Raw genomic sequence first — 245,613 nt, 5'->3', positions numbered from 1 at the left:
GTAGTGTGGGACTACACCATTGTTAGGAAGGACATTGCTCCCATCTGCTTGCCATCCTGGCTTATCCTCTTGGCTCACCTTCCTTTGCCAAGCAGATCGTTCTTGCTCTTCCCTGACAGGTAAACCTAGAAATATTTTTCTACACTAGCTTTAAAAGTTATAATGATGCAGCCTCATCTAAGATTCACTTTTAGCACAGCAAATGCATAACCGTTTTCTTAGTTATGCACATGTACCTGTATCGATCCTTCATCACTGAAAGTATGAGAAAGACTAACAACAGGACAAAGATCAGCTGCAGAGAAAGGCAATTTACTTGAGTTCGTGCCTGACTTCACTCATTTGAGCAGCTGCAGAGCCAGTTTATTTGAGTAAAGTTATGCAGGATTAGGGACTAGGGCAATAAGAAGTAACAATCAATACATGACTCACTCATACAAGGAAAGCATAGACAAAAGCCAAATTATTCCAGACTACAAAACTAGTTAAGACTGGAAGTGAAAACATCTTCTTATTCCCTTGTTGTAGAATTGGAGCAAATCAGTCTGTTATGTGAGATCATATTAAAAATAAATCAGGTAGGATAAACGAAATCTTTATCTATAGTATGTTATATCTTAAAAATACATTCTACGTGCCAAGCAAAACGAATATGGTATTTAGTAAAACGCAGCTTACTAACTTTTCATGCAAATTGTAAAAACTCCAGCAGCTATGCCAGCCAATGCTTCATTAGCCACAAAATACATAATTGACACAGAAACACTGCCTTAAGACATTTTTGGGAGACTTAAGAGAATCATGTTATCCCATTGCTTCACTGGGCAGTCAGGTTGGTTACTTAGTTAAACGTCAGGTGACGTTCTCATAATGGGTGGTTCTTTATAGCAGGAAGGAAGTTTGCAAGCCTTTGAGCTGAGTACCAAGCCAAGCTCGTTGTTGATGAAGACCAGGTTGTGGGGTATCAGTTGTTTAAAGCCATACAATCTGCAGGAGTTCTACTATGTGGGACTCACAGGGTGTCAGTGATCCCAGGAAGAAAAAAAGTATAGGTTACAGGAATAAGAAAGCCAAATTGTACTTGGTAGTTGCACTGTGATAGACATAATTTCTTGGCCCCACTGTCATCTCCCCTTCTATCTGCAGTAGAAGATTCTCTGTATGCTGACTTTGTGCTGTTTTAGCTTGTGCACTGTACAGGACTCTGCCACGTTGCAACATACAGAGCCAAATCTTGCTGCTATGGATCTGCACAGGGCATGTATATGGCCCTGTGCTTGTCTGCTTTCTAAGTGGCCACCACATACACTACAGGAGGGGCAGCTTGTACCTCAGCTTCTGAACTTAAAACAGCAGAGCAGCTGGTTGTTTCCCATGTTCATCCTTTTTCTAGATAGTAGGTCATAATAAGTGATCCTATAAAGGTTTAAAAACACATATTATTGGACATCAGATCATTATCTAAGTTTTAGAGCATTGTAACAGGAGTTTCTAGAGAAATCTTTTCTATAAACACCATTTCCTATTCCTTTCCACCCATAGTGCTTAGTGTATCTAAAGGATGGAGGGCAGGTCTAGCATTGCAGGCTAGTCACCTCTGTGATGGAGGTAGGACAGCTTTCCTGCTGCCTCAGGTCACCTTTAATGAGATGCAATCTTATTTCTCACCAGCAGCGGGCTGTTTTTTTGCCTTTACCTTCGTGCTGTTCAATTGCTCTGCATCAGAAAACAATGCAAGCTGTGCAACCCCAATATGTGCAAAGCCTCTCTACATCGAGTGTGACAATCTCAGTAACATTTGTGTACAGTATATGCAGTCTAACAGTACCAGCACATCCAAACCCTGTTAGCAGCATGCCAAGCTGGCATGGAATGTCCCCCATGGAACTGATCTGCCGTAACTAGTTTGTAACTCAAGGGTGTAGGGCTTTATTTATCTTATCTGCAGAGGATAAAAACTCCCATGAGGGTGTTCCAACTTTCTGTTTTGTTATTCCATGGTAGAGCCTATGCATATTAACCTACTGAATATCGACACCTAGGACAAATATAGCATCCAGAGTAACTGTGACTGATTTCAATGTTTTTGTTTCGTTGGAAATCATACACTTGCCATAAATTGTGAAAGGCCAGGGGGTTCTGAAACAGCTTTCAAAGATGGCAGCTAGCCAGCTGATAGGGCCTGAGTATGTACACCAAAGCTTTTCAGTGTGCTTATGCTGTGGTTTAACCCCAGCCAGCACCTAAGCACCACGCAGCCGCTCACTCACTCCCCTCCACCCAGTGGGATGGGGGAGAAAATCGGGAAAAGAAGTAAAACTTGTGGGTTGAGATAAGAACAGTTTAATAGAATAGAAAAGAAGAAACTAATAATGATAATGATAACACTAATAAAATGACAACGGTAGTAATAAAAGGATTGGAATGTACAAACGATGCGCAGGGCAATTGCTCACCACCTGCCGACCAACACCCAGCTAGTCCCTGAGAGGCGATTCCCTGCCCCCACTCCCCAGTTCCTACACTAGATGGGACACCACATGGTATGGAATACACTGTTGGCCAATTTGGATCAGCTGCCCTGGCTGTGTCCTGTGCCAACTTCTTGTGCCCCTCCAGCTTTCTTGCTGGCTGGGGATGAGAAGCTGAAAAATCCTTGACTTTAATCTAAACACTACTTAGCAACAACTGAAAACATCAGTGTGTTATCAACATTCTTCGCATACTGAACTCAAAACATAGCACCATACCAGCTATTAGGAAGACAGTTAACTCTATCCCAGCTGAAACCAGGACAGCTTAACATCATTTGTTTCAAAGAAAATATCATCAATGCCCAACAGCGTCCTGATTTGCTAGCACAGAAATGTTTTTTTTTTCTATTAAATTTTAGTGCCTGTTAACACTTGTATTAGCAGGTACAACAAAGGCTGGTAATGGAAGAAAAGGCTCCTGAATGCAACTTTATAACAAGAACATGATATCGATCAGCAAAGAATGACTTTCATTGGAGATAATTTAGTGTGCTGTGAAGGAGGAACCTCCTTTGGCACTAGATTTATTGTTTCCCGACAATAAATCCTGCCCCATGCAGCTAAGGTCCAAACATAGGGGGACTTCATTGGTTTTAGAGAGTTTGTATGCAAGCTGACTGAGCAAAAGACCAAGATGGAGACAAAGCAGGCATTAGACTGAACATTTCCAAACAAGATATGGCACAAAACAAAGTTTACAGCCAGTTAACATGTCAATTTCTATTGTGATTCTTAAAATTAGTAAATTATTTGAATTAATCTCCCACTTTGGACCTAATTTGAGTCTCCACTCTTTATGTTTAAGAATGACAGGGATGTTCTTCACAGCAAAACTAAAAATCTGTAGATTATGGGTAGCTTCATTGGTTTTAGCAGCTAGCTTAGGTCCCTGCTCACAGAGGCATTTCCAAAAGAGGTCTGAGTTCCAAATTCCAGAGTGATGCCTCAGTTGGTTACTTGGGTGTGGGAGAAGCAACAGGAAAAAAAATAATCCCTGCAAGTTCTTAGAAAAATAATGTTGAACTGTGGTGATGTTAACAATTTCATCACTAGTTTTGATTTTCTTTAATTTTGCATAGAAAAACTTAATTGTTTGTAATGCTTATGTGTATTAATGTGGTATTCAGACCCAAAATAATGTTCTAGAGCCTGAAGTATTCATCCCCAAAGCTCATGCAACTTGGTTGCCATGGATAGGGTTATGGAGGCATAAATGATGGGAGTATAAGATGCAATCATGTTGATTAAGAAACAGGCTGAAGAAGGGTTGAGTTTTGGTCACTACTGATAGGAAAAAAATCCACTAAATATCAGTAGATAGATATCAACAGACATCACCAGATATCAGTAAATATCAGCAGATATCTCTAAGTAGAAGAGTTTTAGTTTTGAATATGCACAAGGGATAAATCCATTTTCATTTACATAAACCCACTCTGAGAGTCAACAGCATGCCACAAACTACTGTCTCAAAACAATAGCTGTCCTTTTATGTAGAGGAGAGGCTTTAGCACTGTTTGACAGTGTCATAGTTTAAGCCCAGCAGGCAACAAAGCACCATGAAGCTGCTTGCTCACTCCTCCCCTGCAGTGGGATGGGGAGGAGAAAATATAAAGAAAAGCTTGTGGGTCAAGACAAGGACAAGGAGAGATCACTCACCACTTATGATCATGGGCAAAAGACAGGCTCAACTTGGGGAAAAAACAAAATCAATTTAATTTACTACAAATCAAATCAAAACAAGGATAATGAGAAGTAAAACTCAAACCTTAAAACACCTTCCCTCCACCCCTCTTTCCTTCCTGGGCACAGCTTTGCTCCTGATTTTCTCTACCTCCTCCCCTCCAGCAGCGCAGGGTGGTGGGAAATGGGGGTTGGGGTCAGTTCATCACACGTTGTCTCTGCCGCTTCTTATTCTTCAGGGGCAGGACTCCTCAGTCTTCCTCTGCTCCAGCGTGGGGTCCCTCCCATGGGAGACAGTCCTCCATGAACTTCTCCGGCATGGGTCCTTCCCACAGGCTGCAGTTCTTCATGAACTGACCCAGCGTGGGTCCTTCCTGCGGGCTGCAGTTCTTGAGTCACAGACTGCTCCAGTGCAGGCTCTCCCACAGAGTCATGGCCATCCTGGGGGGCACCCCCTGCTCCGGTGTGGGGTTCTGCCTGGGCTGCAGGTGGGCATCTGCTCCCCCGCTCCCCTCCACGGGCTGCAGGAGCATCTCCTCCTCCGGCGCACCTCCTCCCTCTCCTTCTTCACTGACCTCGGTATCTGCACAGGGGTTTCTCTCACATTCCAATCTCCTGCCCTGCTGCAGGTTTCCCTTCTTAAATCTGTTATGCCAGAGGCACCACCACTGTCACTGATGGGCTCGGCCTTGGCCAGAGGGGTTCTGACTTGGAGCTGGGGAAGCTTCTAGCAGTTTCTCACAGGAGCCACCCCTGCAGCCCCTCCCCTGCTACCAGAACCCCGCCAATCAAACCCAAAACAGATAGTCTAATTTGTATTCATTTGGTTAAAGAGGAAAATTCTTTACAATTATTAGCACAAGGAGACTATCCTCCCCATAGTTATCCCCATATCTGCAAACTTGTCTCCTCTGCTCTGATATTCTAGTTTTTACCTAATACGTGAGAATGGATACCAGGATGGTGTAAAAAACATTTGGATTGAAGAATAAATTAACATAGTAGATAATGAAGCCGCTTCTCAACTGCTACAAAATTTGCTGCATCTTTTAGAAGAAATATTATCAGTTCTCTTGGAGATTCAGATCTTCATATTTGCTGCTAGTAGAGATGATGCATTGTCTTTCTTTGTGCACCCATAAACTCTACTGCATGACTAAATGATCTGCTGTAATAACAGTGAACTTAGTAATGTAGTTTATGGCTTAGCTTTCAAGTTTGCAAGAGGATTTATTTGGAAGTTTTTAGTTGTTTAGTGTGTTGGCCTTGAAGGCACTAAAATGTGCGCAAACATGCATGCTCTGACCATTCAAAATTCATCATCAGTAATGTAATTAGAAGTCTTCTGAAGTGTGTGAGCTGTCCAAATTATAATGAAATGGAAAATTGACTTTGTAGTCATTAATTACAACATTAACTGGGCACTTCCTTGCACCTTTAAACCTTGGAGATTTTATTAGAATGTTGGATTAAAGAAAAATATGATTTAGTCTTTTCTCAAAGGAAAAGTGAAATACATAGGCTTTTCAGGATAGGCTATTGTAGATATATCTGGAAGATTTTGAGAATGCATTCAGTGAAGAAAAATCCTTGGCATCAGACATGTTCCCTGAGTGTTCCTTCCCTTTGAGGAAATGGAACACGTTCCTTTTTTAAATATTTGCTGAATTCTTTGGAATCCATGCCTAAGTGGAATATTTTTTCTATGATGTTTAAATGTGTTTGCTCTTTTGATTCTTCTGTTTGCTCTGTGAATCCCAAAATAATGCATTCAGGGTCTCTTCTCATGCTGTGTTAGGCCAAGGGAAACGTTAGTAGAGGCATGAAATGTGAAGTGCTTAAACTTCAGTTCTTTTCTATACTGAGAGGACTTCTATATTCTATAGGAAGATGTCTTCATAATAACCTGAATTATTTTGCTTTCCATTTGCCTCTGAGTATGGCCTCCTTAGTAAGACCAAGGTCGTTAGTTACTTTTAAGTTGGGGCTTTTTTTTTCTTTGACACTGTCATAATTTATAGAAATATAGCCTAATTAATATATTATGACTGTGGGAAAAGCTAACCACTGTGAGATCTAAGTACTATTGCTTGTCTTCTATTATTAGTGGCATTATATTAGAAACTCTGCAGTTCTGGCAATACTTTAGTTTTAAGCTGGACACTGGTGCACAAAGCAATACATTTCCCATTTGCTTTCTCGCTGATGGTCCATTCATCTCCTGGTACAACTCCTGTGAGGAATTAATCAGACTTAATGAGGCCCTCATCATCTCCTTTTTGATGTTGTGCACTCTGCTGGTGCACTCTTGCAAAATAACATCATGTATTAGATTTTTTTGCTTCTCTTTATACATACATTTTGTGACATGTTTTTCTAGGTGGTGCTGGCTATTACAGAATGTAAGGCTTCTTGTGTTATTTTGCTTGACTTTGATTTTGAGCTTTGTATGTTTATTCCTTATTATGTGAACTTCATACTGAGTTGTCCTTTTTACTGGGATTTTGAATTTTCAGCCGTGTCTGCTGAATTAGACTGCCACCCATCTGCTAGAAGCCTTGCTCTGGATCTAGCAGATCTTGAGCTAACTCTAAATAATGTGCTCAGATTTAATTCTAAATCTGCCAGTCTTTTAAGCGTTTTCTGAAGTTTTTTATTTGTGTCCTAGATTTATTATATACTTTTTTCTTCATGAGAAAACAAATTTGATTCTTTAGTTTTCATTCAGCCACAGATACTTCTAATGTAATCTTGTACCCTAGATAAAACCATATTTTTGTGTTTCATTTTATGGCACAGCTATTGTACTTCTTACATTTCTATGCTGCAGTTGCACTGCCTCCTTTGACCTATATTAATAGGAGATGCCTAAATGTACCATGTATTTCAGCACCAGCCACCATAAAAAGGCGACCTTCTCAATGTCATTTTTTCTTTTAATGATACCTATTGCTTTTGTATATATAGTATAACAGTATTTGAACTTCCTTCCATTGTCTGCTGTATTTCTAGAGAGTTAGAGCTGTGACTGAGCCTTTAGGATATGTAGTTTAATTTTATTTCTGATGTTATGTGACATTAAGTAGACTCTGGGACACAGGATGCATAGCAGAGATCAACTACCTTAAGTGCTTTGATTCCAGTTGGGCTTGAATTTCTTGATCTTCTCTATTCTATAGCATAAATTTCTCAGAGGCATAGCTCTTCACAAAGGGTGCCACTAACGGTACAGAGAATGTAGGGGAAGTTCAGAAGCCAGTGAAACAGGAAGGCACACGCTTCCTGGTCAGTCCTTCCACGTGTGCATTCCTGGGTAGCTAAGAGCAGCATTAGTGAGAAGAAAATAACTTTATTCTCCAAGGAAGAAACATCAATTGCATTGTGCTACAGATTGTAAATGAAAAATGTGCTGCCTTGGTTCTATGTTACAAATGGATATTAATTCCTTTTTTGGTAAACTGATAGTGTATATTGCTTGCTGTTTATTTCTACCTCCACAGTCCAGGTTGAAGCAAACTGCTCTTGGTCAAAGAAAAAGAAGGTCATAATCTTAGCTTTCTTGACTTGAACTAAAGTGGACAATTTTCCTGAGAAAGAGGGTGATGCAAGATTATTTTTCTACCATTCCCTCACTTTTATTGTTTTATTTTAGCAAGACTCAAGACTGAGGACCTCTACTGCATTTAAACAACTTCACAGAATTTCTACTTTTGAGAACTGTGCTAATTATACAGTAGGGAAATATTAGGAAAAAACTAAGTGGAAAGAAATTGCTTCATATATTTCCTCCCATATTTATTAATTAATAAGCCTATTAGTACCTCTGAGTACATAAACACAGTTCCTCTATTAGTACCTCTGAATACATAAACACAGTTCCTATTGTCTGTGAAGAAAATTACTTGAGTGCAAGGAATGTGTCAGAAGTGTTATGCATAAAATTTGTGTAGATAGGAGTGGTATTTTCCCTCAAAACTACTAAGCTCAACAAAAATAATCTTAACACCTATGGCATCAGGGCATCAGTTTACTTTCATGCAAAGAAACCTTTTCTTTTTTCCCTTAAACCTTTCTCTTTTCTTCTGCATTGGCTTGGGTTGGCTTGCTTAGATCTGTTTCCCTTTGTAAAATTTTCCTAAGTTTCAAATTACCCTGAAATGCTTGGTTATCTCTGTCTGTAGTCGATGACCTCTGAATTATTTCTGGTGCACTGCATCATCAAACAACATCAGTTTTCCTTCTGAAGCTCTATGAGAGTGAGAAAACCCTGCGGTTATGTCAGGAGATTTGTCTTCTGTTTCTCCCTGGTTTATAAACTTCCTGGCAGTTAACTGCCAGGATTTTGACACATGTGGTTTATGTGCAGCCTGTGAAGACTGCATCTAACCTAGCCTTTTTTGGCAAACTCTCCATTACACTCAGGCTGGCACTGGAGCAGCTCCACCTCCATTGGGAATTCTAAAGTAGACCAGCCACTTGTGTTGCTATCAAAGTGTTGTCTAAACTTGGTTAGAACAGATCTCGCTGCCAAAATAAGGCTATAGCAACTGCCAAAGACCTTGCTGGTGCTCCGAATGTGGTGTCACAGTCCTCATTGTTAGCAAAAAAAAATAATCTAAAACTCTTTCAAACTGACTGATTCTTGTCTTTGTTTCTGCCTATAAGCCCTATTTTTCCCTGTCAGCAATAGAATTCTATGCCCTTCTCTGCTAAAAGCAATATGAATTTGATTTCTGACATGAAGGAATCTGGCATCAGATTACATTAGTATATGGGCTTTGTTTTCCTATGGGAATAAGACCCTATTCCAGTTTATGAAGCACATGCTATGTATGAGTTTATTTATAGCTTTTAGATGATGATTTTGTTCAAGCACCCTTCTAAAAAAACCAGGAGGTGCATGATCTTTTGAAGACCTTTCCTGTTCCATTTGATATTTATATTAAAACCCCAGCTCCTTTCTATTTGTTTTTCATGATGTGTTTTGAAAATTACGTGGAGAAATTACAGAATTTATAAATCTGACATCAAATTAAGTGAAGCTTAATTTAGATGGGGAAAGTTCTTATTGAGACACTTCAAAGCTTTGTAATATTGTTTAAACTTTCATTTCTGATGACAGTTTCAAATATGTGTGTAAAGTAGTTTTTTTTAGAGATCCAATGCCTATCTTGTCAATTAGGGGTTGACCTCTCCTGATCAGGGTTTCAAGGTCCCCTAGAATTGGTCCCTATTTTTCCCCAATAGGATAGTAAGATTAGACATTCCTTCTTCATTTCACACAAAGAGGATGTCAGAAAAATGAAAACAAATTTCTCCAGTCTCCTGTGTATCTTATAAAGAAGGGAGAAAATTCTCTGTGTGTGCAAACCCCTGGATTCTTCCTCTTATTGTCATTTCAAGTTGTTTGTGTCTGGAATCTGTTTTATCAACTTTCATAACTTTAATGCTATCTCAGTTGCTGAAAGCATAGCCCTATTTTAGGCTGTAACACAGTATCACCATAGTAGGGGAAGTTTATGATTGATTGAAGTTGGCAGAGTTCAGAGTTTAGAATGTCTGGAATTGTGAAACTGCAGCTAAGGAGTGCCAGTTCCAGGCATCCTCTATGGAAATGACCAAGGTTAGGAAAAGTTAAACTGAAAAATGGCAGCTTCCTGAAGTTGTAGTTTGCTTATTCTAAAAAATTAACATTTGTTTCTACCTTTGAAATCACGGCAAATACTCTCATATCAAGCCGTGTATGAATGCACATTCAATTTTGCAGAATAGGCTCTCAAAAGACAAAGAAGAAAGCTGACAGCTAAGTTTCAGAAACCAGAGAGATGGAATCATAACTCAGCTCTTTGCATATTTGAGGTTATCTCCACTGGATACTCCTGTCAAGGCTGAGTGTGATATGAGAGAGCAAGCATTACAAGCAAATTCACTGGAGAAGAGGGAGAAAAAATTATGGCTGTCTTTTTCTGTCCTGCAACCAGCAGAGGATTAGATAAATGACCTTGTCAGGCTTTTATAAACCTCAGTTTCTGCTATTCTTCAGAATCAGTGAAGATAACAGTCAATTCTGTGCTGTGGGGTCCTGCTGAACATGATGTTGTCTATCTGTTATATCAGCATTAAACCTGCAGACCACAAAAGAATTAGCCCAGCATTTGCATGAATGAGGCAATATGCAGCATACTCCTGTTATGTTTTTTTTTTTTTAACTGTTCTTATTTATTGTAATATGTAAGAAATTTTGGTTCACGCATTTTTCACAAGCTATTATAATTTGTCTGTTATCAGCCAAATTAAAATCACTCAGTGGTGAACCCTGGCAAACAAAATGTCATCCCTAGCTTGGGATCATTGTACACATCACACATTCTAGAGTTAATCAAAGTATAACACCCAAGACTATAAACCGCCAAACTGTAAAAAAACCCCAAGTTTTACTGCCTTTTACACGCTTATTGATTGGTTTTATTGGTGAGAGCTAAAATTTAGAACTGAATGGCAAAATATATTTTAGTAGTTTATTGAATTTTCAAGAGATTTATTTTGATAGTAAAAAACAGTTAAAATATAGGTAACACAATTTGCTCTAAGTTTCTTGCATTTTGTGTTAACATTACTCATAAAAAACTAGGAAATTTCTATAATCTGCCCAGCTTCTAAAACATTGTCATGAAAATGGGAGTGAACATTATGCTTGTTTTAATATGACGTTCAGCAGTTTCAGAAAGTTTCAAATATACTCTGTCTTTTGTCACGTCTGTATATTTCAATAACACATATTGAAAGATCTACCAGTATTTTTTATGCAGAATTGTGGGTAAAAAAGGAGTCAGTCACGTTGCATTAGAAACTTGTATTTGTTTCAATTAGGTTTCTGTAGATGAAACTGCTTGCAGAATGGAGTCTGAAATTAGTATCTGAAGTACTTTCTGCATAAGTAGTTGTTAGAAAGTTTTATTAACTGAATTTTTCTCCCTTTTGCAGTGCCAAAAAATCTTAAATGTTTGTGTTTTGTTTTTAATTTCTAGCGCATAGTTCTTTCCTTTTTTCTTAAACTGTCATCCCATTGTGTGGTGGATTCCCGAACTACCTAAATAGTATTTTTAAAGCTGATGTGAGTAAACCACAGCTCTGCTGTGGGTGAATAAGCGTATTAGAGACTGGTCCAATTTGAATGAGACTAATTCTTAAGCTATAAGATACTGCATGCCATTATCAAACAACTATACAAATTGCTGTTGGTGGAGTATGAGGTCAGAGCTTAAGTGGCATAAGCTAGCACTATATTATCAATAAATATACACTCTGCAGTATAAGTGCTCTATAGCAATACTTTTAGGATGTAAAAATTATTTTGCAAATTAGGCATAAGATTACAGGTGCATAGATATTTAATTTAGAAAGTGGATGGTCACTAAGCTGGATGTTTTTACAGTGATACACAGCCTCATGCCTTATGAATAATAAATGTTGAAATCTGGCAGATTCCAGTGGAACCACCCAGCTCTCCAAAAAAGGGGGATAAAAGACAGCTTAAACACTGGTTCGAGATATGATATAAGAGACCGTCACTGAGTAAACTGAGCCTGGTCTTGAATCTGAATTTAATTCTTAGTGGGCTAGTGTACTTTTCAAATCTCTAAATGTTTAACTATAGAGCTAGAAAAACAGTGGGTAAAAATGCCTGCATGCTGTTAAGATTTGGTATATTGACATTTATCTGTAATTCCACATCAGACCAAAAAGGGTTGCTGTTATCCAGCAGGTTATGCTAGATAATCTCAGTGTTTTCTTCTGGCCTCAGTGTATGAATGAATCTATTTTAAAGAATTGTATTTGCGACTACCTATGACAACTGTTCAAACATTATCTGGCAGAGAATAAGGCTGTTCCCACTAGCTAAAATACATAATATGTAGTGTTAGTGATATTTATGCTCACTTAGTTTCTTTATGCACTGGTTTCCTATTTGTTTCTAGTTGCATTTCAAAGGGTTGATTGTAGCTATGTAGAAAATACTTTTCATCATGGTTGTCATACACATCACTTTCTCAGGCACATTTAATGACATCCAATGCAAATATATATCATAAGCATAATATAAACTAGTATTCTCTCCAGCTAACCATCCCAAAGTTTGTATTCCAGAGGGTCAGACTTTTTGATCATGTCTTGTTTCAACTAGTCTAACCTGCAAATTACAGAGCAGTGCACTGCAGCAGAGTAAACAAGCTATGAGAGTCTAGCTGTGGCAGCACAAACCTCAGTCCAAATGAATTTGTAACGCCTTATGGTAGAGTAAATTATCCTGCATGCAAGTCTCTGTTTCCTTGGCTCATTTTTTTTTCTAGCAGCAAAGGTAGTTTGGGTACTTTTGCCATATGCTGCATCTCTCTTGACTGTTTCCCTCTCACCAGCTTTAAGTGAGGTTTAGAAGGATGGTTATGCTGGTGGATGAGAAACCTGGATGAGAAGTTGCTGACAACAGGATTAAGTGTGGCAAAGAAGCATGTTTAGTATACATTGCAGGCTTACAGGAACCAGAGAGGGAGAATAAGATGCATACTGATTCAGCAAAGCCAATGCTAAAGTTGGCAGACTGCAAAGTTAATGGTAGCTTCAACAAGTTCTTGAAATCCTCAGGTCAGAAGTGTTTTACTCATGGATGACATGATGGTTAAATCCAAGTGAAACCATTATATGAGATAGAACATAGTATTACAGTTCTTGGACTGTGTTATGAAAAAGGCCAGATTAGAGGGGTCACTGCTTCTTTTAGACCCTTCAAGTCCAGGAATCTATGGAACTTGATCTGAGGAAGGACTGGAGAACATGCTGCTGCTGTGCACTGTTCTGCCTGCTGCATTCACTCTCTGGCAGTAGACAATTGGGGAAGCATTAGTGAGAGCAGGCTTGGTGCAGGTGTGACTGTGGCATGAACTGAACTTTAGAGATTGTGCCTGAGTCATTACAGTGCTGATGTCTATAGACAGTGGTGATAGAGGTGCACAGTGGTATGTTTTTGCCCTAAGTACTTCCTGCAGTTTAGTGACAGATGGCTTTAGTCTCCAAAGCTCATGTGAAATGAGGCAGTGTCTCAGGAGAACTCTGTAGGGCAAGGAGGAGACAGTAAAACTTAGCAAGGCTTGGGGCATTTCCATGGAATAGAGTCAATGCTTGAATGTTGACAGGGCAGAAGTAGTTTCTGCTATATGTAGACCATATAGTTAAATTCCTCCATATGATTATGATGGTAAGAAGTTGTGTGGAAATCTGGTGGTGGGAGGAAGTGGAAAAAGAAACTGGAAAGCAATTCTAGAAAACTGTTTGCTATGGGAGCGTTAAAAAGGTATAGAAACCCAAACCAAGATAACCAGGAAACAGAAATTATGAGCTGACCTTGTTCTAGAAGCTAAAACTGTGTAGCTTAGCAAAGGATGGAGAAACATTTCTGTTACCTGATAAGGGCAAACAATATCGGATTTGTTACCTTACCAGATGTTTTGCTTTCTAAAAGGTGCGATAAACAATAAGGTACTTTGATTCTTTTGGGTACTTAATGAAAGATGCAAAATTTTGGTTTGATCAGAGAGTGAAAGTAACATTTTAAAGAAAGACTGTAATGTAGCAGCTGTGTTACCTTGGGAACAGTGAGAACCTTCATTAGGCAGGTTGCTGTTAATAAATAGCTAATTAAGAATACTTGTAACAAAGCATACATCATGCAATACTGCATCAAACTAAGTCGGTGCGTATTACCCTGAAATCTAGCTCTACTGGGACAGACCATTAGCTAGTAAAAGAAGATAAATACAGGTTCAGTCATTTTGAAGAACATTAATAACTTAAAATAAATGAGGGTAGGGGCTCACTGATATCAAGATTGCTATGAAAGGTTGTCCAGCTCTGTTAGATTGCAACAGTACGTACATACTGGGAAAGGAAAAGGGATGAGAAGAGTTACATACTCTTTTGCTTAAATACAATCTAAAAGCTGCATAGAGTGCCAATGTCTGACTCAAAGGACCTTTGGTTAACCAACAGGGAGGAATCCTTAGTATACGAAAAACTGCACTATAGGTTAAACCAAAAGTCTATTTAGTCCAGTACTTTATTCCTTCCACTAGTAGGTGCTTAGAGAAAGACTCACGAACAGGGCAGGCATTATTTCATCAATAAGCAGTCTTCAAAGAGAAGTTTAGGGCCTTTCTGAACTTTGAATATGTCCAAAACACTTTGGTCAACCTTGTTTAAAGGTTCTTCAAAACCAGCTGCTGTTTTAATCTTTCTAGACATTTGGCATCCAAATCCATCTCAGAACAATGAGTTTTACAAGTACAAATCATGAGAAAAAGTGTTGTGCGTGTTTTAAACCAGCTGCCCCACAGTTCTTGTTTCATGAGAAAGAGTGAAGAATCATTCCCATTAACCTGAATACCGTCTTGTACACTGGTTGTCTCTTCCAACTGAAAACCATGTTTGGTTAGCTCTCTCCTCATAGAAAAGCTGGGGTTTATGCCTCTTCTCTTTTTACTCTTTCCTTTTTGAAGGCATATTATAAATGCAGACTACACAGACACTGGCTGTACTATAGATTTATATAGCAGCATGCTGTTACTTCTGTTTTCCTTATGAGCTCATCACAGGTGTTTGCTTGATTACCCTTGAAAAATGGAGATGCGGTTTTCAGAGGATTACTTAAAATGACTCCAAGATCTCTTTCCTAAGAAGCTATAGCTAATTTATAGATCATCTTCATGTGTACACAGTAAATGCTATTTTCTCTCCATGTGATTTACTTTGGGTTTTAGCAACATTAAATTTCAGTTGCCATTTTTTCAGTGATTTAGTCACTACTGTGAGATCCTTCTACTATTTTTTGCACTTGATTCTAGTTTTAACTATGAGCAAATGAAGGGATTCTGATTTAAGTAGACACTGAATAACATAGATCCCAACTCAGAGTAGTGGTTTCCCTCTATTTGAAAAGTAGCTATTTATTCCTGTGTTTTGCTTCCTACCTACTCACTAGTTTATCACCTGTAAGAGGACTTCCTATGTTATCACATCCCAGTGAAGCAGCAGTGAAGAACGTTTTGGGATTTTGCAAAATTCTCCTGGAGACATAATATCCTTACAGCCTGTTGTCCCTTTCATTTCAGAAACACCCTGATAAGTGCACCACATACTTGAGTTTTATTGTACAGAAAGGTATGGAGAAGCTTCTCTATACCTGTGTAAGGCGGCTTCTTTCCTGACATAATTCCCTTCCAATAAACTCTGTAGAAGGCAGAAAAAATTACATTCATTACCTATAATCTAGAACATATATAGATAATGTGTTGCAGTGGCTGATGTGATTACACTCTTATTTCATTAAAGCATTTTATTCTACTGTTCTGGAATTGTAACTGATTATGAGGAGAAATGAAAGGGTCTTATCCTTATCTCCAGCGAGCAGGGTCTGAGCTTCCTGAAGGAGCATGCCTTGCTCATTCCAATGCCTTCTGAAAACTGTGGTCATCAGAAGTAGTGGAGTTGAGCCTAAGAATGAGGATTTTCGGGTTGTAGTCATGGAGTTTCTTTCCACAGTAAACAATGATTGGGGAATTTTACAGGAACATCTTAAGAAATAGCTCTGACTTGGAAAAGTAGTTACTCTAAAATATTTTGTTTTAACAAATAACTGAGTTCATAATCTTTGTCTGTACCGCAAGAGATGTGCATTAAATGTTCCACCAATGAAATACTAAATTAAAATTCAAGTTTCCAGGCTGCAGTGCCTCAGTATTTAGCTACAACATGATAAGTTTAACCACCCAAAATTCAGGATCAGGTTGCCCAACATTTCAGCTACCCAACCACAACACATATGGTAGGATTTTCCAGAGAGAAAACTGGGAGAATCTAAGTTAGGAGCCCTCCTCTCTATGCTGATTTATATGGGGAATGGAGACCTCTAACTGCAGGTGGATTCAGATGGTTTGAGTATCTTCTGAGGTGCAGAACGCAGGGGGCACAGGACACGGTACATTCAAAAAATCTCTGGTAGACAGGACTGTAAAACTTTCCACAGGGTTGAAAGCACAGGAGCTAACCTCAGTTTGTATTTTGTCATGGACTCTCCGAGCTCCTCTGTATTTCAGGTCTCCAGTTAGAAAATGACAAGAATAACCACATGTCTGGTATGCTGTGGAGACACGTACTGTAACAAAACTGGGGTGCTTCACTAATGCAGCAAGGATGGCCACAGAAGTGATCTGAGAGTATGTAACCGCACAGCTTTGTACCGAGCTGACTGTACAAGGATCTGCTTAGCTTTTTACAGTGATCCTGAGGTTACATCCCCTGTTTTCAGGGTGGGTGGCGTAACCCAGAATCATATTTTTTGCAAAGTCTGGATGAATAACATGACTGATACGGTATGCTGGTACACATTATGTGCAGCAGCACGTGCTGCGTGTTGGGCACGCCACCCACCCACCTCTTGATTTTTTACTGAGCGCAGGCACTGCTCTGTGCTGCTGGTGTACTGTGTCACGGACAGTGGTCTCCTCGGTGTCATGCTCTGTGGTAAGGGGCAGCGGAGTGCATCAGCTTGTACCAAGAAACCCCCTCCCCGGCGCTACGCTTTGCACTCTGGTGGACACAGCTTTTGCGTGCGCCAGTCATATACTTCGTAGCCCGGGCGTCCTCCTCTCCGGTGGCGTTTCTGCGAGTACACCCTGCACGCAGCCGCTGCGTTCCTCGCTCCCCACGCGTGTGCGTGTGAGGCCTGCCGGGGATGGGGGGGCGTGCCTGCCGGGCCCCGCGTGCTGGGCTCCCTCCTCTCCCTGCCTCAGGAAGGAGGGCCCGGCACTGCGGACGCGGGGCACCCTCCCCGCGCCATCGGCCCGGGCGCCTGCGTGGGTCCGCACCTCCGCCCCGCGTGCCGGGCACCGTTTCTTCCGGGGTCACCCCTCTGCCTCGCACGGCACGCGCGGGCGTGTTTCAGGCCCGTGGGCCGCCTCGCTGCACCGGCCGCTCCGTCTGCAGGTCACGCCTTTCCCCCCTCGCCGCCCGTGTGCGTGGCACCCTCCCGCGCGCAGGGGCCTGCCGCCCGGCTCCCGCGGCGGCCGAGCGGCTCCCGCCGCCGCGGCGGCACTCCGGCCCCCGGCTCGGGCAGGCCCAGGGGGGCGGCCCAGGGGCCGGCGGGCGGGAGCCCGGCGGGCCGCGGGGCACCGAACGCCGCCAACTCCCCTTGGCGACTCGCGGGGAGGCGGCGCGGCGGTTCCCTCGCCCGGCGCGGCCCGGCCCCTTCTCCTGCGGGCGCCGCCCCTTCTCCGCGCCGCCTCTGAGTCAGGGCTTTGCCGGGCACGGGCGGCAGCCGCAGCCGGAGCGGGCTCGCAGCCCTGCGCCGTGGGGCCCCCATGGAGAAGGCGGCAGCGGCGACCGAGGGCGGCGGCAGCAACAGCAGCAGCCGCAGCAGCAGCCGCCCCACGTCGGCGGGCTCGTCGCCCTCGTCCTCCTCCGCCAGCCGCGGGCTGCCGGGCCGGGCGGCGGCCGCGGGGAGGCTGGACGGAGGCTGGGGGGGGGCCGGCGGCGGCAGCAGCCCCGGCTCGGCGGCGGCCAGCCCGGGGGGCGCGCAGGCGCCCGGTGGCAGCGGCAGGCGGCGGGAGCCGGTGCTGGAAGGGACGCTCAGCAAATACACCAACCTTCTGCAAGGCTGGCAGAGCAGGTAAACCGCCGGGCCGGCTCCCGGCGGCGCTGCGGGGCCGCGTCCTTCCCCAGCGGGCGCCGCTCCTCACCCCCAGCCGCCCCCAAGATGGTGTCCGGGCAGCTGGCGCCGCCGCCCCGACGCGACCCCTCCCCGGCCGCCGCGGGCAGGTAGGCCGGGCTGTGTCGCCGGCCCTGCCCGAGGCCAGGCTCCCTTCCCCTCCGCGCCCGCTTCCCTTTGTTTTGTGTTGTTTGTCCGTTTTCCCAAGCGAAGGAGCAGTTGGGCGTAAGGACGGGGCGGGCGGCCGGCCCGGTGTCGAGCCGGGGGGCGCAGGGCAGGGCGGCCGGAGCGGCGGCCCCCAGCGCCCCCGCCGCAGGTGCGGGCGGGGGCGGGGGAGGACTCGGGCTGCACAGGCTGTTCTCCCGGCAGCCTTCCGTTCTTAGGCTCCGTTTCTGTCGGGCTAGTCTCCTTCTTCTGTGAAGTTACCTTGGATGACTGAAGAATGAAAAACTGGGTGAGATGCTCCCAAAAGAAATGGGGAAAACGCCATGCTTGTGATTATCATGGCTATTATTTTCTTGCTGCGGCGTGGGAGAGCGGAAACAGTTACCTGTGTGTTCAGTAAGATCTCCTCTGCTGCTATGTCCTTCCTGTTAGACAAGTCGTAATTTGTATTGATACGGTGACAGGCCCCGGTCCTGCAATTTGTTGGGTGTGGACCGGCTGACGTGCATCTGTGGGAGTCCCAAGGAAGGTCTGGTTTTGAATCTAGTGTCTCAGTGCAAAATTTCTTAGAATCGAAGCCAGACTGTGGAATGTGTATTGGGATCTATTGAAATCAAGAGAGAAGATTTCTTATTAGTGTTTTACTTTCCGTTATTAAACTTTGTCCTCTTGGTGGATGGATGAAGATGAGTATCTATCTGAAGCTTGACTTTTTAATGTAAGGCATCACAGTGGTGGTTTTGAAGAGGAGGACATTTACAGGACTAGTTACAAACCTCTGCACGAACCTTTAAAAACCAAAAAAAACCCCAAACCTACCAAAACCTGCTGTTGCTTATATTAAGTGATCCCAAGCAGTAAGAACATGGGAGTGGCTGGGACCTTGATGTTCTGACAGTAATTTTAAAGCATTTATAAGTGACAGAGTTAAATTGCACAAATGCCAATGATGCTATGATGCTGACTGGTGTGGGGCTAAATCAGTGGTAGGAGTACTGTAGCAGTACTTCCTGAAAAGTTTCAGGAGCTGGTCTAATTCCATACACTGGAAGGCATACATAGGTGCACCAGCTGTGAATGATAATGAGTATGTCTGGTGTGATTTGGATACACACTCATCTCCATAAAACTAGACTGCTTCAACGTAGACATAGGGAAGGCCCTGTACTGTCACTTGGTGACTGCAGTTCTGTGCTAGATTCACATTAGACTTGTATATGTTGATCTATGCAGTCCTCCCGTAGTTTTGTTTAAAAACCAAATAAACACATTTTGATACCTAAAATGTAGGACTAAAATGCATGACTGAAAATTAAGAGCTCACCCTACCCCATTTTTTTCCCCCTGACACCTCCATCTCTTTTTGTAGAAATGGTAACTCTTTTTTACTCTGAGTGATTTTAAGGGTCGTTTTCATGTAATCTGATGAAATTACAAAATACAGGTCATTGCTTATAAATCTTTGGGTCTAGAAGTGCCTGTTTGTTGTATTTGGGATCAGATTAAATCTTTGATAAGGCTGACAGCTTGAAATAGCATGTATAATCTGTGTATGTCCAATAAACTTTTATCTGAAAACATCATGGGAAAAAGATAAATGTCACTTAAACAATTCTACTATAACACTTGGAAATTAATGTCTTTATTTTTAGGAGTCTTTTTTTTTAATGCTGCTTTATCATGCTTTGTCAATTACCAGTTTTATTTTCTATAAATTTGGCTGTTGAGCAAGCGGTTTATGATGACACTGAGCTTCTAGGCCAAGTAACTTTTTTAGTTTGTTTGCTTATTCTGTTCTGTCGATGTATGTATCTGGTTTTTTGGGGTAGGGAATCTGATACAATTTCTAAACAAAAGAGTTGAAACCTGAGGCTTACAAAAGTTGGTCTTCTTACATAACGTCGAATAAATGAGTAGTGATCCATGGGTTCAAGTGTGGTTGTCTGTCTAGCCTTCTGAATATTTGTTATGGAGTGTGTTTTCTGTGAATTAGAGCTCAGTCTATAAGAATTGGTAAGTGACTTCATAGCTGGCACCTGCAAATCAATCAAGAGTATGTGTTGCTGAACAATCATACAAATTAGTTTTGAATTTACTTCATCTGAAAAACCACAAGATTGTTTAACTGCATGATCAATACAGCCAGATGGTGTGAATATAAGTAAAATGGAAAAATAAAGCAAAAGCTGACAGAGTTCAGTGATCATGGATTTGGAATGTTCTTCTTTAAAGCTCCTTATCCATTAGCCTAAATAATTTAAATCTATTTAATGTTAGCTATGCCACGTGGTGTTGAAGTTGAAAGGGTTTCCTAGGTTATCCAACACTTACTGTGCAGGGTAGCCTCTACAAGTCTAAAGAAATTATTGTAATTTGAATTATAATGAACTAGTGTCACTTTTTTATCAGTTGTCCTTTATCAGGTGTATATAAGGTAGTCTTATTTTGGTTAAGGCAACTGAGTATGAATACTGAAGCATAACACTGCATTTATAAGCATTAACTGAAGTAATTGAAGGCCTCAAATTCAGTCAATCTGGAGAGCTGCATTAGTCCTTAGTTTTAAGAATTTCTGAGGGTTTGTTGTTTATTACTGAAGAAATCTCTTTGAAACCTGCTCTAGCAGGTCAAGCACGACCTGATCTGGAAATGACTGAGGTTCTTCTTCACCTTTATAACAAGCAGAAAGAAATGCTGGTTTTTGTTTGGTTGCTTTGAGGCAGTTTGTTGTGTGATAAAGGTATCAAGGGGCCTGGGCATCTAGAGTGTCTCCACTGAAGTCTGTGGATTTACACAGGTATGAATGCAGAGAGCACTTAATCTGACACACAGATGCTTTGACACGAGAACGCTTGTGTCTGGCCTGAGACATTGGGGCATCTGACTGTCTTTACTATGAAATTACAAGTAATTATGTTCTCAGAACTGAAGTACTGTTACAAAGCATTTCTGTTGGGATTTACTTGTTCTGTGTGTATGGGAGGGTAGTAGCTTGTATTTTAAATGGGAGTTGTATGGGTTTGATGGACTAATATACCTCTGTAGAATCATCTCATGTCATGCAAAACCTATTTTGCATGAATTAAATTGATATTAATGAAATACTTATTGCCTGTGGCATTATCATCCTGTTTTTCAATAGATTGGTAAAATGTTGTAAAAAGTCTTAAAACTCCATTTGCCCAAGGTAGTGTGAAATTCACATGTGGTTGCCTCCCCCTCCTTGCTTTTCCCTTTAAAGTGTTTTTACTACTCGTACTTGTAGGGTTTTGTCCTGCAAGCGTGTATAAGCCCCTGGATCAGCTGCATTTGGGCTGGGGCTTAAATTTGGATTTGTAACAACAACAAATGGAGCCCCAGCTGATGGACGTTGTTGTTGCTTTTCTGACCTGAACTGCTCTGTGTAAATTGTTTTGTAGCCCAGGTGTTTTCTAAAGCATTACTTTGGCATGTTTCTGTTTACTCTCTCGGTTGAGAAATACATTGTGTTGCCAGTCTGCATGAATCATGCCCAATGCGCTTCTTGTGCTTGGGCACCACTAGACTTCTTTTGGGGATTAGCTGCCTTCCTTGTATGTCAACAAAAAGTGTACTTTGGGGCAATTTGGGGATTTTTTTTGCACTCGGTGTTTTTACTGGGCTTCACAATGCTGTGGTGTGGTCTCTTTACTTGTCTAGTTGCAGAGAACAGTTGCAGTCTGACTGCTGCCAGCACAGAAAGACCCTTCCTTGTTTCCAGTGTCCCAAACAGCAGCTAGGATACCGCCAGAGGTTGTGCTGCTCTGACCGTAGGTGTTACAGGGGGGTCATTTTCTCAGTATGTTGACAAATTATGTCAATGCTGTTTTGTGCTATAGCACCTACAAAAATCTGCGTGTAACTTTTTTTTTTGTATTTTATTTTATATATATTCTGGAGAAAGAGATTGTTACCTCTTGCTAGTCCATCTTTTGCAGAATTTTGGGATTGACATATCTGCTTGGGGAGCTTTGGGGTAGTTAACACCTCTAGTAGTTGTTAGTTCTTCAATGGTACCAGTCAAGTTGTTCTAGCAATGAATTGTGGTCGTCTCCCAGTGTAAAAAAATGAGTAGATGGTTACTGAACCAACTATATGACTGTAGTTCTGTAAGTATACCAATATAGCTGCTGGGAGGGAAGTCTGTCCTAGAAAAATAAACTGTGTTTTTTAGTACAGAATAAACCATACTGTCAGGATTCTAACAGTAGACGGTATCTGAGAAGGAGAAAATAACCATGTGCTTATTTAATGTTTGTGACGTTTGCTGAAACGGGAATATGTTGTGTTCTTGCTAGAATCGGATAAATGCCAACTCCTCTGCTGCCTATCTTTTTTTGTCTTAGTGTGTTTCTGGCATATCTATACAGGGCTTTTTAGTACCTTCCAGGACTTATTTGCAGTGTTTGGGAAGGGGGCAACTCCATTTTAAGGAGCTGGAGATGCAACCCTCTCTCTTTCTCCTGTTGTTGGAAATCTGCTCCTTAAATTTTGGAACCTTGATTATAATTTGTTAGGAGTTATGGAAACTTTAAATTTTCAAGGCATTTTGATAATATTGGGCTAACATTCTACTAAAGATTTTACTTGCAAAAGAGATTTTACTAGAAACTGTGTTGTCCCTTCACATGTAGATTCTGTTTGTAGTAGATCCAATGTGGAAAGGGAGAAAATTACTTAAAACCAACATGTTTTAGTTCTGTTGAACAAATGAATAGGATATTTTCTGTGCTGAACACTCAGGAGTCACGTATATTACATTACTGAAATTAAGAAGTCTGTCATCAGTTTCAAATAAAATTGGAATTTAAAATGTCAAAAAATCAGTTATTAATAAGTTCTGTTTTGGATTAAGGCACTAATCTTTTTTTCTTAATCCTGAAATCTATGTAGCAGAAATAATTACATGCAAATGTAAGCTTTCTTTTTTTTCCCTCTCCTTCTTTAACTTTTTGTGTTGAAACTTTTTCCCTGTAATGTCATAATGCTCACTTAAAAAAAAGTAAACAAAACAAAAAAGTGGAAAAAAAAAAAGTAGTATCTTTAAAAGTATATCCCTAATTTCTTTGTGGAAAAATTAGAACTTTCACTTAACATGCACTTTGTCTTTGTTTCATTAATGGTTGATTAAACCTAACTGGTTTAATCATGAATTGGTTGATTTAGTTTCAATAGCTTTTGCTGTTGCCTCTAAACTAGTTCTGTTGGGATAATGGAGAAGGCCGTTCAAACAATGGAGTCAGAGAAAGAATTTTAACAGGGTAAGAGGGAGGCTGAGAAATGCATCATTCTCTGCCCTTCAGTGATGCTTACAAGAAACGTTTGGAAGAAGACAACTTTGAATCTCTGGCTGAAATGGAAAAGATGGTCTTGTGGTTAAGGAATTGATTTGCACTGTGGAGATGTGCATTCTGGTTGGAGAACTGCCATGGATATTTTTCTTGTCCCCATGCAGGTAACCGAAGTTCTTTGTTCCTCAGCTGCTTGTGTCCCCTGGTGTCAGGGCTGCTTATGCCTATGCAGAGGATAAATTCATATGATGCATAACAATCTTATGCATAAGATGCTTGGTGGTAATGTAGAAAAAATCTGTTTGAAACAAATGAGACTTGGGCATTTTCACTCAGGGCGTATATTTGGGGTTTCCAAGTGCACTTCAGAGCTGAGCAGCAGTCTTGTACCAGAGGGAAAGTGACAGGCAAAATAGAGCGTGGTCTTCCTTTCACCCAGATGTCACACTTTCAGACAGTGAAAAGAAGTGGCAGTTGGCACTAACACTGAAGCACTTACCCTCATCTGGGTTTTGTTATTACTAGCTCATTTTGCTGGTAGCTTTTTTGAATGGTGATTTCTGTGCTTGGCATCACAATGATAAATGTGGTTCAAGGGAGCACACATGCACTTGCTGGCTCATTTAAAAAAAAAAAACCAGTTTATGAATATGGATTTTGTTCACGTAGGAGAAGTGACAGTGAGTTGTTAAACTAAGTAATGTGCCTGGAGTCTTTTTATGAGTGTATAAGAAAAGTATTCAAAAGATTTCCCCAGTCATTTTATATTTAAAAACAATTGTTTAATAAGAAGAATGTATTTGGGCTTTAGCTTTTCCTAATACTCTTGCTTTGTTCTTTATGATGTATTTAAAAGGCTGAACCTTCTAAGTGAAAAGGATGCTAAAATTGCCGTAACTAGTGGTTTTTAATGTACAATTGTATTTGTTATATAATATATATATAATGAATGATGAAACCAAAAAGTATTAAATTTGGTTCAGCTGAAAATGCTGAGTTTGTTTCTTTAGTCCTAATACACTTCCACAACTTTATTTTCAAGTATCTCAGTATTGTGCTTCAGATCTTGTAGGCTTTTGTGGATATCTTACTGAGATGTTTGATTACTTTTTGGAACCTAATCCAGGGAGGCAAAGTTTGCTTAGTATTTAACTGTTGCATATAAAAATGTTTCAGTAAACGCTGTCTAAATGCTACTGCATTCTCTTTTGAAGATGGTATTTAATTAGTAGGTAATTTAAAGTTGAAGAACATAGGTCCTTAACTACCCAGTTGTGTGGCACAAGGCATAGAATTTGTCATGGTTTCTGTTACACCTAGACTTGTGTTTTTCTTTGGGTATCTATCTGAGAATTTATCTTCCAGCGATAGAGGATTCTTTACCATAGCTATGGGAACAATTTGCCCACCTTTAATCACTACTTAAAAAATTGCCTGTTGTTCTGAATACATGTCAGCCTTTGACTTTTCACTGAATCTGGTTATGTTGGTTGTGCATGAGACTGAAGATACCTCGTATCAAATTTAATTTATGTGTGCAGTCTTTTTAGGCAGGCTAGGTTATCTTCTGTCTGTATTTGGAGTATCTAGAACAATGGAGTTTTCTTGCTGCAAGTCAGATCTCTGAGTAATTTTAATAATTTATGATAGTTCTGATTATTATTTGGTATTTCAATGTTTTTCTTCACATGTGGACACCAGAACTGTGTACAGTTTCAGTTGTGGTTGCACTGGGGATCAAATACAGGGGTAATACATCCCATTTCCTCCAACTCAACACTGCCTGCTTAAAAAGTTCAGAGACCATTAGCTTTTCAGGTCATCTTCTTTATTTTTTGAAAGCTAGGTTGTTCATCTTGCTTTGTAAGTTTAACTGTTAGTCTAATTACACAAAACACTGAGACCTCATGTTCCCTGCTGCTGCCTGGGTTCTCCAGACAGGTATCTTCATACCCAGGCTCTTGTTACTTCCTACTTGCTTTGCTTAAGCTGTCAGTGGCGCAACACCCTGGTGCTCGTTATGCTATTTTCTCCTGATACCCGGTATACTTCTTGATCCAGTAACATATGGCATAGTACTACCAAAATGAGTGCCAGAAGTGTTGAAGTGAAGAGTAGCACTTAACTATCCTTTTTTGGATGGGAAGGTGATGAAAAGGAGTGCTGTGGGAGCTGTCTCCTCGCAGTATGCTCTCTCCATGGTTAGCATGTTTTTGCATATCCCCAGTGATACTTCTTGGACTTTCTCGTGGTGTGTGCATGCCCTGGTTTTGAGGGGGTAAAAATAGTAGTTGTTTGTTTACAGAAGACAATAATTTTAAAATATAGTTGAGGAAACTGATTATTAGCTGCAAGAATTACTTGGACAAAATAATCAGTAGATTTTTCCTTACTCTGAATTTTTATGAGTCAGTGCTTTTCCAGGTAAATCCTCTATCTTATAATTATGACTTTTTGTCACGAGATATATGATTTTATTTTGACAGTATTGGAATGTGTGTTGTTAGCTGATGATAGCTTACTTTCATGTCATCAGCAATCACTATGGAAATTTTTTTTCCCATCTAGGTCATTGCTAAACACTCCAAAGCCAGGAACTGATTGCCAAGGAACCCTATTAGAAATACATTCACTCAAAGATCCTCATTTAGTTATATTTTGAGGCTGGCTCCATCTCTTAACTGTTTTTCAATGCATTTAATGTGATTGTACTTAAAACTCAGCACTGCGTGCATTAGAACATTGCTTCAGTGCTGTTAGTATTATGAAGCAAACTTGTGATATCAGAAACCTAGCAGGTGTTCTGGAGGAAATTTTGTTTTTAGTAAATGCATACTCATTAGTGTTAATTATCTTGCTTTAAATATCTTTTGTTTGTTTAAAAATGTACTGTATCAGCTGTTGCATTACTTTATTGAGCATTGGATTGGCTGAGAGGCATATGCAATTACCTAGGTCGTTGCATTTATACTTTTTAAAATATGCATAGTGTAGTTTCCTTCAGGGAAACTTCATGGGAACTTTTCCATTGGTTTTGGTGGAAAGGAGCTGGATGCACGAAGTATTGATGAACCTTACCATTTTGAATCATTCACTACATGCTTGGTGAAACCTAACACTTTGTTAGTAGTATCTTTCCAATAAAATTACAGTTTAAAATTTGGAGTATTATTCTTCAAAATAAAAGACAGGGCTACACTGATACGTAGTATTAATTGCTGTATACTTGGTGTTTGTTTCAGGACCCTTCTACAGGCTAAACGTAGTTGCTGTTGTGTATCTCTCAGTCCAGTGCACCCACTCAAGAGTGTTGTACAGTATTTGCAGGTGCCTTAAGGTATTTGACTGAAAAGACCTTCGGCTATCAGTTGGATGGTTGTAAGTTGAAATCCCTAACGTAATATTTTTCTGTGGTTTTGAATAAGTTACTACTACAAGTTCATTTATCAAGTACCTATTTCTCAGTGACCTAGGAAGTGGCTTTTCTTCAGTTACACAGCCTTTTAGAGATTAACTGTTGCAGTATTAAGAGTTGCACCTTATATAGTCTGCCTTTCATCAGGTTCCCAAGATTTTTTATAAAATAAGTCGATGATTATTTGATTTGGTTGAGAATGGACTTGGAGCACAGTTAAGAAGTGTGATGGGACAACTTGTCTTGGGTCATTCAACAGGACATTTAAAAGTTAGAGGAATTGCATAAATGTAAGTTGAGCGTCTGTGTTGATAAAGCTTCTGCATTTACCTTATATACAGAATTGTGAACCACACTGCCACTTGCAGCCATATCGGTTGCTACATCTTCAATCAAGATAGGATGATGCTTTCATGTAAGGGACACATACGTGCTGTGGGAAAATGTACGCACCGGAGTCAGACTAGTATGTTTAACCTCACTAGGAGAGGGCTGTGTGTGTTTTTCTAGCTTTGGAATATGGAGAAAACCTTCCTGGTAAAAGGAGAATGGCTTAAGCTACTGCAGGCAAGACCAGGCATTCTGCTGCTATTCTCCTTAAATTTATAAAATTAAAAAAAAATGGGGGAAGAGGGGAAATGGCCAACTTGTCTGTTCCCATTATTTGGAGGTGGCAGGGAATTGATCGGGTTTCTCCATACTGCTTTTATCATGGTGATAAGAGGAAGATGAACTTGATCATGAAAAAGATACTGAAGTGTTGGCACAACGGAGAAGCAAAATGTGTTATTCATTGCTGCAAGCATTTGGGTATTTTGCAATGGCACAAAAACCTCTCCTGAAGGTGAGTGGGGTTTTTTTTGGGGGGTGGTGGTGTCTTACCACAGTAAGCTTTTTATAGAAGCTCCTGCTCTTGAAAATGGAATAAAGAGATTTCTTTTTTTTTTTTTTTTTTTTTTTTTTTTGAGCTGGACGGTTTGCTTTCTACACAGTAAGGTGTAGTGTGGGTTTTGTCTTTCCCATCTTTTTTTTCCCGTCTTTTTTCCCCTGGTTAGTAGGCTTTGATTTTTGTGACTGTTGGGTTCATGTATCAAACTTTATCTTATTTTTATTAATGCAAGTGCAAGGAAAGAGTAGTTTGGTAACAGAACATAGAACAAGGGAGGAATGAAGAGATGTAGAATGGTGGGAGAGATTTAGAAAAGGAGTTGAAGCCTCTGGAGGACAACTGATGGAGGGAAAGGGAAGAAACAGAGGAGGGAAGGAAGTAGATATTCAACTGAAGACAGCAGAAGGATAGACCTTTACCACTTTTTAAAAAAATAAAAAAGAATGTCTGGAAATCATATAACATGAATTCAGAATGAAGTCTTAGAAACCCAAGTGAGATAATTTGCTCTTATTTATTTTAATTCTGCCATTAAGAAGAGAGGAAATTAGTATTTTCTAAATTGCAGAATGTGTAACACAGTGACAATTTTTCTGGTTTTGCTTTCTTTCCTCTGACACCTTCTGTAGCAGAGCTTATTTCAGGCTAGTACATGACTGATGTGAATAGCAGCCAGAGGTAGCTACTGACAGTGTCCACCTGGATATATATATTAATGTGCCAGACTTACCTTTGCCCTTTTAAACACAATATTGTTTATGTGGGAATTCAAGCATATGTGATGATGAAACTGTTTTCCTGTTAAAGACTATAAGTATTGTTTATTTATTTTTAATTAAAACAATGAGGATCTGGATTTTTGTAGAACAACGTTTTTAGAAATATATATAATGAAGCAGCAATCTAATGCTTAAAGGTCTTTGGAAGTAATTGTTGCTCGCAAATCTAAATATGCTTTCTTCAGAAGGATCATGGCTAATACACTGCATATCTCAAAACATATTGATGAAACCACCCTCTCATGGACTCTGTGGACTCTATACATATGTTTCTTAGAAACAGTGTTGACAAGATACTCTGTTGTGAAGATGGCTGCATATCAACTGTCAGGATAAAGACCAAACATAGAAACTTAAACTTCTCATTTCTGTCAATGAATTGATAGACCTAAGAGTAAAGGGAAGGCAAACCCCATTGGACTGCAAAGTATTGGCACAGAAAGCTGATAAGTTCCAACTATCCTAAGATGATGCAGCATGTGAGAAAGGTCTGGTTTCTGCAGAGCTTTGTTTGAACTAGCTGGGGTGGAGAAGAGATGGAAATGAGCCAGCACGCTGATCTTGCAAGCAAGATCCTTACTTTGTATATCGTATTTTCTTCCATATGATGCGTAAAGAAAATACTGCATGGTCTTCGATATGTTCATTCTTTCCAACCAGGAACTTTTAGACTATGGATTAAAGAAAAAAATAATTTTAAAAGCTAGGAAGAACAAGCAGAAAGGAAGACATAAAATTGAGAATTCAAAAAATTCCCAAAGCAAGACCTTAACTTGCCTTTTGCATTTTTTTCTTCTATGTAAATATATATTAAAAATATATGCAGTTCACAAAAAATGGCATTAGTGGAACATAGCTGAGTTCTTAGCCCCTTGTATATGAGTGGAATGAATATTACTTGTTGAACAGGTTCTGTCAGTGAAATAATATTTTAAATGAAACTTGCAGTTGGGAGAAATGCCAACATTCATGTGGTTCAATTTTAAGAACCTAAATGATAAATTATCTGCATTTTGAAAGTGAAAAAACACAGAACAAATTTAAAAACAGATGTTTTATTCTATCAACTTGCACAAAAATTACTGTCCAAACAGATGTGTTCAGAAAGCATTTGTCTACTAGAAGGTATCCGGTAGTCCATGTTTTCACTTAGAATATGTCATAATAATTTGTGTCTAGAACAGTGATAGAGAATATACCCTCAGTGAATTATATAAGTAGTACACAGTGTGGAATGAGGGAGGAATGAAGAATGGGTTTGAGGACAGCTGTCTCCTGGCATCATGTATATGTCTTTTTCTACCTGGAAATTACCTTTAAATTTTTGTTTTGCTTTTGCAGGTGGTAATCAGCTCTTGTTATTATGTGTTTCTTCCACATAAATTGTATGAGTAATGTACATATATCCACAAGCCAAAAATAGCTAGATGAACGTGAGGCAGTTACCAGAAAAAATTGGGAAGACAGATTCTTGAATGCAGAAGCTTTGTATTGGCATTCTGATGACCTAGATTGATGAAGATAAGCACACTTCAGATGAAAAGGTGTTTTCAAACTGTTCTACTTGTCTGTTTTCTTAGAAATGTTATTAATACTTCAAACACACCATAATATATTAAAGAAAAAAGGTCGTCAGTATTGCTTGCATCTTTGCCAGTATTGCAATACATTACTCAGTAAAAAAAAAAAAACTTACTGAAACTAAGTTGTAGCACAACTGCTCTCCTTTATAAACTTTTAACACCATATTTTATGGTGATAGTGTTTTCTTAAAAAAAAAAAAACAACTTTATTTTTCATCTGAGAATACCATAGGTACTTCACAAAATTTGAACAAGCCTCAAATGTGATGCTTACACTGTTGAGGTTAGAGGAAGAAGTGCTTGATCTCTAAAGCAAGTCTTTCCTCATTAAATCATTGCCAGGTGTAATGTATATGTTTTTCTTTTCTTGGTGTAAAACTGAGATCCACAAGTGTCTTTCATTGATTACAAGGTGGGTTTCAAATCTAAATGTTAATCTTTCAGTTTATAGGAAGGTTATTATATCTTGAGGTCCCTTACTCCTTGATGTTTTTAGCTGCAGACTAGAAAGTAGCACTGAAGAGTTGCTGGCTCCTGGCAATGATTCTTGCAGAGGACAGAGCATCGCAAACCAAGGATGAGCAAAGAAGTCAGTGAACTCTGATACAACCTCTATAAAACTTTGCTGACTCAAGGCAGCTAATTGAAAATTTATGCTATAATATCTATTGATGGGATGTGGTTATGCTTTGAACCTTATTGGATTGCATTATTGTAATACAGTACAGTCAGTACCTTTCTCTTGATATGTTCTTGTTCTTAAAAAGTTGGCTTCAACAAAATAGATTCTGAATATTGAAAAGATGTCAACTTGAAATCTAGTTGATCTAAAAATAAACTAGGAGTAGTTTTGGATATGCTTGGAACTTTTTCTGCCATTTTTTAAACATACAATGATAATATGAACTACTTGTATTTGCCAGTCCTTAACATAATGTGTGCTGAGAAGAAAAACCCTCTTATGTAGTATGGTGACCTTTATTAATACAGTTACTTCCTATTGTAGAAGGTATCTCTGTTAAAATTCCATGGATTTATTTTTAATTGACTGTGCAATCATGCTGTACTTCCCTTCCATCTCCACCCCTCCATTGTCAGTGCCTCTATTCTCTTCGGTTTGTTCAAGATTTTTTTGGACATCCTAAGGTATTTCTGTAATTCCATATTCTGTTTCTAAAAACTACAGCTACAATTGATACAAGTCCTGTCCAGTTAAGTGTTTGTATACATTTTATTTAATGCTTACCAGGCTTCATACAGTATGCCTGCAATGGTTCCACACCCAGTAAGGAATGCCGTTTAGTGTGCCAAGTAAATTCATCATCAGGGAGATAGTGAAATGCAAGGGACCTGGAGGTTGCTGATAAAGTATGTGGTTCATATTTTTGTTTTCCTTTTCTTCTTGTCTCTCTCTCTGTTTCTCTCTGGGAGGGCACTTTAATCTAAACATGCTTTTGAGGCTTATTTCAGAATATCCTCTTCTCTTCCCAAGCCCCAAATTGCATTGGTTAGGGGAAGGTTGGTAATTTGCCCCAGAAGTGAAAGCTGGGACACCTGATGTGGGGGTCATTCTGTCTAGCTGGGTCTCTTTGCTCCTGGATGAGAAAAACACAACCAGAGACTGGAATACCAGAAGCTTCTAATTCCTTGGTTTTCCTCTGTCATTAAATAACTTGCTAACAGGACTGCTAGTTTTCCCCCCAGTTGTTATATTTTAATAGTAGAAACCCTAGCAAAAATGTAATTATGCTGGGAAAATAATGACTTCACTGGTACTCTTATCCTTCTTTTTTAATTAAGATACTAATTTAGACTTGATAGTCATAAGGACCTATGAGAACAGCCAGTATCTTGAAGCAAAGTTTTCAGATGGCAGTAGAAACATGAGAATCAGTTGCAGACAGTAAGCAATTGATAACCTGTCAGTTATGACAGCCTTGTTCATCCCCTCTGTCCTTCCCAGGGAGTCAGAGGTTCAAATTGGAAGTTTCATTCTGCAGCTTTCTGGTATCCAGTGCTTTTCCAGCCTTTATGTCCTCGTGTGCCCTATGCTGCTTACAAGGCGTAGGCGGGTGATACAAGGCGTAGGCGGGTGATAGCCATGCTTTTGGGACACTCTAGAGTGTTGTGGTGGTTTCTGATGGCTGGCATTGGCAGCTGCCCACAGCCCTGCTTTGGTGAGCTCAGCGCTTTGTGGCTTGGAGTTCATCTGTGCCTGTGAGCTCAGACTGGTGTTAGTTTTTGAGCTATACTGAATTAATTCACAGCCCCTGGGCTCAACGGCAAAGGGTAGGTTGCAAGTATAGCATAGCTTGCTTCATTCAGTGCGGTGGTTTATATTTTGGCCAAAAAAAATCCTGTAAGACATACTGTGGCTGGCAGATCATTCAAACCTAGACAGAGCTCAGAGCTCCCCGTAGCACACACTGTGCTCCTCTCAAGTGTGAGAAGAGTATTAGAAGTGTCTCCCTGTGCATTACCTTTTGTAGAGGGGTCCGATGGTGGGTGCTTCTTGGGCACAGGGGTTGTGGTGGGAGTACCTGAATTGAGGGATGAGTGTAGGGTTTAGGGATTAATCCGTGCGGGGCCTGGACGACGGAACACCAATGTGATGATTAAAGTCGCCAGTTTATTGAGCTTAGCTAATCATTTTTATACAATTCTCTAAGTTGTTGAGAGACTTTGATTGGCTACTACATGCAAGCACTTGGTGTCCACATGCACAAGCATAAGCGGTGATTGGTTACATCGGTACTGTGCACGCGCACAAACACAAGACATAATTGGTTGTGTTAATTAAAGCATACAAGACTTGTCTTAGTCGAATTGGTCAAGATAAGCCCCTGAATTGAGGTTGTTTGTGCCAAGTTCCCTTTATCGTGGAATGTGCACCTGTGTTTTCCTAATTGGGATCTTTCTTCTTCTATCTTCTTTATTGTGTTCAAGGCCTTCTAAAGGCGCCTGGAACAGTCTTGTGACCATGAGCTATTTTCAGGCCCAATAACTAAGTTCCATATAACTGAACCCTACAGATGAGTCATGGGAAATAGCTGGACCTTCTAAGCAGACTGTAGCAGCTTACGACTGTTAGCCTCATAACTTGGGTTCTTACTTTTTCTCTGTGCTAGTTTTTAAATTAAAGAATTAAAGCCTTGAGGAAGAGGGCTGAACAGATGCCAGATACAGTCTTGCTCCTTCTTGTGCTGAACAAACAGGTTGGCAATTGAATATGAAGATTTTCTGTAGGGTCAGGTGAATGGTGTGAATCCACCTGTCCTCTTTCCCATGTTCTAAGGATCTCTGTCCTATCCCATTTTTTTTGATCTTGCTTTTGATACTGTGACATCACGTGTAGGGGGACTAGTGCTGTAGGAGATGGACTGAAGAGAAGAAAACACTTGAAAGTAAGTAGGTCAGATTTGAAAATGTTACATGTGCTAAAAATTAGAGATGGATGAGCTGTGACCTCAGGTTCCAGAGGAGAGGCTAATGACATGAAGCCTTTTTTGGGTTTTGTTCCCTTTGAGCTTAAAAATTGATTTTTCAAAAGTGGCATTTGAACAGATTGAACACAAGAGGTGTGGAATAGGTGTCTCAACTGAGGGAGCTGGAAAGCTTAATGGAACTGTCAGTAGTAATAGAGAAAGCAGCTGGTATAGGAAAAGATATAGTGCAGTTTTTTACAGATTGCTTATTGGAGATGGTGTCAGGACATCAGGAACAGATGTCTGAGAGGCTGAAAATACCTACTCTACTCATGTTGAGTTTTAACTTTAATTAAATAATTCCCTCAACTGGATTTAATTCTTGGAACACTGAATTACATGCTGTTTTAAAGGAAAATATCAGAATTATGAAACTGTAACTTAGTTATTGAAACGTGAGAACTACTGGATCTTTGCTCTTACAATTTATTTATTTATTATCTCCACTTGTTCTGTGCTTACATTTTTCATTTGGTTTTTTTTTTTTTTTTTTTTTTTTGTCTTAATAGCATTGTCATCTATTGGGTGCTTGGATGAATTGTAATGGGTGTCTTCTGTTTTAAAGAGTATTTTACATTTATGAGTTGCTTTATTCTGCCCCCTTTCTGCATGCATTTGCCAGCACTGGGTTCAGAGGTTCAGTTGAGTTGTGGCATGTTTATACTGCTGAAGGAAAAAATGACCACCTTATGTCTTTCCCTTGAGGGGAAAGAAGTTCTCTTTCTTGAAATCCCTGCCATGGAATTTCTTCCTGAAATTCTTCTCCTGCATTGTCTCCTGCTCTGTCATTGTTTCAGGGAATGCATAGTAGGCAAGCTGGCTATTGCAGTTCTAACAGCAAGCATGGTGTTTACTAGAGTTGTCTAAGGAAACGCTTAAAATTATTGCTCGTGTTTTAGTCTGTTATTAAGGAGTTTTTCTTCCAAGTGTATTTAGGTTGTGTGTTTTGTTTTTTTTGTTTTGTTTTGTTTTTTCTTACGGTCTTTTTATCATACTGTCTGCTTGTCATTGCTCAGAATGAAATGAAATGAAATGCAGAGAGGGTGCCTTATCAAATGCTGCAGTGCAGGACCAGTGTGAGTACTGACGAGTGTGGTGAAGGCAGGTAGGGTACCAAAGAGCACTGCAGAGCAGGAGTGACCTTCAAATGTCAAATCTCTGTTAGAAAACAGGACTTAACAGTTTGTGCTCCCAAAAGTGAAGGAGGAATACTTCTTTATAATGTTTTCTTTTGAGAAACAGTAAGTTTTTAGGAATGGCTGTTAAAAAAAATAATGCATCTCTCTGTAGTTCCAGTTTTCAGTTGGGACTAATATTTCTTTTGCCCCCCCCCCCCCCCCCGTTTTTTTGCTTAAGCATTTCTGATTATAATTGGGGTGTCTCAGATACAGTGAGTGAGGGGAGTTACTTTGTTGGGGAAGAGAGGGAATAATGGTATGCATTCTGAAGCCCTCAAATCATATCTTGTCTGTTGGAGGTGCCAGGTAACAGCTAAAGAGCAGCATCTGTTGACTGTTTGCAAAGAGTTGATAACATTTGGGACTAAATTAAAAGAAAGCTACAAACAAGTGGATAAATAGAGAAGTACTTAACACAGCATTGATTTTTATCATAGTTAGGGACAAGGAGAAAATCTAGAAGGAAGATTTTTTTTGAACTGAGCTTGAAGGAAAGACATTAAAATAAATTCGAAGTCATTACTGAAGAAAACTTAGTGCAGTAGAGTAATTTTGCTTGCTTCTGATTTATAAAGCTGAAGACTTCTGGTAACTGAAGGAAAACATATTGCTTATAACTGCTAATTGAGGAAATGGTTAAGCTATAACAACTCAATCTTTCCTTTTCCCAAATCTCCCTGTAGCATTTAATTATTATGACTATGGATGTTCATGAGGATATTTATAATGTAGCCTAAATGTTGAGGCACTAAAAATAAGATTTGGGATTCTAGCTGGTGCTAGAACCATTACACTTCAAGTGTAATAGAAATATCACAACTTGATGTTATCTCCCATCACATGGAAAAAAGCCTGCTGTTTTGCTATCATATATTTAATGCTGGTTTTACCAAAGAGAGGAGAACGCAAACCTGACCTGAGTGAAACTATAAGAATCTGAAGTTGAACTAGAAGCAGATTCTACAAGATGTTTTATTTGTCTCATTAAGTTAATTCATTGTTCCAAGGCTTGATCTTCTATAGCCAGGTGATTCTGCTTTATACCATTGATAAACAGTGACATTGTCAGCAAGTTTAAAAGAAATTAGTTTTGCTATCATATTTTCATTATTAGCATTATTTCTTTAATACCTGTGTACTAGTTTATTGCAAAAGTGAAGAATTAAACTTCTGTTTTGAAGCTGTTGGTTCATAGTTGTTCATAGCTCATAAGTTCATAATTTCAGTTATGGCAAAGGAGCTCTTTTTATTTGTGTGGGAAGGTGGATTAGATCAGCAATTTCTGAATTGCTTTTATAACTAGTGTGATTGTAACTGTAGGAATGACAACAGAAATTATGTTAAGCTTTTAAAAAGTTACTAGTGAGTTTGTGCCTTTTTGTAGAATAGACTGATTGCTTTTGTATTAAGAATGATGCCAAATTTTATTTACAATTACCTACTTGCTAGCTGATCACCCAATATGACTCTTCTCAATAATTCAGTAAGATATAGCAAGGGATTTGACAGAAATGTATATAATGTAGGAGGCTCCTGAAAAATACTATTTTTCATAATTTTAAAATGGAAATTGATGTAGTACTGAGTACAGTGGAAACTAATATGGCACAACTGCTGGTGCTGAGTGGTGTGAATTGTTTGTACTATCTGTTTTCTTTGAACATCTATCTAAGGTTTGTATTAGTAAAGTAGTTGTTAGCATGGGAGAGGCTGTGTTTTCAGCCTGGGAGAAGGTTTTTGCACGTAATTACACAAAAGCTTACTTTCCAGGAGTTCGGAGTAGTTGAAAGTTGATAACAGGGCAGCAAGTGAGCTTCTCTGTGCTGGACAAGCTGTCAAGTCAGGACTGCTATGTACGATGACTGATGAATGTGACATTGTTGTGGATGAATTGGAATGCACCTCACTGAAAGAGAGAAGCAGCAATATGTTTTATTGAGGCAAATAATAATTTGTCAGAGTTCAATAAATTCGATGGAATTTAACAAAGTCTAACAATGGTTTAACTAGGTTCATAAGTTTGATGGCAAGGTTCACCTTATTAATTACTGCATGGAAGAAACATACAAAGGAAAATTGAGTTGGAATTGAGTTAGAATGATTGACACACAGACTGGAGATGCAAAAAGTGAGGCAGACACTCCTGTTGAGTCATGAGATTCAGAGCGGACCCCTTGCTTTCTAAACACCTTATGGAGCCTAGGTGCGGCTAGGTTCAATCTTAGACTTGGACAACGGTTTATGTCTAATGGAATTATCTATACAGTGTTTCTAAAAATATTGAGCGGCTACACAGATTAGTAATGTTTCATTGGTATTAATTCAGCATGCTATCGATCACTTACTGAGGATCTGTCGCAGGTAAGGGATCTCTCCGCCTTGGGCAAGGAAGGATCTCTTAGTCTCAGGTAAGAGATCTCAGACCTTGAGAGGCATCCCTGCTCAAGGGGAGATCACCTGGCATGCAGTCCAGCTGCGGTTCGGGAAGACTCCAGCTGGGCCTGTCCTGCTGGTAGTATTTGTAGAGTGAAGTAGTTGTCTGCTAGTCGATAGCACAGACAAGATAGGTGTCTTCATGTTAGCTGTGGTATCTTGTTCTGTACTTTGGTTATCTTGCATTTTTGGGTTTCGAAACCACCTTTCGAAATATTTTTCCGAGGCACCTTCACTCCCTTGTACGTGAGCCAGGAGCTTTCCAGCTCACAGGTTCACCACGGGGTGTGAGTCCTGTTGCTCCTCAGCCAGCCTGAGCCAAAGTATGGCTAGGGGTCAGGTATATCCATTGCAGACCTACGGTGGAAAATATTGGCCAGTGGTTTCCAAATAACACTCACAGGTGCAGAGGAAATGGGTCTCTTTCCCACTGGATGGATGACTCTGCAAAGTTCCTCTTCTACCCAAAGACTGACATGGCTGCATTATTCTTTAGCTAGCTACCGCTGTTACTATTGTATAGTCTGTACTGGGATGCGGTGCTGAGTACTGGTATTGGCCAGCGATGGGAACAAAGAAATGAAGATGACAGAGCAGTAGTTCTGACGTGACACCAAATAGGGGAAGGCTAGTTCAGCTGAACTAGGTTTTTAGAGTGCAAATCAGCAATTTTTCCTTGCGGAGGGAAAGTGAGAAATTACAACTGATTTTCACTTGCACTTTCTAAAGGTAGTTTTTTTCACTTTGCCCAATTATGTTGATGTAACAATTACTGAGGTTTTGTGGGAACAACTCCTGTTTATTTTACACCATTGCTATGGACTGTGGTGTAAATGTGCAAGACATTGTATTTCTATCCAAAAGTAAGTGATTTAGAGATTAAAGAACTCATATCTGATATTTAACTTTTTTTTTTTCCATTCTCATTTACTGATCATAAATTACTTGTATGTATTGAGAAATACCAGAGCTACTTGATGTATTTTCTTCAAAATGTAGTTCTGGAATGGAATTGTTCACATAGAATGCAAACAATTATAAGAGGATGTCTATCCTGATTTCCTATGTCTTCATCCATGGAAATACATAAAATGTAAATCAGGTTAAATATAATTTTTGGAAGGGTTTTAGTGTCCAGAGGAATGTCATGTTCTTTAGACTCCCATATCAGTAATTTGCACAGAATTAAAAATCTCTGACTTTCTTCCAAATAACAATGTTGGAAAAGCAGATTAGGAGAAGAAAATGTAAAAGTTATTTCATAGTTAGAGGAAAAAATGAACATGGCTTATGTATCTTTGTAGGCTTTTATAATGATTTAGTAGTTATAAATTATTTTGCATATTCTGGTTGTTGTTTGCTGATATAATTAGCATGAATTTATTTTGTGGTTTGGGTCGAGCTGGTAGATGGTGTCTGAAACGACCTCCTTTGCTTTCATGGTAGCTTGTACCAACTGCTTTCATGAGACCAGAAGATGAGCCACTGTTTCACATTCTTGCTGCTGAATGGTAGAGACCCTCTCCCAACCATCTGTTCCTTCTATATTTTTTTTCCCCCTGGTTTAGCAAATTGAGTTAGTTCCCACTGAGTTTGATGAGCACTAGAGAGGACCCAAGGGATGGGTTGTGATCATGCAGCAGGGGAGGAAGGAGGGAAGAGGAGTGGTGGTGAGCCCTAAGTTTGGATGAGGTTTTACAACCAGCTGAGCTGTAGTCATGAGGTGAGGTTAACTGCACTGTGTTTTGTGAAGACAATCTAAGATATGTAAGCGTAACCCACACTTAGCAGTAAGCCTAGCACACCAGTTTCTGAAGGAGAGGGAAGTGATCATTTGTCTCAGTTAATACTTACCTGAGGCCTGTTTCTGATCACTAGTTTACCACTCACGCTTCTTCCTCACTCATTTAACCGTTGTAGTAGAGGTTGTGAATCAGTGCCAACGGCACTGCTGTTCATGATGTGGCATAGTGATACATTATCATCTGCCATCAGTCTGTCAGTTTTAGTTTCACCGAGCACAGGACTTTGGTAGGGTTGGTTGTTGGCTGCTCTGCCGGGGTGATGATCTATGGCAGTGAAGTGGAGGGGAGCAGACAACAGGAAGATGTAATGGCTTCTCCTGCCACAGCATGCATTAATGGCACTTGTGATTTGGAGCCTGCAGTTATTCAGTAATAAATGTGACTTTTAATATTTTTAAATGGTACCTGTCGTAAGTTTTTCAAGATTTGGAATGCAGAAATATGTTCTGAGAAAGCATGCACAGATGATGGAATGCCTTTACAGACTCATTTAGATTCCTGTATACTTCTGGAATATTTCCCTGCTTGCTCTACGTGAATGATTTTTTGTTTATTTTAATTTATTTATTATCTTGTGGTAGTGTTTCTGGCACATTAGGTGGGCTAGGGAAAGCTGGAACTAATATGTTGAGGCTGATATGACCAGAGGAGAGCATCCTAGGTGTCTCTCATACATCATGAAGGAACAAAGAGGGTGCTTTTCTGCCTGCTGGTCACCCTTAAGCATAGCAGAAGTGATATAACTAGATCTGTACACAGCATGCCTGAGAGTGTTGAATGTACAAAATATGGTAGATTTGCATTTTCACTTGTAGGTTTTTATATTAGCAGGTGGTAAGATGGAAGTCAAGAATATGGTATGAGAGAAGTGAATGAAAAAAAAAAATAGTACCAAGGTTATTCCTCTGTAATTGAAAAATAAACCCCCAAACGTCAGACCATACACCATCACTTAACGATACTTAGTAGTGTTGGAAATAGAGAAGACCAAATGAGAATAACGGAAGCAACAGAATTGTTCTCTACAGCTTTATCCCTGCTGATAAATACAATAAAGTGCTATGCCATTACAATAGTCCTCAGAGGGTATGGTTTAATGGGTTTTCTTGAACTGAATTAAGAGCACGTTGTTAACAAAAGGGGGACAATTTCTTGCATGCTCCTCACTCCCTCTTGCTTTGCTATGATTCTGATGCCCTGTTGATTGCATGGAAATGGAACTCAGCTCACTAAAATGACAGAAAATTAACCTGGCCAAAAAAGATTAAAAAATCTTTAAGTATATATGAGGTCTTGGTATCTTTCTTGTTAAGCACTCCAGCTTCAGAGTACTCCAGTTATGTCTTTGCTGCTTCCAGTATGTGCTTGCTTAGTCTATTGAAACTACGCAGCTATCAGGAGAAAGTGTAATGCTTTATATAGCTTAAGAGAACGATATGAATGTACTGTCAAAGTGTGGTCTGATGTTGGCTTTTCTGTCGGTCACGTAATAAGCCTTGGAAGAAGTAACCAACTAATTCTTTTCTTTAAGGGTATGTTCAAGATGTTGGCAAACTAGTTTCGGTGAGAAGTAGGAGAAAACTCAGTCTTCACTAACCTAATAATTAACCTATAGTACATATAGTCCAGTGCAGGAGAGTGTTTTGCTCTGGATGGTGATTGGAAGTCTAGCTAGTGGAGTGCTTTATTCTTGACTGTAGTGTCAAATGATTCTTCAGATTTCTGTTTACTTAGTTTTAGGTAAATTTGCTGAAAACCTTTTGGCATGCCCTGTTGCCGAACTGTTCTGCTCGTCTACTCCTTCATTCCTCCATTTCCTCTGTAAATTGTCCCTCACTTGTTGGCAGCAGAGTGGTCATAATAAAACTGAGGTTCTGTCTCCATAAACCATGACATGTGTGACTGCCCTAATTAATTTTCAGCAACATCTTTCTATTGAAAACTTCTAGGTTGGTGACATCTTTTTATTAAGAGAGTTTATGAATCCTATCTAACCTTTTATATTTCATGTTTAATAATTAAAAATGAGAGAAGAGCTAAGTGATGGTGAAGACAGTTCAGTGATTTAGCTATTTTGTTCAACAATTACGATATACAACATAGTGCAGATTTTATAGAATAGAATTTACAATTCAGTTGCATGACTTAAGATACCTTTCCTGTGACTTTGGGGTTTTTACAGTCTGTCTTAAAGCAACCTTGGTTTCCAGTAAGCAGTAAAAATGAATTGGAAAGAACTCCAATGGCCAGTTTGCTTGCATTGACATTTAGTCCTTTTTATTTATATTCAGGTCAACTCCCTGAAGTTCCCTGACTTACCACTACAGGCTGTTATTGTTGTGCATGGAACCATATTCACCTGTGAGGAGCAGACTCATTAGGGTTCACCTACGTAGATAATTTCCCTGGCCTTTAACTTGGAAACATGCAGCCCAAATACTTCAGGCTGAGATAAGACTCCTTTTGTCTGTGTAATTGACTCAAGATATGACTTGAAAGATATTTCTAACTTCCATTCTCTCATTGTTAAATTGAGCAAAAAGCAGCACTTAAGGTAGCTGAACTACTCTACAGCTACTCTAATTGAAGCTAGAGCAGTCTTGTAATTTGAGCTACTTCTATTTGCGGTCTGTTTTGTGGTCTGATTACCTGAATAGTTTGCCTGATATTCCGACCTGGAGGTGTTTGGGCCATCCCTTAGTTTGTCATCCAGCAATTGTCTCTTCCTTGGCTTCCGCGTTCATGCTGTTGTTCAGGGTCACTCTCTGTGCCTTTGTTATTTGTTTCATTAATATTTCAGTCCCTGTAAGTATCTTATCTCCAGGTGAAATCCTAACTAATATCAGGTCTGGCATAAAAACTCTGGGTCATATTGGTTTTCTCATGGCTGAATGCTTTTTCTGTATACAGTTGTAATTCTTGGCAGCAAAAGAGAGTTCTAAAAATTTGCAGGTGTTTGCTGTATGAAGGTGCCTCCCCTAGATGGGACATAATATCCAGTAACAGCAGTGCTGGGTTGAGTTAGGGTTAGTTCTTACTAGTGAGGAATACAAGTTTTTGGAGAAGAGAGAGGAAGAGTTGGGAGGCACAAGTTGGAGAAACGTAAGCCAACTTTACTTCTGCAAATAAGGGTTTGATTCGTCCTTGGTACACTGTAAGAGGATTTAGGATGGGGCCAGTGGAAGATGCTGTGTAGTAGATGTGGGGGGTGTGTGTGTGTGGGTTTACTGCTTTCTTCCTACGTTTTCCGTCCTTCTAGTAATAGTATCCATCTCTCTTAATATAGTTCAGAGGGCAGGCTCTAGTTGCTGAAGGTGAAGGAGATGTGTGTGGGGATATTTCAATTGAATAGATGTGTTTTGTTCAGCGGCCTCTTTTGTGGGTATGTATGTTTGGGATTGCCAGAATTTCGTAGCTGTAAATGGTAGAGAATTTGGATTATGGATTATACTATTTTGAGATAAAATTGTGATTTAGACCTGGCTGGATCACACAAATTCAATGGAATGTGGTTTTCTTTAAACTCTGTTGTGTAGTAGTACTGATATAAAACCAGCAATTCCAGGCTCTCTGTGAATGTGTGTTGTGGGAGCATTATATTACGTGACTGAATTTGCTACTTTCTCATTACGTTGCATGAGAACCAGGCCATCAAATGGATTTATTTGATTCATTTATGGATGTTGTAATAGCAAGTACCAGAAAGACAAAGCTAAGGTCACATCTTCCCTTTTCAGTCTGTGAGTCTCCTGCGGAATGTGGCAAGTAGCAGACAGAAATCTCTGTAAAATACTGCCCTTGGTCAAATCTCACTTCATTATTGATGTGTCTTCATATATGACCTTCATGGAAATGTGTGTGTGTACATGTCCCTACTTAAAGCAGAGACTGTTGAAAGAATAATATATAATAGTGTCAGTCACTGTTGGACTCATTAGCGCTCTGAGCAGCTGTGTTCACAGTGGCTGCATTCAGTGGTGCCTTCTTTTTAATTACTTTCCTTCAAATAGATCTGTGGGATACTTCTTAGTGTGTTTAATGTACATGGTAGAGCCTTTGGTTCAGCATTTCAGGCTTCCAGCTTGTTGGAGAGTTGTATTTTTAGTATGTTAGGCCATCTTCTAAACTCTTTATTTCATACTGTATTTTGTAAGTACTTTGTGGAAGATGAGTTGATGCTACGCACTAGGCAATTTTTGATGTGAAGTGTGCTTGCCAAACCTGTCAAATCTTATGGAATTCGTTGCAGAAAGTGTCAAGCAAAAAAGTACACATGTTTTTATGGAAGGTCAAATAATTCTGTATCACAATTATGGTGTGTTTTTTGTTACAGAAAAGAATAGGCAATAAGATTCCTGGCATGGGTGGCATAGTATTGGGAGATGTTTAAAACTTTGTGGTGATGCAGCTGTTTGCTCAGCAGCAGTTTTGACAACTGCTAATGTGAGTAGAAAGAATTACAAATACTAATGGGGAAAAGCTGCTTCCACAAGCTAGATGTAACTGAATATCTCATTTTATATAGATACATTTCCTTTATTTTGAGGAAGGAACTTAGATTTTTTCCAATTTTTACTTGTATTCCTCCCCCGCCAATGTTTAGGGGTTCTTTTGTAGGTGATTTGTTATAGTAATAAAAGCAAATGAGTCAGTTTTTTGCATTTATTTACTGCTTCTCACCTAGTTTGCTTATAGGTCCTCCTAATGGTTGTTTCTCTGGATAGACTTAAGGTACTTTCCAACTAGAGTATTGCTTGACTAAGCAAAGTACATGCATTCTACTTTACATCCTCTTGGGATGACTAGGTGAAATCTAAACATCTTAATGTAAATCCCACTTTAGCTAGATTTTGGGAAAACAGAAGAAAATGAGGAGCTTGATTTCTGATAGCTGCCTTGTTTATTGGTGGGGTTTTTTTTTTGCTAGTTGGGACAGACCAATACTATGCAAAGACTTGGAGCAGAGAAGCAGTTGTCCATACAGGCTCCAAAGTAGGTCTCTGTAATTTTACTTTCTCAAAGGAGCAAAGTCTTGCTCCTGGATAAGGTGGAAAGGTTGGGACTGAGAGAGGGTAAGCCAGACGGCTTCCTTCATTTTGGTGCCCAAATGACTGCAAATGACTATCCTGTGGACCTGGCTTCAGTGAGAACCAATTTAGCAGCAGTCTTGTGTCATACAGAGCACTGCCTTCCCCTCGGGTGAGGAATGGAGTTGGTGTGTATAACTAGTTGTCTCTTGGACGTTTCCTGTGTCTTGTTTTAGAATCGCATAGAACTGTGTATTTCTAAAGCTTAATGTCCTTTCATTACATGCAGATTATTAGAAGTGACATGGGAGTACTCTGTTCTTGTTTTGTTTTAGATCTTAGTTGTTCTTATGCAGGAAAATGTATTTTCCTATCTGGAAGCTCTGTTTTTAATCTGTGACCTGAATCGAGCTGGATAATAACATTGCCAGAATTAAGATTGCACCAGCCCATTTATTCCCCAATTATGTCACTGCTAGCCTTTTCTCTCTGATCTGCAATACAAAAGTTGGAGTCTGCTTTATTATTAAGCAGCCCTGAATTTAGAGCAAATAAAAAGGAAGGTGGCAAGGACTACTAAATGACACAAAGTAGCATTGGGCAGCCAGCCAGTTTGGTGGGCTGTGCGCAGTAAGTGCTGCTTATGGTATCAACCTCAACTGTGTACCTTTTGTTTATGATTGCCCCTAAATTGCAATTGTTACCCCTCAATGTGGGTGTGTTCTGCTAAAGCATAGATTAGTGTGATGAATGTACTTTTCCATATGTCTGTATGAATTTGAAGATCTGTATGAACTTTACCTGATGGGTAAAAATGGATGCATTTTTTTAAAGCCTATTTTTCCTCCCTCAGTCCTAAAAAGCAACCCCTAAGCAACTCTATTTGAAATTAGAAAACTAATAGTAATATTTATCCTTAGTGTGGTATCTTTTTACTTAAATAAAATTCGGGCAGCATGTCTATTGCTGACTATATAGAATTTCAGACTGTTGAAAGTAGTTGGCATGGCAAACAGAAGTTCATGAACGGGTGAGCTGATCAGTAGCAATTGTAGCTTCTGCAGATGCTGAGAAAGAAGTGATGTTTTAGTTCATAAAGCAGGCTTGCTTGTAAACTTAAAGATTGACTGGGACTTGAGAAAACAGAAAAAGAGATTTCTCTTAAGGTTTTATTTGTGTGAGATTTCTGTGGATGTTAAAATCACAAAGGGCATGATGATCAGAAACAAGCAGTCCATCTATTAGCTGTGGATAACACTTCCTTTATTTCTTATCTCCATTTTAGATATGGAAGACTTCCAAAAGTGTCCAGCAAATTGTAGTTCAGCTTGACTGATATGCAGTTGTAATAATGCAGAGAAATTACTGTTTTGAAAATCCATTTTTCATTGAGATGCTCAAAGTCAGTAAAGCTGCAGTTGTTGCGTTTTCTTATGTAAGAAAATGATAAACTGAGGAACCTTGATGCATAAAGGATGTTAAACAGTTACTGAAATGTAAACGTGTTCTCTCAACACCTGGCTTTAAATGACAACTTTAGAGATGATTTTTAATAATAAAGTCCTTGACTGTCAGATGTGTATGCTGTGCTTTATCTTTACTGGCATGAATAATTCCATTAATCTTATGGCTCAAGGTAGAAGGAAAAAAAGAATTAAGCAGTTGCATAAATGTTGTCTCCAAGATGGCCTATAAGATACAGTTACCTAAAAATGATATATTTCTATGTGACATCTTGTTCAGTTACTGGAACCATAAACTTTGCTTTGCTTTGACAGAGTCATTTACTTTCTATCCTATAATTCTTATCTAGTTTTTTTTTAACTACATTTAAAGAAAAAAAAAAGGAAGAGAATTATAAAATAGTTTGATTCCTTCTTCTTGAAAATGTCCTCTTTTTGAGGATTGTGGAATCACTGGCAGTGACTGGAGGAAAATTGGAAGGGAGTTAAAGGAAAGCGTGTTTGGAAACTCAGAAATGTTGAGAACAAAGTGGTAGAAGGAGAAGGCAGTGGAATTCTTCTGTTGGTGAGCTGCATCTGTTCTTAAGCTAATTTGATGCTGAAATGTGTAGTGGAGCATAGTATTTGTCACACTGTCTGGAATAATAAATTCAGCAGTTTGAGAAGGGGAAATACATGGATTGTTACTTTTCTAATATGATAGGGAAGGTGATGTTGCCTATCAAGGTTGTAAATTAGGGTGAAGACTTCGTGCTGTTTCAAATCAATGTATTTTATCTGAAAAATTTGCATTTTTTTGGTTAAAGCAAAATAAAAAGTAGACCATAAAGTATGTATTGTGAGACTGGTTTAGGAGAAAAGGTGTCTGTGGAAGAGGTAAAGTGGTGTTTAGAGAAGAAAGCTTCTCTGTTCATCAGTGAGAAAGTAACTGGGAAAAGATCTCCAAAGAGCTGAAACCAAGGCTAGCCTGCTGTAGAAACCCAGCATGCCTCTCCATCCAGAGGTAGTTACTGTGCTAGGTCATCATACAATGAAAACCATTTTATTGTTTGGAGATTATGGAAGATTTTGTCTTTAGTCAAAGGATTTGTTTATGCTACTGTGCAGTATTTGGCATCCATACCAATTTTAAACAGATGAGCTCTGGGATTGGACGCAGTCCAACTATGAAGCATGGATTCCAATGTAGGCTAGTTTGTGAACCCAAGGAAGTAATTAATATAATGCTGCTTTCCAAAAGAGGTGAGTTTTCTAGCAGATTGAGTCCATAATTGAAGATTTGACTGGGATTGCAGTTGTCCAGTTGCAAAAGTCTTTATATAAAAAACCGCTATCACATTATGAATTCAAACTGGAAGTTGTACAAAATCTGGTCCAGAAGACTGACTTAACTGGGAAGAATTCAAATCACTAGGAATACACTACACAATGGAAAGATTTGGCAGTCCTACCTTGAAAACTTCTTGGGATTCTGAGTATTGAAAACTTACTTTCAGATGGTTGTTTTCTGAGATGTGTTCAGAATAAGAGGAGAATAGAAGGGAGTTCTTTTAAGGGGTGTTTTCTTCTGCTGGGAACGTACCTTTGGGTGCATTGCAGACTTGCATCCAAGTGACAGCTTCAGTGGGCGGTACACCATGTTATGGATGTACAATTGAATATTGAAATGCCTAAAAATGTGTTGGTTTTTTTTTTTTTTAAAGTATGCATTTCCACTGGAGAATATCGAAATGCTTAATTTGACTGGAAATAGGAAAATGAAAATTCTTATATCCAGTGAGGTGAGTAAATTACATCAGAAATGTTTATATCATGTGCTTCTGATATTTTTTGGTGTTGTTTTGTTTTTATTGCCTCAAACGGGGATAGTATAGGAAATCTCAAATTTTCTCATGGAAGACCTATATAGCTGCTGTTCTCTGTTGACAGGCTCTGGTGGTAGGCCATTTTCCTCTCCTACTATACTACCAGCATTTTATTGCTTTTTAAACCATAGTCATTGCTTTTTCTTAGATTCTTCTTGAATGGGGAACTAATAATAAATGATTATAGTAGTATATAATTCTAACATTAATGTATTATAATCATTACTATAATAAATGCAATGCTCATATCAGTGAATATGAAATCCAGTTGAAATAGTTTATTGGTACAGTGTTTGAGTCTCTCTCTTCCTCTCCAAGAATTCATAAGGCAACATAGTTATACTTCCTAGTTTGTCATACTTGTTCTGCTTGATTATTATTATTTTTTTTTAATGGCTGTCAAGGTGAATGGATAAAGAGGATAGGAGTAAAACATGATGAGCGTTTAATTAAGACAGATAGTTTTTAGAACTTATAGAATTTACAGAATTTATAAGACTTAGGATTTATTCTGAGAGAGCGCTGATTTTGAAATATGGGAAATAAAATAGAAATAAAGGGTCATCAGGCCATATTGACAAACTCATGAGTAACTTAAAAAAATTCTGGTAGTGTCATACTGTTTTGTGGTTGTGTTTTGTTTTGTTTTAATTTGATAGAACAACAATAAACTTCTAGTTTGCTGAGTGTGGCTGAGTGTTTTATCTTGTAATTGATATCAGTTGGTAATGCGTCTGCATTTAATTGGAATGGCAGAGGGGAGTATCCCAGTGAATCCTGGGAGCTTGAGGGAAGCTGTGCCAGAGGAGCACGAAGCCTGTAGTCTCTGAACAGATTTGAGTTTAAAGTGAGAAATCCATTGGCCAAGCCTCTTCCTTTGTGAAATGGCCTGCTTTTTCTTGCCTGTAATTTTATGTGTCTACTCTGAACAGTGCTTAAGCAGTTAAAACTGCTGAAAATGTATTAAAGTGGTAATTTTCTATCTTACCATTAGATGGCCCCTTTTAATGAATATTAATTAAAAAAAAAAGAGATTATTTTGTCCAATTTTGGAATAACAGAAAAATTTAGCTGTCTTTTGGAAGTGTCTGTCAGTAACAGTTATTTCATCATTTCTGTATAGTACTAATTGTTTGTATGTCTGGTACAACATAACTTGTCTTTGCTACCTCTTACCTGACTGTTCTCTAAAGAGTATGTTAGTTTTCATCAGTGTTAATCTGTAAATTAATTACGGAAATACAACAGCATGGGTAATGTGTGCTCTGTGAACAAAGCCAGTAGAAAAATACAGGATAAGGTGGCAAGGTTAATCAGTTCTGGAGAGGTTAGTGCTGTTATTTCTGCAGTGTGCAGAACAAATGACTTTTGGAACACAAGTTAAAAGATCTCTCTGTCCTTTTGATACAGTTACATGGGGCTTCTAAAATGGGACATGTACCATTCTCTTACTTCTGTTCTGCTTCGTATATATAATCATTTTCCATCCTCAGTTAATGAAAGAATCTGGTATCCATGTCTTCTGCGCTTTTACGATGCTCTGAACTGGGTCATCACTTGGTCTGTGATGGAAGAAAATGTTTTTGAAAGCTGTTTCTGTTTCTTCTATTTCTGTTCCTTCCCCATCCCCCCCTCCACCGCCAACACTTTGTACAAAGTCTTGCACTGCCTGATTTGACATTTAATTCCTTATTCCTTCTCCTGGCTTTTCATATCTTTTTAGCAGTTTTCAAAGTGCATTATCCCCCTGCTTCTTTTGTGAGAGTATAGTTGGCTGTGTGGTTTACTCCTGTCTATCTTTTTCTGTGATACCACTGTGTGAAAGGTGAAGAGGGGCGTTGCACATCAAACCATAACTCTTTGTGGTGAGTTGACCCTGGCTGGACGCCAGGTGCCCACCAAAGATGTTCTATCACTCCCCCTCCTCAGCTGGACAGGGGAGAGAAAATATAACAAAGAGCTTGTGGGTTGAGATAAGGACAGGAGAGATCACTCAGCAATTATTGTCACGGGCAAAACAGACTCAGCTTGGGGAAAATTAACTCAATTTATTACAAATCAACCAGAGTAGGGTAATGAGAAAGAAAACCAAATCTCAGAACACTTTCCCTCCACCCCTCCCTTCTTACCAGGCACAACTTCACTCCTGGATTTTCTACCACCCCCCTCCCCCCAATGGCACAGGGGGCCAGGGAATGGGTTTTATGGTCAGTTCATCACACATTATTTTCTGCTGCTTCATCCTCCTCAGGGGGAAGACTCATCACACTCTTCCCCTGCTCCAGCGTGGGGTCCCTCCCATGGGAGACAGTCCTCCACGAACTTCTCCAACGTGAGTCCTTCCCACGGGCTGCAGTTCTTCATGAACTGCTCCAGCATGGGTCCCTTCCACGGGCTGCAGTCCTTCAGGCACAGACTACTCCAGCGTAGGTCCCCCACGGGGTCACAAGTCCTGCCAGAAGACCTGCTCCAGCGTGGGCTCCTCTCTCCACAGATCCACAGATCCTGCCAGGAGCCTGCTCTAGCACGGGGTTCCCACAGGATCACAGCCTCCTTTGGGAACCCACCTGCTTCAGCGTGGGGTCCTCCATGGGCTGCAGTTGGATATCTGCTCCACCGTGGACCTCCCTGGGCTGCAGGGGCACAGCCTGCCTCACCAGGGTCTTCACCACGGGCTGCAGGGGAATCTCTGCTCCGATGCTTGGAGCACCTCCTTCCCCTCCTTCTTCACTGACCTGGGTGTCTGCAGGGCTGTTTCTCATACATGTTCTCACTCCTCTCTCTGGCTGCCGTTTTTCATCTGTCCCAACCTTTTTCCTTCTTAAAAATGTTATCACAGAGGCGTTACCACTATCGCTGATGGGCTTGGCCTTGGCCGGTGGCACGTCTGTCTTAGAGCCGGCTGGTATAGGCTCTGTCGGACATGGGGGAAGCTTCCAGCAGCTTCTTACAGAAGCCACCCCTGTAACCCCCCCTCCCCCCCGCTACTAAAACCTTGCCACACAAAGCCAATACACTCTTGAAAAGCAAATACTTGGTTCCATGTAATATGGACAGTGTCACTGTCAGGATGCTTGTGAAAAGTTCCTGAGCTCTCCAAAGTCACAGGAAAGCTATTTTGTTGACACGGCAGGCTTTTGTTGGGCAGTTGGAACTTGCATTTCTGTAGATAATTCTCTTTTCTCTTATGACTTTCAAAGTTGGCAGCCATAGAAACTGGTTCATCTGGGACAAGGAGGAAGGCAGAATACTTGAAGAGGGCAATGCGAAGGCTTGTGAGAACTGGTTACTTTTTTCTTTCTTAAGATTAGTGCTTGAGTTGTACTGGAAACATGTTGCATGCTTTTACAGGCAACTAAGACATCATCACAAGTACTGAAAACTGAAGGTACAAGGCCAATGCTAATGCTCTGTTTTTCTGAGACTGTACATAAAATAGGTTATGGTTAGCTAGAAGGTCAAGGTAACACTACTGCTGTAGCTATGATAACAAGGATGTGGAAGGATGCTGTCTCTGCATATGTGGATTTGGAGAAGTTGCTGCTCTCAGATGTCATTATGCTGGTAAAGGTGTATTCTGTACTCGAATGGCTGTTTTCCTTCCCTGGGGTAGCATTATGGCAATGCAAAGCCCATCTTTGTGGAGCTTACAGTCATTCTGGGAGTGCTTTGCTGGCCTAGCATGCAAAGGTTTCTGAGTTGAAGTGCTTGTAGTGTTTATGTAACTTAATAGATTCTGTTCTAACAGACTCAGAGGAACTTTTTTCCCCAAATTGTTTGGTCTTGATAGCAGAAGGAAAGATGATTTTTCTTGCCTCTCCTCCCCCCCACCCCGTTTTTAAGCTGTTGTTCGTCCTTTTGTTAATGGTAGAGCTGTATTGCAGTAACCACAATGATGACTTCCAAGGCAGTAATGGATAAAAGATGGCCTGATAACAAAGGCTGAAATAAATGATTTGTACCTGAACAATAAAAGCACAATGAAATTATAATGATGGCACAGGCTCAGAATGGATGTCACTGCATATAAAGCCTAGACTTGTTTGCTAAACCCAAAGAGATTGCTGAAAACTTGTCAGTTGGATGGAGAGAGGTACTAGCTCTACAGTCAAGTTACTGTGTCATTTTCTCAGGAGCGTGGCATCACTTGCATCTAGTGCTCTGCTTTTTCTCCTGAATATGTAACAGATATTCCTAAAATGGACAAGGAAAACTGAGAATGAGCGAAACTAAAATTTACTATGAAATGTGCAAGTCTGACTTTTTTTTATTGTATATTTTCCAATTCTGCTGTTTTGACCTGTAGTTAAGTACCTCATCTTTCCCTGAAGGGGAAAAGTGCTTTGAAAGTGGGAGATCAGTATCGTAAAATCATTTAGAAGTCAAACAAAACAGGAAGGTTATGTACTGATGTAATACAAGTCAATAATGTAATCTTCTGAAATTTTGGCAATTTCCATTTAGGGCCTCCTTATTTTTAACAGTACTGTTGAAAACGTTGTGGTGGTTGGCATTCCGTTTGCCATTTCTGTAGTCCTTTTTTTTTTTTTTTTTTTTTTTGTGGTGAAGATAAACTGTAGAGGGAAGGTAAGGAGATGTGCTTCATGATTACAAAAGGGAGGCTTTCCATTTGTTTTGTGAGGGAAGGGATGCAGAGATGTGCTTTATGGGAGATGTGGGAGATGGAGTCAGGGCTGAAGTGAGGGGTGTAGTGGTGCAGTAGCTTAAAATTATTTGGGGCATGGGTTGTTAATCTGTAATAATTTAAAGAGAATTTGATCTTTGTTCTGGTGTGGTGGTGGCAGTAGAGAGTTATGCATAAATGTGGTAAAGGAAGGTTGCCCAAGCAAAATGTCTGAAACTCTGTAAATCCTAGGCAATGATTGCTTGCATCATGTCCAGGCTTGTTTAGCTTGAATAAAGAGGTGAGCACAAGAACACCAATAACTTGAACACGATGTGAAGACAATCCTGGAAATATGCCGTGATGGGAAAAGTTAGAGGTGTTCTGCATATGGGGATATTGAAAAAGGGCTAAGAGAAAATGCCACTTTCAAAACAAAGTAGTGACGAGCAAATTTGGGGTGTACAAAGCTATAGAAGTCTGAATAATCCCAGTTTCTGAAATATTGTATACAACTTCATGTGACTCATGCTAATCCTATCCAGAGGAAAAATAGCAAATAGTATGCATTCCAAATGCCCATGTTAGTGGTATTAGCCAGATTGTTAGGGTTGTTTCTTTAGCAGAGGCTAAGGGGGTAACTTGCTGTGTATTGGGTTTGTGTGGTGGGGTTTTGGTAGCGGGGGAGTGGCTGCAGGGGTGGCTCCTGTGAGAAGCTGCTAGAAGCTTCCCTGGCTCCAGGTCAGACCCGCCTCTGGCCCAGGCTGAGCCCATCAGCCATGGTGGTAGCACCTTTGGGATAAAGGAGGAAAAACCTGCAGCAGAGAGGGGAGTGGGACGTGAGAGAAACCCCTGTGCAGACAGCAAGGTCAGTGAGGAAGGAGCGGAGGAGGAGCGGCGGAGGAGGGGATGCCCCTGCAGCCTGTGGTGAGATGGCAGGCTGTCCCCCCCAGCCTGTGGAGGGGAGCGGGGGAGCAGATGCCCACCTGCAGCCTGTGGAGCACCCTATGCTGGAGCAGGTGGGTGCCTGAGGGAGGCTGTGACCCTGTGGAAAGCCTGTGTTGGAGCAGGCTCCTGGCAGGACCTGTGGCCCCATGAAGAGAGGAGCTCACGCTGGAGCAGGTTTTCTGTCAGGACTTGTGACCCCGCGGGGGACCTACGCTGGAGTAGTCTGTGCCTGAAGGACTGCAGCCCGTGGAAGGAGCCATGCTGGAGCAGTTCGTGCAGGACTGCAGCCTGTGGGAAGGATCCACGTTGGAGAAGTTTGTGGAGGACTGTCTCCCATGGGAGAGACCCCACGCTGGAGCAGGGGAAGAGTGTGATGAGTCCTCCCCCTGAGGAGGAAGGAGCAGCAGAGACAATGTGTGATGAACTGACCCCAACCCCCATTCCCCATCACCCTGCACTGCTGGGGGGAAGGAGGTGGAGAAATAGGGAATGGGGTTGAGCCAGGAAGGAGGGAGGGGTAGGGGGAAGGTGTTTTAAAAGGCTTGCTTTTACTTCCCATTATCTTTGTTTTGATTTGATTAGTAGTATATTAAATGACTTTTGTTTTGTCCCCAAGTTGAGCCTGTCTTTTGCCCATGACCATAAGTGGTGAATGATCCCTCCATGTCCTTGTCTTGACCCACAAGTGTTTCTTTATATTTTCTCCTCTTCATCCCACCAGGGCTGGGGGTGGGGAAGAGTGAGCGAGCAGCTTCCTGGTGCTTTGTTGCCAACTGGGCTTAAACCATGACACTTGCATTCGTGTGATCCTCACTCTGGTCTGTTATGAGTTGTAGCAAACTGTCCTTCATCTGAGCCAGGAGGTTGCTGTCTGTCCCCTCTTGGCAAAGAGTGTTAAATAGTTGTTCTGTGTAATAGCATAGATGATTTCCACAGGGAGGTGGAATTTAAAATCTTTGCTGTTGTGAAATACAGATTTATATGGGGGGGAGAAATTATGTTTCCAACTCTTGAGACCGACATACTAACATCGACACATCTTCACTTTCATTTAGTGCACTTGGACAATGCAATTAGTTTATTTTTGTTTGTATGATCTTGCAGTCCTAGCAGTTGGTTTATTGTGGCATGGCTTGTCTTCGTAAAAACTTTTTTTTTTTTTTTTTTTTTTTAAATTTTTGTGGAGTTTACTTACTTGATTTTCACTGGCTGACTATTTCCTGATCCTAAATGTATGATCAGCAGTAAAAATGTTTTTTCCTTGTTAGAATTTGTTAGCAGAATGACCAAATAGAATTTAGACTTTACTTATCTCTCCTCCTGATTGTTTTCTTATACATGGGTGTCCATACTTCCTACCTATTACTTATTGGGAACTGAATGCTCAATTCCCTTGGCTAGTTTTCAAAATTACATTCAACATCTGTATGTGAAATATCACAAAGATGAAGATACCATTGTATTTTTAGTTGTGCTCATCCCTCTGCAAAAACAGTGTCATCTTTTCAAAAGACTAGTTGTGGGGAATTAGCATGTCTTTCAAGGTTATAAATGGTAAAAAAAGGGGAGGGACCAAAACCCCCCAAAAGAAGCAGTCTCATACTTCTTCAGTGGAACCTCTTAAATTAAAAACTCCTTTCCTTGCTTTCATGTCTTGTATGTGGACCTCACCATTAATCTGAGAAACATGAGTAAAAGAACAGCTCACACATACCCTTGAAAACCAAACCTAATGATCAAAAGAACAGGACCTTATAAAATTAGGTTATTACAGAAATGACTTTAATCTCGTTTGTTTATTTATGATCTTGATTTAAGATCAGTCTGTGCTCTTCTTTGAGTAAATGCGTGAAGAACTCTTAACAGAAATACAGTACAATTGCATTTTCTTTGAACAGGTACTTTGTGCTGGACTTTGAGACGGGGATTCTGCAGTATTTCGTGAATGAACAAAGTAAAAACCAGAAGCCACGTGGAACCTTGTCTTTAGCTGGAGCTATAATATCACCCAGTGACGAAGTGCCACACATGTTGGTGGTCTACTCTGCTAATGGAGAGATGTATAAGTTGAGAGGTACAGTGTTGTTTGAAGTGCCACCTGAGTCATTCTTCTCTCCTATTTCTGCTTCTACATCTCTTCTCTCATATCTTATTTCTCTTCTACTTCCCTATACTGTCAGAAAGTAGTGGTTATACAGCTGTCTTGTTACATACTGTATTATAAAACACACTGAAAGAGCAATCTGGAGTTAAATATGTGTGAATTTACAATATATAGACTTTCAGGGCTGGAAGATACCTCAAGATGCCTTCTATAAGTTGTTACTGTGGCATTTTGCTTGTACAGTATCTCTTGTTTGCTTCCAAAGGTAGAAAAAGCAGCTTTTGTTGCTGTCCACAGCATTGCATTTAACTTCTAATATTGTTCTCTCCTGCCACCATCCTGCAGATAATGTGCAGTAATGAATCTGCTGATTGGTCAGAGAAGGGAAAAATGCCAGTGGAAGGCTGTTAAGATAATATGTTCTTGTCAGTCTTGGAGTAATAGAATGCACCCTTAACATGAAATTTTGCCTTCCCTTGCTCCCAAATATAAGAAAGACAATATAAGGTATGTAAGAGTTACTTTGGAATAATGAAAAAAGAAAAGAAAAAAAGGCAGTATTCTGATTCTAAGGTATTTTCAGTATGGTTGATTAATCAGGGTACTTTAATATCAAACTATTTTATTAAAAAAAAAGAAATAAAAAAAAAGTGACGTGGTGTAACAAAAGTTTAAAATTATGTTAGTTTTATTCTGACCACAGTTTATCAGTTATCTGGCAAGACAAGAGTATGCAAGAGTCCTCCCCTGTGGTACACTGTGTTGCTGTTCTATATGTAGAACTGAAACACAAGAACAACCAGGGAGAGTTTCTGTTAAAATGTTTCAGAATTTGCACAGCTAGAAATCATGAACACTTGTGGTTTCATTATCATGCTTTTCCAGTCACTTGAGATTATCAAATACTTACAATATGCTGCTTTTAATCTAATGAGATCTATGAATTTTATTAAAATTAGTAAATAATTTTTATGCTGAGTCAATAACCATTGAGATAATAGTAGAGGAAGTAAGAGAAAATGTTTGCTGAAATTACCCACTCTGTATTGGTATTCTTAATTACAGTAACTGCAGTAGTGGTTTGTTTAAAACAAAACCAAGCCTCTCTCCTAAATAGACTTACACAGGAGCCACCTGTGTGGCTGCAGATAATCTTTTCAATAATTTTTAAAGCTGGTTTTTAAAAATGTGAGGGGGAAATTGTGGTTTTCATCCTTGTGTATTTAAGTTGCATGCAAATGATACACATGTTTAAAGAGAGATTTAGTTGAACTACATTGAAACAGAAGTACTTAAATTTCTGGGGAACTGGTAGCTTGTCTGGTAGTTGATTGACAGCCTGAGTGCAGAGGTTTTACTGATGAAAGTGCTTTGGTGTGGCCCTTGTCCCTCACAAAGAGAGACAAGTAAAACAAAAGTGAATTAAAAATGAAAAAAAGTCACCTTGAGGTAATTCTGCTTTTAATAACACTTGGAGATAACTATGAAGAAGACTCGAGCTTATCTCTTCCAGCTGGCCATGACATCTTAAGTTGAGGTTTAGATGTGTTGTACTGAAGAACTTACACATACTTAAATTAAGTAGTGTGAATTAGAATTTGTAGTGCATCCTAACCAATAAATAATCACCCTGCCCCGCTCTGGCCCATCACCTTCTCTTATGCAAAAAAAGAGTATCGATTTATGTGTGAGCCCCTGCATTTTCTTGTTTCTGTTCTAGCTGCTGATGCAAAGGAGAAACAGTACTGGATAACTCAGCTTCGATCCTGTGCCAAACATCACAAGGAAGGTAATTCTAAGGTAAATAACTAAGAGGGAGAAGTAACTATTATTTTATAAGTGGTGTAGGTGAAGAACAGCATGACCTGGATGATAGACTGGCTGCTGCAGTTAGTGGGTTGATGTTTAGAGGTTTATGAATAAAAGCAGCAAGTTGTCATTTGTCACTAACTGGAGCAGGCTTAAGTCAATTGGGCAATCTTAATAAATAAACATTATCCTATTTATGAGAAATTAATGAAGTGCATTTGGATGCTATCAGTACATGGTTAACTAAGTGGCTGGATAAACAGTTTATTAATAAATACCTGTGTGATGTCCTGATTAGTATTTAAAAGTGTTAGTTGATACTAGTTTTATTTAATTTTATAAGATTTAATGGCCTTTATTATAAAAGTTTCAGGTAGGTGTTAGCAGTGGTCAGTCTTCAAGTTCTTTACCAAATCTGAAAGAGGTCATCATATGAAGATTTATATTATTTATTTCTCTTTGGAAGTGATGTCAGATTTTTTGTCCTCAAACAGATAAGTATTTTGGACAGGTAAAACGTTTGGACTTCAAAAATTGCAGAATGATGGGTTGAGGGTGTCACCTGTCTCTAAGTAGAAATGACTTGAATCTGTTTAAATTAGAACACACTTTGAAAGTGGGAGATATTAAAAACAAACAAAAATCCCTATTAGAAATAAATTATTATTGTATTTATTTTATTTATGCTTTTGGTGTTTATACTAAATCACTTAAAAAAAAAAAGTTCTGCTCTTCAGTCTTTTAAGCATTTCTATTGATACCTTTACAAGAATGAAAAAGGTTGCTTTCCTCATGACTAATTGTTTGCTATATTAAAAAAATGCATATAACTACAAGCAGAAAGGATTCCTTCCTGCCCCAAGATGTTGAGAATATCAGTCTTATGTTAACTGCAAAGTCACGATCCTGGCTATCTTTGAAAGTTGGACTTTGAAAAGATGGATGGTATTTTGAGGAGACTGGTATTCATTGAAGTGTGTGAAGTAAAATAAAACCAACTTTCTGTTCTTTGTGAGTGATGTGGACTTGGCAAGAAGCACTTATGGTATAATTAAAGCCCTTTTTGAAGGAGAATAAGTAACTTCAGTATTTTGGTACTTTTTCAATTCTTACACATGGCAGTTAAATACGATCTTTATATAGCTGTGGCCCAGTACTATTCAGAAAGGTGCAACTCTACTTGATCAGGATACTCTCACAGTTGCTGTTGGTTTGCAGCTCAGGGACTTCCTGTGCTAGATAGAGATGGTAACTTTTTATACTCAATTGCCATCAATGAATTATTCCTCAACAAGTTTTCTGGTTGCTTCTTGAACCTATTTAAATGTTTAGCACCTACAGTGTACTGTGATGAGGTAGTAGAACTGTTGTTCAGTATATATATCAGAGACTCGTGCAATGGCATAGTGATTCTAATACTTCTACTCTCTATTTGTTTGCTAATATTTCTTAATACTGGCTTTGTTTTTCTCCTTTTGCCTGCTCCTGATAAATAATTCTGTAGAAATGTCTCTTTTTAATACCAAAATCTCATTCCAGAGTGGCAGTAATTGATTTGAAGCTGATCTTTGTGTAAGTGAAGTTTGGATCATTTTTCCTTCTTAAGTAAAAACTGTTGTACTTAGTAATAAGTTATGTTCAGAATTTTTCATACTGCCTCTCCATGTCGAGCTCCCACAGTAGTAGTATCTACATATTTTGATAGGCTCTGAATTAATTAGTATGTCAAGAGAAAAATCTTGGTGTTACAACATTGAAAATGTCCAGCAATTAGTAGTGGTCCAAAAAAAGCAAATAGAACTTTAGGAATTACCAGGAAAGGAGCAGGGACCAGAAGGGAAAATACTTAGACTGCTCTAACTCTGTCAAATACTTGTCTCCAATACTTTTATCAGTCCCCTTCCATTTCTGAAATGGAAACATTGGAGTGGGGGAAGGTACTTTTCATCACTTTTAGTCTTCTGTACAGAATGAACTCTGTGTACTGGAACTTGGCTACACTGGAGTATTTTTCTGATGATGGGGAGGGAAAGTGCAAATCAGGGAAGTAGTGTTAATAAGTGCTGTGGAGTGGCTGAATAGGAGGTATTTGCTAGTTGTTAATATCGGTATGGGGGACCCTCAAAGAAAACGAGGTGAAAACTCAAAATAAAAGGAGGTGAATGAAAACTGGAAAATATTATGGGATGCGTTGGATGCCAAAATTGTATATAGATCTGAAAAATATTTGAAAGGCAAAATGTTGTTAGAAAGCCTTGACTAAGTGAGTGGGAGGCTATAAAATAGAAAGATGGTGACTGTCACAGAAGATCTAACATGCAACTTCTATAAACAGGCAGGGCTTAGAATGGGGAGCATCTCTCTAGACTTGTTCTTGTACTCTTGCATAGTGACATACCACTGCTGTGGCTTTCTTCTGGTTCCTAGGCTAATTGTGCAAGAAAACAAAAGGAGTTCCTTGACTGAGGGGTGGTAGGCATGCGTAACTGAGGAACCAAACAAAAGATTGTTTCAAACAGCAGAAGGAGGGTTCTTGCATTTTTTCTTAGAAGACTGATGAGTTACAGAAACTTGGCATAGGATGCTGGACTATAGATGCATTTTGGTTTGTACAGCAAATCATACATTTTAATTAGCTCAGATCCTTTTAGTATGAAATAGAAATGCTGAAGAAAACTAAAATATTTTTCTTAGTTCTGTGTTACAAGTCTACATCTAAAATCAGACTAGGTCACTTTTCATTTCATATGTTTGTTAGTGAAGCACTCTTAATTGTCCACTTTTGTAAGCCACAGAGCAAATAGTGGTTTATATCTTCTGTATTTTTAAGCTTAACAGTCTAGAAAATAAAATGTTGGGAATTTATGTGCTTCAGATGAGACCACTGATGACTCTGCTTCTTACTTCAGAAGTGTACTGTACTTGAAGCAATGTCGTGCTTACCTGTTTCTAGGAACCTTTCTTTTGACAAGATTTGTCTCTTATTGTTTTTCAATATACTTTTTTCCTTTTTCCCCTCCTATCTTCTCAGGGTTATTAGTATTATCTGAGAGGCAGATTTTCCCTGACTTTAGCATTGCATGTAGTGCTAACTAGGATTTTACCTACAAGTAAGTTTTAAAGCTTCTCTCTGCTTTTCTCTAGAAAAGCAAGTGATCAAAAGCTTTTATGTTACAATGATTAGATTTTCGAGATCAGATACTGGTTACAAGGGAGTGATGTTTCACAGAGGTTCCAGAAACTAGAAAAAAAATAAATTTTTTTTCTTTTCCTCAAAGTTTCTTACTTCAGAACTGCTGCCTGATAGGAGGTAAGGGAAGCAAGAACTGCTGCATTTCTTTGTGATTTGTTTGTTTTTTTTTTTTTTTTTTGTAGTTGAAGGTACTTTTATATAATAATATAATAATTATTAGCATGGGGGTGGAAACATGCTGTTTAAAATATTTTAAATTTACATAAAATAGCATGTTGCTATTTTAGCCACCTTACTGTTGCTTTTGTGTTGGGGTTAGGGGCTGGAATTACATACAAAGGTCTGTAATGACACAGAGAAGGGTACATGTTTGACTTCCTTTTGCAGAATTGAGGACAAAAATCTGTATTTTTTGATTTTATTAAAATAGCCCTACCATTGATAGGTCTGTCATGATGTGATTTGTTGTTCTAATGGCAGCAGGGCTGGATCTCTCTCTTTCCCCCCTTCCTCATACTTTGAGGGCTGTGGTAAGTGATAACCACAAGTTGTCTGTCTCTGATAGCACTGTCACAAACAGGCAGATAGATACTCACGTGTTGTAAGCTTCTGGAGTTTGAACAGAATCCAAACTCTGTCTCTGCTGGGAACAGGCATGTTTCTGCACTGGGAAAGCTGGAGCCTGAGTGGTTGCTCCCAGCTTCTTCTACAGCTTAAACTCACCTTTTTCACAGGAAGAACGAGAGGCAGAAATTTCTAGCTATTTTTTAGGAGTCATACACTTGAGAAGGAGGTGCAATGGGAAGTGTAAAATATGGAGTGAGGGATATGTTTTATCTTATGCAAGTGGGATATAGGTTAACTGGGGAAAAATAATGGGATAACCAGGCAAACCTTGGGAAGGTTTCCAAGAATACCAGTGAAGCAACTCTTAGCTACAGGTCTTTCATATTGGAGAGAGAACACGTTTTTGAAATCTTGAACAGATATTGTTGGAAAGAGATTCATAGGAGAACATGAGAATTGGAGAATGTTTTTCAAAGCTGAAGCTGTGTCACTATTTCTGTGAAATATTCATAGGAGAGCATTCCTTCTTCCTGCACTGGATCCAGATCAGCACTCGTTTTCTTCCTTGTTCAGAGCTACTGCCTGCTTCAAAATGCCACTGTATGGCTTGCTGTCCTTGCTGTCTTTAAAGCTTCAGCTGGGGGCTTGGAGTGGTGGAGGAAGTGAAACAGAGCAGTGATTATTAAATAAAAAAAAAAAAGTTGTATACTAATGACTAAATTTAGTAGCATCTTAATAGTAGCATCTTAATGAATGGTCTGAAGGTGAGCTATACAGCTAACAAGTGGATGTAACACAAGCTGTCTGTCACTTTGTTTTAATTAAATTTTACATCTTAATGATAAAAAAAGCAGTAAAAGGATAATGTTCTCTGGCAAATAATTCCCATGCTGTAACATAGTCTTAATGTTCTTGGTATTCCCATACAAGTCTCATTTTGCTTAATTACAGATTGCTCAATCTCCACAGAGTGCCAAATCACACTGCATTGGAAGAAGTCTTCTATGTCTGGATAGGATTTGCTGGTTTTTTAGACTATTCTAAGTGAATATTATTGTACAAGTTTTAATTAAAGCTTTAGTCAAATTGGAATTCAGTGATATAAAATGCTTCCAAGAAGAAGTAGGCTTATGCATAATTTTTGTGGTAACTTCCAAGAACAATTTTGTATCCATAAATTGTCACAAGCTTGTTAGTTCTTCTATTTCATACCCCTTTTTTTCTTGACTGTTTAATGATGGTGGCTGTAAAAGCACTACTAAAACCAAACACGGGTTTTTATATCAGTTCTTAATTCCAACCTGTGGATGAGTTGCTGGATTGGCATACAACCCTTGTATTTCTCAGTGTTTATCAGGAATGTGGCAGGGAACAGAAATCTTGATCTTGTTGAAGTAGCCTCTGTCTTAAATTGTGCTCAGATGGTAACTTTCAGCTTAGGTCTGTGCTAGAATAAGGAGGTAGACTCCCCCTTGTTCCAGCGTCTGGTTCAGAGCTGCATAGTGAGCTGCTGAAAACTGGATGGTGTGGATTTATGTTTCAGCTGAACTCAGTTGCTAATTCCCTTCAGCTGTAAATGGCAGTCCAGTTCCCTTCCTTCTGCTGCCACCCTTTGTGTGGGCTCTGTTGTGTTTCTGGTTCTGTGTTAGCTTGGGCATCAGAAACAGAAAAAATGATATCCTACTAAAAGGACTTAGCTTTCTGACCAGCTCACTGAAGAATCGGATGAGCACTAATGTAGGAGAAACTGGACTGCTTCCAGCAGCCCCTGATGGTAAAGCTCTGTTCTCTTGTTCCTCCTGGATGGAGGATGGCTGAAATGGATCTGCCCAAAACCTAACCTTTCTCTGGTTTAGTGTGAGGCTTCATATTTAAAACTGAGCCACCCTGATGACTGCATGCCTCCGTGAGGTGCCATCCTGCTCTCTTTCCCCTCAAGCAGTGCTCCTGGTGCCTGCTATAACCATCATCCAGCCCTCTGGAAAGGCAGCTTGGGGAGCTGAATCCACAGAAAATCTGTATGTGTGTCTACATCTCTGTTTCTTTTCTGGTTTAACTCCCTGGAATGGCTATCCATGAGTCAAAATGGGCCTCAGAGCCAGCATGGAGAGATGGTGGAGAAACAAATCCAAACCTGCCCTTTTCGGTGGCAACTGCAGTAGCAGTTTAGCTGTAATGTGAAACAGCACCTGTAATAATGACTGGAAGTTTGAGGTCAACACTTTCATCAAATCCCTGTGAGGCAGACGTGGAGAAAAATTACACAGCTGAAAGAATGGCTATCATAGATCTTTGGTTTTATCAGGTTTCTTCTTGCCTTATTAATGAATGTCCACAGAGACACCTTTAAATTTCTAAATGGATTATTCACTGGGTATTTTTAATGTCTGCATGATAACTGCTTCCATAAAGCCAGATTAGTGAAAGTTTCAAGTCTTCGTGAGTGTTGTTTTGGGTCTTTTACGCACATCAAGCCTCTTCTCCTTTTGGGCAAGTTCAATATTTCCTCCTTTGGTATGCTTGTCTGCTTCTTCCTCTCATCCCTGACCTAGAGAAGTCAACTAAAGAATGGCGCTTCTAATTAAAACGTACTTTGGAAATCCTTACAGTGGTGACGCTCAGAAGGAAGCAGTGCTTGGCTGTAGGTATGTGTGTGTTTGACACCTTTTTTCCTTGCTTTGGAAGCTGCATGAAGAGTTGCTCACAGCTCTCTGCTTTCAGTTTCTACAGAAATGGAAAAGAATTCCATTTAGGACTGAACATGAGCTTGCTCAAATGATTTTTGACAAAGAGAAGATATTATGATGGAATGATTATCATAGTCTCTTGCTTGAAAGCAGATGCATATATTGCCTTACTGAAAATAATTAAGCACTATAATATTCTGTCAGAAAAGTTAGTACCATAGATGGTGCTTTACACAAATGTGCAAAGCATATTGTAAGCTTTTCCCTTTGCAGTGCTGAAGTTTGGATGTTATGTAGATTCAGTCATTTACATTTTAATATTTGTAAATGATTATAATGTAAATGAAACAGATCTCTCTCTGTATTTTGCTTTTATCAGTGTTTGTTTACTTAGGATGCATTGGAAAATAAGTAGATGGGAATTAAAATACTGAATGGTGGTGTCTCAAAATTGTAATTACTTCTGATAGTGTGTGACTTCTCATTGCTCTAAAGCAGCATGCAGAGATTGGTTCTGTGCTATATATGCAGAGGAGTAAAGGAATGTCATTTCAGTATGTGTTATTCTGTAGAAAACATCTGTGGCACCGTGCCTGTGAAAATGATGATTATCATCCATAAACAGATATGACAATTCACTTCAGAAATTAGTTTACTGATTTCTGGAACATCGCATTTACTTTTCAAAATAAACAAAACTGTTTGCTTCTGGTAAATGGTGAAAAACACTTCAGCTTCTTTGTGAGCAGGAAGGGCAATCTCCAGGGAGAATGAGTCATGAAAACATTAGTATAGTTGGAACTTACTGATCTACAATTACGTTAGTTTAATTGTTAGGATTTTTGATATCCAAATGGAAGCATTCATTGTACTGCCTTTTTATCTTGGAGATGGACAGTCTACTAAGATAAAAACCTTAACACAAATCTATGTTAGCTAAGCATACTTTAACTAGCTTTAGGTCATAAAGCCAAGATGAACACAAGTTACAAATGAATCTTTTATTAGCTGCTTTATTATTCTTTTATTAGTTTCATTTTATTAGCAGGAAAACTGTTGGAGCAATGGTAAAATGTAGCCTCAGGAAAGAATATTTGTAATCCTTTTGGGATGCTTCAGCCTATGGATTTCTTGACTCATTATTGACACTATGCATTACTAATTGTTGAAGAGCTTATGTCTTCCTTTCATCAGAATTTCACTATCTATTTATTTATTTATTTGCAAACCAGAAAACAGTAGGTCCAAAGAAAACAAGATATCTTGATAGTTAAGAGGGGCAGATCAGTCATACCAGCAGCGCTAGGGAGAAGAGCAGAGGTTAAGGAATAAAGATCCATGAGTTACTGTCATTGCTTTGATTTCCTGGGAGAGTGAATTTAATGACTGTTGTAGTATGATGTGTAATTAGAGTGTTTTTAGCTGTAGAAAACATCACATAGGTTTTAACATTTTAACAAAAATGGAAAATTTTTATTTTTGCACAGCTGTGTATCAGTGCAAAAGAGATGCTTGTCACTCCCCGTGTTTAATCTGAAGAAGTTCTGCAAAAGAGGAATCAAGTATTTGGCTGGGACATAGGTGTTGACAATGTGTTGTGAAATTCAAAAGTGCCTAAGGGGCTGAGTGTGTAGTTTGTGGAGAGGCTTCTTCTGGCAGTGGCAGGAAGAAACTGTCAGAAGGAATTAGCCGCTGCCCCTATCTCCTTGGATGGAGCAGGCACAGTGCTCTGCTGCTGTTCTCTGTGGCATTGAGGAGTGGAACCCCACTTCAAAAGGTTTTGAGGGCTTGTAGAAACTGCCTCCTGCAGACATTCACCTGCGCTTTGCGTGTGACTGCTTTTGCAAGTTGTAAGTTGGAATTCTTTATTTATCATGAGGCCTTGCCTAAGGGTAGTTTCATGGGTAGCCAGAGGTCCTGGTGCTGAGCTTATTTAGGGTTTGCATGTTACAGACGTCCTCTAAAGAATAATCCCTAATTAGATGCTACAGGATTTCTGTCCTGGGCTGGTGGAGTTTTCTGGCATGTTGGTTAGCTAGATGGATGAAGAGTATAGAGGGACAGAAAACGAAAAGGTGAGGAAAACTTGCTTATAAACCTGTAGGAGCTGTTCAAAACAATGTATTTGCCTCTAATATTTGGCACAGACCATGGCTGTACGTGCTAATTCAAGATTGCCAATCTTCCTGGCTCAATGAGCTGCATAGGATTGATATACTGTGCTGAGAGGGGAAGGAGAGGATTCTAGAAGAGGCTCACTGGCAGAGGTGATCACTCCCTAGAGATCACATAGCACTATTGTAGGGCAAGGCATGCAGCTGAATGTGAGGCACACCAGGCAGTGTGATATGATCAGCCCTTGCCAGGCTGTGAACTTGTGTATGTAGAGATTTGAGCTTACCTAGCGTCCCTGTGTCGCGGATGGAGTGACGCTCTTCACTTGTAAGAGAGAAGTAGCAATATGTTTATTGATATAAAACAGCAGTTTAACAGTGTTTGATAGTAAATGCAACTGTGGTTTAACAAGATTTGATGGCGAGGTTCACTTGATACTTACTGCATAGAGAACAGGGTCAGACAGAACTGTTGGGGAGACCCTCCTGTTGAGTCATGAGGTTCAGAATGGATCCCCTTGCTTTCTAAACTCCTTCTCAGAGGGAAGTTTAGGCGCAGCTGGATCCAGACTTGGTCAACGGTTTATGTCTAAAGGATTATATGTGCGCAATCAATCCTTTCCATCACTTAGCTCAGATTTCAAAGTTTAGCATGATATTAATCACTTACTGAGAATCTGTTGCAGCAAGGACTCTCTCGACCTTGAGGAATAACCTTGAGAGGTGTCCCTACTCAAGGCGAGATCCTGGCATGCAGCACGCTACGTGATGAGAGAAAATGTGAGGTGTGAGCCGCAATCAAGGTGTCAGTTGTGATCCAAGGGCCAGCTGTGGATAGTCCACTGCAGTTTGAAAAAGTCTTGAGGAAAAATAGCATTGAAATGCCAAATCATATCAGTGATACAGATATTAACTTAGAATGTACGTGCATTTCAATTTATGAACATGCTTCTCAAAGTGTGCTGGTTAAATGAGATTATTTTGGCAGCTGGTTTTTCTGAAAGCCAACTCTCTCCTAGAATTCCTTCCTGATTCTGTATTTAAACAGAAACAGTGCATGGATTTTTCCATATTTGTTTTATGTTACTTTTGTTATTTGCAGATCTATAACTTCCCCCCACCCCCAAGAAAATCAAAACGTAATAAAACTTCCCTTCTCACAGAATGTTTTCTTTGAAGCAAAACTAATGTCTAAACTCACTGGTTTACATTGCCTGCTGTTTATCTGAGTTTTAGGATCAGTTTAGCTATATGAAATTAGCAGTCGTGTATTTTTAATATTGTGATCGCATGATACTAGAGTGTCAGTCATTCTCAGAAGACTTCATTCTAAAAACAAAATAAATTTTATTAAACTGGAAGATAAGTTCATTTTATGCTGAAAAAAAATGAAATTACCTTGTTCTTCTGCACTCTAAATTTAGTTTAGAAGTATCCTGATGCTAGTCAGTTTAAAAAAGAAACATCAGTAAGTATATTCTGCTATTATATACTAGGGATAGCCTTTTTCTGTGAAACTTCTATTTAAAAAAGGAAATCCAATTGCACCTAGTTTCCCTCATCCCCTTCCTTCTCCCAAATACCTTTTCCTCTGGCTCTTATTTAGTTGTAGTTATGTCTAAGCAATGCTTTTTCAAATGGAAGAGGAGTTAAAAACCTGGCAACCTTTTGTGTCCTTCTGACAAATTCCACTCACCATGCTTTTCATGTTTTTTTGTGTTTTTTTTTTCCTTAGAGTCAAATCCAGTTTTAGTGCAATTGTGAATTATCAGCAGGATGGATAGTTTTTGAATGCCTGATTTTACAGATGCTTATTATTATAATCTTACTAGTCATGGTAGCAGAGAATATATTCATTGCAAAAACAGAGTCAGTCCATCATTCTTGGAAGTATTTGTAAATGTAAGTCCAGACCAATGGAATGCTAATAATGCTAATTTCTATGAGTATAGCAGCTCTTTGCACACTGGGAATGTGATAACCCATTTTTTAGACATTCAAATGCCTCAAAAAGTCTGAAGTCTAGTTTTGTGTGGGGGTGGCAGAGAGATCATGTAATTTATTTCACTCTTCCTTCTTGGCAGTGCCAGATAATCTGCCTTGTCATTTACAGTCAGTGTAGGTAACATGATGCCTGACTTCAATTCCAGTGCTTGGTGGAACCTGTCCACCTTGGATTTTAAGTCTTCTAATGAAATTACCCCAGAATTGCGAAGTTTGACCTGTAAGGGATAAGAAGAGAGATTGTACCCAAGTAATACTTTTGTGCACTTGCCAGCAGACTCAAGAGTGGTACCTCAATGTTGATGGTAACTGTATTAGCAATGTTGAAGGCAGCCATCATTAGTTGGGCAGGGTTTGTAGGAGAGGTGAAATGGTATTTCACCCGTAGGGCTGTATATATATACCTCACTTTAAGAAAGTACTATTAAATGTCACTCTCTGAAGTGGTTTCTGTTTCATGAGGTAAGAGTTAACTCTGTTTCAGCTGGAACCTTACAGATGCAATCAACAGTTCAAATAGAAAGGAACAGCTCTTTTATATTGCATTTCTATATATGATGTCCCATGGTGCTCTAGTGCACATCTGAGCTTGATTGAGAATTGCTGTCCTAAAGACCTCCAAGAAAACTTGGATTTGAGGGCTGCAGAAAACAAACCAAGATGGCAACACTGACAAACAGTTAGATAAGAACAGAGAAAGTTCTTGAATGTTCAGACTGATTTTATAGTTTGTATGTTATGAGCATTCACACTGCAGCTACTGTTGGAGATTTATTTCTGGTGTTTTTTGTATTTAGGGTTTATCCCAAGCTTACTCCAAAACATGCTGACTCTTTAAGGCATGTTTTGTTTTAAATGTTAATGTTTAATTGGTGTGTGGATTGGCCTTGCCAAAATTGCAGCTTCTCTGAAGTTGAAAACAGCACTGCACTATTTCAGAAGTTCATCAGGTGAAAGCATTAAAATTTTTTTTCTTTCTTGCTGTTCATACCAGTTTGGTAAACTATAGGTCAATGGCTTCATAAAAAATGTTTGTGTTGGTGTTGTCATTACTCTGTCTGCAAAATCCTTTCTAATCTTCGTAAAAAGTATGGTTGTAAGAATTTAGCAGCATGTTAATAGGTAAGACTTTGTGAAGATTTTTAAGGCCAATTTCAGACAAGCCAAGACAAAAAGGCAATAGCCACAATCTTTCCAAGGAGATCGGTGCTGAGCAATGCAGATGGTTCAGAAGGAATAAATCAGTCCTGAGCACAGTTACACCTCCAGATTTAGTGAGTTTGTGAGGAAAGTAAAGCAGCACAAATCTGTAGCCTGAATTGTAAATTATTTACTTGCGTAAAGGTTGCTAATATCAACATCCCATTGCTTGTTCTAGAGCATTTCATCCTCGCAAAGTAGAAGCTCATCTCTTCTGACGCCTGGGACAGTTAATTCTGCATCTCCTAGTGGCCAGAAACATATGAATCAAAGTGGGCCAACTGTTGTAACCATTACACATCACAAATCACCTGCAGCTGCTCGAAGAGCGAAGAGCCAGCGTTCTGGTCAACTCCATGAAGTCAGAGAGGTAAGAAAGAAAAATCTGCTGTTTTGCTATAACGTCTAAATGCTTGTTTTCCTTTAGAATAAGCAATCAAGTCTGACAAGTTAACAATTCTCTTTGTGTCCTACTTTATGTTTGACTGCTTTGTTTTGATCCCCTTGCTGAGCAAAAGGTGGTCTTTAGTTCTGGTTCAGCTTAAAGTCTGGTGTATACATGCTTTTTTATGCCGATGTTAAAATTAGCGTGTGCACGTGCTTAAAAGAGGAAGTAGTTTGGCCACAGCTCCCAGACTTTGCAGTGGTGCTGCAGTGCTGGAGGAACATCTTGTTTAAGCTGCATGCAGCAAAACCTTTCAGATTGGAAAGAGGGCCCTGAAGCATTTAAATATAACTAGAAAAAAAACCCTGAACTTGAATGTCTGTTGAATGAATGTGAAAGAAGGCACAGCTCTCCCCACTCAGCAGTTTGTTTCTCTATGGCTATAGTCTTAAATTTTTTGTCAAGTTTATGTTGGTAGCCTTGTGATGGAAGAATGCTTTGTCCATGTTAAACACATGAAAAGCAAACAAGAAAGGATGTTTCTTTCAAAGCATGTTTACCAGGTTTTAAGAAGTATAACTCATACACCAATTTAAGTCTGTCTTCCAGACAACAAAAATAGTACAGAGTTTTAAGCTTAAATAGTATCATCGACTTTCACAGAACTCACTTTCACCTTTCTTTCATCCCTTGTTATTTTTGCTTTGTCTGAATTTCTTGCTATTCTCTAATAGTGCCTTTGTAGGTTCCCCTCCCATCCCTTCTACCAAAGAAACTGTTGGCAGCCTAGCTGCTTTAAAGCATTCTTTTATCACATGGGTTTAAAATATCTATCCATATAAAATAACTAAAATATCAAGATGCAATCTCCAGAGTCTCCTTTTAAGTTTACACTCCCTAAATGTTTTATAAATGGAGACCTTTCATATTAAGAGTTTGAATAAACTCTTATGTGTGCTCACAGTGAAGACTCAAATTACTCATCCTGATGAAGAATGCTTGTTTTTGTTCTAGTAATATTAAAAGTAAAAACTTCCCTTGTATCCTCTATTGTATTACGATAATCTTTCCTTGCTCTGAATGTCTGAATGTCACCCATGTTTTCTTTACATTATAGAAAACACACATGTTTGTTTTTCATGAGAATATCTTGTCTTTGCCTACCAATCGTGTCCCCCAAGTTGTTTCTACCTTACTAAATGTATTTGCTCTCATAGGTTGAATTCAGAGTGCACCTTAAACCTATTAATAAAATAAACAGTGGGAGCTGTTGCAGTTTTGTCAAATGAAGCTGGGTAGGGCTGAAAAGAATTTAAAAGAGAGACTTAGTATATGTGCTGACCATAATAAGTTGGGAAGGGAAAAAGTCAACAGATGCAAAAAACCTACACTTGCGAAGGAAGAAATAAAGACTAGCCTATAGTAAAACAGAGAATAAGTGGCTAGGTATCATCCCTGCAGAAAAGGCCTGTGCATTGCTGACTCATTTGTTTGCAGTCTATTGCAGTGTAGTGTCATTCCAAAAAGGTAAATATTACAGGACTTTAATCTGTAATCATGGACGTTGATTATTTTGCTATGTTTCATGTGAGTGATACCTCAGCTGCAGCACCAAAACCTGTGAGAACAACTTAGAGGGCTGCAATAAAAAAAATCTTAGACATTGAACATGTGGTAATGATTGACGGTTAAAAGAAATTAGTGTTTTTCAGGGAGGGAAAATGGTACCAAGATAAACAATGCATATAAAAATTTTATAAGGAAATATGTGAACTTTACCTTTTTGTGTATTGGATTTTTGTGTGTGTGTGCTGCTTCTTAAAGAGCATATCAGTGTAAAAATAGTCCTTCTGCCCTCTTTCCCAGTTTCATGTAAAAAGTGGCTGCTCGACTGATCTTGTTTCCATCTTGTGAAAGGATAAGTCTGTTTTTCTAGATTAAGGAAGCAGATTTTGTTTCAATGGCATGCTCTGTGCATTTCCTTCTCCCCCTTTTTCCAGAGTGAATGCATTAACTTGGGTATATGCTGCCAGTTTTTTTCAGGGAATATTCTTGTTCCCTGTATGAGTCAATGGTGACTGTTAGATGTTACCCTCCCTTGTTAAATTTATGAATAAAGAGATGGGTCCAGAGGCCTTCACAAAAGTGCACTTAAATCTGTTCTAGTCTTTTTTTTTTTTTTTTTTTTTTTTTTTTTATCTGAAGCAAGGAGAAATAGGAACTAAAAGCACAATAAGAGAGAATTAGTCCCCTCCTCAACACCCAAATCTTTGCTTTTGTTTGGAAGTTGTTTGGTATGATTTGGATGAAGGGAACAGACTGCAAAGGGATTATAGATCTGTGTTAGTGTTCCTCTTATAAAATGAAATCATTGAAACTTTGACATGCAAATAAACTTTTTTTTGTTTTTGTACTGTAAATAGGACTACATGAACTAATTTTACATCTTGTAAAATACTGTAGTTGAATCAATGGAAAGAGTCAGTATGCTTCTGGAAAATGAGAAGTGTGTATTTTTTAAATTTTAGAACTATTTTATGGTAATATTACAATATTATATAGAGAGATCTGTGAAAAACAGGAAAGCTGCGAAAGGGGTATCCTTCACGTGGGACATATGGCCTTCACTAGCTTGGACAATGTCCCTGGGAAGTGCTGAACTTGAAATTGCTACTCAATTCTGGACGAGTTTTTCTTGATTTGGCCATGTTATTTGGAAACAGTGAAGTATATCTCCATCCTGCGAATAAGACAAAATGTACTCTATATTTGACATAATGCAATGATAATTGGTAATACTTGGTTTTTCTTTTCCCCCTTTTTTCCTTTCATAGTAAGAATAAACAAAACATTGTTTCCTTCTGTTGTTTGTTATGGCTGATTTTATTTATTTATTTTTTTGACAGCATAGAGAATTTTAGTATAAAACAGATTATAGCAAAGAGGTCTATTTAGCACCAAACTGACATGCAAAATTCTATGAAGGTAGTAAAAGCAACTGTGTAGGTCTCCAAAGTGACCCCTGTAATAAGTGTTTCTGTTGTGAAATTACAACTTCACCTTTTTTCAAAATTTTGGTAAGTTAAAATTGAACATGAAGATGGAGCTTTTGACTGCTATAAAAACTTTGCATTTAATGCTCAAGTTACTTTTGTATAGCATTGAATTGAAAAGGAGCTCAGGAGTATTACTTTTCATCACAATGTAATTTTTTGTTTAAAATAATATTGTTCTGTTAAATCAGATTTTTGCTTATATTAACTTGATGTTAATAGTCCAGTCTGTACTGATTTATGAAATGTTACATCAAAACTAAAATTCACCATACATTAATTTAGGAGAGCTGATCTGCTGTGTTGGATTTTATGCAGAATTATTCAAGATCCTACCTCTCTATTTGGGCCATAACTTAGATTAAAGAGATGCTTTCAACTTTTTTTTTTTGTAAGTGATTTTATGGTAACCTAAGTGTATGTGTCCTGAAATTTAATAATGTGTTTTAAACTACACATACTATTATCCTCTTAGCAATTTGTGATAAGAGTTATGCTTGCAGAATTCTTTACTGCAGGTGATTAAAATTAACTAGAACATAAAGCCAAGTGGCCACATCACACTTCATATGAAATTTTAGCTATCACTTAGCTAAATAATAGTGGCACACCTCATCTTGGAATGGTATTTACTTTGGCTGAGAATGTCTGACTATTGTATGACCTCTGCCAGTGTTACTGTTGTTGTTAAAGAAGCAAGAATTGCAGTATGTGAACATTTTGTAGTAACTTACATTGATTATTTACAGAAGTTTAAAGAAATTAAATGGAGTTTAACCAAAAGAAGTCTAGAGAAATATTTTTTTCCATAGTTTTAAAAAGTCGGTAGAGGAATTTCTGATCCCTTAGAAACGTGGTATTTGTTACAACTTTTGATACTCTACAGTGGACTAGTCATCAGCATGTGTTTCTAAATATCTGGTACAGTGAGGTCCAGATTTCATGGGGCCTCCACCAGTGTGACATCTATTTTATGTGCCAGTGGGCAGTTCCAGAAATTGCAAAGGACTGCTTTTTGGTAAGATGACAGTCCTACTGCTTCTTGCATGTCCTTTGCCGTATATAAACTTGGTTACTGTTTGTGCCAGAATTATGCAACTAGCTGATAGTTCTTTGCTTTCTCCCTTACAATATAGGAAAATCTAGGATTTGCACCTAGGGCTTCATGAAGTGAGGTTTACCTGCAATTTTGTGGGGCTGCAATTGTCCAATTTTATGTGGTTACTAGGAGAAAAAGATTATTTCAAAACACTTGGGGGATTTTTCAAGTGAGAAGTGAATGTCTTCAGGTCACTGTAATATTTGGATAGCAAAATTAGGAACTGTGACTAGCTACTGTTGGCGAAAAAGTATGCTGTTGTCCATGGAGAACTGTTTGTTCTATTACAGAATTATAGCACTGCACAGGCAGCATTGTAGGTGAAAAGCAGATGCGGTACTTAAACCAGTCAGGGAAGCATTCAAACTTGCAGGACTTTCATATGTGCAAACACACAAAGACATACACTAAGCTGTGAATATGTTGATGGTAAAATTTCATAATTGGTATTTAAGCTGGTAGTATGGGGAAAAACTGATGACTTTTGCTCCATGCCAAATTTTACTTTTCAGCTTTCAGAAAGTAAAGTTTTGCTTTTTACTTAATTTTTTTAATCCTGCTTTTGTTTCCTTTTGTTGTATCTACATAAAACAGTCAATGGATAAGATCAATCTAATGCCAGTTCTAGCAAAAAGAATGCTGTAGCTCTTGGTATTTGGCATAGCATTGAGGTTATGTGAGGTTGTGTGATAAAGGCTCGTGTAAAAAGATTGATTCAGATCCTTGAACAGGACATCATACATAAGGAGTGTGAAATATGCACAAAGAACGTTTAAAAAAATCCTACTAATAATTGAGGTGTTTGAAAGTAGGTGTATAATTTTGATTAGTTTGATAAACTTCTGTGTAAGCAGGGAGAATTGCTATACATTAGATCTGTTGCTGTTACTGACAGTTCTCATCTTGATTTTGGAATGTGGGAAGATGAGAGCTAGTTTTGTGACAAAGATGACCTTTAGCACTGCATGGCTAATGTGTCAAACATTTGCTTTTAGAAGATGGAAATGGCCTCATCATATTGACCTAACTAAAAGGTGTCAACGTAGGATGGACTGCTAAACTGTTCTAATGTCAGTCTTTCTGGCCTAGTAATGTAGATGCTTTATCAGGGAGAGGCCTGATTAACAATGGACTGTAGCTGCAAGAGGACGGCTGAAGTCTGTGCTGCTGTGCCTTTGCTAGGCAGATTTAAAACTAGTTACCTAAAATCACGTCTTTTTCCTTCTGTTTTTCCTTCTAGACATGTTTTAGTATAAAAGGTAGCTTTGTGGTGTTTTCTTTGTGGCAGTTTGTGGTTGATTCTTTTAACTAGAGTCTTCCTGCACTTCAAAACTAGTGTAGTAAATACACTCTATAGATTTCCCAGTTGGACTGATGGGGGAGTTTTGTCTTGGTAGTTTATAGATACTGCAGAAAGTGTTTATCGCGTTTCTCTTCTGAAATCTAAGTATCCTGTTTTCTGTTCATTTGGACAAATATTATCATGGTACAGTGAGTGGTAATTTTGGAAAGAGAAGGAAAAGAACACAGAGGAGGAACCTTTGTTAGTTATAGATCTCCAGTTTTTCCTGGGCTTGTGTTTAAAATATTTTCTTCCCACCCTCCACTATACATAATAAATCAAAGGTAAAGGGTCATCCTTTTGATCATTTTTAATCAAGTGCGTCATATTGTTGCCGAAAAACTCGGAATAAAGAACTTATTAACACCAATTTAGTGTAGATAAGCAGACACTTCTTTACTGACGGCTGGGTGCGTGGGTGAGTCCTCTCAAAAAAACCACGTGCACCTGAACACCAAAATCATACACCTTATATTAAACTTATTCATTCATATTAATTAGATTTCCGAGAAATGTTATGCATATTCATTAGATTTCTGGGAAGTTATTAGCATATGTTAATGTCCTTTACGCAAGCGCATTGAAGGTCTCTGGTGGTCTTCTAGAGTCCTCTGGTGGTCTTTCATAGTCTTCCTCACTTGTCCGCTTCTTGACCTTCCTTAGGTGATTCTGCGCAGTTTGGCCCTTGGCAGGTAACTAACTGTTTCTTGGCAGATAACCACAAGCTGCTTCATAAAGAACTTACCAGTTTCCATTAATTTAAAATTCTGACATCTTATACATTCTTCTAGGTTATAATATACTCCTACTATATCCAAATTATCTTAAATCTTAAGGTTATTATCTAAGTTCTAAATGTTCCTACTAGATGATTTTGGCCAATTCCTCCAGCCTTGGTACAGGGTTATACAGAGGATTTCACAGCAGCTGTTGGTTGTTGGTTGAATGTGTAAAATGCAATAGAGATATATAATTCTATATTCCTATTAAAATTGAATATGATTATTTCTAACTAATAACAAATCAATAACAAATCAGTAACATTTCACCCCTTTGAAAGTGTTGAAAATTATTTCAATACTTTCACATTATCTACATAACATTTATCCACTACTATTTTGAGAGTTAATATTTGTTTCAGTATATTTTGGTGGTGGACTGTATTCTGGTGGAATAATTGGAACCTCTCTCATGATCATGTGATTGACTGCAATTCTATTAGTAAATTGTCTTTTCAGACATGCATATGTCCGCATGATCATCAAAAAGACAATTAGTAACAGAAACAAAGTTTTGATTATAGATTGTAACCAAGAGCTCAGATTCTATCCTAATCTGCTAAAAATTTTTCCCAACCAATCTTCTGACATATCCTCTCGAATGGTTTCAGTTTCCTTTTCAATTTTGCTCAATAACTCCAAATCATGTTCTACGTCCTGAGTGACATTAGGAATATGAATACAACAATGGTCCAATCTATCCTTGAGATATCCACACACTTAAATTCATAGTTAGAATTCCCCAAGGAATAGATTCCCCTACTGCTCTTGGTATTGGCAAACAAGCAGTAATCTGGGTAACATTTTGCAAGCTGGTGAGTCCCTTAATCAATCGTAACATCAAGTTTTCTTCAGATTTTTTTTTTTAGGAATGCTAATCAATTGTTTTGTTTCTACTTGTCTTTTGTTCCTAATCATCAAATCAGTCCAGGTTCCCACCAACATTATCTGCCGAACTAGTATAAAAAAAACACCAATCACAAACAGATATGAAAAATTAGACATGTTTCAGAGTCAGTTTTAAAGTCTTTGGGTCACGGCTAATAATCTTCCATGGAGTAGGTGCCTTCTTCACTCGAGTGTAGTGTATCCAAGCATCTGATTCCGCAATCTTAATAGCCGTGAAGGTGGTTAACAGTATCTGGAAGGGTCCCTTCCAGCGTTCCTGCAGGGGTTCGGAAGCCCACGTTTTCACATAGACATAATCTCCTGGTTGAAAGTCATGCACCGGAGCTTCCAGGGATAATGGTCTATTCCACACCACTGCTCACCTAATTACAGTCAAAGTTTTTCCTAAGGAAAGCAAATAGTTATACACATCTTGTTTCCCTTTTACATGCATGTTTAGGTTTGGTTCTGGGGACTCATAAGGTTTTTCCATACAATAATTCATAAGGACTGACTGAGGTTCCACTCTTTGGCTGTACTCTGATTCGTAATAATGCCAATGGAAGTGCTTGAGGCCATTTTAAATTAGTCTCCTGACAAATTTTACTTATTTGCCTTTTTAAGGTTTGATTCACTCTTTCTGCTTTCCCACTGGATTGTGGCCTCCATGGGGTATGCAAATCCCATGTGATACCCAGGATTTTGCTAACATTCTGAACTACTTCTGCAACAAAGTGTGGACCTCTGTCAGAAGAAATTCCAATAGGAACTCCAAACCTTGGAATTATTTCTTGTAGTCACCACTTTACTACTTCCTTTGCTTGTGTGGAACGACAGGGAAAAGCTTCTGGCCATCCTGTAAAAGTATCAGCCCCCACCAGGATGTATCGATACCCATTTTGCCTAGGTAGTTCTGAAAAATCTACTTGCCAATAATCTCCAGGCTCTGTACCAGATTTTATTCGCCCTATTTGAACCTTTTTCCTGATTATTGGATTATTTTTCAAACATACTTTACATTTTGCAGTTATTATTTTTGCCATTCCTAACATTTTGAGTGATACCACTTGTTTTTGTAAAGAAGTTACTAGGGCTTCTGCTCCCCAGTGACATTCCTGATGCTTTGTTTGAATTATTTCTCTCATCAGAAAGGGTGGAACCTACTACCTGTCCTTTGGGTGTTACCCACCATCCGGCTTGGTTTTTCTTAGCATTTAATAATTGACCTAACTTATCATCCTCTTCTGTATATTTTGGTTCTTCCCTAGGAAGAGTTACTGTTTTGGAGGGAATTAATGCCATTTGCAATGCTTGTTCCTTTGCTACCTTTCTTGCCGTTCGTTCGGCTAAATTATTTCCAGCAATTTCCTTTGTGTTTCCAATTTGGTGTGCTTTACAGTGCATGATTTCTACCTGATCTGGTTTTTGAACTGCTTGTAATAATTGTAAAATTTCATCTTGGTGTTTAATATTTGATCCCTGAGAGGACAATAATCCTCTTGCTTTCCACAATGCTCCATGGACATGTACCACTCCAAAAGCATACTTTGAATCTGTCCAGATATTTACTTTCTTCTTTTTGCTTAGTTCTAAGGCTCGAATCAAAGCAATAAGTTCCGCTTTCTGAGCTGAGGTGGTACTTGCCAATGCTCCTGCTTCTATAACTGTGGTGTCTGTTGTTACCGCATATCCAGCGTATTGGACTCCTTGCTCCACAAAGCTGCTGCCATCTGTATACAATTCCCAGTCCAGTCGCTCCAATGGTACATCCTTCAAATCTTCATGACTGGAATAAACATACTCAATAGCAGCCAAGCAATCATGTTCCAATTGTCCTTCTTCCTGTATGGAACTTAAAAACACCGCTGGATTTACCAGGTTAGTTGTTTTTAAAATTACATCATCTGGTTGAGTTAATATTACCTGGTACTTCATCATTCTGCTCGGAGATAGCCAGTGTCCCCCCTTTTGTTCTAAAAAAGTTTTCACCATATGTGGGACATAGACTGTTATTGTTTTTCCCAAGGTCAATTTCCGAGCTTCTTGTATGATCATTACTGTTGCAGCCACTGCTGGAAGGCAAGTTGGCCACCCTTTACTTACTGTGTCCAGTTGTTTGGAGAAGTATCCGACTGGTCGTTTCCAGCTTCCCATCTTCTGGGTTAACATACCAAGTGCCAAGCTTTGCCTTTCATGAACAAACAGCTGAAAAATCTTTAGTTAAATCGGGAAGGCCTAAAGCAGGTGCAGACATTAAAGCACGTTTGAACTCTGTAAAGGCCCTTTGCTGTTTTGGACCCCACACAAAAGAAGAGTTCTTTTGGGCCTCATACAATGGTTTAGCTATTAGACCATAGTTCATGATCCAAAGATGACACCACCCTGCCATTCCCAAGAACGCTCTAAGTTCATGGATATTTTTTCGGCTCAGGTATACTACAAATGGTTTCTTTGTGATCTTTTCCCAATTGTCGCTGCCCTTTTGAAATCTCAGAGCCCAGATATATCACAGTCTGACATGCTATTTGGGCCTTCTTCCTGGATACCTTGTACCCATTTAGTCCTAGAAAATTCAGGAGGTCAATGGTTACCTGTATGCAGGTAAATCTTTCTTCTGTAGCAATCAGTATGACATCCACATATTGTAAAAGTAAATGTTCAGGCCTTGGTTTGTCCTGTTTCCAGATTTCAAGCTCTTTTGCCAGCTGGTTTCCAAAAATTGTCGGGCTATATTTAAATCCTTGGGATAGTCTTGTCCATGTCAACTGCATCTTTCGCCCAGTTTGTGGATTTTGCCATTCAAAAGCAAACAACTTTCCGCTTTCCTTCTCCAAGGGTATGCAAAAGAAAGCATCTTTTAAATCAAGCACTGTAAACCACTGAAGAGTCTCCTTTAACGCTGTTAACAACGTATAAGGATTTGCTACCACAGGATATATATCCTTGGCTATTTGATTCACTGCTCTCAAATCTTGCACTAACCTGTATTCACCCAAGGGTTTTCTGAAAATCTATTTTTACAGGTGCTGCTAATTTTGATTTACCAGGAATATTTGTTTCCCATACTGTAGGAATCACTGCAGAATCCACCTCTGGTGGAATGTATCATCAGGATTTCTCCTGTTTTTGACTCAGGTATTTTTAAAAAGAGTTCTCCTTCCTCAAAAACAATTTGTGCATTTAATTTAGATAACAAATCCCTTCCTAACAAGGGTATCAGGCATTCTGGTACATACAAAAATTCGTGTGTAATTATTTTATTTCCAAATTTCAAATCCAGAGGTTGCAGGAAAGGTCTGTTTTCTTCTTTCCCTGTTGCTCCTATTATGTTTGCTGTTTTTGTGCCAATTTTTCCTTTACAAGTATTTAATACCAAAAATGTCGCTCCTGTATCCACTAGAAATTTAACTTCTTTTTCTCCCAGCTTAATTATAACCAGAGGCTCAGCTGGGTTCCCCTCTGGTCCCCTTCATTTATCCAAAACCATCATTCTGGCCACCTCCTTCCGAATATTTCTTCCTGAACATTGCTCATTTTTAGGACAATCTCTTTTCCAATGTCCTTCCTCCCTACGCAAAGCACACTGATTCACTCCTAAGGGGGTGTTAAAATTTCAATTGCTAAAATTCATAAATCCTTCCCATCCACTGACACCTCGTCCTCTTCCTCTACCTTGTCCTCTGCCTGCTGTTACTGTCATTACGGCCAGTAATCTATTTTCTCTGGTTTTCCTTTCCCCTTTTTCCCTGTTATTATATACTTTCCATGCTGCCGCCAGCATTTTATTCAAACTCCTTGAATCCTCTCCCTCCAGCTTCTGAAGTTTCTTTCTTATGTCTCGTGCCGACTGTCCCATAAAAATCAAAGCCAACTGTATCTGAGCCGCCTCTGTATCTACTCTTAAATCAGTATATTTTCTGGCAGCTTCCTTCAGTCTTTCCAGAAACGCTGAGGGAGATTCATTCTTATCTTGTCTCACCTCATATAATTTAGACCAATTCAGAGATTTAGGCATACCATGTTTAACTCCATATAAAATCCATTTCTGATACCGACTCAGCCTTTCTCTATGTTCCACGTTATTTGGATCCCATTGTGGATCCCCAGATGGAAAATTCTGCTCTGATGTTCCACCTGTTGTCCCACTCAGTACAGCCACTTCTGCCTGTGCTTTGCCAATCTTTAGTACCATCTGCTTTTCTGTATCATCCAACAAATTATCCAAGATCACCTGTAAATCACTCCAGTCCGGATTCTGCGTTCTAATTATAGTATCCACCACTCTGCCTACTCTCTCAGGTTCTTCTCTATATATTCCAGCTGCCTGCTTCCAAGCCATCAAGTCCGTAATGGAAAAGGGCACTTTTACATACACCAGCCCATCGTTACCAACTCCCTGCCGCAGGGGAGCTATTGTTTGTGCCTACTAGTTAGCTTGCATTCATTCTGCCAATCCTGTCTCTGCCTTAAGTAAAAGAATAAATCCACATATGGTATTTCACTCCTTTTCCCTTCTCTTCTACAAAACAACATTAACTGCAGAATGGTGTTATAATTCAATGTCCTATTCATGTGCCACCTTTCCTGATCTTCCAATGTATACAGAGGCCACCAATGATTACAGTATTCAAACATCTGGCTTTTATATAAATCATCATGCAATTCACCCCAATGTGCTAATAAACATCCTAATGGAGATGTTTTCGGGCTTTTTCTATCAGTGGGCAAATTTCCCATACTCTTAAATAATTTGGCCAATGCCATTATGTTTATACCCAATACCAAATATCTATTAGATATATATCAGATATCAGAAGTCAATAATCAATTATCAAATACCGAACCAAATATCAAATGCCAAGTATCAAATAGAATGTTTCAAATACCAAATGTATGCATCAAATACCAGATATCAAATAAATACAAATAACAATTGTTGCCAGGTAATGGAGTCCACCTACTTGCCTAGGGTACGGACAAAGCCAACTTCCCTAGGCAAGAGTCATAACCAATATCCCCTGGCAAATTATTAACCAACAAAATGTATTCACACTTTATAACCTCCAGCCTCAATTAGAGCTGTACCATACAATATATAATTACTCAAATCTGTCACTTCATTCTTCCGAACTCCACACTCGCTTCATGCACGTCTCACACTTACAACACTCACACTCACACCTTTCCACAATTGTTAGTTTAAACAAAGGTATATAACACACTATAACACAACTCTTAATTCTGATTTGTGATACTTCCAAATACACTAAATATCTCACAAAAGTACACATATACTCTTAAAGATTCCTTGGAATTGGGACTCAAACCCAAAGTTTCCAAAATGCTTTTGAAGCTGGGACTCCAACCCAGAATCCTCAAAAGTTGTGGGACTCTAACCGACTCTGAAATGCTTTTGAGGCTGGGACTCTAACCCAGAATCCTCAAAAGTTGTGGGACTCTAACCCACTCTGAAATGCTTTTGAGGCTGGGACTCTAACCCAGAATCCTCAAAAGTTGTGGGACTCTAACCCACTCCCAAATTGTCCAACCCAGCAATAGCTTTCGCTTATGTCTTACGGGCAGACGCCTAGGCTTCCACTTCCTTCAGGATCCTTTAGTCCAACCCTGCGCAGCTTTCGCCGCGTCTGGCAGGCAGATGATACGGTGGGACTCTAACCCACTTCAGTGGGACTCTAACCAACTTAGTGGGACTCTAACCCACTACCCCTAATATTTCAAAGAAAAGAAGTGTCTTGCCAAAATCCAGGGGACGTCGCAAAGAGCCTTATGGATCGGGGATCGATGGGTATCCCCGAGAAATCCTCAGTGCTGGCTGGAACCGATCAGGTCCCCGACTCCTCCGGTCTCTCTCAGCGAGGTCCCATCTGGGTCGCCAGAAACTGTTGCCGAAAAACTCGGAATAAAGAACTTATCAACGCCAATTTAGTGTAGATAAGCAGACACTTCTTTATTGACGGCCGGGTGCGCGGGTGAGTCCTCTCAAAAAAACCACGTGCACCTGAACACCAAAATCATACACCTTATATTAAACTTATTCATTCATATTAATTAGATTTCCGAGAAATGTTATGCATATTCATTAGATTTCTGGGAAGTTATTAGCATATGTTAATGTCCTTTACGCAAGCGCATTGAAGGTCTCTGGTGGTCTTTCATAGTCTTCCTCACTTGTCCGCTTCTTGACCTTCCTTAGGTGATTCTGCGCAGTTTGGCCCTTGGCAGGTAACTAACTGTTTCTTGGCAGATAACCACAAGCTGCTTCATAAAGAACTTACCAGTTTCCATTAATTTAAAATTCTGACATCTTATACATTCTTCTAGGTTATAATATACTCCTACTATATCCAAATTATCTTAAATCTTAAGGTTATTATCTAAGTTCTAAATGTTCCTACTAGATGATTTTGGCCAATTCCTCCAGCCTTGGTACAGGGTTATACAGAGGATTTCACAGCAGCTGTTGGTTGTTGGTTGAATGTGTAAAATGCAATAGAGATATATAATTCTATACTCCTATTAAAATTGAATATGATTATTTCTAACTAATAACAAATCAATAACAAATCAGTAACAATATCATATGCATAATAGGTAATCTGTTACTATAGATGGATGCTGGTCAGAAAATGAGATATGTTACTTAAAAGGTTACATCTTAATAACACTACATCTATACTTTATATGTGTTGTATGTATTACACATCCATTTGTCGGCAAACTCGTTGTCACATATTTTTCATTTTAATTAGCAGGGTGTGGAAAACAGTGACTAATGCCTCCACGCTAAAACAGATAATGAAAAAGTGCTTGCAAAAAAACCAACCCAAAACCATAGCTGTTTCTCAGAAAGCAATGATTTCTTCTTGGCTAGTGGTAGTGAAGAAGAGACAGCAGAAAACCTTTGGGTCGGTTCTGTGTCTGCTGAAGTCAATAGAAAGTGAATGAGGCCTTAAGTCTTAATTCAGCTGTTGATATTTATTTCGCATAGAACATGCTCATGTAAGTTATACTACAGCTGTTGCTATTTAACTGTGCTTAGAAACACTTTTTGAATTGAGAAGTATTGCAATACAAATTTGTTTTGCAGGTACATTTAACAGCTTAGTTGCAGCTGAGCTGGCTGATATTGAAAGGGTTGCTCCCAGCTGTGTTTTAACAGGAACCATTATAATTTGTTTAGGGGCATTAAACCTGCAACAATATATACCAGTTTCAAACCTAACATGAGAGCTGAGAGGCGCAGCTGCAGATGTTATCGTTGCACTTTCTTCTGAATTGATATTGACCCCAGTTCTAGGAATGTGTGTGCCTCATACAGTGTGAAAATACCCGTGCAAGCATGCAGAAATGTTCTGGCTAAATGTGATTGGCTATCCATATCCTTACAGACAAAAAGCAAATTTAGAGCATATAGAACAGATGAAATTATTTGGTATCTTCTGTGGCAGTTTCTTTGGAGGCCATTTGACTTGTCTGTAGAAGTCTCATCTCCCATGTCTGGTTATTTTAGTTACCTCCCGAGCTTTAGCCGTTCTTGTTGGGAATGCTTCTGGCCAACCTGAAAAGGTATCAGTTAATAACAATAGATATCGATACCCCCCTTTTCTTGGAAGTTCTGTAAAATCAATTTGCCATTGTTGTCCAGGCCCATTGCCTTTTCCAGTCTGGCCCATTTCCAGCTTGGGGGTGTTCTTAGGATTAGTCTGGAGGCAAAGATCACACTGTTGTGTCACCTGTCTCACCGTGGTGTATAAATTTCTAGCCACAATTTCTCTTATCAAATGATTATACAGAGCTTCTGTTCCCCAATGTCTTTTCCTATGTTCCTCCTGTATCAAATGCCATAATAAGCAAGAGGGAACGATTAGCTTTCCCTGTGGGGTATGAGCCCTCCCCTCTTCATTATATGAGCCTTCTAAATCTGTAATGAACTTTTGATCTTCCTTAGTGTATTCTGGCTATCAGGAATTAAGGCCCCTTCTGTTTTTACCTTTGTTTGGCTACTTGTTTTGCCTCTCTGTCCGCCAGCTCATTCCCTTTTTCCAAATCTGAGCTCGCTTTGCTGTGTGCCTTAACATGCATAATTGCTACTTTCTTAGGGAGCTGGACAGCTTCCAGTAACTTCAGAATTTCTTCTGTGTGTTTGATATTTTTTCCTTGAGACCTCAATAGTCCTCTCTCCTTCCAAATTGCTCCATGTGCGTGTAGAACTCCAAAGGCATATTTTGAGTCTGTATAAATGTTCACAACTTTGCCCTGGGCCAATTCCAGGGCACGGGTTAGAGCAATTATTTCTGCCTTCTGTGCAGAGGTGTTCATGGGCAAAGCCCCTGATTCTGTTACCTCTTGGCTGGTGGTGACGGCGTATCCCGCATGTCAATTACCATTTAGGATGTAACTGCTTCCGTCTGTGAACCAAGTTTCCCCGTTTTCCATGGGGCTGTCTTTCAGGTCTGGGCGACTGGCGTATGTTGCTTCAATGGTTTCCGAACAGTCATGATGTACCAGTTCTCCTGTGTTCCCACTGAGAAAAGAAGCTGGGTTGACAATGTTAGTGACTACAATCTTCATGTCATCCTGCTCTACCAATATAGCTTGATATCTCAGGAATCTTTGTGGAGAGAGCCAGTGTCCACCTTTTGCTTCCAGTACTGCTGATACTGTGTGAGACACCAGAACAGTCATTTTCTGGCCCAGAGTAAACTTTTGGGCTTCCTGTATATTTAGTATCACAGCCACAACTGCCCGCAGGCATCCAGGCCAACCTTTTGCAGTCGTGTCTAACTACTTAGAGAGGTAGGCAACTGCCCGTTGATATGGGACCAGGTTTTGTGCTAATATTCCCAGGGCAATGCCCTTCTTCTCATGGGAGTAAAGAAGAAAAGGCTTACTCGCATCTGGAAGTCCTAAGGCCGGGGCCGACATCAAAGCCTTTTTCGGTAGCTCAAAGGCTCGTTCGGTCTCCTAATTCCACTCAAGGTGTTTCTGCTCAGTGGCTGTCAACACATACAGTGGTTTAACAAGCAATCCATAATTATAGATCCACAATCGGCACCACCCTGTCATTCCCAGAAAAGTTTGTAACTCTTTCATTGTCTGAGGTCTCCAAGTTTGACATATTGCCTCTTTACGGGCCTGTCCCAAAGTTCTTTGTCCCACACTAATTTCATAGCCCAAATAATTCACTTTGCGTTGCATTACCTGTGCCTTTTTCTTGGATACCCGGTACCCCTGGAGTCCCAGGAAATTCAACAGACTCACCGTCCATGTCGTACAATCTTTCTCTGTTTTGGTGGCAATCGGGATATCATCCATATACTGCAACAGCTTTCCCTCCTCAGACGGGGCTTCCCAGTATTCTAAGTCTTTCGCAAGCTGATTGCCAAAAATGGTAGGACTATTCTTAAATCCTTGTGGCAACAGCGTCCAAGTGAGCTGGGTCTTTCGACTGCTCTTGGGGTTTTCCCATTCAAATGCAAATAATTTTTGGCTGGCTTCATGGAGAGGGAGGCAAAAGAAAGCATCCTTCAAATCTAAAACAGTAAACCAAGTCAATTCAGGTGTTAATACGGTTAACAGGGTATACGGGTTCGCCACTACTGGGTAAAGATCTTCAGTTATCTTATTCACTACCCGTAAGTCTTGGACCACCCGATATGACCCATCGGGTTTCCGAACAGGTAATATAGCGGCATTGAACTCAGACTCACACTCTTTTAATAATCCCAACTGCAAAAATTTTTCTATCACCAGCCAGATTCCTTCTCTGTCTTCTTTCTTTAGGGGATATTGTTTAATTCTTACCGGCTTTTGACCTTCCTTGATCCTAACGTCAACAGGTGGAGCACTTTTCGCTCTTCCAGGTGCATCGGTAGCCCATATCCCCAGGTACACTTGGTTTAAGATGTCCTCGTTAATGCTTCCTTCTAGGGGGAGACTGGTTAAGGTTAGGCTCAATATTTGAATATATTGCTGATCTTTTACCTGCAGAGTAATTTCTCCCTTTTTGAATACAATTTTTGCTCCCAATTGTTCCAACAAGTCCCTTGCCAAAACTGCCTTTGGGGAGTTGGGCATATATAAAAATTTATGAATGCCCCACTGTTTTCCTAATTTATATTCTAAAGGTTTACAAAAATATGCCTTTTCACTTTGGCCAGTCGCTCCTTTCACCATGACATAATCATTTCCCAGGGGCATCAAAGCCTGATTCAAAACTGAGTATGTTGCTCCTGTATCTACCAAAAATTCTACCTCTTGTTGTGTTTTCCCTAGCTTAATTATAACCAGTGGATCCGCTAGGGTAGATTCCCCAGGTTCCCGTCAGTCTCCCTTCACAGGGGCTACCGTTCTTCCTGTTTGAGCCCTCTGATCCTCCTTGTTCCTTGGGCATTCCCTTTTCCAATGACCGAATTTCTTACACAAAGCGCGTTGATCTTGCCCAGTCGGGGCAAGTCTCGTCTAGGCCCTCTTCCTCTTTCTTCCTGAATAACAGCCATTAATTTTCCTTTGCTCTTGCCTATGTCCTTCTTCTCTGTTACTAAATACCCTCCATGCTTCATCCAACAATATTTCTAAATTCCTACTCTCTGTAGGGCGTAATTTCTGAAGTTTGTGCCTTATATCCCCTGTAGACTGACCCAAAAACAGGGAGACTAATTGTTGTATTCCTACCTCTGACCCAGGATCCAGCGGTGTGCTGCGTCGCATTACATCCCTCAGTCGATCCAGGAATTTGGATGGAGACTCGGAAGGACTCTGTTTAACTGCATATAAAGCTGACCAATTTATAGTTTTGGGGATTGCTCTCTACATTCCTTTTATAATCCACTCCTGATAGCCCTGCAATCTTTCCATATGTGCAGATCTATTAGCATTCCACTTTGGGTCTTGGAGAGGGAAATATTCCTTAATGTCCCCTCCTGTAATCTTATAATGATCTTCAGCAAGGTTCCCTGCTGTTTTTAAAATCAGCTGTTTCTCTGTCTCAGTCATATATTCCAATAATAACTGTATATCCTTCCAATCAGGGTTATGCTGTTTCACAATAAATTGGAAATGCTTAGCTACTGTTATCGGATCTCTCCTATAATCTTTTGCAACCTTTTTCCATTCCCCTAGGTCAGCAGTAGAAAAGGGTACTTTGATTAACATCGTCCCACCATCTTGCCCCACCGCCTCTCGGAGAGATACTTGTAAAAGCTGTTGAGGTAATTTTCTTCCTACTACGGGAAGATACAGGACTGCTCGGGGGGGTTGGAGTTCTATCCGAGTCTGCATCCTGTTCCTGTGGTCGAGGGGGAGGCTTAAACAAATCAGATCTTGTTCTGGTACCTGATGAATTTTATTTGTCTTTGTACTTCTTTGCCCAATACTACATGCCGAACAACACTGCCTCAGTTTACCTCTAAGCTCCTTGTTGTTCTCTCGCTCAAGTGCAACCACCATGGGGTCCTGTGGGGGTACCATTCCACAGTCCCTTTGCCACTCTTGATGATTTTGGAGGGTGAAAAACATGTCTGCATACGAAACCTCATCCCATTTTCTTTCTCTTCTTAAAAATAGCATTAGTTGTAATAGAGTATCATAATCTAGTGACCCATTAAGTGGCCACTTAGCATCACTTTCTAACTTATACAACGGCCACCATTGATTGCAGTATTTAATAAGATTCTTTTTACTTTCCGTATCTCCGGTCCCAACAATATCTTTCCAGTGGGCAATTACACAACCCAGAGGACTTTTCCTCAATATTCCTCCTTGATTGTTTCCCATTTTATAACTCCTCCTAATGATTCTTAAGTTTGATCTTGGCTTCTTCTTTTAATAAGCTTCCATGCAAATTGTTTCTTACACTTCTTTTACAGTTTTCCCCAGTTTTCCTCCCACACGTCCCAAATTTCTGGAATTAAATTTTCCTTTACACACCAATCTCAGTATTTTGGATTCTTAGTGAGCTCTTTCCCAATCATAAAAGTGTGGAATTTGGAGAAAACACTCAAGGCAGTCTGGTTTCCGTCTGCTAGATGTACAGTACCAGCTTCTCCCACAAGATTTACACTTCAACAAAACCCAAGCCAGATGCTAATTATTATATAGTCCAGTTGCAAGCCCGCATACAAAGCAAGGAATCACCCCTATTGATACTTAAGGACATTCACACATTAACAAACATACATACACCTACAAATTTCAACATATCATTTCCACACACCCACACAAAATCTTTAACATAAATTTCCAAACATTCACATCATACATTCATCGCTCCAGTTGACAACCTTCAGCAGCTGCAAAAATAAACCAAGCGCAATTGCGAGGGGGTCCACTTACCCCATAAACCAACTGCAATTGCGAGGGGGTGTGCTTACCCTTCTCCTGCCTCTTATATACCAGTCATCGACAGGTCTGTCCTGGCTCCTGATACTGGGATGCAGCGATCACCCTGGATTTGCTTGATCTACCCCCAAGATCGCTAGCGGCCGCTCTATCAGTCAGCAAATCCCCCCATACAGGGTATCCTCCTCCCATATGGGGACTACGCTGCACGCCAGACGTCTCTGTGCAATTTACCAGCTGCCCCGGCCTGTATTTTTACAGGCTCCCCTTGTAAAACATACTGTTTGGTCCACGGCTCCACAGGAGGTTGTTGTCTGCTCCTGCGGTGAGCTGCTGGCAGTGGAGGCTCCTCCGAGGAAAGTGCTTGGGGTGTGCCGAGGGGCGTCCGCTCCGCAGTCGGTCCCGCAGCCAAACAGAGAGTCTCCTGGCTGGCTCGCCAAACTGACGTGCGGAAAACAGACTCCACAATCAGTGAGATTGTAAAGTAGGTATGTTCATTCAGCGCTGGGCAGCACGGGGGGTAGTCCCACCAAAGTCATGCACGTGTGACTCGGCAGTTTGCCTCAAGTTTATACAGTCAGGTATTACATATTTACAATACGCCTATAGATATGCATGACCTCTCCCTGCTTCATGTTAAAATTAGCTCCGAGAGGTCATTTCCATAGTTCCCTCCCAGCTGCGCCTGCACAGAGCCTCTTCATGGTGGTCGTCTGGTGGTCGCAGAGATGAAGATAGATGACTCCTCTTTGTCACCACTAGTAACCTCTTTCCTTGCGCAGGCTCAGTGATTTCTTGGTATTCACCCAAGCTGCAAGACCAGCCTTAGCTGGCTCTTGGGGTCTGCTCCTGCTTCTTATCAAGGACTGTCTTTACCTCATTGGCTGGTTCTTGGGACCAGCTCTTCTTATCAAGGACTGACTCTACCTCAGCTAATTTCAACAATGTAAGCACTAAACATCATCTTTCACCCCCCTTTATTATGTCTACTGAGATTCTTTGACTCCTCTTGTCTTAACATAAACATGAGTTGAATACTCTTGTTTTCTCTGAATCTTTCCCTTGCCTTTGCAGTATCTTTGAGGTCGCTAAGAGTGCATATAAGTTACACCTTCCTAAACTATACCTTGTTCTGTGCATTTGATTTGTATTCACGCAAAGGTTGAGTCATCCAGATACCAGGGCAGGGAGAATTAAGGTTGTTATGGGAGTCATAGAGCAAATGTTCTACTAAAATTACACCATTTGTCCATGCGGGTTATGCCAAGAGTGAACCTGGTTCATGATTTCCGATTATTTTTTTTCCTCCAAATCTGAAAAATATAAATTATGCAAACGTGCCTTCTTTTTGTTAATTTTTTTTTCAGCCTGTAGTTTAGTACAGTAGTTTAGTTTAAGCATGTGCAAAGACAATAATTTTCAGTCATTTAATAAATGGCATTTATGAATTAGGGATAATACAGTGCCTCTGATAGCTACATTCAGAGACTGCTGCAGCATTCATTTTCTTAAGCAATTGCAGAGAAGCTAAGATTACTCTTTACAGTATTAAAATATTTCATTACGTTTTAAGTAAATGGTAGGCTCCCAAAGGAGCTTGAGAGAAGTCAGATTTGAAGGGAACTCACTGTCCAGCTTTTGTATGTCTTCAAAACTGTCACTTAATTTTGTACGTAAAACAGAATTCAACTGTTCTGTTTTATATATGTAAATAAACCAGCATAGCATGTCATACACTTACCTACATTTTTTTTAAGCTACAAGGGTGTTTTCTTTCATAATTAAAGCACAAATACCGCAGTGGTTTCAATTTGGAGTTGGCAGGTTGAAAATGAAGCTTTAAAGAAAGCATACTTCTGCATATCTTGTTTCAGATGAGGGTGTCGCATCTCATGGCTGCTTGTTTAGTGGTCTTGGCTTCAGTGTGGTTTCTGGGTGTCTGGCTGCAGCAGTGATCTTCATAGCAAACCCTGCATGCGACAAGGTGCACTTACCTTCTGCAACTGTGTTTATAATGCAAATTACTGCTTCCAAGATACACAGGCTATTTTGTTAACCCACACTTAGATGCTGTTTTTATTAAATTAAGTAGAAGATATTTTTGAATGTTCTCGGTGGTAATAGATGACAAAGTGAGTAGCCAAGTTCCAAATATTAAGTACAGAAAGTACTTACATAAATGCCCTCCAGGAGAAAGTAACCATAGAAATGGCTCATATATTTTAAGTGGTTTTGGTTTATATTACATATGTGTATATAATATATACACATATATAATATAAACATATTTTCAGTTTACATTATTATACACGTTTATCGAGGGACTTAGTATAATCTTGAACTCCGTGTGTAACACCCAAAGTGCTGCATGCTACACTAAGAAACATTTTGATTTTACAACAAATGGGAATAGTAAACACTATAGCTCTCATCAGTTATTTAACAAAGACCTGATCTCTATCAGCTTTTGCTACATGTTCTTGTTGTGATCTCCATCTCTAATGCTTGGCTTGCAGATTTTGAATGTCTTAGAAACTGTGTGTGTGTTACATGGATGCTTTTAAACAGCTGCTTACCTGCTTCTTGGTTGCAATTCTGGTTTCTGACAATATGCTTATAAAATATGGCTAATAACATGATGGCTAGCAACATTTCATCCAACAAGCTAAACTTCACTATATCTGCCTGAATTTGACATATACTTTAAAGTAGCTTTGTATTACAGGTATTAGATGTATACCTGTAATTGATTAATTATTTCTGATTTTTATTATGGTTCATGTATTTGTCTCTGGCTCAGAAGCGTAGTCTTAATGTTCTTGCACATACTGCTTAGCATTTTCTTCTGGTGATATCTACTGTGTTCTGGGATGACTGCTTGCAGTTTTTCTCACAGAGATGCCCGGTTATCCAATTGCAGTTTTATTGGTAGGTCTAGGCCAGCATACACAAAACAGATGAATTTGTGGAAAAGTTGCTGTATAAATGCAATTCAGCCATGTTAAAGTATGTCGTAAGTTGGCTACTCAAAATCATGGTACTGTATGTTGAATCACTTCAGTGCTGTGAAGTTTATGTTGTCAACTTAAACCAGTTGACAGTCAGCTTTGGGAGATGAGAAGTCGTCGATGGGGTGGATTTGGAATGCTTTGTCACAAGTCATAGAGGTACACTTTATTCAAGGCTCAGGAATGGCAAGATTAGATAGCCTTGATAGTAACAGTTTGCTTGCTTTTCAGAATATGAGGTGAATTGAAAGTCAGATGGGGAAGTCATATCTACTTTGATTAAAATTGAAGGTTATTCTGGTGTATACTACACACCTGAGAATTGTTTAAATGACAGAAATAAAATTTTATTTTATGCTTGGGCACTACAAGCTACCTGGGAGTGGCGTGAAAGGAAGTATAGGCAGTGTTGTGAAAGGGAAGAATCACTGGAAGTGTCCATCAGAAATTTGGGTACGTACTATATGGCATATTGGACTACTCTGAATGGCTCTGTGTGTGTTTATATATTCCCAGGTGTAATGGAATCATTTTTAAAAAACAAGAAATTAGAAAAGATTCAGAGTTACATTATCTAGCACCGTGTGTTCTGAGAGAAACCTCATCCTTGAACCTACACATATTGAAATGTGTAATTCATGTTCCAGTGCAACATGGCCTTTTCTCTTCTGAAGACTGATTTCACTCAAAGTACAAACCCCAGGTTTTATCAATACTATGCTATATCGCAGTTAACTAATAGAATTTTCCTGTGATTGCTGATGTTGACTTAATGACTAGCAGCAACCTTTTAGGTGCTCTTTTGAATGCTTAAAATTCACAAATGTGCCTTAGTTGCTGGTAATCAAAATATGCTTTCAAGCTCTGTGCTATAGCTATTAACTTCACCAAAGTGATCCTTCTGAAATGTGTACGGAAAACTGCAACTCAGAAGAGCCCATACAATAACATCTGCTTATGAACAATGTTTAATCACTAAAACTAATTACTTTCCTTGCAGATTTTGAGGTAATTTTTATAGTAAAATTGTGTAAGAATAATTTCCTGCAAGGTGTTTTTAATAAGCTGTGTTTTCAAAGCTGCATTCTGTGGTTTAAAATATCAACAGTGTGCTTCCTGCTTGGCTAGATGGCAGCCAGTTGCTCTCCAAGATATACTTGAACTTGCAAGCTCCTTCCTTTTGTGTCTATAATTTTTGGTTCTGGATCACTGGAAGCAACTTGGGGTAGGGGAAACAACCTTGGCAGACACTGTCTGCTTTTTCTTTTCTCTGTGGTTTTACCTCAAGATCCCAACACCCTGCTCCCCTTGAGTCATCTTTGATAGTAAATCCTAAGTGTCAGTAGGTGACTATTAGTTGGATATGGTTAATATAGCAGGTAGATTAGCAAATGCTCAAGAAAAGAGCTCATGGTGGAGGAACCCTAGCACTTACTACTTATGGTTTTGTACAAACCTTACACTGGTAGCAGACGTCATTTTTTACCTACAGATGTGGAGGATCCACAGGGAGCTCCAATGTAACAGGCAAAAAAGAAAATCTGTAGTGTCTCTTGCAATAGACACTGATCCCCAGACATCTCCCTCCAGTGGCCAAGTGACCAGTGCTAGACTGATACTGATAATTTTGCAGAAGATGTGTAGCCTATTCACTCTGATTTGTGGGGAAAAGTAGCGCTGATTCATACAGTTTGTCTGAATCATGCTCTTTCACTGGAGTTATTATGGCAGCCAGCTCTTAATGAAAAGCTTTAACTTCTCACCTAAAGACTTGTGGAGTAGCTCCATGAAACATTCAAGGTAGCTGACACTGTCAGAGGAATTTTGTTTTCCTCCAGTGTTTTAGTACTCTGGTTTGTTTGTAAATCTTTCTCTTCCACAGGTAAAAGAACCTGAAGTTTATATTGGTTTGGAAGGGAGAAGTGTTCTCTTCAAATCTTCAGCAAGAAGGGATTCTCAGAATAACTACCAAATTTTGGGAGGGTGACAGGAAAAGCTTTTTCTTTTTTTTTTTTTCTTTTTTTTTTTTTTTTCAGCCATAAATTATGAAGTCGTTCAAGGGAAGATGAATATCTCAGAGTATTGATTAATATTAAAAGCATTTTCTAGTTTAGAAAATCCAAGATTGTCTCTGAGAACATTCATTCTCTGGCAAGATTTGAACTTTTTGTCCTAGTCCATCTGCATGGACACAAGGTCTTTTCTGTAATTGATCTTCCCCCCCCGCCAGTTTCCTTTCTTTCATTCAGAAACTAATTTCTCATGTGAGGAGGACAGATTGAGTACAGAAAGCAAGAATTTAACCTTAAGTCTGGAACTGTGGTCATAAAGAGGTGTGATAAGAAGTCTGACTGAGGTAGCAAAGGGAAGCACCTGATTTGTTTTGGCCTGAAGTAGGGGAGCTGTTTTGCTGAGATTTCTGGAGGCACTCTCAGGCATCCTGCCAGAACTGCTAGATCCTTTCTACTAACTAGCATATGTGTTGCAAGGGCTGTGAACCTCTCTCTGGTGTCTCTCTGCCCAGTGTAAGAAGCAGGGTTCTGTAGAAACTCACAGTGGACACTCAGGTTGTCCTTGGGAGTGTTTTGCATCCAAATAAAGCATCTGCATAAAGTCCCAGAGAATGCTGACAATTACAGATTTCATACGCTCTTAGGTATTTGAAGATAGATCTGTTAAGTATAGCCTGTCTTTTATTCTTCTGAACAGAGAGATGCTTTTGTAAAACAGGTAGTTAGGTCAGCTCCTTTTCTTGCTGAGCTTCTGCCTGTTTTAAAGCGTTGAAGGAAAGGATGAGCTTCACCCTGTATACCTGAGTTGCAACAGACTGAGAATTTCTTGGGAAGGTAGATTACTTTTCCTCCTCTGGTACTGGAAGGAATGTTTAAGGCTTCCAGACCCATCAACAAAAAGACCTTTATTCCTTTTTTCCTCCCTCAAATCCAACAACCTTATGGGCTAAAGCAATAGTATGCAGACCTACAAAATACAAAGTCTGATTATTGTAGCTGTACAACTAACAGCAAGGGAGCTTGGAGGTGTGACTAATAAGCTACTGGATAGTAGACCAATGAGTAAGAAGTCTGTAGTCCCATCAAATGATTAATGAATGTTGTCTTCACAAAATAGAATGATATTATGTTGTAAAGATATGCAGTAAGTGTCCAAGTTACAGAATTAAAAGATATAAAATAGGAATAGAATGTGTAAAGAACAGAGCATAGGATCATGTCTAGTATATGAATAAATTAACTAACCAATTTTAAAAGTGCATGACAGGAGTTGGTAAATAACAGCTGCTCCCTGGAGTGTAAATACTGTGCTGAAGTCCTTGGAGAGCTCATAGTCCCTGGAGGTGCTGATGGTGACTAGTGGAACAGCAGCAGCATCAATGGAAGCAACAGATTGGAAAGAATAGCTAAGAACAGGAAACAACTGAGCCAGACTGCCTTCTCCACACCTTGTTTTCTCCTGGTTGTCTTAGGCTTGGCTTTTAGAATCAGTCCTGATGACATTTGCTCTCTGTTCTGTAAGGTTTTCTTCACAAGAACCACCCTGCAGAGCACGCAATGAGAAGGCTGAGCAAAAAAAGCCAAAACAAACCCCCAAAGTAAATGATGTTTTGTTAGCTGAGACAATGAAGATATGTAGCAACTGGCTTTTCAGTTGTTCCCTTAACAGAGATTATGTAGATTCCTGGTTAGGGAAAAGAGATGGATGGGGTGATGGGAGCTTGTTTTCATTCTCCTCCGAGGAAGGAAATAGAATTGTGAAAGCAGAGGCAAGGACGGAAAAGAAAGAAATGTGCCCTGGTGACTAGCTGACATCCTGATTGTCAGAAGTATAGTTCTGTTTGTTCCGTAACTTTTTGTTATGTCTCAGCAAATTAAACGCCAAGTGAAAATTAACTTGCTCCTTTGAAGCTTCATTGATAGAATGTATGTGTCTAAGCCTTAATAACTATTATATAACAAATCATTTTACTTTTCATTGTTTGCTTCTTTAAAATAATTGAGGTCGAGGCAGCTGCTACCATGAGGTGACAATAATGGAGAATTATGTGCTTTTTCTCTGTAATGGGAGGGAAGCAGTAATCAAGAAAGGAAAATTGATGCAGATGGCATTATCTTGTTCCATCTTTCCAAGATGCTTTCAGAATATCTCACTTGGTGTTCCAGTATCCCTTCTTAAAATATTTTTTCTCATTAGCATAGTAATGTTCACAGAGGCTGCTGTGGGTCTTCATCCAGATTGAAGCTTTGTGGATAGAATTCCCTTCTGTTCACAGCTCACGGAGGTTCTTTTTGGTCAAAAGCTCAGGTTTTATTGTAAGCAAAGTGTACAGCTGTGTTACTTGTGGAACTTAAGCATCTTTGTGGTCATCTGGTCTTGTACATGTTTCCACTCTAGACACTTCTAAAGCTGAAATGCAAAATTCTCTTTATAGCTGCATTATATACTGCAGTACTTCTAGCAGCAACCTCTGCGTATAGCTCTTTCACTTTAGTTATATATTAAGCTGTAATTTTGCTTTCCCGGCTTGCATGTTATTGATGAAATCCCATTAAAAGATCTGTGGACATGACTTTACTGAAGAAAAGAGAGAAGTCTATAAATCCTTATCAGAAAATGTCTTTGGTCAAGTGACCTTGAGTATTTTGAGAACGCTTTTCAGAATTTAAGCCGAGGCAAAAGTTCTCTTGCCCTGCAGTGGTTAGGTATAAATGCTAAACTCAAACAAAAAATGCTTTAAATTAGAAAAAAAAATTTATCACTTTTAATGCAGTTGTAGAAGTTACCTTAATTTGTCAGAGCTCTCAATTGGAGAGGTATATCTCTTGAACTGGTGATTAACAGTGTTTACAATAGTCTTTTTGCATGTGTATTTATGCTATTTCCTTTCTCAGAATAAAAAGTTGAAAGTTGGAAAGTTTCATGGAAATATTAAGTGGGAATGATCTGAATTGGTAGCTAGTGTGTCAAATTAATGACTGGTATGATTGCTGTAGCAACATTGGAGTTCCAGGTATCTATATCTTCTATTTTGATATATACTTGGTACATTGTGTGTGTGTGTATATTATACTTTTACATATATTTGTTGTCTGTTTTAACTTTTAATTTTTACAATATGACAGTTTGTGGTGGTGTTGATGACATACAGGTCAAGATTGCAAGAGGAGTCCTTGCTCAAGGTCAGATTTGATGATTATATTAGGTTTACATGTCAACCCAATGTACTGGGTTTACAATGACTTGGAAGGTTTTTATTTTTTGTGTGTGGTCTTTCTTCTTTTTTGTCACTCATCTGCTTTTGCTTTTAACAAAAGCAGTGTTTTATATTGAAGAAAAGAAAAAAAGCCCTGTGGTATATGCTTGTTTAACAATGACAGCTAAGATCCTGACTCATCACTTACGACTTATTCTGGGGTGGTTTGAAAAGCTGGTCTCTCCTCGTGTCCTTTCCCAATGTCTTCTGAAATGTTTTTATTTTGGTACTATTGTCTAAAAGCAGGAAATTAATATCTCCAGAAAGTGTATATGTGTGTGTGATTGAGAGAGATATATATACACCATTTTTTCATGTAACACTATATTTATTTTTAAAAAAACAAAACCAACCAAACAAAAAAACCCCAACCCCAAAGTGAAGAAGCAGACTGGCTATTTCCTAGCCTTTGAAGGCAGTAAACTTCTCACAAGGGCAACTTGACTTAGAATTGGTAAGAAAGTGACCTGTGTTGCATTTCTGTTACTATTTAAAGGTCTAAAGCTTTTCCCACACAACAGTTTAGTTTTACAGTTGCTCTGTTTTTCATCTAAGCACTGTGTTGTTTATTTTCCCATGTTTTTAATGATTGTTTTCAACTTGCATACAGTCAGTAATGGAAAGGATTTAAAAATAAAAATCACTGCATTAAATCATTCGGAGGAATTGCCTAGAGATAAGTAGGCAAACAATGTGCTGCTGGTGGTGGTGCGCAGAGAATACTGCAGTAGAGAAAAAGAGTTATTAACTGATGGAGCCGAATGTCTCCTTGATGAATGATTTCTAGCATGTCACAGAATAGTGTGATGATACAGAATTTGTGTGGGTTCTCAGCACTAAAAGAATATTTTCCTTTTTCTCTGGAGTGTTTTGGGTTTTTTCATACACATGGGTAAGTGTATCTTAATACCTACTATAAAGGGATTCAATATGTGTGAAGATCAATATCATAAAAGGAAAATGTCATATGTTAAAATTTAAATTGTTCATGTGTCTATCAGATTGAGGCTGGCAAGGTCTGAAGAATCTTCCTCAGGTTTTATATTCCAAAAGAAGGGTAGGAAGATCTGAAGTATTTAAATTGCTATATAGGACAGGATTGGTGACGCTACTTACTTTCTTGGCCAGCTCCACTTGGCCTGTATGACAAAGGGAGAGTGTCTGCTTGCCCTTTGAGGTAATATGGCTGATGTCATTCCTCCTTTGCTTCAGGGAGATTGAAATCGCTGTGTCTTGGGAGATGCCCCTGAGACAGCTGTGGATCAGGTAGTTTTGTAGATGGCTTAAAGCTGCTGTTTGCTTTAGGTTGGTGTGATGTGCTGTATTAGCTGTGTGAAATCCTGTAGGATCACTAATTCTAGAAAGAAAAATGTTCTGATTTTCATAATACCCATCTGGGCTGGACAAACAGACTTAGGCCTGGTAGTCCTGGAGTCTTGAGTAATGAGCATTTCCACTGTAAATAAAATCATGTCAAAAGCAGTCATACGGTCTTCCATTTAGGTGTGGCTATTCGGTTTTCTTCCTTTGAAGTTTCTATTTATCCTTGGTTTAGGATGTGAGGAAAAATCTTTAACAGAGTGTTTATTATTATACTTAATACTTGGGAATCTCTTTCTAGTTTCAGAAACAAATTGAAGCCTTAAATCAAAAATGACATTCAGGTTTTGTAAGATGATTTCTCTTCATGGGAAAGATTAATATATCATCTACTACTTCAATAAAATATTGAATTACTGTAATATTTTTCTTTTAGCAGAGAAAATAGCACCTTATTATTTCATTATTATTTCTTAAATTATTTTTTAACAGCTAATTTTAGCTTATTTACTGTATGAAAGAAGGTTCTTTCTTCTTACTATATCTGAAATACATTTCTTTGCAATCCTAGGGTATCTCATAGCTTTTTCTGCCTCTCTCACATACTGTGGGGGTGACCCCAAGAAAAGAGTCATTTCTACTTATCCATTTGTTTGGTATCTTGTCACCTAACCATTTGGTCCTGTACATCATGGTTGGCTGTGTGTTCATAATAGGGAGATCCAGGAGGTGCAATTCCAGCTGTGAAGGAGTAGTGAGCAGTTGCTGTGGCTAGGCTAAGTAGGGAAAGCAATCACACTGGATTTTAAGACCAGCCAGGGAGAGGAGGAGGCAGGCAGCAACAGAAGCTGTAAATTAGCTCTTTTGGAGCAAGTGGTAGAGAGCAGACGACCTACTGAGGAAGACATCAGAGATGATTCCTGTTGCATTCAGTCTTCCGTGAGGCTGTCATTGGGTGGCAGATTTCTCTGAGGGTAGTGTTATTCAGAAAAATTGTATTGGGTTTGTGTAGCAAGGTTTTGGTAGTGGGGAGACTATAGGGGTGGCTTCTGTGAGAAGCTGCTGGAAGCTTCCCCTGTGTCCGATAGAGCCAATGCCACGCAGCTCCAAGATGGACCCGCTGCTGGCCAAGGCCAAGCCCATCACTGTTGGTGGTAGCACCTCTGGGATAACATCTATAAGAAAGGGGGAAAGAAACCCTGCACAATTGCAGCTGGGGAGAAGAGTGAGAATATGTGAGAGAAACAACCCTGCAGACACCCAGGTCACTGAAGAAGGAGGGGGAGGAGGTGCTCCAGGCGCCGGAGCAGAGATTCCCCTGCAGCAGCCCATGGTGAAGACCATGGTGAGGCAGGCTGACCCCTGCAGCACGTGGAGGTCCACGGTGGAGCAGATATCCACCTGCAGCCCATGGAAGACCCCACGCCAGAGCAGGTGGGTGCCTGAGGGAGGCTGCGACCCCGTGGGAAGCCCGCGCTGGAGCAGGTTTTCTGGCAGGACTTGTGACCCCGCGGGGGACCCACCCTGGAGCAGTCTGTGCCTGAGGGACTGCAGCCTGTGGGAAGGATTCATGTTGGAGAAGTTTGTGGAGGACTGTCTCCCATGGGAGGGACCCCACGCTGGAGCAGGGGAAGAATGAGGAGTCCTCCCCCTGAGGAGGAAGGAGCAGCAGAGACAATGTGTGATGAACTGACCCCAACGCCCATTCCCCGTCCCCTGCGCAGCTGGAGGGGAGGAGGTGGAGAATTTGAGATTTAAGTTAAGCCTGGGAAGAAGGGAGGGGTGGGAGGAAGGTGTTTTTAAGATTTGGTTTTCTTTCTCATTATCCTACTCTGATTTGATTGGTATAAATTAAACTAATTTCCCTAAGTCGAGTCTGTTTTGACTGTGACAGTAATTGGTGAGTGATCTCTCCCTGTCCTTATCTTGACCCATGAGCCTTTTGTTGTATTTCTTCTCCCCCTGCCTGGTTGAGGAGGGGCAGTGACAGAGTGGCTTTGGTGGGCACCTGGCATCCAGCCAGGGTCAACCCACCTCCAGAATATGGACAATACCTGAGAATTTCTGGCAAGCTAAAAGGTCTGAATCTCCTTCAAGATTAAGGAACAGCTGTTAATAGGGAACACATTACGTGGTCTGCTTGTTCTCCTGCTGCAGGGTGAAGGTGGAGAAAGGAGCAAGCCATGCATATGAGCTGGTCTCTTCCTAGCCTGAGGCTTCTTACTGAATGTTTTGCAGTTAGGTAAATGAAGGGCTACTAATGTTAGATACATGCACACATTTAATTCCTTTTAATACGTGTAGTCCTGAAAGTTCTTTTAGTTTTTCTATTTTATATTTAACGTAGAGTTGTATTTCTGAAGTTTGAGTGCATTTGTGGGAATATGTGGTTTCTTTTCCATATTATGAGAAGCTATTTATAGGTGAAGAGGGTTGCCAAAGCTAAAACAAGAGTGGAAAGAGAAGTGGCTTGAGACTTGATGAGGGGATGGGGACAAATAGTCTTTGGTGTTTTTAAAAAGTAAAGAACTACTACTTTGAGCTGTCTCTGTTTGCAAATGGGGAGGATGGAGAGCTGTAAGGTACTAAAATAACCCTGTGTAAAAATTAAGGAAGTTATTTCACTTTACAAAACAAAAGTTACAATTTAACTTTCTCAAAATCAAAGCTTTTCATTCTGGTTTTGAAACCAGCTTAGAGTGCTGATAAATCAAGCGCTCTGCCTCCCCTTGCCCCAAGATAGCAAAAAGCAGACCCACAAGTAAGGTAGAGAACAATGCTATAGCTGCATGGCCTAGTGTCTGGCCTATTAAGGGTTAATGTGTTATTTAATGAGTTTTGTCTAGCATGGTGTGGTGTTTTTGTATTGGCTCCTCTTTGATATATTCTTTTTTAGATCAACCACACTTGAACTCTTTTAATATCTTTTGTTAATGACTTAAAAAACCCCACCAATTGGCAAGCATGTAAAAAAATTCAGTTATTTCAATAATATACGTTAATTCCTTCCCCTTTTGCCACAGAGTTGTTCTATGACTCTAGAATAGGGGAGGTTCTTCCTTTTTGTTCTGTTCATCAGCACCTTAAACAGAGTGGTTTTGATCAGTGCTCAAGCAGCAAATGTTCAGTAAGTTCTAATACTTTGAATCCTACACAGAAGCTGGTTCTCCTGGCGTCTCTGCTCTGTCAGGTCTGTAGAACAGCTGCTGGTATCTCAACTACAATGTGAAGCTAGGTAGTGCAGAAAGGATGAATAAAAAAGGCTTCTTTAAAACTATCTTACTTCAGCTAGAGAATAGTAAGACTCAGCAATACCTTGTTTTGGATGAAGGGAGAATAAATCATTGATTTTATTTAAATTTCTCCTAATGTAGGAAGAATATAGTTGATAAAAACCTGTAAAGCTTTGGGCTAGGTGATAACTGCAAACATTCAGTTAATTTTCCAAATGTTTCCTAAGCTCTCTAGTCAATTTATCTTACACTTCTGTCTTAGCTGCAGGAGAAGGGGGAGGGGGAAATGGAGATGTCTGAGTTTTTCAAAGTTTTATTTTGGATTTTATTTCCTATGGAAGCAAATCTTCAGGACTGTAAGTTTTCTCTCAAAAAAAAAAAAAAGATAGGAGAACTAGTCACTTAGAAATGAAAATAGAACATTTCTGTTGCTGTGAAGCATGAGAACATCAGGTTTTCAGTGTCACGCTCTTATGCAGGATGGGAAAAGGAGGGAAGCAGTTTTCCATACAATTATATTGTTTTCCAGGGAGAAGAGATGATTTTTTTTCTCCTAGCTGTTCCTTCAGATTGCTTCCCTGAGCTCTCTTCCTGAGGGAAGAGTATTTGCATGAATGTGTGTCCGTGGTGCTTTTGGGTTTTTTTTTAGCTTTGAAGCAACCCTCTGTGCTGTGGAGCTCAGTTACATGGTGTGTGACTTCTCAAAGCAGAGCACTGCCTGGGGTTCTAGCAGTTCCCAGAAGCTGCGTATCGTGGGGGTCTGTGTCACCTTCTGACTGATCTTGTTTTCTGTCAAAGGGAATTAGAATTGACTGTGGCTTCTACTGATGCTTTTGGCCTCTGTTTTAAATGTTGACTATTAAAATGTCATTATTATAACTTTCAGCAACCTTGGTTAAATTTCTTTACGAACCTTGCAACAACAGCTTTTCACTTAATTCTACTCTAACTTGTTTGCAAGGATGGTTATTTGCATTTTTGAGTTCAGTTTCCTTTCTTGCTTTTCAGTGCGCTCAAGGTATACTACTTTAATCAGTCTATTTACCACAGTGTAGGCTACAGGAAGCACACCATACTTTGAAAATATGATAAAGGTAATACAAAAGTCATGAAGTTCATAATACATTTTTACAATGTAGTAGCTTGGACAAATGGAGCTTGAATCTTTGTTGCTTACAAAGTCTTCAGATATTTTTGTCTGAAAGCTTTGGATACCTCAAGTATGAACCTCTAAGTTTTTGCAATAAGTTCTTTGCAAGGTAAGTGTAGGAGAAGAGGCTTCTTATGTGCATGTATAATTTCCTACAGGCTATAAAAATGGAGAGAGAAGTTTTAAATATCTCCTTTTTCTTTTGGCTTTCAGAAGGATTTTGGAAGCTTGCCAATTTGTTTAGAGAACAGCCTGCTCAAATGATTTGGTTTTTATCTGCTATATAAGCATGCATTTAGTCTTCATCTGGATGGTCCAAATCTAGAAACAGATTAACTTTCTCCCTGACAGCTAGTATTCATATCTGAAAGTAAATAAGTACTCTAAGTTGCATCCTATGCTAATGTCTGTAAACTCACAAGTTACCTTATTTTTTATAAAAAAATCCTTACTGATGCTTGAGAAATGATAAATGTCTGTTCTTAAACTGTGATTAGCTATTTTATGTAGGAAAGAAGGAGGAGGGACAGTATAGCTTCCTCTGGCGTCTCAGATCACATATAAAGGAAAGAAAATCTAAGCCTAAATTAGTAATAGAGAGGGAAGTAGAATTTTCATACTTTTCCTTATGAAGACTTTGAGAAAGTATGAGTCACACTTTTAAACCTACTATGAACCTACTATTTTAAGAGACAATTTTCTCTAACATAGTCTTGACATTTTTACAGGCCTTTGGTAGTCTCAAGCTCTTCGTTTCTGCAGGTAAGTATATGGTATGTTTGGATCAGAACATTAACATCCATTTGTGGTAGTTCTTCACATTTAGTCACTCTATCAACCCATAAGAATTTAACAGCTACATAGTGATATTTCCTATGACAGCAGATGTTTTTGGACCTTTACAGATCATGAGCCAAGTTGAGGGACAACAGAAGAATCTTGTACAAGCCATTGAAGCTCTCCCAAGTTCTGGGCCACTTTCTGCCTTGGATCAGGACTTGCTGCTTTTAAAAGCTACCTCTGCTGCCACCCTGAGCTGCCTTGGAGAATGTTTGACTCTGTTACAGCAAAGCATGCATCAAGTGGGCCAGCATCATAACAGGACACTGTCATCAGGTGAGCACAAGCTCTCTTGGGTGTTACTTTATGTGCCTTGGGGTTTTTTATTATGATACTGAAGCAGGCAAAATTAACCAGTCTTGAGAGAGGTACGTTGGGGTGAGCAGCTTGTAAGCTTTCACAGCCTCAAGTATCATAATTTTTTTCTTTGCCTAAAAAAAGATGCAAAATCTGTTGAAATCAGAAGAGAGGAGGAAAAGAGCCTGTCCTAAGTCTTCTGAGGGAAATCAGGTTCTGAATACAGCAAAAAAATCCCCAAAAAACAAAGGGGGGCATGGAGAACAGGTAGATAAGCCTATATTCTTAATGACAGTGCAGAACCTGCTTGGTTGTTTTGTTTTGCTTGGTTTTTTTTAGATTGAAATTACAATACAGATTTGTTTGATAATATGTAATATGTAAATGTAATATTACGCAATGCCACAGTGAAAATTATATTTCTAGTTTTCTACATGGAAGGATGCTGTTGAGGCCCATTTATTCCAGTCTGTGGTTTTCTTTAAATCTGGAAAGAGTTGTCCATGCTACTATTAGAAGAAAAAAAAAAAAAAAAAAAATCTGTGGCAAATTTTTATGAGCCTAAAATGTCAAACAGTGTGATTCTGCATTGAGCTCCGCAGGCATGAACCTTTCAGTCCCCATGTAGCTCAATTTTTTCAGTTCACCCAGTTCTACATCTCTGTCGATAATGTTGGAAGTTGGACCTTCAGCTTTCTGGAAGGGTGGTCAGTGTTTTTCCATACACAGACTGCACTGCCTAGTCTAAAAGCAGGAGCAGGACTTGATATAAGACGAACAGCAGCAGCAGAACTCTGGATATGGGGTGGCTTTTTATGTTTTCTTCAGGTGCTTAAACAACATTCCCCCTCAACCTGTCATTACATACAGTAGGTTTACTACAGGGCAGCATATGCCCTCAGGGCTGCTGAGACAGCTAGGTAGGAAGCCCTCTGAAGAATTCCCATTCTAGGGAGAACAGAAACATGAGAGTGTCAGCTGAGAAGTAGGCAAATGATGTAAAAAGGGTTCTAGAAAAAAAGAGCGTAAAAACTTTGACACCTATACCGTGGTATGTCATGACTTTCCCGCATCCAGATTCTGATGTATTTCATAAAGGAACATAAATAAACAAAAAATTTTCTTATTTTCTGTATTTTGGTTTTCTTGTAGAAAATGCAAAAAAAGCCTTGCACATATCTAAATGGTAATGATAAAGTGCATTTAATTGAATTCTTTAATATAATTTGATTTCAGAAGAGAATGGTTTCGAACAAAGATGAAAAGCATCCTTCGAAGAAAGTCACTTTCTAGTTTCAAAGTCCCTGAAGGTTGTTTTTCATGTCCCTGTGATCTAAGTGAACTGTCAGAGATAGGTGACTTGAGTTGTACATGTCCTTGAATGTGTCAGAATAATCTTCTGTTAAATCAGCGTGTGTATTTTGACCTGACAGACTTGACAATGATTTTTGAGGATCTGCGCACAAGAACAGAGAAAAGCAAGCATAACATTAGTAATTGCTGAAAGGGAATCCCATATTTTTTGGAAAAAAAAAATTAAAAAATTGGAAAGCCATGACTATAAAGTACTTAATAAAATTTAAGTGTTTTTGTTTGTTCCTCCTAAGACTTTAAACTTGTACAAGAATCCTTTCAGGAATTAAAATTCTGTAGCACTGGCTCATGCCAGCATCTTTGGCATAACTGTGAGAACTTGAATTCAAACAGTTAATTCTTCAGTATGTACATGTGCTAATTCTTTGGTCTGTAATTAAAAAAAAAAAGAAAAAAAAGGAAGGAAGTAAAAGCTGCTGAAGTATTTAGTCTCTTCTCCCAGACTGAAAGAGTCTGTGAAATGATTTTTTTTTTTTTTTTCCCTTTTCTCCTTTTCTTTTCCCCAGGCCTTGTTACATAACAGTTGCCTGGAAGAACCTGGCCTACAAGTCTTGATTACTGATTTTCCTACACACTTAATCTTGTTCAGGCATACTTTGATAGACTTAACATTTCTGCTGAGTCGGTAGAGTTTCAGAGTCATCAAAGCTGCATAAACTCATCTTAATGAGCCTAATGCCTTTAAGTAATCCTTTAGCAAACTCTAATTCTGAGATATGATTTATTTAGTTTCAGTTCTGTGTCCTCCAGGTGAATTTTCTTAATTTCATACACAGAAGGTGCAACCAAAAGATTATGATCTTTACTATCACCTGTTGATACTGTCAGGTGAAAATGACTCTTGTTAGGCTAAAAGCCATATATTCCTCTGACAGGAAGTCTCAAACTCCTTTCCTATGAGATGTGATGGGCCTGTGCAATTTATTGCCAAATGTTTCCATCCCAGTGCTTTCTCGTTACCTGCTCCATAGTGTCCAAGATGCTACTGAGCATTGTGGAGCAGGATCCATAGGATTTTGTAGAGAGAGACAAGACAGGAATTTGATAACTTGTTTTCTTGCTTCTAGCCCACAGTTCATGAAAGCAGTCCAGTCCAGCAAAGCAGCACAGTCCTGCTCGTGTGGAGTGTGAGAAATAATCAATGGCTTAGCTTTGGTGATTTGAACTTACCCTTAAGTTTACCTTCCTTCAGCATCAAAACTGGTCACTAATATGCCATAAAGAGATAGAACTGCCTGAAAAGTAGACAGATACCTGCTTTCTCTGTACCTTTGCTCTGCTTGTGTCCTTGAAGTCTTTATGGCCTATTATGCAAGGATTGCAGTCATCTTCTCTGTCCACTGCAGGCCTTGCAATCTTACCGCTTCTAAAGCAAGGACTTAAAGTAGCTGAGAGTTTCTGACCTAGTACTTACAGAATGCACTCATGAAGATTATAATTAAATAGTAGCTATTTTAAACAGATTTACAGACCTTTACAGCTTTAAACAGAAAAAAAAGGTCTCCTTTCTTTTGATGTAAATATTTTTATTGCTTTAGTTTCCAGTAACGTGAGTAGAAAGAAAGCAGCTTGGCGTTCAGTTTCGTGGAATCTTATCCAGAATCTAGGATTGTGTAGGTCCTGACTTTATATATTTTTGTGGCATTCTCTGTCATGCAGTAGTTTAAAGATGACATGATTTTTCCTCTTAATTTTCATGTTTCTCGTGAGTTGTCAGTCCTAGACGTCAAGCCTACAAGCAGACATGAAGATTAAACTGACGTCTTCAATCTTGTCTTGAAGGATAGTCAATACATGTTTTATTTCCCCTCTAAAGCTTCAAGGAAGGGTTTTTGCGATTGTCTTTTTTGTTAGTGCTTGATTTTGGAAGTGCATCAACGTGAATAGTCAGTGGAGCAAAATTCCATTTTTCTACTCTCAAGTCAAAATAATGTCAAATAATGTCAAATTCATTTCTAGCTGTTGTTATTAAAGGTATGTATATTGATCACTAGCTAAATTAGTTATGATTTTTTTTTTCTTTCATTGAAAGATATGCTGGAGAAGGATATTATCAGCTGAAAGTGTTGGTTATATGTAGTGTGAGTTGAGGATAAGAGATTGCATCTATTCAAGCTTCTTTGGTTTGGGAATTTTGCTCTTTTTGTAGGAGGGAGAAAAATGTCAAGGATTTTCTTATTAGCCAAAAATGTCACCACTTAGGTACATGGAAAGTATTTGTTAATCAGCATTAAGGGCCTTGTAACAAGCTTGAGTTCATTTAGCATGCAGACAGGAAACAGGTGCCTTTTAAAATAAAAATGTGTAGAAGAAACCTTTGTCTTCGCTTCAAATTTTAAAATTTTTAGTTTTATTTTTTCTGCCTGTGTAGCCTTTCGCAGAAGAGTATCTCTAGAGCCTATTGACTGCTGTGATTAACATCTGTCCTGCTTTCAGCTGGGATAGAGTTAATTTTCTTTCTAGTAGCTGGTGTAGTGTTATGTTTTGGATTTAGTATGAGAATAATGTTGATAACACACTGATGTTCTCAGTTGTTGCTAAGTAGTCTTTATAATAAGTGCTGGTTGACAGCCAGCTGAATACGAGCCAGCAGTGTGCCCAGGTGGCCAAGAAGGCCAACGTCATCCTGGCCTGTATCAGAAATAGTGTGGCCAGCAGGAGCAGGGAGGGGATTGTTCCCCTGTACTCGGCACTGGTGAGGCTGCACCTCGAGTACTGTGTTCAGTTTTGGGCCCCTCACTACAGGAAAGACATTGAGGTGCTGGAACATGTCCAGAGAAGGGCAACGAAGCTGGTGAAGGGTCTAGAGAACAAGTGTTACGAGGAGCATCTGAGGGAACTGGGGTTGTTTAGCCTGGAGAAAAAGAGGCTGAGGGGAGACCTTATCGCTCTCTACAGCCACCTGAAAGGAGGTTGTAGTGAGGTGGGTGCTGGTCTCTTCTGTCAGATGGCTGGTGATAGGACAAGGGGAAATGACCTCAAGTTGTGGCTTGGGAGGTTTAGGTTGGATATGAGGAAAAATTACTGAAAGGTTTGTCAGGTATTGGAACAGGCTGCCCAGGGAAGTGGTTGAGTCACCAGCCCTGGAGGTATTCAAAAAGCGCGTAGACAAGGCACTTCAGAACATGGTTTAGTGGGCATGATTGATGGTTGGACTCTATGATCTTGAAGGTCTTTTCCAACCTAAATGAACTATGATTCTAAGTCAAGGATTTTTCAGCTTCTCATGCCCAGCCATTGAGAAGCCTGGAGGGGCACAAGAAGTTGGGAGGAGACACAGCCAGGGCAGCTGACCCAAACTGGCCAAAGAGATATTCCCTACCATGTGAGGTCATGCCCAGTATATAAACTGGGGGGAGCTGGCCCAGGGGGTGGGGATGACTGCTCAGGAACTAACTGGGCATTGGTTGGCGAGTGGTGAGCAATGGCATTGTGCATCAATTGTTTTGTATATTCCAATTCTTTTATTATTGTCATTTTATTATTGTTATTATCATTATTATTCTCTTCCTTTCTGTCCTATTAAACTTCTTATCTCAACCCATGAGTTTTACTCCCCACCCCACCCCCCCGCCACCCCGATTCTCTTCCCCATCCCACTGGGTGGGGGGAGTGCACAAATGGCTGCGTGGTGCTTAGTTGCTGGCTGCAGTTAAACCATGACAACATCCTTCCCTCCCACACTGCAAACAAAGCAAACTTGAATGTTTGTTTTAAAGTAGCTTTACCAGCTTATGTTGTGTTTTAAGTCTGGGGTTTTTATTTTAGTGTTTTGGCAGACAGAATCCTGTCTTGTAGTAGCAGCCTGCACAGATAAATCCGTTCTTTTAGTCTGTGTTCCACATTAGTCATTCATTTACTGAATAAAGCATCTCCTTGACAGGAATCCCCCCCTATATTTTTCTGTTTCTCACTTGCCCACTTTTCCAAAGTGTAAAATAGAGTTTCTTTTTTTTCTGAGGATTTTTTTTAAAACAAAACCCAAAACCATCCTCACCATGGATTTTCTGAAGTTCATTTGAATGTGCAAATGCTGCTTATTTTGCCTCCCATGGCAGCAAAGGGATTGAAGATGATTCGGGAGTTTGGGGGATTGTATCTGAACTTTGTTTTAGCAGATTCTCTGTTGCCTCCTTTTTGGAGAAAATAAATGGACAGGTGTATTGGTTTTGTTTGGCAAGGTTTTGGTAGCGGGGGGGGGGTTACAGGGGTGGCTTCTGTAAGAAACTGCTGGAAGCTTCCCCTGTGTTCAAGAGAGAGCGAGCCCATATTAGCCGGCTCTGAGACGGACCCGCCGCCGGCCAAGGCCGAGCCAATCAGTGATAGTGGTAACGCCTCTGTGATAACATTTTTAAGAAGGAAAAAGTTGGGACGGAGAGAAACTGCCGCCGGAGTGAGGAGTGAGAACATGTAAGAGAAACAAGCCTGCGGACACCAAGGTCAGTGAAGAAGGAGGGGGAGGAGATGCTCCAGGCGCCGGAGCGAAGATTCCCCTGCAGCCCGTGGTGAAGACCCTGGTGAGGCAGGCTGTCCCCCTGCAGTCCAGGGAGGTCCACGGTGGAGCAGATCTCCACCTGTAGCCCGTGGAGGACCCCACGCCGGAGCAGGTGGGTTCCCGAAGGAGGCTGTGACCCCGTGGGAACCCCGCGCTGGAGCAGGTTCCTGGCAGGACCTGCGGATCTGTGGAGAGAGGAGCCCACGGAGCAGGCTTTCTGGCAGGACTTGTGACCCCGTGGGGGACCCGCGCTGGAGCAGTGTGCTCCTGAAGGACTGCACACCGTGGAATGGACCCATGCTGGAGCAGTTCGTGAAGAACTGCAGCCCGTGGGAATGGCCCACGTTGGAGGAGTTCGTGGAGGACTGTCTCCCGTGGGTGGGACCCCACGCTGGAGCAGGGGAAGAGTGTGATCAGCCCTCGTCCTGAGGAGGTGAAGCGGCAGAAAATAACGTGTGATGACCATAAACCCCATCCCTGTCCCCCTGTGCCGCTGGGGGGGCTTGGTGGTGAAATCCGGGAGGGTAGTTGTGCCCGGGAAGAAGGGAGGGGTGGTGGGAAGGTGTTCTGAGATTTCGTTTTACTTCTCATTACCTTGCTCTGGTTGATTTGTAATAAATTGAGTATGTTTTGCAAATTGAGTCTGTTTTGCCCGTGACGGTAATAGTGAATGATCTCTCCTGTCCTTATCTCGACCCGCGAGCCTTTTGTTATATTTTCTCTCCCCTATCCAGCTGAGGATGGGGGAGTGATAGAATGGCTTTGGTGGGCACCTGGTGTTCAGCCAGGGTCAACCCATCACAACAGGAAAGACAAAATCTAGATGCTTTCAGTTTGATAACAAATGACAACTAGGGATTCTCCTGCATGTGAGATGGCAGGAGAGAAAAATGAACAGTCCTCCTCTTTCTTGCTTAACCTTCCCTGCCAAATGCTTGTGATCAGGGAAGAGTAAGGAAAGAAGACAGGGGAGAGCATATTGTTTGTTACTGGTGTAATTTCCTAAATTTGGCATGGTCAGTCAGGTCTCCCTTAAATACATCATTGCTAGACTTGCTTCTGTCGAGAATAACAAAAACAATTGCCTGTTCTATCTAAATGCTAATACATTATTCCATATATGTTGTTCTTTCTTTGGAAGATTACGTTATTTTCTAGTCCTGCACAGCCTTAGCAAATACCACGTCATCCTTCTAATCTGAAAAGCAGATGTGCAGCTGCCACTTGCTGTTGCTGGTTGTCCTGGTTTCAGCTGGGATAGAGCTAACTGTCTTCCTAGTAGCTGGTACAGTGCTATATTTTGAGTTCAGCATGCAAAGAATGTTGATAACACTGATGTTTTCAGTTGTTGCTCAGTATTGTTTAGACTATAGTCAAGGATTTTTCAGCTTCTCATGGCCAGCCAGGGCACAAGAAGTTGGCACAGGACACAACCAGGGCACCTGACCCAAACTGGCCAACGGTGTATTCCATACCATGTGACGTCCCATCTAGTTTAGGAACTGGGAAGCGGAGGGGGGGCAGGGAATCGCTGCTGGGGGACTGGCGGGGTGTCGGTCGGCGGGTGGTGAGCTATTGCCCTGTGCATCATTTGAACATTCCAATCCTTTTATTACTACTGTTGTCATTTTATTAGTGTTATCATTATCATTACAGTTTCTTCTTTCCTGTTCTATTAAACCGTTCTTATCTCAACCCAGGAGTTTTACTTTTTTTCCCCTGATTTCCTCCCCCATCCCACTGGATGGGAGAAGTGAGTGAGTGGCTGCGTGGTGCTTAGTTGCTGGCTGGGGTTAAACCACGACACTGGTTCAGCCTGCTGTAGGATTCAGCGGAGAGACAAAACTGTCACATCCATCCCTGGCAGGGGAGGGAATCCAGACCTAATCTTTGCCTCTCCTTGAGGCCTACCATTGCATTGTTAAGGGGATATTTGTTAGAATGTAGTTACAGTATATCGTAAGAGTTTTTTTTATGAATAGATGTTAGCTTACAGTTGTGCCAGGAAAAACATAATTGTTTTTTTAGTCTATAAACCAAGACCAGAAGACTTAAAATAGAAGGGTTTTTATAATAGGATTGAGGTAGATGTTAGGCATATTGCATGCATCAATTATCATGCAGAAACATAGTTTGAAGGTACATCAGGTACCTAGAAAATCAGAAGCAACGAAAGAAAATTATCAACCTTGCTTAACTGAAAAATGTCCAGTAAACCTCTTTGGGGAGGATTTCCCTCCCTCCAGCTGTGTGCACCTGTGAGAGGGAAACATGTTTCTCCTGAGGGCATTTGTGTGGGATACAGCCTATTGTGCCATCTGAAATAGATGGGGGTTTGTGGACTATAGCATTGCTATAGGGAAAGGACAGGAGGTTGTCTCTGGATGCTGTGCTTTTCTTATGTGGAAACATTCTCCTGTGCCTTGGTGGATGTCTGCTGCATGTTCATCACAGTGGAAATCGGTGTTGAGGAGAAGCAGGAAAGAAGCTCTTTTTGGGGTATTTTCTGTAAGAGCTGTCATTTTGTGTGTACATAGGCACTGAGATTCCAGAGGAATCAGGCTTGAGTTTTCAATCCTGGAATGACAGAACCAACACTGTGCAGATAGAAGAGATCTGGCTCATTTTACTAGTTGTGGATTTGTTACGTCCTTTCTAATTTTTGCATCGTTTACTGCAGAAACAGGTCCTTTGTTTTAATTAATGTAGTGCTTTGCATAGTCTTAAAGCAAATAATAAAGTAGCTGTATAGCTGTGAATGCTTTTGTATCATTTGTGACTGCCTTTCTTAAGAATTTCTTTAGAATTATGAAGTGTATCAAAATAAGAATTGAATTTACCTTTCTGTCAGCTGCTTTTGGCTATGACCGAGAACAGAGCAAAAAGCTGGCTTAAAAACAGAACAGAGACAGTAGTTTCCTCCTATTAGTATCCAGCTCTGAAGAGAAACTTTCTTTCTCATAATATGTTTAGTTTTCATTTCATTTTTTTTTCTTCTTGAAGTCTTTAAAAGAACAGGAATTGAAGTAGTGATAGAAAATTTTAAGTGCCATAAAGTGGCAAAGATGGCAACTCCATTAGAGTGGATCAAGTTATTTACAGATAGCAACTTAGTCTATGGAGAGTAAATTCCAATAAAATAATTTTATTTGATATAGGACAGAGAACAACTATGCTGTACTATTTCATGGTAAGAATAATTTCTACTAGTGCAGATGAGAATGTTTTGGATGTACAACTGATAACATGAGTAAAGTAGGAGCCATGTTGTGTCCTTTCACTTAATATATAGAGATTATATTCTGATCTTAGTTGATTTGCAGATTATTTCTGATGAATTCTCTCTTCATACTTTGCTTTTGCCTGAAAAGTAGGCTGCTATATTTGGTATATGGTAACTCCCTTGGGATAATATGAGAATGCTGACATCTCAGAGTAAGATTTGTAGATTAAAGATCACCAAAGGTTCCCTGATGGCACTTTGAAACTAGGCATGGAATTTTTTTCAACTTGTTCAGAGAGCTGACTTTTTATTTATTTAGGTTTCTGTGGCGTATGACTAACATCTTTTACTGCATATGTCTCTTTTGCAAAGTAGTCAAGTTCCAGGCACACAGAATTTATCAAAACAATTTTTCTCATATGCAGAGGTGTTGGGGAAACAGATGTGCTTTATCCTTTGGACCTTAACTCTTGGCATCTTATTGGTGTTGACTAGGTCATAATGTATTGTTAAGATCTGTTTAAAAATTGATTGAGCTGACAAGATTTGTTGTTTTGTGAGGGTAGCATTGCCCTTGGGACAGGTGGAAAAACATGCTTGCATATTCTAATGTTTTCTATTTCTGTAAGAGAGTCTCTAAAATGTGTGGAGAAAGATGAAGTAAATAGTCTTCTTATGATATGTTTTTACTGAAAAGGAAAACTAGTTTAGTGTTTTTAAAAATATATAACTGATGGTGAAGTAAATGTTCACACTTAAAAATTTCCCCTGAAGTTAGGTATTTATTCAAGTGGGAGCTTCTTGTTGTGCTTATTTACAGAAATTAGATTTTTTAAAAAATATACTAATTAAAAAAATAATTGTTTACAGTGAAGGCCAAATAGATTGTGTGTGCACGGAGAAAATGGATAGCCCGAGGAAATGATCAGATGACTTATTTTCAAAGATTGGCATAAAGAGAAGTCAGTTCAATTTTTTTTTTTTTTAAATAGGAAAATAGCAGCAATAATCCAATATTCAGCCGTTTGACAGGGAGAAACAGAAAAATAGTTTGAGATTTGTTACTGCAAAGTAACGAAGAGCGAGAAGCATAGGCACGTACCATAAAACTCTTTGTGGCTATTCTAAAATGAAACAAGTTTATTTTAACTTCTTGCCTTTTTTTTTTTCTTTGAAATTCGTACGAATTAACATCAAAAAAAGTAAAAAATTGTTGATGGTTTACCGACGAGAATTCCCTCCAAGGAATCAACATTATTATTTGAAATTTTCCAATTTAGTTTTATTGTTCATGCTGATGGTATGCTTCCTTCCTCCCATGCAGTGAGAGTTCATTTTGGATCTGCCAAAACAATCTTTAGATTATCCTCTGAATCAGCTTGTTTTGAGGGATCTAGGGTTATCCCTTGTTCCTAGCAGCAAGTTGCTCAAGATACTATGACTACAGTCACCGTGCTCTTCATTACTTGTCATGTATACCAACATTGTGTGTTGATTTATCTACATCTTTGGAATGGGGACAGATGTTAGCTTCCTGATGTGTAGGATCAATGTGTAGAGCCAATCCAAGAAAATGACCCATTGTTTGATACTTGCATTTTCTTTCACATGGTTCACATAACTTAACCAGGTCTTATAACTTCTACTGGCATAGTCCTCAAAGTCATTGAAACCCAAAAACCTTTGCAGTATGTGGCCTGACAGCAGAGCCACAGAGATGCTCTTCCTTTGGCAATAAGAAATTTGAGTCATTGTGTGAAACAAACATTAAAAAAAAAAGGCTGGATTTTTTTCGCTGTTGGTAACTCAGTTCTCTGAAAATCATTTTATGCTTAACTATTTGCTTATGCTTTCTTCAGCAAAAGATGGTGCCACAAAATCATGCTAACCAAGTAGACCTGAAGTTTTGTCATGTCATCATAACTTAGTGCCATTTTAGATGAGAGGAATGTTCTCTAATTGTTTTATCTTTAGAATTTGGTAAGAGGTCAGCTATAGGATTCGTGGCCCATTTTTTAATAATATAAGTATTAGTACAATAGTACACAGCATTACCTCACCAGATCAGACCATTTACTTTAATTAGGATGCAACCTCTGGTAACCCCCGGTGATATGGAGCAGGTAAATTGCATGTTCTTTAATGTACTTTGTGTTGATTTGGGTCATCTTAAAAAGTTGTCAGTGATGAGAGAAGCAGATCCTCCCTGTAGCACTAATTGTATTTTCGTATACAAATTATGGTAATGACTGAAGAGCTGCAATTTTCTTATCCATATCTCTGCATTTTATAGCAGCGTGTAATTAATAGCTGAAATTTAAGCCCTATGCTGAGGGCTGCTGATTTGAATGTTGATACTGTGTTTTAGAGCAGTAAGGGAGGAATAACTGTGCAGTCACCTTAGCTGATTGTTCTTTCTGTCTTGGCATCCTTAAATACTAGCCCATCCTGGAAATCAGGTGCCCCCAGAAATAAGGGTTGTTCTGATGTCTAATTCTGTTTGATTCATATTTAATGTGTATCTTTCTAATGAGACCTCTTCTAAACTGTGGTCTTGGGACCAGTAAAGCATTTTAGCACTTAATCTAGAAACAGCTTTTAATAGTACAGACAGAAATAAAATACAGCTGCTAGGCTTAAAAGTCTGATTTCAGGCAGAAGAAATGAAGGGTTTACTTGGATAACTTCATAACTATGAAAACAGTGGATAGAGAATACTTGCTTAATTACCAAGGTGTGCCAGGTTGTATAATCTTTATGTAGAATTCTATCTGGTGGTAGGAGTAATGTTTTAAAATGTTTCTTTGTTGACTTTAAAAAAAAAAAAAAGCTTATCACTGATAAATCGGCACAGAAGATGCTAGAGTATTTTTGTTACTAAAGTAAAACTGTGCATGGAAGCAGAGAAGAGATAGCAGTTCATTTATATTAGTAGAATGATGAGATGAATGGAAGAAATCTGTAATCTGTCTCGTGTAAGTTGACACTCATTTCTGCTTCAGAAGGTATCCTGGGATGGCCTGGGCCCAAGTCGCACTCCACAGAGCAACTGAAAAATGGTGCCCTCAGCTCCTTATCATCCGCTAGTGCCAACATTACATGGGCAATAGTACCATCTGCAGCCCAGGATGGACAGGCATTACAACCAAATACAGAGGTAAGCATGGTAGGTCTCTATAGGTGCTTTCTGTTGTGTTTGAGACTTGACATTGGTTAAATGCAAACTATGTACGATGGTGGATGCTTTTATTAATTATTTATTGTAGTTTTTTCTTTATGGTATCCTCTTTGAAATTAGTTGTGAAAATGCTAAGTTTCATGCGAAAGTGCACTCTAAAAACTAGAAAAATATGTTGATGATATTGCTGTGTGCTTTTGCTACTCTGAGGTACTTTGGACAGCGGACTATGGCATGCGTACACTCTCTTTTGTAGTTGTAAAACAATTAACAGACTGTCAGTACACATTTCTATCTTCTGGTGACAGAAAAAGCTGTTTGTTTTTTATTCTGGTTTGAGATAGACAGGAGACACTAAGACCACAATATTTGCTTGCTGCTGCTTCTTCCATGTTGCTGTTTGCTCTTGGGTGTCTCTTGAGTATAGCTGACTATTCTTTGAGTTGGAAAAATATATTGTTTTCTGACCCCTTTTCCTGTTAAGTGATTACGGGCAGAACTTGTCCGCATCATCCTGCACCAGCCTGTTGATTTGTGCTTTTGTGGCATTTACTTGGTAAAGGGCAGTTCTGAAGCATCGGCTCTTTGAGGAGGCTCGCAGCTGCGTATCAGGCATCTCATGCACTGAAAGTCTCTCACCATGCCAAACATCTCCAGCTTCTATTGTCTGCTTCGGTTACCAGTGCTGCCCACCATGAAAACACTTCACTCTGAGACCCCACAGATTGTAGGGCACCTGGAGCACATGAGACCTGGAGAACTGGGAAGAACGTTTTAAGAGAGCTGAAGAAACCCTTTTCTACTAGTGAATGCTCTTCGGCAATTGGAATGGCTTAAATTAAATTATATCACCTTTAACAAAATGTGTAATGGCTGAGGGCGTCAATAAAGCTGTTTGTTTTTCTGGTTCTTTCGTAGTATCTTGAATTGAGTATAGTTAAAAAAATCCAAGGATAAACCAGATTTTTTTTTTTGGATGTTACATGTTACTTTGGTCCTCTTCCAGATCTGTCCTTAGAAAGTAATTTCAAATTCAGTTACTTCTAGTGTCCATTAATCACAACGTTTAAATTACTTGTGATTGCTTTTTATTAGGAAGTTGTGTAATTTCTTTTTCAGATAAGCCAACTGCAGTTCTTATAGTATTCTCTTAAGACAGGCTATTTAAGAATATTGTTTTGGGAGTTACTAATTTACTCTCTGATACACTGCAATTTGTTTCATTAAGTTTTTTTAGATGTTTTTATTCCTGAGCACCTGGTAAAGCCAAATGCGATGTGGAAGCATGGGCTGTGCAGCAAGAACATAAAGAGCAGCAGCTGATTTAACTCATCTCAGGGTATCATTTTGCAGTTGAGTTGAGCCATTTATGACTTGTTTTAAATGACAATTTTTTAAAAAGTCCAGTTTCCTCCCCTTCACTTGCTGATGAGAGTTACTGAGTTGTGTGTGTGGCCTGAGGTACTGCTTTGCGTGTGGAACTCATGAGAAGGGAGTACCCTTGAAGAGATGGATATAAACAGGGGGGCATAGCACTGTTTGTAGTACAGAATCATCAGTGCTTTGTGGGCAATCTTCCTGAAATCAGCAGCCTGCATTTGAAGGCCCTGGGGCACTAGCCCTTAAAAAAGAAGAAAAAAGGGAGGGGGGAAAAAAGAGAATAGATTTTTAAGTTATGAAAAGCTCAGCTGAAGATGGTGTTTTTGGCAGAAGCAGTAAGTGGAAGTTTGTGGATTGGTGGAGCAACAAGAAGCAGCTGGACTCATGCTTGTAATTTTTGTTATGTGTCACGTCCCAATTTCTCAGGACGATGACTCAGGTTTCTTGATTCCAAGGTCAGGATTAAGGTGAAACAACATCAGGGATCCTTTAACTCACAAAACTCAAACTTTTATTCTCTCACAACAAGAATGGGCATGCTTGCAACAAGAATTGGCATGAAACTATGTCAGTAAACTGTGTAACGTGCTAACCATATGTCATCAAGCATATACTACAGGCCTTGCTTATTTGGGGATCAGTTCAGGGAAGACAATAAGGAGAGCCCTTCCATTGAGTCACGAGGTTCAGAGTCGACCTCCTTGTCTTCTAGACTCCTTTTCAGAGAGGAGCCTAGGGGCGGCTGGATCCACTCCTAGTCCCAGACTTGGTCAGCGGTTTATGTCTAAAGGGATGAGGTGTAGGGATTACGGGGGAAAGAGAGAGAGGGAGAGACAGAGAGAGAAAAGAGAAAGATTTCACCAGTCCTGGGTCCAGCATTGGTCCAGTCAGTCTAAAGGTCCAGTTCCGGTGGGCTTCAGTTTGTGTCCTTCTATCCTTTCCCCTCCTTTGGGTGGGCACTCGAACTCATTAGGCTAATTACGTGTCATGCCAGTTTGTGCTTTCAGAACCTTTGGGAAATGGGTCAGTGGGCTTGGGGGGTCATCTGGGGAGCAACTTCTCCTTCCCTGCAGACGTGACCATTGTTTGATCTTTGGCCATGCATGGTGAGCTGCCCTGCTCAGCATATCAGAACAGTGTATCAGAACACAGAGCTGCGCACCCTCCGGCATGCCCTCCCTGTCCTGTTGCTGATGTCCTGTGCTGATGGGCTTCTTTTCACCTGTTGTTCCTTGCTGTGCAGGGTTCGTCATTATGTAGAGTTCATTGCTGGGCGGAACTTGCCCCACCACAGTGTTAGAGACATTAACTCCTTCAGTCTCTCACATTATGGTAGTACAGTTTGTTATGCAGAAATTTGGTATATTTTTCAGTTTTGATCATTGTGATCAAGATATCAGTGCCCCATTGGAAGGCGGAAGCACAAAACCTGAATTGTGGAAGAGGTGAACAGTTGCATCTAGCGTAAGTTGGAGCTTTTGTATTTTCATATTCATCTTCAGATCAAGCAACTTGTCATGCCCTGTTACAGAGGCTACACCTCTTGGCTGCTGTGGCGAGATCTTTTTCTGGGAGAGGAGGTGAAGTTTTCCTAGAGTGCTGCAGGTTCTGCCCTGCTGTCCAAGCTGAGCGAAGTGTCGAACAGGATGCTGGAGCTTCTACTTGTTGCAACTAGTGTGACTAGAGAAAGGACGGTGAGAGAACAGGCTTTGAAGAAGAGAAAAAATCTTTTGAGCAGCATAACTGTTACCCTGCTAAGGATGCTACCTGAGCCAGATAGTCATCCTGGAGATGATGTCTGATACCCCCCCAAAGTTAACAAAGGTGTTTGACTTAACACACTTTAACAATTCTGTGTGCTGGATTTAAGCTTATTTTAAAATATATTCTGGCCTGTTGTGTGTTCAAGGCAGGAGCCTAGATTTGGCACTGGGTAGCCAGTTCATTTTCAAAGGCATAAAAGCACTGACTGTGCTAATTACTTAGTATGTGTAATTGTATATAAAAGCCACTGCAAATCATCACACTCCACTTCTTTTGTAGTCCAGATACATTGTCATTAGTAACTGTGGTGGCATCAGCAGAGATTGAGAAAATGCATCTAGACATCATTGTTCGACAAATTTTTGACATTGGAGACCCTGATTTCTTTTTTTATTTATCTGGTAGCTTCTTTTAGATGTAGGAGAAAAGGAGGAATCCACAAGTGTAATTCAAATGAAGCTTATTTCTCTTAATGATTTTCTTTTAAAAAACTCAAATTAGGCATTTGGATGATCCTCATTTATGAAGAAGTTGGTAGTGTATTAATGGGGTTCAGCTTTCAAAATATACCTGCCAAAAGAAGTGAGCCTTGCTTTTGCAGAAGCTATGAGAAGAGAGTGCTAGTTCCTCTATCAGTGCTATCAAAATTCAAAATTAACTCCAGTTTCTTCTTTGACTGGGCCTAGATTTTTATTTTTAAAAAGTCTGTACTTTTTATGATATAACCTCTGTCTCTTAGTCAGAAGCTATAGGAATGGGTGAGAGCTTTTTGGCTAACACTCAGCATAATATAGTAGATGTGCCAACCAAACAAATTGTGAATTGACCTGTAGTCTGGAATAGAAAAAGGCATTAAATTATTACCCTTGAGGAACAACCAACTCAGCTGCTTATATTATAGAATGTTATTTATAAGGAAAAGAATTTTAGGTATGTGGATCAGCAGTGATTTTAAAAAGATGTTTTTTATGTTGGGGTGGGGGGTGGGGGGGTGATGGTGTGTGACTGCTGAGGAGTCTTTCCCATATAGCAGGCTGCCAGTGGCAGCAGTTTCCTGGCAACATGACCAAGTGACTGAATGTGTTTAGTGATAGCTGTGTTAATTCTCAGCACAGCATGTAGACACTTTGCAGCAGTGCATTAAGCAACATCATTAACAAACCAGTGACTTGTTCTCTGCTGTGTTTTTTATATGTTTGTGAAGAAGCATGGATCTTTATAATTCTCCTCTGCAATAACAAGGCTCATCTGATGCCATTTTCTTTGAATACTTAAGCATTCTTGAGGGATATAGTAAGTTCTGGAGTTGAGTTTTGATGTAGTAGATAACTGAATTTAAAACCTTTCTTTTTGGTCTGTCGCACTGTCAGGGTTTCAGGAATGCAGAGTTTCTCCCCTGTGAAATAACAGAGCAGCTAAAGATTCTTTAGATAAAACACTGTGTTGGTGTTTACTTGCTTTTGTTACTTAGGGTGTTTCTTGTTTTGAAATGCAGGGATATCATTTGAGATACTGCTTAAACTAGTTCAGTAAATACAAGATTTTGTAGCAGAGATTAGTATCTTGTGTATTTCTTGCTTCTTTTAGCATGTTCGTTCTTGGTGTTGCTGTTTCATCTTCCCAGATGAGTTTTTTTTCAGGGTTGTGATATATGGCAGCATGAAGTTAAAGCCTGTTATCTTCACTGAAAGAAGTAACCCCTGACAGTGAAATGCCTCATCAAGCATCTTTGTCTTTTTTTTTTCCCCATACTCTTTTTAATTTTTTTTAATAAGCCTCCAAGTTTTAGTTAGTTTACTTTTTTGGATTTTTTTTTGGTCTGTCCACCTGAAACATTAGGTGGAAGCAGGGATAAGGGCTGAGTGGAACAGAACTATTGTCCATCTGCTGTGAGTTGATGTAAAATACTTCTGTGCGTGTGACATGAACTTGGTCTGTGTCCAGTCTGCAGTAAATGTGACCCTACTTCTTTCATTTAAGGGTTTGTAATTCTGAAATTCCTTTCAATAAATGCTGAAATTGATTAGTTTTAAAATATTGAGTCCATAGTAAATTCAGTTGTAATAAACTTGGTGCCTAACTAGAATAAAGATGTGAATCACTTCCATGTGTGAACTACTATTCCAGTTCAAGTTATTGTCATTTTGGGTGTCAGAATTCCCCTTCTGAGCTGACAAAATATAACTGCAGGCCAAATGCCTCCCCTGGCAGCCAAATACAAATGGGAAACAGGCTGTTCTTATCTGGGACCTGAGAGGGAAGAAATAATTTTCTTTTGATCTAACAGTTTAGTTAAGAATTATTACAAAAATCATGCTGTAGCTACATCTGTGATTTAGCTCTCTTTATGTGATTTTTATGCCTTAAAATGCCATGCCAGCTGATTCTTTGCATCCTGTGGATGTAGTATCTATGCAGTCTCCTCTGCTTTCGTGTCCCTAACTTTCCCTTGCTTGTGTGCATGAGAAACTGTACACATGCTCCATATTGAAGTGTCTTTTTAATAGGACTGAAGTTTTAGCTCTGTAGGATTGAGGCTTTAGCTCTGATTATCTAACTGCTAAACCAGGTTTTAATTGTGATAGTGATTGCAAGGGCAGTCAAGTCCAGGTTATTAAAGATATTTTGGTCGCCTGGATGATCTGAACCTTGATGTTTTCAACTGTAAGAAGGAACTGCTCTATTTACAGAAGGTACTGAATTGTTTAGTTCTTCATTTTAAAAGATTATGTGTTTTTGTCCAATCTCTTCAAGCTAAAGTTCTTTTCTATCTGTAGGCTAGTATACCTCCTAGTATGATGATACTTCATCCTTTACAGAGGATGTAATAGCCTTTAGAGCTATTACAGAATGTGTTAGAGATGCTAAGAAATAATTTTAAAAGTGCTCCTGCAATTTTAGAAACTAAGCTGGGTATAACAAATGATTTCTAATTCAATATTACCTTTTCTTTATGTATCTGTGTCTCAGTAGACTTGCCCAGGACTGTGGATTGTTTGCTAGTGTAAATTGTACCTAGTGTTTCCTAGTTCCTTTTTGTACTTGACATAAACCTGTGTAATTGATGTTGGGAGATCAGCTTAGTCACGAACATACAGTGCTAGCCACAAGTGCAGTAATGGAGAGAGAACAGATCAGGGTAGGAAAGTAACATTTGCAGTATTACAGAGAGTCCCTTTTCACTGTTTAGTACAGACATTACAGGATTTCTGAATGTGCTCTGCTTTTTGCCTTCTGCTTGATTAAGTACTTTTTGGGCTGAAGAGCACAGTAAATGGCCCCTAATGACTTGGATAGATAAATTAATCTCTAGGCAAAGATGGTATCAGTTAATCCATTCGCTAGCAGACCATCTAAAAAATGAAATCTGAGATAATCAATTGAAGGTATATTTAAGGATAATCAAGGGAAGGTACATTTAAGGATTAAATGTACAATTACACTAAAAGTAGAATTAAATGACCCTAAGCCTGGTGCAGCAGCACTGACAATGACTAAGATAATCTAGCTAATTTTGATTTTATTTTTCTGCTAGCTTTCTGGAATAGTTACTGTGTCAGCAAACAATCTCTGGTAAAACTGTTTATGCAAATAATTAATAAAAATTGAGCTCCAGTCAAAGCCATTGCATTGTGTTGAGTCACTCCCACCTCCAAAATGCATGTATTTGAGCTGCTATCTATATAATATATTTGAGAGTAACATTCTACTTAGAATAAAAATATGAAGCTTTCATACAAAATTTGCATCTGATTTGAATATACATGAGCCTCTGATTCATTTGGTATTCCATAATTACTAGTGATATTCAGTGAAAACTAATCATTGGAATGTAAAGAACTCAGGTTCCCTTGCAGCAAGGCTTAAAAATTGAGTTAAAATGGATCAATTGCTTACTCTGTTCATTATAAAACCTGTGCCCTTTGCAAAATGAACTCTGAAGCCAATGTTAATATTAATTCAGGATTGTGTGTTAATTGATGTGTTGTGTGGCTATTCATTTGCTTTGTGCTGTCAGTTTTATTTCTTAGTGTGTTTATATATGTGGATTTGGCAATGCTGCCCATTAATAAGCTTACCCATCTCATTAAGACTGTCAATAACTTAGCTAGACTTCAGTGAGTTGGGCTGAACTCTTCTATGATGAGTCTCAAGTTGGAATTGCTTTATCTTGCTTAGTGAAGCATCATCCAAACTGGCTTCAGCTGTTCCGTCTGGTCTTGCTAGAAAAAAATGGGGTTTTCTGCTTGTGGTGATGAATTCTAGTGATTCTTTATTGAAAAGCCCTGAATATGGAAAGAGCTGGGATGAAAGTATTTCATTATAAAGCTTTGTCTCAGAGGAGGAGTTGGAAGGAGAAGATGAGAGAGGCAGGACTTTTCTACATTATAGTGTAGAAAGACCGCACAATCGTCTTCACAGTCTGAGGTGGGCCAAGTGATTTATCAGTCTGAGAACAAATTTTAGAAGCTTTTGAAGTAGAGTTCCACTGACCTCAAGAACTTAGCTCCATAAGAGATGACAATCTTCCAGGCTCAATGTTTCACATATGCATTGAATGTTCTCCTGGTATGGTTTATAATGATTTATTTTTCTTCTGAAAGACTTGACCGTGTCTTTAGTTGTTGGGTTTTTTTAAGTTTTTTTTTAATTTTGTGTGTGTGTGGCAGCAATGAGTATGTGTATAGTGGATGGGACAAGAAATTGCAGGAAGAGTCAGGATGGTTTACTAAGCATGTTCCCTTGAGGAAAGATTGTTAATACTGCTTGTATTGACATGTCTTTACCATTTTTCTCCTCTTATAAATACGCTGGCATGTGCTATTGCATATAAGAAATAGCACCGCGAAAACTGGATTTACATATAGATTAGTATTGCAAGACCAGATGATTGTAAAGGTTAAATTTGTAGTTGTCCATCTTTTTGTTCCCTCTTTCTGCATGTGAATGGTATGATTATTGACTAACATGGTAGCATTTTTCTGCCATAAATTTGCTTCGCAAGCATACAAAGTGACATAAAAGAGAATAGAATTACAGCTGGCTGAATGACTTCAGTTCTGTTACTTTCTAAGTTTAGTTATTGGGCTTTGCAAGAAGAATCATTATGGAATCGGAGAGTACTCCAGGTTGGAAGGGACCTCTGGAGGTCCTGCAGCTTAACACTCTGCTCAAAGCAGAACTAATCAGGTTAGCTTGCTCAGTCATGTCCAGTCAAGTCTTGAACACCTCCAATAGCAGAGGTCCCACAACCTCTTTGCACAAACTGTTGCAATTTCTCTAGGGATTTTATCAACAGGAGCAAAGGTTCTTTAGAGTACGATGCCTTTCCTTACCAGTGTGCTGTACTGGTGGGCAACTAAAATCACCTGCTGGCTCCCTTACCAAAAAGTATTTGTCTTTCCCTTCTTGTGGGAGTATGGGGCAAGTTGCTCCTAGTTCTTCAAGTTTATCCCCAAGGATGTCATTCTAGAGAGGGTCTCTTTTAATACAGGGGGATAGAGTATAGCCTTCTGCCATACTTTCCTCCATGTTAGTCTCCCTCATGAACTTGTAGCTCAGTGCAGTCTTTTGTCTTAGCTCCCCAAAAGTTACAAGCATATGACTTTCAGACCCCTCACAATCTCTGAAGTCCTGCCTGGCCAATGATGGGAATCTGTCATGCTGCACTGTGTGGTTTGTGAGCTTGTAAATTCTGAGTAACTTATTTTGGATAGCGTCAGGTGCTGTATTTATAGCCATTTTCCTTCTAAAAAATTTGATTCTCAAAACAAAACTGAGTATCTTTCAGGAAATTGTTCTTCATAGTATCTGTATTGCATTAGGAATAGGTTTTGTTAAAATTGTTTATCATGTGATACTGTATTTCTTCTGATTTTAGGTTAGCATAAAATTTACTGTTGTGATTTATGCTAGCCTTCAAGGTTTTTTGCTTCAATTTAGGACAAGTCCATGGGGCTTTTCTCTAGCATTTTTTTGTAGTCTCATGTTGCTGTTCCTTTCTGATGATACCAGTGATGAAAAATATTTATTCCCAGTTCTTACTGAATTTATGCAATACTGCAAAGTCCTCTTGTGTTTTAGGATTCAGATTAAACAGTGCTGTACTTCAGTAGCCCTCATTTCATGAGAGATGCTCACAAGATGTGTGGACTGGTGCTGATACTTAATCTTTTCCTGTGGAGTCTGTGCTTGGGAATTAGCTGCTTTTCAGTTGATTTTCAGAACTGGCTACCTTAGGTTTGTGAAAATGAAAATTTGCAAGAGGAATTGTCTTAAGAAGATATGAACACGTAGGGAAAAACGTGGTTCAGCAAACATTATTTGGTGTGTAACAGGATTACAATGCTGTAGGTTACCCAAATGAAGATCTCTGTTTAAAAAGATATTAAGTAACTGATTGATTCTTTATTCTTAAACATAATAATTTTAATGATTAGTTTCTAATATTTTTTCTGAAGGCTTACACAGTCTATACTGCAACATAAACATAGAAGCCCTTTGTTTCAAGTTACATGCATTTTTTTTCTATTCTTTAAACAACAAATCAACCCTTTTACTTCTTAAATCTCTTGTTATCTGGTCCTTGTCACTGCTGTATTGTTATTTTTACCCCTAAATATGGTCACAGGTCAGAGTTTCCAAGCACATCTGCAGTGTAGGAAAAGGAAGCTTTCTGAGCTTGTTCTTTAAGAATGAAGAGACTTATGTTCCCATAGATACTACTGCAAAACAAAAAAACATTAGTAAAGCTCTCAAAATAGTGAATATCGAAATAGTGATAACGTACCTGCCTCCAGATGCCTGGCAGATTGGTTTTGTTGGGAAGGAAAAAGATTGCAGACCTATTTGTCACCTAAGATACAGGTTTTGTGATTTATTTTCTTTGCTTGCATCATCTGTATGTCAGCCTGTCTATCTTTATGAAGTATTAGTATCAAGGTGCATTTCTACTTTGCTTGCTTGCTTCACAGTGAAGTAAGAATCTCCTGAAGAGAGCTAGGTATTACTTGGTTCAGTAGATGACTCTGCTGTTATGTGTTGTATCCAATTAATCTTGTGTGATAGACAGATTGCTTACATTGCTACACTTTGATCCTTGCACTTGTACTTAGCTGGGCAGATTTTCTGAACATCCAGTGTGTTTAGTATATTCAATTAAAAAACCCCAAACAACAAACCACAAAATATATATAAATTATCCATACACACACACAAAAAAGAGATGTTTTAATCATTGATAGTCCTAGTTTGAAGATTTTTATTTTCTCTGGAGACCTGAATGACCAAACACAAATAACAAATTTGGTAAGAAATTAATTTCTGGGTACTTTGTAGACATTCTTTCCTGATGCAAGCTTCTTCTACCAAGTATTCTATGGTTTGACCTATCAATGATGAATGGTGTATCCAGGATTACATAAAAGCTTTAACTCCCCATTCTCTTACACCCCAAACCCAGATGCAGTAGTTACTTATCTATCCAGATAGATATGCCTGGATTATTTTTCTTGGTATACATAGTTTACAGTAGTAGAAAATCTGCCTGTTATGCCGTTTTTCCCTCATCCAGTTGTATGAAAAAGCTAACTGTCTTGCCAATTGGATCTGTATGTAGATTACAGTAGCAAAGCAAAAAGGAAGTGGTATTTTTGCTTGCCATAGTGTTGTTGTAAGTTAGTATGCTCACTTTTTAATTGTAAAATCCTTCTTATTTGACTGTCATCTTCTGTTACTTGCTTTGATATTTTAAAAGTTAACTTTAATTTTGGTTCATCATTGTTATATCTAAGCTGTAATGATTGAATGCTAGGAAAACTGTGACTAGGGGTGTGTGTGGTTTGGGGTTTTGGGGGGTGGGGTGGGCTCCCTCTGGAGGGAGGTGGTAGATGTTTTGCATATTAATACTATGGCAAAAATTTTCCCAGCAATTAAAGCAAAAGCTACTGACAAAGGCAGTAGAGGAGACAGCTCCTATGAAATATTCAGAGTAAATGAACAAAATCAGCTGAGCTGAGCCACATGTTTTGCTACCTTTAAGAGACCTTTTTCAGGATGAGATTGAGATGTATGGGCTGTAATAAGTTTGCTTTCTACATTCTCCATTTAAGCTCTGCTTTGGTTCTGAGCTCACTAAGTCTTAAAAAAAATTGACCCTTGACCACTGGAGTCTCTTTGAAAGTTACTGGAACTTCGGTATCCAGGTGCCTACATTACAATGGGTGTATGGGATGTTGGTGTATTTGAGGTTTTATCTTTGATCTACTCTTTCTTTGCAATGATCAGTCACAGGGCTACCGGGACCAAAGCATAAATAAGACTACAATAAGATGGAGGCCAGGGCTCAAGCAATGACCCGAGTTCACTCTACCACTGCTTTTCAAACCCTCCTTTTTCCCTTCCTCTGCTTACATTGTGTAATGGTGTGGTGGTAAATGTTGAGAAAAGTATGTTCCATTTTGTTTTATTTGAACTGTTCTTGAAGAGTTGTAAAGCTATATAAATCCAATGGGAGCTTGTTGGATTTAAAAAAAAACCTGTTGCTACTTTATAGTTAAGCTTAAAGTTGCTAATCTGTAAATGACTATGAATTTGGAAGTTAGAGAAGTGCATGGATGATGATGATTTCGGTCTTTACAGTGACACTGAAGTAAATGTGTTTGAATTTTTGTTTGTTTTGTTTCAAGATTTAGGTTGAAGTAAATTGAATTTTTCTATTTAATTTCTACTATATTAATTTCAATTTTCTGTATGGGATTACGTCTCCTTTCACAGTTGTGTTGAGTTTGCATGGCAAGGTTTTGGTAGTGGGGAGACTATAGGGGTGGCTTCTGTGAGAAGCTGCTGGAAGCTTCCCCTGTGTCCGATAGAGCCAATGCCACCCAGCTCCAAGATGGACCCGCTGCTGGCCAAGGCCAAGCCCATCAGTGTTGGGGTAGCACCTCTGGGATAACATATATAAGAAAGGGGGAAAGAAACCCTGCACAATTGCAGCTGGGGAGAAGAGTGAGAATATGTGAGAGAAACAACCCTGCAGACACCCAGGTCACTGAAGAAGGAGGGGGAGGAGGTGCTCCAGGCGCCGGAGCAGAGATTCCCCTGCAGCAGCCCATGGTGAAGACCATGGTGAGGCAGGCTGACCCCTGCAGCACGTGGAGGTCCACGGTGGAGCAGATATCCACCTGCAGCCCATGGAAGACCCCACGCCAGAGCAGGTGGGTGCCTGAGGGAGGCTGCGACCCCGTGGGAAGCCCGCGCTGGAGCAGGTTTTCTGGCAGGACTTGTGACCCCGCGGGGGACCCACCCTGGAGCAGTCTGTGCCTGAGGGACTGCAGCCTGTGGGAAGGATTCATGTTGGAGAAGTTTGTGGAGGACTGTCTCCCATGGGAGGGACCCCACGCTGGAGCAGGGGAAGAATGAGGAGTCCTCCCCCTGAGGAGGAAGGAGCAGCAGAGACAATGTGTGATGAACTGACCCCAACGCCCATTCCCCGTCCCCTGCGCAGCTGGAGGGGAGGAGGTGGAGAATTTGAGATTTAAGCCTGGGAAGAAGGGAGGGGTGGGAGGAAGGTGTTTTTAAGATTTGGTTTTCTTTCTCATTATCCTACTCTGATTTGATTGGTATAAATTAAACTAATTTCCCTAAGTCGAGTCTGTTTTGACTGTGACAGTAATTGGTGAGTGATCTCTCCCTGTCCTTATCTTGACCCATGAGCCTTTTGTTGTATTTCTTCTCCCCCTGCCTGGTTGAGGAGGGGCAGTGACAGAGTGGCTTTGGTGGGCACCTGGCATCCAGCCAGGGTCAACCCACCACAAAAGCATGCTAATATGCTAGTCTGTATATAAAATAGTTTAATAAGTACAACTTACTTGACAAGCTACATTTGAGATTCAAATCACTGCTAATAAGGGATGGGTGCAGTAAGCTTGCATGTTTCTCTATCAGGTGCATGCCACAGCTGGTAGTAAATGCAATTAAATATTTTGAAAGTGTACATGCTGGTAGAAGAGAAGACAAGTGATGCATGCAAGTTAGTGCAGTTTTGTTGATTCTGATACAGTGACAAGTCCTGCAAGAAGCTAACAGCTCATTATATATTACTACTTTTGGGGTATTCTTACTGTATCTACTTTAGAAAGAGAATTCTAACTTTGGTATTGAGACTGGTGAAAATCTTATGGGGCCAATTTGTCACATTACTGTAAATGTGCTAAAGCTCTCTGACCTTACAGAGTCATATTTATTCTTACACCCACAGAAAACCTGCTTGCAAGCTCTCAAGTTACCCAAGTGCAAGTGTAAGTGATTGTCATGGTTTAACCCCAACCAGCAACTAAGCACCACACAGCTGCTTGCTCACTCTTCCCCCGCAGTGGGTTGGGGAGAGAATCGGAAAAAAAAAGCATAACTCCTGGGTTGAGATAAGAACAGGTTTTAATAACTAAAATAAAATATAATGATAATAATTGTAATGACAAGTAATATAATAAAAAGAGAAATAAAACCCAAGAAATACAAGTGATACACAGTGCAATTGCTCACCACCTGCTGACTGATGCCCCAGCAGTGACCTGTGCCTCCTGGCCAACTTCCTCCCGTTTACATACTGAGCATGACGTTCTATGGTATGGAATATCCCTTTGGCTAGTTCAGGTCAGCTGTCCTGGCTATGTTCCCTCTCACCTTCTTGTGCACCTGCTCACTTGCAGAGCATGGGAAACTGAAAAATTCTTGATTTAGGATTAGCACTACTTAACAACAACTAAAACATCAGTTTTAACCAACATCATAGCCCTCTACAATGAAGTGACTAGCTTGATGCCCCTGGGGAGAGCAGTGGATGATGTTTGCTTTGACCTTGGTAAGGTTTTTACCCTGTCTTCTGTAACATCCTTGTAGGCAAGCTGACAGGGTATGGATTAGATAAGTGGGCTGTGAGGTGGATTAAAAACTGTCTGATACTAGCAACTACTGTGCCACAACCACTGCCAGCAGAAGCTGACTAGCATCAAGGCTACCTGAAATCTGACTTTCAGAGGAATAATGAAAAATGAGAAGAGGTGCAGCAGGGTTGTGATCAGTGGTACAAGGTCCAGTTGGAGGCCAGTCACTAGTGGCATACCCCAGGGGTCAGTACTGGGGCCAGTGCTGTTCAACATCTTCATTAATGACCTGGATGATGGGGCAGAGTGCACCCTCGGCAAGTTTGTAGATGATAAAAAACTGGAAGGAGTGGCTGATGAGCCAGAGGGTTGTGCTGCTGTGGAGAGGGACCTCGACAGGCTGGACAGAGAGGAATCTCATCAAGTGCAACACAGGGAAATGCAAAGTCCTGCATCTGGGGATATCTGACGGTATCTGCACCTGTACAGGCCGGAGGCCAACTGGCGGGAAAGCAGTTCCGCAGAGAAGACCTTGGGATCTTGGTGGACAGCAACCTGACCATGAGCTAGCGATGCATTCTTGTGGCAAAGGCGGCCAACAACAGCACCCTGGGCCGCATTAGGAAGAGTGTTGCTGGTGGGTGGAGGGAGGTGATCCTTCCCTTCTACTTGGCACAGGCAAGACAACATCTGCGGTGCTGTGTGCAGTTCTGGGCTCCCCAGTGCACGAGAGACATGGACTTACTGGAGTGAGTCTGGCACAGGTCCACAAAGTTGATGAAGGTTCTGGAGCATCCTCCACATGAGGAGAGGCTGAGAGCTGGGGCTGTTCAGCCTGGAGAAGAGAAGTTTCAGGGGAGCCCACCAACATGTATAAATACCTGATGGGAGGGAGTGGAGAACAGGGAGTCAGAGTCTTTTCAATAGAGCCCAGTGACAGGACAAGAGACAATGGGCACATGAAAGTCAATCTGAACATGAGAAGACTCTTTTTTGCTGTGAAGATAGTCAAACACTGGTACAGGTTGCTCAGAGAGGTTGTGGAGCCTGCATCCTTGGAGATAATAAAAACCTAGCTGGACTGGGTCCTCGGTAACTGGTTCTAGGTGTCCCTGCTTGAACAGGGTGTGGGACAAGTTGATCTCAAGAGGTGCCTTCCAACATAAATGATACCGTGATTCTGTATATTCCTTTCTCCCCCTTCCCCCAATAAACAAGATGAGATCCATGTCATGCTTGACAGTACTGTTGCATGATATGGTTTGTGAAGTATGTTGGAAAACCAAGCTCTGAGTCTTATAACTAAACTAATTATCTAAAAATTAATTTCCAGCAAAGCAGTTTGAAAAATCAACTTGTGGAAGAGGTTTTGGAAGAGCAGAAGCAGGTTTGCTCTTTGACAGAAATGTAGCTTTTAACTCTGTGATTCTATCCCAGGCTTGTCAAAGTGTCATTTTCCTGAAGACATTTTTTTAAAATGTAGAATGTTTCCTTCAGAAACAATTTAATTTCCTTACAGGTTTCATCTGTTAAAAAATAATCAGGATGTTTTCTGATGAAGACTGCTGACTAGAACATCCGTTTCATATCCCAGCAGATGACCTCCCCAAATTAATTGATCCCAGTTCTAATGAAGTGATCTGTTTAAAATAGCTCTCTGCTGGCATGTGTTTTCATGTCTTTGGCCTTTAAACTTTGAAGTGAATGCCTTCATGGGATTTCTAGAAATGATCTGTTGTTTTCCATTCAGATTCTTCTGAAAAATCCTGGTGCTTCAACCCAGTGTTGGAAATTCATTTTGATTAAAATTATTTTAAATATAAGCACCTTTTTGGTGCTTGTTTGTTTGGTTCAGTATTTGATTCTCTTGATTCTCAGTGTTAGCACTGAAGCCTAGCTGTGCTGTTAATTCCCAGGCTGAGCTGCGCACAGCTCAATAGCTTTTACATTATGCTCTGACCACACAGGAATGGAGCAAATCACTGCTTTCCTAGTTCAGCTTTGCAATTATACTTTATGGGACTGGGGGGAATGTATGTCTGTGTCTGATAATTCAGAAAAGCTGCCATTAAAGGATAATCACTCAGCATAATCTTTTGCATTCTGCTGAATGCTTACACATCAGTTACTACTAAACTGCATACTATTTCTGTGGAAAGAAAAAGAATTAAAAACCTAAAAAACAGTAGCTTTCTATTTTGTAGCTGTATGTCCACACACCATGTGTTGTGCTTATGTGTTGGTTTTTTTTAAAGAAAATATGAGTTAGTTAAAAGAGAAGTGTTTGTTTTCTATGCTCTCAAAAAGCAATTCAGTAATTACCTAGAACAACTAATGAGAAGAGAGGGAAATACAGAAAGGATATTGCTTACTGAAGATGACTGATATTCAGTTGCTGTGACACAATTGTAAACTGCTTACTTAAGTTCTTATTTTCTTGGAAAGAGAAAAGGTGCAGACAACTGATGCCGTTCTACATGCACTGAAGGTCACTAGTATGTTGATAACTCTAATAGTTAACTCTAATAGTAGAGCTGTGGGATTTTTCGTACCCTTGCACATATTCTTAAAATAGGGGATAGTTAAGATAATTAAAATGGCAGTCCTTATTGCAGATGGTCATTAAACACGCTTGATCCTAACGTGAGGTTGTACTTACCCTCCCTGATGAGCAAAAAGTCTTTCATTTAAAGCAATGCAAACACTACTTTCCTGAGCACCTAAACTGTTTATAGGGTTGCTTGCCCTCACTGTGCATGTTTTGTCGAGTAGCAATGAGAGGCAGTTGCTATTTTGTTCATAATACTTTGAAAGGCATGGAAAACTAATACCTATTTTAGCAGGTGAGAAAGAAGGATTTCTGTCCCTGGCTGAATGTGCGGTATTCGGGAGGAAAAGAAAATTCTTAATATATGATTTAGTCTGCAAACTCGTCAATGTGGAATTTGTTTATTTTCTGATGCTGTTAACAGCTAAAGGTTATGCAGCTGTTTTATGATCAGTTGAAAGCATGTTACCCGCTAGCACGTTCTCACTCTCTCACACTTGTGCACAGTCATGCACAGTTGTGCCCTCTCCCTCCTGCCCCCCACCTGGAGAAAAGCCCACCAGGATATCCTTTGGGAAGCAGCAGCACCATTCTCCAGTTGGAGCTGTGCGCAGTTAAGCTCACTGATCTCAATGCCATGTGACTAGAAATGAAAGGAGCAGATTGGCATCCAGTGCACGCTCTCCGACTTGTGGGATAGCCAGGAAAAAAAGAAAGAGGAAAAAAAAAGAGGGGGTGGGAGTGAGGAGGGGAGGTTCCCTTGCTTTATTTCTAGCACTGTTAATTCCTGCTGGAGCTTGTTTGTGGGCAACCTTGGTTCATGGCAGTCACAGAACCAGCAGTGCTTATTCGGTAGCTCAGTGCTCTCAATGAGGTCAAGCTGGATCAAAGGGAAACCTTGTGTGGAAGCATCTACTGTAAGTTCTGATACTACTTTTTCCATGCTCCCTGGAAACAAATTGTAGCCTATACAGCTGAGCCAGGCTTCAGTGCTTTATGTCTCCCTGACTGATAATTTGTACGAGCTTGTCAGGTTTTATGTTAATTTAACTTGTCAGTAAGGCATCAGTTGGATAATAATGCTGTGCATTTCGGGAGGAAAGGGCTTATCGTTCTTTCCTTTTATTTTCTGAGGGAGTGGGAAGAAGAAAGTGTGGCTTTGTCCTTTTGAAAAGCTGCAAGCTGTTGAGGTTATAGCTCACCAGATTCTGTTTTACATAATCTACATATTCTAATTTCTAAATGAAGTAATTGTAAAGTGTCTTTCAAATGTCCTTGGATTTCACCAAATAGCTATTCTTTTGGGAATAGCTACCTAAACATTTATTTAATTAAAAAAAAAAGAGGGAGGGAAAACATCTTGGAAACATCTGTAGTAACTAAATTTCAGAGACACTCTCCTCACACAAGCTGCTGTTCACCTGAGGGGTCTCTAACGTGATCATTCAGAAATATTATTTGAAACCTAATTCTGAATATCAGCTGGTTGTAATGAAACCTTTCAGTTGCAAAGACTTTCACAATGAGATGAAAAATTTCTCATTTTATGTAACAAACTAGCTCTTTCTGCAGACGTGCTATTTAGAGTGAAGGAATGCTAACTTTTGCAGGTAGTGTTGTCTCATTTACAGCATGGAATCCTTGGAGAATAATGAAACGCTGGGCTGTAAATTTTTCAGCTACATAACCCAACTTTTTTTTTTAAAGTACAAAAAGCTTACCTGAATATCTATGTGGAAGGCTTGCAGAGTGTTTTCAATGGATTGAACAAAATAACTACCACCTGTTTTGATTGTTGTTAGCAATATATTGTAAACCCTGAGGAGAAATAAAATATCACAAATCATTATCCCTTTCTGCTCTAAAGTTCCTTTTGAAGGGCAATGGCATGATGCCTCTCTCTTGATCCTCAGCTTGTATGTCTGGAAACTGGGCAGTATTGGCATTGTTGTGCAGTGAAGTATCGTAGGGTTGCAAATGTCATAAAGACTCATGGCATTGCCTAACCCCTCAAAATCTAATGTCTTTGATTTTTTTTTCAAAGGTGTGTACTTTAATTACAGTTGTCTTTTTATCTCCTTCAGTTAATAGTCTTGACTTTCTTAGATATATAACTTGAAAGTTGGATAGAGGAAAGGAAAAAAAATAGTGTGAAATCAGGTCATGTAACATCTAGGTATGAAGTATGAATATTTGCTGGAGAGATTTATGAAACAAACTCTTGAAGACTCATTTTCAACTGCGTACTTCTATTTAATAAATAGAAGACCTGTTACTTTAATATGCTGTGATTTTTGTCTGGCATCACTGCAATATAAATATGAGAACATAATGTGTAAATTAGCATCTTATACTTACCAGTCTTGTTCTGAGGAGGATAGGATCAAAATGCATTATGAACCCATTACTGGATTTTTTAAATTTTGAATTTGCGTCTTTTCTTAGTTTTAACAGAGGCTGTCTTTGGTTCCATTGAGACAGCTCCATTTTTAAACATATATAGTGGGGAAAAAACCATACTGTATCTTTTTGTCCAGATGGTGATGTTTCTTTTCATTTCAGCATTCAGCTTCTGAGTTGATCCTAGTTGAAGATGAAATGACAGATACTGAAGATAATGAAGAGGAGGATTTAGGAGTCATGGATGATCAACGTAGTGTAATTCTCCATCTCATCTCTCAACTTAAACTTGGCATGGACCTAACCAGGGTACGGACACTGTATCTCTTTTATAATTGTTCATTATTTTTAGTTCTTCTCATCCTTCTGTGTGTGTGTGTATGTGCATGTGCACACTTGTGACTCCTTTGAGCATGTTTTGCCCCTGTGGACAAGGAAGCTTGCCTCTGTAAAGGTGCGGTTCCAGAGAGCTATGGAGTGCTGTCTCCTGCTAGGCAAGCTTTCACATGAAGTGACCACATCACATATTTTAGGGATGAGGGGATGGAGAGGGGGAAAGGGAAGGAAAAAAAAAGAAGAAAAAAGCCCCCAAACTCTTCCTTATTTATTATAAGTATGTCAAAGCAACCGTATGTTATGTATGTATCCCACATGTATGTTAAGTCAGGGTGCACTGAGTGTTTGAGGAACAATAATGTCAATTGTATAGATGAAGAAGGTATGTACTCAAGTTAGTGCTTTGTGGATTGGATTCTATTTAATTACTTGGCAGCTTAAAAACCCCATGAAGGTAAAGAAATTATAATCTTCAGTGGGTCACTGTTCTTGTCTGTGCTAAGCAGCTCACCACTTTAACCTTCTGTGCATCCTTCCAGTCTTGGTACCATTATTGTTATGAGCTTATCTATACTGTTATGATCAGGGAAGTTATGGTGTCTGAGAGATTTCCTGTAAGTCCTTAGAGTTTTGGAAGTGAGGTAGATGTTCTGGAAGCATGGAATGCCTCTTTTTGAATAGTGCTACATTCCAGTGAAAACTTCTCATGGGGCTTAATAAATAATCAAATGGATTTTTGTAGAGATACAGAATACCCTTTCCTTCTGGAAAGGTTTTCTACTTAAAAAACTCCAAATAAAATCCCTATAACCCACTTTCTACAACTAAGAAGGGCTCATTCTGACATACCCTTCACAAATAAAAAAAAAGTTTGGAATGACCAGAGAATTTCCGTTGTGCATGAAGTAGCTTTGCAGTAGATTCTTCTCATGGGCATTTTGATATTCTGAAGAGTTCATCTGCTTTCCTTTTGATCTTACATATTAATAAAAATCTTTTTACTATCGCTTTCTTACAAGGCTTTCTCAGTATAGTCTTTTCTGCTTCCTCTGGACCAATTGACAGTATTTAAAAATACTTATATTTTTAAGACTGAGCAATCCTGTGATCTGTTGCTAAGTATAGCTATTGAATAGCTTCACAGAAGTTAATATTCTGTTCTAAATAGATCGAAAGTTTCATAATTTCATTTGTGAATAATTTATACCTGTCACTTCTTAGTATGTCTGGGGTTATGTACAGTTCATTTTTTATTTTGTTTTTCTTACATTTCTCAAATTTTTGTAGCTCTTCCTCTTATCTGTGTTGGTTTGCTAAGGCTGCCTGAGTCCATAATGTTTAAACTAGACTAAGATCTTATCTGTTGTGTCTTCAAAACATTTTGTCTTTGATAATGAACAAGATTTTTCTTCCCGGATTTCCAGTGTCATCTTTTTGTCATGGCAGAGGAGGCAAAACCCCAAAGAAACACAATTAATATAAATAAGAGAAAATCCTGTAAATAAGAGAAGTGTAGACGCTTATAAGAAAAGTAGAAAGGTAAATATGTATGATAACCTCTTTCTTACACAGTGTCTTAGAGCACAGTTTTTGAGGATAGCGATTATTATCAGATCTATAGTATGGCAAAATATTAGCATGCATGAATGTGTGTATATAATATTCACAGTCTCAAAAGAGGAACAGACATATGGCAGATTTAGATCTATCTCTAGTCTGTGTGATGCACGAATACACATAAGATGAGTATTAATGAGACAGGCCACATGTGTGCATCACTTTTCTGACCAATTTGAGGATTTAAAAAAAATAAATTACAAGACAGATGGCTGCTTTTTTTATTAATTTTGCTTACTGACGTGAGGCCCTTAGGGCCACAGATGTGTGACAATAAAGCTTGGTTTGTTGGCTGCACCTCTTCTCATTTTTCATTATTGCTCTGAAAGTCAGATTTCAGGTAGCCTTGATGCTAGTCAGCTTCTGCTGGAAGTGGTTGTAGCACAGTAGTTGCTAATATCAGAGAATGTTTTACATGTTTCCATTTTCCTGTGTCTTCTTCCTTAGGGTTATTTCTTTGGTTCATTTTCTGAGTAATGGATTGTATCGTGATGCACACATGAACAAACAGCTTTTCTGAGCCCTTGGTGGCTTTGGGTTCTGGATGCTTAATCATTACCTTCATGTACCATATCAGAGGAAACAGCATCATTTCCTTTTCCTATGGCGTGATTGCTTATGTTAGTCTTGGCCTTGCCAGTGCTGACATCAATTTCCCACTGTGATGATAGCCACATTTAATGTTGTAGAGGTGCTTCACTTTTGAAATGTGTCATGCTGCCGTGCCTTTTAATGAGGAGTTAAACAGTAAAAATCTGCTGTGAATAAAAACACACACAATGAAGTATTAAGTCTGCATGGGGATTTGCTAGAACAGGCTAGACTCTGTGGTGGCCAAATAGACTTCAATACCTGCTAGAGAGAGTTGGGTGGGGGAGCAGTTCACAGCAGCAGAACATAGTACAAAACTGATGCCTTGGACTGGGCTAGGACTTTAAACCTCATTTAAAATTGGAATTGCTAGGGAAAAAATAAGTTTCTAAATTGTTTGTTCTTTGGACTTTTAAAAAATGAAAAATAGCACCCCAAACCACCGACAGCCTGATAAACTTGTTGGCAAATGGCATCTAATGGAGGGCAATTAATGCTAACAGTTTGTACAGATGGGTGATCACTCCCTTGCATTCCCTCAGCTTCCCTACGCAGTTAATATGTGCTAAAAATAAAGGGCTGCCATTCTGTGTAAAAGGGCTGCCAGTGATTCTGCAGAATATCAACCTGTTGTAAATTAACATTGTAGTATGTTCACAATTTCGCAAGTTTTTAATTTGCTTGTCAATATACTTTTACCTTGTAATTTTAAAATAAGTGGGATGAAAATAGCTTGTTTTATTCCCACAGTGACACAGATGACAGTGGAAAACTTTTGTACCTGTAAGAGAAGGACATCTATGTATGGGGTACCTTGGTCAGATTTCTGAAAAAAAAAAAAAAAAAAAAAAAAGGGGGGGGGGGGATGGTGCTGACACCCATGTTTTGCCTCACAATAAATAGTGATGGGGGTAAATATCTCTGTTCTTAAGAAGTCATGCTCTTACTTTTCTTAGCTGCATTCAGATCTAAATAAGTACAGGTGAATTCAAACCTAGGAGATTATGATCAAGCTTTGAACCAATATCCTCTTTTTAATCTCAATGAAAATGGAAGAATGCCTGTTAAATTTCTTCCTTTCCACCTGAAGCCTGATAAGGAATAAGAACAGAGATTATTCTAACATTTTAGAATGTAATCAGGAGATTTTTTCCTTCAGACTTCAGCAACTTGGTATTTATTCTACAGAGATTCTTTTGTCCATTTGGTTGTCGTGCTGGCTTTTTCTTAGAGGGAAAAAATTAGGCAGTTTTCACTTTTTATGCAATTACAAGAAAAAATAAATTGTTGTAGTCCAATCCAAAACCAATATAAAGAATATAAGTCCTAAGTGTATTTTTCTGGACAATCCGTTCGCAACAGAAGGGTTGAAAACCTCATTGCTTTGGAAGCTAGAGTACTACCACAAGTGCCTGACAGTCCAACACTGGCAAGAATGCTGTACACTTCCAAATTTGTTTATTTCTGTTTTGCTTATTTCTGCAAAAATCAAGGTAGCGCCAATTAAAGAAAAAATTGACTGGTGTGATTTTTCTTTCTTTTTTTTTTTTTTTTACTATGTTAGTGTGTGGTGATGTAGCATATCGAAACTTGGAGGCTGTGAGATTATTTAGTAAAAGGCAATATTTTCTAGACATATTTTGTAATGCTAGAGTTGTGTAAGCTTTAAAACCCAAATATTTTTCATACGTAGTTCTGTCTCCTTTTGTGGAAAGAATTCAATTATTCTGCATTTTGCAGTGGATCCTTTCCTGCTACAATTAAAGATGTAGTTTCCATTTTAGTTTGCCTTTTAAAGCAACATCATTTGAGCTGCAGTTCAAGCTTTAGTCAGCTTTTAAATTGATTCTTGAAATGGAATAATAAGGGTCCAGTGGTTCGTAACATCTCATTTAGTGGCTGTGTTGGTGTAGCTGTGTTAAGTATGTAGCTGCAAAGCACACAGCTGGTGCTTGAGAGAGTAGATATGAGGACTGTATGATCAAATTAACAGGATGAAAACACAGCAGTCTTAATGTTGTACCATAAAATTTGCATCATCCTAAGTATGGTCTGTAGTTTTCTTCTCCTCCATTTGTGCTAATAAAGGTCACTCTTTAGAGAGAGACACTTGGACATAACAAGATGCAGAGTGCTGTTTATTCAAATCAGTTTCTTTGCCCTTTCAGGTCTGTGCAGGGCACTCATGATAGTCACTACCAGTATTTCTAGACAGAATGTTTTCCTATGTTTTGCTGTCAGTTTCCCCTTTGATAACCTGATCTTTGAGTGTGCAATTTATATTAAAATGAGATCCTGTATTGAGGATCAGTAATGCTGAATTGCATTTTTTTAAGATTATATCGGATAATGACTATTTGGTCAGAATAAGAATGCTGCAAGTAAGACGGAATTGTTTAAAGAGCTAAAAATACCTACTAAAAATCTACTGCCTTTCCACTTTGCCTTCCAAAGTTTTAGATTTCACTTTTAAAAACCAATCTCCTCAGCCCCTCACTATCACACCACCATGGGGACTGTAGGCTGTCTTTAGCACTCAGTAGTTTGCCACGCGTAGTGTCAAATTAAGGTCCTGCATCTTTTGGGGCCTCATTAGGTTGGAAAGGGAGACCATGTAGTCCTCCAGGCTTACAAGAGTAGAGTCAGAGGAATATTATGGATGGAACTTTGCTTGATTTGTATCTAAACTTATAAAAAATAATAGCCTATAAAAGACTATATATGTGTAAATAATACACAGGAGGAGAGAGTGAGTGAGCATGTATGTTACCAAACAGAGTGGTTATCTTTTTTTGCAGTTGTGGTATGTTGACTTCCTGTGTAGCTGTGTTTGAGTGGTTGTGACTGGAATTTTTTTTCATGTTTACAAGTTTTCTTTGAAAAGAACTAAGTGATTAATAAAAGTTTGACAGCTTCTATTTCATTATCCATGGGATCCAAAAGGACTGAACTGTGGTTTGGTCCCACTTAGAATAGCAAGCTGGAGCGGCAGGGGGGGAAAGCAAATGTGCTTATGATTGAAGGATGGCTCCCTGCCCGCTGTGAATAGCCCTTGGTTTTGGGAAAGGGAAAAAGTAAATGCAATGAAGAATTAAAGAGGAAAGCAGAAGAATTGCTTTAATAGAGGACAGCTCTTGGTCTGCATCTGGCATCATTGAGCCACTTTGATGCTAGACAATTTGGTGTGCGCCAGAAGTTCTTACTGGCCATGCAGGAGTGACCTCTGAGCCCCCAGGGACAGTCCTGCACAAGGTGTGGAGCGTGGGGGAGAAGGAAGGGAGAGAAATAAATTATTTTAGGTCCTGTAGCCCTTGTCTGTCTTGCAGTGCACTCCAGGATGTTTCACTGAATACTGTTAACAAAGTGTTATTCCTAAGAGGGTGACTTTGGCAACATCAGAGTTGGTAGATATGAGCCGCTGGAGACTGCATCCAAACCACTGGGGGCTGGCTCCCTCCAGTGCAGACTGCCTAGTGCTCAGTTCCGGATTTTTTCTGGGCCCCCTGGAGCCTCTCTAGTCCCAGGACAGTAATGTAACAGTTTGTGCGGTTTTTGTTTGTTTCACCTTGTCTGAAATAAGGTGAAGGCGTGCAGGGGCCCACCACCATAGTATGGTACGATCTCAAACTGAGGGGACATGCCGTGTGCCTGGGGGTGACAGGAGAGCATCAGGGTGGCAAGGGATTTGTCTGGGGAGGTGGGAGGGGACATGCCACGTACGATGACAGGGTAGGGCAGAGGAAGTCAAACAGGGAGCATTTTCTTGCCTGTAGCCTCTTGGGAAGGGTCCTTGGCATGGTTTTATCCTTGGAAAGACACCTGAGATTTGGGTTTGGTTGGATCTACTTGGATTGGTTTGTTGGAGGCTGGAAGGGACCTAATACGTATGCGACAGGTGGTGTCAGGGGCCCAGGAGTGAAATTGGGAGCCCGAATGTTTGACAGAACGGGTAGATGTACCCCTTACACTCTCCACCACTTACAGGGTGGTGATGTGTATGATCATATAAAATACTTATCTTCTAGTGGTTTGGGAGGTTGTGCTCCTCCCTTTTAAGAGGGTTATGATTAGTTGGGTTTGTTGATGTTTGATGTAAATTAATTTACATCAAAGTGTGTTTTTATGTCCTGTAAACAAGGAGAAGAAAGGGCAGATTTCCACATCAGCGAACAGACTATCCCTGTTGTGTGAGCTGCTGTTGAGAATCATCATGAAATAGGAAGCAGCCTGCATGGCTACCAAGGCTGCTGCTTTTTCCTTTGTTTATTATTTACACTGCAAAGAAAATGAAATTGCTGTGGCAGGGCAGGAAAATACGCTGTCCTGAAACTTGACAGGGCCAGAATTGCAGCTGTCTTAACTGTTCTCCCCCCCCCCCCTTCTCCCGTGGTAGTATGATCATGGGGAAATCATATCTGCCTTTGTCTGCTTTGCATACAGGTAGTGCTTCCAACATTTATTTTGGAGAAAAGATCCCTGCTGGAGATGTATGCAAATTTCATGGCCCATCCAGACCTGTTTTTGTCAATTGCAGCTGGAGCCACTCCTGAGGAAAGAATTATCTGCTTTGTGGAGTATTATCTAACAGCTTTTCACGAAGGCCGAAAGGGAGCAGTTGCCAAGAAGCCCTATAACCCTATAATTGGTGAAACGTTTCATTGCTCGTGGGATGTGCCTAAAGATAAAGTGAAAGCATTCAGAACTAACGGTGCTTCCATGGTTCCTAAGGACCCAACCAAGGAGTTTGGCCAGGACCAGTCCACGTGCTACAAGCTGAGGTTTGTAGCTGAACAAGTATCCCATCATCCACCAGTATCTTGCTTTTACTGTGAGTGCAAAGAGAAGAAAATGTGTGTGAACGCTCACATATGGACCAAAAGCAAGTTTATGGGCATGTCAATAGGTGTTTCTATGGTAGGTGAAGGTAAGAAATGTGCTTTTATTTTGGTTTTTTTGAAGTAATATTGTGGGTGTCAGCACAACAGAAATCAGATATTTTCCTGCTTGCTCTCCCTCTGACCTTTCATTTGAACCTTGTGGCTATTTGCTTTTGTGAAGTTTGGAATTAAAACTGTAGGGTTCATACAATTTTTTTCTGTCTGGACAGAATGCGAGGCACACATTACATGTATAAATGTGTGCTTATATTTATGTGAGTCTGTTAACATACAACTGTACTTCAGATACAATTAAGTTGTAGTAGCAAATGACTGACAGCATATTCTGTAAGAACATTTTTATTTCTCTTGCTTACTTAAAGTAATGTGCAATTTGATATGGGACAGTTTCACAACTGGAACAAAGCAATAGGAAAAACCACATTTTTACTTAAGTCCAACATTCTTTTTTGATAGTTTCTGTAAAGAGTCATGGTTTCTGTAGTGTTTACAAAGTTAGTGTGTTATCTCAAGCTTTATAGAAAGTAATGTAGTCACGATATAAATTGTGATTTGCTCTATCGTACATATACAGTCTGCCTTGTGATAAGTCATTGCTCAACACAAATACAGAAATACAGGAAATCATAACAAATTCTTAATGGATGATCTGAACTGATAAACACACCTGTACCAGCGTCGTTACTGACTGCTAATGTATTGATTTAATGTTTCTAAGCAATTTAGTCAGTCCTTTTTGCTATTTGAGGGTAATTTCCTGTGTACGGTTTTTAGTGTTTTATCTTAAAATAGCTTTTAGAATGTAGTCTCAGAAATACCAGGACAACTTACAGTAAATGCTTCTTTTTGTCATCATTATGTTAAATACTATGATATTAGAGGTAGTAAAAAAGTAGAGTGGGAAATGTGTGATTTGGTTTTGCTTATTAATAACAGCAAAACAATTACGGTGAAAACATACAGATATGTTCTGCTATTTCTACTATTTAGAACTAACAAACAAACAGTAGAAAGGGCTGCAGTAGCTTCTTTCCTGACGGCAATATATTCCCTTTTTTGTAGAAGAGCAATGAAATTTCCTTATGACTGGATTTTGTATTGTCGTGATAGTTAAAGCCTGTAATAGCACAGTTGTTTTCTTCTTCCTATGATGTAGGTATTTGGCTTTTAATAAGGAGTTAAGGAACTTGGGAAGGGAGTGTCAGAAGGGAAATTGGTCTTTCTGTCTGTCTCCTGACTGTACTACTGCCAGCCTGAGTCATTGGTTTACCTTGCTGCTTTTTTTCCGGTACATATTCATTCCTAGTACTCTTTTTCTCAGTAAAGGATGCTATTTATTGGAAATAAAACTAAACACAAAGTCACTTATGATTGCGTAGGAGTAGGGAAATTTATTTTTCTTGCTGCTAGCGCACACAGTTCACTGGGATTGGGGGTGTCTACTGTGGGGATTATTTAAGACTTCAAAGTCCTGATGTGTCCCAGTTTTGAGAGCGAAAGGGTCTAGGAATTAACCACTTCTTATGCTAAAGACTGTTTAATGTGTGCTTGTGCGAATAAGTTCTCCCCTATCCCCTTTTTTTCCCATGATCCTGGAGATATCCTGGGCGTGAAGACAGGCTTTGGGGAACATCTGCAATGCTGAACTCTTTTATTGCAAGGTTTCCTGCTGTCTTTAGGGGCATTTTGGGAGGAAGTTTGGGTTTACCAATTTGTAGTTACCATTTATCTTTTTTGTTCATGTAAGCAGTGCAAAAGCATGCAGCTTCACGGTGACAGCGTTACTGGGAAGTGATGGAGAAACTCCAGTGCAGCCCAAGCATTTCTGTTGCATGTTGAGGACTGGCAATAGGCAGCAAGAAGTTGTACTACTGAAGCTTTTTTATCATCTGAAAACAGCCTCAGTTTAAAATGTTTGCTTCGCAGTGTGGTTTCTTTGCTCAAAACCACGCTTTTTTCAAATTTTTTAAAATTTATTTTAGTCACAGGGAAGTCTTCCTGATTAAGTTGGTGTGTAGATTTGTCAGGCTGTGCAAAAATTAGCATCTACTGCAGACATTTCTTTCTCATGTGCTGCATTAAGTATAAATTCTGTATTAGATTGAGGTCAGCATGAGTACTGGGGAATAGATTGCTGAACCAAAAAAAAAGTAGCTGCTGGACTAAAAATGTGGAAAAACTATATTTGTATTTACACATCTGGTAATGCAAAGCATAGTAATTTTTTGATTGGAGAGTTTTCTTTGTATTGGAGAATTTTCTTTGTATTTAAGGACGTTTTATGCGTTGTGGCATTTCAAATGGCATGAGTTACTCTAGCAAAGAGTAGATTGTGTAAAGACACTGTTAGTCAGAAAATATTTGAAGGTAGTTAAGATAGGTAGAAACTAAAGTTAGCTACTAGGAGAAGCTTTCTTGACAACAAGGTTGGCTGGTAAAGTTGTAGAATCTTATTTTAAACTGTTAAAACCAGATTAAACAAATTTCTCAGGAATGATTGAAGTATGACTGATCCTGCTTTTGATAAGAGACAGAGTGTCATCTCATGAATCATAGAAATCCCTGGGTTTTGTTTGTTTGGTTTTTTTGCTACTGTGCATTGGATAACCAAACTAATCATGTGTTATTGTTGGTTTTTTTGTATTGTCCCTTCCTCCTGTTTTTTTCCACTATGAGCATTCAGCCCTTTTTTTTGACTGTTGCTGGAGTTTACTTACATACATGTGGGTGCCTTTGACTTTTTGTTTATCAGTAAGGATTTTACATTCTGCATGATGTTACTTGAAAAGCAGTGTCCTTGATATCTCTAATATACCTGTGTCTGTTCTGAGACTTGATTTAAATCATTCTGGTGTAAGTATAGTTGTTTCATTATACTGTGCATTCATTCAGTACTATTTGATTTATGTTAGGAAAAAAAAGTTCCTTCCAAACAGAGCATTAGAGAGCTGCAATTAGTGTTTTGGATAATTCAGTGGTAGGGAGTGACCATCTTGTTCTAGTTCAGATATTTATCAGAACAGTTTTGTTTGACTTGTAACTTTGTTGTGACCTTAGTGTTGAATACAAACAACTGTGATGTGTTTTGAAACTTTGCTCTCTGCTGAATAGTTTTGTGTGTCTCCTTCAAACAGTTCAATGAAGCTTTTTCTGCTGCAGTTGGCTATATATGCAAATAAAGTAGTACTGAATTTTTGGACCTACATCATGTAAGGAATACGCTGGTAATGTTTCTATGGTGCTTTTGAAGCATATTTTTTTAACTTGTCACAATGGCCTTAGATGTATAGAGCATGTTGCTTTTTATGCTTTGTTGTTAGAAGCAGCAGTGGATATGCTGAAATAGAATGTCATGGAAGTACAAAGGCTTCTATAAGAATTTAAAGAATGAGGGGATTTGAGGACAGCATGGTCCTGTCATACAGGAGGTACAGCTCAGTATCTTAATTGTACAATTTTTAGTATACGTTGCATCTCAAAGTAGCTAAGATTTTTTTTTTTCCCCCTATCTGTGATTTTTGTTTGTTGATTCAAAGTATCAGTTGCAGATGCAGAGCCAGTAGGAAAGCACAGCTGGAAATCTGTGTGAGAAGCTGTTTTATATGCTAGCCCTTCATCTGTGGTTATGAGGGGTCTAAATCCGGCTTGCTAATGAAATGTCTTAACTTTTTCTTCACTATATAACAAAACCCCCATTCTTCAGAGTTGTCAGCATTGAGTTGCCTCATGAAAAAGCTACCCTGAATAGAAAAGAGGATATTTTGTGTAAAAGAATTCACGTTGCATGTGCAGTCCCTAATTCTGGTTAATGTTAATTATGTACTAATGAAGAGGGAGAAGAGAGTGTAATGAATAGGATCCCATTAAGTTTTAAATTAGCAAGGGATGGGAGAGTCAATGTAAATATTTAATGTTTTTCACGTGGTCCAAAGAATCTTCAGATACTGGCTGTAGGATAAGGATACTTTAGTGGAAAAGGCTGTGGTGAGCACACCTTACTGTGGGCTGTGTGTGTTCCTTTTCTGCTCTTGAGTTTTGTTCCAAAGCAGCAAAATCCAACAAAAAGTGTCACCTTTGATTCACGGGTTAATTTTTGCAGAGAGCATAAAGTATGTTTAAGTGGGTTGCTCTGTATTATCAAGTGGCTAGTTATGTCTTGTGTTTTCACTCTGCTATTTTAAATGTTTCAAAAGCTAGTGAGGTATAGGCTTCCAAAAATTATGTTTTAAATTGAAATCAACCTTGAAAAGATTTGATAGGTAGGGAAAAGGTTCGGTGCTTTTTTACGGGATAAAGCTAAATGAAAGCAATGAATGTTTTTTCCCTTGGTTTTTTTCTGTTCAAATATGTGTATGTGTTTATAGATGTACAGGTCTATAATTTCTATTCCTGAGGCATTAGCGACTTTTTAATTTACCAGTCCAAAAGATTGACTGCTCCATGCAACTAGAGCTACCTAAATATTTCCCTAGTACTAATTTTTATAGTAATATTTTTTAGCCCAGTGGTTTCAGAACAGTTTCCGTATGGCATGACACTCATTACTTAATTTGGCAAATGGCTCCAGTCTTTGGAAAATGAACAGTGCAGTGCAGCTCACTGGAGTGTTTATGAGACAATAAGAGGCTGGTTCTGGCATCTCACGTTTTCCCGTGTGAATCTGTACGGTTGGTGATGCACTACACTCGTGTGGGGTTCATCCCATACGTATTTTACTCCTGTCTGCATTATTTGTAACACGGCACATTCAGAGTGAATAGTCTATTAATTTAGGAAACTGCCCTAGGCCGTTTGTGTCCCACGTACCATTTGTTGTTCAGATTGATCTCCATACAGTCGGTGGGAAGCATTAAATTTCACATGCCTCTTCTGCAGCTTATTGATCCAGAGCCGCCTCTGGGTATTTCGTCAATATGTGTTAAAATCAATTCACAAAGCTGCAGCATCAGTAATGGACATGTAATAGTCAAATGGGGAGAATTACATGCTGTGAACATCACTTCCTTTAATGCAGGCTGAAGAATTGTGGAAAGGAGCATGACTGTGAATACGTTGCCTTAGTCAAAAGCAGGAGTAAATGGTCTTGAGGACATTTCAAGGGGAAATTTCAAAATTCTGCACTTGTTTACGAGAAATTCACCCTTCTCTGTGGGATTTTTTCTAATAAACTAGATTACTAAATCCACTGTTCCTCCCAGAGTACTTGTCTGGTGCGTTCTTCCATGCATAATAGCTGCCTATAAATACTTAAGATTTCTTTTTAAAGGAATTTGCAGTTCTGAAATACTTCTTTGATGTGAGAGGAGGAAGCATTACTGAAAATGGAAGAATCTATATTTACTTATAGCCATTTTAAAACTAAAAATTAGTAATCCCTTATAGTAGGGAAGCAAGGGAAGAAAAATAGCCTGTATATTTTCCAGCAGATATTTTGAAAGATCAGTCACAGTGTAACGATAGTTATAAGCAGATGTTAAAAGTACACAACACTTTCAAAAAAATAATTGCTAGATTTTAGGCTTTCTGCCTTTAATTTTCAAGATTTAAACTCGGCAGGGTAGGGCATGAATTCAAATTGTGGTAGCAGTTACAAATGTGGACTCTCAATGTCATTTTGGCTTCTACTTCCCTGAGAGCATGGGTCTCAGTTCAGACATAGTGTTATAGCTACAGTCTTCATGGTGCTTCAGTTAAACGAGGTTTTGCATGTGGACTCTGCAAATGATGGAATGCAAAACTAACAGACACATTAGTACTAAAAATAATATCAAGTTGTGGATATTTCAAGTCTTCCCTTTATTCTTTTTTGGATTATAATTAATAAGCTGGAGTCATATTTCAAGTGAGAGAGCACTTCATTAAAAATGTATTTATTCAGATGTTTAAGGAATTCAAAGAATATGCTACCAGGTGCTAAAAATACTACCAAGAGACCTGGGTTCAGTTTTTAACCTCTAATCTGCTGTGGTGGTTAAATACTTACATTGAAGGTCACTGCTGTTATTTGCTGTTCACTTTTCAGTGTGCTTGGCAGCATTCATTAGAGCTCTGCACGCCTCCCACTCGAGTATGGAGGAAAAAAGCTATTGATCCCATCAGAGAGACAAAAGCAAACCTATACTAACCCAGAAGGAAATTGTGTTTATCATGGCAGTTTCCTCTCATGTGGGGACATGCAGTGATGGTCAGAGGAGGATGGCTGGGCCTGGGGAAGTAGGAGGCTCTGGAGAAGCTCACATGAAGGTTTGGTTCATAAATACAGTGATGTTCTCTCCCAGTAGTGAGCATCACACCTGCCCACTGTACTGCTGTTAGACCTTTTGTGTCTTAACCCACCCCCCCTCCAACCTGACAACAGAACCCTCAAAACTGGAAGCTGATGCTTCCAGGCGGACTGTGCTTTTTGACTGTGTGAGGATTGTGTCTATGCTTAGACCATTAAGACTGAGGAAACGTGACCTCATGGGTAGCACCACAAGCCATTTAGAGCAGCTGGTTGCTGCTACATGTCTGTTATCCGTGACTGTAATGAAGAAGGTGGAGAATAAATGGGAAGAGGAGGAGAAGGGAAAGCTGACAGACTTGAGTCTAAAACCTGTTGTAGTTCCCTGTGTGGAAAATGCCCAGCTGCAGGCTGTGAGGTTTCCTTTCTGCGTTTAATCACAACCCATTAGCTTTTGTTGATCCTTTTTGAGTATCATCATCTAGTTAAAAGGCTTCTTGATTGTTCTGTATTAATATCACGTTATTACAGCATCCATTTAATGCATTTGATAAGCAGAGTTGTCTTTTTGAGTACGAGTTCTTCCTGGGTGTCCTGGGTGAGTTGGATAGTTCGGCCTTCCTGCAGTGTGTTCAGCTTGGTTTTACCTGCAGGTATGGAGCCAAGGAAGCTTGAGGGAAAATGTTGAGTGTGTTCCAACTGTGTCCTGGCTGTTCCCTGCTGGTTGTGGGTTCAGCAGATGACACAAGGAACTTGTGACTTGCCGAGGCAAAATGATGAAAGGTCCTTTTAAGACATTGCTTTTCCGTGTTTGTGTTTTTTGCACTCTCCAGCTCATTTGTGTCATACTTGCTGGAGTAGAAGTGCTGGCTGTGTTGTTGCCAGCAGGCTGAGGTTGCAGAAGTCCTGGGAACAACTGCATAAAACTATCCATTTTGCAAAAGATGTTTTCCTGTGGAACAGTTTCAGAAGGCAGAAGTGACAAGGTGCACAGCTTCCTGTGCCTGTGTTTAGTTCTGTTAATTGGAGCCAGTATTTGAGATGATGATTCTTGTTAGAGTTCTGTGCTTTTAAATTTTGTATCTTTTTTTAGGTTTGTGTTTTTGTACAGCAGTAAGGGCATATTTTTATATTGGCAGTAGTAATGCCTTGTTCCTATTTAGTCCTTTTTCATCATTGCATGTCAGATCACTTTGCAAAATTAGTGTCATTATTCCCTTAAACAGATAGATGAACTAATCAATATCATTACCAATGTGTTCTTCCCCTATCTGCCCCAGGGTGAAGGCAAATTGACTCAAGCTCATCTTGTTTCTAAATAGATATGTCAAGATCATTTTCCTGATTTTTTTTCAAGTATTTCTGGGTTCTAAGTGCTTCCGGTGATGGGTTATTTTCAATCCCTGTTGTGAAAAATTATTTCAAAGCTGTAATTTTTGCCTTTAGGCAGTTATTAATGGGACACAAAAGACTAAAACTCTAATCAAATATATATTACAGGTATTTGGCATGATCTAATTCTGTGTGCAAGGTTTAAGGTACTCTTTACCTGGTCTTATGTCCTGTTCTTTGTCATCCTGAAGACCGAACTACAGCTATGGTGGGGGTAGAGCTGTATCCTTAACCCAAGGGGAAGCTAAGATCTGATCAGACATGCAACTTCCTTTGTAGTTACAAATAATCTTGAAAAATTACTGCTGCTGCATGTTGTTGTTTTTAGTTACAGCCCCGTAATGCTTAGGTTAGATGGCAACTAAGACCCACACAGCTGCTCTCTCACTCCTTCCCAGTTTGGCTGGGGGAAAGAATTGGAAGAGTAAAAGTGAGGAAACTCATGGGTTGAGGTAAAGTCAGTTTAATAAGTAAAGCAAAAGCCGAGTGCGCAAGCAAAGCAGAACAAGGAATCCATTCACCACTTCCCACCAGCAGGCAGGTGTTCAGCCATCTCCAGGAAAGCAGGGCTCCATCACGCCCAACGGTGACTTGGGAAGACAGACACCATCACTCCGAACGTCCCCCCTTCCTTCTTCTTCCCCCCAGGTTTTTATTGCTGAGCATGATGTCCTATGGTCTGGAATATCCCTGTGGTCAGTTGGGGTCAGCTGTCCCAGCTGTGTCCCCTCCCAACTCCTTGTGCCCCCCCAGCCTCCTCGCTGGTGGAGTGGGGTGAGGAGCAGAAAAGGCCTTGGCTCTGTGTGAGCCCTGCTCAGCAGTAACGAAAACATCGCTGTGTTATCAACACTGTTTTCAGCACAAATCCAAAACACAGCCCCATACTAACTACTGTGAGGAAAATTAAGTCTACCCCAGCCAAAACCAGCATAGTGGAGGAACCTTTACTGAATGAAATGGAATTGCCAGTAATTTTCTCTGCATGGTAGAGACATTTGTCTTGGTGGTAATAGAGCAGTGGCCCTCGTGGCCCCTCGTTGATTATGCAAGACTTTTGCAAAGGCTGTGTGGGAAACCAGGCATTTGGAAATGAAGGAGCAAACTTAGAGGAAATTTCTGGATGGCTTCCTTAAGCATGTTTCCTAGTTGCACCCAGGCAGGCCTAGGGAGAGCCTTTCACTCCCACCAAAAAAAGCTTTGGTTAGACATTAGCAGAGAGGACCTGGTCATGTCTCATTGAATGGAAAACTGAGGGGTCCTTTCGCCATGCCCATATTTTTTCTACAGAGAGATTGTGATATGACACTGAGTGAGCATCTGAATATTCACTGGCTTTTTGCAAGCAATTTTTTTTTTTCCAGTTTAACAGTTTATTACTTGTCAGTAACACAAAATAAGTAATCCAGTCAGATTTTCTAATAAGCCATTTGGTACCATGAAGTACCCTAGGGTACACATTCAAATTGTGTGCTTTTGAAAATGTTTCTTTGAAGAAATTTGTTCCAGGGGCAGACTTCTTTTCTTAGCAGACAGCACCCTCCTTCAAGGCGAGTTGCACATTGTGCTCTCTGTGGAAGTACATTTTGATGACAGTAATTGGTCAGTGACTGCTAGGTCTTATCGGTGAACTTTTATCATTTCACTTTCAACCTTCTTCCTATGTAGGTGTTCTTTACTTGATGGAACATGAAGAAGAGTATGTTTTCACCCTGCCTAGTGCCTATGCTCGCTCTATACTTACCATCCCATGGGTGGAGCTTGGAGGGAAAGTCAACATCAGTTGTGCCAGAACGGGCTATTCTGCTACGGTCACATTCCATACCAAGCCATTCTACGGAGGAAAGGTCCACAGGTACAGGAATTACTGTCTTATTCTTGTTTACCTGCTACTGGATTTCAATGGAAAGACTCTTGGGCATCTGTTTGGTTCTTCAGCTGGATTATTTTATAGACAGATATCTGAATTTATTTTCCTATTAGTGTCTGAGATGACTTACAGCTTTAGAGCACAGTTTATTGTAAATTATACACTTTATATTGTTTAACTGAATTGGATATATTTCTCTCATTAAACTAAAGTGAATGTATTCTTCCAGGCTTTGTTGCTTGTAAAAATTGCTCTAAGTGCAGGATCAGAAAAATGTACACAGAAAAGGCAATATTTCTGCCACACCAGCTGGTGCTTCTGTGTGAGTCTTGTAGATGAACTGGCGTTCCAGGTGGAGCTCCTGTAAGGAGGAGAGAAGCAAAATCGTCACTGCCCACAGTGGTAGCTCCCTACTGAGGACTCCCTCTTCTGCACTGAAATTTCCAGATGATGAAAATACTATTTATGTGCCCTTTATTAAGGGTGTGAAGAGGCACTGTGCGAGATAGCTTCCTGTTTTACTTCCGTGCTCAAGTTGATGACCCAGTCATTAATGTACACAGACCCTTTTCTTGTTCTGCTGCCAACTGTAGCAGTGTCCATGAGAAGACTGTGCTTTTGCATGGTTACCTCTTTTTTATTTCAGTTGGTCTAATTATTCTTCCATATGTGTGTCAACCGTCTCAATATTGTGTTCAAGCAAATACCAACATGGGCTCTTTTCACAGGTTTTTTTTCCTGAAAGATGTAGATTATTAGCTGGTGTCATTAGGGAAAATTGGGGAAGGCTGTACGGTATATGAGTTTACAGATTAGTTGACATGGCTTGGTGAAGCACGTGTGCATGTTCACAGAGACACTCAGACACACACGCATGAAACTTCTCCCTGCATTTTAGTTTTCCAGTCCTATCTATCTATTTTGCTGACTCTCAGACCAGTTCTTGGACCACTGAGGTAGCTTTAGTCATTGCCTCTCAGCAGCTGAGAAAGGAAGCAGCAGAGCTAAGGAAGAAAATAAAGGTACCTGAAGTCTTTGACATAGGTATCTGACAGCATTATGTTCAGGTGTGAAAATACATGTACTGAAAATGTCACATGAATGTCAGGAGTTGTTTTTCAGGCTGATGAGGTAAACAGTTCTGGGTTAGAGCTGAGTATCAGAGTTTTTTAAGTTGGGTTACTGCTGTACTTTGGGAGAATGTTGTCCAAAAGCTATTGGTGTATTAGCAGAGTTTTCTCAGGCTGAGTCTTTTTGGAGACAGTGTCAATACCTTGCTTGAAAAATTACTTTGTAGATTTAGAAAGCTGCTTGTAGCCTTAGCTGTGGTAGTGCTTTCATATGGTGATAATAAATGGTACCAGTTATTTCTGTGGTCTTTTTTTCTTTCCTCTTGAATTAGGGTAACAGCTGAAGTGAAACACAATCCCACTAACACCATTGTATGCAAGGCACAGGGAGAATGGAATGGTACTCTGGAATTTACTTACAGCAATGGAGAAACCAAAGTGATTGATACTAACAAACTGCCTGTTATCAGGAAAAAGATTAGGCCGATAGCAAAGCAAGGCCCACTGGAATCAAGGTAAGGGCAGAGGTGTTACAGTATTCTGCCTCTGAACCTTGGATAGGAACAGAACAGGGAAGCAAACTGCAGTTATAAATGGTGTGGTTCAAAAACACCTCACTTCCTACAGCACGTTAATCTAGGCACAAATAGTTGGAGCTGTGTATTGGTTCTTTGAAACATAAATTATAGTGACGTGTACATCAATCTTCTAGAGGGGGAAAATGCTTGTATGCGTTCTAATGAGCATTTGGAAAATGGTAATGCAGTGTTTTCACCTGCTTTTCTGAGTGATTTTAAAATGGTAGTCAAATTAATTTGTCACAAGTAATGTTGCATCTTATAATTTACACTGGAATTTCATGTTTTATATATTTTAAAATACATATGTATGTAAAATGTGATGCAACACACACAGACACAAGTGATTTTAAGGCTCTCAGCACCCATGTCATGTGCCTAATTCTGACTAGGTACATTAGAAACAAACTTGTTCTGTTTTTCACTGTCAATAACTGTTGATGCTTATCTTCAGAAAAATCAATATTTTTATTGAATTTAGGAACATTTTACTGGAGGATTTAAAAACAGGCTTCATTTTATTATCTGTAAATAGTACAAACGTGTGTCTTGAGTCATTGTGCAGGGTCAGATACCATTTTCCTACTTTATAGACATGCTTGCTTATCACAAACTCATTTTCCCCCTATAGTTTTGGAACAGAAGGGTAGGGGTAAATAAGGAAACTAGTAGCTCTGCAGTGTATTTATTATATTTCTTAGGTATTAGTAAGCAAATTACAACTCTCCAGTGTTTCTGCAGGAAATGCAGTTTATCAGATTGTAAACAGAAACTCATTTAAACACCCCTGGAAGTATGTGCAGGCTGCAGTTGGTTTCTTCTGAGTATTTTTCTGAGCAAAGTTTCTGCTAGGCTAATACAGTGTCAGAAGGCTTTGCATCTGAATGCAGTCAGTAGTGTGAAAAACAAGTTTGGTTATATACTGATAATTATTGTTAACTGGGAACATAGAGCACAGACCTTGAAGGGCTCCTAGAATCAGTGCATCAATTCCTCTGTTAGTAACGTGGTGGGAAGAGTCGGTGTCCCAATATAATGTACAATTGGCTCTTGGCTAACATTCATTTATAATTCAAAAATTTAACTGCAAATGAATGTGTATCATTTGGGTGTGGATCATCAGTAAAGAATGTGAACAGGAAATGATAAAAATAAATCCATCTGCTTTGAGAAGAAAGCTTAGGTTGTGAAGACTCAGGAACAGGAACAAAAGCTATTGAGAAAGTTAACTTGCATGGCAAAATACTGGGAGTTGAGCAAATCTGAAAATCTGGTCCACAAATGCAATGAATATCCTAGGAGAGCGATGGTTCACAAGCTGCGTGACTTGCAGAAATGGCATGGAGAACATGGCATCAGTCTGCCTCTCACCATACTGTTGTCTAGCCAGGCACTCGGCCATGGCAGAAGTGTTCTCACTGTCGCTTGTGCTCCTTCTCCATCACACAGGCACCTTTGGCAACATGTCACCAATTCTCTGAAAGAAGGTAATATTGATGCAGCAACAGAACACAAGCACCACCTTGAAGAGAGACAGCGAGCAGAAGAGAGGCAACGTGTGGCTCTTACAGTGCCGTGGAAACCAAAATATTTTGCCAAAGAGGTACTTTCATTGTCATATTTTAAAGACCCTATAGCATGTTTCTGCATACAGGAGGATGCTAGTAAAAATGAATTTGTCTGTGGTTTTTACCATGGGATAGTGTTGTTACATACCACTGAGTGTTTTAAATTCTATTTTTGCCAGAGTTTGGCTCTTAAAGAAGAGCAATGGATTTTTTATCTCCATATTGTAAACTTGTTCACTTTCCTTCAGTTAGATTTATTTTAACCTGAATTTTTGGTACCTCATGTTAGGCACTTAAAGCTATGTTTTTTATCTTAAAATCCACACCTTAATTTGCAAATGCTATGTACTTACATCCCCTACTAATCTTAATCCCAGCATACTAAAGTGAACGCGATCTAGGGATATTTGTCCAATGTAACTAAGCATGGACATCTTAAACAGTCTTGGGTTTCATCTGCTTGAAATGAAACAGATTTTACTAAGTTTGTCTTTGCCCCTTCTTAAAGGGGGAAGGGAAATAAGGCTGACTGAGGAAATTATGTGACTGTGTTGTTACATTAGCCAGTATGTGCAGCTATTTAAACCAGCAGTTCATCTGTTGCATGTTCCCATTGCTTCTCTTCTGCCTTGTAATTTTTTTCCCTCCCGACCAGATTACCTGTAAATTCATCAAGCACAGCATTTTCAGATGACAGGGATGGTTTCTTGTGTTGATTAGTGTTACTTTAGCTTTTATGTGGACATACACAGATCCAGTATGTGGAAGTCTTGTTTGTAAACTCTCCCCTAATTTTCTTGCAGGGTGATGGTTGGCTATACTTGAATCCTCTCTGGAAGACTCACTGATGGGACAGAGCAGTTGCCTCATAACTTTACCTTAAAGGCATTAAAATGATACAGTATATAACTTCAAGATGTCATTAATAGGTCCTGTTATCAGAAGATACAAATGAGAAGCTGTATACTGTGAATGATGCATCTCACAATAACCACAAGCTCAAGTTTATTCAGGAGCCATTTTGTGTGTATGGATACACAAACACACACGCACATGTCCATATGTACACACATATATACACGCAGTGTGTATGTGTTTGTGTGTGTATTATTTACACTACATGTAAACAAGTATAAACACTAACAGTGATTTAAAGACCTTTTCCTCTAAGTGTTAGGGCATAGAACTCTGGCTGGACTCAGCTGGGGTTCCCCGAGTCGTGTGCTTGCAGGATCAGGCCCTTTGCTAGTATTTAAGAAAATACTTTTTTATTAGTACTGGTTAGGTTTTTCTATTTTTCACTTTTGCCAAAAATGTTTTGCACTTCAAATGTGATGTGTCACTTAATGGCAGTCATTCTGTCTAAACAGTCATTGAGTATCACTTTGACATAAGAATGATACACTGACAGCACGCTCGCTCTTCAGGATGCTAATTTAAGAGCATGTTTCCTGTCACTTATAAGATGGCAGACAATTCCCACTCATAAGAAGTAGCAACACCTTCTCAAGAAGATTGTTCACACTAACCCGTTGTGTCCTCACTTTTTGTTTGTTCATACTTCCAGCTGTTTAATAGATCTCTGGTCACCAGTGAGCCAGCTGCTCTGGTAATTCTGATCTTGCTGTGTCATGTTCTCTGGCTGCTGTCATGCCAATGCTTTTGGGTTATGTGTTCCGCTAAATCCCTTCTGGCAGGTGTAGCTGTGGTGGTCCAGCTCACTCTTGTCTCAGCTTTCCACCCCGACGTAAGCGAGGCCCGGCCTGGCCGTTGGGCTGTGTCACAGCCTTGCCTTCCAAGTTAAACCACTGCTGATGGGTTCCTGCTGAAATAAATGCCAGGCTGTGCATTGAGGCGGGTGATGATGGGTAGGAGTCCTGTTCTGGTGTGTGCTGCGACGGGAGTCAGCCTTCCCCACTCGCCATGAGGCGGGTTCTGAACACTGCTCTGGGAAAGGAGACCGAGCTTGTCTGGTCAGAGCCCTTAATTCCATACTAAGTCTCCAAGCAGACCTGTATTTTGATTTCTTTTGCTTTTGACCCAGTTGATTGCTTCTGGATGTGAAATACTTGGATGAATAGAGACAATATAACTAGCCTTCTCAGATGAATGATTTTCCGATGTAAAGGTAACAATTTAGTAAATTATTACACTGAGACAATAACTTCATTAATGAAACAAGCAAAATGGGATATAATTTGTTTTGTAAAGTAAAAAAAAGTAAGTAAACAATCCTGTAGCTTGATCTTGCTTTGTCATGTAAGCACTGTGACATTAAGAAAGTGGATTCTGAAAGTGTGTTAAGGCTTTGTTGCGTTTTGGTTCATATTTGTTCAAAGTGAAGATGTTTTTTGAGAGAAGTGGCAACAAAAGGCAAACGTAAAATGTGCTGACTGCTGCTCAGTGCTTCTTTCTACAGTGCCCTGTAAAGAAACCACTATATTTCTAACATACAGTAGCATGGATGCCTACCTTTCTGTAGTACTGATTAATTTTGTGCCTTCTGTCTGCTTTCTTAATACAATAACTTAGGCTTTATAGAAACTACACAAATATATTTAGGTCAAAGCGCTGCACTTATATCTGTTCTTGTGCGTCCTGCATTTTATAATTTTTTTTTTTGGTAGATGTTAAAATATCTGGGGCAACTCAGAAGGCTAAATGGAGGTGTGTACACAAGGAAACATGCCAGTAGTTGTTCATTTGGACATAATATTTAATAGATCTTTACGTTTGAATTTCAGATCCCTATTTAATGAAGGTGTGGCTCCTTTTTTCCTCCTAAATGCTTGTGTGTCCTTTTTTTGCACATTAGAAAGATTCATGTATACATGCTTTAAATCCTATTTTTTAAAAAAAATAATGTGGAGTGTATGAGCTTGGTTTTGTAACTGACACTTTTTTTTTTAAAGGAAAAAAAATATCTTATTTTTAGGAATAGTTCATGTTTTTCTGTAACACAACCAAAATGATGCTGTCATAGTAATCACCGAACTACTACCAAGTATCATCAGGAAAATGTCTTTTATCACCTGCAAGAATTAACTTTATAATGGATCCACTCTCATTCTAGAGGTTAGTCTGATAAGTAACTAGAAGTATTCATACAGTTTATAATATCATCACAAAGAAAAATCGAAAATACAGAATTAAACACGTGGAATATCCTCCCAGAACTCTTGACTTTCACACACCAAAGAACAAGCCACATACATACTCACTAAAAATAGCCTGTCAGGCATGCAGGCCTGCCCTCCTGAAAGAGTAGACCTCTTTCAGCTTTGATGGTATGACTGTTGAGGCTACAAAGATGCTGTAGCCATTCTTTTAAGGAGAAGTTTGAATAATTTTATGCTTGTAATTTATTGAAGATTTTTTCTGTCTGCATGGTTGGTTGTTTCTGCATGCCGAGAACATTCCACTTGTGCTCTGACAAATGTTTTGTTTTGTTCTGATGCTGTGAATAATCCCGATATCTTTACCACTGTTTCTCTTCCAAAGTAACTTGGGAGAGGTGAACATAAAAATAGTCCTTTCTGAAAAGATGCCATCAGCGAAAGATTCCAGAACAAGATTCACAAGTGTCATTTTATTTTTCTGATAGTTATGTGTTCAGTATATTTTACAGGGCTGAAAAGTAAATATTCATAAGCCTTATTCTGTAGGTTGTTCCAGTAGCTGTCTTGGATTTGCAAGTAAATATTTTCCTTTTCAAGTAGCCAATGTACACTCTGAATTGTAATGTAAAAACCTCCATGTAGTTCAATTTTTTTTGTGCACACCTGTAGAAAGCCTATGCAACCTTTTTCTTTCTTAAATTAGAGATGTTCAGAAAGAAAATTTATACCTTTATCATTTAAAAGATGCTCTGGCAGTCTCTTCTGATTTGCCTTCCTTTCATAATTTGTGAATTTACAATGACAATGCTCATGAATAAAAGATTTGTTTCATTTAGTAGTGGGATGCCCTTTCTCTTTCCATGAAAGCATTAGTTAACTGCTATAAGTTACTCAGATGTCCAGGAGCGGTGCATTAGGGTGCCTGTGAGCTGTTTGCATGGTTCTGATAGAAGTGACTTGTCAGCTGAATCCGGGTTTCTTGTGGGGTTTTTCTGCCCTGTTCACACTGCCAGACACAGTATAGGTAAGTTTTTGTTTAAACTGGACAGCACTACACAGGAAAGGCAGGGCTGGGCAGCATCACAGCTATAGGAAAGGCTGGGGAGCATATGCCTTATTTTGACAAATAAAAAGGAAATAGGTTAAGGTGTTCTCTTGTTTCTGAAAATGGTATTTCATTTAATCTTTGTCATTAACAGATTCTTGATTAGATACCTCTTAAAATACAACACTAACTTATTGCAGTATTGGACACTTGGACGTGGAGGAAAAATGTGCTTAAAGGCATCATGGGTCCTGGTCAACATTTTTCAAGTGTTAGATAATGCAGCTGTGGTTTACTTTAAACATTCCTCCACAGTGTTGGAAACTATGATGCCAGAACACTTTGTTTTTATGCAAAACAGAAATCAACACTGGCTGTGACTAGGAAAGGAAATGCTACCCAGTCGTGTTCCTTGCCTTCTGTTGCATTGCTTCAAGGCCATGTTGTGGAGCAGTTTATACATTTGGTTTAAAGACATTACTGAGTTTTAGTCATAGCCAAATACAACTTCTGTTTTTTTACTTGTAGTGGGATTGATATGTACAGAGAGCTGAGTCAAAGCATTTAACTGGTTTTTCAAGACTAAACCTATCAAGATAGATATTTAACTAATGACTTTTCCCCCTCTGTTATGGAATTACTTCCACAAGTCAAAATGTTTCTTCTGGGCTTACCAGTCATACTGTCTGACCTCACTGCTTTCAACAGTAATGATTAAGTGATACTGGAACTTACACAATACTGGCTTCTAGACACTTGCAGTTTTAGTTCCTTAGCAACTGAAGAAGACCAGAGTCTGGCTTAACCTTTTTTTTTTTTTTTTTTTTTTTTTTTTTTTTAAAATTAAGATTATACTGGTTTGTGGCAGTTATGCTTCAAAATTTGACCTAGTAGAACAACAAAAGGATGGCTGTAGCTAAGGAGATAAACTAGTATGGAAGGTATGTTTGATAATGATGCAAGATGCTAGTATTCTTTGCTGGTACAAGTGTGGTTCAGCTCTCAGAAGAGGTACAAGTTAGTTTAGCTGAGTAATTCTAGGATGCAGGTGGAGAACAAGGTAACCTATGTGGTGTGCGGGGTCCTGAGGAACCAAGGAAGGTGATACAATGCCTGCCCCTTCTTCTTTGTAATTTTGTTTTTTCTAAATATCTGCCTTAATGACTCCAACTTTTCATTTCATTTTAAATGCAGAACATTGGCAGAAACCTTGAAGTCACGTTAGATTTAAGAAAGCTCAGGTAAGTGGTAGGCAACTTTATGCCCTGGCTGGCCAAGATTCCTCTAGTTAGGTTATTTTTCTTTTACGTAGCTTTAAAAATGCTATAAACGGTGACAGGGTTCACTTATTCTGCTCTGTTAAAGAGAACACTGTCAGCTAAGGCAGAAAACAACTGACAGAACTGTAAAGCTACCTAAAGATGGGAAGGCAGCTTTTTATTTCCTTTTTTAAAACAAAGCTGAGTTAGTGCCAAGCCACAGACTGACCAGCAGCATCTGTTCTGCTGCCTTTCAGATGTTCTTCCAAATGTTAGATCACTTACTTCTTACCCATGGTGAGGGGGCAGGATGCATATTTACTTGGAAGAAGCAAGATACTACAAATCATGCATCACATAATCACCCCTTCTCCTTGTGGGTAAGCAACTTGAAACAGCTTGAGCTTCTGCAGATGCTGCAAGGATTCACTGCAACGTGTGTTTGGGAAAGATGGTTGCTGTTCTTTATTACAGCCACCCTAATTTCATCACAGCAGAGGCCCTAGGTTTGTCTTAATAAATTGAAGCTGGAAGGATGTTAAGTAGCTGCTGTGGCTTCATTACAGCAACTTCATGAGGTCAGCAGATTTGCATTACAGAATTCGAATGACTTAATTTATCACTAGGACTATAAGCAGCATGTTACCAAGTTAATCACAACAAAACTGACACAACACCCTTAACACAAAACTTGAATTAACTTTATTTTCCCCTACCATCAACAACTGGTCTGAATTGAGCTTTAAAGCAACAAAATAAAATCAAATCTCCAAACGACAGGGGGCCAGAAATCCAGATTTAATTACCTTTGTGAAAATGTTGCAGCTGTAGTATTGGTCTGTATAAACCACCAGAGTCAAAAATGAGTTCATAAATCAAAAAAATATTCTACACCTTGGGAAAGAAGTCAGCAGTAACATTCTCACAGAACACTAAATTTACATTTTCTTCATGAAAGGTACATACTATTCTGCATTTTACATCAAATTATTGATGCAAGTTTTGTTTCTATAAAAAGTTACAACCTGTGGCAGGAAAACAAACTGCAAAACCCTTTAATTTCAATTAAATTTTCAAGTCTGTATAAAGTTTTCCTATAGCTGGAAAGTGAACACGTTCAGTCTCCATTTATATTTTAGTGCATTTAATCTGACAGTTTTCACCACTTTAAAAAAAAAAACCACAAGAAAACCAAACCCAGTATAAAAGACAGACAAAGCAAATAGCACTATAGCAGGATTTTCTTCAACTGATTTAAGCACTCTAAATAAAAATGCAGAGAAACAGATTTCCAGAAAAACTTATACTCTCACAAGAAAGGCAGTGAGGGGGTAGAGGTTTGCATATCCTCTACCTCTGATAGCCACAGAAAAGGGGGTTTGTATACCTGTCAGTCCACCCCCCCCCAATAAAACAGGCTATACTTGTTTTACCAATGTAAACATTTACCTAAAATAGTTTCTGTTCTGAAGCACCAGCCACTACCTGGTGCTCAGGTGTATGTTACTATAGCATTCATTACTGTCATTTCAGATTTTTCAGGAGGATACAAATTTAGCCCTTTTATCTATGGTGTGCAAGATTTGCCTTGTCTACCTTATGAAACGACAGCATAAGGCAGCAACACTGCAATCCCCTGTTAAACAAAAGCAGCTCGCCCATCTAAACTAGCATCCAATTAATCTGCCCTGTCATCTCTTGTGAAAACTGCAGCTTTGCTTCTTGCACTCCAGGTCAAAACCAGCAAGAGTAAAAGGACATTGAAAGAAACCATTGAAAAATAATCATGGGAGTAACTTATTTTGAAAGTTTAATTTCAGAGAGCTCTGCTTCCTTTAATTGTTGAAAACAAGTAATTTTTAGATTTCACCATTCCAGTTTACATAATGCTGCTATTCAGCTGAACAGTGTTTTCCAAAAAAGATTGACAAGTATGCATGTGCCAAGGACCAAATTACAGGGTTCTTTGGTGCAGTCAGTCCAAATTCTCAACAGATTTGAAGGATAATATGTACCAATAAAAAAAAAAATGCTGCTAGACTTGGATAGCAGCTCTGTCTTGCTTCACATTACAAATCTAAAACAGCTGTTCTCAATAAGCCAATATTTTTAATCAGACATTGCCTGAAAATTTTGTACAATAATCTGGACCAATGATGGTTCTGTACCCTCATGTTGCTGTGAAACATGACTTGAGCTAAAGGCAAACACTGGTTATCTCAAGGACAACTGCTTCGTATTAGCAATCAAAAACAGTGTATTTAAACTGTCTTCCTGTTGGGTCTCTTGCCTTTCTTTAAAATTAGTTTATTCTTAATGTAGCCACGCTTCCTTTTGGAGGTCTAAAAAGAAAAACAGAATAAAATGTATTAGTTAATGATTTAGTCTTGACCGCGGTTTAATGATGTGCATTTCAATGCCTGATCTTTAGATTGATTTTAAAGAGCTTAAATGGTAAACCCTCAACTAGGTATTAGCCAGTTATTATTTTTAAAGTTGGGGTTGTTAATTCATGCCCAACATTTGCTTTTGCACAAGATGTACTTTTGCAAGCCCCATCCACCAGATCTGTAGAATTGTTTTCAAAGCTTGTGCTGAGGCAGAATTAATAATTCACCAACATGATAAAGCTCTAATATGCCCAAAGAGCAGAAGTGGTGTAGAGTGTTCGTTTTATTTGGAGGTACCTTCTTGCATCTTTTGCACTATTTGATTCTTTTAGAAGTTAGAAAAATGACTGAAATATTTGCTCAAAGCAACATTTTTCAAAGGTAAGAGAAAAACCGAATAATCACATTTTAGTCTTTAGTCCTCTGCTATTGGTCTGTAGGCTAGTTAGTGTTTCTGCTCATGTGTCTTTATCAGCATATTTTAGATTTAATTTTTTTAAGGTAGTAATGGGGGAAACATTAATGTTAGTCAAAATTGTATACATAGGGTTAGTTTGTGGCAGGTAGAACTGTACATTCAACACACCTGCCACAACAAATTAGACAGTAGGCCGCTCCCACACTTGCTGCACTTAGCTGTGCTTACCAGCAGGCTCTATTGTATCAATTAAGTAGAACTTTTCTCTTTTTAATAGTAACAATGTTATCATTATAAAGTGAGATAGATACAAACTAATATGTAATACTCTGACATGTTGTACCTCTGAGCTTGAGCAATGTCATTCCTACCATGGAAGAGTGATAGGAGATGGACTGAATTTCCAGTAAGGAAGCAACTGCTGAAAACCTGTGGGTACTAAGGAGCCCTCAGAATGCATTCTAAGAAATCCTACTTTAGACATCACTCCTTGCTCTTTGCTGGTTCTCTGATTTCTTGATGGGAAGTAGAGCATGTTTGTACTGCAAGAGTTGGTGATGGATCAGAATTTGCATTGACTTTTATCCTGTCTTTAGACAGACAACTGACACATCCACAGCTTAAGTGGGGTCAATGCATCTATCAGTTATAAATATAGCCTTGCTTGTCACTTAAGATTAAAAGTTACACTAAGTGAATGATAGTCACAGTAAAGGTTATAATTTCCTTTCCAGATACGTCTAGCTTCAGTGGCAACTCCCAAATAACCTTATTTTATGAATTTCCATCAAATCACAAAAAGAAGCATCTTTACCTTCTAGCAGTCTTTACTTGTATTTCCATGACACAGTGTAAATTTACCACCTATACTAATTTAGTTTGTTACACATTTGTTTCTGACAGGATTCTGGAATTCCTTTTGCAACATATATTTGAATATATAGAAAACAGATGTTGTGAAGGAGAGGGCTGCTAAGAGTCTCCCCAACTCCCCTGGTAACATACCTTTCTTAATAGGCTGAAGTAGCACACCACAACTAACACTTTTAAAACTGTCAAGATGACTTCAAACAGTAAGCAGCCAGACACTAAAGTTCCGTCAACAAAAGTTTCATATTTAATTTATTTCATACAAAATTGCCATTTTTAAACTTCTAGGCATCACTACTTTCAAACAAGGTCAGAAAGCAACTTCCACATTATTTACTTAGTGAGCCATAGTTACTGAAACATGAACTGATGTACTTCAGAGATTATACTTCCAGTTATATGAAGACTTAAGAGTTGTAACAGCCAGTGATACACTCTGTTTCCAGTTAGCATTCTGCCTAAAAAAAAAATAAAAATCTAGCCTTGTGTCTTCACATGCTTTTAAATTAAGCAGACAGTAAATTAACAATTATTACCAGCAGGCAGGTCTGATATTGGACACTAACATTAACAGTATCCATAACATTCTAGCTAGTGGAAATACATAATTCACCAGCTATGTGATTCACTGTTAAAAATAAACTGCCATCTCCTGACCCCTTTTAGTTACTTCACTGGAAACCCACCTTCTTTGACAAATACTTCTGTTTCGGTACAATGTTGGTTACTCTAGGTTTATGATCCAACGTCTCTCTGTTGTCTAGTTGTTTCACCTTGTATATTCTAACAAGCCAGTGCTCTGAGGTAAAGGCTTCCTCCAGATGTTTAAATTTAATGTCTTTGTTGCCTATCTCAGCATTGCGTGTACGATCGAATCCTGGGGGTGTCCGAAAATCCAGCTATAAAAATTAAAGTTGCATATTAGTTTAAGACAAAAATCCAAACCACCCATCACTGCAAACTGTGGTACTTTGTACCACACAGCAATGCTTTCAGCTGGTCTAGTCAAAGGACAACACTTCTCTTGCATTGGTTATTACTACACAGAAAACACTCTCAGTTCCTTTCTACAGTTGAAGAGACAAATTCATTCTTACTCCTACAGATGTCTTGGAGATGGCACTTAATGTCTCAACAGAAATATCATGTCTGCATTCAGAGATGAAACTACTCAAGTAAAAGCCTGAGGTGCAGCAGCCTGTGGTGGCTTTTCAGCATAGCTGCTCCCTTGTGCTCTCTCTTCTATAGTGCAGTAATTTGCACTTTCACAGTTTTCCATACAAGTCAGAAATAGTTCATGTTTATCAGTTAAATTTGACGCCCCCGTGTTACAAGTAAGATCCACTGGCCTCAGTTTTAGCCGAATAAAGCATTCTTGTGCTAACACATCAGAACGAAGGGCCTTTGGCCAGCGAGGGTGAAACAGGAAAGAAAAAAGCAAACAAGGTAGACTTAGCTACACACATGTGCTTGATGATCCCAAAGAGGAGTGACAGCTCTCTCTGAGAATTATGCCCTTATTATATAAGTGTAGTGTTGTTTAATACACTGATGTGACTTGGATAGAAATCAGGTAGTTTCTGACAGATACTAAATAGTCAAATTAACAGTTCCACTTCTGTGTTGCTATTACAAAAAACAAATCTAAAGCTCTCCACAACAGAACAGTTAATGCTTTAGCAAGCACACTGCATAGTGGAATTAAGATGCTCATCTGTGACAATGTGAAGGACAGCAGAAAGCCAAGTACAAGTGTGGGTTAGCAGCAGAAATGCTTTTTTCTAAGAGTTACATAAGTAGACCATGCCTAGATGTGTTTTAATTTGTAAAGCTGACTCTTACCTCCAATTCTGCTACTACAAGCAACACTCAGTCTAAAAGATGGAAAATACATCAAAATAACATTTGTTTTCTCACATTTCAATTAAGATTCAGTAGAAGTTGTAGCACTAACCTGCATCTCTCCAAATCTGTAATAGGACATTTTATACATGAGGCAGTTCAGCAAAGTTGGAGAACCTGCCTTGTCTACCCGGAACTCTCCCTGAGGGGTAAAGTAATCACTTTCCTTTAAAAAGAAGATGCAAAGAGTCAGTATAAATTAAACCCCTATTTAAGGTAATTTCTCATTCTCTTCTCCACAAAAAAACTTCACAAAGAATATAAGCTGACTTTTACAGTTTAAAAGCTCATTTCAGCTAGTCTTAAAATAGAAAACGATGGTGCTTATTAAAGGTAAAATAGTTACAAACTACCTGCTTGCAACTCAGACCCCAACCAATCTTCCTAAATCCATATTATTGTGCTGGTACAATTTTTGTCACTTCACAGTCAGCAGTTACTGGAAAACTGATCTCAAAATCTAAAAGTTAGTTGGGCATCTATCAAAATTATTCTTCAGAAAGGTGAAAAGCACTGTATTGTTAATATACAAGGTCTGCAATGTTACCATAAACTTCATCTGTGCACAGTGTTTCAACAAAAAATTTCTGCCATTTTCACCTCCAGTACAAAATGAAACTACACGCATGGGCTACTCCCTTAAGCCTGTGCTCAATATCTAGAAGGTTTTGTTAGGCTTAAGAAAATATTGCTACAAACTTCTATAATCTCTGAGATGTTTGAGTAACTTACTTAAACTCTACATGTCAATATAAACACTTTAACTTGTCTCCTACTATAACAGTTTGAAGAAATTTGTAATGCCAACTATTTAAACAGTCTGAACACTCCTACTTTTAAGTGTGATGGTACACAGTGAGACACACAAGAATTACAAAAGATATCCTATACTTTTAGTATCATGCAAAAAAAGTGAAAAGCTTTTGAGGTTACTGACCTTTCAAAACCATAAATACTGAAAGAAACTGGGCTACAGGCCTCTGCACTCCTACTGTTCTAGGAAAACAACCCATAACATGGTTTTCAAATAAAATTGCAGTAAGTAATAGAGATTTCCCGCCACTGTAATGAGCATTGCCAGAAAAGCAATAATATGAATAAAGGTTTAAAAAAAAACCCAAAACCAACAAAAAAACAACAACGAAAAAAACCAGGAAAGAGATGAACATCCAGAAATACAGTATTCAGCTGTTGCAGTTTTCCTGTGTACGTTTCCACTTACCCGAATATCTTTGGGATGTTCCCCCTCTGCTATTCTCACCATCCACAAGAACTTATTAATATCATCACCAGAGTAGCCAATCACACCACCAAAAATAATCAAAACATAATCCACATCCAGGCTTCTCATGATCTCGTATGCTGCCGACTCATTTGATGACATTGCCTTTCCCACCTGTATCAGAGCAAAAATACCTTAATTACCTGCATAGCTGCCTATTGAACAGATCCGCAGATCAATACTTGACAGATGAAAACCTAAGTATACATATTTGCCAACCAAAGCCCGCATTTTAATTCTAGATAAAGAAAACCCATGTGAATATTTAGAAACTCAAAAGCCCAACCTAAACTGAAATATTTTCTCCTCTCTAAGAGGAGTGTTGCCTGTTGAAACAAGTGTTTTGAGTATAAAATGTAGGAATAAGGGTTTTCCTTTTGTGGCACCTATGGATTTTTCCAGTCATGGCCATATTGCCAAAAACTTAGTGTTGCAGAAAATACCTAATTACAAATTATTTTCAAAGCTTTAGATACAGCCCAAAGTGAATAAATTATTTGAAATGTTAGTAATTGCTTGGTTTTTTTCTCCTTGAGCTCTGTCCTTCACAGCCATGCTGCATTGTATTCAGTAGCATACAGGCACCCTCAGCATTGAATTCCCAGTAAATTTATGCAGAAAAAATGTGAGAATAGAGACATCCTTGAGTTAAAAGTGTAATATAGTTTTGGCCTTGAAAAAGTCTTTAAAGCTGTATCCAGAACCTCTTCCATACTGGTCACTTCCCACACTTAAAGAATTCACTTAGGTCAGTAACTGGCATTCAGTTCAGTAGTTTCGTTTGCTATTGAAGCTCTTGTACTTAAGGCATAATAACGCATTGCTGTAGTAAAAGGGAGTTACTACAATATAAATAACATTGCATCCAAGTTGATAGGATTCAGTTACTAATGTAATTTGAAAACGCTAAGTTTAGGCTGCAATCTGTCAAAGAGAGAGAACCTCAGCTTCATGGCCATTATCCTAATTGATGTGTAGTTATCTGGCAGATTTCCATTTCTGTGCAGGAGGAAGTCATCTGGACATGCCTCCGGGGCATGCCTCATTTAGAGCACAAGTTCAGGTATTTGCTGAAACACACATTTATTGCTTGGGTCCCCCTTTATGGAGTATTCATTCTGAAATGGAACCTGACAGCACCAGCAGTCATACTAGAGAATCTTTATTAAAATCATAATTGCTAATTGCTGTAATGTGTATGGTTACTGTGCTTGTGCAATACAGAGGACTTCCACAGTCTCTCTGTTCACATGATGCACCTTGTCCTGCAGGGATCTGTTGGTTTAGATGCAGTATCTGCACTGCTACCTCTTGTAGAACAGTGAGGCACATAAAGCTATCAGAGTTGAATGTCCATGAAAACACACTAACACTGTCAGGTCAATAACCAAAAGAAGGGAAAAGTGCCTTAGAGTACGTGGGAAGGCTTGTTGACTGATATTAACACCAACAATACAATTTCCCAAGCTTGCTTTCAGCTGATGTGAGTTCTCCACCCCTGAAAAAAGCACATACATGTGATCCCTCCCTCCCCACCACACAGTTTTTCAGGACTTTGTAGGCTCAAAGTACAGCTTAATTTGTTGATTTTGAACACTGCTTGTCTGCAGATCTGGCCCAACTGCTGTACTAGCTACTGACAGAAGGCAAGAAACTATCCTAATACATTCCTCAAGCCCTTCCCCCGTTCTCCACGTGTAGCATGACATAGGTCTTCTGGGAAGAAACAGCTGCTGAGTGATGACTGATGTCATCACTGAGTGATGAGTAGTCATTATACAGCACCTGGAAAGACTGCAACCCAGGTACAATACAGAGCATTCATTTGTTTCTGAAAAAAGTTTTAAGTTGCCCAGGGTGGTGCCCCTGTAACCACAGGCAATGCTAACACCTGCTTTTAAGCACACGCACAAAGCTTAAACTTACTCTTCAGAAGTGAAAGGAATTAAACGTACAGATGTTTTGTCTAACTGCAAATTTGAGAAGACAGAATTGCATCAGATCTGCGACACTTCCATTGCTATTCATAAACTTTCTATAACTTCCACGATGCCTGAGAATTTGTTGTTTCACGTGATCAGTTTTCACATGCCATTCAAAGACACTGCTGAACTGAAATGATCCCTATTTGTATAGTGCCAATAAAGTAAATGGTACCAAGTAGGCTGTCATAGCACTAATCCCAAGGGGAATGGTTACATTAGATTTTGTCTATCCTCCCACAAAGAAAAGAAACTGAAGTGCAAGTGAAGTTTTGGAAGCTCCAAGTAAACAAATCGGAAACTCCAAAAGTAAAATTGATCCCTTCCAGCTCCCCGACTCTTGATACTTGCGTTCTAATAAATGCAAAGAATATGTTCTTTCCACCTCTGTGTTTCCCACTCTATGGACTTTTTCCTTCGTATCATACTATCAACAGACATTTACAATTTCATGCTTGACTGCAACATAAACATTTTGGTGTTTCTGCTCCATAGGAAACTGCCACCCTTACCAGGGCTATGTGGCTGTTGTTCCAAGTATTGTTATCAACCAAGGTTGTCCGGTTAGCCATTCCTGCTATCTGATAACCGTAATCCCACCATGACATCACTCTGGCGTGCTCATCTGTGTTTTGTCTCAGCCAGTAGTAGGCTTCTCTGAAGTCATCTAGAATATTCCGAGTGCTGGAAAACAGAGTTCATTTTATTCACATTAGAAGAAATACTACCAAGAAATTAACTGCACCATGATAAATCTGGGCTCACAAATAACAGTTTTCTTATGCTTTCAGCTCCCTTTGAGGGATTCAGTCACCAGCAGTCATAAGTTTGAACCCACTGACAGCTGAACAGCCGGAAGCTGAACTGCTTTTGAAGGTGCGACTAAATGCATTTCTAGTCAAATATCTATTCCTAAACAAGTTTTCCCAATTGACTCAAAAGCTTTCTTTTTTTTTTTAACCATCACCTTTATTGGCTTTAGACAGGATTATTATTATGTATTTACATTAACTATTTCAGAAAATGTTGTATCTTTTTGAAAATTAGAGTATATTAAGGATTGTTTATTCAGGTGACAATTCTGCCTTAATTTAATAAGAAGTAATTAAAAGAAAGTAAAGCAAATTGCTAGTGCAAAGGAAGTAGAAAGGCTTTTGCCCTTTAATTATTTTAAGGCCTGTAGACCTTACTTACCCATCATGGTTATAGGAAGCGAGAACAACGCTGGGGCTAGAGTATGCATTGCTAGTTACCCAGGTACAGTGAACAGCAAACATCATCAACAACATCAGCATCAGCATAGTAACAATGTTTTTAATATTGGGACCCAGTCCTTCTTCTGTTTTTTCCTGTTCAGATACATGTTTTCTCACTTTGCCTGCCTAAACAAACACAAATATATCTGTTATGGCAACTTTTATCACCCTTGACAATAGAACCCCTGCCTTTTTCTTCACCACATGCACCCTATAAATGCTACGGGATACTACAAAGCTAGACCAAGTGGGGCATAAATTAACTAAGTATGCACAAGAATGCTTTGACAATCCAGCAACTTATAAAACATGGATGATTCCTTGAAATTTTTTTTTCTTCTGAAAGAGGCTATTACATGAGGGTGAATGCATGACTTCCTTGGTTTGGCACATATGATGATGCCCTTGTATAAGGCAGGGTAGAAAAAAGAAAGACACAGGTATTTACTGTGAGAAAAAGGGGGAAACCCAAGGTTCATGCACTGTCAGGGTCAGTATAACAAAACCTAAAGATAAAAAAAATTAGTACCTAACAGCATTTTCTTCATGATGAAGAGAGTATGCAAGTTTATGAATAAAAATACTTTTTCATAAAATATATTATTCTTAAATTTTACCATGTCTTAGAGGAAATACAAGAGGGAAACATTCAGCGACACAGAACTGCTATATAACTAGTTAAGAAGAGCGAGCAACTGTCTGCTATTGCTCCTACAAAAAGCTGGGTCAACACTGTACACTTCTTTAGGTTAAAGGCTCATCACCAATCAAGCTAGAAGGAACCACTTCTACACTGACACTGATTTTTTTTTCAGGACATCAGTTACACCTTATTGGAGAACATCAATACTGGTTCTAAATTTAAATGCTAGTGATTCAGACCTCTGGTGGCATTTAAAATATTCGGGGGGGGGGGGGGGGGGGGGGGGAAGGGTGCTGTTTTCTGACCTGTATCTTTTGCTCCCCCTACTCACCTTATCATACAGGTTGCCAGGGTTCCTTTTGTCATCCTCATCACTGCTGTCCTCTATTGGTGGATTTTCCCTCTTCATATCATCACCCAAATAACGCTCAAAGACATTGGAGAAAGCAATTGCAGACAGCATACAGACCACTGGAGTCAAAGTGAGCATCAGCCGAACCATCACACCAGCAAAGTAAACAGCGCTGATTGCATACAGAGCAACTGCAAAGAAACAAATCTACTGATGACATTTAGAAAATAACACTCACTCTGACTGCACACATACATGCTCTGCATAAAACTACTTCTGGAAGTGGGTTGAGCATCTGTGTGTATAAAGACTTGAGTATGCATTGTATTTCATTGCTTTTTAATTTATAGAGATACAGTTCAATTAACATTTATCCCTTTTAAGCCTCAAACCCTTCCTGAAGTTTATCTTGACAACTGTTAAGAATAACACAACCCCATTTTTATATGCATTAATAATGTGTCAGAAGATACATTATTAGTGAAATCTAATATCACACACCAAAAATACTACTGGAATAATGGGTAGCTTCATTTGATTAAAAAGGTCAAACAGCCCTAGACCAAACAAGTTACTGAAACTGAAAAAGCAAAAGGAAGTGTTAGAATTTCATGTAAATATTGAATTTTAATTTAAGTTAGAGATATCTGTGGACAAATTGGGGGCTTGTCTACATTATAATTCCATACAAATGATATGATATTGTGAGCCCTATTCTGAAGCAAGTTTTCCTTAACAGTATTATCTCCACTCCCCAATGCTCCCCCCCCACGCCCACTTCTCCCCCCAAAAAAAAGCAAAAAACCAAACCAAGATTTTCAGAATAGCAAGGCATATTCAGAAAACTTTTCTTAGAAGGAACAAAACACCCAAACAATCCTGTATACTCTGGTTAGGAACATCTATTCTTTAAGTAATAGTGTTTATTCCTCGTCTGTTGCAGTTTAACAATACAATTCTATGAAAGATTTGCCACAGAAATCATGAAGGGACACTGGTTTATGAGATTACATTACATAAATATTTTCTACTCTGTAGCAAAGTAGTATGGCTCTCCATTCTCACTCACAGGTCTCCACACCGACTTAAATGGATGATGCAGCAGTAGGAGGCTGAAAGCGAATTGCCCAGCACGGGACAAGGACTTATTGTGAGCCACAGAGCACAGAATAACCCAGAGTCACTGGATTTAACACAGTAAATGTTCCACTGCCCACATAGCTCTTAGGTAATCCTAAGAGGCAGCTATATTAGTCTGGAGCTTCCTATCCCTGTAAAAGCCCAAGACTCGAGTGATCTTCACTGCTCCATATAGGCTACAACTTCATATTACACCCCTACAATCCTCATTCATAATCTTAGAAGTCTGCTTTCACAGCACAGCTTCGTACAAATAAACGATTTGTTGTCACTGACACAGGGAGACCCCACACCTCCGCTTAGGCTTGTGTCTTATCTAGCATTTGTTCCACAGCAAGTGGTTCAGTTCACCAAACAGCAGAAAATCTGGAAAGAAAAGGCATTTTGAATCATCATCTGTGATGGGATGAGTGCCAGACACCCAGGGAAGGGTCTGTTGCCTTGCAGACTGTGTAGGGTAGGGACCTTCTGAGCTGTTCATCTGGCTGAACTGTACTGTGGGACTGCACCCCAATGTGTGGTTTGCAAGATCAGCATGTGGCAGACCATGCAGCTCCAGCCACAGAACAGAATCATACCGACAAATATTTTAATACCACCTCTTAGGATGACACTCCATCACCATTTCACCTGTCTCTGCATTTTTAGAATAGGTTTTAAATACTGCTGGGTGCAGGCAACTTTGAATAATCATCTTTAAACACATCGCTTTTAAACCTTTTTTAGAACAACTATATACCAGCTTTGAGCAAACAAAACCAAAATAGAACCAAGTTGAAGGCAAGGTTTTTCAAAACAATTTTAAAATATTTTCTCTTACCAAAGACTCTTTCATCATTGATGTTTTTGATACAGAACCACAGCCCTGCTGGGAAAGTACACACGAGAATATGGAGATCAAAAAAGAAGGAAACCCATGTTGTAGGCTGATGCTCAGACACAGAGGCAATGATCGGGATGTGAATTTTCGCATACCTTTTTTAAAAAAAATTCAGTTCAAATTATTTTGAAAAGATAAAATTATTAAAACTTGTAAACATTAGGAATTCTGAAATTCATTTCAAAGGAAGCATTTCAATTTAAAATGGCAAGTGCTCCATTCAGCAGAAATCTGATGAAACTTCTATACCAAAACAGTCCCCAGGTCTTACTGTATTTAGGAAGTATTTGGTGTATAGAGTTATTTAAAACACCAATATAAAGGATTATTGTCATACTAATTAAAGGAATGAAAATTACGGATGTTTTGTTTTATTATGGCTAGATATGAAGCCATATTCACCAAAATGAAAACATACAGCTATGGAAGCCCCACCACTACATTCTGAAGAGATAATCATCCATGCCAGTAAGTCTCCTAGGTTTTCAACACTGTATTTTGAAAACTCTCCTCTACATAGAATACCTTCATTTTCTCAGTACAGAAAGTTACAGTATTAAATACCGGACCAGTCACTGGTGTCCCCATGTTCTTTTAGATGCTGAAAAAATTAGGCCTTGTCTACACTTGGAAATATATGTCAACTAAACAACGTCAAACACTCAGTGCAGACAAGGACAAAACTGTGTTCTATATTAAAGATAGCTATACATACGGACCTAATCTGAGGTGCTATATGACCAAACGGTGAGGTATCAAACATATGTCCTTTTCTTCACCGAGATCTAGTTCTCATTAAAAACTGGATTGTCTCCTTTAACACAACATGATTTTCTAATGTAGACAAGCCCTCAAAAGTTTAATGCTTTGTGTATATATATACCACTTCATCTATAGGCAAAGAACAACACCTGTATGTTCTTCAGACAACTCTGAGGCTTCTCTACTGACATCTACATTTATTACAGAGTTGGTGCAGAATCCTGTATGAGTTGGACTTTGGTGCCTGAAAAAAACTGAACTGAAAAAGTTTAAAGTTCTCCTATCCCTGCTTTTAATCTAAAAAAAAAAAAAAATATAAAATCTACCAATTCAATTTCACCTTAAATACAATTATCTTAGAAAAATATCTTCAGTTTCATTCTTATTCTCCTGGCTGGCTAAAGAATCCAACACTGGATTTTTAAAGGTTAACCAAAACAAAAGCTTAACTAACATGGGTTTTTACCTGTGAAAACACACACAAATAAACCAGAATTGTTCAGAGTAAACATCTGTATACAAAACCAGATGCATGAACATAATAAACAGGAAACATGCAAGATCATATGTGCAACATCTTGGTTACTTTGTGTAATGCTGCGCAATGAAAATAATCTAACTTTAAGGCTCTTAGTATGTTTTTCTATATGAAATTGTAGTGCTTCTCAGCATAAATAACCAAAAGCTGTACCAACACTTGAAGACACACTTAAAAATTACTATTACATATTCAAAGATTTCCAAAGAAGCAAGAAATTTAATAGACAAATTAGTGAAATGGTTGCAAATATCATGAAACAGTTACTACAGATGCTCTCTTTACATAACTGATTAAAACCCACTATATTATCCTTGACTGAAATACTAAATGGATTTGAGGATGAGGAGAGCAAAAGATTTAAGTTTTCAGTAGAATGCTATTGATATCTAAATCCTCGTATCCTTACTTACCCAGTGTCCCACAATGAATAGAATCTGCCACTCCAAGGAGCAATATAACCTGAAAAAGAGAAGGGGGGAAAAAACCTTTTGCTGCCTAGATATTTAAAGGCATTAAGTTTTCTACTCCCTCAAATTGTAGCACAAAACCAAAGAAATTCATTGAACTTGTAATATATGTGAACCAGACCTACTGCATTAGGCAGGCTATAAGGTCTACCAACCATGAAGCTAGTTTTAGAAGAACACACTTACAGAATCACATTGTACTCATCGACTATAAAGACATGCACACCTCCAAAAGTCAAAGCAATGCAATAATATAAAATATTTCTCAAAGAATATGACAGCTAGAGACTCTGTAAAGAAGTATAAGAAAAAGAAAACATAATTGATGAGAAAGTATTTAATTTTTCTGAAATGCCTGAGCAGGAAACTGGGAGCTATCTATAGCCAAAACACTAACACTTAATGAAACACTGGTTTCCTATTGTTTCTCTACTGATGGATCTACATGTAACACGGAATATAAAAGCTGCTACTAGACATGCTGATCAGCTTTATATTTTTTTTTTTAAAACAAAGCCTTTAGATACTTGAATATCATAAGATAAAAAGAAACAGTATCATTATCAGATGAGAGAGAAAAATTGTTATTAGAAGTTGTTACTAAGATTCTTCTTAAATTTTATTTCCACTTTCCCTGCAATCATTTCAGCTCTCTCCAAAGACAGATACAGACAAGCTGAAATAAGAGAAAGTTAAATCCTTTTATTTATTACTCAAGTCTTCATGCATGAGACAGCAACTCTTCCCTTTATCTGGTATTTAAAATTAGTATAATCTGACTGAATGTTATAGTTTCCTACCTAGTTGAGACATTTAAATATTGTGGTTAATGTTCTACGACAACACACATTTTTTCTTTCAGTCTTCGGAAGCAAAGCTTGCTCCCAAACCACTGCATGCACAAGAAGAAGGAGCTGCCAGCAGATGGGGAACTACTGGTTATGGTGTTCTCTGGATGTATCCAAAACATGAGATCAGACGGCATATCACCTGAGGGTGCTGAAAGAGTTGGCCAATGTGATAACTACCCACCATCATCAGGGCGGTAAGGGAGGCCCCTGGTGCCTGGAAATTGGCTAATGCTACACTTCTGGGAAAGGCAAGAAGGAATATGCAGGAAACTACAGGCCAGTAACCCGAGTTCCTGAAAAGATCACGGAGCACAGCCTCCTAAAATAGACTATTAAATGCTTTGAACCATTTTCCTCACTTCTCATTTATAAGCTGAAGAAGAAAGGGCTGGACAAACAGACTGTTTGATGGGTTGAATATTGGCTGTCCTGACAAGCTCAAAGTAATACTCAGTGGATCGGGGTCCAGCTGGTGGCTAGTAAAAAGCAAAAATATCCCAGAGGCCAAAACACTGAACCATGCTAAACTGGAAAGAGTTGCTGACATGCCTTATGGCAGGCAGGACTTCAATCCAGAACCTCAACCCCCTTCTTCCAGATGTTGCACCTGGGATACAGGGTCCAGATGTGGACACCCTTCTGCATGAGGATTATTAAGAAAATAGAGAGGGATCAGAGTGCTGTGAGATGGTCAGGAGCCCAGATTGCACAGCATACCAGAAGCTGAGGGAACGAGGTTTGTTCCATCTGGTGAAGTAGTGATACTGATCAGTGAATTTCAGAAGTTTAAATCAACACTTCCTAAGAACTGTAACAGAAGACATATTTCGCTGCACACTGAGATTAGCAGCCAAATTTTGCTTTGATAGGCCAGTCTGAAAATTTTTGCTAAGTATTAGTAGGACCTGCTCAAACATACTGAAAAGCAAATCATAAACCATCAAGTTTTAGAAAACTTTCAAACAAAGAGAGATGCTAACTATTTTTTTAAATAATGGTATCATAATTAACAAAAATAAAACTGCTATTATTAAGCAGTCCAAAATGTTAAACAATTGATACCAAAAAATTTACACCAAAAACATCATTAAAAAAGAAGTACAAGAAAGAAGTCAGTTAAAATAAAAAAAGTTATGTCTCAGAAAAGTGTTTTTTCCCCAAAATAAAACTCTGACAAAACAGAACTCTATTTGAGGTATAATATTAAGATTATGCAATTTAAACCAAGCAGAAGTCAATTTTTGCATGGGTAACATATATTTAGCTAGGAAAATAAGACTGCTTTTTCTTCATCAGGGGAAGGAAGTATGGTATTAGATCACCACGGAAGTATATCATGGAATGAGAAGATGGCAGTGAGGCATCTGGGCATAGCAACCAAGCAGACAAGTTTGTTCTTGTGAGATTGAGTAGAACTGCCTTGAAGACTGGAAGCTGAACCACAGAAGTAAAGTAGAACTTCAGTTTAATTCCAGTCATACAGAAATCAGATTCAAGTATTTCAGAAAGTGACCTTAACCTATCAATGCTATTCAGAACGCATCAGCTATATGTAACTTCCTAACACACTTTGGCTATAGTTATGCTCCTCACCCAATCTGACTTCTTACATCATTATGTGGATTGTGGATAAACCTGAAATATTGGAATGATGCTATAAAGTAGTTTTTTTCTGCAGCCTAGAAAGCACAATGAATTCCAACACATGGGCACAGATTTGCTGTGGTATTGCCAACAACTACTTTAGACTAAATCAAATGTTGATCATCTGGATTACCTGCTCTAAAGGTAAACTAGTTTCACATTTATTTACCTGTGTATGTCAAATAGATGACACTCAGGAATACAATACCAGCAGCTAGTGAGACACCCAAGAAGAACAATGTCTGAAATTCTTGCTTTGTTAATCTGTCTCTCAGATATTGCAAAAATGCATACGCCTGCAGCAGTGCAAAAACACCTAAAGAAAGAGGAAAGTTTTTGTTTAAATGCTCAGAAGCAGTAACAGCTGTTAAAGCAATTGGCATACTTTGGCTATATTTGAATTAGAGAACTAAATGTAAGGTACATCCTTACACCTAACAACTAGTATATAATCACTTTCTGACAAATAGCCTTTAATACTTAACAGGGATGATACTTTCTTGCAATGACAGAAACTTGCAATGAGAGAAAATACTGTCCAAAACATTCTTTGCTTATTATATCAAAAGCTCCAATACCCACTGCCTCTTTGCTCCCAAATTAAACTGGGGTAAGGGAGAGAATCACCTGAAAACTAGATTGTATGGATAATGGCAAAAACACAGGTTAACATACCTAGACCTGGTGAAAAATTGAGACATAGACCCCAGGCAGCACACAAACAAGGCTAATATAGAAATATATGGAAATTAAGTTACTAAAAACCCCAGGATTTAATGAAAGAGAAAAAAAAACATATAAAACTAGTGTTGCAACACCAGAATTCACTGGGTAAGCACCTCACACCCTCAAAAAGGCTGTTCAGAGTTCAACACAAAACCAGATCTTGGACATGATCCAATGATTAGTCCATTCAAAAATGCGAATTCACTGGTAGCTGACAGAAGAAGAAAATAGAACTCAAATGTATGGTGCACAATGTTGAAATTCACTAGTTCTGAACTCCTAGAGAAAGAGACAAACTCTATTCACTAAATAAATGTAAAATACTTCAGATGCAAAATATGGTTTGATAAATCCTTACTCTTTCCATTTTATTCAAATTGCTGAAAAAAAATCTCAATTTTTAAAAGTATTTTTTAGTATATTTTAATATTCCAATTGCTGTCCCAAATACATTTTGATGTCACTACACATAATAAAAAAATCTGAGCAATCTAACAAACTAAACTATATCACACAAACAGTGTATGCAGTTAAACATAAACCTATCAGTTTTAGTAGACGTTATTGCTGTCAAGAAATCAACATGTCTGACTTCACAACTATTGAAAAATCAACTTAAAGAAATAAAAAGAATCAAACAAGATTGAAATCAGTTATTTAAAAATCAGCCTCCTGATTAGTAATTTAAGTCATTAGTATTTAAGCCACTTTTAAAAATTACAGAAAACTATCAACTCCAAAACCAAATCTCTCAGTAAAAACTATGTTTACCAATAAGGAATGTTTCAATTGTACAATGCTTCAAGGCAACATTATATTGCAGAACAGTAGAGATTATCAATGTGTAAAATAAGTGCTTGTCAGAATGCGTAACTGATGCAGTGTTATGGAGGCATTTTACCTCCATTAGCTCACACAAAGGAGGATAATGTGTCAATTGGAAAGAAAACTTCCCTACAGACACAAAATTGTACCTCTTTTTCTTAAACCATTTGGTTTGTTAGTATGTGCTCTTTCTAATGCAAGGAAACAAAGCTGCAAGGGTTTGAGGTTTTCTTGTGCTAAGCAGGCTGTTTGGAAGCAGACATTTAATTTTCTTACCTGCAGCTGCCATGTGTTCGCTTGTTCTAATTGGCTGAAATCCCACAAAAGGTATCTGCATCGATAATATTAACCCCACAATGTAGAAAGTGCTATATGCTAGGAAAAAAAGAGGGAGTGGGGAGGAAGAGAAAGATGGGAAGAAAATGAACACACATATTTCTAAAAGCATTGGTTCCATAATAAAGTCCATCCTACCCCCAGCTTCAGTGACACTGAAACAGAACTGTACGATTCCAAGTACTTCAGCCATCCTAATGACTTTTTCCTTCTTTGACCAGAATAAACCTGCCTACTGCATCCAGATTTAGAGAAAGTAGCAAAGTATTGTTGTTACTAATTGGACTGTTTTTTCTCCTCCTAGGGTAATAAACTACATACCTAAGATGTTCTAGCTTGGAAATAGTTTTCTCAGGCCATGGATGGGGGAAAAGCTCTTAGATAGCAAGTGACAAAAGCAGCTTTCTATATAAGGAGAAAGTGAAGGGACCAGACCTCAAAGAAGCAAAACACTTAAGAGTCCACTACCTATTCAGAAAATCCAAAGAGGTATGTTTGTTCTTTTTTTAACACAAGAGCAGAAGCATGCCAAGAAACTGAAAAGCAATAGAATTAAAAATTAATATTAAGCATATGTATTAATGGATCTATATCAACCATGGGGACTCATAACCCCCAGAAAGTAGAGGCCAAGAACATAATTAATATTAGTATTAATAACATGAATGAATATTATGTATGCACCAAGATTCATATACTTTATTTTGACAGCATTTTGGTCCTCAGTATTCCAGGTGAAGAAGAGAGGGGAGGGGAGAGAGAAGTACCAACTCTGAATAACCATGAATCTGATTACATTTAAAGTAACCAACCAACTTAAAGGCCAAATGAAGTCTTATTCCTTCAGTGGCAAACAGCAATAATCCACCTCCCAGATTTTTAAACACTCGTACAAATCATAAACCATTGCCTTTGTTACAGCCTTGATCTATGAAGAGATCCCTGTTCTCATACAATCCTTTGCTACCCTCCATGAGAAAAAGTTTGGGGAGTGCATCATTTACCAGTGGTATTGTTCCCTTAGCACCTGTGTGGTGTCACTGGGGTTCTGTTCCCAGGGTACTGTGCTTTCCAAAAGTCATGGAAGTAACTGTGATGATGCTTCCAACCAACCACTTGCTGTCTTCTCTTGGTGTATTCTTTCAAGCATCTGTATTGCACCACTTGGCCTACCTACTGATCTATGCCCTCTTATGTCACTGAAATACATTTTTGGAGAAGGAAGCTCAATTTTTGAAGAATTCACTACAGCATAAATAATTTACTGTACCATGAAAGTGTTACAACACTGCCATCCTGTGGAAGTTCAACGATTGGCATAAATCACTACATTTCACATTTGTTAGACCATTGTAAATGATCATTTTTAAGCCTAGTCCTGCAACTGTTACCCTTTCCATGCCCACTTCCAGTCCCCTCCCCCTGCATCCCTTAATCCTGATTCTTCCAAACAGCTATCACATATGTCTTCCTCGGATTCAGGAAAAACCCGGCAATTTACACAGCAACACAATTTTTCTAGGCACTTAGATACATCAAGGTGATATATCATCGCAAACTTTCTATGTTCCTTTACATTCTACTATTTGCACAGTCTTTGCAAAAACAAGAAGTTAATTTTGATTCCTGCAAGCTACTCTGATGGTTATAACTTTGATTAGGTCAAGAAAAAAAACCAACATTCTGACCTATTGTGGATAAACTCATTTTGCAAACATTTTTAGTTGCTGTATACTGCACGAACACAGGAAGAACCTACTGAAAAACTTCTCCAGAAAGTACGATCAAATACTTGACCACATACATTCAATTAGTGGATTATAATCACCAGAAATAAACACTCATGATCTGAAGTTTTAGAATACTGAAGCAGTTGATACAAATAGATGCCTGCTCACTATTCAAATGATAAAATCCAATACATAGATCAAGGAATTATTGAAATGAAGTTTTAAATTCTGGAAGATCCTTAAGTGTTTTGTTATTAAATATTCTGAAAAGTATACAGAACTTTAAAAAATTGTACAGGAAAAAAAATCAAATTGAAGTGAAAATTACCAAGTCTTTTAAGTGTGCAAAGATGACGTATCTATATTGGTACCTTTCCAAATGTAAACCCATTTATTTTTTAGAAATATGGTAAACAAGAGAAGCTACAAGTACAATAATAGAAAATAGTATCAATGGATCCTGTATCTGAATAAAGAAGTTATTTACCTATACAAGTGCTGCTAGTACACTGAAATTGTAAGCACTTGTTCTTCATTATTAATCTAATAAGATCTGAATGAAAGAACAAAAACCAAAAAAAGCACAGCTTAAGCTTTCAAATGTAGGTAGCATGACCATCATTGTTGCCAAGTGGGTCAGAAGCTACCTGGCTGATAAATTCATTTGCCTGCAAGTCATAAAATATTTTAAAATTGGCAAAAAGTTCATATTCTGGAAATTTTTACTCATTAAATGATTCTGAGTTACACTGCCAGGCATATCAGATCATGTCCCATTAACCTTTTCTGTGGTGTATGAACACCCAGATGAAAAATATATACCAGGAAACCATCACTATTTTTAAAAACTTGGTGCTGCCAAATACTGTCATCTACATTTATGTTATTATGTTAGATTAAACATTCATCTGTTACAAAAGTTAGGCTCGTGCTAGTTTAAAATAAAATGCAGCAACTGATCTAGAGATTAAAAACCCCCAAATTCTTGGTAATAGTAAAATGGATGCAGATTTTACTAGCTACTGTCAGCTGACAATAGTTTACAGAAGTTTTACCTGCACATTGGTAGTTTTTTGAGAATTATGAGACTGCTGCAGGCACACTAGCTATTGCATATCACAGAAACTCCAAAAATATCTTTATTCTCCCTATTTCAATGAGCTTTTGTAAACTCTTCTCCCTATCTGAATAGTTTGGAAGTGAAGTACACTTCAATTTCCTCTCAGAAGTATTTGAGCATTCTTACCTGATTTACAAAAACATCCTGTTAAACAAACCTAGAAATCATATACTAATGTGAGATGTACAGACTTCTCTGTGTGTAAGGCTTCCCATGAAAGCTTAAATTAAGCCAGCAGTTGCAATGAAACAGCAGAGCAGCAATCACATTTTCATTCTGACAATTCTGCTTAAGTACATCTCCCTCACAGCTGAAGGGCAATAACATCTCAAAACACTGTAGCTATTTGCAAAACAAACGTCTGCCAAAACATTTCATTCATATGAACCTGCAGCACTATTTTCCCCAGATGAGTTCAAACACTAGTTCACTGAAACCTGAAAAAGCAAGAATACTTATTCTTTATTGTTTCTGGTTACCGCTCTGCTTCAGGATTTTATAATTAGTAGATTTAATTTTCTCTTGACTAACTCATAGAAATTGGAAAACAAAAATATTCAATAAAACAATTTTAAAAGCAAAACAAGATAAATTACTTTCCCCTTAAGTTATGAACAAGTAGTTAATGACAAAGTTAAGTAATATGAACAAAAATTAAAGATGGGTTAGAGCTTTTTTTTTCCTTTTTTTAAAAGAAATTCTGTTTATTAATTACATAAATAGATTAACAAAGAAGCATGAAATCAATATTTATAGCTTTGATAACAAAAATACAGCATTGAACTTGATTAAATTGAGTAATTATTATAGTATATAAAGGTTCAAATATGTATGTAAATACAGTAATTTCTCTAGCAGGCACCACAAAAAGGCATTAAAATAATTAAAAATACAAAGATAAAACTATTAAAATGGGTAACAAAAATATATTTACGAATATGAAATATCCTGTGGTATTACACTTCAACTCATTATGTTCTCAAACTATCTATTGTAAAGATTTCACATTAGGGAGTCAAAAATGTTCTAGCTAACTTGCAAACCTTTGAATACCTGAATTGCTTATTACTTATTTCATTCACACACCTACACCATGGCCAACTGATTTAAAAGTCAGTATCCTAAGATCACTATTCATACATTCCTGAAACTGGAAGGAAGTCTGACCCATTAACCCAATAAAATCTTAAGGATTCACGTGGAGCGGACATACTCTTAGGCTACATTTTAGTCTAATTTATATAAAACATACATAGCTGCTTAAAATTCCCTATGTCTTTTCTCATATATGTCACAATGTATTATATGTTTGCACAATTTCTACCGCACAACTTTTTAAAAATAACAATTATTTAATATATTAGAAAAAAATAAAAAATATGAAACATTATTACAGACACACACATAATATATATATAAAATATATTAAAAGTATTCTATAAATATCAAACTATCAAATTTTTTTCTTCAGTGCAGTACAAAGGAGAAAATTAATTAGCAGCTACATATATGAAATTTTGGAAGTGTGAGTATGTTTTAACTCCTTATTTCCATGTTGTAGAGAATAACTGACTATAATCAGTAATCAAATTAATAAAATGCAACCTGATATGCAATTACTTAATTCCCACTTAATACAAACCACATCAGTATAATTAATTTCCTATCTCATGATTAAGCATTTGAGAATGACTGTTCAATGAACAAAACTTACCAATGTAGACTCTCCTGCTGTATCTCTGCATCAGCAACAGAACAAACACATGCAGTGGAATAAGGTTGATGATGAAAACATAACCACCCCATGCAGAGACCTATGAGAAGTAGAACAGGAAATTAGATCTGAAAATATCTGCAGATTTTTAGGATAGCCAATGCTGCATTTATACATCCTGATGGTCTAACAAGAAAACACAACCCCCATCTAGACAAGCAGTCAGAACTACTAGTAAAACTACCAGAATCTTTCTCAATATTTATTATCAAAAAAGAAAAGAAACCAACAAAAACCCCACAAGACACTTGAAATGGCCTGGTGGATTTTCAGGGCTATCCTTCCAGTACCTCCTCCTTCTCCCAAACTAATCTGGTCACACTGGCAAGCAAGAATGGGGGCTTTTCCCCATGGTGAAGGCTGCAGCACAAGGCAGCGGTATGACTCCCATGTAGGATCCAAAATTTTCCTTTAGCATACAAATTTAGCACCATGCTCTGCACTTTTTGCTGGGGACAGGGAACAGTATCTCCAGGCAGAGGAGAAAGGGAACAAGGTACACCTTCAGGAGCAAAACTGCTGGAGCAGAGCAGCCAATGCAGGTCACAGTGTAAGGAAAGAAACTAAAGGAAGGTAGATGCACAGGGAAGCAGGGCTGAGCACTGTGGAATGCTGTACAATACCATGGATATTGCAAACCTGTAGTAACAGCACTGGTATGATGTACTTAGAACTGAAACACTACAATGTTATCAATATATAACTGATTGCTGGTTTGGATAAAGATTTAATGAGCTATCATTACAATGTGCTATCTAAATTTGTAACATATTTAGAAGGGCTAATGTTGACTACACAATCTGTATTTTAACACGTGTCCTCTTGTCAAATTACAGTCTAGACTTCTCCCGTATGTACCATGCCTAACCTAGATCTTCATTTTTAGAATGCAGTAGCTAATGTGGTTTTCATTTTAACTGTACTTTAGGGCTTAGAATCATGTAGATATTTTTAAAGCCCTAGAATCAAAAAAGAAAACCAAATGACTATGTTCTATCGAACAGATTCTAAAATAAGGATGAGGCTAAATACTACTTGTTTTTGATACTAATACTACAAAACCCAGCATTGCAAAATTTGGGGTAACCGATTCAGACAATGTGAAACAAGTAGACTAGAAATCTTCTAAGTTTTCTAGGAACTCATTTCAGATTATCATGATCCTATTGCCAAATTACTAGCATGAAGTATCATGGTTTACAGAGGCAAGTTTATTTAATGGGAGAAAATACTATATGAAGACAGGTAAGATGGAACAGAATAAGAACAAATGTGCAATTAGGACACTCTCATATTCAGGTAAAGGTTTGAATGAAGCAGGTAGCAGACAGTTTGCATGGACCAGAGACCTGCATCTCTAATTATCAAAATATTAAACCAAATCTAAGGACTGAAGATTGTAATGAACTGAAGATGCACTTTGGAACTTTACAAACAAAACTGAGGCATCCTCATAGATTGGCAAAAAGAGTGGAAACATGCTATCACTCCACAGGGATTGCTTCAATGTAAAACTTTGTTTTATTTCACTTCTTTGTCATTAAAAGCTATCCAAAGCAGAAGTTGCTGAAGTCAAACAAATGCTAGAAATATAAATGCAAGAAAAAAACACTTCTCCTTATGGATTGCAATGAAATGCTACGAGTCAAACTACCACAGTGAGTTAGGTATATATTTTAAGCAGATTTAGTTAAGATTTTGGTCAGTCCATGCAATATCCATTCCTCTTTCAAGGAACTGTTCCCCAAACTCCCCACGCAAGGACTGACTCTTACTACCTCAAAATTGTGATTTGATTTAATTTTCAACTTGCACTGAAAACATAAAACTAATTCCATCACAGAAAAACAAATAAATACTATATAATGAATAGTACAATTATGCTTTGTCCTAAAAATTTACCTAAGCAAAACGTCTAGAAGGGCATCTTAACAAAACTCTTTCTCAAAGTGAAATAGAACACTATTATTGCATTTTAGTAATAATGACACACACATGAATAGCAAAATTCCACCTCAATTTACCTCCACCAAAACAAAAATCCCACTGAATCAGAGTACCCATTCACAGCATAGGATCAATTTATAAGTAAAAGTTATTATAATTATAGTTTTTCCAAAAATTGTTCTCACTGCATTTAAATCATAAATATTTTGAAATTTAAAGTATGGGTTTTTACTCATATATTTGTAATATGAAGAAACAATTTTATGTTATGGCTCTAACAAAGATTAAAATCTCCTCCTTCTGTTCTTCATCAACACATGGATTATGTAAGCCCTACTCAAATAGTTTAGCTATTATATATATGTAAAAGGCTTACCATGTAAAAGTAGGATAGACAGCAGCAGATTGTCCAAAAGACCGACCCAGTTTTCACAGACTTCACCTTAAAAAAATAACCAAGTATTTATGAATAACAAACACTAGACAGTATTCCAAAATTTCATTCCAAAACAACTGTCAAGAGAACTTCTTTAGCACGTATCAAGTTATATTTGACACTTCTGAAGTGTCAAATACACTTCTGAATTGATGTCCATAAAACCAAACCGCAAGCTCAAATCTTTTACACACAAAACAGCTTATATCTATCTCTCTAGTTAAAGCAGAGGCAGGATGTAATGCAACTCTCTGCTTCATGATCTGAGGTAGAAAAGTAGTTGCAACACCTCTGTGCTACTTTCTCTGAGACATTAGACCACTTCATAATTCTAAGTGTAGACTATCCATGGCTTCACTTTGGCTGGCATCAGACACAACTCTGCAATTACAGAAAAAAGAGCTATTCTATAATTTTGAAAAACTCACTTAAGGTTTATGAGAACATCCAGATACTACTAAAGGTTTAGCATGATCCATAAACCGGCCCAGTAGTATGATTTTGTCTAAAACTGATGGTGGTGATTGTGGTGTGGGAAAATAGGAATGAAAAAAACAACATTAAAGCTAGAAAGTTATCTATAAAATATATTTGATTCACACATAATTCTACAGGAGTTTATGCAAACATTATTGCACTATGCAGTTTAGTTAAATACGAGTTCCATAATAACAGATAACTATGTCTCAGTTGTTATAAAGTAACAACATAGGTTGATTCTATTATTGTTATCACAGTATAGCTTTACAGCTGCAGTTTAGTCTAAGTCCAGATTTTAAAAAACTGCATTTAAGTAACACCAGCCACAAACAGTTTCTTAAACTGCATTTAAGAAACACACAAATTCCCTTCCATTATACTCCTACCAACAATATCCTAAGTTTGAAATATTCTAAAGCTAAAAAACTTGTTAGTATGCATCTGCTTATGAAAAGTGGAACTCTTGACAAAATCGTGAGGAAAGCTGTAATGACCACATACATACATGGAGATACTCAAAATTAAAAGTATATGCATTCAAGGAACGCACAAGGGACAGTACCATACAGTGTCTAGGCTGAATTAACAATATTGTTATGCTATTTGTGATATTTCCAAAAATAGATGCAACAGTCTAGAAAAACTCCAGCTTGCCTAAACTCCTTCATACAAAACTGCATTACAGATGCAATTCTACATACAGATTAAGGAGTGACAGATAAGTGCAAGTAGGCTAATTAAAAGATGTCAGGCTATTTTTTTTTAAGCATGCCAGCAATATTAGTATCTGGCTCTGACCATCTGAATATTTAATTTGGGTGCTTAAGCCAAAGCCCAGACCCTCCATACAGTTGAAAGCTTCTCCAGAAGACAATTCAAAGCACTTTATATTCAGTCTACTGCTTTTCACCAGCTAAATAAGGAGGCTAAAAGTTTGATCCTCACATAATACTAATAACTCCAAACTGAAAAAACAGAAACAACCCTTCCGTTTGCTTTAAATTTATAGACTTACCATCATTATTATTACTACTCCTACTACAGGACACACATACTTCAGCTGAACAGTACTTTTACATAGCAAACTAAAGAGCATGATTACGGAGTTGTTCAGATCACGTGACTTCTCATACTTGCCTGATCAAGAGCCAAGGGGAAGAGGGATGAGAGGGAGGAAGATAAGAATTCAATGGATTCTAAGAAAAATCAGTCATTTGGTTGGAGGAGGAAACAAAAAACCTTTCCAAAGCAGAAGACTTGGCAATTACTTACCCATAAATAGTATGTGAACTGCAGTGCAAAAATAGCAATGCCTTCATTGTCAAATGATCCTGCTACTGATCGGGATATGTAACCTGGAACTATGGCAATAAAACAGGCAGCTAAAAGCCCTGCTCCCTGGTTCCACAGTTCTCTGGTGAGCAGGAAAGTAGAAATAGCTGTAAGGCCGCTAAAAACTGGTGCTAGGAACACACATACATCTCTTATGTGGACTGTCACATTAAGCATATTTAAAATCCAATGTATAAGGCCTGCTGTCACCATCAGTCCTGGGTATACCTAAAAGGAGGGAAAAAACAAAACAAAACAAAACCAACCCACTAGGTTATTGCAGAAAATGATCATGGTAGGTTTAGGTAGGCTTATTAGCATATAATTCACAATGAAACAGTCATTTTTTAAGCTGATATGAGCAGTGAGCAGGTAAAGCTAATAGAATTATTTTAATACTACTTTAATCATGTTTTGACGACACTGCTGAATACCAGAGATTCTTCAAATTTTACCAAATGCTAACAATTACATATAATCCATTTTGTAAATGAATAAGCAGCATACAGATAATATCCTATCTTGCCTGACATTTATCATATAATGAGAAGAATTTGTTGTTAAGGTATGGAAGCAGAAGCTAAAGTTTGCAAGAGGATTTCAAGCCAGCTAACAGCTTTAAGAAAAAAACAAAACCCCAAACCTGTAAGACAACAAGAAGAAACTCAGCAACATTTCCCAGCCCTATCCATTTTCCTCCAAAATACACCATGCCATTCTTTTACTTCTTGTTACCCATGGAGGAAGAAAGTGTGCATCAACGAGATTAATTTTTTTAAGCTGAAAAGCTGACAAGACAGACAGTTGAGTATTATATATTTGCAAGACATCTGTAGACATCTTTGGATATGAAGGATTAAAATAAAGTCCTATAAAATTGAATTAAGATGTCCTCCAGGAAAGGTAGCATAGACTTATACAAATCTATTGAACCCACTATAGAATATTGGAGAACTTAAAAATATTCTTAATAGGAATTCTACCCTCCCACATTTATCAACATTAGAAAAATCAATATGTACTAGAAAAGTTAATATGTACTTCACCTGCCTTAGTTTCTTTCAAAAGCTAAGAAGGGCATTGTACTAAATTAAATTAACAGACAACAGAACGTTTCCCTGCCTATATCCTTGAGACACAGTTTTCAAGACAAACTGTTAAAACATTATATACCATATGACTTGCAAAATAATGTATGAAAGAAACATTTCAATTCTATTTCCTATGGGTTTTTACTTCATATAAGACAGGTACGCAAACCCCACATATATATGTTACATAAAAACGGTCTCAAGTATCTCTAAGGTACTACAACAAATAGTGATCTAGTTGTTACAAAAAACTTTGTAAATGCATTTAAATAGTATGTACTATAAGAAGTTTAATGCACTTTCACACATTAAGTAACACGTGGCTCAGTGTTACTAAAGCTATTCTACCAATGAACGATATTTGTATTCTGATTGTTTCATACACCTTTCCTGTCTTGTAATTTGCATCGATACCAATCTTACCTACTCCTGATGCTTCATACAGGTACCCCACTGATTTAATTTCAAAAGGTCTTTTTCCAGTAAAATCCTAACATTTTCCATACATACATGAAGTCCACTCAACATATACCACTGGATTAAAACTTGTGCCTTATGAGATTCAGATAACTTTTAAAAAAATTTTTTTTCATTTCATGTACCAGAATTACAGGAGTCATACTACACTTATTTATTACTATTGGAAGTTAATATGTAAGGAAGTAAAACTCAGTTCTGTATTTCTTGTTCACAGTATGCTGTTGGATAAAGACTAAAGCATGTTGACTTACTCTCTTAGCTCCTGCAGCAAAAAATTAAAAACATCTTGCTATTCCCTCTGCAGCAATTTGACAATTAAAAGCATATTTTATCAAGATTCTCCTTTTATCAATGTCAAATTTGTATTGAAAGTTCAAAAAACCTACGCAAAGTCATCTTTAAGTTATTATTACAATACTTACAGTTCCACCTACTATTCTTCCCAGTGGATACCATGCTCTTTCATCAAACCAGTTTAAAAATTCATAAAACCCATGGGATGCAAGATGATGTGTTGATCTATAGTTAAACCTAGAAAGAAATAGAGGAAAAGAAGGGAGGGGGAAGATAAATATCAAGAACCTAAATTTTAGGCATACCTTAAGTCATCTGTTTTCTAAAGACCTAGAAAATAATTAAACTTCAGCATCTCATTTAGTATATAAGTACAATGGCCCTCTCTAAATCTATAGAGTTTTAAAGTAAATTACTAAGCCTTCAGTTACTAACCACTACATTTTTTTCATTTCTACAGCTAGTGCATATACACAGATGAAATGTTACAGTTTTGGGTGGGTTTTTTAAAACATTAAAGTTTTCTGTCACTCTAACAAACACTCCTAGCATTTTCTGCATTCCTTTTTAAAGCCAGTTTTCAAATATAGTCTATCAACCTATTGTTTTCCACATCCAGAATAGCACTTAAGCAGAATCAAGATCATGGAAGAATCAATGCAAGACTCCGATTCTGAGACAGGACAGCTACCCAGTACATCTGCTGCTGCTCTATTTCAAGAACATTGAGAGGTGACATAATGTAATAATATGCAAAAAAGGCAATCGGTCTATTTGTTCACACTGTCAAACTAATGGCCTTGACATATTCCTTTCTTTCAATCAATAAGAACCTATACAATGTAGAATCTATGTAGTTGAAGTTTCACCTTCAAAGTTTGTACATTCTCTGCTGCAGAAGATTCCTTGTACAGCAAAAGCCTTCCCATGCATCCCTTCTGTTCAGTCTTCCACACTGCCCACATACCATTAAAAACCACCGATGGATTGCCACCAAGGCATTAATATTCCACTTTTTTGACACATAATTTTTCCAACTTCTCAAACTTCAGGTAACAAAACCTTTCAAATATTACAAAGTCCATTAATTCTTCAAATGAGGTATCAGACTGTTGTGAGAAGAACTGCAGTGCATGTTGCACTAAACTGCAACTCTTTCATGATCATTTGAAAGCCAAACTAACAAGGCTGCAGGTATTGATGCTGTAAAGTTTTGTAAAGAAATTTTAGGCTTAGAAAAGCCTGAGTGAACACCACTTCTGAAACCAGCAACATCCACAAACCCAACCATCCTAATAGATACTCTAATTGGAATTTAGATAACGTGAAATTCATTAGTTAAAGAAGTATTAGAGATTGTATTCATTAGTTAAGAAGTTCAGATGACTAAATTGAATACCATAACAGACAACAGGTTAGATGAACAAACCACCATGAAATACTTCCAAAGACAGTTAGTATTCAAGACTAGAAAAGCTTACAAGTGTTTTTCATTTTGTCTATTTTATGAAAGTATGCACTTACATCACTAACATGCATCACTTCTAACACCGATTTTAAAACTACATCAAATTCTTTCATATACCTAGGATTCCCAAAATATCACAGGTTTACTTTGAACTAATTCATTTTACCAGAAAAAAAGCTAATGTAATTCAAGACTATAAGACCTATCAAGTTCCTACTTGTTTAGTCAGTACAAGTCCAGTATCTGAAGTACAACCACACAGAGGTTATGAGCAGATTTCTTCATCTACACAGTGAAAGAAGAAAAATAATTGAAATTCAGGTCCAGATGTCAGCAAACTTGCATGTTTTCAGACGGAACTATCACAGAATCAGTCAAGTAACATTGAAAATAAGTAAATAAAAAAACCAGAGCGCCGTATTTTCAGGAACACTCTCTCACATGTTAAATAAGCAGTTATATAGGATACACTAACTGATAAAACTGTAGACTTTCAAAAGTAATTAGTCATGTTTATATAAGAAAATTCACACAAACATCAATCATTCTGACCTAGAAATCTTTGTATCAAACAGCAATGTGACATTTGTTTCTAATAAGCCTGCAACTATTCCCATTTGGCTAGATTTCTAAATATTAATTAATTCTCCAGTTCTGAACTGTCAAGTATAATGTGATTTATGAAATGCTGTACCTGTAAAATTAGCCTCTTATCTTAGTATAGCAAGGTCTATTGTTAATTTGTTTAGTGCCAAATGCCTGCAGTATGGTACAAGACAAAGCAGGAGTTCCATGTTGCACAGGATGCATACAACCTAGCCAGCTATGGACCAGACTTAAAATGCACTGAAAACCCAGTCAATGTTGTTATCCTAGAACTTTAAAAAGGAAACAAGAAAGATATTTACTAACATGAATTACTTTCAACTTTTTAAATCATGACTCAAACTCACAGAGGCTACAAAAGTGTGACTAATGTTTACTTTTAGAGTATTAAAAGATAAGTTAAACAAATTAAATAGGCAAGAAGAATACATATTGACATTCTCCTCATGTTTTGAACTAGTAAAGCTTCATAACTGACTTCAGAAGGATGTGAACAACTGTCTTGTGCTTCGGCAACATCCCATTAAGTCTTCAATAACAATGAATTACCACAGAAAATTGAAATGCAACTTAACAGCATTCTACTTCTACCACTTAAGAGGTAAGAATTTAATCTTCCCTCCTAATATACCTCTGGATAGATACAAATCTATTAACCCCTTCTTTCAAAAAGCAATTGATTCTTTTGCCACAAATGAAAGCATGCAGAGACAGCTGGGCATGTCTTTACCGCAGAAATTATTAGCAATACTATAGGTACATTAATTTTTCACTGCGAGAAGACCTATAGGTGAGAATGAGGAAAAAACATTCCGACCACAGAAACCTAAGAAAAATATTTAGAAGCTTAACTACAGCACCTCAATTTGACTTTGGGGGGGGGGGGGGGGGAAGTGCTCACTTCACCTCCCACTAGGTAACCTGCAAACAAAAATAAGTTAAAATGTAAATATAAACATATGCATACATAAGGAGAAGCTTGATGAGTAACGCTGCATATCAAAGCCAGCTTCAGACACTTACAAAGTGGCAACAATGGGCAGTCCATGGTCTAGCAATCATATGATGCCAGTATTATACCCTGATACCACTTACCCAATTCATAGCACTCTACTCCTTTAGGGACAAGCCTGAACATTGTAAAACTGTTTCCCTTTTAGCCAGAATGGAGAGAGGCAAGAGTCCCTTTGACTGGAGTTCACACTGGAGTTCCAGCCTGTCCAGTACAGCAGTACAGAAACAGCAGCGATGCCCTGGCCATCTGCCAGCCCAGGCACATCGCCATTGCTGTTAGCAAAATGTTCCCAGGCACCGCAGAGTAAGGTGATAAGCAGTACAGCAGCACAGCAAGCAGTGAAAGCAAAAAGCAGCCACTAACGAGCACTAGACTCTAAGATACAGTGAGGCAAGCAAGCCCCATGGCAAGCACAGAAGCCTGCCCATTAATAGCTAAACAGCAATAACAGCTATAAATTCGATCTAGCACATTCCAGTCAAACCTGTTGTTATCTCGAATCCTTCGAGCCCCATGTTGGGTGCCAAAAGGTTTAACCTCAGCCAGCAACTAAGCCCCACACAGCTGCTCCCTCACTACCCCCTGGTTTGGTTGGGGGCGAGAATCAGAAGGGTAAAAGTGGAAAAAACTCGTGAGCCAAGATAGAAGACAGTTTAGTAAGTAAAGCAAAAGCCACATGCGCAAGCAAAGCAAAACAAGGAATCCATTCACCACTTCCCACCAGCAGGTGAGTGTTCAGCCATCTCCAGGAAAGCAGGGCTCCATCACGCTTAACAGTGACTTGGGAAGACAAACGCCATCACTCTGAACCTCCCCCCAGATTTATATGGTGAGCACGACATCATATGGTCTGGAATATCTGTTTGGTCAGTTGGGATCAGCTGTCCCGGCTGTGTCCCCTCCCAACTTCTTGTGCCCCCCTCCCAGCCTCCTCGCTGGTGGAGTGGGGTGAGGAGCAGAAAAGGCCTTGACTCTGTGTGAGCCCTGCTCAGCAGTAACGAAAACATCCCTGTGTTATCAACACTGTTTTCAGCACAAATCCAAAACACAGCCCCATACTAGCTACTGTGAAGAAAATTAACACTATCCCAGCCAAAACCAGCACATCCAGAATGGAGAGCACTGCTAACAAATAGCAAGTATCACAAGCCATAGTCACACAACCTTCTTACTCTCTTGATACTTTTCAAACTATGTTTGAAACACAGCACAGTGGTATTGTATTTCTTCAGCAGCACTGTCATGGTATCTGCAACTATCTATAGGTTTCATAGGCATGTAAAACAGCCCTAGGAAATATCAGAAAAAGTGCTGCCTTTGCTTATGCCCGCATCCTGGAGATTTAGGGGCTGCAGCTGAGGGAGGAATCAGAATGGAGACAAAAACAGCCAGGACTGGGTAGGGGTTGCATTTCAGGCTTGGGCATCACCGTCTTCCCCGGTTCTTCCATCTCCAGCAGCAGCAAGCATAAGTGATATTTAGGGTTTTTATCCAACCCTCTTTCTGACTGGCTAGACATTAGACAAGGAGACACAGGAACTGGAGTACGCTGCTGGTTACAGTGATTAAATAGGGTGCAGTACTATGTTGCAGAACCAGACTGAAGGAAAGGATCCCTCTTCTGCCACCCATCTGATCTTGAGGTATGGGAACTGCTCACCCATCTCCTAAGATTCCCTCTCATCCTCTCTCATCCCTCTGAGGCAAGCCAATTTGAGACAGACCTGAGAAGAATAAAGAACAAAATTATGTGAAGCACATGCCTAATTAAGAACTTAGCTTGAAAGACTCAGTCCATGTTGTAAAGATACACAATTGCTAACATTCAGCAGAGAAGAGCTCTTAAGGACCTGACTAACACCAGTAAGCGTTGACTTTTCTTATTTTAGCTGATATTCTAGGAGGAAAAGTGATACTCTGCTGTTCTCCTTGCCTCTTTCTGTCAGGCCTGTAGTTTGAACTGTCTCCTCCTCTGAGCTAAGCTTTAAAGGAATCAAACAATCCTAAGTCTTTGTACATTTCAGAATTCAAAGCCCCAACCACCAAATTATGCTGGTATTGTAGTTTGAACCTTTTGGGGGATGCTCTAATGATCACAAAAGCACTCTATGTATGGTACCATTAATTTTGTGGCACTATTGGAGATACGTATATTATAGTTAGTTCAGCAGACAACTTAAGATGAGTTAATAAAGATATGGTTCTCATTTTCAAAGCATATTTCAATTTCAGCATAGAACATAACACAAGCAGCAACAGCAAAATAACTGAGCAGAGGCATAATTTTTTTTTACTAGCAACATTAATTTGGAAAGCTTAACTAGGCAACTTGCAAAAGAAAGCCTGTAAAGTTTTCAGTTGTATGTTATGTACTGTTAATATATAATCTTAACTATCTTTTCATGCTTGGGTTTGATTTTTATTCCACCCTATGAACTGCTTTTTTGATGACACAAGGTAATGCTGTAGGATGATTAGTTAATGCTAGTCACAGTGATCACTTGCTCTATCCAGGAGCTATAGAGTTCTCCAGCACCTCACAGCAACAATTACTGCTATATTTATAAGGAGACATCTTTGGCTTTGACTTTCCTAAGTTCAGTATTTCCTTGACAAAAGTACTATTTAAGATGAACATTCCAATAAAATTCAGCCTACTGAGAAAGTAAGAACATACAGGAAAAAAGCACACCTAAAGTAACGCAGTTACTTCATCTAGATCTTAACATTTAAGGCAAATTACACTGACAGCAATGGAATTCATTTGACCCTCCCATTACAACAGAGCTCAAGATCAGAGTGTTGCTTCTTGTGGGAATGTTGACTGTCTAAAACCCTATCAATTTCATGCTACTATTGCCCCATCACCTAGACTTTTTATCTGGCATTTTATAGCCATCTGAGAATATGTAATCTCCTTACTAGCACAATCTGTTGAAAATTTTCTAAGCCTGCAATTATAAAGGCTTCTCTGCTCTAAAAGTCTTCAGCTGCAGATGCACAAAATTTTCACATCTGCAAACTCGGAAAAATGACATGATACAAAATAACTGTGAACATTACAAGCTATCCAAGCAATTCCAGGAGTCAGTTTTTAATGCAAATGTAGATTACAGAATGAATTCTGCCATACAGTATCTAATTAGAGATGGCAAGTCTAGATTCTTGAAAAAGATAGTTGCAGATTGAGTCCATATCCAACATATTCTTTGCATCCAAAGGAAGAATTTATTCAGTGCAACACTTTTATGGCAAATTTAATGAGAAAGTTCAGTAACTTCCACTGAAACAAAGAAACGTATATACAGTATTCCATATTAAATTTCAAAACACCTGCTTGCCTACATATTATACTACAAGCACAACATCCTGAAAGTCTTATTCTGAAGTCTGTATCTACAAATAAGCGATTACCACAATGATTTTTGCATATGGTTTTTAAAATGGAAGTATAGTACCCCATCAATCACATAATGAATTTGAGGCACTACAGCAGTATTTCTCATCATGAAAATGCTTACTTGTGTTGAGTTTATAACCTTGGAAAGTGTGTATGGACATTTAAGCCAGTTTCAAATAATCAAGATCAGAATTCTGCACAGCAACACCTGTAGGCAGAAGTACTTATGACAGGTGAAGAGCCTTTCCTACTGCACACAACCTAAACCCAAGGTGTTACAGACCTCACAGTAAGAATGGAGAGGCCCAACTGATCTTTAGGGGTTTTGTTGCAAGTAGGGCCATTTAAAAAGAGAAATACACATCCTGCAAGTTGACTGTCAACCAGAAGTCTAATGTTTGATAAGAGAATTGGCAGCAGTACTATCATTCTGAGTTTCCGCAGGTTCAATGTTGGTCATGATCCTGCTTTTGATTTCAGATTTCCTAATTCTGAACAAACACACTCACTCAGAAAAATGTGGCGAAGACTCCTTTGTTATAGGAAGAATAGTTAGTACACTGAAGTAATAAAAATGGCAGGAGGTTCTGCAGTGATGTGGCCACCTAAATTCAGAAAACATGAAAATTCTGAGTCAAAGGAGGAAGAATTTTCTGTTCCTGGAATCCAGCTGAGCAACAAAACTCCTCCTGTTTGTAATACCATTAGAATAATCCCTGACGGGGAAGAACCGTAGAAAGTCCAGGCAGAAAAAAAAAAGCTGGATGGCACAACCCGAAGGGAACCTATTTTTTCAGGTCCAACATTCAATGGAAATCCTGAAGAATACCAGAACGGTTATAGAATAACCATTAAGAATATCAGAATGTCCCCAATGTGTTTAAGAAGGATTACAGCATTCATACTCCACTACTTGGCATGGTATTTTCACTGCCTGCAATAAGATGTCATGCTTAGCAAGTGCTAAAATCAAGAACTGCATGCTGCCAGTTTCTTAATGATATGAAATTCTATAGGGAGCATACAGTTACTCTAACTTCTTTAGAGCACCCAGGGCATCTTCAGTATTTTTGCTGAAGAGCTGCAAGCTTTTTAAAGCATTCCATGACCAAAGTTTATAGTTTTCACACAAAATATTACATCTGAAGCCACAATATACTTCTCATCAACACTGTAGTGGGCGTATATCTGCCTACAGTTTCAGACACTTCCTATGGTGCCTATTAGGCTTTTTTATGACGTTTTTCTGTCTTTTGAACTATTCCATGTCCCAAGCAAATTATTAAGAAAAGCATTAGTTTTACCAATACTGAAAGACATACTTCACCAGTGAAGTGTGCCATTCATAAAATTTAACAACATTTTAGACCTAAGAAGAAAGTGATGATGACATTTTTTTCTTGGGACAGTCAAAATTCTGAAGAGTTTTCAATGGTAAGGGGAAAATTGAATGCTCATTCTCTGCTTTACTGGATATACACTTCACTGCAGATACTACGCCATGACTGGCATCAATACTGATGGCAATACTGGTTCCATATCTTTTGACAGCATCAGCTTCTTCAGAGGCATCTCTTCTCTGCTCAACACAATATTAACTACCACAAACTCAAAAGGCTCTATAGTGTTATGTCTGTTTCTTTCTGAGTGCTATTGGGCTACTCTGTAGCACATTAGCCTTGCATCTTGCAACTCTGAAGGCTTTGCATGGAATTCAAGAATACGTTAAGGACGGATGTTTCTTTTGGACGAAACAGATTCATGCTGTACTTGTTTTTAACACGATGGAGGCAGCTTAACTTCAGAACCTTCTAAGTTGAAGGCTGGTACATGAAGATTTGGTTGGCAGAAAGGAATTCAAAAGGCAATTAGCTAAATAATATATTTTAAGCAGTAAAATATTCTTTCTGTGAGAAATGTGATACTAGAAATCAATGGGCTGAACATGACTGCTTCACAAGAGGTCACTGGGAACAGAGGATGGCTAGCTCCCAAGTCACTTCTTTCGTGGTCTTCTACTATAGAACAAAGCAACATGTAACACCTAAACAACTATAGTGGACTCTTACTAAACTAATCTCAAACATACTACCTGCTATCCTGTAGCAAGATCCAATATGTACCCAGAAAAGAATACCGAATTTTTTAATAGTCTGAAATACAGAGCAAAATAAAGGATATTTCTCATTCATTGCGGGTACTTATAATTATATTTTAAATATTTGGGAGTATGTGGCACAGTTATCATCTCTATTACATAATAAAAGTCAGCTATATGCTACAGTGCAGTGGCAACTATGGAAGTAGTAGCTACACCAAAACACAGTTGAACCAACTTCACAATCACTTCCCTTTAAGTGAAATTTAAGAAATCAGTCTGGATGCAAGGTGGCCTGGCAGACTGTTTCTACCCTGTAAAATACAAGACACGGTAAAAAGTAAACAGGACCCTTAGAAAAGCTCTAAATCCCCAACATCCCATGTAATATTTAAGTAATGACAATCTCATTTCTGGCAGAACATTTAAACAGTTACAGCACCATAGAAGAGCTTTAGCAGAAACTATTGTGTTCACCCCTCTATAACCAACAGCCTGTTGCTTGAACTTCTGTGTAACATGAGAAAGAGTAGGTCCAGCCAGAATCGGACATTACATATCAAACCACTCTGTACAGATTATGTCAACATAGTTTTTTGTTAGCTCACAGAAATTAAAAGCATCTACAATATTGTGGTTGCATGTCAGCAGTCTAAGTCAGTTTAGCAAGTTAAAATAAGGTAGTGTTTCATCCAATATTCCTTAAATATTTGCTCTTTAGTACATCTCTTAATGCACCTGCTATTCTTCCTCCTGCAACTAGCTCAGTTACCTGAATTCTCTGACTATGCTTTCTTTCAGTTGTCCTTTCTGTGTGTAGATTACGTTTAGTCCAAGAAGCTGGACCTCCCGTATTGCACCTGTTCAGCTCCATCTGTTGCAACATTGACTTACTGACTTTTTACTACAATGAATGCTGAAAAACTAAAAATTAATGTTTCAGAATGGATAACACAAAGCATCACCAGAGCAGAACCAGACAGTCTATCTAACTTGAACAATTTCTGTCCAGTGATTGAGGCTGGGTTAGAGACCTAATTTTATCTAATTTATATATGTCTGCTGAAATTCTGCTTAACCCTTCAGTAATCTGGCATAAATAGACATAAATATTGCATTCATCAGGCATGTAGCAGGGACCAGGCAATTTTCCACAGTAGGTATGTACATATATAGCTATACATATATAGCTATCTGTAGAACAAACCAAACAATACACCTAGGGTTTGCAGAAACCTAGAGATAGATCTAATCATGCCCTAATCAAATAAAGCTGAAAAGAAAAAGGCATGAATATAGCCCAAAGTGCAAAAGAATAAAGGGCGGGGGGGTGTGGGGGGAGGTGAGAATCACAACTCCAGGATGGATGCCTTGTACTCAATTATACACTCACTCAAATTTAACTGTGGCAGTTACCCTTTGGCTGACGTTTGCTAGTTAAGAGGAGTGCAGAAGCACTCATAATCCACTTTTGCACCTAGATCAGACAAATTAGCTTGAATCACAGCTAAAAAGCAAACCGCTCTAAAGATTATCTAAACTATTTCACCTTATTTTTCTCTGAAGCAGATCAGAAGTACTCACATGATCTATTAATACAGTCCAACAGAAGAGATGATAGCCTCCAGCTGAGGGCAGAAAGCCTTCTAGCTGTTTGGAAAGTGACTGCATATTCTCACACTGGAGGAAACTGATGTGGGAATAGGATGTCACCAATAGAATAAACAAAGACCAAGAAAGAAGATGACAGCAGAAAGTGGTCTTCATCCTTCCCTACAATACACAGACTCAAGTTTATCTTTCTAACCATATTTTGCATTCTTGATCCGCTTTCAATGTCTGATTTATTCTGAAATAAGTATGGCAAGCAGAATTTAAAATCAGTTATCCACTACATTCATTTTATCTTACTGTTTCTAATAAGTCTAAATAAATTTTTTTAAAAAGCAAGTTTTCACTGAATTTAATTCAACCTGTTACCAATGTTTCTTTAAAAACTACGCACAAGAAACACAAAAGTGTAATAACAAAACATTATTTGCTTTTTATTAGGTATCCTCACAGAAACACTACAGAGTAAGTGTACTGCAGTGACTACAGTGCTCAGCATTGAAGACAGTATTTGTAATTAATATTAAATTCCTGCCATGTACAATGTGAAATTAAAGTTACATGGTTTTTTTCTCATTATGTGATGGAATTTCTAGTATTGCTTAGTCTTACTATATTGTAGCTATCAAACTACTTCACTGTGCTCCCACCACTTTAGTAAAATCCAATTCATGTTTAGAAGTGATCTTAAAGGGACTTTTAAAAAAAAGAAAATAAAATAAAAACATGGAGGTGGGGAAACATCATTAGGATGAGCTAGGCTTAATGTTACACACACATATGTTCTGAAGCTGTGATGCCTTTCTGCCACAAATGCTATTACGGAAATATTCACAGACTACACCCACCATTGGCTCACCTTTCTTATGTCCAGGAGCATGTCCTTTCCAAAACACATCACCTCCTTGACCAGCTGGCTACATTAGTATACAGTTAGGTAGCTACAGCCCTTGTGTCTTACATTAATGAACAGTAAAAGGGATGAGTTTAATTTCTAATGCCATTTTATTTATTAAATAACAAGAACAGACTTGAGGTACCATGCCTTCCCCTTCTCCCCCATTGCCACATGAAATGCAGTAAGGCAAAATGAACATCTTGTTGCCCATGAAAAAGAATGGGGAAAGAAGGATACTAAAGCAAGACAATCAGCTGCAGTTCAGGCAGGGTTGAAAAGAGGTGTATTGCAGGGGATATGTGAGAGTTGTTGGAAGGACCTAGCAGAAGTTCTCAAGGGATAGTTCTTAGGTCACATAATCCTAAATCTTCTCTCTCCTCACTCTCCAGATGTGAATTTTTAATTGGTCTATTCCAGGACCTTTCACACTTCAATCCCCACCAGACTATATGCCCCCTCAACTCTCTCTCCACAAATGTGGATTTAAATTAGAAACTCCGAGTTAGCCTTCCTGATTCAGAAAAGGGATTTGGCTCTAGATCCCCAACATCCCATATAACCATTTAAGCAATGACAATCTTATTTCTGGCAGAACTTTTAAACAGTTACAGCACAGCAGAAGAGCGTTAGCAGAAACTATTGGTATGTTCACCCCTCAGTAGCCCAAGACCTGTTGGTCACAGAACTCATGGATACTTGAGGTCAGATCAGAGTACAAGATGTGGCAATACAGTAGCTCACTGCCACTGGAAAAGGGGAGTTTCCCCTCTCCCTGCATCCAGATGCAGATCCTGACACCTGCGCTTCCCAGCTTCCTGTGAGTTGCCTTAACTTGTTAACACAGCATAAAACTATCCCAGGAAATGTCCAACAGATGATGGGAAATTCAAGAGAACTGCTCCACTTGATTAGATGGAAATAAGGTCAATTCATACCAGCAAAGACAAGCTTAGCAGCACCTTGTTATATTGTAGATACTCCAAGTCAGGCTTTACTGAACACACTCTTGAACTGTGATCTTATTAGCCACAGCAGCTTCCTGGAGGTTCTCGAAAGAACCTTTGGAATCATCTTCCATGTGTTTGTCAATGCACAAATGATATCCACAGGTACTCCAGCACACCATATTAGATATTGAAATAGAAGACAACACTACTTAACTTCCCAGGTAAAAGTACCATTCAACTAACATTTAAAGCTATTCTGTGGCTTTTTCTCCTTGAAGGTAGCCCTGAAAGAAAACAGCAGATTGCACTGTATGGAACATACTATCACAAAGCAAAACCATAATGCACATAGGTAAGAATGCTGTGTTGAAACTAGAGTATGATGGAGGCATAAGGAAAAAGGGACCCTGAAGTTGACTTACTAAAGCAAAAGCTAGAAAATAAAATTCAGTGACGAAACAATTACACAAGAGATATCATCCAGTTTTTGCTTCTCCCAAACAAAAACTGGGCTTAACTGTGCGAGGGTGGGGCAAGTGTGGTGAAGCAGCGGTGGATTACAAAATTAAAGCACTAAAGATTCCTTGGCTCCTGAACGTGTTTAGCCATAGGAGAAAAATTACATTTGTCATCACTAGCTGACCCGAGACATCACAAATTAAGATACTGTTGCAAATGTTTAAGGTAGTCTCTCCAATGTCAAAATCCATTTTCTATTTGGCAAATGAAAGATTAAAATTGTTATAGAGTAAAAAGAATTGTGAGACATATGCAACAGTTTTTCAGATATTACTTCAGACATCTGACATTAGATAAATCACTCTAGTCAGCTGTATGAGATAAAACAGTCAAAACAGTAGCATTGCACAACTTCTTGGAGAACTCAAACACTGCATTGGCTTTCATGACTCTTGTTTTACAATAAAGTAAGGCAAAGAGACACCCATTTACTTCTGTTGTTAACATCAATATAATAATGCCAAAGCTCCAATTTTGTTTCACTGACTTTCTAAATTAGAAGAATAGCAATTTTAAGACATTTTATCTATTGCCAGAGAAAGAATTAAAGGCATTTTAAAGGCCTTTAATACCCAAATGATAAACTCTAAATATTTCAATGTGAAGATGAAACTGTCTTTTTTCAAGATATACATTCCAAACAATATTTATGAAAATCTAATTTATTCAACTGAACTTCCAAATACTGCTTGGGATAAGTTTAGAATAGGAATGAAGCACATTTGACATATGTAATACACACAGAAAAAAAAAAGGCTGGATAAATGTAAAGAAAAGCATTCAGGACAAGTAGGCTTGTTTTGTTACATTTTGCTTCTGCATCAAGGAAATGCATTGTAGTATTTTCAAATCCTCTAGCTATACCACACAAGTATTCTGTTCAACATGTGGTCTTCCCAATCAGCTGCATCATCAAACAGGTACTTTCCATACCTAGATTTCCTTAAAATATCCATCTATTGGGAAGATTGGAATAAAAATAAATAAAATCACGCTCCCTGGATTTAAAGAAGTTGACTACCATTTATAGGATAACAATCGCTAAAAATGAACACAGAGACTGAAAAAATAAAGCAAAGAACTCACAAAATGTAGGCTGCCCAGCCACGTGTGCTGGAACAGTTTAAAATTACATAACAACAAGCTATTTTTCCCTTCTGCAAAATCCATTTACTATTCAACAAACAGTATAGATGGTGAGCATCCATACAGTGAGCCACTCTTTTCAAATAAATGTAAATACTGTGGAAAAGAGTCTAGAAGATAATAGCAATCCCATTAAGAACACCACCAAAAATCAATAATCAAACCAAACTCACATCCTCAGTTGCAATGTAGTTTCCCAAGGGGTTTTGTTTGTTTTAAGCGAGGGAAGTTTTAAAAAGGTGTTTTGCAATTCTATCTTCATGGATTATGAGCTAAGCAGAACTCCAACATGCTCTTTACCTAACAAACTAACATAACCCATATAAATCAATTGACATAGAAAATGATATCATAAGCATTGTAACACCCGGAATTAATTATCATTACCATCCACATACACCAGTCATTTATATTAGATGGGCTCTTTAAAAAGTAGCATACGATACTGGACTTGGGTCTCCCATAGCAGACAGACATTTTAAATACTGTACAAACATTCAGTTATTCCTTGTTTAAAATAGACCATTTCTTTTTCTAAAGCACAGGGATATTGCCTCACTTAATAGCAAGAACTTTTGAAGTATAGGAAGCATTTAATTCTCTATATCCCAAAGGAGCTTGTACCCTGGGAAAGTAGCAGTAAATTGAGAAATACAGAAGCTGATATATTTGGTTTGTATCTATGTCCTTAAATTCACTCCTCGGGCTGTTTCAACTTATGTAAGGTGTGGTGCAGCATTAGGGTCAATTTCATGGTACCTCTCAAGCCCAGACCTACCAGCTACCCACATTAAAAATACCTCAGCTTGATTCCCAGCAACAGCTCAGATAAAGATCACAAGCTCTGCCCAGCTACAGGGCCAGAAATTAAGTGTATTATCCATTGGACCTACTTCAAAATTTACTGCAGATGTGAAGCACAGAAAGACTATAACAATACTGAACCTAATACTTGTCCTAAGTTCACTTTGTTCTCTAAGCAAGTGGTAAGACTGATGGTTAGAAGTTTTACTAAATGAGTTAGGAAAAACATCTGCGCATGCCCTGCTACAGGGTGCAGGCTCCACAGCTCTGAAATCAGCAGCTTTAATGGCTCTGCTAAGTAGAAAGAAGCCCTCAGGATTAGCCCTAAATGTCAGTACAAATGTACCTCAAAGGGCTTGCAAGAATGGAATTTTCAAAAATTAAGGAAGAAACTCTGCAGCATATGCACAGATAGACATTAAATGGGAAATAACCTGACTGAATCAGAAGAGATCCTTGTGGAACAGCAAAGACACCTCCCTAAACCCAGACTACTCCCAACCCATTTACATACTATTAGTACCTATAGGATTTTGAATTTCCCTGCTAGCTTTACTGTCCAAAATTTTTATTCTCCCCTTCCCCCACCAGTTCAACATGAGACAGATATAAAAACATGAGTATTAGGATTACAGGCTGCCAAAACCAGAGACTATTAGAGAGAGAACTATGATAGGAAGCATAAGTAACCTTTATAAACCACCTTAACCCTATGTAATCACATCAAATTTCTGTTTAAAATACAAAACATATTAAGCTGCTCAAATAATAGGATATATGCCAAGAAAAGTCCATTCAAGGATTTTCATCATAGCATTTGCTCTAGCTAGTCAAGTGTTTGAGTATTTGCTGAAGACCGTTTAAAAAAAAAATCACGGCATTAAAAGCTAAACTGCTGGTTCAGTTCAACCTAGTCTACATAAAACATTTCAATACATTTTCCTTTTCAAGTTTCATTCTGCTACCCACAAATCAATAAAAGGGTCAACACTTTGCAAGCATTCTGTCTTACCTCCTATGTTTTCCAAGAGAAGACTGTAGGGATAGTTTCTGTACTCAACCATACTCTGCATATGTTTTTTAAACACTGCCCCTCCTACCCTCTCATGCATAACCCCATTACTGCACCCACATGAAGTCTGATGAAGTTTTCACCCCAATTAAAAGTTGAGCAAGTGCGGAAAGAAATGCTACCTGCTAAATAAAGATGGGAGAAAATAATAGAGATGGAGCAGAGGTCTGATTCTTACATGAATGTTATTTTATGAGACCACATGGTGAACCACTTTTCAGCTGCATCAGCCTAACTGATCAAATATAGCCTGAGGTCTCCTCACTCACAAAGCATGGTCTCTGCTATGTCTTCAACTCTGTCCAATGTTCTTTTTTCAGACTGTGCTCCTTCCATTAAATTTCTAATATTTACCTATTTCCACAATTACCTAAGCAGTAGAGAAGTTCAGTACAGTCAACTGCACATCTTCTTGACTGTTAACACCATATCAACCTTCTAGAAAAGTTTACTTAGCTTTAAAACACCACCCCCCAAGTACCTAAACAAGGAAATGCTGTTCAAGTCCCTGGACATACAGGCCTGATTATCTTATAATCTAGAAAGCTCCAAAAGCCAAAGACTAGCCTGTGCTAACAAGAGTTTCTCAACCCATGTAACGTTGCAATAGAAGTGATCAAAAAAGATGCCTGATCTGGATCATCCTCATTAAAAAGGGGGGAAGGGGAAGATACTGACAGGCTATTCTCCAAGAACATAAAAATCTCTAAACTTGCCCTTCATGAACACACAAGCCTTGCTAAATCAGATTCAGAGGCTATGCTATCATATTTTTCCTACTATAATAAAATGGCAGAAATGAGTTTGAGCTACCTGGCTACCTGAAATCCTGCTAAAATTATTAGTATTACTAGAATATAAACAACTTTTATCATTCAAATGTACTACGTCTGTATCTTACATTTAGAAAAGTCACAAAATACTTATTTGTGTACTTACTGCTAATGAACAATTCAATCTTTTAAAATATACTTCTATAAAATAGAAATAGAGTACTTCTCATTTCACAGAATCAAAAATCTTATGAATGAAGATATTGTAGTAAGTTTTCAATATAAATCTCATGACATTTGCAACATCTCAAAATCAATCCAAAGTGATTATATTTAAACTGGATTGGAATCAAATGCCTTCCCAAGGTCTGGAAATTGTCAAAGATTATAAACAAAAGGAAACGTTTGGGAAAAGAATCCTAGAGTGAGTGGGAAATGTTTCCTAAATAGATCCATATTCATATAGTCACCTTCAACAAGATTATGTGATGGGTTGAAAGCCTCCAGAAAGATAGCCGTCTGGAGATGACAGTGGCTGCCATCCCTCAAGAACACATTTACTATGCAATCTGCTGTCTGTCTGCCCAGCAAGAAGAGTCACTAGCAGGTAAGCAAGCAATGGCCAGATGAATTATCTGGGCAGGCCACATCTGGCCATAGCCTACAGATTGAGCATTGTTAATTGAGTTTATCATCACTATCATCCTCTTTACATGATCTTTTTTTTCTCCTTATGAACACGGGTTTAAGGCACTCTCATTCACTGCTACATACCCCTTCTTTTGTCACTCCTGTTGCTCCAGTGTCTTAACATGGTCTGTTTTTATATGTATACATGTCTCCTCATCATCACTCAATCCCAGTTTACCCTCTAAAAATCAGCTGTCATTTATTTACATTCCCTCCCAACATTCATATTCTGCCTCAAAAATAAGAAATTAAACTGCAATATAAAAACTGATGGTGGGCAGGCTGGGGGAACAAAAATGTTACAGTATTTTGACAATTTACCTAATTGAATCAACTCACCATGATTGCTTTACAGCAAGCACAAAGAAAAAAGCAGAACTGCACAGTGGGTGACAGAGGAGAACTCCTACTCCAAAAGGCAACCATTGGATCAGCTAACTACAACACAAACCCACAACCTTACTCTCTCCCAACGATATCAATACATTTACACAACCTCCAGTGTTTGATCAATTCCATACACCACTTCTACTGTTCACTTGAGTCACACTTTCTATTTTAATGAAGATTTCATATCATATTTATAGGTGTTAATTTATGTTTTCATTAATGAAAAAAAGTTCATAACAGCTCAAGAATCCATCTAGCAAACATGATTTGAGCTTAGCAAAACCTGTCTTTTTGGCTGTGTCCAATGTAAAGTCCTAACTTCCTTTAACTCGTCTGCCTCCGAAATGCAAGCAGTGACACCAACCTTATGTTTATTTCCACCAGTTCATCCCCATTCACCAAAGTCCACTAATGGTAGATGATGGTATCAGTGCCAAGAAAGCGGATTGCTATCCATAAACCATACTCCCCACTAGCACAATTACATTACCTCAGTGAGGTATGATAAACAATGGTCACCCTTATGACAGTTAAAAAGCTGGTGGTTTGAGCAATCAGTGATGCTGGTTTGGAAGAGGCAAAGATGTATGCAAGATTGTGGTAGTGCTATTCAGTACCAGGAATGGGCAGGACAGTAGGAGACAACATTCCTAGGAGTAGCAGGTGGGCAAATCTAACTGACAAAAGACCACACTGGTGCTCCATCCTGCATGTGCAAACTGGTATGGAGAAGGTCTCATGCTCAGACACATAAGCTTCTGCATTCCAGCTTAAACCAACTTTCACTCCTAAAGTAAAATGTTAATCTGATGTTTAGCAAGCTGTTAAAATTCTCAGGGAAAGACAAAAGTTTGATCTAATGTCATGGGATATGATTCAGATACAGTTCTCACAGGTGTGACTTAATGGTAAGAACTGTGCAAACAGAATGAATGTTACTATTTTGATAGCACTCCCTGAAGACTACTGATGTAGCAAAGGTTGTTAGCGTTTTAGTTAGTAGCAGTATCAGGATGCAACAATATCGCTAGATATATCTACATTATATGTATACATACACACACACATATATAGATTATTGTGTATATATATGATACGAATGGCCAAACGAAACGGCATACTGGCATGCTGGAGCTGTACTTTAAACAAACCAGTGCATAGAAATTAGTCCCTATTCAAGTACTCCATAATTTTGGTCGCCTTGGTTCAGTAGCCATCCTGGCATTTAAGGCAACACCTGACAGACAGAATGACGTTGCTTGACAACCGAGTTAAACATGCTGTTGTACTTTCATGAAAAGCTTTCACCGCGCACTTGTGTGTACGTAGCATGGAAATTATGCTCCTGGTCCACCCAGCTGCCACACCAGCTAACAGATGAACTGAATTTCAGATGTGAAACCTGTCCATCCCAGTGTACCATCACTGTCCATGTTTCAAGTTCTTGGCCTGATAATGAAATCCTGAAGTTAAATGCTAGAGGCCTGTCCATAGCACAGCTTAAAGTCAATGCTGACTGACTTCATGTATCAGCTCACCTGACCTAGGAGCCGCCAAAAAGTACACACATTTTTCAAAGTCTCTAGACCAGCTCAAGTATGGAAAGTAAACAAGGCATGAGAAATAAATCAAAATAAAGTGGCAATACTATACAAAAGAGTGTGAAAAAAAACCCCAGTAATCCTAGTAATGATGAACAGGTTACAAGTTCGTAAGTGACATATGGTGACTGCAAAACACCAGTTTGGTTTTTCCTCACACAGGCATTGAGACCAAAAGCAAAAGCTGTCCTCTCTCTACTGCCTTGCCCTATTATACTACATTTGGGTCATTTCTGGAAGAAATGCCAGCAGAAGTCTCAGAGGGTAATTTCAGAAAACAAGCAAACTTCCCCTCCCCAGGAATCAAACCCGAACTTTACTGTCAGAAATGCAACTTGAAAGGGATGTTAGAAGAAAGTGGTATTTGATTCAATTAATATGTACAAAACCCAAGGCAAATCTCCCTTTCTTCCTACCCCAGATCTCCTAAGTTTCTTATGTCCATACCAGAAAACTGGATTCCTAAGTAAATGAGAAAGCTTTCTACACCTCAGAGGCAACAGTATTTTTCCATTCAAAAGAATAACTAATTTGCCTAATGCTCCTCATTTTATCAAATATACCTCAGCTTCCTCTCTTGACCATAAAATGAACACTAGAGAATAGGTGACTTATCAACACGTTGCAAGATATCCTATGCAAGCTTGACAGAAAAAGCCAAAGGATTGGAGAAAACTATGGAACTGTTCCACCAGCAAAGACTATGGCCACTATCCTGAAGGAAAAAAAAAAAAAAAAAAAAAAAAAAAAAAAAAAGAAAATTCCGTTTACCTGGACAAGCTGCTAAAGAAGTGGTTAAAAAAGAAATAAAAATAGAGCACTGCTTCTAATCTCTTTTCACAAGCTCCACATTAGATTCAGACTTGTAAGACCCTTACAACTGTGAAAAACCATTCCTACCTAGCTACTCAACAGCATTTAGGACCAACATAATTTTTTACTCTTTCCACCAATATTGCTGGTGCAATAAAAGCACTTTTGTTTTTCCTCACTTCTACCATTTTAGGTTCTCTTCCCTACTAATTAACTTAAGTGCATTTGCCTCTACTATTTCTGGCATGCAGCAACATGATATTGGCATGATTCTTGACATTTCAACTGCTTCTCACAGCCCTGCATTAAAATCAGTGAGTTTTGTCAACTTCGCCTATTCTCTAATTAGCAAAGGCACATACAGCAGCATAGGCAGCAATGCCTTCTCTTTGCATACTCAGGAAGATGACTTTGCATCAACATTGCTTAAACCAGAAGTTTACCTTTACAAACATACCATGACTATGAACTTAACTCCCACAGCACCTTTTTTAACGTCCTTCAAGGCTTAATAACAGAAGTTATGCACCTCAACACTGTAAAGTTTCCATTTATCCAACAAGGATGGGCCTTGATTATAAAAATCAGATAAAGTTGTACAAAAAACGTAGGTTGTATGCTTAAAAAAAAAAAGTTTCCTCCATGATAGAAAGGAAAGTCTTTTTTGCTTAAATTTAGATTAGAAGAGCCTGAGAACTACTCCATAGGATCCAACCCCAAGTTCATAGTCTCACTGCAGATGCGTTTAACTATGCTTCCCCCATTGTTAACTTTATTAATTGAAAGTTTGCATTCCTTCCATTCATTTGTGTGTGCAGAAAAACACTTAAATTATGGGCAATTACTCGATGTTTTGAAGACATTTTGAGATATTTGGCTTTCACATCCCAAAGCATGTATTACTTCAGACAGTATTTAAAAACAAAGCAATTCCTTGTTTGCAATCCATTGTTCTGAGCCATGATTTGTGAATGGGTTACAGAGGGGGGGGATTGAGAAGGGAAAAACCAACCAGAAAAGAGGAAGTTGTGCTTTTGAAACTATCAGAGTGGAGTGCATGCTTTGCAGATAAGTACAATTTCAGTAACAATTTTAGATTAACACAGAGTGTTTACCACGCATTTCAAAACGAAGCATCTCCTTCCTTCGTGCCATTAAGACCCGAGACACAAAATTTTAAATTAAAACCAGAGAATTCATTATTCTAGAGTCATCTGCCGCCCACCCTGCTTAAAGCTCTAAAAAACCCCACGGCTTCCTAGAATGAAGTGGCCACTAATACAAAAATTCATTGACACATTTTTGCGTTAAAAAACCTGCCCCACGAGTCCCGTCATCTTTCACTTCGCCTTGCTGCAAGGAACGAGTGAAGCATTTCTTGATCTTATACATAAAATGGTTTCAGTCCCCTCCAACAGGGAAAAGAACAGACAGCTTCTACAGGAGGGAAAGCAATCTTTAGAAAAATCAAGATGCGTGGGAAACAGCAAAAGTCCTTGGGCTCAGAAACGCCGCTTTGAAACACCTGGCAGTAAATCAATGTCACCCGTTTCACTGTAATCCCTCAAGTCACTTTTATGAAGATTACTTCCTGCAGCGCATTCCTCACCCTCCTCCCTCCCCGGCCGACAAGGGCTCTAGGAAAGACCACTCCGAGAAGCCGCACCGCGCATCTGGAGACCAACGCCGCCGCAGAAGGACCCAGACCACCTTCGCTACGAGTGCTCCGTTACGACGGCGGCCGCCGGAGATCCCGGTTCCTGCCCGGCGGCCCCCCCCGCCACCACAGCTCTCCCCGTGCCCCTCGGCAGGGCGGCGGAGAGTCCTGCCGCAACTCCACCGCCTCCAGCCGGCACAGCTCCGCCGGATCCGGGGCGACAGCCGCCTCCCCGTCCCCGAGGTCTCCGCCACCGCGCTCCCTCCTCCCTCCCGCCCCGCGGGGACACCCAAGCGCCCGGCACCGCCGCTCGCTACAGGCGCTTCCCTCTCCCCGCCGGCCGGCCCCAGCCCCGCGGCGGGCCCTCACGCCTGTCGCCGCTGCACCGCGACCCCTCGGGCTCCCTCCGACCTGCCACGGCGCGTCCCGTCCGCGCCGCCTCCCTCCCCCCTCCCCGGGCGGCCGCGGCTCTCGGCTCCCTCCGCCCGGCGGCCGCGGGAACAGGCAGGGCGCAAGTTCGCCAAGTGGCGGAGCGGGGCAGGCGGCGGGGGCCTGCCGCCGTCCCCGCGGTCGCGGGGGGGAAGCCTGCGGGGCGTCGTCCGGCCCCCCTCCGCCCCCCCCCAACCTCTGCCGCCGGGGCTCACGGCGCGGCGCCCGCCTGAGGCGCGCCCGGAGAGGGGGCGGCTTTCCCGCCTCGCCGTCCCGTCCCGTCCGGCAGCGGCGGGGACTCACCAGGGGTCGAACTCGTGGATGATGCTCTCAAAGCGGATGACGGCGAAGAGCCGGGAGCTGAAGCCGGCCAGCCAGGCCAGGAAGAGGATGGTGAAAGAGAGGAGCGACTGCCAGCCCGCCGGCTGCGACAGGCCCCCCGACAGGCCGCCTCCGCCCGCCGGGGGGCCGCCGGCAGCCGCCGCCGCCGCACCGCCGCCGCCCGCCCCAGCGCGGCTGTTGAGCAGCGCCACGGAGTTGGTGGCGGGCTTGTGCTTGCTATCGGGGGCCGAGTGCTCCGCCATGTTGTACCCGGGGCTCCCTCGCAGCCTCTCCGCCTGGCGCGTGCGGGGAGGAGGCGGAGGAGGAGTGGGGGAGGGAGCGGGAGGAAGGGCAGGGGAGGGAGGCTCGGGAGGGAGGCTCGGCAGGGGAGGGGCGGGGCCCGCCCGCTCCCTCAGCGGGCCTCGCTGACTCCCCGCCGCCGCCGCCGCCGCCTCCTCGCTCGGCCGGGCTCTGCCTCCCGCCGCCGCCGTCACCGTCCCAGTGCGGCGCGGGGCGGGGCGGAGGAGGGGGCCGCTCGCGGTGGGCGAGCCCGGGGGGAGGGGCCGGTGACGGAGAGGGGGAGGGGCCGAGAGGCCGAGGGCGGGGCTCGAGGCAGGGGGGAGGGGCCGGCGGCCGCGCGCGCAGGCTGAGGGCAGAGCGCGGGGGCCACAGGAGCGGCCGGCGCCGGGGATGGGCTGCGGCCCCTCGCGCGCGCGCGGGCGAAGACCCCCCCACACACACACACCCCCGGCGTGAGGGGGCGGGCGGGCGCGCGCTGGCGCGGGCCGGCGGATCAGGACCTTCCGAGCGAGCAGTTTGACATTGCCGCCCTCCAGCGCGGGAGGAGCTACGGGGGCAGGGGAGGGGCTCCGAGAAGGCGAGGATGGCGGGGGGGAGGGACCAATCCCCGCGGTAGCCCTTCCAACAGGAACTCCGTGACGACGTGTCACAGAGCGACAGGTATTTAAAAGGGGCGGGGCGAGCCCAGGCAGCCAATCGGAGTGGCGGAGGTGAAGGCGTGGCAGCGCGCGTAGGGGAGGTTGTTTTCTCCCCGCAGCCATTGGAGGGGGGGGACTGAAAAAAAAGAGGCAGCGGTGACTGGCGGCTATTTACTCCAATTAGAGTGAGGTGTGTGAGTCACGTGGGCGCCCTTAGGAACGGCGAACACGCCCGGCGCTGTGTGCTAGGGCGCTGCAGTGCGTGTGGGCTGGTGGGGCGGCACCGCTCCCGGCGTGCTCTGCGCGGGGGCGCGCGGAGCCGAGCCGAGCCTGCTGGGAGTCGTAGTCTGCGAGGTGGAGGCGTGCCCGAGCCCTCGGGCGCGCGAGGGGCCGCTCCAACGCTTGTAACGGCTCCAACGCCCCTTGCCTTTCGCGGGGGCTGCGGGTGGCAGCAGCGGTGCCAGCCGCTCCCAGAGAGGCTTGGGGGCTCATCTCCCTGCCCTGATGGGGGGCCCTGGGCCGGCGTTAAGCGCTGGCCAGCCGCCTCCCAGCCCTGGAGCTTGCTGTTGTTTGTCCTTCACGGTATGAGCTTACTTCTCGGCGCCATGTGTCCTTGGGGCTCAAGTGTTTAATTACCCCCGTGGAAGTCGTGTTGGCCGCAGTAAGCGTTGTGCCAGAGCTTGACCCTCGGGCAGCTAGGAGCAGTAGCTGGAGGCGAGGCCTGGCCGACGTCTGGGAGAGCCCTGCACCCCTCACCCCGGTGCAGCCACCTGCAGGGTGTCTGGGTCCACCTGCCTCTTCTGGGAGCACTTCCAGTCTTGGTGCTGAGACTGGCAAATGGAAACCTTGGCTTTTTTAAAGTGACTTCTCTTTTAGGAGTTTTCATAATGAAATGGTATTTGGGAGTCTTGTAACTTCCTCAAGTGTTTTGTGAAACCTGCAGTTACAAGGAGAACGTGAAGAAAACTGAAAGCTACCGAGGTTTTGCAGTCATGCTTTTTGAATGTTTGTGCTGACCTTCATTCTACTCTGAGGTGGCAGGAGACTGCTTTTAGAAGAAGTATGATACTAAGCACAGGCAAAATAAAAAATAAATGGTTGTTTGTACTGTTTACACCAACAGGTCATTTTGTGACTTATTCGTAGGGCTGTATTTTTGAAATTAAATAGCTTGGGTTTTGTTGTCTGAGCTCCAGGCGTTCTCTTTGATACACAAACATGGTTTTTCAGTCGTCCTGAAGATTTGGAGTTCAGTTTTACTAATATTGATGGGGACTATACTGTGTCTTTAGCTGACTAATATTCTAATTAGTCCTTGCTATTGTCTCTGGTTTTATTTTATTTGCCAGAGGAGGAAAACAGTATGTTTCTCTGAAAGCAGAGTGTAGTAAGCCTTTCTGTTAAAGTTGTTCTTTTAGTGGAAAGCTCTGTTTAACAATCTGTAGAGAATGTAACTGTTTTTCCTCAATCCTTGCATTAGTCAACAGCTGTGAGTTGGTCACTGTGTTTGAAAGCAAGAGTTACTGTATTGTAAGATGTGTGTAGGTTTTAAGATGAGCACTCTTATATACTGTTGCTCCTAAAGGACTCCATTGTACATACTCTTTTAGAATAACGCTTAGGAAAACTTCCAGAAAATTCCCAGGTTCAGTTTTGCTGAATCTGGCTCTTAAAAGGCTATGTTTTTTGTTTGGCGGGTTTTTTGTTTCTTTGTTTTTTGAATACCATGTTCTTTCTTATTCTTGTTTAAATAGGCCAATAATATGTTCAAGATAAACTGAGTTAGATGTTTGCCCCTTTTCTAGTGTTGTCACTGAGGCTTTTTTAATGAGCTGACCAACTGGCATTTCAAGTGAAGGATTTTTTTTTTAATTGGCTCACGAACAAAGAGCAAATGTGACTAGAAATCTGCAACTATCAAGTGTTTTCTAAACGGCATTGACTGGTTTTACAACAGGCTCAGTCCTAGTGTACTTTTCTGAAATGACAATTTTCATCCTCGCAGTTGGGATCCTCTCTTTTGGTAACAGCAGTTCAAGCTTAACGATGCAGCAGAGGAGCTGCTTTAAATGGTAGTGCTGTACATATAATACTTTTGTCTTCCCCCACCTCCAGTCATTCTTCCAGATGTTAAGGAGCTAAAAAAGGGCTGATGATGCATATCAGCTGGAAAAAAAATGTGTGTATCAGAACTTATTTTTATGTAAAATTTAGTATCAGTCTTAACTTTCCTTGGTTGGGAATCTGGCTTATTTAAAAATTATTGCAGATCATGGTGTGGATAAAGGTTATACGGTGTTGACTTTATATTTCAGTGCTATAACTTTTACATCCAACAGGGAGGTTGTATCATTCTGACTATATTGAAAGAGTTAAATTAGACAAATTTTTGAGCATAGGCAAGCCCAGTCAATTGGATTTATTTGAATGCTGACTATTGGTAAAGTGTTTCTTTGTTGTTGGTAGCAAATGATATTGTTGCCTATTCATTTTCAAACCGTTCAAAAGTCTGTTCTGTTGAATACGTCAGAGCTTGGGCGATGAAATTTAGTGGCAGCAAAAGCACAGTTCTAGTAAAAGCTTTTATTAATGTTGCTGTAAATACATTGTTTGAATTTTTGTATGAAATTAAGTTTAGTAGTCTTACAATAAAATTGATCAAACAAATGCACACAGATGGAAATTCATAGACTCCCAAAGTTAGATGGAAGGACAATGATTTGTACATTTCTGTAGAGGAGATGCAAAACATGTCTAATGAAAACTGCATTCAACACACACTAATAGCTTGATGGGGAAAGAGGTTTTTAATTTATTTTTTTTTACTCCCCTCCCCCCATCCTCTTGTGTTCTTCCATTTGTTTTAAGGTAATTTGGTTTGATCTCTTCCACCGTGTGTGGTGGTGTTTTCTTTGAACACAAAAAACCTACAAAAATGTCCAATTAGTGACTGAGGAGTTGACTTTGCATAGTGATTATGAACCATTTGGCATATAGAAAATCAGTTTCCTATTCTGAGCATGCAAAATAACAGCCAAATGCCTTAAGGAAAAAAAAAATTACATTTCCAAGCTTCCTTAATAATGGAGTTATTCAGGGAATAATGCCAAGTGTAGAATTCATGTTATGGTTGTTACAAACCAGAGCACCTTGAAAGTTGTGGAGCTGCATACAGGAAAATGTCAGATGAGAGCTTATTCCTCAACACAGCTACCATGTGTCGCTGATGTTCAGTCTGCTATTGAAAGAAAGGCAAACATCATTTGTGCAGAAAAAACTGTACGTGGACACATCCAGGTAATAAATTATTAATCAGAAGTACAAACTCATGGTTGGTGGGAACAATTCATACCTTTCACCAAACTTTATTGGTAACAATTCAGCAGTGTTTATTAACAGGAGTAGGTACCTTAGTTTAGAAAGCCATTTGAAGAGCAGTTCAGGTTTGAGGTGAATAAACATTTATTTTTTAATTTTAAAATTTTATTTTTAATATTTTTAATTATTTATTTTTAATATTTTATTTTAAAATTTTAAACAGTCCTTCCAACTTCGTGGTCCTGTAGATGAACAAGTTAATAAGTTTGATGTTAAGATTTTTTTGAGGATGGCTTTAGCAATTAAGGATACAATACTTCCCAAACTGAAAAATATTACCATGTAAGTAGCTGAGCCTAACTTGACGTCACGGAGGATGCTTGATTTCAGCTATGTGCTCAGATGATTGTTGTTTAAAAATGTGTGACTGTTTAAATGAGAGAAAACATAGTTTAAAAATGTGTGACTGTTTAAATGAGAGAAAACATAATACTATTGCACATAATTATCCTTGAGAATCTGAAGTTTAATGCATTTAAAAAATAACTATCTATTAATCTCCATATAGACAAAATGGCATGAGTTTAAAATAATTTTTAAATCAGTTTAATTAAGCAGGTGCAACCCTTTGTGGATATGTGTAAATCACTTAAGCCAGTTGTAAACCAATACAAGATTGTCTGCAAAGAGCTTTGTACCTGTATAACTATAATGAGATTTGTAATTGATTTGAATTAAAATGGTGCAACTGTTGTGTTTAGACAAGGCCTTCATTTGATAACAGTAGCAACTGGACTTACTCCTGACTGTGTTCTACTGGTGATTTCTCCTCTTCCTTTCCAATAATTTAAACAGATGTTGATGTGCCTACTCTGCTTCTCTGGTCTTAATTATCCTACTTAATTTCCCTTTCCCATGACCTGCACAGTAGTAAAAATCACTCTGGTTTGCACACACAGACCTGCCAGGAATCACAATGCTTTTTGCTTTCCCTAGACAACCCCTGGCATGTTCTTCTGCTGCCAGCACCTTTTGTATCAAATTCGTCTTGGCTTCTTGTGAAGAAATGGGGCTTTTCCCGCTGGTGGGCTGGTACCAGCTCAGCAAAGTCCTCATCCCTTGTTAGAAAAAATGAGGGAGAGGCACACAATGGGACTTTAAATAAATTTAAAAAATACCATACTCAACATTATACATGTGTATATTCTTACCCACATGTGTAAGTGCTGTGCAACATTTAAAACCTGTGGACCTCTGAAGAAGTACCTTTCTTGAAGTGTTGTGTTTTGTCACCTCTAGTGTTTGCAAGCACCTTAACCAGAAATTGTTTTTTCTTGGTAAATGCTGCAGCCAAGTGATTTTGCAAAACTTTATTTTATTCCTTCTGGTAAGAAGGAATGTGCTGCCTTGCAGATCAGGAAAAAAATAAAATTAAAAAAAAAAAGGCCATTTTCTTCAGGGGCATCACTAAATGGCCCATCAAATAGCTGAAGAGTGATGTTTAACATGTAAATGCTAAGCCCCCAGAAGTTGTAGATGCTGGGTCTTATTAAAATACTATGCTGGAACAGCAAAGCTGCTAAGGGAACCAGCTGGAGGGTAAAGCTAACTTCTGGGGAGTGGAGTGAGAGATAAATTCATTTTAAATATATGGGATCAGTTACTGCTTAGTTGCAATTAAAATGAATTTTGTCACTAGATTGAGGTGAGAAGGGAGAGCAGAATACAGGAAAGAGACATTCTGCTGTTAGCTATAACACCAGCTGCATGTTACAGCATCAGGGTAAGACGTGTGGAAACAGCAAGGGACAGAGGGGAAGGAAAATTCTTTTTCTGTTGATGTTTAAAGCCTGTTGAAATTGGTGGGAGTTTTTTGTTGGTAGGATTTTGATCACCCTTGAGTTGTATTCTTCTTCATCGCCTCCCTCACCAGAACATTCCACACAGTTCCTGGTAGCAACTGAATGTAGGGGAAGGGGCTATTGTTTGCACATTGTCTGTAAACTATTAGCATAGTTCATCAAAACTTAACTCGTCTGATTTAGTTTGGCTGATAAATTTGAGCAAGTTAAGTTGGAAAATTCTTCTACAGTATCAAAGATACTTCAGTGCACTAGATAATTCAGTAGGAAAAAAATTGAAGATCTTGTAGTATAGTATCAGCAAAGAATTCCCCATGCCTGAAAATTTCTCCTTAAGTATTGTGCAGTATTTTTCCATAATTGGGTTTGTAGTCTAAATGTGCATAGCCTTGAGGAAAGAGGAGTTTACAAAGGATTGTCTCCAGTGTTTTTCTGTTGCTAGCAATTCAGACTAATTGTCTCCTTGCTGTTTTCTAGACTACTTGTAGATATTCTAGTCAACTGCTGCATTAATAACTGCATCAGAATTGCAAAAGAATTTAAGTCATTTTGTTGTGGAATGAACTGTGCCAAAAGGCACAATGCAATACAAAACAGGAGTTTATGAGTGCTCTGGGATAGTGTAATTTCAATCCATCCTCATACAGATCTGAAGTAAGGACTCCATCACTGTGAAGAAGAGAATTCAGCAATGACTACTTTATGACTTTATATGACTTGAATTTTTTTGGCTGCTGCAGTGGCATCAAATGATTAGAGGCTTCAGAAGTGGAAAAACTGCTGTATTGCAGAAAAGTTACTAAGGGGCTTTTAATGACTTCTGTCCACATGTAAGCTGAGACACCATGTTCTGTGATACCTAATCTGTAGGTCATCAGTTCTTACCACAGGAATCTCTTTTTCTAAATGACTGTAGCACTTGAATCTCAAATCTATTGTTATCCAGTTGAATTTCTGGAATGTGTTTCTGATTCTTTTTTTTTCTTTATCGTAGATGTATCTGGAACAATGAATCTTAATGTTTAAAATCCTATCCTGAGGAAATGGATCCCACAATAATTAATCCTTACCGCTAAACTCTCTTTTTATGCATCCCTCCTTTAAATATTTGTTCCACTTTTATAGGTCTTAGGACACTGAAATCCCTATTGATACTTTATGCCAGTTACTGATATGTGCTCCCAGACTTAAAAGCCCAGTTAGTATGTCAAATGAATTTCTAAAAGAGAATTTCTAATTGCTAAAGGAAAGCAGTTGCCTAAATCTGACGCAAAAATAAAGATCCTTTACTTGACTATATAAGAAGTGCTGCTGCAAAAACAAGACCAGAGGATAGACTCTCCTGCGAAAGCATCCGAGCCACTGTTCAAGGCAGACGCTTGCAGGACATATTGAGTGACTATTACATGCCCTGTAATTATTATTACATGCTCTGTAATTATTACATGTCCCTGATGTGGCAATCAGCCAGAGTAATATAACCTACTGTAACAAGCCATCTTGTAACTTTAAAAAAGTCTCTTTGTTGTTTTCTGGTGTGAATTCTGCCCTCTAGAACTTGCTCTTGTTTTTTGCTCTTATGGTCTCTGTACTTCTGCATTTAAAAACATGTTTGGGGGTGTTGCATGAAATTGTCTATAACATTAAGATATAAGTGCCTTACAAATGCTGATTTAGTAACTCTACTCCCCTGGCACACGTGTACAGCCTGCCAACCCCCTCCCTCCCTCTACATCGCTGATACTGTGCCTCACTTTTGCATGGATCCAGTGTTGCCTGAGACCATCGAAAGTTGCTGAGACCTGTGTGATAACTCTAATCTCAATATTGCTCTTTTCTGAGCTAGAACAGAGGCACATTTCTTTTGCACAAAGGAATATGTTCAGCATTGCTTTAGCTTCTTTGTGCCATGGACATCACACAGAAGGAATAGCCAAACTGTTGACCTTCAAAATCATAGGGGTGAGATGAACAAATCTTCCAATTGTTCCCTGTACTGATGCCTAAAGTGTGGACCATTATGTACGGCATTCAAGATTCATCCTTAGAGCCTTTTCAGTCCTGTAATCTACCGTGTCAGACGTGCATTGTTAATGGACGGTGTGGACATGCCAGGATAGCAGTGGCATCCAAACTGCATGGCAGCTTCCATGCCTGCTCTCATCCTCTGTCATCTAACAGACACACAATGTCATAAAGAGCTTATTAGCGTTAATTTGAGAGAGATGTATTTTGTGAGTGCAGTTGCAGTTCTTTCAAGTGCGTGGTATAAAGTTAGTGTCTCATGGGCTGTGGGGAGTATTTGTCATGGAGTACTTCCCCCCCCTTCCTCCTCCTCTGACCTTGGTGTTCCCTCTGTTTCTCTTTTTGTTCCCTTCTCCTCTCTCTAGCTGGTGATTTCCTCTCAGATAAGTTTTCATTAAAGTGCCACCAACTTGGCTGATAGGCTCAGCTTTGACATGCAGTTGCTCCATTGCAAAGCCATCTAGAACCATTTGTGTCCAGCATAGGGCAGCCCGTGACCTCTCCCACAGAGACTGCCCCTGCAGTTTCCCCACAACCAAAATCTGGCTACATACAGCCAATACAGGTTTCCAAGTCCACATGGGCAAGCTGGATAGGAAATGTGATCAAGCTATCTGCATCAGGATATCTTTTTGCTGGTTACCAGGAATTTTTTACTTTACTCAAAAGTCTTTTTATTACATACTGTTCTTGTTTATATAACATCACAAGTTCAATATTACATTTGGGGGCTGTACATATTTATGGAGTCACACAAATTTTTCTTTTGAGAGGATCTTATTTATTAATATCAATAAATACCAATAAATTTCTAAGATAGTGGGCCTCTTTTTTAGAGAAAATACCCCCATTATCTTGACATACAAGGTTCTTAAATTTGCTGAATCAGTTCTACTTACATCTCCTTCATGTGACTTCCACTTGAAACAGAGATACACTCCATGGTTTTTATTGCAGGCAGATGGGTAAGATTTGTGTGGAAATCCTAGACAATTTTTATTGGGCTGTTAATTACTGGCATTTGAATTATTAGGCATGGTAATCTTTTCTTATTTCTGCAACAATTATCCTTCTTCTGGAGAGAAACGTGACTTGTATTAGTCTGTGACTTGCTTGTTTTCTTCATTAACTGACTGTGTTAGGTAACAACAAGGAGAAGACAGTGTTCAAATGCTCTTTTAACAGCATTAGAGTAATTTTGTCAGGCTTGGGAAAAATGCAATGTCATTTCATTGTAGTCCCTCCACCCTCCTGTGGCCTGTAGTTTAGTGTGCACTGTCCTAACCTGAACTGTCAAGTAAAAGTTTTATGTGGTTTCTTCTAATGTGATAGGAGAAAATTTTTATTAATACAGTCACCACTGGTTCTCACAGCTAGAAACTAGGAAAGCTGTGAATATTAAGTACAAAGACTGACCATCTTTTAGTTAATTCTCTATTTTAGTTGAGATAGAGGTATGCTTCTGAAGATCAGCCAGATCCTCCAGAGTATTATAAGCACTGTCTGTCAGCATAGCACAATTATGTTTTGGAGTACTATAGAGGCTCCTAAAAATTTGGAAATGCAAGGTCAAACCCTGAGTGCTTTTAGGTGTCTAATCCTGAATCATACTAATTTATGACAGCAAAGAGTTTTCTCTGTCTGTCACATATCCGAACAATCTGAAGAATGACAGATCCCCGGTAGGATTAAAAAATGAAATATCAATATTTTATTTCCTCTGTCTTCATATGGTATTATTATCCTCTTACTCTTACAGCCAACATCATGGCACCTAGTTTCTTGATAGGGAAGCAGAAGCCTTTAGCTTCCTAAGCACTAGTGCAATGTAGGTCTCTAAGAAATGTATACGGTAAGCTTTCCTTTCCTCCAGGATGAGATATAATCATAACTTGTTCCTCCCACCCTTGCTTGAGAAACGAGTACCTCTCAGTGCAGGTTTTTAATTTGGTAATTAGACATTCTTGTCCTTTATCTTAAGTTCATTTTGGAAGCAGTACTCTCATCATTCCTACCATTGCTTTTTATTAACTGTTGGGAAGCCACCCTTTTGTGTATTGGGAGATTAACTGTAATTAGATTCCATCTCACTAAAGCACTGCTATGTAAACCGCTTCACCTCTTGTTTAATTGAGAAACTGAACGTGGAGAGGCTTTATGTTAACAAGGAAAGAATGAATATTTAAATTGTCCAGAATGGTATTATGGCTCTTCTGAGCTTAGTAGATAGTTATTGGCATTGCCTTCTTTCCTATGCTTATGTAGTCCATATTTTCAGGCATATGCAAGGCTTGAGAAATGCTCTGGAGTTGTAAATAATACACTGATAGCAGAGTTGAGATGTTAAGTGTTCAAAGCAAGCTCATCAGTGTATATATGTCATGAGCAAACAAACACTGTGTTTCTACCCATGTATCTAGTCAACTCTAAATTTTTTTTAAAATACAGTTTCTTAGGCCTAACTTATATGTGGCAGAGCTTTTTGCCACTGGAGGAAGAGAATCACAGGGGCCAGTCCTTTTGGTAACAATGCTGTTTACAGATTTCAGGGTGTGGTCAGTGGATCCCCATCATGGCTGCCTATAAGGAGTTTGCAAAAGGAAGCCCAATACCAATGACCTTAGATTGACTATGGAGAAATATGTCTTCATTGGAAAACCTTTTGGGGTATAAAAATTGAAAAAGACTGAGAACAGTTCTTCTGTTGCGATGTTTACTCTCTTGGTCTTTTGCAGGGTGTCCTACTGTGAGCAAGGAGCTACCCCAGTCCTGTCTGCTGACAAATAGAGTTTACACATAGAGTAAAAGAACTGTAAGGATGCGATAGTGTATCTGTTTTGAATGCCTGTCCCTAAAACTAATAAAATCTAGGTTTCTTAGGACTCTGAAGAAGAGTACTGCAGATTGGCAGATGTCTTGGTTTGATGGGAAATTAACTTCTATCCTTAAACCGTTAATACTAAATAGTCCTAAATTTCCTGCACCTCACCTGTGTTGCAAGGGTATTGACTGATACCTGAAGCAGAAAGGAAGAAGCTATGACAGTAGTTGTGGAAGACTTTATTTAGCTGTAGAGAAATGTAAGAAGTATTTTTAATCCTAAACTTCTATCCTGTGACTCTGGTAAAGGGAAAAGAAAAATGCCGGTGCCCTAAGGAACACATATAAAATCCTAATCAGCAGGAGCATTCTTGGTGCTTAGCTACCTGGTTAATCTAAGCAACTTGCCTACAGTAATAGAGTTAAGCATTTTTTGCTCTGAGTTTTCAAATTCTTTTGAAGATAGTGTTGCTTGGATTCTGACTGGGCTGAATCCGTGGGAGAAGAACAGGGACTATGAGAGGAGAAAAATCTGTATATTTTCCTGTGGAGGTTTCCATCTGGGTGAGCTGAAGTGCTGCCAGAGCAGACTTATGGTGAATACGTGTTAGACTTGTGTCTTTTATGTCATGGCCTTCCTAGAAGGCAGGAAGATGATGCTGCTGACTATTAATCAGGATCAGAGTGATAATTTCTTGCAGAAGGACTTTGGTTTAGGATCAAGAAAGCGTCTGTCTTGACAGTTTTCTAGGTATATTGTTTCAACAGTTTTCTAGGTATGTTGTTTCAAATCTCATTTTTTTCTAGGAATATTAACAGAAGAGTTGTGATTTAAAGTAAAATTTTTTAAAAATTGCTGTGCTCCCTCTAGAGATCAGGTTGCCTTGGACATTTGTAGTTTGGTTATATGTCTGGATACAACAGAAGAGACAGTTTTGATGATTCTCTCTAGCAATGGATGAGGTGAGGACATCCCTGCAGATTCTGAGTGATGGCAGAAAAGTTGCTTGCAAGTTGGGAATATTTTTATAAAATCCATTTTTATAAAATCTATTTTGGCATGTTTTATTTGAAGACTGTAATTTTAAAATTGTTGAAATGTCTAAGCCTTAGGTTGAGCACTTAAGCTAGTATTTCTTTGTAAGCACGTTGAATAGCCCCATTAAAGTGCATAGAGCTAATCTTACACTGAAGCGTTTTGCTGAATCAAGTCCCTAGAGAATTTAATGCGTGCAAAGAAAAATATATCTAAATATATAAGCATTGTTCCCAGGTTTGGTGGAAATATTTTTGCTTTGTATATGTACTTCTTAGTATATGTTTGCCTTGAATGCAGTTTGAATATAATTCTGCAGTTCAGCAACTCTGATGCAAGAAGCATGCCATAAATATCTTTCCCTTCCCTCCCTCCCCCAAAGTTGCGTTTGGTAAGTGTATCATGCTATATATTGATATTACTATTTTATTAAGAATTTATAAAATGGTGGACAGTAATAAGATACTTTTCAACCACCTAAGGGCTGGATTTGTGCGCTGTTCCATACCATTACATAAGTATGGAGAAAGTGGAAGACATTACCTGCCCTCCTACTCCAATCCAGTATAATACTCATCATTGTGCTCAAGAAACTCTATTATCAGTCTGCAGACAGGATTAAGCCACTGTTGTCAGTAAGAGTTATTCATAATATGTTTTGGAAGAATCAACCCACAGAAGTGGATCAATCCTTCTATTCCCTGTGGAGAGGAGAAAGCAATAGCTGGGGCTCTGTACTGCTACAGGGTCAGCTGGGGCTTTCTGCTGCAATCGGTGAGTAGCTGGGGTCATGCGGAGCATTATCTGCTAACATTTCCAGGGAAGGATTTGCAATTGGGCTCCCAGGGGTGTCTCAGACTGCATTCCTTGTTCGGGCAGGGATCAATAATTGAGGCTCGGTCTCTTTTTTGGATTGTAGGTGGCCTGAATCGCGAGGCAGAACAGCTTTCTCGTAAGTGGCTGTAGGTGGAGCTCAAGGTGACAATGTGAATTTTAGGCGTTTTGGTAAATATCCCAAGTGAGGCTGGGAAGACTCCAGGCCACTGTGTTGTTTCAGGAATTCTCACTGATGTGATCAATCAGTTATTGCTCCAACTTGACTAGTAGATTTACAGCTCAAATTGGGCTTAAATACTTATAGTGTACCCTTTGTTCACTTGTATGACTTTGCTGTTTCACTTTGCTCTGGGCACACAGCAAGTTGTGTTGGACCATGATCAAATGTAAACATGTCATAAGGTGTAATGTTTTACAAATGTAAGTATGATACAGTGCTTGTGAAATGGTACTTAAATCTAAATAATTTATTTTATTATGTTGCAAGTTTAGAACCATTAGTGGACTTGTCAGACTTCTCAACCTTATTATCTCCCAGAATAATGAAGGACAAAATTTTCATGAGATGCTGGTTTTCATTTTATTGGTTAAAAAAAAAAAAGTCATTGGTCATCTTCATGTACTATATGAATCACAAAATGTAGAGATAGGGAAGTCCTATTGGTTACCTCGTCCATTGCCTTACCCCTTCAAAATGGTTCTCTACCATAAACTTTTCTAGTGCTTTATGCAATTTAGTTTTAAATATCTCTGCAGATAACAGGATTTTGACTGCTTCCCTAGGGAAGTTATTGAACACCTTTTCAAAACTAATTATATTTTACTTTATATTTAGCGTATATAGATAGGTAGATGGATATAGATATATTTTAAAGGACAGCAATCTGATCTTTTCTGGGCTCGGTAGAGAGGAAAAATTTTAAAGTATTTTCCAGTCCAATGCTATATATACCCAAGTGCCTTAGCAAATGTTGAGGTTTTGCAATATATGTTTTCATATATATATATATTTATAAAAATATAAATATATTAAAAATATATTCCATATATTTTGTTGCAGTAGGGGGCCCACCTGAAGAGTGAGAGAGGATATACTATTGAAAACAAACTCTTTCAAATATGTACTGACAAAAAAAAAAGCTTCTTCTATTACCATGACTTGTTATCACAGCCATTTAATGTAGTGCTAATTGCAATGACAGGTAACAAAAGAATAAGCAAAATGAGATTTGTAAATTATATCTCTTTATTTTAAATTCATGATTACATGTCTTTGCTGCTGTCCTTAATAATTCTTGCTGCCAAGCACTGCAGATCTTTATAGCATTGCTTCTGAACTAACAATGTTATTAATGAAACAAATTGCACAGGTATTGTTCTTTTAATTTCTCTGAAAGATTAAAGATCAAGTAAAGAACAACATTATAGAGGCACAAAAAGCTAACATTCATTTTCATTTTGTTTTGCCCTTTAATGAAACTATTACTGTTTCTCTTACAAGGTGCAACAAAAATAATTTGTAGTGTCTTAAAATATTGTAGCACATCTATTTGCCCATAAATACAATAATTTTTCACCTCTTTGGGACAACTTATGTGATAAAAGCAACTTGCTGTGTAACAGTGTACAATGAGAGGGTGATTAATAGAAATCTCAGAACTGAAAACAGGTCAGCTGAAGTAAATAAGCCTAAAAATATAGCTTGCTAAAGCAGTTCATATGAAACTAAAGATCATATTCTCTCTAATTTAAAAATTATATATATATATCTTTAATATTTAAAGTTTTAAAATAAAACTTTTATTCATTTTCTGAGTAGCTAGAATCCCAATAGATAAAGGTCTTCAATACTTCTAGTCTTAGTAATAGAATCATTCATGGTACAATTTGGTGGGCTTAAGTTCCTCAATGAGTTGCATCTTAATGAAATAACATGATTGCCTACATAGCTGTAGATCAGTTCATGACCAAAAAAGGGATTTGAAACTCCTATGGCCTTCATCCCTTATTTAAACATAGTAAGTTGCCCTCTATAATGATAATGGCCTTAAGAAACAGACTTGGTCCCCTCCCTTCCCCAAAATAGTGATGGGACTTATGCCCAGGCTAAAATGTTTTAAGTACTTAATGACTTTTAAAATAAGTTGGATTGGAGATTTGTCTACATTCTTTACTAAGTACTTTAGTTTTATGCATAGGATGTCTGTGGGGATATTTTGCTTAAAGAAAGTAAAACGTGAAGTGAGGTAAAAATGAATCCATAAGAAAGTAGTGCTCCCATCTGAGGAGGCTTTTACTATTGCTTGTTGAAGATGCTCAGCAAAATAAGTAAATGAGCAAGCTTGTTGCCCAGGAAGCTAAAAATAGAAATCTTCAAAATTTGTGGCATTCCTGAGAAGAACCTATTAGACTGTGATCAGTTTCTTTCGAGAAATCTTCCCACTAAAGCTTCAGATGACTGAAGAAACATCATGTATTTCACTAGTTAGGAATTTACTGGATAAATTCCAGCACTGGTGGGAGCCAAAACCACCCTAGACAAGTGTGATTAGATGCTAAAAACATTACTAAATTTTCATTAATCAGGCTTTATATCTGTCCTGGGTTCAGCTGGGATAGAGTTAATTTTTACAGGAACCTGGGAGGTGGGGGCATAGCCGGGGCAGCTGACCTGAACTAGCCAAGGAGCTATTCCATACCATGTGCCATCATGCTCAGTATATAAATGGGGAGCGGGCCGGGGGGGGTGGTCTCTGTTTTCGGTGGGGGAAGTGGCGGAGCGTCGGGTCCCGGGTGGTGAGCAGTTGCACTGTGCATCACTCTTTTTGTATACTTTTTCATTAGTGCCGTTGTTGTTGTTGTAATCTCTTTGTGTTTGTCCCAGTAAACTGCCTTTATCTCAACCCTCGAGGTTCCAGTTTCTTTTTCTTTTCTCTCCTCCGTCTCCTCCCCATCCCACCGGAGCGGGGCGGAGGAGTGAGCGAGCGGCTGCGTGGTCCTTTGTTACCGGCCGGGCTGAAACCACGACAGTCCTTTTTGGTGCCCAACGTGGGGCACGAGGGGTTGAGATAATGACAGATCTGGCCAGAACGTGTTGAAACAAATTTGTCATACGCATTTCTTATACTAGATAAATAGATGTTAGTCACAATGTTGTTTCATTTGTTTACATGGTGGCGTTTTGTAAGCTCTTATATGCTCTATGTATTGCCTGTAGTTGCGTATCTCATCTCTGGGAGAGTGATTGGGATTATCATTTTGCTGTACTGGGCAATGTCGACTTATGAAATGATTACATCACTGGTCATGAGGTTAAGCTGGTATCTGTATGAGGCAGTGATAACATTTCCATACTTTGGGCGCCTTCTGTTGGATTTTATTGGTAATTACACCCAATCCATGGGGAAATTAGGGGGGGATACCTCCCCCTGTCCGTTCACCTCCCTTTTCTCCTTCCGACTAATTACAACAGCTTTTGAGAATTTTGAATATCCTTGGGATGCGCAAGCCAGTGTGCTGTTAGTGCTATGCCTCCTGAATATGTTTCAGGTCTTCTTTAGGGCTACAAAAAGGCTCTTTAAGAGTACCACTCAGAGATCTCCCCCAAAGCTGGATACTCATGGGTGGCACGGCATGTGGGAGGATATAGGCAAGTATCTAGAGAACTTCTCACCGCCAGTGACTTGGAAGTTCACTCCCGAACAGCTACAGAACCCTCATGATGTGACAGAATATTTGAAAGAAAAATGCTGTGGCTATCCCAGAGACACACAACTCACTACATTGTGCTGGGCCCTGGCCAGTATCTACCAAACACTGCTTGATACTAGGCAGCACCCTCAGGGAGAAAAGATGGAAAACAGAACAACAGGCACCGTGGCTACCCCAACCCTGACAACAGACACCGTGGCTGCCCCTACCCCAACAACAAGCACCGTGGCTGCCCCTACCCTGACAACAGGTACCGTGACTACCCCTACCCTGGTGACAGACACTTCAGCTAAACCAGAGAACCAACCTGTGCCAGTGTCAGTCGCCCCTGTACAGAAAAAGAAACACACAAAGAAATCAGTTCACTTAGCGAGAGATGAAGATGAACCAGGGTCATCGCGAGAACAGGAGGTAGAGGCAGAACCTGAAATAATTACCCGATCTCTATCCATGAGTGAGTTGCGTGACATGCGAAAAGATTTTAGCCGCCACCCAGGTGAGCACATTGTTACCTGGCTGCTCCGATGCTGGGATAGCAGGGCTAGTAGTGTGGAATTAGAGGGTAAGGAAGCCAAGCAGTTGGGATCTCTGTCTAGGGAAAGGGGCATCGACAAGGCGATTGGGAGAAAAACACAAGTCCTCAGCCTCTTGAGGTGACTTCTGTTAGGTGTAAAGGAAAGATACCCCTTCAGGGATGAAGTTACATGTCACCAAGTTAAGTGGACCACCATGGAGAGAGGTATCCAGTATCTGAGAGAATTAGCCGTGCTGGAGGTGATTTATAATGATCCAGAAAATGCGCAGTCACCCACAGATCCAGATGAAGTCCAATGCACACAACCCATGTGGCGGAAGTTTCTACGAAGTGCACCACCAACCTATGCCAACTCATTGGCAGTAATGTCCTGGAGAGAAGGCTATGGACAAACGGTGGATGAATTGGCTGTCCAACTCCGGCAATACAAAGGGAGTCTGTCTTCCTCCCTATGGGCCTGTGTCTCAGCTGTAGAGGAGTTGTCCCGAGAGTTCCAGCAATTCAAAGTGGATCTGTCCTCCTCCTCACCTGTACAGGCCCGCATCGCAGTTATTGGAAGTAAGCGTTCCTCTGCCCAAGAGGGAGGAGAGAGAAAGTACACTCGATGGGCTAACCTGTGGTTTTACCTGTGTGACCATGGAGAGGACATGAGGAAGTGGGATGGAAAACCCACTTCAGTCTTGGATGCACGGGTACAGGAGTTGCGAGAAAAAGCAACCAGAAAAGAGAATTCTTCTTGGAAAACTGCTGCTCCAGTTTCCCATGAGCAGTCCCCCAGACGCAGTAGATGGGCTGATCTCATTTCTGATCCCCTTGAAGGGACTTCTGATTTACGTGTGCAGAAAGTGAGTAACGGATATTCTAACCAGGATTAGAGGGGCCCTGCCTCCAGCCAGGTGGAGGAGAGGGACAACCGAGTCTACTGGACGGTGTGGATTTGATGGCCTGGCACATCAGACCCACAGGAATATAAGGCTCTAGTGGACACTGGTGCAGAATGTACCCTAATGCCATCAAGTTATAAAGGGGCAGAACCCATCTGTATCTCTGGTGTGACAGGGGGATCCCAAGAGCTAACCGTATTGGAAGCTGAAATGAGTCTAACCGGGAATGAGTGGCATAAACACCCCATTGCGACTGGCCCAGAGGCCCCGTGCATCCTTGGTATAGATTATCTCAGGAGGGGGTATTTCAAGGACACAAAAGGGTACCGTTGGGCCTTTGGTATAGCTGCATTGGAGACGGAGGAGATTGAACAGCTGTCTACCCTGCCGGGTCTCTCCCAAGACCCTTCGGTTGTGGGGTTGCTGAAGGTTGAAGAACAACAGGTGCCAATTTGCTACCACGACGGTGCACCGGCGACAATATCGCACCAACCGAGACTCCCTGATCCCCATCCATAAGCTGATTTGCCAATTGGAGAGCCAAGGAGTGATCAGCAAGACTCACTCACCCTTTAATAGTCCCATATGGCCCATGCAGAAATCCAATGGGGAATGGCGACTAACAGTAGATTATCGTGGGCTGAATGAAGTCACGCCACCGCTGAGCGCTGCTGTGCCAGATATGTTAGAGCTTCAATATGAACTGGAATCAAAGGCAGCTAAGTGGTATGCCACAATTGACATTGCTAATGCATTTTTCTCCATTCCTTTGGCAGCGGAGTGCAGGCCTCAGTTTGCTTTCACTTGGAGGGGCGTCCAGTACACCTGGAATCGACTGCCCCAGGGGTGGAAACACAGCCCCACCATTTGTCATGGACTGATCCAGGCTGCACTAGAAAAAGGTGAAGCTCCAGAACACCTGCAATATATTGATGACATCATCAAATGGGGCAACACAGCAGAAGAAGTTTTTGAGAAAGGGAAGAAAATAATCCAAATCCTTTTGAAGGCTGGTTTTGCCATAAAAGAAAGTAAGGTCAAGGGACCTGCGCAGGAGATCCAGTTCTTAGGAGTAAAATGGCAAGATGGGCGTCGTCAGATCCCTGTGGACGTCATCAACAAAATAGCAGCTATGTCCTCACCAACTAATAAAAAGGAAACACAGGCTTTCTTAGGTGTTGTGGGTTTTTGGAGAATGCATATTCCAAATTATAGTCAAATTGTAAGCCCTCTCTACCAAGTTACTTGGAAGAAGAACGATTTTAAATGGGGGCCTGAGCAACGACAAGCCTTTGAACAGATTAAGCAGGAGATTGTTCACGCAGTAGCTCTTGGGCCAGTCCAGACAGGACAAGATATTAAAAATATGCTCTACACTGCAGCTGGGGAGAATGGCCCTACCTGGAGCCTTTGGCAGAAAGCACCTGGGGAGACCCGTGGCCGACCTCTGGGGTTTTGGAGTCGGGGATATCGAGGATCCGAGGCTCGCTATACTCCAACTGAAAAAGAGATCTTGGCAGCATATGAAGGAGTTCGAGCCGCCTCAGAAGTGGTTGGTACTGAAACACAGCTCTTCTTAGCACCCCGACTGCCAGTGCTGGGCTGGATGTTCAAAGGGAAAGTTTCCTCTACGCATCACGCGACTGATGCCATGTGGAGGAAGTGGATTGCACTGATCACACAGCGAGCTCACATAGGAAACCCCAGTCGCCCAGGAATGTTAGAAGTAATCACGGACTGGCCAGAAGGCAAAGATTTTGGAATGTCGCCAGAGAAAGAGGTGACACGGGCTGAAGAGGCCCCGCTGTATAATAAACTGCCAGAAAATGAGAGGCAATATGCCCTGTTCACTGATGGGTCCTGTCGCATTGTGGGAAAACATCGAAGGTGGAAGGCTGCTGTATGGAGTCCTACACGACTAGTCGCAGAAACTGCTGAAGGAGAAGGTGAATCGAGTCAGTTTGCAGAGGTGAAAGCCATCCAGCTAGCGTTAGACATTGCTGAAAGAGAAAAGTGGCCAGTGCTCTATCTCTATACTGACTCATGGATGGTGGCAAATGCCCTATGGGGGTGGCTACAGCAATGGAAGAAGGGCAATTGGCAGCGCAGAGGTAAACTCATCTGGGCTGCCGCACTGTGGCAAGATATCGCTGTTCAGATAGAGAAGCTAGTGGGAAAAGTACGTCACGTAGATGCTCATGTACCCAAGAGTCGAGCCACTGAAGAACATCAAAACAACCAGCAGGCGGATCAGGCCGCCAAGATTGAAGTGTCTCAGGTGGACCTGGACTGGCAACGTAGGGGTGAGCTATTTATGGCTCAGTGGGCCCACGATACCTTAGGCCATCAGGGAAGAGATGCAACATATAGATTGGGCTCGAGATCGAGGGGTGGACTTAACCATGGACACTATCGCACAGGTCATCCATGAATGTGAAACATGTGCTGCAATTAAGCAAGCCAAGTGGCAAAAACCCCTGTTGCATGGAGGGCGATGGCTGAAATATAAACAGTGGGAGGCCTGGCAGATTGACTATATCACACTCCCACGAACACGCCAAGGCAAGTGCCATGTGCTTACAATGGTGGAAGCAACCACTGGATGGCTGGAAACATACCCTGTGTCCCATGCCACTGCCCAGAACACTATCCTGGGCCTTGAAGAGAAAATTTTATGGCAACACGGCACCCCAGAAAGAATCGAGTCGGACAACAGGACTCACTTACGAAACAACCTCGTAGACATCTGAGTGGGTGTATCACATCCCTTATCACGCACCGGCCTCCGGAAAAATTGAACAATACAATGGACTGCTGAAAACTACATTGAGAGCGATGGGGGGTGGAACTTTCAAGCATTGGGATACACATTTAACAAAAGCCACCTGGTTAGTTAATACTAGAGGATCCGCCAATCGGGCTGGCCCCGCCCAACCAAGAGTTCCACATACTGTAGAAGGGGATAAAGTCCCTGTAGTGCGCATGAGGAGTATGTTGGGAAAGACAGTCTGGGTTAGTCCTCCGTCAAGCAGAAGCAAACCCATTCAAGGGGTTGTTTTTGCTCAAGGACCTGGGTACACCTGGTGGGTGATGCAGAAGGATGGGGAGGTTCGATGTGTACCTCAGGGAGATTTGATTTTGGGAGAGAATAGCCGGTGAATTGGACTGTATGATAATTAACTGCTAAATAACCTGCCAATGCATGTCATTGTATCTATAGTGTCTATATGCCATATCAAGGGTATTATTGTAAGAATTATCCAAATGACTACAGGGTGGACTTTTGAAACTGAGCCAAGTACAACAGCGACAGAACTTGAACTGGCACCCAGCAATTTCCTCAAGATCAACATCTTCGACCTGCAGACCAAGGGCATGAGTTGCACCAAATGTACTAGCCACAAGTTCCAGAGGCAGCATACAACAACCCAACATCTCACACCATCTCTCTCTTATCCTGAAGAACTGTTACAACAGATAGAGCCCCAAAATCGATGGACACATTAGAGGGATAGCCCATAGGCTAAAGGAACACCATGTGTGTGTGTGTGCGAGGTCGGGGGGTGGAGTCCATATACTTATATATAAGACAAGGAAAGTTGTAGTGGTCGATTGGGAAAAAAAAATGTAAGATCTGGGCATGATGTAGATGGTATAGAATAAGGGGTGGATAATGTCCTGGGTTCAGCTGGGATAGAGTTAATTTTTACAGGAACCTGGGAGGTGGGGGCATAGCCGGGGCAGCTGACCTGGACTAGCCAAGGAGCTATTCCATACCATGTGCCATCATGCTCAGTATATAAATGGGGAGTGGGCCGGGGGGTGGTCTCTGTTTTCGGTGGGGGAAGTGGCGGAGCGTCGGGTCCCGGGTGGTGAGCAGTTGCACTGTGCATCACTCTTTTTGTATACTTTTTCATTAGTGCTGTTGTTGTTGTTGTAATCTTTTTGTGTTTGACCCAGTAAACTGCCTTTATCTCAACCCTCGAGGTTCCAGTTTCTTTTTCTTTTCTCTCCTCCGTCTCCTCCCCATCCCACCGGAGGGGGGCAGAGGAGTGAGCGAGCAGCTGCGTGGTCCTTTGTTACCAGCCAGGCTGAAACCACGACAATGTCCAAATGGCAATTTCCAGAAAGTAAAATCTTATTTTCTTTAAAAATTTATCTTTGTCTCTTTCCTGCTCTTATCCTGATCAATTTTTAATTTTTAAAACTGATTAATATCTACAGTCATCTCTCATCGTATACCTACACTGCAATCTAACAATGCAGCTGTAGTTCCTCATGATACACCTGAGCTGGCTTTAAAACAGCTAGCTTGGGTACCAAGCATAGCTTAGCTGTACAGGGGCCTGGAGTTTCATTTTGGCTGTTTGATATATTTAGGCTTTAACAGTCTTTACTGAGACTCATCCTGCTTTGGGATGGACTTTTGTCAGTCACCAAACAGGTTAGTTAAGTCAGCTTGGATATGTACACCCAAGCTACACTGCCTCGTGGCAAACCAGCATATTCTTTATTCTACTCAAAGTTACATAGGGTAAAGAAAGGTCAGTGTGTCCAGGCTCTTGTGGAAGCAGTAAAGAGATTAGCAACATCTAAGTGGTCTGTGGTGGCTTCAAACTGAAAAAAATTACAATACAGGAGTTACATCGGTGCCTTGAGAGTTTATAATATTTGATTTCTCTCCCCAACAGACACATAAATGACCAAATTCTGACAGAGCAATGGATTTGGAGAAATCAACCTTAACAGAGAGTCTTAATAACAGTCTAGAGTATTCAGTCCAATCCCCAAGTCATTTAGCATAAAAGCAATCAAGCAAACCAATGCGTTTCTTGTATCACTCACGCCCTCCTCAGATTACTTATCTGAGATTTTTTCTTACAAGTTTCTATTTTATAGTATATTTTTATTGCCATTGACAGAAAAAGATATTTTTTCAAGCAGGATGTAACAATATTACAGTGTGCTGCCTTTTGTTCAATACTATATTTTATTGGTTTTTCTTAGTAGTAGTAACAACAATAATATTTAACACTTTTATAGTACCCCATGTGTTGAACAGAGCTTTGCTGCCAACAACGTGGTATCTTCTGTGGGCTAGCTAGATATTGTATCTCTATTTTAGAGATAAGTTGAGACGGAAGACCTTTGACAGGTAGCTTTTGGAAAGTATCCATAATTGTTGGTCTTTGAATTCTTTGTTGTCCAACTCTAATTTCCAAAGGTTTGTGGCACACCTGCCTCTTCTGTTACCTTCAACAGGGGAATCAATTATTACTCTGAAAATAGGAACTGTGGAGGATAATTGACAGGCTGTCTGCATTTGACTAAGATGGCATTTCCTCCTGTGCATTCTGTCCTTCAGACTCCAGCTGTTTCATACCATACCCAGCATATGCTCCACCCATCTTGCAGCCACAGTCCCAGTGCTGCAGAGCTCAGTAGGCAAACCTCAGTCTCCAGAGACTCGAGAGAGTCTCTAGCCACTCTGCTTTTCCTTCTTGCTTTTCGTCCATGAATCATCTCTATATTCCTGCTTGTTATCTGCTGAATTATCCATGCATTCTCTCTAATTGTAGTCCCTTCCTACCATTCTTCTATTCTTATATTCCTATTCTTGCTTGCAAGTGGCTGAAGAATCTTAGTGGTATGTGTGATGTATTTACCACTCCAAAAGAATGTTAAGAAATTAAGTTAAAAGCAGTGTTCCATCATATGTTACACCCCCCACTTGCTGCCACATCTTTTGTATGCAGGAGTTCACATTTGGTTCTGCTTTCCTTCCCTCCTACACTTTCATTTCCTCCACACACACACATCTGTTTTCCTTTCTCCAATCAATGGTAAGATTTAGCTGCTTAAATAAAACCACAGTAGAAATCTACTGGTGTATTTGTGGGTGTGTAAATGTAACATTCAGAGTGAAAATACCATCAATTTTATCCATTTATGATAAATTTTGTAAAAGAACCTGTCATGAGAGTATTTCTAGTACTGGAAAAGAGCAGAAGGCAGCATGAAAGACTGTCATGTGGGACCTTGTGGTACCTGTACCTATACCTGTATTATTTCACAGTGGAAGGCTGATAAGTTTGGTGTGTGATATTTGATATGCATTGAAAGATGCTTGTATTTTTAGGATTTCTGTAGATGCTGCATATATATCAATTTATTACATAGGATAGCATATGAGGGGTTTTATCACCGAGTTTTAATCAAAACTAGGTAGAAAATAAAATTGGATAATCATCTTTTTCATTTGGGGGGATTTTTTTTTAAATAGTTCATCTCTTCCAATGTTGGTTTAAGCAAAAAAATTCTGATCTGAAATGGGCTTTTGAACAAAGGTCTAATTTAAATATAGATAGAAGGGGGCAACATTTTTTCTTTACTGCGTTTTAGTGCATTCCACCAAAGTCTGCCAGTGTGTGTTGATAATTATTTACAGAAAATTCCAGACAAATTTCTGTACTTCTGCCCCCGAATATTTTGTAGTGCATCATGAGAATATACTCTTCCATGGCAGTTTCACGGTTAAAGTTGTAAAACATTTTTTATTAAAAGCTGTTAATGTTGACTTTCATAGAGGAAAACTTTTCTCTTTTAAATTTTGGAGTGTGATGTGTAGTCAAAAGAAGGTACTTGGAAAGGACCCAAGTTTAACTGCACGAGCTGTTTTTTGAAAAGCCATACAAAAACGTCTTGCTTGGAGACTTAATACTGCTGACTAGCATGAGAAAGCATCAGGGTTCTTATTAAGTAGGTAGGACATTCCCTATAAGACACTGTTCAATGCACTGGAGCTACTAGAAATACTTGAACATCGATTAAAAAAAAAAAGTTTTTGCTAAATCTTGCAAGATTTAACAGCTCTTTTTACACATTTAGCAGAACTGTGCCCCTGGGAAACAAGGGAAAAGAAAAAGGCAGAGAGGCCTGCCTATTTTCAGACATCATACTTGGGTCTGTAAACCTGCAAAGAGTTGAGATCTCTGAGCACATTTAATAGTTTGCTACTGCTGAAAAGAGGATTTCAGGTTCTGTTCTTCGCTGCTTCCTCTTCTGCCCTCGCTTACTTCTGCCCCATGGTCCAACCTCTCTTATTACAGGCACTGTTACTTGTTCAACCACTCATGAGCTGATTCAGCTCATCAACTCAGCAGAAAGCAGGGTGGGTTTTTTGCTGAATTAGTCAGGGTTTCGCAATTTTAGTTGTTATATTTGTCATGGAAGAGTCTGTACAAAAGTAACAAAAAGACAATCACAGTCCTGAAAAACATATGGTATTTTAGAAATCAGAAGGATTTAGATATGTGCTTGAGCCATTACTACTTCAGGGCCCAAAAAAGAAACCATTAATTTATCTTTTCCAGTGGAAAATAAAATCAGGATATTCTGATGGGCAACAGCATACCAGAATTGCAGAACCATGCTCTCTGAAGTTCTGCAGTCCCCGTCAGCCCAGAGTAATTGAGAAGCAAGGTTGTTTTTTTCATTTAAAGGTCTGCTTGAATGCTAGGATTTCACAAACACTGAGAAAGCCAAGGTTAAGTTGGCTTCCCCTTCATTTTTAAAGCTGGCAAACTTTCCTCCTCTTAACCTCCCTGTTCAGCCTTTTGTGTTTTCCAGAAAGTTAGGAGACAGATTGCATTCTCTACCTTCTTCATAAATGCAACCCCCTCCCACTTTTGTTGGTTTATTCAGTGCTCTGAAATAGGCAGGTTATGTTTCCTTTCTATTGAAAATGATGATGTAATGGGTAAAACATCAGGAATTATTAACCAAAATGCTGAAGTCTTCATTCCATAATGGAAAAAGATAAAGGTGCTAAGCTAAGCGCTACAACAACTTTTTAATTTTTCTGCTTCTTTTACAACTCTGATAGGACGGATGTTGTTTCAGACTATAATCAATAACAATAATGAAGTGGCTTTGGGTTTTGGTACAAATTATCTTTTATTGTTTTAAGTGAGGAGAAAGTACCATATCAATCTTCATTTTTGAAACATTGAGATGGGTTGGCCCTGGCTGAACACCAGGTGTCCACCAAAGCTGTTCTATCACTCCCCCATCCTCAGCTGGACAGGGGAGAGAAAAATATAACAAAAAAGCTTGCGGGTCGAGGTAAGGACAGGAGAGATCATTCACTAATTACCGTCATGGGCAAAACAGACTCAATTTGGGAAAATTAACTCAATTTATTACAAATCAACCAGAGCAAGGTAATGAGAAATCAAACGAAATCTCAGAACACCTTCCCACTACCCCTCCCTTCTTACCGGGCACAACTTCACTCCTGGATTTCACCACCAAGCCCCCCCAGCAGCACAGGGGGACAGGGATGGGGTTTATGGTCATCACACGTTATTTTCTGCCACTTCACCTCCTCAGGGTGAGGGCTCATCACACTCTTCCCCTGCTCCAGCGTGGGGTCCCACCCACGGGAGACAGTCCTCCACGAACTCCTCCAACATGGGCCATTCCCACAGGCTGCAGTTCTTCATGAACTGCTCCAGCATGGGTCCATTCTACGGTGTTGCAGTCCTTCAGGAGCACACTGCTCCAGCGTGAGTCCCCCACGGGGTCACAAGTCCTGCCAGAAAACCTGCTCCATGGGCTCCTCTGTCCACAGATCCTCAGGTCCTGCCAGGAACCTGCTCCAGCGTGGGGTTCCCACGGGGTCACAGCCTCCTTCAGGCATCCACCTGCTCCAGCGTGGGGTCCTCCCTGGGCTGCAGGTGGATATCTGCTCCACCGTGGACCTCCCTGGGCTGCAGGGGGACAGCCTGCCTCACCGTGGTCTTCCCCACGGGCTGCAGGGGAATCTCTGCTCCGGCGCCTGGAGCATCTCCTCCCCCTCCTTCTTCACTGACCTTGGTGTCCACAGACTTGTTTCTCTTACATGTTCTCACTTCTCACTCTGGTGGCTGTTTCTCCCTGTCCAAACTTTTTTTTCCTTCTTAAAAATGTTATCACAGAGGTCTTACCCCTATCACTGATTGGCTCGGCCTTGGCCGGCGGCGGGTCCGTCTTAGAGCCGGCTCGTATGGGCGCTCTCGAACACAGGGGAAGCTTCCAGCAGCTTCTTACAGAAGCCACCCCTGTAACCCCACCCCGCTACCAAAACCTTGCCACACAAAACCAGTACAAACATGGTTGTTACTGAATCAACATGTTGTGCTTTATTTCTGCAACTATACTAAGACATCAGTAAAATATGATGTGAAAATAGTAAGTCTCCCAAAAGGCCTAAATTAGACATAGCATCCTTGTAGGTGCACGTGTTCAGGAGTAGGATATTTTAAGACCTGCATTTTAATCTGAACATGTGTTTGCTATTAGCAACAGAGGTCAGGCCTCCACAGATTATCCTGTGCCCAAGGAAAATCTTTGAGTTTGCTTCTTTTGAAGCATAATATGGATACTTTTACCCTTAGCTACTGGCATTGGTGAAGACAAAAGGGATTGAGCCAATGGTTCCAGTCTTTTTTTCACCTCTCAGTACAGAGATACTCCCTGAACAGCAGTAACTACAACCCATCTACAGTGATATGATGCTTATTACTGCACATGTCATGAGAAGGACTTGAGGAACTATCTCTTTGTAAGGAAAACCTATTTTATATTACACCTCTTAAGGAAAAGGAAACCTTGTATGAGGGAATGAAGTCTTACGCACACCCCAAATTTAAGTATCTGTAATAGCATTTGTTCTACAGACAGTAAAAGCACAGAAGGAGCTCTAGATGCACAATAGAAAGATGACAATGGTAAACTAGCTGAATTTACAACAAACAAACTGGTGCATAATTAGACACAAATATCAATAATATTATAGAGCCATGTAGTTCCTTCCCCTCTGGAAATAGGTTATTGAACATAAAGCAGAAAGGTCAGTAATGCCATTTGTCCCATTGACTTTCTAATACCATAGAAAAACTAGATTGGGTAGAAGTTGTCAACCATGGATTATGTAGATTACAGAAATGGAAAAAAAGAAAGGGGAGTTTTGAGTTTTGTTTTGTTCTTTTTGCCTCCAGCATTTGAACTTGGAATGAAAAAAAAAGAGAAAAGAAAGCTGCTTTCTTGACATGTCACTAGTTTACAGCTCTTTAATTATAAATCTTAACCTTGGCCTTCCAAAATGGTTGGAGTTTCCTAAAATCTTGGTGTAAAACTAGCTAAACAACAATTAACAGAGCAAGTGGTTTTCAACGTGAGAAGTATATAAGGAGCCTCACTTGGGCATTGTCACAAGAAGGCTTGTTTAAGAGTCTGTCACTAAATCTTGTCCTTCAGTATGCAGATCCAGACTCATTGTGATTACTTAACTGTTGCCTTTGCAGATGAACAAGCTGTGTTGGAACTGGTTTTAGAAATGTTTTGTTGTCGTTAATTTAGCAGTCACTTTTCTTTTTGTGGGATTTCCTCATTTCAGAACTTGAGACTTATCTACATGGAGCAATTCATGAAAATTAATGTGAGTCAACCAAAGATGTGACTTAGAAATAGATCAGTTAAACGTCATTAAAACCTCCAAGGACCTTCTTATCCGGAATTCAAGTGGTCCTAATTTAATTTAATTTACTTCTACAGTGAAGTTAGATCATTCAAGTGTAATTCTAAAGGAGAACATCCACATTAGGGTTTAATGCAGTTTTACAGCTTCTCTTTAAAGTAACATTTTTAGTTAATTCACTTTCATGATAGTCCCCATATAAATAAACCCCTAATCCCACAAGTGTTTTTAGTTCTGGCTAATCCTTGACAATTCTTAATAAGGGACTGCATAATCCAGATAGTGTCTATACCAATTGCTGAGCTGGAAAACATCCAATTTCCAGTCTCTGCTACATCTGGTAAGACTTGGTCTCTGACTATTCAGCTTTACCAGCAAACTATAGGACAGTTGTAAAACAGGCTAAACCTCAGGCAATAGAATTTTGTTCCCCAAATTGATTAGCTGATAGTAATACAGTCAGACTCTCATCTGAAGCTGAAAAGCTTTTAAGCTGATCTGCAAAGGATATCTTCATCCAAACTTTCCCTGAGGGGTGAACCGTTTTCAGTTAAATGTCATGTATGAGAGAATGCTTGAACCTTGCTGTAATGCCAAGGTGTAATTATTGGATGGAGAGCCTGAAAAGTCTGTGTAGGGGGAGATTTAAATTCCACACTGGATTTCTTGGGTGCTAGTCAGCAAAGGCTGCCTAGAGTATGTATAGGATCTGTATATGTTTCAGCAGGCAGATCAGTACCTCAAGCATTTAGGTAATTTTAGGTGCTTTGTGTAGATTATGCCATTATTTATTTCTCCAAGAAGTATTAACGCTGATAGGAACTTACACCATTTGAACTGTGGTGTTAAACCAAATCTGAGCTGTTATGCTTCTGGTTTGTTTGCTTTTAAGTGGAGCTTTGAAGTAAAGACACAGAGATGAAGTACAGATACAGATAGTGATGACACTGGAAGTAGCGTGGCCCTTATGGTATGTAAGAGACATGAATTTCAGCCTTGTGACAAAACTGTATGATTGATCCTGCTATGCGTGGGTCCTTGGTCATTTAGGTTCAGGAATCAAAAGTAATGAAGTGGGTTGACAGACACGTCATTCATTTGTATAAAATTGGCCACAGAAACAGTGCTCTTAACCATGCTGGCCTTATGAGCTGCCAAATTCAGAACAGACTTTTGAGCTGAATTGCTTTTGGATTCTATCAGCTATATTGATTAGATCGCCACTAACTACAGTGGGAGTGTGGACATCTAGCTCACACGTAGAACCCTATCTTTAGATGTCTTAATCTAGAGGTAAGTCCCATCCTTATAACTTTTTACTGAGCATCAAATGGATTTGTTTGATCTTTGGATCTGTGTACAAGCTATAAAATGATGATACAGTAAATCCAACATTAGAGCTCTTAGTCTTGGATGGAAACCGCTCTGGCCACAGGACAAAACAACCCTACTCACATGGCTATGTTAAACTTCTGGGAAAATTTTTGGTGGGCTAGCTTTGCTCCTGCTGACTTTATGCCAGACAGGTATGGATGATCTGTATCATTCCAATTTTAAGGGCAAGCAGGTTTTTCTGTAGTGACATACAGTTGTCTCCAAACCATGAAACCAGTATAAGCTCCAGGTTGTGTCATCTAGCAAATTCAATAGAACTATGGTTATGTGCCTACAGTTAAGCCAGAAGAAAGGTTTACTGCTATGTGACCTGGCAGTATGTAGAACTACAGCCTCATACCCTACTGAAATAAGGGTATAGGCATTTTGTCTTGAGGGGAAAAAAAAATATCTTTTGAAAGGTTTCTGCCAATTACACTTCTATTTTAGATCTCAGTCTAAAGAAGGCAATTTCAGTGGCTATGTACCTACTACCCTTGTTCTGAGTTTATAGTAGTGCAATAGAATCATTATCACTTCTTTGTTCAACACCAAGTTTTCCATAAAGGTTTCCTATTCACGTATTTAAAAAGACCCTCAAACCTTAGCTTCTGAGCTCTGATAAATCAATAGCCTAAGGTGATCTGGTTGGGAAATGAGAAGCCACTGAATAAAAAAAATCCTGAAATTTCACTCTCCATAGGGATTACCAGTTTCATTAGCCTCAGTGAAAACCACATTTCACTAAATTTAGAGCTGCAACAGAGCTCAATACAGATAATGCATTTAATGTATGCTCTGGGCAGTGAAGTTGAAACTATTTTCAAGTAATTTTCTTCAGTGTTGGATGCAGCCAACCCTTAAGTTTCCTGATAACTTAGAATTTGTCTTTCTCAGAACAGCAAGTGATACTCTTCCAAAGCAGCCAAAATTCACCATGACAAAGGTGTATCATCATTTCACATAGTATCATGTTTTATCACAACCTGGTAATATAATGTCACAGTATGATAGCACATGCACTTCAAAGATATGTTTTTTCCTAGTTCTGTATTCCTGTCAAACACTGTTGAATAATGTAGAGGCTTTTGATTTTTTTTTTTTCCACATGCATCTTAACCCCACTAAACTAAAGACAGTTCAAACTTGATGGGAAGGCAAAAAAACCCAGATGTTTTCTCCTTAGAAAAATGAGGATGTAGATATTGTGTATTTATACAAGGCAACAAAAGTATACAAACAAGACAGGAAATGAAGATACGGGATACAAAGCAAAATTCTATGGCAGATATGGTTTGTTTTCTTTATAGTATTGTTAACTGCAGAAGTATGGCACTGAATTACACTGTATTATGGGCAGACACCAGACATTTGTCTCACTTTTGATGACATCAAGTGTTCAGTTTTCTGCCCCGAAACCTTTGACAATTACCTTTCACAATGTACAAGTAAGCTCAATTACATAGTAAATATTAATTTTTCAATAGTTAAGGTGATGTGACTTCATGGTCCATGACTGTGGCTCTTGGTGACAACAGTGATCAAACAATAGTAAAAGTAAACAGAAGTTTACTTGAATGTTTGTCTGCTTTGGAAAGATTATTTTTAGCAATGTGTGTTCGACTTCTTCCAGATTGCTGGGACAAAATATTAGAGACAAATAGGTTTTTGGCTATATGTTTTAATCAATTTGTCTGTATGGTAGTATACCAATATTTAAGAATTTGGATATTTGAAAAAATTCTTTAATGCAGAGCACCTTGTGCTATTACAAAAAGGATGTTATATGTCCCATCAATACTGGATGGGCACCTTACCTACTCTTTATTTTAAATTAAAATAAGTGTAAATGTGCAGGGGTAAGATGTAGGGGAGTCTGGCCAGACAGAGTTAAATATCTAGTGATAGTCTTAATATGAGGTGATAGAATTAATGTCTGGTGAAAAGATGACTGTTTTAAGTGTTATGTGATACATTCTACATGGCTAGCTAGTAACTAAACACTTCAAGCCTCCTGCACACTGTTTCTTTAAAGATCACATTTGTTACAGAGACTTACCTTTCTTAGCAGGACTTGTGTTCCTTGGGATTGATACAACAGGAAATTGCAGTCCTTCCCACATTACTAAACAGGTGGGAGCATTGCACAGAATAGAGATCTACACTATAGAAAAGATGAACTGGTCTACTCTATTTTGCTTTCTTTCTAGGGTGCAGTTGATTTTGCAAGGCTCAAGGGTAGCTAGAATTAAAGATCTTAGAAATAAATGGTTTTGGCATTGTTGTTCGCTTAAACAGTGGGATTATCTGGAAATTGCATTGATGAGGTCCGTACCAGGTTTTTTTCAGCTTTTTCCTTTTTTTTTCTTGTTGTGAAGGAAATGGTAGCCAAGAAATTCAATTATACTAGAAGGGTTCCCATAAAACATATGGTAAGAGCAGTATGGAATTAGATGATACAGATAAGCATTCATTAACAGTTCTGTCTCAAACCCTGTAATTTATCATTCACAGGAATTCTGGTCCAAATAAGCAACAACTGGGGCACTGTTCTGTATTTAAATTCTTGCCTAAATTCAGAGGGATGAATTTTAAGTGTGGAGTCTGACTGTGGGGGCGGTGAAGAGCTGTCTAAGAGAGAGTAGGTCTTTTAGGGTGACAGATGCAGTCACTATTTCCATGAAGCCTAAACACTGAGGAGTGCAGTGGCTCACTGCTGGGGATGGTTTGGTTTTGTAAGTTGATTAAAACTGTAGATTTAGTGGCTGAAACAGTGTTTTTCAGATAATTGCTGGAATTGAGGCTATGCAGTGTCTACTGTGAGCTCCATATGGTATATTATAGATTCTACTAGCCATGGATACAAAGTGAAGATGTTGCTTAAAGGATTTTGGAAGAGGAGCTCTGTGTTCTGCTCTAGTGAATTGCACAGCAGAGAGTTTTTCTTGCATTCCTTGACCTCTGTAGAAGAATAATGACATAAGGGAAAGAAATACACTTCTTAATATAGACAGGTGGATCTCAGCTGTCTTCCACTAGCTGGGAACTAAGTAGAGCCTTCTCTCATTTAGCAGTTGTGGGAAAAGCAAACCCCA

At 39.4% G+C, this 245,613-nt stretch overlaps 2 protein-coding genes across 4 annotated transcripts; one reads left to right on the top strand and one right to left on the bottom strand.

Moving 5' to 3' along the window:
* Positions 1-17,562: 17,562 nt before the first annotated feature.
* On the top strand, positions 17,563-158,984 carry OSBPL10 (oxysterol binding protein like 10). Of its 2 annotated transcripts, none has more exons than XM_049816940.1 (12): positions 17,563-17,934; positions 54,840-55,015; positions 56,766-56,845; positions 68,798-68,989; positions 103,411-103,621; positions 115,737-115,891; positions 135,050-135,196; positions 141,872-142,355; positions 151,610-151,796; positions 153,214-153,396; positions 154,909-155,062; positions 155,831-158,984. In XM_049816940.1, exons 1-12 carry the CDS (start codon positions 17,627-17,629, stop codon positions 155,873-155,875), a joined length of 2,322 nt encoding a protein of 773 aa, XP_049672897.1. In that variant the 5' UTR covers positions 17,563-17,626; the 3' UTR covers positions 155,876-158,984. The 2 variants fall into 2 exon arrangements, with proteins under 2 accessions (XP_049672897.1, XP_049672896.1); XM_049816939.1 differs by having other exon boundaries at positions 115,737-115,900.
* A 2,145-nt stretch (positions 158,985-161,129) lies between these two features.
* On the bottom strand, positions 161,130-213,166 carry STT3B (STT3 oligosaccharyltransferase complex catalytic subunit B). Of its 2 annotated transcripts, XM_049816937.1 has the most exons (16): positions 212,642-213,166; positions 190,530-190,638; positions 188,477-188,764; positions 186,665-186,730; positions 184,282-184,381; positions 179,658-179,756; positions 178,000-178,146; positions 175,279-175,327; positions 173,506-173,660; positions 171,525-171,736; positions 170,489-170,676; positions 169,807-169,978; positions 167,253-167,426; positions 166,083-166,196; positions 164,815-165,027; positions 161,130-162,792 (listed from the first exon to the last, which is right to left on the bottom strand). In XM_049816937.1, the coding sequence occupies exons 1-16, from the start codon at positions 212,920-212,922 to the stop codon at positions 162,712-162,714; spliced, it is 2,448 nt and encodes an 815-aa protein (XP_049672894.1). In that variant the 5' UTR covers positions 212,923-213,166; the 3' UTR covers positions 161,130-162,711. The 2 variants fall into 2 exon arrangements, with proteins under 2 accessions (XP_049672894.1, XP_049672895.1); XM_049816938.1 differs by lacking the exon at positions 166,083-166,196.
* Positions 213,167-245,613: the final 32,447 nt, after the last annotated feature.

This window comes from Accipiter gentilis, chromosome 14, assembly GCF_929443795.1.
Source record: "Accipiter gentilis chromosome 14, bAccGen1.1, whole genome shotgun sequence".
Lineage (NCBI taxonomy): Eukaryota > Metazoa > Chordata > Aves > Accipitriformes > Accipitridae > Astur > Astur gentilis.
The sequence above is the reverse complement of the archived record's forward strand: the minus strand, read 5'-3'. Positions and strand labels throughout refer to the sequence as shown.

Coding starts and splice junctions, on each gene's coding strand:
- OSBPL10 (XM_049816939.1), top strand. CDS start 17,627: ATGGAGAAGGCGGCAGCGGCGACCGAGGGCGGCGGCAGCAACAGCAGC. Junction 68,990..103,410: donor AACTCCATGAAGTCAGAGAG/GTAAGAAAGAAA, acceptor GGACCTTTACAG/ATCATGAGCCAAGTTGAGGG. Junction 135,197..141,871: donor TTGGCATGGACCTAACCAGG/GTACGGACACTG, acceptor CTTTGCATACAG/GTAGTGCTTCCAACATTTAT.
- STT3B (XM_049816937.1), bottom strand. CDS start 212,922: ATGGCGGAGCACTCGGCCCCCGATAGCAAGCACAAGCCCGCCACCAAC. Junction 169,979..170,488: donor GCTTCCTATAACCATGATGG/GTAAGTAAGGTC, acceptor TCTGTTTTCCAG/CACTCGGAATATTCTAGATG. Junction 162,793..164,814: donor AGAAGTATTTGTCAAAGAAG/GTGGGTTTCCAG, acceptor TTTTCTTTTTAG/ACCTCCAAAAGGAAGCGTGG.